This window comes from Podarcis erhardii, assembly GCF_964252035.2.
Source record: "Podarcis erhardii genome assembly, chromosome: 15".
Taxonomy (NCBI): domain Eukaryota; kingdom Metazoa; phylum Chordata; class Lepidosauria; order Squamata; family Lacertidae; genus Podarcis; species Podarcis erhardii.
In genome coordinates this window covers 9,947,745-10,214,079 of record NC_138505.1, presented here as the reverse complement: position 1 = coordinate 10,214,079, position 266,335 = coordinate 9,947,745, and the positions used below count along the sequence as shown (strand labels likewise).

Here is a 266,335-nt window from a genome sequence, read left to right as displayed (position 1 = left end):
TTCCATTCATTTTGCAGCCAGCCCTTTGATCCTCGGTTTTCGAGCGTTTTGGAAGTCAAACGGACTTCTAAAATGGATTATATTTGAAAACCGAGGTTCCACTGTACTCTATGATTTTAATTAGTTCACCCTTCTGAGATTACAGCAAGCATTGCCCCCAAACCTTTCAGCAGTCCTTTTTCCCCCGGGGGTACACAGGGGTACACATACTCCTAAATGTTTTGTGAATCTTTGTACTTACGTCCATTTACTGTATTTATCTCTCCCAATATGAACTATAAAATGGTGATCTTCTTGAGCCAAAATGAGAGTACCCCTAAACAGTTTTCAAAGAAAAAAACACTGCCTTTTAAGCATTCCATCGCAACCATAACGACTAGAAACTTTTTTAAAAGAAAGAAAAGCAACTCGACTTCTCCACCAGTAGCACATTTTGTGTCTTTCCTTTGCTCCCGTGGAATTGTGATGTACACACAACTAAACCGACTAAAACTCGGCTATTTCCTGATTAGCTGTGGTGTCAGGAATTTTCACAAACACTGAAACTGCTGCACTGAGGACGTTTTGTTTGTCTACTTCCTAATAATATTCACATTGGCTGGGCGATGGAGGAAAATTGTCTCCAGTTTCCTCCCTGCCCATCAGGCAGGAAGGCAGAACAGAGGGGAAACTGGGAAACTGGCCAGGAAGTCAAACCAGGAAGTCAAACCCAGGTTAATTGCACTGCGCTGTAGTTTTGGAACACACAGCTGTGATCTCTTACCCGCCCCTATTTTAATACATCACATATGATGCATATGCAGTGAGACTGCCACTTCCACTCGCTTTTCCTACGCAATCAGCAACCTTATGCAGGCGGACAACAAACAAACTGGGAAAACATGGTGGGAATTTAAAAAATGACGTGGTAGGAAAACAACAGAAGGATGGCAGAGAGTGGGGAAACAACAGTTGGCTATTCTGTCCGCCATTACACTCGCCCTGAGAGGCTGTTCAGGCTTCATCGGAGAGCTGGAGCCAGAGCTTTAAAGCTGCAGAGTTTAAAACTGCACTGGAAACCATAGCCCAGGGGTCAGCAAACGTTTTCAGCAGGGGGCCGGTCCACTGTCCCTCAGACCTTGTGGGGGGCCAGACTATATTTTGAAAAATATATATGAACGAACTCCTATGCCCCACAAATAACCCAGAGATGCATTTTAAATAAAAGCACACATTCTACTCACGGAAAAACACACTTGATTCCCGGACCGTCCGCTGGCCGGATTTAGAAGGCGATTGGGCTGGATCCAGCCCCCGGGCCTTAGTTTGCCTACCAATGCCATAGCCTGTGAGTACTCAGTGTGTCAGGATTTGGATATGGGAAGCTAGTTTCAAAATACACAGGATTTTCTGAGTCATCCAACAGTCATGAGTATATAGAGTGTCAAGTTGTGCTGTTGGCAACTGCAGTGAGAATCTCAGTTTGAAAAGCTGACTCATTGATTTGAGCAAGCTACATCTAAGGGCACAAGATTTGAGGGCACAAGAAGAAGGGGACGACAGAGGACAAGATGGTTGGACAGCGTTCTCGAAGCTACAAACATGATTCTGACCAAACTGCGGGAGGCACTGGAAGACAGGAGTGCCTGGCGTGCTCTGGTCCAGGGAGTCACGAAGAGTTGGACACGACTAAACGACTAAACAACAACAACATATTAAAGAGTAAAACCCAGGATGTTTTAAGGTTCATTTTAATTTTGATTGCATTTTAAACAGAGAGTATGTTTATGCATGGTTCTATGTCTGTGCTAATAGGCATTCTTGCCCTATTTGCAATGGCCTCTGGCTACAAGCAATAAATGTTTATCAGGTAGCAAATGATTCATGCAGCCTCTCAGCCTAGTTGACCTCACAGCCTTGTTGTGACTATAAAACTGAACAAGCCTTATAGAGCAAATAAATATTACAGTGGTACCTCGCAAGACGAAATTAATTCATTCTGCGAGTTTTTTCATCTTGCGAATTTTTCGTCTTGCGAAGCACGGATACCAAAGTCTTCAAAAACCTCAAAAAAGGCTACCACAACGCGTGCTATGAGTTGCTCCTCGAAGTCAAGTCGCAACTGCACCTCTTCAAGCAATGCACCCTGGGTATTAACGGTTTTAAGAAAAAGGAAACAAACTTGCAAGATGTCTTGCGAAGCAAGCCCATAGGGAAATTCGTCTTGCGAAGCAACTCAAAAAACGAAAAACTCTTTCGTCTTACGAGTTTTTCATCTTACGAGGCATTCGTCTTGCGAGGTACCACTGTAGATGTCCAGCTGCCCGAATTCTACTATGCGGGGACTTCAACGCCTGCATTGGGGATGGCTCAGAAGGAAGCCGAACATCACAAGGAATAGATCTGAATGACATTTTCCACTTTACTCGCACTTCCATGGATAAGAAAGTTAACCCTCAAGGACTGAAATTTATAGAATGGGCTTTTCTGCATGATTTTCTAATATTAAATGGATGCCCAGCTGACGCCTCTAAGGGCCAACTTACCTTTTTACACAGTAGGGGAGGAAGTGTCATAGACTACTTTATAGTTTCACCACCACTTTTCAGCCTGGTGAAAACAGCAGATGTGTTGGTAAGAACCAAAAGCGACCATTTTCCGCTTTTAGTTACTTTAGCTCCTTTCCTGGATTGTCAGCTCCCTGCAGAGACAACGTGTTCAGTTGGCGAATCTTTGGGCACGTCAAGAGTGAAATGGTCTTTGAAGTGTTGAATGCTCTCTTTAAATGTGGAGGTTCATTATTGTTCCCCAAGATGTGTATGTCTTTAACGGCCAGAGCAAATAACGTGACCCAGTTTAAAGCTGTGAAACAGTATAGCAGGTGCTGCTGAGTTGTGATAATTAAGCTGTGTGAGCAATTGGGTATAGTATATAAAGAGCTCTCTCAGTACCCTGGGGGGGGGGTGTCGGTGGTTGGGTCATGCTTGTTGATATATTTAGTGTAAAAGGGGTTTTAGTTTTTGTTATTAAAACCTTGATAAAGTTATTTTTGAGTTCCTTGTAAAGCGTGGTCTCCCCAGCTAGCTTTCTGCAGTGCAACTAAACTGCAAATAGCCAACATGAAGGTGAATGATGAAATACATAGGATCTTGGAGAGTGATTTAACGAAGAGCCTAAAACACCGCCTCATAAACACCTCAACAAATCAGTACAGGAGACGGATGTGATGTTTACCGGTTTCCTGTGCCTTTTTTTCAGTTGCTCTCTGCTTTCATAGAGAGAGGATGATTATTTCTTTGCTGTCTGCGTAGTAAGAAATAAAGCATAGCGATGTAGCCATAAATCTCATCACTTCTCTGTGCTGGAAACTCAGCTGAACGGGAATGTGCCTGAGGCCTCATCATAGGCTCAGGTCGTTAATTATCGTCGGAGGACTTGGCCGGAGGAAAATGAGCTTTATCAGCTTGGCCGAGCGGAGATCCCGACAGTGTCCGGATCAAGGGAAGTCATAGTACTGCTCTGTTCTGCCTTTCTCAGACCACACCAGGAGTACCGCGTCCAGTTCTGGGCGCCACGATTTGAGGAGGAGATTGATAAGGTGGTAAGTGTGCAGAGGTTGATCAAGGGTCTGGAAACCAAGTCAGATGAGGAACGGTTGAAGGAGCTGGGTACGTTTAGCCTGGTAAAGAGGAGACTGAGAAGAGATATGAGAGCCATCTCTTCAAACATCTAAAGAGCTGTCCCATGGAAGATGGAGCAAGCTTGTTTTCTCCGCTCCAGAGACTAGGACCTGAAGCAATGACTTCAAGTTACAAAGAAGGAGATTCCGACTAAATATCAGGAAGAACTTTCTGACAGGAAGAGCTGTTCAGCAGTGGAATGGTCTTCCTCAGAAGGTGGTGGGTTCTCCTCCCTTGGAGGTTTTTAAGCAGAAGTTAGCTATCCATCTGTCATGGATGCTTTAGCTGAGATTCCTGCATTGCAAGGGGTTGGACTAGATGACCCTCGGGGTCCCTTCCAACTCTACAATTCTTTGATTTTATTATTCAAAGCTCTGCTCTAAACTCTGGCTTTTGTCCTCCTCACTATCTGCCAGCTGAAGGAGCAAGGAGCCCTACCCATTTTAAATTTATCTCTTATTTTTATTTAAAAAAATGTTCTAAATAGTTGCTTTTAACAGTTTTTGCCATGACCTTTATTGCTTGGTCCTTTGTAGCAAAAAGGAACCTCAAAACAGTTCAGAAAATCATGTGGTGTATAATTTTTTTTATGAAATAAGTAAATGAAATAAACCTTTTCATCTTTGAGATGTACCTTAGGCCATTTGGCTAGATTTGTTTTAAGCATTTTAAATACTGCGTACACTGAGTATTTAGATTGCTGCAACGTGCCCTGAGATCTCGTGAAGAAGGGCAGGTAAGAAATATAATGAATGAGTAAACGACTAAACAACAAAATAATAAACCTTTCTCCCTAGGAGGGTTTTTGTGTGTATGACAACTCGAGGATGGGCAGAAATTCAGCAGGTGCAGCTTTCCTCTGTGTTGGAGGGAGAAAGCTTCACCTCTTGGTTGGTTTTCTTTTCATACACCTGCTAAAAGACAAAAGAGTCATTGCAGGAGCACACAAGATCATAGAATCATAGAGTTGGAAGAGACCACAAGGGCCATCGAGTCCAACCCCCTGCCAAGCAGGAAACACCATCAGAGCACTCCTGACATATGGTTGTCAAGCCTCTGCTTAAAGACCTCCAAAGAAGGAGACTCCACCACACTCCTTGGCAGCAAATTCCACTGTCGAACAGCTCTTACTGTCAGGAAGTTCTTCCTAATGTTTAGGTGGAATCTTCTTTCTTGTAGTTTGGAACCATTGCTTCGTGTCCGCTTCTCTGGAGCAGCAGAAAACAACCTTTCTCCCTCCTCTATGTGACATCCTTTTATATATTTGAACATGGCTATCATATCACCCCTTAACCTCCTCTTCTCCAGGCTATGTATGCATTTAATGTATTAGTTCCTTCCTACATTCCCTTAATATAGAATCATAGAATCACGGGATTGGAGTTGAAAAGGACCCTGACATTTTGCCACCTCAAAGGTACACAAATCTGCCCTCAAGGCAGGCAAACTAATGATACCACTTGAATTAATGAAGCCACGGATGTAAAACTGCTCAAACCACACAATTAAAATTCCTCCCATGTATTTTCATTCTTAACCCACAACGAAGATTCATATCCTTCTGGAGGGAGCAAGCAAAGATTTGTTCAGTCTGCTTCCTCTTCTTTGTTTTGTTTTGTTTTATTGTTATTATTTATTAAATTTGTATACTGCTCACCATCTGTAGATTTTAGGGCGGCTCACAATGCATAATGACAATATAAAAAAACACAAAACACATAATAAAAATAAGAACAACGACAAACCAATCACCCCTAATTCTTCTTGTTGGCATCTACATTTTGAAACGAACCTAACTAACTTTCCGTCCCTGGTCTTATAGGCGGTTGGAATGCAGCTAATCGCTCAGATGGTACATTTCTCTGAATTTTAACGATGCAAATTTGATGCCAGAAAATTGCACAAAAATCGATACTTAATGGGAAATGCATGATGAGATGCATACAAAGAATGTATATACTATACAGTGGTACCTTGGTTCTTGAACTTAATCCATTCCGTGAGTCCGTTCGACTCCCGAAACAGTTCGAAAACCAAGGCACAGCTTCTGATTGGCTGCAGGAGCTTCCTGCACTCGTTCGGAAACCGCGGAAGCCACGCCGGACGTTCAGCTTCCGAAAAACATTCGCAAACCAGAACACTCACGTCTGCGTTTGCAGTGTTCAGGAACCGATTTGTTCAGGAGCCAAGCTATTCAAGTACCAAGGTACCACTGTATTAGGGAAAGACTGTGAACAAAACGTATAAAATTTACTTGCAAGTGTGTGTTTGCGGGTTTTTTAAAACCCATATAAAGCAGGGCGAAACAGACTTTTTTTAAATAAAAATAATAATTTTTATTAGTTTTCAATTACAATCTAATAATAGCCTCATTGAAGACAGGAGTGCCTGGTGTGCTCTGGTCCATGAGGTCACGAAGAGTCGGACACAATTAAACGACTAAACAACAACAACAACAAATAGCCTCATTATAACAATACCAATTTATAATACAATTACGAATACCAATCATTCAAATACCAAGTTATATAATTTTGCCCCCCCCCCGCATTCTAGAATGAATGGTTTGATGATTTTATTTCTGCGTTCCAAAATCTTATTAATTTCAATTACATTCCATCACAATAATACTCCCTCATACAACAACTGCAATATTGATAACTCTTATTCATTTTGACACATTAAATGATTTATAAAGCTACAAGTAAGGCACTCAAATTATATCCTTGTTCTTCCTGTGTGTGACAATTATTCTGTCTGCGGTGTAGGGCAGAGTAGACCTAAGAATACACAGAAGCATCACAGAATAGAAATTGGCTTCCGGTTTCAGAATATTACCTAATGTGCAAATGTATCTACATGTGAGCTGCAGATTAATCCATGATCACCATAAACATACATATTTAATCGGATTAAATTATTTAATTGGACGGAAGCTCTAATGTGTGCGGGGTTATTTGGGGCCGTGGCGCTGTGGTCTAAACCACTGAGCATCTTGGGCTGGCCGATCAGAAGGTCGGCGGTTCGAATCCTTGCGATGGGGTGAGCTCCCATTGCTCCTGCCAACCTAGCAGTTCGAAAGCACATCAAAGTGCAAGTAGATAAATAGGTACCACTCTGGCGGGAAGGTAAACGGCGTTTCCGTGCGCTGCTCTGGTTCGCCAGAAGCGGTTTAGTCATGCTGGCCACATGACCCGGAAAAACGTGGGTTGTGTTCGCTTCTGGATGCCAATGGGGCTCCGGAATGGATCCCGTTCGCATCCAGAGGTACCACTGTACCTTTTTAGGAATAAAAAAACCCTAAATGATAACCTCCAGTTTTCCTCATATACCATATGGGGAATATTTATCCCTTTATTTATTGCTTTCATGTCCTGCCATTTTCCTCCCAGGAGCTCTAGGTGGCCTAAATGTTCTCCCCCTCCTCCTTTAATCTCCACAACCACCTTGCGAGGTAGTTTAGATTGAGAAATAGTGGCTTGCCGAAAGTCAAATCCTGCAAGCTAGGTCGCCAAGTGGGGAATTGATCCTAGTCTCTTCCACGTCCCAGTCTGACATTCTAACCACCTCCCCGCATGGACTCTGAACAGGATATGTTTGTGTAGATCAGACCCTCCAAATGCCCCTATTTTCCAGGGACAGTCCCAGATTTACAAAAGCCGTCCCGGTTTCCGATTTGACCCCAAATGTCCCACATTTCCTTAAAGGTAAAGGGACCCCTGACCATTAGGTCCAGTCGTGACCGACTCTGGGGTTGCGGCGCTCATCTCGCTTTATTGGCCGAGGGAGCCGGCGTACAGCTTCCGGGTCATGTGGCCAGCATGACTAAGCCACTTCTGGCAAAACCAGAGCAGCGCACGGAAACGTCGTTTACCTTCCCGCTGGAGCGGTACCTATTTATCTACTTGCACTTTGACATGCTTTCGAACTGCTAGGTTGGCAGGAGCAGGGACCGAGCAACGGGAGCTCACCCCGTCGCAGGGATTCAAACCGCTAACCTTCTGATCGGCAAGTCCTAGGCTCTGTGATGCCCCTATTTTCATCGGAGAATTGTGGGAGGGTATAGAGTTATGCGACCCCCGAGCCAAGGAGGTAAGTAGCTATGTAACCTTTAGAAGACATCTGAAGGCAGCCCTGCTGAGGGAAGTTTTTTAACGTTTAATGTTTTTATGTGTTGAATGCTGCCCAGAGTGGTGGGGACAACCCAGTCAGATGGGTGGGATACAAATAATAAAAACTACTGTTATCAACATCATTGTCATTATTGTTATTATCATTGAATAGGACGTGCCTATTTTCATCAGATAAACTTTGGAGGTTAGGGTACCTTGTCAGTGGTTGACCTAAATTTTGGGGTCCCCTGAAGTTTCAACTGTTTATGGGGATGCCTTTACAACCAGTAAAGTAACCACTGTTATCTTTTTCAAGGGGGTTATTTCATGACAGATTGCCCCAAATTTCCCATGAGATTGTGTTTTGAGTACAGTGGACACTCGGGTTGCGAACGAGATCTGTGCGGGATGCACGTTCGCAACCTGCTGCGTTCACAACCCGCATCTGCACACACGCGGGTTGCGATTCAGTGCTTCTGCACATGCGCAAAGCGCAATTTAGCGCTTCTATTCATGCATGACCGCCAAAACCTAGAAGTAACCCGTTCCGGTACTTCCGGGTTTCGGGGGTCTGCAACCCGAAAAAACGCAACCTGAAGCGGCTGTAACCCAAGGTATGACTGTATCCACTTAAGTACCTTCATGAACTCATTGCTATTTCTCCAGTATCTCTGTTAAAAAGGGGGGAAATTGCATTAGCCACAGCAGAACAGCTAACTTACCACAAAACTCCACCTTTACAACATCCCAGATTCTCCAAGTGTCCCTATTTTCCAGGGATAGTTCCAGATTTACAGAAGCTGTCCCCGTTTCTGATTTGATCCTGGAACGTCCTGCTTTTCCTTAGGATGTCCCTATTTTCAATAAGGAAATGTTGGAGGGTTTGTTGAGATATATACAACAAATAATTAATAAATTTGAGTTGCGCAACTCAAACTGGGTCTGCTAGACCCAATTTTTAAAAAGCAATGTGGACAAAGTTCGTTTCGGGGGGGGGCCCTCTGGGATTAGGGGCTCTGGAACTTAAGTTTCCTTTGTTTTCCAATAGATGGGCCCCTGATCATTGTACATTTGCAAGAAAGCAATTGAAAGACACAAAAGGGCAACAAGAACTTCACAGACTTATTCCACTTTGTGCCAATTCCCTCATGCCTACACACACACACCCCGCCCCCCAAATCCCTTGGCCTGGGAATTGTTGGGCTGGACCAAAAAGCGCTTTGGACCTCACATTAGAAACAGAGAAACACAGAATTGTGGACTGGGAGGGCACCCAGACTTAATCTAGTCCAACCCCCTGCAATGCAGGAATAATACATGCCCCCTAGATCCTTACAGATCCACTGTGATCCATGCGACGGTCACCTCCATACTAGATTATTGTAACTCACTCTACATAGGGCTGCCTTTGAGACTCACCCAGAAACTCCAGTGGGTGCAGAATGCCGCAGCGAGACTCCTTACAGGGTCCTCGCTGCGAGATCGCATTCACCCGGTGCTATACCAGCTGCACTGGCTCTCGGTGGAGTATAGGATCAGGTATAAGGTGCTGGTTTTAAACTTTAAAGCCCTATACGGACTAGGACCCTCGTACCTACGGGACCGCCTCTCCTGGTATGTCCCATGGAGGACCTTACGGTCTTCAAACAAAAACATATTGGAGGTCCCAGGCCACAGAGAGGTTAGGCTGGGCTCAACCAGAGCCAGGGCTTTTTCAGCTGTGGCTCCAATCTGGTGGAACGCTCTGCCACAAGAGACTAGGGCCCTGCGGGACTTGACATCCTTCTGCAGGGCCTGCAAGACAGAGCTATTCCACCAGGCCCAATGGTTGCCATTAATTTGATTTAAACTGATTTTATAATGAATTGATTTTAGAATGCTGTTTTATTTTACTGTTGTTAGCCACTCTGAGTCCGGCTTCGGCTGGGGAGGGTGGGATATAAATAAAATATTATTATTATTATTAACAGATGGTGTCACCCATATTACATGTGATGTGTCTGAGCCACTGGGACCATGGATGACAACAACAAAATTGCAATTAGAAGGTTATGAAACATTCCTGGAATCATCTCCTCACTCTGTCTCCCATTAATTCAGTTCTGGGGATCCTCCTCTTTAACTGTAGATGCCACCTGGCTTGAAGAGCCTGAATTTCCATCTCAGTTCCTACTGGCTCCAATGACATCCCTATAAAGATACAGCCTTCAGAGCCTTTGGTCTTCCGTGAGCAAAGAGGTGTGAGCAGCACTTGCCACCCAAAAGCAGCATCTTCTCAATTTGAGCTTCTTGCATGGCCACAAGGGCCCCAGGGACAAGCTTCCTTCTGAATCGTCGCAGGGAAGAATTGCTGGGCGGAACAGCTCTGGGGTGAGTACACTGGGGTTTCTGGAACGGAAACAAGGTGCAAACAAGAACTGATAATACTGTATTTTCCCATATATAAGCCACACTCCTCCCACCCCCCATTCCGACCATGAAAAGTTAAAAGAGCAGCTTAAATTTGTGACCTTACAAAAAAATAGCATTTACGATGTTGCTGCTGAAACAGACATATGGTAAAACGGAATGGGTGTGAGTGCCTGTGGGATTTTAAGGGAGCAGCTTATATTCGGGTAGTGTTTTGTCCCCCTCCCTGAATTTTAAAGGTGCGGCTTATTTGTGGGTGCGGCTTATATTCTGGCCAATACAGTATTTTGTTATTATTAATTTTCAGTTATAATCCAATAATAGCCTCATTATAACAATACCAATTTATAATACAATTACTAATACCAATCGTTCAAATACCGGATTATATAAATTAGATAAGGTGGCCTCCCCCGCCCCCCGCCCCCACATGCTAGAACTGATAGTTTGATTATTTTCTTTATTGCTGCGTTCCAAAATCTTATTAATTTCAATTACATTCCTGTCAAAATAACAATGCCTTATACAACAACTGCAATATTCATAACTATTTGTGTTGACACATGAAATGATTTATGAAACTACAAGTGAGGCACTCAAACTATATCCTTGTTCTTCCTGTGCATGGCAATTATTCTTTCTGTCCTTGTAAAATGTTATGTCTGTTTTCCCCCTGGTTGTTGCTATTATCCATCATGCCTTGGGTGGAGCTGATATCCCATTGTTGTTCCAGAAATTTCTCCCTCCCTCTGTCCCATACTTCGTTGTTTTGAAACTTTAACAGCAGCTGCAAAAATCACTCTGTCCCAATGAATATCCTGTTTTTGCCATTTTTCCTCTCAGTCTAGGAAGAAGAGTGGTTTGTCAAACTGCAGATGACTCAATAACTGTCAAACTGCAGATGACTCAGTTCCTTGGCAAGTTTGCAGACTCCTGTCATCCTTCCGTCCAACTGAATTAAATTCTAAGTCCACTTAGCGTTATTCAGTTCACTCCATAAATAATAAAGGATGGGGAATAGTCGGCTCTACGTTTCCATCATAAACTTTTTGCAAAATCGACTTTCCCTCTCCTTTTCCTTTTTTTTTACTCACAAAGTTACGTTTAATGTTATAATGTCCATATCTATAACCCAATTACTTCCCTCCTCGCTTGTACAGTGGTGCCTTGGTTCTCGAACTTAATCCATTCTGGGAGTCCATTCAAATCCTGAAACCATTCGAAAACCAAGATGCAGCTTCCGATTGGCTGCAGGAGCTTCCTGCACTCAAGCAGAAGCCGTGTCGGATGTTCAGCTTCTGAAAAATGTTTGCAATCTGGAACACTTACCTCCGGGTTTGCAGTGTTCAGAAGCTGATTTGTTCGATGACTAAGCCGTTCAAGAACCAAGGTACCACTGTACAAATATAATTTGAACTAATGTTCAAAGGAGGGTTGCCGAATCATAAATGTAGAGAAGAAAACTTAACATAAAGAAACTGTAGCCTCCCCTCCCCAGACACAGTCTTTTGCACCTAATGAAGTCTGAACTCAAGTTCAAATCGTAAGTCCTTGCAGTTGGTTCTGTTCCGCAGTTTATGATCTCATCTCTTCTAGCACATGCCTGTACTTTAGTCCAAATTAAGCTCCAATTAACAGGAGAACCTCTGCTTCTTAATGGCGGTGTTGGAGGGTTTTCGGCAGGCAAAGTGCTTTTGCACTCAGCGCCTCCCTGCCCCCTGCATTCCATGTCAGAGTGAGAGCCAGGTAACGAGACAAACTGCAAGTGAAGCCCATCCCCCCGTCCTGGGGGGGAACTTGCAAGGATAATTATCCTCAATCATCCTTGTTTTTTCTTTGCCAACGATCTCCCGCTGTCATGGGAGCTGCCTCCATTAAGGCAGACCGCAACCAGAAGCCATGTCTAGGAGAATTGGCCAGGCTTCCAAACAGAGTACAGGTTGTTTCAATATCCTAGAACACCATGAGATGCAGTACACCTGCCAACTGCAAAACGGTCATACTTTGGAGAATGGGTCGGGACAGGGAGAGCAGGAAATTTGGCTTTTGATCCCTATTTGGTCACGATGCTCCGCTCAGCTCACCCTTCCTCGCAGGGTTGCTGTGAAGCTAAAACGCAGGAAGGGGAAAGAGACTTGCGTAGGCTGCCCTGGGATAAAAATACAATAACTTATGAATGAAATGAAGAGTGCAAATGACCTTGCTAGGTCCTGCTGTGGTTAGACAGAAATCCCTAGCAAGTTGGATAGCGAAGGGTGGTTTTTTAAAAAATATTATTTAATGCTGCAATGTTGTTGTTTCAATGATCTTAAACATATTGTATTTTAGCGTTTATTTTTAAACATACAGTGGTACCTCAGGTTAAGTACTTAATTCGTTCTGGAGGTCTGTTCTTATCCTGAAACTGTTCTTAACCTGAAGAACCACTTTAGCTAATGGGGCCTCCTGCTGCTGCCGTGCCGCCAGAGCACGATTTCTGTTCTCATCCTGAAGCAAAGTTCTTAACCTGAGGTACTATTTCTGGGTTATCGGAGTCTGTAACCTGAAGTGTATGTAACCCGAGGTACCACTGTATTGCATTTTAGCATTTTATGTTTCTCAACTACAGCTGATATACCGTATTTTTTGCTCTATAAGACTCACTTTTTCCCTCCTAAAAAGTAAGGGGAAATGTGTGTGCATCTTATGGAGTGAATGCAGGCTGCGCAGCTATCACAGAAGCCAGAACAGCAAGAGGGATTGCTGCTTTCACTGCGCAGCTATCCCTCTTGCTGTTCTGGCTTCTGAGATTCAGAACATTTTTTTCCTTGTTTCCTCCTCCAAAAACTAGGCGTGTCTTGTGGCCTGGTGCGTCTTATAGAACAAAAAAAACGGTAAGTAGGGAGAGGAGTGAATGGGAGGGAAGATTGTCTTGCATGGAGGTCATACTTACCTGTGCCAGATTTGTCCTTGCAGACAGGACCTTGTGATGGATAGAGCAAGGAATGTGAGAGCCAATGTGGCGCTGTTTCTAGAATGTTGGACTGGGACGTGGGTTCAAGTCCCCACTCGGCCATAAAACTCAGCTGGTGACTTTGGCAGTCTCTCAGCTTACAGGGGGTTTTTTGGGTTGGGGGGGGGGAATAAAACAGGGACAAAGATAACAATGCATGCCACCTTGAACTCCTTGCAGGAAAGGTGGAATACAGATCTAATAATAATACCACCAGTTAAGGTAAAGGAACCCCAGACCATTAGGTCCAGTCGTGGCTGACTCTGGGGTTGCAGCGCTCATCTCGCTTTATTGGCCGAGGGTCATGTGGCCAGCATGACTAAGCCGCTTCTGTCAAACCAGAGCAGCGCACAGAAACACCGTTTACCTTCCCGCCGGAGTGGTACCTATTTATCTACTTGCACTTTGACGTGCTTTCAAACTGCTAGGTTGGCAGGAGCAGGGACCGAGCAACGGGAGCTCACCCCATCGCAGGGATTCGAACCGCCAACCTTCTGATCAGCAAGTCCTAGGCTCTGTGGTTTAACCCACAGTACCACCAGTTAGCCTTTCCCAAACGGGCTGCTCTCCATAGATATTAAGTAGTGAGTGGACATAGCAGACAACACAGAGATTTCTCCAAGTAGTTCTTTATAAGTATGCTGGAACTGAACTGAACTGAGCAGCTCAACCGGTCTGCTTTTATAGGCAGCCGGCTGTCAACATTGTAACAATAACACCCCAGGGTTTCCTGCCTAAATTAACTGACGTGGACCCGAGTGAAAACTATATGCACAATACCCCTGGTGGCCAGGGTGAGAACCTCAATACATAACACCCCTCCCCACCGAAATAAGGCATTAGTTACAATCATATTAGTTCCATTACATACAGCAAAATCCTTATTGGTTTCAGTAAGGTGCATAACAGCATCTTAAGAAGCAGAGACATCACCTTGCCAACAAAGGTCCATATATTTAAAGCTATGGTTTTCCCAGTAGTGATGTATGGAAGTGAGAGCTGGCCCACAAAGAGGGCTGATCGCCGAAGAATTGATGCTTTTGAATTATGGTGCTGGAGGAGACTCTTGAGAGTCCCATGGACTGCAAGAAGATCAAACGTATCCATTCTGAAGGAAATCAGCCCTGAATGCTCACTGGAAGGACAGATTGTGAAGCTGAGGCACCAATACTTTGGCCACCTCATGAGAAGAGAAGACTCCCTGGAAAAGACCCTGATGTTGGGAAAGATGGAGGGCAGAAGGAGAAGGGGACGACAGAGGACGAGATGGTTGGACAGTGTTCTTGAAGCAACCAGCATGAGTTTGACCAAACTGCGGGAGGCAGTGGAAGACAGGAGGGCCAGGCGTGCTCTGGTCCAGGGGGTCACGAAGAGTCGGACATGACTAAACAACAACAACAACAAGGCACATAAGCATATTGATTCCAATTTTACAAGTTCGCAGGCATAGCTTTTTCACTGTTAACAATATCGCCCGTAAGACTCACCATCACATATTAATTGACCCTATTCACCATACAGCTTTACATGTGCAGTTTGTCCGGTGAACATTGTAACAACAACAACAACCCAGGGTTTCCCACCTAAATCAGCTGACGTGGACCTGAGCGAAAACTATATACACAATATCCCTGGTGGCCAGGGTGAGAACTTCAACACATAACAATGGATGATGTTGGATTTCCTTTTTTAAAAAAAAATAATATTTATTCAAATTTTAAAGATTCCAAAGAGAAAATTAGAAAAAACAAAATAAAAAATACAGAAAATACAATACAAAAATACAAACAGTTCGAAAAAAGAAAAAAAGAAGAAATAAAACAGCTCAAACTTTTACATAACTTTCTTTCCTTTGCTTATTTCCTTGACCTCTTCACACCTCCCTTTTTTGTATTCTAGTTCAATTAGATATTTCAGCAAATCCTTTCCAGCTTTGTTTTTATCCTAATAATTTATCTTGATGATGTTGGATTTCCAACCCCAGCCTGTCTGGTCAGGAATGACGTGAGCTACAGTTCAACCAAATGTGTGGAAAACACCAGGTTGAGTGAAGCTGCTGTAAGGAAGTAAATAGTCACTGCCTGCTCTTTGACATCAGCGTTTATGAAACGGAGGTAGACTGCCTTTATAAATGGAGGTTCCCCTCCTGGCTGTTTGGAAAGAGAAGGCGAGTCCTCCAGGACTGGACCACAGCCCCCTCTGGCCTGGTCTCATGTGGTTCTCCTGAGAAGCCCTGTAGCAAGTGGCAATGGTTGCTTTTCTGGGTGGAGGCTATTGTGGCTGTTGGCTGAGCAATTGTGGCTAGTAGCGTTAACATCATGAACATATGAAAGGCCTTGTTGGGTCCTGAGATTCGCCCAGACCTGCGGAAACCAACCCGGTACTGCTAGCCGGTGCTTTTCCCCAAGGAAAATAGGTGCCGGAACTCACCATGAAGTTGTTACCATTAGTTGCCGGGCGACTCGGGGCAGCCCTGAACAGAGGCCGGTTTGGCAACAGCTGCATCCATCGCCCACAGAGGTACAAGCTGTCTCCCTAGCTGGTTTCAAGGCCAACCCTGGTTCTGGTACGGGTTAAATCAATGCACCCCGCCTCCCTCATTCTCTGAGATTCAGGTAGACGGCTAGGGCATCTCAGAAGGGCCCTCGTGGAAACATGTCCACATGCAACGCTAGAGGCCTGGCTGGAGAGCTTAAAGCATACCGCTGCTATACGGGAGATGGACTGAAGAAATAATAATTGGCCCCAGTCCATAGCTCAATTGTGGCTACAGACAGATAGGACCTAGGTGGAGTCATAGTAAACAAGTGCAGACTCACACATGCTGGCCAGCTTCCATGTTGACTCAAGATGTTTGTTTTGGGCTTCTCAGAAGTACGTAAAGGCAAGTAGCAGGCAGAGGAAGTGCCAGCCTGCAATGGTGCCCACCTGAGAGGGGCCGGAACTACGCTCCGGCTGAATAAAAAGCACTGCTGGTAGTTACTGTATTTTTCCGTGTCTAAGACAATGCTTTTTGGCTATAAAAAAAAATTAGGCAAAAATTGGGTGTCGTCTTATACACTGATAGTGAATGCAAAGGGGGGACGTGCGATTAATGGCAGCAGCAAGCAGGAGAATGGCAGCAGCGATTGGGCAGGCGATTGGTGGCTGTGGCAAGTGGGCGGGCGGGCATTTTGTGGCGGCGAGCGGGCAGACAATTGGCGGCTACGGCGAGGTGTGCGATCGGCAGTGGCTGTGGCAAGCGATCGGCAGTGGTGGGTAGGTGGGTGAGCGATTGGTGGAAGTGTCCTCCCCCACCCTCCAAAAAAGCTAAACAACTTAATTTCTTAATTTGGGGTTTTTGAAAAAGGGGGTCGTCTTCAACATGGGGGCATCTTATACATGGAAAAATATAGTATCCACACACCGATCATGGTCTCTGCGCTTCATTTGCTCTAAAAGCTTCCAGAGTACAGTGGTACCTCTGCATGCGAACGGGATCCATTCCGGAGCCCCGTTCGCATCCTGAAGCGAACACAACCTGCGTCTGCGCGTGTGCGGGGTTGCGATTCGCCGCTTCTGCGCGTGACATCATTTTGAGCGTCTGCGCATGCGCGAGCTGCGAAACCCAGAAGTAACGCGAAGCTACTTCAACCCGAGGTATGACTGTATATGTTACCCATCTGTTGGCTTGGCCCGAGCAGAGCAGGTTGTGGCAGGACAACACTGTCTAATAAAACTGAAATATTTAGAGTGCCTATTAAAGTTCCATCATGGAGCTTTAAAGTTCTGTCATGGAGATTAATGGCTTCCTTTTGTGTCATGTTTCTGGGCCAGGCCTGAGCTTTAAAGCTCTGACACACCTCTGACACATTTTGTTTTTGCCCTCGTGCTTCCCCCACAAAACTCATTCTTTACTGCTGAATTGGAACAAACAACAATGCATGGAAACTCCGTTGCTGTTTTTCTTGATTCAGCATTAAAGAACAAGTTTTCCAAGAGAAAGCAGCAGAGCGAGAGAGAAGAAGAAGAAAAGAGGTTGGACAGGGAGCTTTAAAGCACAGACCTAGACTCACAGAGTTGCGAAGGACCCTGAGGACAATCTAGTCCAACCCCAGGAATATGCAGCTGTCTCTTACGGGGATCGAACCTGCAACCTTGGCGTGATCAGCACCACACTTTAACCAACTGAGCCATCTAGCCTGTGTTTAGAAAGCGCAGGGCAATAGGTAAGTTTGGCTGAACCCTTAAACAATAGCATGTCGCTGCTTCATCCCAACTGTTAAAGAATCCCGGACCGAAAGAAAGAGGACTGAACTTTTAAGACTTGGACGAACCAACAGGAAAGGTGCTATTATTCCCCTGGCAGCTGAGCCCAAATCTTCACAGCATGGGGAGTGTATAAAGGGGAGGGAGGAAATGTTTGTTTGGGGCCATAGGCATAGCTGGGGGGGCAGGGAGGGGCAGCTGCAGAAATGGATTGATTATACCTTTCCTTTATTAGAAACCACATCCAAATTCACTGCAAGTGGGCCACACCCAGCAGCTCAGCTTGAAAAGTGTTTAAGGAGGGCAAAGAAGGATCAGGCTTTTGTGGGTTCAGTTTTCTCTGAAGTTGGCATACTTACAGGAAAGAGATTACATAAATCTTATGGGGCAGGCAAGTTGGAAGTGCATTTTAAGCCTTTAACCAGACATCTTCTGGTGGCCGGTTCACTAGTCAGACTGCATATTCTGATTCCTCAGATCCCAAGTTTATTTCCTTTTAAAATATATGCTTAGTTGTAGTGGGTGGGAGGCTTGTGGGGTGAATTGCCGGGCTGCCAGACATTTAGCAGGCTGCCATGAAGGGAAAAAAATGGGATCTTCTTAGAGAAAGAACATCCATGCTCAGTGGCAGTCCACCTCTGAGTGCCTGGTGCTGAGGGACACAAGCGAGTGAAGGTCTGTTGGCTCCTGTGCTCTATTTATGGGGCTTTCCCAAAAGCATATACCTCCCCTGGGGGGCGCTGAAATGATCGGGGGGGGGTAGTAGCCTTGGGTTCAATGGGGGGCATTAAATAAAAAAAGGGGGGTGGCAAAAGCATAGAGAAAGAAGGGAAGAATAATTTGAGAAGGGTTTGTACGTGTTTGATGTGTTTGATGTGTTGTGTAATGGCGCCCAATGTAACATGGAGTTAAAGTCGTAGTGATTATTTTCTACATAGACACTCAAAATACAAGTTAACTATATGTTTTTGTGTGTGTGTGTGTGTGTGTGTGTGTGTACACCAATTGTAAATAGCTAATTGCGGTGATTTAAGAATGCTGCTGACAAAAATACAATGCAAATTTGTCACTGCATCTTTCTGTTTGTTTGCTTAAAGAAAGTAGATATCTAGGGGGGCGGGGGCGGACAAAGGCTGAGTATTTTTTTTCCTGAAAAGGGGGCTGTAGGCCAAATAAGTTTGGGACCCTCTGCACTCAATGGAGACCCCTTTGAGTCTTCTGTGCCACCCACCTGCTCTCTGGCACTTGGGGTAAATGGGAGCACCACATGGCCCACGCAAAACCCCCATTTCTGTGCAAACAAAGTGATTAATTAAGCCAGTGATGGCCAAACTCGCCCCTCCAGCTGTTTGGGGACTACAGTTCCCATCATCCCTGACCAAATGGTCCTGTTAGCTAGGGATGATGGGAGTTGTAGTCCCAAAACAGCTGGAGGGCCAAGTTTGGCCATCACTGAATTAAGCAATCTGGCCTGTTGCAAAATATCGCAATGTGGAGGGGTGATTAGTTAATGCCTGTTGCGGCTGCTGAGTCAGAAGGCAGAGAACCCATCGTTTTGTCCCCGTTTGCCCTCTCCTTCCTGAGTTCAGCAGGAGAGGCAGTGCCTCTGAACTGGTTGCGAGCAAGAAGGGTTGGTGGAGCAAGAGCCCCATTAGTCCTAATGGACTGCTGAGTTCAGGTTCTGGATTCCAGGCGGCCATGCCCTTTCCCAAGATACTCCATTCCATTTCCACACCCACACCAAACGCTCCATGTAGGAGGCAGCCTGCCTTTTGAACTTAGGAAAGGAGGAACAGGAATTGCCGAGGCAAGCCTGAGGAAAGCATGACCCAGGCTCATTTCAAAGTTTGATTCAGACTCCCTGGCCCCAAAAGCAAGGAGTGGCTGTCCTCAAACTCCCCCTAAGGCAGGCTGTAGGAGTGCAAATATTCAGAGTGTGGGGTCAGGTGGGATTACTATGAGGAATTATAAAATATGCATCAAGCCATTGTGTCCACGATGAATGCATTGTGTTGACTGGGTTTGATACATTGACAATAATTTCTGATCAAATCCCACAATCCTCTGCATCTCTGGCCATTTCCTCTACTGCCCATCTCTCTCTTCATAAGTCACGTACGCAGCCCAGGCAGGCATCTTGGGTCATCAAAGATAGTGGGCAAGTTTCTTTGATGTGTTGTTGTTGTTTAGTCGTTTAGTCGTGTCCGACTCTTCGTGACCCCATGGACCAGAGCATGCCAGGCACTCCTGTCTTCCACTGCCTCCCGCAGTTTGGTCAGAATCATGTTTGTAGCTTCGAGAACACTGTCCAACCATCTCATCCTCTGTCATCCCCTTCTCCTTGTGCCCTCCATCTTTCCCAACATCAGGGTCTTTTCCAGGGAGTCTTCTCTGCTCATGAGGTGGCCAAAGTATTGGAGCCTCAGCTTCACGATCTGTCCTTCCAGTGAGCATTCAGGGCTGATTTCCTTAAGAATGGATACGTTTGATCTTCTTGCAGTCCATGGGACTCTCAAGAGTTTCCTCCAGCACCATAATTCAAAAGCATCAATTCTTCGGCGATCAGCCTTCTTTATGGTCCAGCTCTCACTTCCATACATCACTACTGGGAAAACCATGGCTTTAACTATACGGACCTTTGTTGGCAAGGTGATGTCTCTGCTTTTTAAGACGCTGTCTAGGTTTGCCATTGCCTTTCTCCCAAGGAGCAGGCGTCTTTTAATTTCGTGGCTGCTGTCACTATCTGCAGTGATCATGGAGCCCAAGAAAGTAAAATCTCTCACTGCCTCCATTTCTTCCCCTTCTATTTGCCAGGAGGTGATGGGCCCAGTGGCCATGATCTTCGTTTTTTTGATGTTGAGCTTCAGACCATATTTTGCGCTCTCCTCTTTCACCCTCATTAAAAGGTTCTTTAATTCCTCCTCAGTTTCTGCCATCAAGGTTGTGTCATCTGCATATCTGAGGTTGTTGATATTTCTTCCAGCAATCTTAATTCCAGCTTGGGATTCATCCAGCCCAGCCTTTCGCATGATGAATTCTGCATATAAGTTAAATAAGCAGGGAGACAATATGCAGCCTTGCTGTACCCCTTTCCCAATTTTGAACCAATCAGTTGTTCCATATCCAGTTCTAACTGTAGCTTCTTGTCCCCCATAGAGATTTCTCAGGAGACAGATGAGGTGATCAAGCACTCCCATTTCTTTAAGAACTTGCCATAGTTTGCTGTGGTCGACACAATCAAAGGCTTTTGCATAGTCAATGAAGCAGAAGTAGATGTCTTTCTGGAACTCTCTAGCTTTCTCCATAATCCAGCGCATGTTTGCAATTTGGTCTCTGGTTCCTCTGCCTCTTCTAAATCCAGCTTGCACTTCTGGGAGTTCTCGGTCCACATACTGCTTAAGCCTGCCTTGCAGAATTGTAAGCATAACCTTGCTAGCATGTGAAATGAGTGCAATTGTGCGGTAGTTGGAGCATTCTTTGGCACTGCCCTTCTTTGATGTAGCTTTCTGATATGTTAATCCCAGGATGTTAATCTTAGGGCAGGGAAACAGATCTCACATGAAGGTGATAATGATCGCTGTCCTCCTGGCCACCCTTCTTATCATGTATATTGTTTGTTTATCATCTCCGGTGGTTGCCAAATCCTCTCCTTTGTAGTTCTGTTCTTTGTTTGCCCCGTGCTTAATTAGTTTTGGTAGTTTAACTTTGTTCCCATGTGGGGTTTGTGGAAATGCTCAGAAGAAATCTGATTGGTTCTTACGAACACCCTGTAAAAAGTTCTTTTGTGAATAAAACGACCTGGGCCGAGGGGTGGAGAGAGAGATTATTATACGCACCCTTCCCAGAGTCTTGCTGGTTCAAGCCTCTGTGTGTATTCTTATTAATCAGAGTTCAATCCTTCCTTTACTTTGAGAACGCCTCACAGGCAGGCAATGGCTAGAACAGGGGAAGACGGAGAGATTAGATGCACAACCTCTGGGTGTGTTAGTGTGTTGTTGTTGTTGTGGTGGTGGTGGTGTTGGTGGTTGTGAAGTAGCCATTCCGTGCTGCATCAGGAGCAGATCATGGAGATGATAATGAGCGAAGGCTGCTGGATTAGGCAAATGGTCCATCTTAGTCACGCACCTTGCTCTCACAGCGGCCTGCCTGGTGGTTGTGGGAAGGCAGCAAGCAGTATCTGAGCATAAGAGCAACTCCTGGACCCTCAGGGTCTGTTAGTTTCTGTTTTGCCACTGAGCAGCTGAGTCACAAGGCTCTGTTTACATTCCACATATTCCATACTGTTGGAAGTCTTATGGGAGACGGATGTGACGATAGTGGTTTCCTGTTCCTTCGTTCCTTTGTTGTTCAGTTGTTCTCTGCTTTCATAGAGAGAGGATGTATTTTTCTCTGCTGTCTGCGTAGCGAGAAATAAAACTCTTTAGTCATGTAGCCATAAATTCCGTCACTTCCCTGTGCTGGAAACTCCTCTGAACGGAAATGTGACTGAGGCCACATCAAAGGCTCAGGTCATTAATTATCGTAGGGAGGCGATTCCGAAGGTCTCGGCTGGAGGAAAATGAGCTTCATCAGCTTGGCCGAGCGGAGATCCCGACATTTTTGGTTTCGGGCCCAGAAGAATGGCAGAAAAATGGAATGCAGGTTATCTTCTCTGTGTGTCATCTCCAACTCTGCAATGCTACTGTTGTAAAAGTCATGTTCTGCCCTCCCTCTCTGCAAGTCCAGGGGGGATTCCAGACAGGCTCCCAGGGTCTGTCGCGGGTGGTGCTGTGGTCTAAACCAATGGGCCTCTTGACCTTTCAAATCTCCAGTCTTTGGTCACACCTGGGATAAGAAGTTGTGGGCAACCCTTGATGGCTCTCTGTTGTAATGCTAGCAGCTCTGCCCTTCCCTCAGCCAGCCAGCCAGGTTTGCGTAAGGCAGCCCAGGAATCCCCTTGCAGCTTACGTTCTGCCTTCGTATCACAAAGAACCCCAAACCCGAGCATTTATTAATTTCTATGGTGGGGAATCCCCCTCCCTATTTCTATAACACTGTTAACTCTCCCCTCCTGTGGCTTCCAGCAAGGCCTGCCATATTTTGAAGAGCAAAAAAAGAGAACACATTTGCCAGCTTCTAATTTTAACTATGAATCGTTATAATGACTCTACCTGTGAAAGAAAGCGATGTGTCCTGCGAAAAGAGGACTTATGGCAACCCTATCTCCTCCATGAATTTGTCCAGTTCTCTTTTAAAAGCCATCCAGGTTGGTAGGCATCAAAGCCAGACACTCCAAGTGTCCCTATTTCCCAGGGATTTACAGAAGCCATCCCGGTTTCTGATTTGATTCTGGGTGGTCCCACTTTTCCTTAGGACGTCCTTATTTTCACTGGAGAAATGTTGGAGGGTATGGAGTTATGTGACCCCGCCAAGCCAAGGAGATAAGTAACTTTACAACTTTTAGAAGACATCTGAAGGCAGCCCTTAGGGAAGGTTTTTTTAAAAAAATGTTTAATGTTTTATTAGGTTTTTATATATGTTGAATGCCGCCCAGACTGGCTACCCAGTCAGATGGGTGGGGTGAATAATAATAATAATAATCGCTCGCTGCTCCTTCGCCTCCGCCTTCCCTGCAGAGTTCCCTTCTCCAAGCACCTCCCATTCCTGGTCTGAGTACTCACAGAAGGAATTGTAGGTGGGACGCAGGTGGGGCTGTGGGTTAAACCACAGAGCCTAGGACTTGCCAATCAGAAGGTTGGCGGTTCGAATCCCCACGACGGGGTGAGCTCCCGTTGCTCAGTCCCTGCTCCTGCCAACCTAGCAGTTCGAAAGCACGTCAAAGTGCAAGTAGATAAATAGGTACCGCTCCGGCGGGAAGGTAAACGGCGTTTCCATGTGCTGCTCTGGTTTGCCAGAAGAGGCTTAGTCCTGCTGGCCACATGACCCAGAAGCTGTACACTGGCTCCCCTTGGCCAATAAAACGAGATGAGCGCCACGACCCCAGAGTCGGTCATGACTGCACCTAATGGTCAGAGCTCCCTTTACCTTAAAGGAAGCAATAGGGATGCTGGTGGCGCTGTGGTCTAAGCCACTAGCCTCTTGGACTTGCCGATCAGAAGGTCAGTGGTTCGATTCCCCGCGATGGGGTGAGCTCCCATTACACAGTCCTAGCTCCTGCCAACCTAGCAATTTGAAAGGACACCAGTGCAAGTAGATAAATAGGTACTGCTCCGGCGGGAAGGTAAACGGCGTTTCCATGCGCTGCTCTGGTTTCGCCAGAAGCGGCTTAGTCATGCTGGCTACATGACCCAGAAAAACTGTCTGCGGACAAACGTCGGCTCCCTTGGCCAGTAAAGCGAGATGAGCGCTGCAACCCCAGAGTCGTTCATGACTGGACTTAACCGTCAGGGCTCCTTTATCTTTACCTTTAAAGGAGGCAGTGGAAGACAGGACTGCCTGGTGTGCTCTGGTCCATGGGATCACGAAGAGTCGGACACGACTACACAACTAAACAACAACAACAACAACAACAACAACAACAACAACAACAACAACAACAAACTATACATCCCAGGCTTCTTTGGAGGAAGCGTCACACATAAGCAGTTCCAAACGCAGCAATTATGGTTAATGCGCAACAGCACATTTTAAAATTACACCCCACCCTCGCACGGCCAGCTTGTGCATTCCCTCTTCATTTCTAATCTTATGAATAATGTGCAAATTAGTAACAGCACAGAAACAAGCCTTGGGCACCAAACAGAACTAGTTTAGGAAGTCTAACCTCCTGGTTGAGGCCAAGAAGAATCAAGTGAATCAGCAGCTTATCTCTCAAGCTCGGAGACAGAAGGGTCCCACAACAGGAAGCAGTGGAACTCTTCTATTCCCAGGGAACAGCTTGTAGGTCACCAAGTATCTCTCTAGATGGTTGTGGGGCTTCCAGAAAACCATAATTGTAGCTGTCTCACTTTTCAACGCATGGCACAGGGTTGAAAGATTTCCACACACATGCACTCATGAGGGCTAATAACTTTTAGTGTATGTGTTCTTAGATCGAAACTTATCTCTTCGGGACAGCAGAGTCCTCAAGAAGAGGCCTTTTTAGCAGAAGCAAAAGTATATGAAGGCTTGTTCTCACCACGTATGGGCAGCTTGCATGCTCGTTTTTTGTCTCAGATATGTGGCTTTGTCCTGTGGCCAATGTCAACATGATAATCACAAGATGCTTATGATAGCCCCTCAGGCAGATGGGTTTAAGGGGTGCAGGGCGGAGGACGAGACAAAAATGTGGAGGTGGAATAATCTACCTGGAGGAGACTCTTGAGAGTCCCATGGACTGCAAGAAGATCAAACCTATCCATTCTGAAGGGAATCAGCCCTGAGTGCTCACTGGAAGGACAGATCATGAAGCTGAGGCTCCAATACTTTGGCCACCTCAGGAGAAGAGAAGACTCCCTGGAAAAGACCCTGATGTTGGGAAAGATTGAGGGCACAAGGAGAAGGGGACGACAGAGAAGGAGATGGTTGGACAGTGTTCTCGAAGCTATAAACATGAGTTTGACCAAACTGCTGGAGGCAGAGTAAAGCCTGGCATGCTCTGGTCCAGGGGGTCACGAAGAGTCGGACACAACTAAACGACTAAACAACAGAATAATCTACCAACAGGTAGTAGCCATGAGGTATAGCTCAGTGGAAGGTTAAACCACAGTGGGTTAAACCACAGAGCCTAGGACTTGCCAATCAGAAGGTCCCTGTGATGGGGTGAGCTCCCGTTGCTCGGTCCCTGCTCCTGCCAACCTAGCAGTTTGAAAGCACGTCAAAGTGCAAGTAGATAAATAGGCACTGCTCCGGCATTTCCGTGCCCTGCTCTGGTTCACCAGAAGCGGCTTAGTCCTGCTGGCCACATGACCCGGAAGCTGTACGCCGGCTCCCTCGGCCAATAAAGCGAGATGAGCGCCGCAACCCCAGAGTCGCTCATGACTGGACCTAATGGTCAGGGGTCCCTTTACCCTTTACCTATAACTCAGTGGACCTTTCATGTTCGAAGGCTGTGTACCTCTGAAGTGACAGACTGAAGGCCTAGTGCAGATATTAATATTGTGTGGTTTGAAGCGACTGGGTGGTGCATAAGAACTGGCTCCTTTTGGAAGTAATCATTATCCAAAGCCATAAAAGTTTTATTCAAAGTCTACTTGCAGAACCCTTCAAAAAACAGTACAGTACAGCAAATGCAAAACAATACAGCAAATGCAAAATACAGTATACATCCCAAATATCACAAGGTCTTATGCAAAGTCCAGCACAGGCTCAGCATCTTAGAAATAAAAGATCGCTCCAGAAATCCAAACAGTGTCTCTCTCATTCCAATCTGCTTTAGGCTGCCTAAGGCTATGTCCCTCTTGGAGAGCCATTATTATCACATCCATTTGTTCTCTGTGGCTTTTAGAGAATGACAAACAGCCACCACCCTTTCAAGATGAGGATTTGCAACTCCTTGGCTTTGTCACATGATGAAAGGTTACACTCAGTTTAGAGTAACAGAAAACAATCAACAGGTAATCATTTAGGAGCTTAGAGTCCCTTAGAAAACAAGTGTAGGGGGGGAAACTATGCTAGCACTATATATCTCAGTGTACATCATTTCAGAATTGTTAAGTATAATTGGTTTAATGGACACTGAAATTGAATGGCTGTGTAGTGGAATGAAGGTTTCACATTGAGGAAGGCTAAATATGTGTTGGACCATGATGGCACAATCCAACAGGCTCCGAAATGCTGGTAGATTTCCATGAGGATTTTTTAAAATATAAAAGTTGCAAATTGCTGCAGAATATCTGTTGCTGGCATCTGTCTGTATCGAGAAATCGTGGAATGTGCCTCCGGGGCCGTGAAGTCAAACTGCCGGAGAATCGCAGCGCCTGCTGTGCCTGCAGAGACCGGTAACTCATAATTGCTGCCTCCTGTGCTGTTTTTGCTGCGTTAGCAGCACCAAAATAACCTCTCCAGGGAGCAGTCCTGGCTAGTCCTGGCTTGGACAATATGGGATTGGGGGGGGGCAACTCCCATCTCTTGCGGGGGTGCAATTAGTGCCAGCACTGTCCGTTAAGAGTTTTGGTGTAATCTTCGATACCTCCCTCTCCATGGAGGCGCAGATTACAGCTATAACAAAGGCGGCATTTTTCCATCTCCGCCAAGCTAAGCAGTTGGCTCCTTACCTCTCTCGCCCTGACCTAGCCACTGTGATCCACGCGACGGTCACCTCCAGACTGGATTATTGTAACTTGCTCTACGTGGGGCTGCCCTTGAGACTGACCCGGAAACTCCAGCGGGTGCAGAATGCCGCAGCAAGACTCCTTACGGGGTCCTCGCTGCGAGATCACATTCACCCGGTGCTATACCAGCTGCACTGGCTCCCGGTGGAGTACAGGATCAGGTTTAAGGTGCTGGTTTTAACCTTTAAAGCCCTATATGGCCTAGGACCCTCGTACCTACAGGACTGCCTCTCCTGGTATGTCCCACAGAGGAACTTATGGTCTTCAAATAAAAACATCCTGAAGGTCCCAGGCCACAGAGAGGTTAGGCTGGCCTCAACTAGAGCCAGGGCTTTTTTGGCTGTGGCTCCAATCTGGTGGAACGCTCTGTCACAAGAGACTAGGGCCCTACGGGACTTGACCTCTTTCCGCAGGGCCTGGAAGACAGAGCTGTTCCACCAGGCCTTTGGTCAGGGTGCAGCCTGTCTCCCTCCTTTGGCAATCCTCACAGAACTTTAGCTTAATGGTTGCCATCAATTTGATTTTAATTAATTTTTATAATGAAATGTTTTTAGAATGTTGCACTATTTTATTGTTGTTAGCCGCCCTCAGCCCGGCTTCGGCTGGGGAGGGCGGGATATAAATAAAATTATTATTATTATTATTATTATTATTATTATTATTATTATTATTATGTGTATGGAGGTCCTGGGATGCCCAGACGACAATACCCCCCTCTCAGCCTCGCTGATGTGGTCCAAAGGAAAGCAGAGCAATAAGTTTGGTACCAGCTTGGCTGCAGGAGTCGCCAGAAAGAGGCGTTCAAGGCGCCATCCAACCCTCTTAGGAACTCCACTCCAGATTTGTGTAGGGTTTACGCCTTCACCTTTTCTTATCCCAAAAATGAAAAATGTGGGGAACTGGGAAAATGAGAAACAGAATTAATGCAATGGTCTACCCAAGTCTGGTGCAAAAGGCAGGGCAGGCTGAGTTGGCACTGGGCATCAGGAAGGAAGGTGGTTTGGGCCTCTAAAATTCCACGGAGTTGGACGATCATGGTGTTGTAAACAAAAATTGCCCTTTTCCCTTATGGGGTATGCAAGAGCCCATATAGAGTCCTTACGTAGGTTCCCTATTGGTAGGAGAAAATAACAGAGGCCAACCGGAGAATATTGAGAAGCAAAGCAGCTAGTAAGCTTGATCTTTACTGATCTGTTGCAACAGGGTGCTCCCCTCACACGCAGGAAAGGAGGAGGACCCAGAAAAATGGTGTGCAAGGCCTTATAAAGACTTTTGAAATTGCCACCCTGTAGATCAAGACCACCCCCAGAAACATCATACATACATCACAGAAAAGGCGGTCTAAGCAGAAATTTAAATGTTGTTTATCTCTTGTCCTTGTTTATCACCTGTCTGGCAGGTTACTTGATTGGATTGCCTGGGGAGCCTGGCCAGTCTTTTGTAATGATAAATACTTAGTTCCTGGACCAGGTCACAGGCTCACACCCTATTCAAACACAGACATTATTTGTGAAGGAAAAGACAATGGGGAGGCTTTTCCATTTTGACCTTGCAGAGAAAAGATGTGGTCAGTTTAGGAATCAAAATGGTTCCAGGTTGGCCTTCCTGTGCTGATCTATCTATGTGCTTGGTTGGTACACTTATGAACATTACCATATACTGGTATCTAAGACCATAAAATTCCTATTACAATGGGAAGAAGAAGAAGGGGACTGCCTAAAGCGCTTGAAATCCACTCCATCATTTCTGCCTGCCAGAAGTGTTATACTTCAAACCTCGGTTGTTGAACGTAATCCATTCCAGAAGCCAGTTTGGCTTCCGAAATGTTTGACAACCGAGGCACAGCTCCGATTGGTTGCAAGAGCTTCCTGCACTCAAGCGGAAGTCGCGCCAGGGGACTCTTTCCCGCTTTGGCCAATGCCAGCAAAAATACATGAACATCCAAAGAAATAGGGCAGTACATACCACTCCTACCCACCAACCCCAATATTTCCATAGTTCCTTCCACCAATACTCGGGGTCATTCCTAATATTCTTTTACTGCTGAAGGGCCCACTGATATTCGTATTCTATAAACACTTGGGCCTCTGGGGTCATCTTCCACCTTATTTCGGAAGCTCCCACCACTTGGATCAACTTCCCAACCATTCCCGGTGGGTGGAGACCCCTGTGGTCTCCTGGGAGAGTACTATATCCAAAAGGGGCTTCTTCTTCCACGTAAATGATGTTGCACCCACAAGAATATATCCACCCCTGCAACGGCCTGACACACACGGAGTGACTATATCAAGGGGTTCTGGTCCCAATACCAAAAGTCCTAGTGGTGCCTCTAAATTTGCTGGAGAGCAAGTTTCTACGCTGGGGACGCTGCCCTCGGGCACCCCTCCCATCCAATTCTTCTGGAACTAGGTGCCCTGTCTGTCTACTGGGTGGCAACTCTTATGCAGCCACAAGAATACCCTGCCACATTCAAGGGTATTAGGTGTGGAGTTACCAGGCCCAGTAGTTCAGGCAGTATTCTGGGATTTTGGGAGACTCGAGCCACCACAATAATCAGAGGTGGGACTGCAGAATTTACAGGCACCTGTTCAGCAATTTTAATGTGCACCTGATTCAGACACCCTCCCATGCAACACCTGGAGTAAGATTTTGGCCTGGTTTGTCAAATGGGGTTGATATATCGCTTTACCATGTAACCAGCGGGCTATTCTCCCACAACCACAAGAGCAGTCTAGAACTCGATAGATTTCGACCGATCCTGCAGCTCTCCGGAGGAGCCACATCCAAGTGCGCTGGGCAATGCAGTGAATAAAGAGCCACAGTGGGAGAGTGGGATGCTGTACTGCGGCCGCCCTATTGAACCCTCGTTCCCAAGAGCCAACGCGTATGCCGTCCCTTACCACCGGCAAGACGAACCAGTCATAGCAGAGGTCAGCAGGCCAATAGGGTTGGTATGGCTCGGTAGGGTCAGGGCAATAAGACATAGAGCAAATCAATACAGAAAATAAGAGAGAAAAGATAAAGTCTTTGTGACTGTCCTTGTGATGAGTAGTCGCAGGATCTCGTTGCCCGTGGCTCAACGCATTCCCGGTAGCGTCAAACACAAGGTGATGATCAGCTTCAGAGGGTCAGCAGGATTTCAGACGCGTGTGATGTACCCAGGGGATCACCTCGGCTACTTTCACTGCAGTTGGGGATGAGGGGGTCGCCAGACGCTGTCACCCAGAGGAACTGGTGAACCGGCTCAGTGAGACTGCCGCGGGACTGCACGATGTACGCTCGAGGGAATACCTGGAAAGGAAGCAAACACACACACGACAAACAAAGGGATTGCACTTGTCCTTGGGTGATGTGATTTTTTCATCTGCCCCAAACTGGCGGGGATGTCTCGGACGAAAGGAGGTGGCCTGCCATACAAAAGCTCAAAGGGTGATCTCAGTCTCTTGGTTGGTGCACAGGACACAGTTTTGGGATATAGCAGCAGTTAGTTATGTGCTTTAGCAGCTGGGCTTCCCAAATGGGTGGATTCGTGGTAATTCTTCACAATCACGCTGGCCAGATGCTGGGGCACCAAAAACACGGCTGTCTGGTCCTTCCTGGAGCGTTGCTCCTTCTTGGCTGGCCCACTGCCGTTCATCAAGGGTGTAACGCGGTTCCACATCATCTGGAGTGAGTTCTGGGATTATTCTTTTGGCATAGCAGGCATTTCCTGGAAATCTGGGCTGCCAGTTGATAAAGGTTGGCTATATAGACATACTTCTCCAGCTGCTTGGTTGTGGCATCTGGCCTCATGTGGGTGGACTCATAGTATCTGGTTTGTTAGCAGTGCTTAAGATCGCTTCTGGGACCACTGCTCCAATAACTGAGGCTGGGGCTGGTTACCGGGCTGCTTCCTTGGCCACTCTGTCTGCCAATCGATTTCCCTTGGCCACTTCTCTTGGTCCAGTCTTGTGTCCATAATCTCAATGCAATCGTGCGTCTGCTCCTCACCTTCTCCTACCGGCAACAGGGTAGCTGGGTTGAGGGCGGTGGTGACCACTGGTGGAGGTTTCAGAGCTGCCTCACAAGCTGCATTATCTGCTTTCCGGTCGCCTCTAGTGACCATGTTCCGACCTTTGCCATGGCCTTTGCAGTGCATCACATCAATCTCTTTGGGGGCCCATACAGCTTCTAGTAACGTCTCAACTTCTGGACCGTATTTCAGAGCTTTCCCGGCTCTTTCCATAGGGCGCCATGCGCATGCAGGGTTAAGAAGGCATATTTAGAATCAGTATAGATGTTAGCCTTGCATCCAGCTGCCAATTGCATGGCAATGCCTTTCGCTGTTGGACTTCACCTCAAAGGACAAATAACTCTTGGAGACTTTGGCCTCCTCAGAACTCTTGGAATCACTTTTGGGTGCTCTATTGTCTGAGGAACAGCTTGCCACTGCCTTTTCAGCCTTTCTCCAACACACAGTCCATCACACAGATGCATTGAACCGTAGAAACAACTTCCCAAAACAGCCTCAGCCCCCTCTGGGCTTGGTACTCTTTCTGGGCATCCTCTAGGTCCCTCTGGGCTTTCTGGGCGTCCCACAGACCCTTCTGGACTTCCAGGTCCCTCTGGTCTGGCTTCTACTGCAGCCTGACATGCCGTCTTCACTGCTTGCCACACAACCCAGGCCTGCTCAAGAGCATCAACCACGTCTGCTTCACAAGCCTCCACTGCGCCTGTAAACTTCTTAATGGGCTGGGCAAAGCCTGTTTCAGCCTGTGTACTTTCCCATAGCTGCTTTTCTGCCAGTCAGTAATACATGCATTTTAACCAGACTTCCCAATTGGCTCCATGCAGCCTTTTACAGGGGTAATTCTTATGGCCTTGCTGTTGCTGAGCAGGCATCTTCCTCCCCTTGGCTGCGGGTCTCTGAATGGCTACGGCGGACCCCTCAGGTCCCTGGGCTGTGAGCCATTGCCGTGCCTAACACTGCTGCCTTTTCTTTCCTCCACTGCTTTTTTCTCCCTCTTCTCAGTCTCTCCTCTTTGTTTAAACACCTTCTGGGCGATGGCCATGAGCTGAGATCTGGACATGTCCTGGAACCCAGGCTGTTTTGGATTTTGGTTCTAATGTCCTTTGCACATTGTCCTATGATAGGTACTTAGAGCATTGCGATTGTCCACATTATTTGGGTCCCACTGTGGGTTGGTTAAGGGATATCGTTGAGGCCACTCTGCCTCCTGAACCTGCTGTTCTTTTAGGTGTTCTAGAGCCTGTGTATTAATTCTCCTCCTTTCCTCTGAAGTAAAGAGAGTGTTCAGCAATTGCTGACAGTCTGTCCAGGTAGGCTCATGTGCTGCAAATATGGAGGACAGCAAGTCCACCATTGCCTGGGGCTTCTCAGCAAACGCAGGACTGTGGGTCTTCCAATTCATCAAATCAATGGTGGTGAGGGGGACATATTGAAGGGTGAATGTCCTAGGCTGCGGTGGCGGGGCAGGTGGGGCAGGGACATTTTGAGCACCGTCTTGCCCTGCCGGAGGTGCAGGGGGTGGAGGTGGTGGATTGTCAAAAACCACGCGAAGGGGGGTCAGGACTGCTGTCCCTGCCTCTACACTGGACGTGGGCTGATTGGATCTGCACTGTTTTAGGTACTTTCAAAAGGCTTTTTATCGACCCCTGTGATAAGCGTCTGCAGCATCTCGATACATAGTGGTCGAACTTCTGTATTTGCTCATCTTTTTCCTCAATTCTGTAAGACTGGGGTATAATTCATCCAGGACCTGGTCACTGGGCTCTGCCTTGTGTACTTCTGGGCTGGCTGGCAGCCCCCCCCTTCCTGCTTTGGCTCCTGGGGCCGCATATCGGGGCAGCGGTGGAGCTTTGAGGATATGGGGCTGTCCCTGTCCTCCCAAGGGGCCACCACGGCACTTTTGCCTCGGATCCCTGGTAAATGGGCTTCTTGAGGCGTTTTCCTGCCTGTGCTCCTTTAATTTCATTGAGCAGTCTTATATTTCTTCAGCCAGGGGGGTGGGGGGGTTCTCTATTATCACGTAAACCTCTAGAACTTCATCCATGTTCACAAACTCATCCAAGTTAAATGGAGAAAGTTCTTCCTCTTTTTTTTTTTTTAGTTTTATGCAGTTTTTTTTTTTGTTTTGTTTTGTTTTTTTAAACTTCTAGTAGCTCTGCCAGCAGACACCTGACCTTGGCTGCTCACACCCTGTGGTCAGCTTCAGGTGTCCGGATTATTTCTTCATCTGTTCCCTCATCCCTTTTCTGTGGCAACTAACTTGTCAACTGTGGTGGCCACAAAGATGCAGGTCTTCTCTTGAGGCTCCTCTGCCTAAGCCTCAAACCAGGGGTCTGTTACAGTGTTCTCTGAGACACACCTGAGCTCTGAGCCATTCAGCTGGTGCCTGATTAAGGACACCAATTAAATTGTCCTCCCTGTCTCAACTGTAACTGTTATAGGTCTGAAAGCATTTCGTATTTCCTAGCCATAGACCACCTCTCACTGGTCATCAGAGAAGCTAGGGGGCTGCTGGTGGTTTCCCTGATGTGTTCCAAACTGCCGCTGGTCACAGAGGTACCCAGCTCTTCCCTAACTAAATTCTGGGATTTAGGTTGGCCTCCCTGGTCAAGCTGTAGTTACTATAGGGATCAAAACTATTGGAGGTCTGCAAGGCTCATGTGCTTCCCAGTTCAGTAATGGGCTTTGGAGAAACTAGGAGGCTTGCCTTACTACCAAAGCCACAGCTCAGCAGAGAATTCTCCAACTCTGCCTGGCTGAACTCTTGCCTTCATTGAGGTCCAGAGATCTGAAAGCTTTGTATGCACTCTAGTTCTATATACTAACTTGGATAGCCTAAGGGATCTCTGGAGCGATCCCCTCCATCGCTCCCAGAGCTACATCTGAGTCTGAAACTCTTCCCTAAGTAGATACTCAGCCTCAAAGAGATACTCCTTGTTGCCCTGTCCCAGCTAGAGCCTCTATGTTTCTTCCCAGTTCACACAGAGTGCGCAAGCGTTCTGGCATCATCACAACGCCATAGTCTCCGCTGAATCCTTTCTTGAAATTGTTCAGCATGCATTGCAGGGGAGTTATTGGACCTTTCGAGCCACCCCCTCCCATATTTAATATGGTCCTTGTGCAGCGTCCCCAAACACCAAACACACACACATGCAGTTCCCAATTTTCCTTGCCCAGTCGAGCTCGCGCTGCTGGGAAACGAAGTACTTATTGGTTCTACCCCAGGGGAATACCCTGGGGTTGCACACACACACACACCAAGTGCCTCTTTCACTGGACGCTGTACCACACACTAGCCTCCCGGTCCCCCCCCCCTTTTTCCTTTCTGCCTTCCTTATACCTTTAAATCCTTAAGCGTGGGTGGTTTTCAGGGGCCAACTCTACCCTTACTGCCACCAAGCACGCTGGACAGGTGATCAGTCTGTCCCTTCTCCTTAGCCAAGGAGGTTTCCTATGTCCTCAGGGCCCTTTGCCCATGTACTCACCCCAGCCGGCTGGTCTCTGCCCTGTTCTCCCAACCTCGGTCCTTCAATCCGTTGTCTCCTCTCACAGGATCCAGCAGAAGGGTCAAATTGGCTTCGCCCTCCTCCGAAGAAAAACCTCGGTGGCGCCAGGAGTAAGCGGCCTATTGGCCCTTCCCCTGCGTCCTGCCTAGAAAAGGACAAGGGAGCTGCCTTCTGGTCTTTTTGAGGACTTAAGGTCCTTGATCCGAGTCACGGCACCAGAAATGTTAGAGACTTCAGAATACAGACCAGAATGGAAAAATCCAGGCAGCAATATTTTTATTGACTTTGGTTTATTTGTCAGACAAGCAAAGCAAAGTGGGTACATTCAGGAAAAATGAGAGAATGCCCCCGAACACCAGGGGCAGACAACTTTTATACCTTTTGGCAAAAGCACAGTTCAGCCCTTGACCCAGCCCTCAAACATTCCCCTTTATGCATATTAATTGAAACTCAACCAATTAAAGAATTGATGGTGGCCCTTCGGTTCCAGGCTGCATTATCCGCAAGGTGGTGCTGTAAGCTTATAAACCTCTTGACCTACATACCCTTCCTAGTAAAGCCGCATTGACCATCTGTTAGACTTGTGGCGAGCTACCTTCTCCTGTTGCTCATTTGTGGTGGGCTACATCTTCCTGTTGTTCGCTCTATTCTCGGTCTGTTTACTGGAATTGGGTCAGCAGCTAGAGCAGGTGTGAAGTGCTCAGACCACATTTGCTGCATTTGCAAAGAATGCTTTTGCAAACAGAAGAGAGATAGCTTTTAGCCTTTTAGTTTGCTTTCTAAGATGGCTTTCAGCTTATAAAATGGCTCCAGCCTGGCTCTCCAAAGTGGACCTCTGGTCTCCACTCCTTCAGTTCCTGGACCAGGTCACAGGCTCACACCCTATTCAAACACAGACATTATTTGTGAAGGAAAAGACAATGGGGAGGCTTTTCCATTTTGACCTTGCAGAGAAAAGATGTGGTCAGTTTAGGAATCAAAATGGTTCCAGGTTGGCCTTCCTGTGCTGATCTATCTATGTGCTTGGTTGGTACACTTATGAACATTACCATATACTGGTATCTAAGACCATAAAATTCCTATTACAATGGGAAGAAGAAGAAGGGGACTGCCTAAAGCGCTTGAAATCCACTCCATCATTTCTGCCTGCCAGAAGTGTTATACTTCAAACCTCGGTTGTTGAACGTAATCCATTCCAGAAGCCAGTTTGGCTTCCGAAATGTTTGACAACCGAGGCACAGCTCCGATTGGTTGCAAGAGCTTCCTGCACTCAAGCGGAAGTCGCGTCAGACGTTCGGCTTCCGAAAAACGTTCGAAAACCAGAGCATTTACTTCCGGGTTTTCGGCATTTGGGAGCCGAAATGTTCCAAAACGGAGCCGTCCAGGAACTGAGGTTTGATTGTACTTAATAAATTGTACAAAGTACAAGTACAATAGGTTCATCCCAGGTTGATGTTTGGGCTGCAGGTTTGGCCCAGAGGATGGCAGCATGTCATGTTGTCGGTGGCTCCTGGCTAACCGCCCAGGAAATCAGAAACGGAGAGAGAGAGAGAGAGAGAGAGAGAGAGAGAGCACACTTTTCAGTTCTTTTATTTCAACTGGAATACAACAAGACTTAGAAAAAGCATCTGACTCTCAATCTAAGGTTGCACAGAGTAAAGCTCCCCTCCCCTCCGTTACTTAGGGTTGCCATATTTGGAAGAGCAAAAAAGAGAAGAAGAGTTTGGATTTGATATCCCGCTTTATCACTACCCTAAGGAGTCTCAAAGCGGCTAACATTCTCCTTTCCCTTCCTCCCCCACAAGAAACACTCTGTGGGGTGAGTGGGGCTGAGAGACTGCAGAGAAGTGTGACTGGCCCAAGGTCACCCAGCAGCTGCATGTGGAGGAGCGGGGAATCGAACCCGGTTCACCAGATTACAAATCTACTGCTCTGAACCAGTACACCACACTGGTGTAGTGTGTGTGTGTGTGTGTGTAGCTGGCTCAGCTGGGGATCGGGAGCCTTCCAACTGCATTAGTGCGCACACACAAACACACCCACACCCACACACACCCACACACACACACACAAAACAGAAACAAAAAACCCTGAACATTTCTTGTAAAGACATACAGGTAACAAAAAATGTAAAAACCAGAAAAAAAATCAAAACAATATATTCTTTATTTATCTATATATTACATGTATATACTACCTGTATCTTCCAAGCATCTCAAGGTAGGTAAGGCTAACAGATGGTGCCTGAGCCAAAGGTCACCCAGTGAGCTTCATGGCTGAGTGGGGATCCGAACCCTGCTCTCCCAGATCATAGTCCAACACAGGGATGGGGAACCTTGGGCCGGGAGGCCAAATGCAGTCCTCTAGGACTCTCTCCCTACTAGCCATGACCCCTCTCATCACAGCATATATACCCCTAACCAGTCCTGTTTTCCCTGGCTGGAACATGTCCTTGACGCAGAATATTGTGTCCCGTTCTGGGCACCACAATTTAAGAAGGGTGTTGACAATCCGGAACATGTGCAGAGGAGGGCAACCAAGATGATCAAGGGCCTGGAAACCGAGCCTTATGAGGAACAGTTGGGGGAACTGTGTATGTTTAGCCTGGAAAAGAGGAGACTGAGAGTCGATCTACACATGGGAGATGGGGGGGGGAATGCTATCAATAAGTCAGAAATTAAGTAGTCATAACAAAAGAAAAAGAAAAACCCTATGGAAAAATCACATGGAAAAATTGTTTGCTCTCCGGTGCCATCTGCTGTTGCATGTTTATAACGCATTCAGAGTGTTTCTTGACGAATGGAGCTGAGTCCAGAGAGTAGATATGATAGCCATCTTCAAATATCTAAAGGGCTTTTCACATGCAAGATGAAGCAGGCTTGTTTTCTCCTGCTCAGACGGGTAGCACTCAAACCAATGACTTCATAGAATCATAGAGTTGGAAGAGTCCACAAGGGCCATCGAGTCCAACCCCCTGCCAAGCAGGAAACACCATCAGAGCACTCCTGACATATGGTTGTCAAGCCTCTGTTTAAAGACCTCCAAAGAAGGAGACTCCACCACACTCCTTGGCAGCAGATTCCACTGTCGAACAGCTCTTACTGTCAGGAAGTTCTTCCTAATGTTTAGGTGGAATCTTCTTTCTTGTAGTTTGGAACCATTGCTCCGTGTCCGCTTCTCTGGAGCAGCAGAAAACAACCTTTCTCCCTCCTCTATGTGACATCCTTGTATATATTTGAACATGGCTATCATATCACCCCTTAACCTCCTCTTCTCCAGGCTAAACATGCCCAGCTCCCTTAGCCGTTCCTCATAAGGCATCGTTTCCAGGCCTTTGACCATTTTGGTTGCCCTCCTCTGGACACGTTCCAGTTTCTCAGTGTCCTTCTTGAACTGTGGTGCCCAGAACTGGACACAGTACTCCAGGTGAGGTCTGACCAGAGCAGAATACAGTGGCACTATTACTTCCCTTGATCTAGATGCTATACTCCTATTGATGCAGCCCAGAATTGCATTGGCTTTTTTAGCTGCCGCTAAAAAAAGTTACAAGAAAGTTACAAGATACAAGAAAGAAGATTCTGACTCAATATCAGGAAGAACTTTCTTACAGTAAGAGCTGTTCAACAGTGGAACGGTCTTCCTCAGAAGGTGGTGGATTCTCCTCCCTTGGAGGTTGTTAAGCAGAGGTTAGATGGCCCTCTGTCATGGATGCTTTAGCTGAGATTCCTGCATTGCAAGGGGTTGGACTAGATGACCCTTGGGGTACCTTCCAACTCTATTCTGTTGACCTCTTACGATGCCTCATGGATAGAGGATAGAGAATCGGGTGTCTGAATGTGCGTCTCAAAACTAGCCTACTGTATACAGCCGTACCTCTGGCTAAGAACTTAATTCGTTCTGGAGGTCCGTTCTTAACCTGAAACTGTTCTTAACCTGAGGTACCACTTTAGCTAAAGGGGCCTCCCACTGCTGCTGTGTGATTTCTGTTCTCATCCTGAGGTAAAGTTCTTAACCTGAGGTACTATTTCTGGGTTAGTGGAGTCTGTAACCTGAAGCATCTGTAACCTGAAGCATCTGTAACCCGAGGTATCACTGGTACCTCTGGATGTGAATGGGATCCGTTCTGCAGCCCCGTTTGCATCCAGAGCAGAACGCAACCTGCGTCTGTGCGTGCACAGGTCGTGTTTCGGCGCTTCTGCACATGCGCATGACGTCATTTTGAGCGTCTGCGCATGCACGAGTGGCGAAACCCAGAGGTAACACGTTCTGTTACTTCCGGGTCGACGCAGAGCACAACCCGAAAACGCTCAACCTGAAGCATCTTTTTTTCAATTTCATTGTTCTGCATGGGACAATGACAATAAAGATATCGTATATCGTTGTCAGGGAACTGACATCAGAGCGAAAAGCGGAGGCAGCGCTCCAGAGCGATGCCGGAGAGGGAACCAGTCGGGGGGAAGGAATTCAGCGTGACACCAATAGAGAGGAGAGGGAGATGGAGGAATCGGTGTCAGGGCTCCAAGACCCTTCAACCGAAACCAGCGGAGAGAGCGCTGGCACGCCCTTGCCGTCCCCTTACTTGCGCAGACGCGTTCCGCGCAGGGAACATAGGCGGAGACTTGGGGTCAAACAGCTTTTATGCTGGAAGAGATTCAAGAAACGCCCACTGACGGATTCTGCAAGTGACTAACAGGTCACGGAGGGCGAGCTCTAGCTCTAAACATGGTTGAGCAAACGATCTAACTGAAGTGGAGGCAATTTACGCACGAGTAACCCACCCATAACCATTACAATCGTATATATCTTCAACCTGAGGTATGACTGTACTAAGATAAGACTGGCATTATTTGCCTCGCCAACTTTTCCTTTGGCACCGCACAACACCGGCACACGGCCCCTGGAAGGTTTTGCAGAAGGCAACGTGGCACATAGGTTGGGAAACGCTCCCTATCTTGTGCTGGGTCTTGTCACATTGCAAGGCAGTTGTTGGGTTACGTCAAAGTGTGTGCAGTGTGTGTGTGATTTCCTGATAAGCAGGTCTCAACCCTTCTGCACATAGGTGTGCGACTTCTCTCAAGATTTGACGAAAGCATCATGAGGACTGTGGGGGCCAGCCTTTTCCTCCTCCTCTTCTTCCGCCTTCAGGTGGTCGCAGATGCCACAGGTAAGTGGAAAGGGCCACTGTACTGTGAGGGAGGGGAGACATAAGGATTCAAGAGCGCTGCTGGGCTGGGTCATCTAAGGGCAGCTCTAGAGAGAACAGCCCTCTGTTTCAGGGAGAAGGGAAACTGGTGCTCTCCAGTTGCTGCTGAAGCTCATGGGAATTGGAGTCCAAGGACACTGCTGAACTACAACTCCCATCATCCCTGCCCACTGGCCATTCCGACCGGGGTTGATGGGAGCTGGAGTATCAGGCGGCAGAGGAACCAACCCCCAAGGCAGGTTGCCAAGAACGGTTAAGACATGGAAAAGTCCTTACCATCTGCTTTTATTCAATATTTACAGAGAGAGAGAATGTTTAGATTACCGTATTTTTTGCTCTATAAGACTCACTTTTTCCCTCCTAAAAAGTAAGGGGAAATGTGTGTGCGTCTTATGGAGCGAATGCAGGCTGCGCAGCTATCCCAGAAGCCAGAACAGCAAGAGGGATAGCTGCTTTCGCTGCACAGCGATCCCAATTGCTGTTCTGGCTTCTGAGATTCAGAATATTTTTTTTCTTGTTTTCCTCCTCCAAAAACTAGGTGCGTCTTATGGTCCGGTGCATCTTATAGGGTGAAAAATACAGTATACGTTAAAATATTGTTCTAAGAAAGATGTGCTAATATGCTTAGGATAAGAATGTAAAGTATATGTACGAGCTGGAAAAGAAAAGAGATAAAAGAGGTAAAAACAACGATATATTTGGAGAATGCAAGGATAAATGTGGAGATAGAGATTTAAAGAAGTCAAATTGTGGCGGAGGGAACCCGCGGGTGGGTGGGGAGTGCTATGCAACAAGTACATTTGTTTTCAATGTTTTTGAACTGTGTTTCTTTGTTCTTTTTAAATTTCATCCCCCCTTTCTGTTGATGTTCTGTTTTTGCTGTATTGTTTAAATAAATAATAAAATAAAATATTTAGAGAGAGAGGGTTGGAAATGCAGCCTCTTGGAATAATGGCGCTGCCCAGAGTAAATCTCCCCTCCCCTTCTCTTCCACATCCTAATTCGTCATCCTTTCTACGGGTGGCGCTGAGGCCCCTTTGCTCCTGAGCCCATGGCTCTCCTACTTTTAAGGCTCGCCGGGTTCTGGGAGATGGTGGGTCTGGAATGCTTTCTAGTGTTAACGTGTCAGCCAGCTGCTCCAGCTCTGCCTGCTCCTCCTCCTCCTCTCCCATTATTTCCCAACTTTCCCCCTCATCTTCCTCCGAGCTGTGACCTCCCTCAAACCCCTGTTTTAATTCTGAGCTGCCTCCTTCTTCTCTGGAAGAGTCTGGCTGGGGAAGCGGACTCCCCCATTCCATGCCCTTCCACCCTGCCCTTACTTGCAGTCTTCCCATGAAGGCATAAGGTTGGGCCCTGTGAGAAGAGGGTTCTGGATTAGATGGGCCCCCTTGGCTTGATCCAGTTTGAACAGCGCCAACGAAGAGCCCCAAAGAGGACAATAAATGTACACAGAGTTCCAGCGCCGAGGGCCTTCTGACGGTTCCCTCGTTGCGAGAAGTGAGATTACAGGGAACCAGACAGAGGGCCTTCTCGGTAGTGGCACCCTCTCTGTGGAACGCCCTCCCTTCAGATGTGAAGGAAATAAGCAGCTATCTTATCTTTAAAAGACATCTGAAGGCAGCCCTGTTTAGGGAAGCTTTTAATATTTAATGCTGTATTGTTTTTAACACTCGATTGGGAGCCGCCAAGAGTGGCTGGGGAAACTCAGCCAGATGGGCGGGGTATAAATAAATTATTATTATTATTATTATTATTATTATTATTATTATTATTATTAATAATTTGCTCATCTCTAGAGCAGAGGGGGAGAGCTCAGCTGGAAAAGCATGGGACTCTTAATCTCAAAGTCGTGGGTTTTGATTACTGATTTGATTACACTTGTCGTTTTTGAAGGATGTCCCTATTTCCATCGGAGAAATGTTGGAGGGGGTGAAAGCTAAGGGACACTGGTGCTGTCCTCTAGGTTGACGCCTTGTAGTGTTAATGTTTCCAGTGTGTACAACCAGAATTTCTCCATTATTATTTTTTTTATACTAATGTTGAGGGATCTGTGGGTGTCCCTACAGCAGTTATAGCAATTAACTGCAATAGCAATTAACTAATTTATGATTAGCTGCACCCTTCCCAAACCCAGATCAAACTTGCACAACGCAAAGCATTTATTAGTGAAAACAAGATGCAGAAATGCATTAAATTAGGGCCGCTTGCCACAAACATGTCTGTGCTGTTAAGCAAGATTATATGCACAGATGTGTGTATTAAGAGACATGCAAAAGTGATGACGGATTCTTGTGAGGGCGGATTCTTGAAGAATCCCAGTCTGGCACAAAAATGTGGTGAGCTGAACTTAAGACTGGAAAAAAGAGAAACCGCAATTATTATTTTGTAATTTGTTGAAATAATACATCACCCTTCCTCCCCAAGGGAGCCCAGGGCACAATTTAAAAGCACCAAACACAACAGAAGCATCTTAAAACAGTTAAAACATTCCAAAAGCAATTTATGTTAAAATAAAATACAAACATTCTAAAAGCAGTTACGGCAAAACACAGTCTTCCATCCAGGTATCTTGAGTTGCCTGGAACAGGAGCCTTCAGTCAGCAAATGCCCTGGCTAAACACATAACCTCCAACATTTCTCCGATGAAAATAGAGACATCCAAGGGGACACGGGTGGCGCTGTTGTTAAACCACAGAGCCTAGGACTTGCCGATTAGAAGGTCGGCGGTTTGAATCCCCGCAATGGGGTGAGCTCCCGTTGTTTGGTCCCTGCTCCTGCCAACCTAGCAGTTCGAAAGCACGTCAAAGTGCAAGTAAATAAATAGGTACCGCTCTGGCGGGAAGGTAAATGGTGTTTCCATGCGCTGCTCGGGTTCGCCAGAAGCGGCTTAGTCATGCTGGCCACATGACCCAGAAGCTGTACACCGGCTCCCTCGGCCAATAAAGTGAGATGAGCGCCGCAACCCCAGAGTCGGCCACGACTGGACCTAATGGTCAGGGGTCCCTTTATCTAAGAAAAAGGGGAACATTCCAGGATCAAAACAGAAATGGGCGGCTTCTGTACATACAGGTCTGTCCCTGGAAAATAGGGACACTTGGAGGGTCTGAAAATAGTTATTGGTTGTTAAATTTGAACAACAACAACAACAATATTAGGGAAGGCCACCTCAGAGCATGTGCAGAGCACCCCCTCTGAAAGGAGCCATTTCCCTCCTCCTGCTCAGCTTTGTGTCTTTTCCATCTCTCACCTAGCAAGCTCCCCTTGCGCGCCCAAGCATGTCGGCCCTGGTGCCATGGTGTGCGTCTGCAACGCAACTTACTGCGACATGATGGGCCCCCTCTCCCTCCCGCCCGAGGGCACCTTTGTCAAGTACCTGACCAGCAAGGCTGGCAAGCGCCTGGAGCGAAGCAAAGGGAAGCTTTTGGCAAACAGGAAACGCTCAGGTAAGGAGGGCCTTCTCTAAACAGGTGGGTTGGAGGAAGAAACATGCTGCTCCATCAAGCTTTCTCTTCCTCCGCTGTTGCCTGGGAGTAGCTGTGCCACCAGACTGCTTCAGCGAGAGAGATGGGAAGTGAGGCTCATCAGCTATCCCAAAAGCCCAGCTCCATCAGGTACTCTTTGTCCCTAAGCTGTGCCAGCTGGTCATTATAACTGCCGAATAACTGGTGCCCGATTTAATTTCCTACTTTCTTCCCTTGTTGTCCCATCCCCCTTGCATGTCATGTTTTCTTAGACTGTAAGCCTGCAGACAAGGACTGTGATGCTTTAATTTCTTGCATGTTTTTATTTAAATTGCATTTAATTTCTTCATGCATAGGGATGTGGGTGGCACTGTGGGTTAAACCACACAGCCTAGGGCTTGCCGATCAGAAGGATGGCGGTTTGAATCCTTGCGTGAGCTCCCGTTGCTCAGTCCCTGCTCCTGCCAACCTAGCAGTTGGGACGCTAGGTCCAGTCGTGACCGACTCTGGGGTTGCGGCGCTCATCTCGCTTTATTGGCCGAGGGAGCCGGCATACAGCTTCTGGGTCATGTGGCCAGCATGACTAAGCCGCTTCTGGCGAACCAGAGCAGTGCATGGAAACGCCATTTACCTTCCCGCTGGAGCGGTACCTATTTATCTACTTGCATTGGTGTGCTTTCGAACTGCTAGGTTGGCAGGAGCAGGGACCGAGCAATGGGAGCTCACCCTGTCGTGGGGATTCGAACCGCCGACCTTCTGATTGGCAAGTCCTAGGCTCTGTGGTTTAACCCACAGCACCACCTGCGTCCCGGCTTTGGGACTGCTCTCCTGCAATACCTCAGACATGATGTTTATGGGCATAAGTCTGCGCATTTACTTTGTGCACTTAGGAACATTGATTTTATTCGTGACGCTTTAGAATTTTAATTACACAATAAAGGACTGCGCACCACATTTGGCCAAATCCTGAGCCACATCAGGCCAATTTGCGGGGCAAGGACGATTGATTCCACGTTGATCCCAGAATACCTGGGTCAGGGTGGGCCTCCACTGTCAATCCCTAACATGTTAGAGAAACAACCTGGCAGGAGACAACAGAGCCACCTTTAGCATAAGCGCCGCCAGGGTGCAGAGATCTGCCCAGTGCCCCCAAATTTAGTTTAGCCCCCATGTATTTCTAATTACTCCAAAATGTGTTTCTCGCTTAGCATTTGTTGCAAAATGAAGAAAAAATGCAGCTTGTAGAATTCATTGTGTGTGCTCTAGGTGCGTTTTTGCAGAAATGGAAAACCAAAATCGTGTGCTGAAACACATGTGAAGTAGAGCCCTAAGTACTAAGTAGTTAGTCAAAGAAAATGCTGACAATTAGCGAAAATAAACATTATTTTTTTAACGAATTCTCTAAACAAATTTGAACTGTAAGTGATGAAATTAAAACACAGTTTGCAATGTTTCACTCGGGGTCAGCAGCACCTTTGGCATGACTGATCTCGGCAGCGTGAGGTCAGTCGTGTCAAAGGTGCAGCTGACCCCACTGCTGCTGCTGGGCGCCCCCCAGAATTCGGTGCCCAGGTGCCCCACACCCCTTGCACCCCCAGGTAAAGACGGCCCTGGGAGTCAACCCTCCTGCTCTCAGTCAGGATGGAGGAAGAAGAAGTAGCAACTCTTTCTTACCCCACCCCACCGCAATGGACTCAAGGTTATTTTGGGCTGGGTTAGAGGCAATTGGGGGCCGAGATCGGGTCAGAGGGAAGGAGGCTACGAGCAGCTCTAGTAACCTCTTCTTCTCCCAGACCTAACTCACTTCCTCCATCTCTACCTCCTCTGAAGGGCTCCTGTATTCCTACAATCCCTGCGTTCGCTACCAGTGTATTAAAGGTTTTGGTGGCTCCCACACAGACTCATCCACAATTAATATCCTGCAGTTGTCTCCACCAGCCCAAGAGCACCTCCTCCGGTCCTACTTCTCCAAAGACGGTAAGCAAATCCAGAGGTCTGCATTTATTCAATCCATAAATAGATTCACTTAATGTCCCCCGTTTCCCTCCCCATCTCGCTGCAGGCATTGAGTACAACCTTTTGCGCTTGCCCATGGGCTGTTCGGACTTCTCCACTCGCCCGTACTCTTACGACGACGACTGCCCCGATGACTTTGAGCTGAAATGTTTCAGCCTAGTGCAGGAGGACACCAAGCTCAGAGTGAGTGGAGCCGGCTTGAAAGGGGAGGTCTCTGCTCCCCTCCTGTGGTTCTCCCAGATACCAAGAGCAGACTCCCTTCTCCAGGGGCCAACCTGAGGTCACATTCACACCACAAAAACGAAAGCTTTATGCTGATGCTTTCAACAGCCATGAAAGGCCTCTGACTGTCCCTAAGGACTCTCAGCACCCTTAGCAAAACTGCAGTTCAGGCTTGTTTTACAACAAAGAAGAGCTAAAGTTACGACGAGAAATTCTGTTTTAAAAACTGAAATGTAGCTGTGTGGAACAGCCCCAGGACAGTTTGTGAAAATTCACCAGTGTTTTAAGATGCACCTTTTCGCCTAAAGTACAGTCGTACCTTCGATCCTGAACGCCTTGCGAGTCGAACGTTTTTGGCTCCCGAACACCGCAAACCTGGAAGTGAGCGTTTCGGTTTGCGAATGCTCTTTTGTAAGCCGAACACCCGATTTGGCTTCCGCGGCTTCCGAAGTCAAATGGATTTCCGGAATGGAATCTGTTTGACTTGCGAGGTACCACTGTACACATTTCTGCAAGTAGATTTCCCTAACATAATGTATTTCTGTATCTTATTTTCATGAATGTATACATATTCATATAATATACATTTGCATATATACATACATATATATGTATATACACACACACATATGTATACAATATGCATTTCCCACCCCAACATTTCCCCCAATAGACACGTTTTGATAAATGTTATTTGGTTGGAGAGCCCCATTGCAAATTTCAGAGAAGTGCCCATTCCGGCAGATAATTCTCTGCCTCAGCTCATGCGAATTAGTGCGTGTTGCACTGAAACACAAAAACCAAACTGGATTTCGCCTCCATCCCCACACACACCCTATGTGTGTTATGCAATTCCTCCAGAGGCTACTCAGGAGAGGAGAGCCTGGCCAATGGGGTGGCTTTTTGTGGGGCTGTGGATGTTGCCAGACCCCCCCCAAACCCAACTTGGAAGTCTATAGGGATTTTCCTGCTCGCCCCCACCCCCCCAGGTGGATGAGGGCACAATCTCCACCCGGCCCCCCTAAGCAGGTTAAGAAGGAAGGATCCCCTCCCTTCGCTGGACCTTTAGCAAAGGTTTGCCTCCATTTCCATCCAGCAATGTAAATTCCTTGTTTTTTTAGACCAGGCTTCCTCAACCTCGGCCCTCCAGATATTTTTGGCCTACAACTCCCATGATCCCTAGCTAGCAGGACCAGTGGTCAGGGATGATGGGAACTGTAGTCTCAAAACATCTGGAGGGCCGAGTTTGAGGAAGCCTGGTCTAGACACTGCGTTTTAAATTTGAATGCCATGCCCCCAGGGACTGCGCTCCATGCTTAACCTCCCCCCCCCCGATGACGTCCCTGGGGCTGGCCCCCTAGGCCTCAGGTATGGGCCCTAATATTGAAGCACGTGAAAATATAGTGGTACCCACTTAGGGCGGAACAAGGACCAGACAGACACAGCTTTGGAGAAAAAGAAGGTGAGGGTTTATTGCTGAGCAATAATGGACCCAGTTGAAATCTTTTCCAAAAGACTGGGACCCCGAAGCATACAAATCCTGAGGTTATATACCTGAGCAAATCACAGATCATGAGACAGTCAGGCACGCCAGCGGAAAAAAACCCAATTAGCGCTTCTTGCCATGCCCCTGGCCATGCACAGAGTTCACTCCCAACTTCTGCTTTCCATTGTCTGCACAATGATGCACAGTCTGACCTTTTCCCTAGTTCTGACAGAACGGGGAAATGAGACTCAGGGAGGGAATCTCCTGGCGCTACCCCCCCCCCTATGCATTCTGCCTCATGTAGGGAGTTTTTGTGGTTTGGCCTTTCCTGTTTTGTGGACTATTTTAGCCTGGATTTGAGGGGAAGTTTGTACCAGTGTCTTCTGATTCATGGCTTCACCTTTTCTCTTTTTTATTTTATTAATTTTTACAGATTTTTCTTTTACAAATTATTCAAACATAACCATATTCAACAATTTACAAATTTTTTGACTTCCACCAGCTCCTCCCACAATCCTCATGTTTTATATTTGTTACGCATTTCCTTTATAATATATTGCCAGTTAATAATATCCTTTCATCTCATTTTCTCTTTACAATACCCTTTCTCATCACAAAGCCTCTTTAAAACCGACTAGCGTTGTCTGTTCATCACAGATATTTTCCAGATATGTCGTAAACTTTCTCCAGTCCTCAGTGTATGGCTTCCCCTTTTCTCTAGGGTGCAAGGATGTTTCTAGGTAAAAATTCGGCTCTGGACTTGCGGTTCCAAGCAGTTTGCAGTTAGCTTAGGCAAAAGCTTTTCTTGATTCAAATGGATTATAAAATCAGTGTAAGCCCTGTTATGTGTGAGCATATATGAATATATTGATTACTGATAACTGATTATATGAATAGCATAACGGTAGCCCACCTTTTCTTGCTTCAATATCTCCGGAATGCTCCTGGATCTGCTCACTGGATCCCCATCACCTCTCCCCATAGATCCCTCTCCTTCAACGCATCCTGGCTTTATCTAAGCGACCCCTCTCCCTTATTGCCAGTCCATGGTCTAGCCCAGCTTGGATGAGAGTCAATGGCAAGGTGGAGGGCAAATCGAAGCTGAAGGGGAAAGCCGGAGACATGTACCACAAAACGTGGGCCCGCTACTTCGTCAGGTAACACCCGTTGGTCCGCCAGCGCACATGCGCATGCACGTTCTTTGGAGAAAGGGAGGGATGGGATGAGTCGTGCCACAGAGACCCGTGGCTTGGAGCTGCCTCAAACAGCCCAACGCTGCTGGCGCCCTGACCCCGAATTGAGACGTGGGGGAACCCGAGACGCAGGCCAAGCGGTTAACGCAATTTCACGTGCAACCCCAAATTACCCCAACAAGAACTTGGGGGGGGGAGGGCAAATGCTCCACTCAGCAGAAGGAGAGGTCCCCCCAGAATAACAAAGCTGGCTTATTGCAATTTGAGCATCTCATGCTGTTGTTTATGTGGTAATTCTACTTTACAGAGTTGTGCCGAATTCGTTTGACCCTGTTTAGTCGTACTGTTTTTCTCTCGGCGAAAAGGCTGTGGGAGATACTCGGCTTAGAGCTGTGGTTCCCAGTGTGGGGTACAGGCCCCACAGGAGGGCAATTTGATTTGGGGAGGGGGCAATTTGAGAATGAGTTATTAACAGTGAATGGCGTTTTAGGCTTCCTCCACATGAATAGTTCACTTTTTTATTAATAAAAATTATATGTCACAGGTGTGTGTGTGTGTCAGGATATTATTATTATTATTACTACTACTAATTAATTATATTATTATTATTATTATTATTATTAATATTAATACCCCACTTATCTAGCTAGGTTTTCCCAGCCTCTCTGGGTGGCTCCCAACAGGATATTAAAAACACAATAAAACATCAAACATTAAAAACTTCCCTAAACTGGGCTGACTTCAGATACCTTATAAAGGTTAGATAGTTGTTTATTTCCTTGACATCTGCTTAGGTGGGGCATGGCAAAAAAAAAAAAAAAAAAGGTTGGGAACCACTGGTTTAGAGTTTAAAAGAACACACGGCTTTGACTCGGCATACTTGTCCTTGTCAGATTGAATGTACAAGGCAGGTAGATAATAACTTGTGTCTCTGAAACATGTTTACTTGAATTCGTATCTGAGACTGGCTAATATTTGCAGACTGACTCTGAGGCACACGGCCGCATGCAAACCGCATGCCTGCTGCTCTCACAGTTAAAACTCACTCAGCGGTCGATAGCTGAGCTAACTGAAAAAACTGCCTTCTGTGGTGATACATCCTTATGCTACAGAATTAACCCTTTGCGTAGTATTTTGGATGCACCATTCGCACAGTTTAAAGCCCTGAACAAATACAGTCGGAGGCAGTGCCGTGGGAGGCGATTTTCATTTAAAATAGCTCAACAACTTTGCCAAAGCCGGATTTTCACTGTTGGGAATATGGCAGCCCTTGCAGGTTGCAGCCTGGGAGAGGGCCTTCTCTGTGGCAGCCCCTAAATTGTGGAAGTTCCTGCCCACAGAGATCCAACTGGCACCTTCATTATACAGCTTCTGTCAAATGCTGACGACGCATCTCTTTGCCCTGGCTTTTGATGCCTGAGCTGTATATTTTTTTAGGACCCACCTTATTTCAAGTTTTTTCAAACTGTTTTTAATACTGTGTTTTAATGTTGTAACCCGCCCTGCGAACTTAGGGCGAAGAGTAGTTAAAATAACAACAACAACAACAACTGACTGGGTTTCTCCAGCCACTCTGGGTGGCTTACAGCATATATAAAAACATAGTCAAATGTTATTATATGCACTATATGGTGTATATTTGATGATGGAATATATTAGCTGATGTGAAATATTCAAGTGGTCAGAGCACAGTGCAGCATCCTGCCTCCTGGTGGAAAAACATACACAAATAAACTGCACTTTAAATGTACATCACGACCTCTAGTGGCATCATCTATTAGTTTCAAAGTAAATAACACTGCAAAAGTCCAACTTGTGCATTTGCATCATCAGTGCACAGCGAGATCTGGTTAAAAGAAATGAACCAGAGTAATAGACATATTTCCGATTTCAGCAGCTTCCGCACTGTAAAAGTGCCTGGGAAAGTGGAAGATGTAACGTTAGCAGCAGGGGGAATAGGTCCATTGTAGCTGAAGGCAATGGGACGCAGGTGGCGCTGTGGGTTAAGCCACAGAGCCTAGGACTTGCTGATCAGAAGGTCGGCAGTTCGAAAGCACGACAAAGTGCAAGTAGATAAATAGGTACCGCTCCGGCGGGAAGGTAAATGGCATTTCCGTGCGCTGCTCTGGTTCGCCAGAAGCGGCTTAGTCATGCTGGCCACATGGCCCGGAAGCTGTATGCCAGCTCCCTCGGCCAATAAAGCGAGATGAGCGTCGCAACCCCAGAGTCGGCCACGACTGGACCTAATGGTCAGGGGTCCCTTTACCTTTACCTAGCTGAAGGCAACTTCAGTTCCATTTGTAGGAATTAATGCAATGCGGTACTTAAAAGTCCAGAATGTAAGACATATATTAAGAGCTTTTGTCCTCCGTTGTCAACAGACAGAAATTTCTCAGGTCCTGCCAACACTTTTACCAGAACCTCCTTCATGGAGGACAAAGTAGTAGCAGCAGCAACAACAACAACAACAACAACAAGAACAACTAATAATAATACTAATACAGTGGTACCTTGGGTTAAGTACTTAATTCGTTCCGGAGGTCCGTTTTTAACTTGAAACTGTTCTTAACCTGAAGCACCACTTTAGCTAATGGGGCCTCCTGCTGCCGCTGTGCCGCCAGAGCACGATTTCTGTTCTTATCCTGAAGCAAAGTTCTTAACCTGAAGCACTATTTCTGGGTTAGTGGAGTCTGTAACCTGAAGCGTATGTAACCTGAGGTACCACTGTAATACAACTAATAATAATAATAATCTGCAGTAAAGAAGGTTCAATGCCCATTACCAACAAAACTTTAAATTCTAAAGGATGAAGGCCTGCATTAGGACTTTTAACCCCAAAGTCCAGGATTACTCAACTGCTCCACTGCCTCTTTGTAAGCAAAAGGAATAGAAACTTTAATTTAAATTTAAAGCTGAACATTTGGGGATCGGGTAGAAAATCCCTGAGACCCTCGCAGGTCCCTCCCAAAGCATAGCTCTGGCCCTTTTCATGTACTGAGCGCCGGGGCTAACATCCCCTCTTTCCTCCATCTGTTGGGGTCCAGGTTCCTGGATGAATACGCCAGACACAACATCACCTTCTGGGCAGTGACACCCCAGAACGAGCCCAACAGTGCTGTCCTCTCACCCAGTGGCGACTTCCCCGTCAACCGCCAGACGGCCGAAGAGGCACGAGACTTCATCATCCTAGACCTGGGCCCTGAACTGGCCGCCAGCTCACACAAAGATGTCCTGCTCATCATGTATGATGACCAGAGGTCCGAAATCCTCAACTGGGCCAAAGTGGTAGGTCCCCAGTTCATTATCTCCCATTAAAGCGGCACTCGATCAAAGCGGTGCCATAGTGCCTGAAATGCATGGTGGGGGTGTGGCCTTGCAATTGTTGGCTCCACCTAAAATTGGCTCTGGGTCCGCCTGCTGTTTGGCTCCCTGGTGTCCACCTCCATCAGATCCCAATAGGCAGGCGGGCCGCATGGCGATCTGAAAAGCCAGTTTGCCATCCAAACTGACCCCACCAATGTGACCCGGTGTGATGGCCTGGGAATCTGATTCAGAGGCTGAACCTGAAGAATCCAAGCCTGCACAGGGGTCCCCGCCTCCAAGCGAACCAGAGCAGCGCACGGAAACGTTTACCTTCCCGCCGGAGCGGCCCCTATTTATCTACCTGCACTTTGACGTGCTTTCGAACTGCCAGGTTGGCAGGAGCAGGGACCGAGCAACGGGAGCTCACCCCGTTGCGGGGATTTGAACCGCTGATCTTCTGATCAGCAAGTCCTAGGCTCTGTGGTTTAACCCACAGCGCCACTCGTGTCCCCTTTTATTCCTAACATAACATCAAAAAGCAAACATTTACCTTGGAGACCCTGCCTAGCCTCTGCGATCGGCCACCACCACCTCTCTCTCCCTCGCGGCTATTTCAAGTCAGAAGTCGTGATGGCTTCACGAATTCCAGGACCTCCCCGGCAAAACCGGGGCAGTTGAGGGGTGTGCAGCCGCACCCAATCATTTTGGAACGCTTCTTTTGACTCGGCACTCCATCTTCTCTTTGCTTGAGCAAGGAGAAACACATCAGCCTTTAAGGTGGGGTGGAAGGGTGGGAGACAATATTTTTAAATTGCCCCCGCCCACTGCACAAGCCAAGGGATAGGCAAAGGATTCCTTCCTCCCTGGTGCAAATAGGAATGAAAGCTTTGGCCCTCCCCCCACTCCTTTGGCAGATCCTTGGAAACAGCAGTTCCGGCAGCTACATTGCAGGCATTGGAATCCACTGGTACTACGATCCCACAACCCTTCCGAGCCTGACTTTGGATCCCACACACTCCCTCTTCCCCAATTACTTCCTGCTCTACACGGAATCTTGTAACGGTTATCCGCCGAATGTCGTGAGAGTGGACCTCGGGAGCTGGGACCGGGGCGTCAAGTATAGCCAGAATATCTTGGAGGTAAGGTACTGCTACCCATGGGCCCACGGTGGCAGCAACTTGAGAAGAGGGAGTTTTCCGAAAATCTTCATCTGAGGGGTGGGGGTGAGCGAACGCGCTGCGGTGCCCACGCAGGTTAGGGCTGGATCTACACTCATGTTCTTTAACGTTAAAGGTAAAGGGACCCCTGACCATTAGGTCCAGTCATGGCCGACTCTGGGGTTGCAGCTTTATTGGCCGAGGGAGCTGGCGTACAGCTTCCGGGTCATGTGGCCAGCATGACTAAGCCTCTTCTGGCAAACCAGAGCAGTGCACGGAAACGCCGTTTACCTTCCCGCCGGAGCGGTACCTACTTATCTACTTGCGCTGGTGTGCTTTCGAACTGCTAGGTTGGCAGGAGCTGGGACCGAGCAACAGGAGCTCACCCCGTCACGGGGATTCGAATCGCTGACCTTCTGATCGGCAAGCCCTAGGCTCTGTGGTTTAACCCACAGCGCCACCTGCGTCCCTTCTTTAACATTAAGGGAGGGTTAATGAATGGTTTTGGCAACAGAGATGGACATACGACATCCTACATCTTTACCTTGATGGGAAAAAGCCAAGGTAAAAAACATTTTAATGAACACGTGTGCTCTGTGATGTTCTAGAACGACATACAGTGGAAACTCGGTTTTCGAATGTAATCCGTTCCGGAAGACCGTTCAACTTCCAAAACGTTCGAAAACCGAGGAGCGATGGGCAGTTGGCAAAAGCCATTGAGAAAAAAAAGAAAAACACGCAGCGGAAGTCGTTCGAAAACGGAAGCAATCACTTCCGGGTTTGGGCCATTCAGCTTCCGAGATACTTGAAAACCGAGGTTCCGCTGTATCTAATATAATTATAATAGCGGAAAATAACTCCAAACAGGTCAGTGTAGATCCAGCCCTGGATGGAAGTGGTTTTGGGGGGGGAATCTGGCAGAAGTCTTTTCCCAGAGATGGGACCCTTGGGACCTCTTGCAGGCTCTGCTGTGGAGCCCCCTGCCCCTTCCCCTTGGTGGGCCACCCCCTCCTCCCTCCCACCTCCCTGGCTGACCTTTGCCCTTTGAGCCCTTGCAGAACATCAGCAACCATGTTGTGGGTTGGATCGACTGGAACTTGGCCCTGGATATGCGCGGGGGACCCAACTTCATTGAGAACTTTGTGGACAGCCCAATCATCGTGAATGCTGCAAAAGATGAGTTCTACAAGCAACCCATGTTCTACCACTTGGCTCATTTCAGGTAAGGCTTCAGAGGGTGACTTTGGCTGTAACTGCCCGCCAAGGATGCCCCTGAGGGTAATCAAAGAAGCTCCGTGGCACCGGCATAATGTACCTTTTCATGTAGCTATCTTGGTTCTGGTAATTACGACTGTTAAGTTGTGGGTGAACATATCAGACGACACAGCGATTCTTCAAACAGCTCTTGTTTATTCACAGGCCAGAACAGAACTGAACTGAAGGGTTCAGTCAGCCTGCTTATACAGAGCTCCAGTACAACGCAACTGTAACAATTTTCTAAAACTATCCAATCACTGAACATCACTTTCGATCCCTTATTTGCATAACTATCTACAGTATCCCCCTGCTGGTCCAGGGTGAGAACTTCAGTACATAACAATGACAATTAAAGCTTAATTAAAAATGCTAATTGTCATAATTATCTTGGGCTGTTAATGCTGTGCGCGGCTCCGCCGTAGGCTCAAGTAACTATATATGTGTAAAAAAACCATATATCAGCCTCCCTCATTCCCAGAAAGAAACACAAACCCTGGGTGAGCTCCCCTTGGAGAATGGGGTAGCATGGAACAATACACACATTAATACAGGCAGAAAGGTCAGTTTGCATTTTGTAGTGCAGAAAGTATTGATCTGATGTGTAGAGACCTTTCCTATTCTACTTAATTCAAGAGGGTTCTGGAAGCTTCTCCGTGTGAAAGAAACAAGCAGAAGGTTCCGGATGTTTGGGTTATTCCTTCAGAGAAGCTGAGTACAGCTGGCTTAAACTGGTTCTCTTATCTCTTTCTGTCAAGATCATGCTGACTATAAAAATAGACCACAAGGAGCCTGGATTTGACTTTCAATCTCTTTTCCTTCTGGTGTGGTGTTCTGTACATAGTATGTTTTAATGTCAAGGTTTAGACTTATTGTAAGTTATTGTAAGTTTAAGTCTGCTCCAACTGGATTTCTTACGAACAGTGCTAATCCTGAATGTATTGGATTTGTGACCATTATGCTCATTTGCAAAGGGACGTGGGTGGTGCTGTGGAGTTAAACCACAGAGCCTAGGACTTGCCGATCAGAAGGTCGCGGTTTGAATCCTCGCGACAGGGTGAGCTCCCGTTGCTCCGTCCCTGCTCCTGCCAACCTAGCAGTTCGAAAGCACGTCAGAGTGCAAGTAGATAAATAGGTACTGCTCCGGCGGGAAGGTAAACGGCGTTTCCGTGCACTGCTCTGGTTCGCCAGAAGTGGCTTAGTCATGCTGGCCACATGACCTGGAAGCTGTATGCCGGCTCCCTTGGCCAGTAAAGCGAGATGAGCACCACAACCCCAGAGTTGGCCACGACTGGACCTTACGGTCAGGGGTATCTTTACCTTTACCTTTGCGCTCATTTGCCTTCAGTAGCAGCAAAGCTCTGCTGGATGAAATATTAATTGCCTCTGGCCTATTTTTGGGGAATTCTGCAACGTGTTTAAGTTGTTACTCTGCTAACTATACATCTGAGTTCTGCTCTGGATCAATACTGAGTAGTATTTCAAAGACAAGATATACTGGGGGTTGCCTCTCCTAGTCGCTACTGCCTACCTCTTGGCCCTTCCCCTATCCCTGACCAAGCCCCTCCCTTCACCCCTCACCCACCCCCTTGACTCCCCCTACCCCACACACCCCAACTGTACTTTTTTATGCAGATGCGAAGATATACCGACGACACGTGGTTGCCGTATAGAGCACGGCGTCGATCCTTTCCCCCCGCCGCCCTCCTCCTAATTTCTCTTTTCTCTCCCCAGTAAGTTCATCCCGGAAGGCTCCGTCCGAGTCTTCCTGGCTTGCAAGAGCCTCCTGGGCAATTGCCAACTACAGACCGAGGGCTTCTTACGCCCCGATGGCGTGGCAGTGGTGGTTGTGCTTAACAAGTAAGTGTGCAGCCTTGGGGAAGGAAGAGCAGGTTGCCTGGCCGGCAGCATGTACTGGTATTCGGGGGACCCGGGAGAACTTCGGGGCTGGAGCACGCAGCACATTCCAGCAAAAATGCTCAGTCGGTAGAGCATGAGACTCTTATAATCTCAGGGTCTTGGGTTAGAGCCTGAGGGAAAGTTGAGGAAAGTAGATGAGGATATATTGATTAAATAATATCCCTCCTCACTCACGCTAGTGAGCAAGAAGCAGAACACATTCCTTTGCACATTGGTAGAAGCAAGTTGATGGATTTGTTAGAATCATTTAATAGTAATAATAATAATAATAATAATAATAATAATAATAATAATAATACATTTTATTTATATCCCGCCCTCCCCAGCCGAAGCCGGGCTCAGAGCGGCTAACAACAGTAAAATAATGCAGCATTATAAAATCAATTCATTATAAAATCAGTTTAAATCAAATTAATGGCAACCATTGGGCTAGAGTTCTATGAGGATCACCAAAGAAGGGGTTGAGGCTGTGCCTTGGCCAAAGGCCTGGTGGAACAGCTCTGTCTTGCAGGCCCTGCGGAAAGAGGTCAAGTCCCGCAGGGCCCTAGTCTCTTGTGACAGAGCGTTCCACCAGATCGGAGCCACAGCCGAAAAAGCCCTGGCTCTGGTTGAGGTCAGCCTAACCTCTCTGTGGCCCGGGACCTCCAGGATGTTTTTGTTTGAAGACCGTAAGGTCCTCCGTGGGACATACCAGGAGAGGCGGTCCCATAGGTACGAGGGTCCTAGGCCATATAGGGCATTAAAGGTTAAAACCAGCACCTTAAACCTGATCCTGTACTCCACCGGGAGCCAGTGCAGCTGGTATAGCACCGGGTGAAAGTGATCTCGCAGCGAGGACCCCGTAAGGAGTCTCGCCGCGGCATTCTGCACCCACTGGAGTTTCTGGGTCAGTCTCAAGGGCAGCCCCACGTAGAGCGAGTTACAATAATCCAGTCTGGAGGTGACCGTCTCGTGGATCATAGTGGCTAGGTCAGGGCGAGAGAGGTAAGGAGGTAAGTTGAGCAATGCAGTCTGGCTTGTCCAGATTGGATTGTTCCTGGTAAATTCCCCTTTCTTTCCCTCTTAAAAATAATAGCAACACGGCAGTCTTCTTTAAAAGTAATGGCAAAGTTTACTTACATTCAGTTCACAGTAGTGTCCTGCAGGCAGGCTTTCATCTTGTGGTTCCAGTTACGTTTCTACCTTGTGGCTTCCATCCTCTTTAAGGATGAGCCTTGTGCTGCTAGCTAAGAGCCAGCAGAGAGGAAGATGGCAAAAGAGAAAATGAGTTCAATCATTCTGGAAATTGTTGCTAAACCACCTAAATTACATCTAGCTTATCTACTCCAGGACATTGACTCTTATAGAACATTACAGGTTGCCAGATTCCTGATTTCAGTTCTTTCATATAAAAGACTTCATGGATTGCTGCATGACTACTAAAAATCTAGTAAACTCTATGCACCATCTTTATCTTCAAGGCCATAATACGGTACATCTAGAGATTGTAAGTAGTGTGATGGAGATTATGCGCTGAAATATTTTAGTTGATATTTTAGATTGTAAAATGCTATTTTTATCTATTGATTTGTTTTACCTTGTGGGCTTATAGCCGAATAAAGTATTATCTATCTAAAATGGGGAAAGGCGAAAAGAGGAAGACGGCTGTGTGACTAGCCCTTTTATAGGGTCTCCCAGGGTCACGCCCATTTACACAGGGGGAGGAGCCTCCAGAACAGGAATGCCAGGAAGTCCTCCCAGTCTGGACCAACATTCCCCTGTGTGTCCACTCTAGGAAACAGGGAATGTTGTATTTGACTGCTACAGTGATGATACATGCCACAGAGCCCCCACGTTGGGCTAAAGATTCCTGCATTGTAGGGGTTGGGATGGATGACCGTTGTGGTCCCTTCCTGCTCTACAATTCTATGACGGTAATCTATGACCTAGGAAACCCGGGGAACCCATGCTACAGCTTGAGGCTAGCTGCGGCTGGGCTGCGGCTTTCAAGCTGCATGCACAGTCTTCTGAATAGTGATAAAGAAATATTAAAGGCGCTCTGGCCCAGATGGAGACTCAAGCTTCATTCCGGCTCTCTAGAATGGGCCAGACAAACTTGAAGGTTTCGGTTCCACTCTGGAGATCTGGCAACCCCACTTCTTGTTGAAAGCGAGGCAGTTTGCATCTCCCCACCAGCTGCCTCCCTTTTGACTGCTGGCTTGTTGGGACTCAGATATACCGTATTTTTTGCTCCATAAGACGCACCTAGTTTTTAGAGGAGGAAAGGGGGAAAGCCCCATTTTGGGGGGGATCCGCTCACAGTTGTGCTGCTTCTTTTGCAAAGGGGAAAAGCCCCTTTTTTTAAGGATCAGCTCAAAGTTGTTGAGCTTACTTTGCAAAGGGGAAAAATCCTGTTTTTATGGGGTTCGACTCACAGTTCTGCAGCTTCTTTAGGAAAGGAAAGGGAGCCGTTTCTACAGTTTCCAGACAGATAATCTAATCAGCCAGTCACATGTCGCTGGGGAAACAAACAGCCTCCATCTGCAGAACATTCAACCATGGAGGCCTGGGCAAGGGGGCAGGGCCGGAAAGGGAGCCTGCGATCGACCACACATTCGCTCCATAAGACGCACAGACATTTCCCCAAACTTTTAAGGAGGAAAAAAGTGTGTCTTCTGGAGCGAAAAATACGGTACTTTTTTCTGCCTGCCCCCCACCTTGCCACCTGGGCTCATTACCTGGCGCATAGACCATGGGTTCACCTTGCTCAGAACTGTCTGCAGGGACACGCAGTGGCTTTCTAGGGCTTCCAAAGAGGGAGTCTTTGCCAGCCCTGCCTGGAGATGCCAGGGATTCAACTGGGGCACCCCTTGCATGCCCAATCTGCCCACTTCCCAGTAGTGCAGAAATCCACCAGGAAGCCTGAGGCAACCCAGCCAAATAGGTGGGTTATAAATAAAGAAATTATTTAAAAATATATAAAACATTTCAAGGGCGCCCCTACCTTTTCCTGGCAACTCTGGTGGGGATAGGGGTGGTTCTGTGCCCCGCGCCATCCCAACACCTGATCCAGACCTTTCCTCTGTCCCTCAGGTGTATCTGGAATGTGCCTTTCAGCATCTCAGATGGTCAGCTTGGCTACATTGAGGACGTCGCTCCGGCCAACTCCATCCAGACTTACCTGTGGAAGACTTCCACTACCTGTCTCGGAGGAAAGGGGCAAGAGACATGCCTTTTCCCCACAAGGTGACCTGGATGCCTGGAAGCAGCCTCAATCTGCCCCCCTGCTTCACCCTGCAAACCTCAAGGTCATGGATAGAGCCTGGTGGTTGTTGTAGGAGGTGAGGACAGATGACCCCACCTAGGCCCGAAGTCACCCTAAAGCAGGCTCAAAGCTTCACAAAGCTTTTCAAAATCATTTTTCTCAGCAGCTAAAAGGCATTAGCTAAGCATCAGAAACATTTCGCTCTGCTGTAACAAAGGTCGCTTCTCAGGCTATAGTTGACCTTGCCAAACAGTACATTCGACTTGCAACTTTCTTTCCGGGCCCTATGCCAGAACAAGAGATCAAAACATATCTGAACACTCTGAACCCCCTTGGCTTCTCACCCCCCCCTTTCCCAAGACAGCTTTCTGTTCATGCTCAGAGGAACTCATGGGCAGGACTCCTGAGGGAGGAGAAAAGGGGGAGGGAACTAGAAAGGGGTATATATGCTTGTGCACATGACTGTGAACTCGTGCATGCTTTTTGTGAGTTATCACACTTGCTCCTTCTACCAGTTCATGGATGGTAGAAATAAAGCTTTTTCTGTGAAACTACTCCATGAGTGTCTGTTGACTCCCACTTCCCTTTCCCGGGCGCAATATTTTTCCCACCCGAGGGCAAAGCCTCATAAGGCTACATTGTCAGGCTTTGGGGAATCAGATCCCTCCCCCGGTGGCAGTAAATAAGCAGATCAAATGAAAGGAGTGTTCTTACCAGTTAGTTCTTTAATAATCACAGCAAGAGACAAAGGAATGCATATCTCTCTAGAAATGGCGGTGCTCCCAGTAAAGGTTTACCCCTCCTCCGTCCCCATTAATCTGTGTTATTCCTATGTTGGGTATCCTGAGCTTGCTGCCGCTGCGCTCTCTGTTCTATCACTCTTGGAGCCCGTCTAGTCCTAGGCGAAGGAGGGTCAGGAATGCTGTCCAAGGACACTGAATCTGCCAGCTGTCTCCCTCCTGGTGTTTCCTCTTCTAGCTGTTCCTCACCCAGTATTTCCCAGCTTTTCCGCTCTGGACTATGCCCTTCTGCAAACCACTGTTCTTAATCAATACTGTCCTCCTGCCCTTGGGAAGCTTCAGGAGAAGGGGGCAGCAGCTCCCACCATTCCTCCTCAGTCCAGCCCCTGGAAATTGTTGGGACAATGTGGAAAGGAGGTGAGACTCTGCCCAGACCTGGAATAGGAAGAATGGAGGCTAGGAGATGCCTGCTTACAGATTCCCGTGTCCCTTCCGCCACCCCACCAAAAGGCATACATAAACTCTCTCCCTTTTTCCCAAGGCTATAATCAGACACTCATTTATCAAGCATTAAATGTGATTTGAACCCTCCCTAACGCAGATATGTTTTTCTGCATTCATGTGGCTGACGGGGTCCGGGCAGAGAGAACGAGGACAGGACTTGCGTGCTCCTTCTTGGGTTTTGTGCCAGGGGTGGGAGGAGGAATTGGTTTAGTTTATAGCTGGGTTAAGAGCTTGGAGGCTTTATTCTTGAAGTAGAGAGTGGCAGTTTGCATTTCTTAGTGCAGAAAGTATTGATCTGATGTGCAGAGATCTTTCTTATTCTAATTAATTCAAGAGGGTTCTGGAAGCTTCTCTGTGTGAAAGAAACAAGCAGAAGGTTCCTGATGTTTGGGTTATTCCTTCAGAGAAGCCGAGTACAGCTGGCTTAAACTGGTTCTCTTTTTTTTTCTGTCAAGAGCATGCTGACTATAAAAACAGGCCAGAAGGAGCCTCGGTTTCACTTTCTCGTTCTATCTCTTTTCCTTCTGGTGTGGCATTCTGTATATAGTGTTAAGGTTCAGTCTTATTATAAGTTATTGGAATTTTTAAGTTAAGTCTGCTGCAACTGGATTTCTTATGGACAGTGCCAATCCTGAATGTATTGGATTTGTGACCATTACGCTCATTTGCCTTCAGTAGCAGTAAAGCTCTGCTGGATGAAAAACAATTGCCTCTGGTCTATTTTTTGGGGATTCCTGCAACGTGTTTAAGTTTTTACTCTGCTAACTATACGCTGGAATCTGCTCTGGATCAATACTGAGTAGAATTCCATTACATCCCTCCTTCTGTATTCAGAATTTTTGTACTTGTGCTATTTTACATATCATGATGTTTCCATACTGTATCTTAAAGGAAGGCATTAATCCCCTTGTTTTGCATGGAAGATTGCTTGTTCTTAGGATAAAGGACAACAAAAGAACATTGGATGCAAGGGAAACTTCCCCTTAGCTGAGCCAAACCACTGGCCCATGCAGCTCAGTACGGGCAACTCTGATTGGCAGCGTCTCCCCACAATTTCAGGCAGGAGATATTCCTATCCCTTCTTGGAGAAACCAGAGATTGAACTAGGAATATGCAAAGCTGGTGCTGTATTCCAGAGCTGCATCCTTTCCCATCAACTTGGGTATTTTGAGTTTTCCAGAGAACTGAAAAGGAGGTTGGGAATAGTCTCCCATTCGAAGTGAATTATTTACTTATTTCCCACCTTTCTCACCCCTGAGGTTCCCTAAGGGTGCGTTACAGCGATAGAATACGACATTAAAAGTTTTACATGTGTTTCGGAAGAGATGAGGTAGGTAGGTGAGATAGACAGGAGCTAGTCTTTGGGTTTAGAAAGAGTGTTTGTTGCATAGTGCTAAAAATGTGTACGTGGTATTTCCCCTACAAGAAGAGGAGTTTGGATTTGTGTGACTAGTGTGACTAGCCCATGGTCACCCAGCAGCTGTATGTGGAGGAGCGGAGATGCGAACCCAGTTCACTAGATTACGAGTCTACCACTCTTAACCACTACACCACACTGGCTCTTGGTCACCTGGGTGCCACTAAGACAGATGGAGTCTCTTGAAGCTCCATCACCACAGCTGCCTCCGCCACCTCCCAAGTTACAGGACAGAATTAGCACCCTCCCCGCAACCCCCCACCCCCTCCCCCAAACATTATTCACAGGAAATCTGCCAGATATTTGGCAATTGCTGCAGAAGGCACTATTGTGCTTCAAACATCTCTACCCTTGCTCAGGCCAACCAAACGAAAGGGGGGGGGGTTTGACAAAAACAGTCATATGTTCAGAGACCCAGCCAAGATTATTTGTGCAAAGTTTTAAGATGAAAATCTCGTCAAATGATTTCACGAAATGCAGCCACGGGGGGAAAAAGAAGATGTACTCCATTAGGCAACAAAGTGCGGAAACGGATTCTAGGTTTTACTCGCTTTGCAGGGGGCTTGGTTGGAGAATGAACGTACAAGAGCTCTTTCGACAGGACTGACGTTTCATCTCCAAGAACATTTCTGTAGGTGGTTTTTTAAAATATATATTCCAGCCCTTTGGCTGGAAACTACTTGGCACGGAATTTGATTCAAATGGTTGCCCCTTCTTCCTTTTCCCTCTTGAGCATTGCCCCTTGGAGACTAATTTCACCCGAAATACATTTCCTCCCCCCTTAAGGTCCTTATTTGAGCAGAGCCACACAAGATGGATGGAGTTACAGATAGGTAGCCGTGTTGGTCTGCCATAGTCAAAACAAAAAATTCCTTCCAGTAGCACCTTAAAGACCAACTAAGTTAGTTCTAGGTATGAGCTTTCGTGTGCATGCACACTTCTTCAGATACACTCTGAAGAAGTGTGCATGCACACGAAAGCTCATACCTGGAACTAACTTAGTTGGTCTTTAAGGTGCTACTGGAAAGATGGATGGAGTGAGATCTGCTAAACCTGATAACAATCCCAGGCTAAAGGGGAGTGTAGAGATGATGTAGGATTCCTGGATCCCAGCAGCCCCAACCACCATGACTGGTGATGGGAGCTGGGAGCTCAGCAGCACCCAAAAGGCCACAAGTTCCCTTTGTCTTAAACCCTTTGTTTAAGACATAAAAGGCCTGTGGCACCACGAGGCCCAAACCCCACCCGATGTCACAAGTCTCCCGCTCTTTGCATCTCAGGCTTTGGGAAACCCTGGAGTTGTCGTTCCACTTCTTGGGAAACACTGACAGGGAAAGAGCTCACAATATATGGGAAGCAGCGCCAACACAGCCCCCCTCCTTCTCCCCCTCTGCACTTCCATCCTAGCCCGAGAGCCCATGAAAGAAAGCCAGGAAGCAGGTGGGTTTCTAGAAAAAGGAAAAAAAACTGGTTTATTGTACGAAAACATCTGAGATAGGAGGAAGCAATCAGCCCCGTGAGGTGAGCATGGTAAAGCCCTCTATGGAATGAATGGCAACTCAAATAGCAAGGAGAGGCGTTTTATAAAACTCGGCGTTTTATAGCCAGTGCAGGGTTTTGTGACGTTGCGGAACTACAACTCCCACCATCCCTTGGACATGCTTGCTGGGGCTGCTGGGAGCTGGGAGACAGGAACATGGTTCAAATCTACCTTCCACCAGCCGCACTCATGGATGGGAGCGGTCATTCGGCAACATTTTTCGGGTCAAAGATCTTATGGCATTTTTATGCAGCCGATGCTGGCCCTCCTCAGAGTAGACCCGCTGGAAGTAATGGGCATGGCTAGCTTGGGTCCAGTAACATTAACACACGGGTAGGCAAACTAAGGCCCGGGGGCCGGATCCGACCCAATAGCCTTCTAAATCGGCCCGCGGACGGTCCGGGAATCAGCGTGTTTGTACATGAGTAGAATGTGTCCTTTTATTTAAAATGCATCTCTGGGTTATTTGTGGGGCACAGAAATTCATTCATTCCCCCCCCAAAAAAAATATAATCCGGCCCTCCATAAGGTCTGATGGACAGTGGACTGGCCCCCTGCTGAAAAAGTTTGCTGACCCCTGCTCTCTGGATGAAACTGAGAGCGTTGACCTATCCAACACCAGTTGCAGAGAAAAGACCCCGTTCAGTTCCTGGTTCATACAGGCCTTCCTGCAGAGCGGGCAGACCCATCCCCAGGACTCTGCAGCATCCTGATCTCCCCTTCTCCCTGCTAACACCAACCCATCTCACGGGCGCAGAACATTTATTGCTGAGCGGGGGGTTCTGATGCCGACTCCTTGGGCCGCTCCCAGAGGTAGGTCTGGATGGAGTCAGCGGTCGACACGGCCTCGATGTGGCCCACGCCAGGGTCGGAGATGACAAACGGGACGTCCTTGTGGGACCTGAGGAAGAGGGCGAGACAGGAAACGATTTAGAAAGACAGGCAGGCGGTGTGCCGAGGGGGAAATCTGGGTCACGAACAGGGCCGGATTTCGGTTTGATGAGACCCTAAGCTACTGGTGGTAATGGGGCCCTTTATATGTCCAGCTGTAACTTTGTCAACAACAAATTGTCACTGGTTTTTTGTGTTGAATATATGCTATATGGTAATTTATGGACCTAATAGGTATCTAAGGGAAGTGGGTGGCGCTGTGGGTTAAACCACACAGCCTAGGACTTGCCGATCAGAAGGTCGGTGGTTCAAATCCCCGCGATGGGGTGAGCTCCCGCTGCTCGGTCCCTGCTCCTGCCAACCTAGCAGTTTGAGAGCACATCAAAGTGCGAGTAGATAAATAGGTACTGTTATGTACTGAAGTTCTCACCCTGGGCCAGCAGGGGGATACTGTAGATAGTTATGAAATGAAGGATCGAAAGTGATGTTCAGTGATTGGATAGTTTTAGAAAGTTGCAACAGTTACATTGTTCTGGAGCTCTCTATAAGCAGGCTGACTGAGCTCCTCAGTTCAGTTCTGTTCCAGCTTACAAATAAAGAGCTGCTTTGGAAGAATTAACAGGTACCACTCTGGCGGGAAGATAAACGGCGTTTCCATGTGCTGCTCTGGTTCGCCAGAAGTGGCTTAGTCCTGCTGGCCACATGACCCGGAAGCTGTACGCCGGCTCCCTCGGCCAATAAAGGGAGATGAGCGCTGCAACCCCAGAGTCGGTCACGACTGGACCTAATGGTCAGTCTTTTAATAGGTATCTGAAGCCATTTGCACATAACAAAACGTGTATTTTAGCAAAGCAATTGTTGAACTGAAATACAATTAAGAAGTATATTAATAATGGAATACAATTAAGAAGTATATTAATAGTGAAATAATTATTAAGCTCTAACTGTATGTAGGTTTTATTTTATTTGTTTTTTATCTTATGTTTTGGAAATGTGCTTCCAGTTTTTTCCCTTTACATTTTTCAACCCCCCTCCCAAGAGAGTTGGGCCCTAAACTATAGCATGTTTAGCTTATACGTAAATCTGGCACTGGCCAGGAATAGTTCTGGAGGGCACCCTGGGAGAAATCCAGGGAAATCTGCTTCTTCCTCGGCCCATGAGAAAAGGGCAACCGAAACGAGCTCAAAGGCCGGGCAGCGGAGTCAAGGCAGAGAAGAGGAAGACATTGGAGAAAAGGTTCCTACATCTTTTTGTCTTACAGTGGTACCTCGCAAGACAAAATTAATTCGTTCTGCGAGTTTTTTCGTCTTGCGAAGCACGGATCCTGTGCTGAATTTCTTCCTCAGTCGCTCAGGCTCCCCCCTCGCTTTCAACCGGCCACCATGACCGTCAAGTTGTGCTCGGGCTTCTACGTGGGCAAAAAGTCCGCCGCGCTGCTGGCGCTGCTCTTGGCCGCGCTGCTTTTGGCGCTGCTGGTGCTGGCAATCCTGTACGGGCGCTGCGTGCAGGATTTGGAAGGGAGAGGCGATGAGGCAGTGGCGGCGCCCACAGACGAGGCTCCCGCCAGCGCCAACCCATCCGCGCGGCCGCCCGGCGCCTGGGACCTCAGAAAAAGGAAACAAACTTGCAAGACGTTTTCGTCTTGCGAAGCAAGCCCATAGGGAAATTCGTCTTGCGAAGCAACTAAAAAAACGAAAAACTCTTTCGTCTTGCGAGTTTTTCGTCTTACAAGGCATTCGTCTTGCGAGGTACCACTGTATTTTCTTCTGACAGCTGTTCAGCGGCAGCACGGAGGCCACCTGGCTCCCACTCACCTGTTCAAGACAACAACGGCTGCTGAGCCATCTGGACGCAGGAAGGCCGAATATTCCAGGTCGGTCCACTTGCTCCTCTCAATCTCAATCCTCTGGGTTCCCTCCGGGAGGAACTTGCTGAAGTAGCATATCAAAGAAGCAGGAGGAAAGGGGAATATGGTTAGATCTAAGTAGCCCAAGACCAGCCCTGCTGCTGCAGAGAGAGGGTGTAGCAGTCCCACCTCAACACAACCAAGGGGGTTATCCTGAGGGGGTTTGGGGGGGCTGGGCCTGAGAGTGTTTATCTGTTTGCTTGTTTATTCAATTTGTATCCCGTACCTTCCTCTCAGAGGAGCCCAGGGCAGCAAATATAAAATATTTAAAAACATTACGGTTTAAAATAATGATGATTGGGGGGGGGGCTTCCAAAAACATACTTACCACATCTAAAACGTTTATTTATATTTATTTATTGAATTTATATACCGCCCTATACCCGGAGGTCTCAGGTTGGTTCACATAAAAGATCACAATATATAAAATCAAAGTAAAAACAATTACCTGGTAACACCCCCCCAAAAAAAGCCGCATTTTAAAAGGGTACAGGATGTTGATCAGGTCAGCCAAAGGCCTGGTTAAAAAGGAACATTTTTGCCTGGCGCCTAAAGGTGTATAATGAAGGCGCCAGGTCAACTTCCCCGGGGAGAGCGTTCCATAGACGGGGAGCCACTGCAGAGAAGGCTATGTTCTCGAGTTGCCATCCTCTGGAGAAAGCACATTCCCTCGTGGTTTTTAATTTCACCCTTGCCTTGGCCCACATCTATCAGCCATCTGATTCCTGGGTGAACGGGAACATTTAAATAAAAATCTGCCTGCAACCTGACAGCACGAGGGACAGGTGCACGTCACCAGGGAGGGTGTTCCACAAACGAGGAGCCACCCCCAAGAAGGCCCTGTCACCCATCAAAGCCCAGCAGGCCACAGCCTGAGGCGGCGCTACCCACAGGGCCTCCCCATTTTAGGACTCAATATGGTTGGCACGGGGGTCACCTGCTTTGGGGACTTGTGGAGGGTCCCGCCGTCTCACCTGAAGTGTGCCATGTGATAGAACATGGGCTGTTTGTAAAAGACATCGTTGGCCGCGTCTACAATGACAGGACTGTCAACATAATTTTTGCTCCAGTTGGGGCCTCCTTCCATGTCCAGGACAAGGTTCCAGTCCGTCCAGCCTGTGACGTAGTTATTGAGATTCTGCAGGAAGGCGGAGAAGAAAACTTGATTCGTTTATTAATCTTATTTATTTCACATTTTTAATGTACCACTAGGTTGATCAGATTGTATGCGCCGGCTGCATAGAAGTACTTTTCAAACTAAGGAAGGAAACCAATACATCATAGTCATACATGCCTCTTAATAGGCTTAATTTACGCATTAATTCAATTTTTTGCCTTGCATTTCCTCCCAAAGCCACCTGAGGGCAGCAAACAAGAAATGATAAACTCGTATTTTGGTGTTCTAAATGTCAGTTTGCATTTCTTAGTAATGAAAGTATTGATCTGATGTGTAGAGACCTTTCCTATTCTACTTAATTCCAGAGGGATCTGGAAGCTTCTCCGTGTGAAAGAACAAAGCAGAAGGTTCCGGATGTTTGGGTTATTCCTTCAGAGAAGCTGAGTACAGCTGGCTTAAACTGGTTCTCTTATCTCTTTCTGTCAAGCTCATGCTGACTATTAAAACAGACCAGAAGGAACCCGGGTTTGACTTTTTCTTTCTATCTCCTTTCCTTCCGGTGTGGTGTTCTGTTCATAGTATGCTATAGTGTTAAGGTTTAGACTTTTTATAAGTTATTGTAATTTTAAGCTAAGTCTGCTGCAACTAGATTTCTTATGAACAGTGCCAATCCTGAATAACAACAACAACAACAACAACAACAACAACAACAACAACAACAACAACAACAACAACAAATTTTTATTTATATCCCGCCCTCCCCAGCTGAAGCCGGGCTCAGGGCGGCTAACAACAATAAAATAATACAACATTCTAAAATCATGAATGTATTGGATTTGTGACCATTATGCTCAATTGCCTTCAGTAGCACTAAAGCTCTGCTGGATGAAATACAATTGCCTCTGATCTATTTTTTGGGAATCTGCTCTGGATCAATATTGAGTAGAATTCAAGGACACTAAACCTTGGAACTCCCTGCCAATTGACTGCCTCTTGGTAGGCACCTTCATCGTACTCTTTTGGGCACCGGCTGAAAACGTCTTTGTCTAGGCAAACCCAGACATGTAGAAGTTTACAGGTGTTTTATTTCTTTTTAGCTGGTTTTAATGATCTTTTGAATATTTTAAAATGCAGTGACCGATTTGTGCAGGGGTTACATTCTGAGACATTGGCGCACACATGAAATTGCATACAATTTGAACACCCGTCGAAAAAGCCTGAAAACACCCCATTCCACCCCTTTTTGTGATGTTTTTGCATCACCTCTGAGCGGCACAATGGGCAGTCACTGCGAACATACCAGACGTGCCTAAAACAGTTGCTGCCTGTACTCATTTTTCACTGGGTTTTTTAATCTATTGCTTTTGTATTTTTCGTTAACTGCGGAGAGGTTTCCTTCAAGTTGATATATATATTGGTATATACCATATTTTTCGCTCTATAGGACGCACTTTTTCCCCTCCAAAAATGAAGGGGGAATGTGTGTGCGTCCTATGGAGCGAATGCAGGCTCCTTGGCTTCAGCGATAGCAACGAGAAGCCTCCGAAGCGCAGAGGGAGAGCTCCCCCCGTGCTCTGGAGGCTTCGCGTTGCTTTCGCTGAAGCCGCCTGAAGCCCCCGGAGCGCAGCACGAACTCCCACTGCGCTCCGGGGGCTTCAGGCAGCTATCCGCAAACCTTCAGAACACAGCAGGAGTTCCCGCTGCACTCCGAAGGCTTGCGGATAGATGCCTGAAGCCTGGAGAGCGAGAGGGGTCAGTGCGCACCGATCCCTCTTGCTCTCCATGCTTCGCTTCACTGGAGAGGCGCTGCACAGTTTTCCCTCTCTGCGCAGCGCCCCTTCAGCGAAGCAGGAGGAGAAATGGAAAGGGCTCCGTTTCTCCTGCCGCTTCGCTGAAGGGGCACTGAGCAGAGAGGGGGAGATTTTTTCCCCCCTGTTCTCCCCCTCCTATGGTCCAGTGCGTCCTATAGAGCGAAAAATACGGTATATGTTTTGTTCAAACAAACAAACAAATGTCAGACTCTGAAATTCTACTAAACTTTTCTTTTTTTAAAAAAAAAAAGTCATTGCAGCTCGTGCTCCTACCGCAAGGATGCTGTGGCTATATTTGCTGCCACGGTCCCATTCCCCCAGCACCACACGGGGCTCCCAAAAATACGATCCTGTAGAGGCTTCGGTGGAGATGAGATAATACTTGGGGAAAAGGTGGTGAGTGATAGAGAGAGTCAAGTCGATGGGGGCCAGGAAATCCAAATACCAGTGGATGCCGATTCCATTGATGTAACTGGCCGCCACGGGGTCCTTGAGAACCTGGAAGTACACAAGGGATAATAAAAAACAGAGTTGTCAAGCTCACAGAGCTCTCAACAGCTTCATATTCTATTTTTAGCCTTTCCACCCCCCACCGGCATGTTTCTAGACCTCATGGAGGAGAGTGAAGGTAAGAGCTACAAATCCCCAAAGCAAGCTGGTTTCAGTGGGCCTTATCTTAAGTATGTGCACATTTGAGACTCTGTAAGGTAGCGGTGAGGGGTGGGAAGAGAAGTCTAATTCATTGTCCTGGGTTATGAAGATGGGAATTTAGCAATTGCTCCCCACAGGTGTGGGTAACCTGTTTACCCCGCTCCCCTTGAGGCAATCAGTTCAGACCTCAGGCCAGAGCAATCGGTCCTTCCTCCAGCTGCTCTGATTGGGAGAAAATAATAATAATGATAATGATGATGATGATAATAATTTATTATTTATACCCCGCCCATGTGGCTGGGTTTCCAAACTCGATAGATACCGTATTTTTCACTCTATAAGACGCACCAGACCACAAGACGCACCTAGTTTTTGGAGGAGGAAAACAAGAAGAAAAAAAAATCTGAATTTCAGAAGCCAGAACAGCAAGAGGGGTCGCTGCGCAGTGAAAGCAGCAATCCCTCTTGCTGTTCTGGCTTCTGGGATAGCTGTGCAGCCTGCATTTGCTCCATAAGACGCACACACATTTCCCCTTACTTTTTAGGACGGGAAAAAGTGAGTCTAATAGAGCAAAAAATACGGTATTTAGCTTGATCCTTCCTGGTTTATTTGTATCACATAACAACAACAACAATTTATTGCTCTGGACTCAAGGGATGCTTAGGGCAAAGCCATGACTGTCCAAACGGCCTCCTGGGGCTTTAAACGCATAGTGTCGACATGGCCTCAGCTCCAACGCCTTTAGCAAAATAAATAGGAAAACAGAGACCCTGGGATTTGGGTTCCACCAGTCCCACTCACCACTTCGGCCCAGTAAGGGAGCATCATCCTTTGGTCATCCAGAATGATCAGCTCAATGCCCTTGTAAGAGCTGTTGGCCAAGGCAGGACCCAGATCTTGGGCGATGAAGTCCCGTTGGTGCTCAGGGGAGAAGCCCAGGCACTGGAAGGGGTAAAAGATGATGTCGCCAGCCGTTGGCTCGTTCCCGGCCGTCACAGCCCAGAAAGTCAAGTTATACTTGGCGTATTCGTCTAAGAACCTGCAGAGGGGATTGGCAGAGAAAGTTAGCAGGAGCTGCGAGCCAAGATGTCGCTGAGGATATTACTTCCTGAGATTTTTCTTTTAAGAAACTAAACTTTTTTGTCCGTCCAGAATCATCCCATTTTCAGCTTCATGGAATGCCCACTGGTTTGATGAAAAGGATGCAATAATTTTGTCTATCTGCTCTCTCTCGGCTGAACATAACTTTTATAGACATCCACCATTTCATCTCATCCCGCCTTTTCTCTAAGAGGAAAAGGTCCCAAATGCTTCAACCTTTCTTCCTAGTGAAGTCACTCTTTTTCCTTGATTTCTGAACCTTTCTCAGCTCTACGATATCCTTTTTCTCCCCTGAGGAAGAAGGCGGCCCCTTGGTGCTGAATTGTCTCCTCGCGTCTCCGCCATTTTTCTCTGTTGTAAACAAAAAATCTGCCCTTTTCCCTTCTGGGGTATCCAAGAGCCCATATAGAGTCCTTACGTAGGTTCCCTATTGGTAGGAGAAAATAACAGAGGCCAACCAGAGAATATTGAGAAGCAAAGCAGCTAGTAAGCCTGATCTTTATTGATCTGTTGCAACAGGGTGCTCCCCTCACATGCAGGAAAGGAAGGGGAACCCAGAACAATGGCCATATATAGACTTTTGAAATTGCCACCCTATAGATCAAGACCACCCCAAGAAACATCATACCTACATCACAGAAATGGCGGTCTAAAACAGAAATTTGGGTGTTGTTTTTCCTGTTTGCCAGGTTATCTGATTGCCTTTCCTGATAGTCTGTCACCTATTAAAATGCTGATTACTCAATTCCTGAGACAATGGGAAGGCTCCCTGACCCCCTCCCTCCTTGCAGGGAAAACATTTGCCCAGTTTGGGAATCAAAATGGTTTCAGGTCGGTCTTCCTGTGCTGATCTATGTGCGTGCCTGGTTGGTACACTTATGAACGTTTAACATATATCTAAGACCTCAAAAGGGATGCGGGTGGCGCTGTGGGTTAAACCACAGAGCCTAGGACTTGCTGATCAGAAGGTTGGCGGTTCAAATCCCCGTGACGGGGTGAGCTCCCATTGCTCGGTCCCTGCTCCTGCCAACCTAGCAGTTCGAAAGCACGTCAAAGTGCAAGTAGATAAATAGGTACCACTCCGGCGGGAAGGTAAACGGTGTTTCCGTGCGCTGCTCTGGTTCGCCAGAAGCAGCTTATTCATGCTGGCCACATGACCCGGAAGCTTTACGCTGGCTCCCTTGGCCAGTAAAGCAAGATGAGCACCGCAACCCCAGAGTCGGTCACAACTGGACCTAATGGTCAGGGGTCCCTTTACCTTTACCTTTTAAGACCTCAAAATTCCTATCACCATCTCCCAGTAGCCTTTGCTGCACTAGCTGTGTGCTTTGTTTGTGTGCCTAACAACTTTATTGCTCTGCGGCTGTCGCAAACTGGTCAGCCATCAAATAAAATGGAACCAAACAACGTCGGTGGTCAGTGTCGTTACCTGATGAAATAGTTGGCCCAGGCCTTGTGGTATCTGTCTCCCGGCTCCCCCTTGAGGGTCCCTCGGCCTGTCATGGCCCCGTTGGTCTTCATCCACACTGGGGAGGTCCAAGGGCTAGCGTAGAGGGCAAGTGGCTTCTTGGCCACCGCTTGGGCTTGCTGAAGGATTGGGATCTAGGGAGGGGAAGTGGAACATCGTTTGTAATCAATAAAGATTTGGCCTGATTTTACCCAACACCTGTGTCGTGTCTCAGTGATTTCAATGCTCTCACACGGTTGCCAGAGAGAATATTCTGTTAGAATTCCTGCTCCGTGATTGCAGTCATGGGACTGTTGTCTTTCACATGACGGTGTATGTTTTGATTCCACAGAGTGGGAAGTGACGGAGACAGGATGTTTGTGTTACTGTGTTCTGTGAAGTGGGACTATTGTCCTTTGTTCTTTTTCTCTTTGCTGTCTGATGCTAGAGAGAGAGGGAGCCATGTTGCAGTGCTCCGTGTGTTTATATGTAAATAAAGTAGATTAGCCAAAATGCTGAGTTGCTGAGGTCTGTCACACAAACTGCGCAGACTCTGTGGATCCCTAAGTGTGCCAGTGTCTGTTGGCATCGGTCGCTGTGATGTTCGGGCAGAAGAAAGCTTTTGAAGCTCACGAACGAACGACCAGGAGGGAGAGAACATGCCAGACGGGCATGTTTCTCTGCCAGGGTCCTACTCGAGTGTAGGACAAGCTCCTGACACATTTCCCAGGTTCCTCTGGTGGCCCCCAGCTCTTGTTGGGATGTCACCATCCCTAACCATTGGCCATGCTGGCTGATGGGGATGGTGAGAGCTGGAGGCCAAGAACTGCAGCTCCGATCGTCCCTAACTATTGGCCAGTACTGGATGTGGATGATGGGCATTGGAGTCCAATAATATTCTGAAGGATACCAGGTCCGCTCATCTCCAGATCAGTGGAAGAGAGGACACAGAAGACCTGTGGTTCAGTCCTTAGGATCTGCCATAAAGGCAACAGAGCTGGCCAAGCAGCGGACTGTGTCTCTCCAGCTATTGTTTGACTACAACTCCTATCATCCACAGCCAGTATTGGCCAATAGTCAGGGATGATGCAGGGCTGCAGTTCAACAATATTCCTGGAAGAGTCAGCTGCTTAGTAGAGGATGCTGCTATCGTCAGAGCATTGGTCCCTTGGTCCGTCCAGCTATAAAATAATAACTAAATAAAATAGCTTGGTATTGTCTGCACTGACTAGCAGCAGCTCTCCAGGATTTTAGACAGGGGACTGGGGATTGAACCTGAGACCAGATGCTCTACCAGTGAGCTACGGCCATTTCTCTTTTATCTTATAAGATGGCATTCGGGGTCCAAAGTGGAGCCTGAGAGTCTTGAGCTAAGGTTTATTAGTTAGTCAAGGACTAGCTGGTCTCCCCCTAAGCACAAATGAAACGGGTTCACATTAAAAAGCAAACCGAATCCACTTTCTCCCCTGGGAATGGGCCTAAATCTTTATCCTGGGGATTGGCAAATCCCTTCACCTTCATTTTGGTGTCTTCTTCCGTCAGGCTGAAGTTTTTCAGCTCAAAGTCGTCCTCCGAATCGTCGTACGTATAGAGCCTCACGGAGAAATCGCAGCTCGCCATGGGGACGCGGACCAAGGTGTATTCGATCCCTTGGAGAAAGTGGAGCCAATGGCAGACAGAGCAGGGTTACTCCCAGGAATAGGGCTCACTGAGGAAATTTTTTTGGGGGGGGGGGTCCTTCCACATTTCAAAGTCAATTCACCTGATCCGCAAATTAATGTGTAAATTGGACAAAGTCTGATTTGGAACCCACACGCCTAACAAATTCTGTTGGATTTTTGGAGGCGATGAGTGTGGCTATTATTACTTGTTCAATTTCTTTCCTGCCCTGCACCGTGGGGTCCTAGGGAAGGTCACAATGATGTAAAACCAGTCCTTTTTTTCTTTAAAAAAATGTTTAGGGGTACTCTCATTTTGACTCAAGAAAACCACCATTTTATGGTTCAAATCAGGGAAAATAAATGCAGTAAATGGAGAAAAGCACAAAGAGTCACAAAATGTTTAAGGGTATGTGTGCCCCCGTGTCCCCTCAGAAAAAAGCACTGTGTAAAACTATAATATTTTAAATCAGTTTAAAACAACCAAGAGAATAGACTGGGCCCTAATATAGATAAGAGAGAGGGGGGGAAAACAGATCGCTAGATAGACAGATTGAGACAGATTGAAACTCAAGAGTTTGAGCATTAGGGTAGTTAGTGAGTTAGAAAGAATTAGAGAGCGAGTTAAACAGTGTTAGACAGCAATTGCACCACAAGCTGAAAAAAAATTGAGGCAAATCTTCCTGGGAGTTATGGTACAGGACAAGGCAACATCCTTGCTAAGGACATTGTATGGGGATGCCCTCTGGGGTCACGTGCGATTTTTATGTACAGTGGTACCTCGGGTTACATACGCTTCAGGTTACAGAGTCCGCTAACCCAGAAATAGTAGGTAGCCGTGTTGGTCTGCCATAGTCAAAACAAAATAAAAAAATTCCTTCCAGTAGCACCTTAAAGACCAACTAAGTTAGTTCTAGGTATGAGCTTTCGTGTGCATGCACACGAAAGCTCATACCTAGAACTAACTTAGTTGGTCTTTAAGGTGCTACTGGAAGGAATTTTTTTATTTTGTCCAGAAATAGTACCTCGGGTTAAGAACTTTGCTTCAGGATGAGAAGAGAAATCACGTGGCAGTGGCAGTGGGAGGCCCCATTAGCTAAAGTGGTATACCTCAGGTTAAGAACAGTTTCAGGTTAAGAACAGACCTCCAGAACGAATTAAGTTCTTAAACCGAGGTACCACTGTATAAGGAAAGGAAGAAAACCCTAGTGCAATTGCACCTTCCAGACACAAGATGGCAATATCATGAAGACTGCAGGGAGCCCCATGGTTTGCAGCAGCTTAAAAATATATATATATTTACTGTGGGAGGATGAGGGGCAGGGGAAGAAGCAGGTGGAAAAAGTACAGTGAGGACTGAGCATAACTGCTTAGAGTAGTAAAGGATGAATCTGTCCCCATTCTCATTTCCCCATTCTCAGGCTCCATCTGCAACTGTACATTTGAACCAGCATCCTGCCACTTTGAACACCACTTCCCCCAGAGGATTCTGGGAATTGTAGTTTATTGCTGAGAGTTGACAGAAGGAGGCCCCTGTTTTCATCGCAGAACTACCATTCCCAGAGTTCCCTGTGAAGAAGGTTTGGACCAGGCATAGGCAAACTCGGCCCTCCAGATGTTTTGGTCCTTTTAGCTAGGGATGATGGGAGTTGTAGTCCCAAAACATCTGGAGGGCCGAGTTTGCCTATGCCTGGGTTTGGACTGTTACACCAACTCTGGGACTTGTCAGTTTCCTTGAGGTTCGCCAACGTTTTTGCTCTTCTGCCTTCCACACCGGAATAGCAGAGGAGCAGAACCAGCGGAGTAAGTTGGCAACCCAGCTGCTACTACCCACCTCTTGGCAACTTACCTTGTTCTGAGAAATAGGATTTGAGGAGATTTGTCTGAGCCTTTGGAGAAAGCGCCAGGATATTGATGGCCGCCGAATCTGTCAAGGCCCCACCAAAGCCCTTGATTTTTTGATATTTCTGGGATGTCTTGATCTTCAGAGTGAGGGTTTCTATAGTGAGGGAAGAAGGTGGCTTAGATTGCATAGCACTGTTTGCTTAATTCCTAGCGGATGCTGCTACTTTAGGGTAGGGATGGGCTAAATATGTCCATTGCAGTTTCCCCTCTCTTTCTTATTTTTTCCAGTCTTAAATTCTACATTTCCACATCAGTCAGTCAGTCATTTATTTATTTAGTTACTTTGATTAAATTTTCAAAATTTAACAAAAATAACAAACAAACAACAGCAAATGCAACAACAACCACAAAGAAAAATATACACAAAAAGAATATCAAATCCATAATAAGGGATTCTCTGAATCCCTTTGACTTCCCTCCCTACCCCGCCCTGGTTCCTTAAATTTTCTTTTCAGCCGCATACCATTTCTACTCCAAATTATTATTATTTACCTCAAATTTCCTGTGCTATTTCTAAAATTTATTTATTTTTTAAAGCCCCCACGAAAATACACCAGCATTTTAGTGCGAATTTCTCCTAATGTAGACGAGCAGTAGCCGCACAGCAAGTGACAGTAGAGCTCCTTGCAGATAAACATCTATTTATTACACACCAGGTAGCCATATTTGAGCTGGCAGTCAAGAATGTGAATTCCAGCTATGTGAATGGACTCCAATCTTAAGTCTTAATGTTGTAAATTTCTTTTTGTTTATGTTGTAAACTGCTATAGGTTACGTGTATGATTTTAGATGGAAGTTCCCTCTTGTCATCAATTGTAAAGGCTTTTGACTATATATAATAAAAATTGATTGAATGTACTACCAGTACTCCCAACAATTCTCGAAAGCTTGGCCTCATCAATAAGATTTGGGGGAACCTAGGCTCAAATCTCTTCTCTGCTACAATGCTGTCACTGAGACCACACCCACACCAGACATTTAAAGCACTCTTTTATTACTTTAGACTTCAAGTACAGTGGTGCCTCGCAAGACGAAAAACCCGCTAGACGGGTTTTGGAGGTGCTTCGCAAGATGAATTTCCCTATGGGCTTGCTTCGCAAGACAAAAACGTCTTGCAAGTTTTTCCGACTTTTTCCCCTTCCCCCCCTTTTTTCTAAGTCGCTAAGCTGCTAATAGCCGCTAATAGCCGCTAATAGCCGCTAATAGCCGCTAAGCCCCTAATCGGCTAATCGGGTTGCTTCGCAAGACGAAAAAACCGCTAGACGAAGAGACTCGCGGAACGGATTATTTTCCTCTTGCGAGGCACCACTGTAAATGCTCTGTAATAATTGCCACGATTTCTATACGTATAATAAAAATGTAAGAATGTCACCAGGCTGCAGTTCCCTTGGCCACAGAGAGGTGCTGCTGCAAACTACAACATGATGAGAAAGCAGCCATTCTCAGAGTGCTTTAAAAATCTCTCTCTCTTCCAGAGGAACTTTGGGAATTTGGACTTTGTGGGGGAAATAGGGGGTCTCCTACTTTCAGCACCTTAACAAACTATACTTTCCAGGAGTCTTTGGGTGCAGATGTGTACTTTGGACCAGTCATAGAATGACAGAGCTGGAAGAGTTCCTGATGATCATCTCGTCTAATCCAGGCTTCCTCAACCTCGGCCCTCCAGATGTTTTTGGCCTACAACTCCCATGATCCCTAGCTAGCAGGACCAGTGGTCAGGGATGATGGGAATTGTAGTCTCAAAACATCTGGAGGGACGAGGTTGAGAAAGCCTGGTCTAACCCTTTCTCATTGCAGGATCTGCAATGTGGGATTCAACCAGGGTACCCCCTGAGACATAATCATCCTGCCTCTTCTTCATTTTTTTAAAATTTATTATTTTTTATACCCTGCCCATCTGGCTGAGTTTCCCCAGCCACTATGGCTGGCTTCCAATTGAGTGTTAAAAACAATACAGCATTAAGTATTAAAAACTTCCCTAAACAGGGCTGCCTTCAGATGTCTTTTAAAGATAGGATAGTTGCTTATTTCCTTCACATCTGATGGGAGGGCGTTCCACAGGGTGGGCACCACTACCGAGAAGGCCCTCTGCCTGGTTCCATGTAACCTCACTTCTTGCAATGAGGGAACCGCCAGAAGGCCTTCGGCGCTGGATCTCAGTGTCCGGGGTAGAACGATGGGGGTGGAGATGCTCCTTCAGGTATACTGGACTGGGGCCGTTTAGGGCTTTAAAGGTCAGCATCAACACTTTGAATTGTGCTTGGAAATGTACTGGGAGCCAATGTAGGTCTTTCAAGACCAGTGTTATGTGGTCTCGGCGGCCGCCCCCAGTCACCAGGCTAGCTGCCGCATTCTGGATTAATTGCAGTTTCCGGTTCGCCTTCAAAGGTAGCCCCACGTAGAGCGCATTGCAGTAGTCCAAGCGGGAGATAACCAGAGCATGCACCACTCTGGCAAGACAGTCCGCGGGCAGGTAGGGTCTCAGCCTGCGTACCAGATGGAGCTGGTAGACAGCTGCCCTGGACGCAGAATTGACCTGCGCCTCCATGGACAGCTGTGAGTCCAAAATGACTCCCAGGCGACGCACTCGGTCCTTCAGGGGCACAGTTACCCCACTCAGGACCAGGGAGTCCCCCACACCAGCCCACCCCCTGGCTCCCAAGAACAGTACTTCTGTCTTGTCAGAATGACTCTGGAGAAGAAGACCCCACCCCCTCACCCCATGGCAGGCAGCTCCACTGTAATACAAGTAATGCCCTTAGGAAGCTATACTTCCTTCAGTGCATCAGCCCTTCGGGTATCTGAAGTCTCCCCTTAACTTTCCCTTCTCCAGCCACCATATCTCAGTCCTGCCTACCTCACAGGGTCGTTGTGAGGTTAAAATGGAGTGTGTAAGCTTAATTTTATTGGAGAAAGGTTAGGATATATATAGAGAGAGGAAGACTCCTTGGAGGTAGATCTAAAAAAGTAGACAAACCCACCTTTTCCTGGAGGGTCATTGTGCAGGGCTCCTTCACTGCGCTCCACACGCGACCCGGCTTTGTTGCTTTCATACTTGACGTAGGAACCCAGAGGAAGGAGGGAGACAGGCTCCAAGGTGTCACAGTAGTTAGCCCCACATTCACACACCAACGAGCCGTGCCCAAAATTCCTGGCAGAACATGGACGGCCTCCTGGGGAAAGGAAGGGAAAATCTGGCTTTTTTGTTGTTGTTCCAGTTCTGGGAAGCGGAGAGGTAAGTCAGGAAGAGATCAATGAGGCCTCTCAGCAGGAAAGCTTTGCCGAATCAGTAGCCACACAAAGCCGTATGCGCTAGAACAATTGCAATTTATTTCTATGCATATAATAAAAATGTAAGCATGTCATCACACTGCAGTTGGCTTGACCACAGACAGGTGGCGCTATGAAATACAGCATGACAAGAGGCTGTGGGTGGCTGGTCTGGGCAAGTGTCAGAGGGACAACCATGATAGGAATAGAAATGGCTTTTCCCCGATAGGAGGAAACATCTGGGCCACCTCATTGGTCTGTGATGTCGCAGTTGGGAGAGTGGGGGTGAAGTTATGGCAAGCACAGAAAGCTGGTATAGTTAGAAAGCTAAAGAATGGCCAATGGTGGCTGAGCCTTGGATTATATTTCCAGAACCAAAAGTGCTTCTAAAAGGGTGTTCATTGTGGGATAATCAGTGCTCCTCATACCTGCAATTCTTTGCAGTGCCCACATCAGCCCACATCCTTCCTCCCCGATTACTCCCAATTTATCCTTTCTGGGAAGTGGGGTGGGGAGTTGATATTTTTTGTTAATAAAACAGCCCGGTAGCCAATGACCCATCTTGCTTCTGCAATATTCAGCCTCCATCGGAAAGCCCCTCTTTGCCATCCAGCACCACAATGACTGAGCAACACCTTTCGTCACCACAGGTAGACTGCCTCTGGGTGTGGATGCTCTACTTAGACCTCAAACGGGGCAGGGGGAGGTCATTGGCACATCTTCTGGTTGCAAGGCTCTTGGTTGGTAAGGCCAGGCTTGATTGTAATCGTAAACCTTCGGTCGAATATCGCTCACCTGTCACAGCAACCGTCAGCTGGAAAAGCAGAAAGCAAACAACGGCCCCTTTCCACATGGTTTCACAGCCAGATGCAGTAAATGCTGCTGCCGGGAAAGATGGTCCTGAAACAAAAATAAAGGGGGGGGGGCGTGTTCAGTCATGATTTCAAGGCTCATCATTTATAACCTCATGGCTAGCCAGCTCTCCCTGCAGCTGTGTTTTCAGCTGTGTTTTGTCCAACAAGACTTCCATGGGCATGTGCAAAGTGCAGTGCAAAAAGAGTCAGGTGGCTTCATCCATTTCAGTGTCTGCCCATCTTGTTTTTCCAGTCTTAAGTGCTGTTTTCCTCATCAGTTTGTGATTATTACTTAAAGGGGGGGGGAGATCTCATGAGAATTAATCAGCATTTTAGCAGGCATTTTTCATGATTCTAAGGGGAAAAAAACTATTTCCTAATCTACTGCTTCCAATCCAGGTCCCCTAATATAGTCCATTTGGGTACATGGTTTTTGCAATTATATGCATTTCGATGCGCATTTTATCCTGATGTATGCATTTTGATGAACGTCACTGGGCTGGAAAAGCTCATTGCGAAATGCAGAGGTGCAGGGAATTTTGAAAGATCTTAAAGTTTCATCTACTGGTTTCAGAAAGAGCGAATGATGGAGGTTTGCCTTTAAATGCAAACTGACTCAAATTCCTTCTGCATGACTGGCAGATCGAGATCTGGGAGATGGGGCACAGCCAATCGAGGGGCTGGAGCAGATGACTTTAGTCAGCTACACGCTTCCCTTGTGAGGACGGACAGATGGATCCGTCCATTTCTTTTTCTCATTTTATCCATCTCAATTTTGGTTCTCCTCGTTCCTGCAGCAACTTGCCAATTTTCTTTTCTTAAAATCCTCATGAAAATTTAACAGCAGTTTAGTCCACTACATACAAACATTTTTGTGACTTCTAAGAAACACATTTTTAATGAAGTTTTGATATTTCAGCAAAGCAATTTCTCCTACTATAACACATCTCTTTCTGTCATTTGAAACAACACACTCATTTTTAGGCACTGATCTCTGCATTTTTCTGAACATTGGTCGGAGAGCTGGAGTGCAAAATTGAGCCAAGTGTGGATTTGGAAGGACGGATGTGGTTTGCTTCTCATGTTGTTTCAGAAAGTGGTAAAGGTAAAGGGACCCCTGACCGTTAAGTCCAGTCGTGGACGACTCTGGGGTTGTGGAGCTCATCTCGCTTTACTGACTGAGGGAGCTGGTGTTTGTCCGCAGACAGTTTTTCCGGGTCACGTGGCCAGCATGACTAAGCCGCTTCTGGCGAAACCAGAGCAGTGCACGGAAATGCCGCTTAGCTTCCCACCGGAGCGGTACCTATTCATCTACTTGCACTTGACATGCTTTCAATCTGCTAGGAGCAGGGACCGAACAACGGGAGCTCATCCTGTTGTGGGGATTCGAACCACTGACCTTCTGATCAGCAAGCCCTAGGCTCTGTGGAATCGAATGAGACGAGGAATAACAGCGAAATGTTCTGTACAATGTTTAGGGAGAACATGAAACACCCTTACTGCTGAATGAATTTGCGTGCATGTAGTGGATGGAACATAGAATTCCACTGCTTCCACTATAAAGGTAAAGGTAAAGGGACACCTGCCAGTAGTGATGTATGGAAGTGAGAGCTGGACCATAAAGAAGGCTGATCGCCGAAGAATTGATGCTTTTGAATTATGGTGCTGGAGGAGACTCTTGAGAGTCCCATGGACTGCAAGAAGATCAAACCTATCCATTCTGAAGGAAATCAGCCCTGAGGGCTCACTGGAAGGACAGATCCTGAAGCTGAGGCTCCAATACTTTGGCCACCTCATGAGAAGAGAAGACTCCCTGGAAAAGACCCTGATGTTGGGAAAGATGGAGGGCACAAGGAGAAGGGGACGGCAGAGGGCGAGATGGTTGGACAGTGTTCTCGAAGCTACCAGCATGAGTTTGACCAAACTGCGGGAGGCAGTGGAAGACAGGAGTGCCTGGCGTGCTCTGGTCCAGGGGGTCCCGAAGAGTCGGTGTGGTAAACCTACTGCCCCCAACCACTCGCCCCTCCCTCACCTGTCTTTGCTCTCCGGCCAGACCAGGCTTCTTGAGCGAGGTTGGCAGGCAGGGTTTACATTTACAGAAACACATAACAAACTAGAACCGGTAAGGCTGCCACCACTCCCTTTGGTCCGGGGAAATCCGAGCCACAACCCAGGGAGAAAGTTGTGCCCAATTATTGTTAGTTATCCCCACTCCACAAGTTGTATCCACAAACTTACAGACAGAAATTATACGGTAGAGCGTAACCAAGCGTAAGGCTAGGAATTAGCTTTCCCCCGGAAAGGCACACAAACCAAACAGTTTCTTCTTTAAAAATTTATTTTAAAAGAACATAAGAAAACATGCTAAAACAGCAGGCACTTCTTTGGTAAGTTACAAGCAAGGAAAACAAGAACATTGTAAAATCTAACTGGCTTACATACTCACAACTAAGAGACAGAAAGAATGGTTAAAGTCCTTCCAAAGTCCGCATTCAAAGTCTTTTCCGAATCGCCATCACAAAGGGTGAAAGGACAGCTGCTAGTTGGAACATCAGCAGCCGGGCGGATTGCAGAGCACGCTTTCTCAGCCATTTCCAAGATCTTTTATCCCCAATTTGCAGGTAGCGTCGGAACCCCCAAACCAATCATAACTCCTGATTATTTTTCAAATTCTCCAATGACTGGTCAGCATCCTAATCAATCTGACTCCTGGCAGCTGGTCTCATAAAAAAAACAGAACTTAAATCAAAGGGGTTCCTCCCTTCCTTGGCGTCTATGCAGATACACATTCTCAGGCAATTAAGGCAGATAATATCATTGAGAGAATGCACATATCTTCGGACCCAGGTGTCAAAGCTTTCATTAAATCAAGGGTTTCCTTTCCCATAGTAAATCCCTCACACCCTGGGAGCCTGTTAGTCTGAGGTTAAAGGGACAGAACTTATTTCCCATGCTCCTTGTGGCTTGTTGACTACCCACAAGGCCTCACTCCTGTTGCTTGACCAAGGAACAGAGACTCACTTTACTACAGTCGGACACGACTAAATGACTAAACAACAACAATTGGACCCCTGACCATTAGGTACAGTCACTGATCTCGCTTTATTGGCCGAGGGAGCCGGTGTACAGCAAGCATGACTAAGCCGCTTCTGGTGAACCAGAGCAGCGCCGTTTACCATCCCGCCGGAGCAGTACCTATTTATCTCCTTGCCCTTTGACGTGCTTTCAAACTGCTAGGTTGGCAGGAGCAGGGACCGAGCAGGAGCTCACCCCGTCGGGGGACTCGCCGACCTTCTACCGCAACAGATAGGTAGCCGTGTTGGTCTGCCATAGTCAAAACAAAACAAATTCCTTCCAGTAGCACCTTAAAGACCAACTGAGTCAGTTCTTGGTATGAGCTTTCGTGTGCATGCACACTTCTTCAGTGTGTATCTGAAGAAGTGTGCATGCACACGAAAGCTCATACCAAGAACTGACTCAGTTGGTCTTTAAGGTGCTACTGGAAGGAATTTGTTTTGTTTCTTCTACCGCAAGTCCTAGGTACTGAGGTTTACCCACAGCACCACCTACGTCCCTATATACAAAAGACCTAGATTTGTTTTAAACTGTTTTTTGCACCAGCAATATTCCCCCCAGAGGGAGGTGCACCGTTCCTGGAGGTACTGCAATACCAGGTCGATGCATGGAGTGGACGGAGCAAGCCCCTATTCCATCTCCCAGCTCCAAAAATCCATTTAATATATAGTCCTCAAATAGAGGACATATCAGATATTAAACTGATAAGAACAGATACTACACTTGATCTTAGCCAAAAGGCCGAGAAGCGATACCCAAGTCAACAAAAATTAAGCGGGTCTTCTTTCCCGCTGCCCTTTGAGCTGTCGGCGAGCACCTGGTTCTGCAAAGAGCTCACCACCCCCACGGAATCAGCACCGTTTCCAGTTCTACAAAACTTGCTCTGGCAACGTTTCTGCTTCTGTTGCCCGAGGCACCAGCCTTTTGATGGGCAGTTTCATCTCCAAAATAGTGGATTCTGTTGAGTTTATCCATTTCTTGGCCGTCTGTCAGGTTAGCTCGACGGCCATTGGTGTGATATTTGCATAAACCCACCCCCTTTTGGCCGTCGCGTTCTGCGTAATTGTTAACTCACTGCTTGCCAGCAGAGGTCCCAAACGTTTGAATTTGACAGCTCCTTGTTCCTTTTAAGCGGAATACTCGTGCTCCCTTTAACATTCATGCACATTAGGAAGGAAAAATGCTTTTTTTTAAAAAAAAGAGAGAAGAATCAGCATTGCATGAGGGCATTCAGCATTTGTTTTCCAGAGGCACTTTGGCTGTCCCCTGTTGGAAGCAGGAATCTGGGTTAGAGGCATTTCTCTGCTTGGATCAGGCAAACCACCTTGACTGATGTGCAGCAGTGTGTGGCTGCACACAGGGTCCATCTAAAACGCATTAAAACACATGATTTCCCCCCAGAGAATCCTGGGAGCTGTAGTTTGTTAAGGGTGCTGGGAAATGGAGCTCTGTGAGGTATAAACTGCAGCGGGAAACCCCCCCCCCCATCATTCAGTTTGTACAAACTTGACACACACACACACTACATACGCTACGCTTCTGTTATAAATTCATAGAAAATCAACCAAGGGAGCCCTCGGATTTCTCCGTTAACAAAACTACACTTCTCATGATTCTTTGCAGGAAAGGGAAGACGATGTTATTCAAATATATGGTGCCCAATGCTTTTTTTGCCCATAAGAGATGCAAATCAGATGTGGCAAGCAGCTGAGCCTCCTCGCCAGACATCAGAGCACATAAAAGGAAATGATGAGGAAGAGCTTCTCTGGCTTAGTTTCTGTCTGCCAGGCGTCCATTAAAAGGCAGAGGAGCAGGTCCAGTTGAAACAAGATGGCAACAGCTCCGACTGGAGGGCAAGTTGCTGCAGCATTAGACAAAAACAAACAGGTCTGTGTCTGTTGGGATGGGCCAAGGAGGCCCTAAGGTGTGGCTGGCGTAGGAGGATGAGAGGGAGAGGGTGGCTGGGAGAATATTTTCCCCAGGCAGTCTGCAGGTGTAAACAGGGCTGGCCCAAGACAATTTGCCACCTGAGGTGGATCCCCAAAATGACAGCCCCCTTCCCCACCAGCGAAGAAGGGGTTAGGGAAGATCTGCCTCAGGAGCAAGCAGGGAGGAAAGATCAACGTCAGGATCTGCTGCCCTGGTGGTACCCGCCGCCAGAGGCAGTCGCTGCCCCTTGCCTCATGAGTGGGCCGGCCCTGCAGACCCTCCAAGTGTCCCTATTTGCCAGAGACAGTCCTGGATTTATAGAAGCCGTCCCGGTTTCTGATTTGATTCCAGAATGTCCCGCTTCTCCTTAGCACATCCCTATTTTCATCAGAGAAAGATTGGAGGCTATGGAGCTATGTGAACACCGAGCCAAGGAGATAAGTAACTATACAACCTTTAGAAGACATCTGGTTTCTCACTTTTTAATGTTTAATTCTGTTTTTATATATGTTAGAAGCCACCCAGAGTGGCTGGGGCAACCCAGTCAGATGGGCAGGGTATGAATAATAAAATTATTATTATTATTATTATTATTATTATTATTATTATTATTATTATTATTATGGAATAGGACAGGCTTCCTCAACCTCGGCCCTCCTGATGTTTTTGGCCTACAACTCCCATGATCCCTAGCTAGCAGGACCAGTGGTCAGGGAGGATGGGAATTGTAGTCTCAAAACATCTGGAGGGCCGATGTTGAGGAAGCCTGGAATAGGATGTCCTATTTTCATCAGAGAAATGTTGGAGGGTATGGCGTTCAAAGCAGGATAGGAGTAACTATGGGAAAGTGCTAGAATAATAGTAATAAGAATAAGAATATATTATTTATACCCCGCCCATCTGGCTGGGTTTCCCCAGTCACTCTGGGCGGCTCCCAACCGAATATTAAAACACAATATAGCATTAAACATTAAAACCTTCCCTAAACAGGACTATTAGTTCTGTGTTCTGCTGCTCTGAAGGCTGAATCCGTAGATGTAAGAACATGCAGGTGGACCAACCTGTCTCTTTTGATCCTCTAAGTTTCTCCCACCCCTCGGGCTTCAGTTCAGTTCTCCAAGAGTGACAGTAGCTAAATATAAGAACCTAGGAAGAGCCTGCAGGAATCAGGCCAAGGGCCCATCTAGTCCAGTATCCTGTTTTCACAGTGGCCAAGCCACTTCTGGGAAACCCACAAGCAAAACTCCAATTGTGCTCAATATGGTCAGCATCACCTGGCATCACCAACTCTGTCATGACCTGCAAAAAGCAGCACGGAGGCCCTCCCCGTACATATTCCACCAGTGTTCTTGTTATTTCAGGCTTACAAATAAAATCAAAAGTCTTTGAACATTGTAGTGCCCTGGCAGTTGCCACACAAAGTTTCTGGAAGAAGAATAAACAGGGAGAGCTGATGATTGGAGGCGGTTGGAGGATGGATAGCGGTTAACAGATTGAGGTTGAATCCTGACAAGACAGAAGTACTGTTCTTGGGGGACAGGGAGCGGGCGGGTGGGGGGGATTCCCTGGTCCTGAATGGGGTAACTGTGCCCCCTGAAGGACCAGGTGTGCAGCCTGGGAGTCATTTTGGACTCACAGCTGCCCATGGAGGCGCAGGTTAACTCTGTGTCCAGGGCAGCTGTTTACCAGCTCCATCTGGTACGCAGGATGAGACCCTACCTGCCCGCAGACTGTCTCGCCAGAGTGGTGCATGCTCTGGTTATCTCCCGCTTGGACTACTGCAACGCGCTCTACGTGGGGCTACCTTTGAAGGTGACCCGGAAACTGCAACTAATCCAGAATGCGGCAGCTAGACTGGTGACTGGGAGTGGCCGCCGAGAACACATAACACTGGTCCTGAGAGACCTACATTGGCTCCCAGTATGTTTCTGAGCACAATTCAAAGTGTTGGTGCTGACCTTTCAAGCCCTAAACGGCCTCGGTCCAGTATACCTGAAGCAGCATCTCCACCTCCATCGTTCAGCTCAGACACTGAGATCCAGTGCTGAGGGCCTTCTGGCGGTTCCCTCATTGCAAGAAGTGAGGCTACAGGGAACCAGACAGAGGGTCTTCTCGGTAGTGGTGCCCACCCTGTGGAACACCTTCCCTTCAGATGTGAAGGAAACAAGCAGCTATCCTATCTTTAAAAGACATCTGAAGGCAGTCCTGTTCAGGGAAGTTTTAAATATTTAACACTGTCTTGTTTTTAACACTTGATTGGGAGCCGCCCAGAGTGGCTGGGGAAACTCAGCCAGATGGGCGGGGTATAAATAATAAATTATGATGATGTTGATGATGATCTGGGACCTGGGATAGCTCAGTTGGAAGAGGGTCGTGGCTTGGAGCCCCACTTTGAGCAAAAGATTCCTGCATTGCAGGGGGTTGGACTAGATGTTCCTCAAGTTCCCTTCCAACTTTACAGTTCTATGGTCTATGTGTCCATGAAATTCAGAAGCATTGCTACCCAGGACCGCAGAAGCAGAGCATAGCCGTCACAGCTAGTTCTCTGTCCAAGTTGGTGGCTGTCCCTGCCTCCTTTGGGCAGGAGTTCCATGGTCAAACCATCCTAAAATCTCCCAGCGTTCAGAAGATACTGATGTTATAAATAGGAAATTGGGAACTGCTAAATATGTGATATGATGAAATCCAGATTGGAGGGTGTCAAGGAAGTCTTTTAGCAATGTAAATACACCAAGGAATAAGAAGGAAAAAATTCTTCTTTTGTTTTGTGTGTTTTTACTGTTGTTAAGTTTTTATGTTGTGTCAAATGTCATGTTTTTCCTTTGTGTTTTTGTCTGTGTTTTATAAGAGAAAACTAATAAATTGGGGGGGGGGATATAAATCTGCCAGCGTTCACCTGCAGTGGATGACTGTGAGTTCCAATGCTAGGAGAGAGGCAGAAAAGTTTTTAATCTGCACTGGAAGCTGCCTTGGGCTCCATGAGATCGTTTGTCCGGCGAGCTCTGCATTGTCCACACTGGAGCTCTCCAGGGTCTTAGGAAAGGAGTCTTCCTCCAGCTTCCAAATTAGGGAACAGGCTCACTACCAAAATGATTACGGTTTTAAATGACAATTTAAGGTTATATTCTAGTGATCAAGATTTAATGTATATTTTTAACTGCTGTTATATCTGAATGTATTCCAATGTATTCCTGTTGTGTTTTATGATTTTTCCGATATTGTAAGTGAGCCGGAACTGGTCTGTGACCGGAATAATAAAATTCATTCTCCAGCCCAACGTAGAGATGCCCGGGATTGCATACAAAGCAGATGCTTTGCCAATGAGCTATGGTCCTTCTTCTGCAGCCACCTCCTCTTTTTGGGGATCCTTCCTAGGTCAGATTCCTTATTGGTTCTGCTTGGCGCGCGCACACACACACACACACACACACACACAGTCTCTCTCTCTTAAGGGTTTGGGCTTGCTTGGAATGGATGCTTTGCTTGGCTGGAAGACAGAGAAACAGAGAGAGAGAGAGAGAGAGAGAGAGAGAGAGAGAGAGAGAGAGAGAGAGAAAGAAAGAAAGAAAGAAAGAAAACTCTATGGGGCTGTGGTCAGCTCAGCCCCCCAAAAATATGTGAAGATGGGCCTGAGCCCCCCACAATCTTGAGGGCCCAGACCGGTCCCTGCAGGTCCTCCCCGTAGTAGTAGAGGGCCCTGTAGGGCCTTGCGGCCTCCTCCTATAAATTGTTATTAAAGTTTTCACAACACAATAAAATTATATCTAGAACAAAGGAAGACTTCCTCCCGCCGCGTGTGATGTTACACATGTGTGTCGTACATGTGACATCATGTGCATTCAACAAGCTCCGCCCCCGCATGCTGCACAGAACTCAGCGCCTCTGGATAGAGGGATGTGTGAGTGTGAAAAAGCTAGCCTATTGCACAAATATAAAAACCTCCCACTTTTGTCTCTGGCCCCTCCCGCCGCTGGCAAGTGGCGCTCGGAAGGTTGTGGAGAAGTGAATGCAGCCCTCCAGCTGCAAAAAAAGAGGTACCGGTGTTTCCCTGATCTATAGCGGCTCAGCTTTACAAAGTACAGAGAGTCTCCTTGGAAGTCCTAGTAATTGCTTTGCGGTTTCCTTACAATCAAGCAATAAATTGTGCAATGGATTAAGAAAACAGGTCCCTGCCCCACTAAGCTTACAATCACAGGATCAAAGCCAACACAGCGGTGATTGTGTGGATGCAATCAGCACATGCTTTTTTTGGCAGCACGAGGGAAACGGAGCAAGGCAGCTGTTGCTTTTTGAGACACCACCACTGGCCAAGGGTTCGAGAAAAGGCACAGACAACATCAGAAAATCAGAGGATAGCCTTCCTGCTCTAGAAAGGGGAAAAGACTTCAAAGGTTTTAGACTAGGCTTGGGGACAAATTAGATGGTTGTATTTCGTGGCCTGCTGATTTGGGACAAGGACCCCCATGGTTTGTGGATGAGATTATTTATGTACTGTGGTACCTCGGGTTACATACACTTCAGGTTACATACGCGTCAGGTTACAGACTCCGCTAACCCAGAAATAGTACCTCAGGTTAAGAACTTTGCTTCAGGATGAGAACAGAAATCGTGCTCCGGCAGCACAGCGGCAGCAGGAGGCCCCATTTGCTAAAATGGTGCTTCAGGTTAAGAACAGTTTCAGGTCAAGAACAGACCTCCAGAACGAATTAAGTTCTTAACCCGAGGTACCACTGTACTTATTAAATTTATAGCCTACTTCCCCCACCCCAAGAAACTCAAGGTGGCACATATAAATCTATCCCCCCTCCCCATTTTATCCTCAGAACAACCCTGTGAGGTAGGTTAGCATACCCTCCAACATTTCTCTGATGAAAATAGGGACATCCTATTCCATAATAATAATATTAATTGTATTATTCATACCCCGCCCATCTGACTGGGTTGCCCCAGCTACTCTGGGTGGCTTCCAACATATATAAAAACATAATGAAACATTTTTAAAAAAAAACTGCCCTGTACAGGGCTGCCTTCAGATGTCTTCTAAAAGTCAGGTAGTTGTCATCTGATAGTTGTCATCCTTGACATCTGATGGGATGTCAAGGATAGTTGTCAGATAGTTGTCATCCTTGACATCTGATGGGAGGGCGTTCCACGGGGCGGGCGCCACTACCAAGAAGGCCCTCTGTCTAGTTCCCTGTAACTTCACTTCTCGCAGTGAGGGAACTGCCAGAAGGCCCTCAGAGATGGACCTCAGTGTCCAGGCTGGATGATAGGGGTGGAGACGCTCCTTCAGGTATACTGGACCGAAGCCGTTTAGGGCTTTAAAGGTCAGCACCAACACTTTGAATTTGAAATGTAGGTCTTTCAAGACCAGTGCTATATGGGCAGGTAGGGTCTCAGCCTGCGTACCAGAGGAAGCTGTTAGACATCTGCCCTGGACACAGAATTGACATGCGCCTCTATAGACAGCTCTGAGTCCAAAATGACTCCCAGGCTGCACACCTGGTCCTTCAGGGGCACAGTTACCCCATTCTGGGCAAGGGAGTCCCCCACACCAGCCCGCCCCCTGTCCCCCCAAAACAGTCCTCCTGTCTTGTCAGGATTCAGCCTCAATCCATCCTCCAGCCGCCTCCAGGCACTCACACAGGACCTTCACTGCCTTCACTGGTTCTGATTTTAAAAAGAGGTAGAGCTGGGTATCATCTGCATACTGATGAACACCCAGCCCAAACCCCCTTACAATCTCTCCCGGTGGCTTCATATAGATGTTAAAAAGCATGGGGGAGAGGACAGAACCCTGAGGCACCCCACAAGTGAGAGCCCAGGGGGTCTGAACACTCATCCCCCAACACCACTCGCCCCAGTGAGAATCCCACAAGCAGGACCTGAGGGGAACAGCAAATCTCCCCTTCTGTATTTTCAAGAAAATTATATTCAGAAGCATTACTGCCTCTGGCCGTGGAGGTGGATATAGTCAGAGAGTTTATCAGCCATCAGTAGCCTCGGCCTCTGCTAATCTGCCTCCGTTAATCCACTTTCAAAGCCATTCCAAGTTGGAAGCCATCCCTTTCTCCTGTGACAGGGAGTTCCGTAGGGTAATTAGAAAAAATTAAAAGAAGCAGTAAAAGACATTCAACTTCTGCTGTGTCGCCTCTTAAGAGTTCATCCACACTTCCTTACGTCCCATTTCTCTTCACGCCCCCCCCCCCGCCCCTGTTTCCTGGGCGAAACCGGCTCTTTAGTGCTCAGTTTGGATTTTCTCCAGGCTGATGTTCTCCAAGCTAAGAGTGGGTTTTCCCTGCGAAAGGAGTGCAGCAAGGGGGAAACAGCTCAAATTCATGCCCTTACTATACGCAGTGTAAATACAGTGCTACCTCAGGTTACATACGCTTCAGGTTACAGACTCCGCTAACCCAGAAATAGTGCTTCAGGTTAAGAACTTTGCTTCAGGATGAGAACAGAAATTGGGCTCTGGCGGCGCAGCAGCAGCGGGAGGCCCCATTAGCTAAAGTGGTGCTTCAGGTTAAGAACAGTTTCAGGTTAAATACAGACCTCCGGAATGAATTAAGTACTTAACCTGAGGTACCACTGTAAGAACTTCCTTTTATGTGCCACAGCTGTGAGCCCAAAATGTGAGCTCCTACTTGCTTTTTCTCTCAAGCTCAAAACCCCCAGATGCTCTCTTGTACTATTTCAGACATGTGGTTTATATACAGTACTTATGTATCTGATTGCGTTGTACATTTATGATATATATATATATATATCTTAGAATTCTAAAAAATAAAAATTAAAAAAACCAGATGTGGTGACTTTCTTCGCTAGGGGAAGAAATTCAAGAGCAGCTCTCTCTCCCATGTGGGAAAGACGGAATCCAGTCCTGTCACGACCCCATCTCCTTCCATGCCCTGTCCCCCACTCTCTGCGACAACCCCTGCCCCAACTCACCTGTTTGTCTGCCACAGATGTGAGACAGAGGATCCCTGGCTCAGTCTTGATGCTTCCAGAACCCAGTTCCCTTGCGTGGCTCCCCAGGATCCTGAAACACCTGAGAGCAACTGGCTGGTGGATCTGGCAAGCATCAGTGGGAGGGATCCCGTCCGCCTGGCTCAACAGGAAAATCCGCTTCTGATGAAACCTGGTTTCCCCCGTTTTGGATCTGCAATTCCTCTGGGAATTCGGGCCTGGGTGTCGCAAGCACTTTCTTTGACGCGCCCAGAGTTGTGGAAGCAGGAGCTCTGCCTCGCCGCAGGGCCACACAGACCTGCTCATTCCAAGTCTTAGGCAGAGAAAAAATCCCAAATGTTCAGGGCAGAGGCCTACTTTTAAATTAAAAGCTGAGGCAAACTGCAAGGCTGTAAACTTGGCCGTGGAACTGTAGGGTCTTCCTGACTCACCAGGGATAGACTGGTCTCCCTCCTTGGATTTCCAGTTCTCTCTAGTGGGAATTTTATAAAGGAAAGTGCATAGGTGGAATTCTGCCCACTTGCACTGTCGGGAAGAATACAGTTTAGGAACTTTGAAAGGTAGCGGTTCTCGTGAGAGGTGACACAGCAGGAGTTTTTAAAATGATGTACAGCATAGAAAAAGTGGCTACCGAAAAGCGTTTCTCCCTCTCTCATAACACTAGAATTTGGGGACATGCAATGAAGATTCAGGACACATAAAAGGAAGTTCTTATTTACACTGCGTACAGTTAGACTTCGGAACTCCCTCCCACAGGAGGCCATGATGGCTGCCAACTCGGGTGACATTGAAAGGGAATTAGAGAAACCAGTGAAGGCAGTGAACATCCTGTACAAGTGCCTGGAGGCAGTTGGAGGATGGATAGCGGCTAATGGATTGAGGTTGAATCCTGACAAGACAGAAGTACTGTTTGGGGGGCCAGGGGGCGGGCTGGTGTGGAGGACTCCCTGGTCCTGAATGGGGTAACTGTGCCCCTGAAGGACCAGGTGCGCAGCCTGGGAGTCATTCTGGACTCACAGCTGTCCATGGAGGCGCAGGTCAATTCTGCATCCAGGGCAGCTGTCTACCAACTCCACCTGGTACGCAGGCTGAGACCCTACCTGCCCGCGGACTGTCTCGCCAGAGTGGTGCATGCTCTGGTTATCTCCCGCTTGGACTACTGCAATGCGCTCTATGTGGGGCTACCTTTGAAGGTGACCCAGAAACTACAAATAATCCCGAATGCGGCAGCTAGACTGGTGACTGGGAGCGGCTACCGAGACCATATAACACCGGTCTTGAAAGACCTACACTGGCTCCCGGTATGTTTCCAAGCACAATTCAAAGTGTTGGTGTTAACCTTTAAAGCCCTAAATGGCCTCGATCCAGTATACCTAAAGGAGCGTCTCCACCTTCACCGTCCAGCCTGGACACTGAGGTCCAGCGCTGAGGGCCTTCTGGCGGTTCCCTCACTGCAAGAAGCCAAGTTACAGGGAACCAGGCAGAGGGCCTTCTCGGTGGTGGCACCTGCCCTGTGGAACGCCCTCCCACCAGATGTCAAAGAAAAAAATAATTACCAGACTTTTAGAAGACATCTGAAGGCAGCCCAGTTTAGGGAAGCTTTTAATGTTTAATAGGTTATTGTATTTTAGTGTTTTGTTGGAAGCTGCCCAGAGTGGCTGGGAGGACCAGCCAGATGGGCGGGGTATAAATAATAAATTATTATTATTATTATTATTATTATTATTATTATTATTACTTATGGAGGAGAGTGGCCTATTGATGGCTACTGGCCATGGTGGCTGTGCTCTGCCTGCACGGTCAGAGGCGGCAATGCTTCCAAATACTGGTTGCCTGAAGCCACAGGAGGGGAGAGAGCTCTTGTGTTCGAATTCTGCTTGTGGGTTTCTCACAGGTATCCGGCTGTGAGAATAGGAGGCTTGACTCTGTTCGAATGGCGGTTCCGTATCACAACTAGGATTGTCCTCAGGACAAGAACGAATGTCCTTTTCGGACAATTTGAAGAAATATTATGGTATGGCGAACTCGTGAGCAGGATTTGAGCTATGAGCAACAGAAGTAATTTGATTATATACTATTGCGGTTATGAATTGATAGGTAGAAGGTAGGGTGCAGCAGAAGGAGAGAAACAACAACTCTGTGGAAAAAGAGGCGGGAAGCCGACAAAAATGAGAGAAAAGGTGAAACTGTATTTTGATTCTGTATGTTGAAAATGTTGAAACTTAATAAAATATAATCGGAAGGAAAAGATTGTCCTCGGGATCATTTGATGCTGTTGCTCTCATTTTGAAAAGGTATCTATCCATATTCTGCAAATATATATACTACACTGAAATGTTTAAACATTTCTTTGCTTGTCCTTCAGTCTTCCTATCACGCTTGCCATCTTTTCCTGCCTCACCCCTTGAGACTTCCAGAATGTTCTTAACTGTTTTTACTGTGGTTTTTTAACTGTTTTAGAATACCCACAGGCTATGTAGGGATGGATGGAGCTGTCCACATCAGCCCTCTCCATTTATTTACTTGCAGTACTCAAATGCCACTTATCAGGTGGAGCTCATAGAGCAGTTTGCAGAAGATTATAACAACAAAAGGCATCAGTTGTTTTTTGTTTTAAGTTATGAAAGAATGGAAAAGACAACTTATTTGTTAGGGGGAAAGCTTTTAATGCTTCTTTGCCACTTGTCCTTCAAATATCCCTGTGGAGGCAGTTGGTGGCAGGGGGAAAGGAAGGGGGCACATTTCTGCCGCAATTTGTGATTTGAACTTTTTTAAAAAAATAAATAAATACAAATACTCTTGAACATTTGGCAGGAAAGGGATCTCAGGGTTTCATGGCAGTTCGTTGGATGAAAATGTCATCCCAGTGTATGACAAGTGTGAAAAAGGCAAAGTCTGTTCCTTTGGGGGGGGCAGGGAATTGAAAATAAAACTGCCACTTTGCCATAAAGATATAGAGAAGCTTTTTAAGGTCTAATGTTTTATTATGTTTTTATATATGTTGGAAGCTGCCCAGAGTGGCTGGGGCAACACAGTCAGATGAGCAGGGTACAAATAATGTTGTTGTTGTTGTTGTTGTTGTTGTTGTTGTTGTTGTATCTGTGGTACACCCATACTTGGAATGCTGTGTACAGCTCTGGTTGCCTATCTTAAAGAACGATGTACATTTCTAATTTGTTTTTAAATATATGGAGATATTACTGCAAAGTGCTTTGATCTTTCTCATAGCGGTAAATAAACATGTTATCAATCAAGCAACAAAGCAGTCAATAAATTAAACAAATGAAGTAATAATAATAATAATAATAATAATAATAATAATAATAATTTTTTATTTATACCCCGCCCTCCCCAGCCAAGGCCGAGCTCAGAGCGGCTTACAAGCAAAGTAAAGAAATTTGCTGATGAATCTTCATGAGGATACAGCTGTTATAGCTTTCTACTGTATTTTTCGCTCCATAAGACGCACCTGACCATAAGGCGCACCTAGTTTTTAGAGGGGGGATGCAAGAAAAGAAATCCTTCTCTCTCCTCGGGGAAAAGCCCCCAAGAGCCGCACACACGTTCTGCGTGGCTCTTTAAAGGGAGCGCGGCTCTTGGGGGCTTTTGCAGGAGGTGGGGGAAGTGAGAGAGCCACGCTCTGTCACTTCCCCCACCTCCAGCAAAAGCCACGGATAGCCGCGCGAAGCCTCCGCAGGGCAGCAGGATGAAGGCTCCCTGTGCCCTGCGGAGGCTTTGCCTGGCTAAGCCAGAAGCTAGAACAGCAAGAGGGAATTGCTGGGCAGCGCTCCCTCTCACTGTTCTGTCTTCTGTCTTAGCCGCGCAGCCTGCATTCGCTCCATAAGATGCGCACACATTTCCCCTTACTTTTTATGAGGGAAAAAGTGTGTCTTATAGAGCGAAAAATACGGTATAGATCTCACAACATTGCTACAAGATGTGGAGAACTGAATTTAGGAGTGTAAAAATGAGAAACCAGGTGAGTTTAAGTGACTTTTCCATCCCTATTGTGCACTAGACAGTCCTTTGGTTGACGCTGAAAACTCTTCTTGACTTCTGAGGGACTACTGGAGTGTAAAGTGCTCATTTGACATCATTTGGCATCATCCTAGGGTGGGAACCCCTGAGGGTGAGGGTCCTCAAGCTCCACCCTCTGCGGCACAGAAATCCTGTCCACAGCTGTCTTTGGGTGGGCTTGAACCACCAACCTTCTGGTTAACAGCCCGGCGCACTGACCCACCAACACTCCTCGGTTCAAGATTTTTCTCCAGGACCATGAGATCTAGAAACTTGGCGATGAGCGTTTTTGCTAACATATCTGGAAGCCAGATTCAGTTCCACCTTCCAGCTGCGAAACATTCAAAGGAACCCAAGAAAGGGAACGAAGGAAGAGTCGGCGCCATGGATTAAAAAGCTCTGGGCTTGTGAAAAGGCAATGAAGTACATGTAGCAATCGTCGTGGTTCTCATCGGACAGGTTTTTTTGCCGCCACAAAAAGAGGGTGTGGGAAAGCAGGCAAGGTGTGTCAGGAGGCCTGGAGGTGAGATTCACGACGGCTGCAGCATAATTACACCTGTAATTATGCCTTACAACCTTGATGGCAGAAAGTGAGAAGGAATTAAAGAACCTTTTAATGAGGGTGAAAGAGGAGAGCGCAAAATATGGTCTGAAGCTCAACATCAAAAAAACGAAGATCATGGCCACTGGGCCCATCACCTCCTGGCAAATAGAAGGGGAAGAAATGGAGGCAGTGAGAGATTTTACTTTCTTGGGCTCCATGATCACTGCAGATAGTGACAGCAGCCACAAAATTAAAAGACGCCTGCTCCTTGGGAGAAAGGCAATGGCAAACCTAGACAGCGTCTTAAAAAGCAGAGACATCACCTTGCCAACAAAGGTCCGTATAGTAAAAGCTATGGTTTCCCCAGTAGTGATGTATGGAAGTGAGAGCTGGACCATAAAGAAGGCTGATTGCCAAAGAATTGATGCTTTTGAATTATGGTGTTGGAGGAGACTCTTGAGAGTCCCATGGACTGCAAGAAGATCAAACCTCTCCATTCTGAAGGAAATCAGCCCTGAGTGCCCACTGGAAGGACAGATCGTGTAGCTGAGGCTCCAGTACTTTGGCCACCTCATGAGAAGAGAAGACTCCCTGGCAAAGACCCTGATGTTGGGAAAGATGGAGGACACAAGGAGAAGGGGACGACAGAGGACGAGATGGTTGGACAGTGTTCTCGAAGCTGCGAACATGAGTTTGAGCAAACTGCGGGAGGCAGTGGAAGACAGGAGTGCCTGGCGTGCTCTGGTCCATAGGGTCACGAAGAGGTGGACACGACTAAACAATAACAACAACACAACTTGTATACAGTGAGATTACGCAAACACCCCCCACTCAGGTCTGTAGGGATGATCGCGGAGTGGGGAGTGGGGTCTGGAGGGAGCACACTCCCCACCCGCAGGCAGCCACAGTCTGCCTGCACGCGTGACCTTGGGGGGCGGGGCACCCCCCCTCACAGACAAGCCACAGCTGTCTGAACATTGTACCCTGTCTAACATTTTGCGATCTCAGTAGTCTGCAGTGTCCTGTCTGTGATCTTTGTCTCTGAGACCTTTTGTCTCCTTCGTCATACACTGTGCAAGCGGAAAATGACGCTGTGGAAACAGGTGCCAAAATAACTTTGTAGCACCCCACGATCTCGGGACCGGAAGATGTGTAAAGGTCCCAGCCCCAAATGTATCTGCCTGGTTTGCATATTTGTCTCAATAAAAGGAGGCTCCACAGGGCTGGCCGGCAGCTTGCATGCAGCTCACCTGCATTATTGACTCCTGCCTCATGTCCATCACTTCACAGCTCTCTTAGTCTCAATTCCCCTCGTTTACTGACACACACACCAAACCCGAAAGTCAGTTGCCCTGTTGTTATCTTTTCATTCAGCAGCCTAACAGCCCACGGATAGAAGCTGTGAGGCCACCGTGCGCGAGCGGCGGCCTGTACGGAGTGCACATGTGTAGCATCCCGTATGGTCACCAAGCGTGCGCACTCCGTATGAGATGCCACACATGCGCAGTCCGTACAGACGTCGCATGTGCGTCACCGGGCAGTTCGCCCTGCCCCTTGGCGTCCCGGCCCGGGTGCCGGAGAGGGTTTCTCCGCCACTGACTAGGTGGCACTGGGAATTAGTCGTGTCTGGGCAGAGTGAAGAGTTTTGGGTGCTTCCAGAATAAGGAGTTTGATATTGCAAGCCCGTGTTTGGATCTCTCTATTTTCCCCCCCTGTGTGCACAGGTGATGCATCAGCTTCTGCACCTCTTTTCTATGTTGTGGTAAGTGATGGGTTAATGTATAAGCTAAAGAAGCTGTAGCTTAGGGCCCCACTCTCTTGGGGTCCCCAAAAAATTTAAAGGAAAAAAAACCCTGGATGTCCATTTCCAAAATATAAGATAAAAAGCAAATAAAATAAAACCTACATACAGCAACAGTGTTTTGTGTTGTGTAGGCTTCTGTGATGTAAGTAATGGCCCCCGCCTGCTAGCCTGCTCCCTAAAATATCACTGGTTTGCTCCTTTCTATATATAGGGTGCCTGCATTCTGCATGGACTCGTTAGATGGCAACATGTGCAAATGGCTTTATATACCTATTAGTTCCATAAATTACCATACAGTGGTACCTCAGGTTAAGTACTTAATTCGTTCTGGAGGTCCATTCTTAACCTGAAACTGTTCTTAACCTGAAGCACCACTTTAGCTAATGGGGCCTCCCGCTGCTGCTGTGCCGCCGGAGCACGATTTGTCTTCTCATCCTGAAGCAAAGTTCTTAACCTGAGGTATTATTTCTGGGTTAGCGGAGTCTGTAACCTGAAGCGTATGTAACCCGAGGTACCACTGTATAGCATATTCAACACAAAAAACCGCGACTATTTGTTGTTGACAAAGGACAGCTGGACATAGAAAGGGCCCCATTACTTTCAGTAGCTAAGGGCCCCAATTAACCTAAATCCGGCCCTGGTTGTGGTGGATATTGGTTCCCACCACTTGCCATCCACACCCGGGGGTCCGAGTTTGCACCACTCATTTAAAGCCCCACAATTACCAGCTGCTTGCCTGGTTAGAGGCAGTGCTGATAACGCCCAGGTTGCACGTTTGGCCCCTGTATGGGGCAGCTGCATATTCCTGCATTGCAGGGGACTAGAAAATGATCCACAGGGTCCCTTCGAACAGATTCCACGATTCCCTCTTTAAGCAGTCATGGTTTCCTGCAAAGGATTCTGGAACCTGGGAAGGATGTGGATTGCTATTAGGAGACCTAACGTTCCCAGAGTGCTTCAATAATCAATCCCTCTTCCCAGGGAACTCTGGGAGCATGGAAATCTGCATTGCTTGTTGAAATTAGGGTTATAATTAGGGTTGCAATGCACCCCTAATTATTATTCCTGGATAATTATAAGTTGATCACAAAGGTGTAATAATAATACATAATAATTTACTGTATTATTTATACCCCGCCTATCTGTCTGGGTTTCCCCCGCCACTCTGGGCGGCTCCCAACAGAATACTAAAAATACAGTGGTGCCTCTAGATGCTAATGAGATCTGTTCCGGAGCCCTGTTTGCATCCTGAAGTGAACACAACCCGCGTCTGCGCGTCTGCACATGCGCAGGTCACAATTCATCACTTCTGCGCATGTACGTGACCTCATTTTGAGCATCTGCGCATGCGCAAGCGGTGAAACCTGGAAGTAACTATTGCTTCCGGGTCGCCGCGGAGCGCAACCCAAAAACGCTCGCCCTAAAGCAACTTTAACCCGAGGTATGACTGTACATTAAAACATCAGTCATTAAAAACTTCCCTAAACAGGGCTGCCTTCAGATGTTTTTCGAAAAGCCAGATAGTTATTCATCTCCTTGACATCTGACAGGAGGGTGTTCCACAGGGTGGGCGCCACTACCGAGAAGGCCCTCTGCCTGGTTCCCTGCAACCTCACTTCTCGCAGGGAGGGAACTATCAGAAGGCCCTCGGCTGAAAGATGGGAGTGGAGACGCTCCTTCAGGTATACAGGGCCGAGGCCATTTAGGGCTTTAAAGTTCAGCACCAACACCTTAAATTGTGCTCAGGACCTTGCATTTCTGAATCTGACACCGCACTACTGTCCCCAAACCATCAGATAGCTCCCAGTTTGTGGGTTGGGGGGGGGATTATGAGTTACCGGCATTTATGAGTTACTGGTCTCTACAGCCACAGCAGGTGCTGTGATTCCCTAGCAGTTTCACTTCACCCCTAGAGGCATACTCCACAGACCCTCCAAGTGTCCTTATTTTCCAGGGACACTCCTTGATTTACAGAAGCCGTCCCAGTTTCTGATTTGATCCCGGAATGTCCCGCTTCTCCTTAGGACGTCCCTATTTTCATCAGAGGGTATGGAGTTATGTGACCCCCCCCCCCAAGCCAAGGAGATAAGTAACTATACAACCTTTAGAAGACATCTGAAGGCAGCCTTGCATAGGGAAGGCTTTTTAAAAATGTCTAATGTTATATTATGTTTTTTATATGCTGGTAGCCGCACAGAGTGTCTGGGGCAACCTAGTCAGATGGGTGGGGTATACAGTAAATAAATAAAAAAATTATTATTATTATTGAATAAAGGTAAAGGGACCCCTGACCATTAGGTCCAGTCGTGACCGACTCTGGGGTTGCGGCGCTCATCTCACTTTATTGGCCAAGGGAGCCAGCGTACAGCTTCCAGGTTATGTGGCCAGCATGACTAAGCTGCTTTGGCCAACCAGAGCAGCGCACGGAAACGCCGTTTACCTTCCCGCCAGAGCGGTACCTATTTATCTACTTGCACTTCGTGCTTTCGAACTGCTAGGTTGGCAGGAGCAGGGACCGAGCAATGGGAGCTCACCCCGTCGCGGGGATTCGAACCCCTGATCTTCTGATCAGCAAGTCCTAGGCTCTGTGGTTTAACCCACAGCGCCACCCGTGTCCCTTATTATTATTGAATAGGATGTCTCTATTTTCATCAGAGAAATGTTGGAGGGTATGGGGTTCAAAGCAGGATCAGAGTAACTATGGGAAAGTGCTATAATTATTATTATTATTATACCCCGCCCATCTGGCTGGATTTCCCCAACCTCTCTGGGCAGCTACCAACTGAATATTAAAACACAATACAGCATTAAACATTAAAAACATTAGCAGAGGCTGAGGCTATTAATGGCCACTCAGCTCTCTGACTTTGATCCACCTACATGCTAGGGGCAGTAATGCTTCTGAATATAATTTTCTTGAAAATGCAGAAGGGGAGCGTCGCTGTTGCCCTCAGGTTCTGCTTTTGGGATTCTCGTTGGGGTGAGTGAATACAACGAGCTGGGCCGGATGGGCCATCGGTCTGATCCAGCAGCCAGGCTCTTCCTCTGTTCTCCAGAGACGCTTTCCACTGCTGACGATGGCTAAATGGAACTTCCACATTCAGAAGCAATCTACCTTAGAATAACCATACGATGGGTACAAAAAAAAATGGGGAAGGGGTGTTATATGCAACCCCCGAGCCAAAGAGATAAGTAACTATACAAACTTTAGAAGACATCTGAAGGCAGCCCTGTACGGGGCAGTTTTTATATTTAATGTTTTATTATGTGTTTATTGTTAAGTTGTGGGTGAACATATCAGACAACACAGCGATTCTTCAAACAGCTCTTGTTTATTCACAGGCCAGAACAGAACTGAACTGAAGGGTTCAGCCAGCCTGCTTATATAGAGCTCCACTAGAACGCAACAGTAACCACTTTCTGTAACTATCCAATCACTGAACGTCACTTTCAATCCCTTATTTGCATATGTGGATCTGAGTGAAAACTATCTACAGTATCCCCCTGCTGGCCCAGGGTGAGAATTTAGTACATAACACCTGTATATGTTGGAAGCTGTCCAGAGTGGCTGGGGCAACGCAGTCAGATGCACGGGGTAATAATAATAATAATAATAATAGTAACAACAACATTATTATGGAATAGAAAATCCCTATTTTCATTGGAGAAATGTTGGCGGGTATGTGCGCCGTTGTCTTTTGAGACGGACAACAACAACATCAACTATTAACTCTCACTAGTTAACTCCCTCTGATCAGAATCCTCCCCCGTTTTGGGGTCTCTAACTGAAGTGGTTAAGAACCCAGGAAGAGCCTGGTATCCTGTTCTCCCAATGGCCAACCAGTTCCCTCAGTGGGAATCCTACAAGCGGGATTTGAGGACACGAGCACACTCTCCCCTTATGGGGTTTTTAAAGAAGCTGACTATGGAGGCAGAGCGGAGCCCTCTCGGCTAGTAGCCTTATCTTCCCACAACTTGCCCAATCCACTTTTAAACTCAGAGCAAGGAGTGCCTCTGTCGCAAGAGATAAGCCCCAGCTTTGCAAGACGTAAGATGAAGATCACAGACAAGATAGAACACAAGGACTGTGATACTGAATAAAGGCGCTGGTAAATGTGGGATAGGGACTCGGGTGGCGCTGTGGGTTAAACCACAGAGGCTAGGGCTTGCTGATCAGAAGGTGGGCGGTTCGAATCCCCAAGATGGGGTGAGCTCCCTTTTCTCGGTCCCTGCTCCTGCCAACCTAGCAGTTCGAAAGCACCTCAAAGTGCAAGTAGATAAATAGGTACCGCTCTGGCGGGAAGGTAAATGGCGTTTTCGTGCGCTGCTCTGGTTCGCCAGAAGTGACTTAGCCATGCTGGCCACGTGACCTGGAAGCTGTACGCCTGCTCCCTTGGCCAATAAAGCGAGGTGAGCGCCGCAACCCCAGAGTTGGCCACGACTGGACCTAATGGTCAGGGCTCCCTTTACCTTTACCCTTTAAATGTGGGATGGTGACTGATTGATCAGAAGAAGACCTATAATCTCCCCACCAACAAATCAAGTTGAATGCTGGTCACTGGACAAAGAAATCAGAACAATTCCTCGATAAAAAGCAGGCAACATATGTTTTTAGGACCCACCTCATTTCTGCAATTTTTACTTGTTTTGAATATTACGTGGTGTTGCTTTAATATTAATGTTGTGTTTTAATTCTTGTAACCCGCCCTGGGACCTTTGGGTGCAGGGCAGGTAAGAAATTCTAACAACCACCACCACTTTTGAGGAAGCTTTCTGCAAACATCCGCTCCTGCATTGCCGGGGGTTGGAGTAGATGACCCATGGGGTCCCATCCAACTCTACAATCCTACCCTGTAAAAGTAGCTTAGGCAGAGGGATACCAATTGCCTTGAGGTTGTGTGTGTGTGTGAAACACAAATCACCCCCTCTCCAATCAAAAATGGATTGCAGGGGGGTGGGAAGGAGCAGAATGGCAGCTTGTTATCTTTCAGTATACAGTGGTACCTCGGGTTAAGAACTTAATTCGTTCCGGAGGTCTGTTCTTAACCTGAAACTGTTCTTAACCTGAAGCACCACTTTAGCTAATGGGACCTCCTGCCGCCGCCGCATGATTTCTGTTCTCATCCTGAAGCAAAGTTCTTAACCCAAGGTACTATTTCTGGTTTAGCAGAGTCTGTAACCTGAAGCATATGTAACCTGAAGCGTATGTAACCCGAGGTACCAGTGTAAATACAAAAACAGATAAGTTCTCATCATGAGCGCAAAAGACGATTGGTGAGCACTAGGCGTGTGGGTGAGTATGTGTGTGGCCTCATACATGCCGTATATTTAAAGCACTGTGATAATACTGCTTTAAACAGTTATGGTTTCTCCTAGAGAATTCTGGGAGCTGTAGTTTGCTAAGGGTGTGGACCCTGTTCCCCTCCCCGCAGGAGTGGTTTAACAACCTATCTCTCTTTACTAAGAAGTCTGAGAAATGTAGCTCATGGGGGAATAGGTAAAGGACCCCTGACAGCGAACGACTCTGGGGTTGCGGCGCTCATCTCGCTTTACTGGCCAAGGGAGCCGACGTTTGTCCACAGACAGTTTTTCCGGGTCATGTGGCCAGCATGACTAAGCCGCTTCTGGCGAAACCAGAGTAGCACACGGAAACACCGTTTACCTTCCCACAGGAGTGGTACCTATTTATCTACTTGCACTGCATGCTTTCAAACTGCTAGGTTGGCAGGAGCTGGGACTTAGCAACGGGAGCTCACCCTGTCATGGGGATTCGAACCGCCAACCTTCCGATCGGCAAGCCCAAGAGGCTCAGTTGTTTACACCACAGCGCCACTTGTGTCCCCATGGGGGAATAGGGGGTCTCTTAACAGGGGGTCTCGGCACCCATAACAAACTACAGCTTCCCAGAATTCTTTGGGGGAAGCCAGGACCTTTCAAAGTGGCATCAGATCATATCAATGGTGGGCGGGGCCACAAAGATGCTTTCTTCACCAGAAACACAATGACTATTACATCTCTTGACTACGCACAATTATTTGCTTGCAGGTGTCCTCTACAGGTCAGTGAAGTGTATATAGTGCAATGAAAGCCAAGGCTGTGTACCAACCTCTTCTGCACACAAATGAAAATGGATCTAAAGCTCGTAGCTGAAATACATGAGGAAAAGAAGGGGGGAATACATAACTCCCCGGTTTCTCCTCTCAAGTCCCAAGGACCTCCTCCCAGCTCCCTCACCGGCGACTTTTAACTGCCGGAAATGTCACAAACATGGAGGTGCTTCTTGTTATTCCTGCCAGTCTGCCGGAACACCTCTCTTGATTTACATCTTCCCATTTATCTTATACATCAGGTTATTCTTCATTAAGTAACATTTCCAGTGAGAGAGCATCCCAACCTCCTTTTAAATAGGGGTGGGAATTCCCACAGTGGTTTAACCATTCCTCTTCCCAGGGAATTATGGGAAGAAGAAGAAGCATATCTCAATAATTCTTGGCACCTTTAAGCTAGAGCTCCCAGCATTCTTTGAGGGAAGCTATGGTATATTTAGTATTTTACATGGATGGTGTCAGTGTAGCTCATGTTTGCTGGGGCTGATGGGAGTTGTAGCCCAACAACATCCAGAATTTAGCCGCTCCTTGATCCCCTCACAGAGCTACAATTCTCAGAGTGGTTTAACCATCAACCCATCCTCCCAGGCAACTCTGGGAATTTTAGCTCTGTGAGTGGATCAGAGGGTCTTCTAACAACTCTCAGCGCCCTTTAACAAACTACAGATCCCAGAACTCTTTTGGCAGTTTAAAGTGGTACCATAATGCTTTCAGTGTATGCTGTTAATGTGCCCTCTGTAATTATATATTTCCCCATGCAATTTTCTGCCATCAACATGCTTGCTTTTATGCCACCTTACTTTATCATGTTATTTCAAACCTAATTTACTTTTTTAAAAATTAAATATATAAACATTCAGCGGGATAACTCACTCTTTTTACTGAATCCAAACAGAAGATTGTCCGTCTGGAAACGATGAGAAGAATTAAGTATCCGTTGTAATTACTTAATCGATTGATTAATTTCAATGGTTAATTATTAGCTTTATTAGACTTTACCATTCAGCTTCTAAGCAGGTAGCAAGACTGACCCTGAGCGTCCAATTTAAAGGAATTTCATCAGAAACAACAATGTTTATTTACCCCATGGGAGATCTGTCTCAGAGATATTAAGGCAGATGTGAGGAATCTGTGGCCTGCCAGATGTTGCTGGACTACAACTCCCATTATCCCTGCCCATTGGCCATGCTGGCTAGGTCTGATGGGAGCTGGAGTCTGAAGTATCTGGAGAGGGTGAACTTCAAGTGGTCTCTGTGTTTTCCAGTGCCTTTTGCCAGCTGCAACTGTACTTGGAGGGGTTTGAAGATCCATGTCCCGCTAACCTAGACTGCTGCAATGTGCTGCACATGGGGCTGCCCATGGAAACGGCCTGGGAACTTCTGCTGGTGCAGAGTAAAGCTACAAGGTTGCTAAATGGAACCGGATGCTAGGAACATATTAAAAAGGTAAAGGGACCCCTGACCATTAGGTCCAGTCGCAGACGACTCTGGCGTTGCAGTGCTCATCTCGCTCTATAGGCCAAGGGAGCCGGCGTTCGTCCACGGACAGCTTCCGGGTCATGTGGCCAGCATGACTAAGCCACTTCTGGCAAACCAGAGCAGCGCACGGAAACGCCGTTTACCTTCCCGCCAGAGCGGTACCTATTTATCTACTTGCACTGATGTGCTTTCGAACTGCTAGGTGGGCAAGAGCTGGGACCAAACAATGGGAGCTCACCCCGTCACGGGGATTTAAACCGCCGACCTTCCGATCGGCAAATACCTTCCCTGGCTGCTAATCTGTTTCCAGGGAACTGGTGGTTTTGACCTTGGAGCCCGCACTCACACCTTCGGACCTTGCTAGCATCCCTTCCAGCGTCTCCTGAGATCATATAGAGTGGAGTCCTTGCAAGGAGCACCCACAACGATTGGAGAGAAGGGAAGAAGGCTCAATTCGACTGCTTTCTTAAGGCTCGGCTCCATCAGGCACCTTCTGCCCCTGAACTAGGCTTGATGGTCATTATAAGAGTAATTGTTTCAGAGGCCTGAGTTTGTTCTTTTCCATCCTTGTGTGTTATGTGATCCCACCCTACCCTGAGCCAAGGAGATAAGTAACTCTAAACCTTTAGAAGACATCTGAAGGCTATCTACAGAGAAGTTTTTCATGTTTTAGTATGTTTTTCCTATATGTTGGAAGCCACCCAGAGTGGCTGAGCCAATGCAGTCAGATGGGTGGAGTATAAATAATAAAATTATTATTATTATTATGGAATAAAAGGACCGTCAGAGCTGTCCGACAGTGGAACAGTCTCCCTGGGGAGGTGGCGGACTCTCCTACCTTGGAGGTTTTTAAGCAGAGGTTAGATGGCCATCTGTCATATGTGCTTTAGCTGAGATTCCTGCATGGTTGGGGGTCAGACTAGATGCCTCTGGGGCTCCCTTCCAACTCTATGATTCTATGATTCTATTTTCATTGGAGAAATGTTGGAGGGTATGTCAGGATTATGGGGGCAGAGCTCCCAGTTTAGGGATTACATGGATCTGAGCACAAGAGAGAGAACATGAAAGAAAGAAAGAAAGAAAGAAAGAAAGAAAGAAAGAAAGAAAGACTGGCTCAAGGTCACGGACTTCTTAACCAAAACGAATACCCAAATGTTCAGGACCACCCATAACATCAGCGGCTGAATGTATGGCTCAGAAGAACCTTCAAAAAGCAGAACCAATTCCTCACCACAAGGACTTTGGTTTCCAGAAATTCATGTTTGAGGCAGGGAGGGGGGAAAGAGAAGGAGGTCCGGGAAAAGCGCTGCCAAGATAAATGGGTCAACCGCAACGCCAAAGGCCGACGGACAAGAGACGTCCGGCCAGCATGGGGCAAAGAGGCTTCAGGCCCTTTTCCAGACCTGGTTGAGGATACAGAAGCAGGCGGCTGTGGAACTTGGCAGGCGAGGGAGAGCAGACGTCACCCTGTCTGGATCAACAAGCCAGGCAGGAGCTTCTGTCTGGCAAAGGCTGCCAGGAAATCGATCCCCTGGCCAAAGCTGTGGGTGCCTAGGCCTCAAAGCCTCACCAAACAGAGCGGATCCAGCTGTGCGAACGAGGTTGTGGGATTACGCACGGAACTGGGGTTTATGTAAGGCGAAACAAGGGAGGCTGTCTATAGAAGATCAGGGTGTGGTGTGGAGAAGGTGGAGGGTTTTTCCTTCCTCTCCTTTCTAAAGCTATAGCTCAGGGAGAAACCCAGTAAAACTGAGGGGTTCTGCAGACTGAGGGGAGAAGGAAGTTCCTTGCTTTATTGTAAGGAACTCATTGCCACAAGGAATAGCCACAAGTGCGAGCGATTTGAAGCAGGGCTACTCCAGTCATTTGGCTGAGTAAAAGGTAAAGGGACCCCTGACCATTAGGTCCAGTCGTGACCGACTCTGGGGTTGAGGCGCTCATCTCGCTTTATCGGCCGAGGGAGCTGGCGTACAGCTTCCGGGTCACGTGGCCAGCAGGACTAAGCCGCTTCTGGTGAACCAGAGCAGCACACGGAAACAGCGTTTACCTTCCCGCCGGAGCAGTACCTATTTATCTACTTGCACTTTGACGTGCTTTCGAACTGCTAGGTTGGCAGGAGCAGGGACCGAGCAACAGGAGCTCACCCCGTCGCGGGGATTCGAACAGCCGACCTTCTGATCGGCAAGCCCTAGGCTCTGTGGTTTAACCCACAGCGCCACCCGCGTCCCTATTTGGCTGAGTAGCTGCCATCAATTGCTTATGTATGTTGCTCCTGGAGCCTTTTCTGTTGAAGATCATTTATGACCCACTTATGGAGTCCCAGTCAGAACCATTAACCGGGAGGTTAGGCTGTCGTTTGGACAGCCCATGTTGTGAGTGCCAGTCAGGCGGTCATGCCCTTTTCCTGGGAATACCATTCCATTCCCCACCGCCCTTGCTGTTCAGTGTTCCGTGCCCAGTGAGCAGCATCAAGCCCCTAGGGGGCTGTTTTGATTCCCCACCCACATTTATTTCCCTCAGGATTGCTGAAAATAATTTGAGGCACTAGCCCTGTTGCATCACAGCCCTGCTCACAGGTTGCCCAGAGACATCAAAACAACCACTAAGGGAAAAATGATTCTGGGCTTTTCTGTGATCCAGTGGATCTTTTGAGGAAGGCAGCCTCCGCTGTTTGTCCAGCCTTGTCCAAAGACAGATCACGTCCCCAAAATGAGATTTCTGAAATCATGGCTTCAGAGTTTGAATAAATGGACAAGTTATAGGAATTGGATAGCACGGGGGGAAGCCAACCCAGGCATCCATATTAGAATGAATAACCTGTGCACATGGTTAAAGATTTGAAGAGAGAACAATTTTGGGGGGGAGGGGTTAAAGGGGAGGGAGGAAGGGGGGAAATTAGGATAAATGAGTAGGGACAAAAGTATATATTGTTATGCATAAATATAGGAGGGTGATTTTGATTCATGTTATTGTTAGATTTTCGACTGAATGGTTTATTTTGTAAGTTATTGACGTCCCTGGATGAAAGTGTGATTATAAAGAATGGAAAAAATAAAAAAAATAAAAATTAGATTAAGAGTCTCTATTCTGCCTTGGTCAGACCACACACCTGGAATACTGTGTCCAATTCTGGGCACCACAATTTAGGAAGGACGTTGACAAGCTGGAAGGTGTGAGGGCAACCAAGATGGCTGAGGGTCTTACGAGGAGCAGTTGATGGAGTTGGGTATGTTCAGCCTGGGAAAGAGGAGGCGCTACAACAGCAGCAAGGCGCTACAACAGCAGCAAGAATACTCATCGCAAAGTATTGGAAGACACAAGATCTACTGTCAGGGAACTGCCATCGGAAAGGCAGGTGGTGGAGGGGCTCTCAGAAGCTAGGAGAGAATTAGCAGCGGGGGAAGGTACCAGCAGGGGGAGTGCGGGAGATCAGAGAGAGAGTGAGGCACAGGAATTGCTCAGGGAATCTTCCAGCGAAAACAGTGGAGAAGTCGCAGGACCTCCTATAGGTACACCCACTCCGCGCCGGAAACTGTCGCGCCGAGAATCCAGACGACGCGTTTCCGTTAAGGAGCTTCTATGCTGGAGTCGTTTCCGTAAACGCCCACTGTCGGATTCTGCCAGCGATTAAGGGAGTCATGCTTAAGGGGCTCCGCTGTACACAGAGTCTTGAGAAACATGCCCAAGATCTGAGGGACTGAACTTTTACGCACAAGTAGCTCATATTCCCATCACAGCAATCCGACAGTCTCCGTAAGCGCTTGTGCAAAAGGCATCATGAGCAACCCAACCGGAGCTGGAGACGGAGGAGGAGCTGGAGCGGGTCCAAGCCTGGAAGAAAGGTACAGGGTGTTGGAACTCCAGCTAGCGCTGCAAACAGCGAGGCTCGAAGAGAGGCGGGCTCAGGATGCAGACAAGGGCAAAACCACCCCACTTGCCAGGAAGGTGCCAGGGTTGGTGCAAAAGTTTGGGGGTGTCCCAGAAATTATCAAGCCTTTAGGACTGAGATGCAATACGCCCTCAATCTGCAGTTTGATGACTTCCCAGATGAGGAATCGAGAGTGGCGTATGTCATTGGTGGGGCGAAAGACTGGGTGAGGCCCCTGATGGCAGGGAACAGTGACGTTCTAAAGGACACGAGGAATTTTTTTCGCGCCATGGACCTGATGTTTTCCAGTGAGATTGAGCAGGGGGTGGTGCGCAGACAATTGATGGCGTGTAAACAGGGGAACCGCTCCGTCCGAGAGTACTGGACTGAGTTTACCATGTTGATCCATAAACTGGGTTGGGACCTGTCTGCAGACCCAATTCAAATGCTTTTCGAAGAAGGGTTATCCTCGGCGGTGAAGGATGAACTTTCCCGCGCGCCCAGGGCGGAGTCTATGGACCAATTGACTAAATCAGCGCTTGCCGTCGGAGCGCGCCAAGAGTCAAGAGCCTTGGAAAAGCGGGAAGGGAAAGGGGAACGTTGGAGTGAGTTCCGCATTCCAGAGATACCAGGGCAGCAGTTACCGCCAGTAGAACCGATGGAGATTGGAACAGCGTGTGCGCGCGGAGTTTCAAACGCCAACGAAGGGTGGAAGAAAGAGGGAAAGAGTGCCAAGAAGTGTTTCCTCTGCCAACAGCCAGGTCACTTTGCCAGAGTCTGCCCTCAGAGGAAGGGATGGCAAGGAATGGCGGGAGCTGTTGGGGGGGAGGAGGAGGGGGTTAAGGAGCAGGTAAAAGCCAACGCCTGGTTGCCAGCATCGGGGCACAGCAGCCAGGCCAAAGAGCAGTGAATGTGCCCAAGCCTGAACCCCCAAGACCAGCGCTTGTCATGGAGGTGGTGCTAGAGCTACCAAACGGACATCCGCTAAAGATAAGGGCGCTATTGGACTCAGGCAGCTCCTGCAATTTTATGAGTAATGAGTTTGCAGCGGAACACCAGATACAGACTGTTCCTTTAAGTAACCCTCTGCAGGTGACAACGATTGATGGGAGGGAGCTGTTGGGGGGAGAAGTTAACCTCCAGACTGTTTCCATGATAATGAGGGTGGCAAGACACACGGAGGTCATAGCGTTTAATGTGGCTACCCTGGGAGGAGCGCCCATCATATTGGGAATGAGCTGGCTAGCGCTGCATGACCTGCTAGTGGGATGGCACCAGAGAGTAGTCTCATTTGGGTCAGCGTATTGCCTGGCGCACTGCAAGGGAGGGGAAGCACAGGCAGAAGCCCAGGCCACGCTAGCAGGGATGGAAGTAACAGATAAAGGGGAGGTACCACGACAATATGCCAACTTGGTTAACGTCTTCAGCGAAAGAGAAGCAGACAAACTGCCCCCGCACAGACCCTTTGACTGTCAAATTAACTTACTCCCAGGAGCACAACTGCCAGTGGGCAAGCTGTATGCTATGTCAGACAGGGAGATGCAGGAGTTAAGGGAGTTCATTGACAAAAACCTCAAGCGAGGTTTCATCAGAGAGTCACGAGCGGTGGGGGGCAGCCCAGTGTTCTTTGTGGACAAAAAACATACGGATAAACCCAGATTGGTCGTGGACTTCCGGGCCCCAAATGCAGTGTCAGAACCCGTTACTTTCCCCATGCCCAGAATCGATGACATTTTGACCCGAGTGAGGAAAGGGAAAATTTTTACCAAGCTGGACCTAAGGGGGGCGTATAACCTGATACGTATGAGAAAGGGAGACGAGTGGAAAACCACGATGTTCACCCCCTTGGGGGCCTTTGAGTACCTCGTTATGCCCTTCGGTCTACAGGCGGGCTCAGCCTGTTTTCAATCATTCATGAATCACGTCCTGGGACCCTTGCTTTACAAGAACTGTGTAGCGTTCTTAGATGACGTCTTGGTGTACTCAGAGAATGAGGAGCAGCATGTGCGGGACGTAAGAGAGGTACTGAGCAGACTGCAAGCAAACCAGCTGTGGGTGAAACTGGAGAAGTGTCAGTTTCATACCAGAGAGGTGGAATTCCTGGGGTACCGGTTGTCAGACAAGGGATTGGCCATGGATCCCAGCAAGGTTCAAGCAGTACTGGAATGGAAGACACCGAAAACTAAGAAGGACGTGCAAAGGTTCCTGGGCTTCGGAAACTTCTATCGGAAGTTCATCAAGAACTTTGCCCACTTAACGGCTCCCATCACTGATTGTCTCAGCAGCAAGAAGAAATTTGTTTGGACAGAAGAGGCGCAGCGAGCGTTCGAAAGTTTAAAGAAGGCGTTTGCGTCGGAAGAACAACTTTTGCACGTGGATCTACGGCAACCAATGAGAGTGGAGACTGACGCATCAGACCGAGCGGCGGGGGCGGTGCTTCTACAGCCGGGGAAAGATACGTCGGAATGGAGACCGTGTGCCTTCTTCTCGCGGAAGCTGAACAAATCCGAGAAACTACACCGTGTACGACCGAGAACTACTCGCCATTCATGAAGCGTTCCGGAGATGGCGACATTTGCTGATCGGAGCGCAGCACAAGGTCCAAGTGCGCACCGACCACAAAAATCTAGAATACTGGAGAACTGCCCGAGTACTGAACCAGAGACAAGTGAGATGGGCCCAGGAGTTTTCCAAATTCCATTTTGAAATTTGCTACGTGCCGGGGAAGGAGAATGTCAGAGCGGACGCTCTCTCTCGAAAACCAGAGTATTTGGAGGGAGAGGGAGCGCCAGAGGAGAGACATATCATTCCCGAGGACCACTGGGTGTGTGGGGCGGCATTGGTGGGGCAAAGAGAACTGGTAGAGAGAACCGAGAACGATGATTACGCCCAAGATAAACTCAGAGGACTCCGGAGAGGTGGAGAGAACACAGGGGGTTTTGAGGAAAGGAACGGAACGTTGTATTACAAGGGGGCACTGTACATACCGGAAGGGGAATTGAGGGGCAGGGTACTCAAACAATTGCACGACAGCCCCACAGCGGGGCACTTCGGGCAACACAAAACCATGTGGTTGGTTACCAGGGAGTTTTGGTGGCCCAAGGTGAGGGAAGACGTACGGGAATATGTAAGGGGGTGCGACCGATGCCAACGAGCAAAAGGAGAGAGGCTGGCACCAGCGGGGTTATTGGAACCCTTACCCACACCAGAAAGGCCATGGGAGGCAGTATCCATAGATTTTATGACAGATCTGCCAAAATCCAAAGGGAAGACAGCTGTCATGGTGGTGGTAGACCTATTAACTAAGATGTGCCATTTTATAGCCTGTTCACACGCGGTCACAGCGGAAGAAACCGCCAAGTTGTTTGTAAAGCATATTTTTAGGTTGCATGGCGCCCCCTTGAGGGTGGTCTCAGACCGGGGGAAACAATTTACTTCCAGGTTCTGGAGGAAGCTCATGAGCTTACTGCACGTAGAAGTCAATTTTTCGACTGCCCGACACCCAGAAACAAATGGGCAGGCGGAAAGGGCAAACGGTATTTTACAACAATACCTGAGGTGTTATGTAAATGACAGAAAAAACGATTGGGTAGATAAGTTGGCCCTGGCAGAATTTGCCTACAACAACGCGGAGAATGTGTCCACAGGGATGAGTCCCTTCCTGGCTAATTATGGGTGTCATCCCAGGGCATTCCCAGGAGAAAGAGGGGAAAGATGGAGTGTCCCAGCAGCGGAACACTTTGTGGAAGAGATGGAAGCTATCCACAGGCAACTCCAACTCAACTTAGAGAGGGCCAAGGAAGAATACAAGAAGCAAGCAGACAGAAGCAGAAGGGAAGGTAAAACCATAAGGGTGGGGGACCGGGTGTGGCTGTCCACCCAAGGACTGCCGTTCAAGGGAGGGTGTAAGAAATTGAGACCCAAACAGCTAGGACCCTTTGAGGTCATACAACAGGTCAACCCAGTAGCATTCAAACTCAGGTTGCCCAACCACATGAAACTGCACCCAGTATTTCATAGGTCCTTACTGTCGCCGTACCGAGAGGGGCGGGAGTGGGGGGAACGTGAGAGGGAGGTCATTCAAACACCAGTCATAGAAGAAAGGGAACGCAACATGCAGGTGGCAGAAATCATTGATTCCAGGTGGAAAGGGAATCAGGTGGAGTATTTGGTTGTATGGGAAGGGGAACCGGAATCGGAAAACACATGGGTACCGGCAGAGGAGGTCAATGACGAGGTTCTAATAGAAGTGTTTCATCAACGGTTCCCAAGGAAACCTCAGCCCGTAGCACGGTTCGGGAGGGAACACTTCGGCACCACCGATGAAGAAGAAGAGTTCGAAGGGTTCCCAGAATCAGGGCTGGAGGAGGGAATAGACTCCGACGAGGAAGGGGACTCAGGGAGAAGAGACGGGAGTCAGTGGAGAGAAGTGTTTGAATCCTCTGACGATGAGGAGTGTTCTTTCCGGGGTTTTCCATCCTCACCGCCAGTAAAGGAGGGGGCGGGAGGGGGTGAAGGGGGTCCTGGGGGGGAGGTGGATGTCAGGGAACTGCCATCGGAAAGGCAGGTGGTGGAGGGGCTCTCAGAAGCTAGGAGAGAATTAGCAGCGGGGGAAGGTACCAGCAGGGGGAGTGCGGGAGATCAGAGAGAGAGTGAGGCGCAGGAATTGCTCAGGGAATCTTCCAGCGAAAACAGTGGAGAAGTCGCAGGACCTCCTATAGGTACACCCACTCCGCGCCGGAAACTGTCGCGCCGAGAATCCAGACGACGCATTTCCGTTAAGGAGCTTCTATGCTGGAGTCGTTTCCGTAAACGCCCACTGTCGGATTCTGCCAGCGATTAAGGGAGTCATGCTTAAGGGGCTCCGCTGTACACAGAGTCTTGAGAAACATGCCCAAGATCTGAGGGACTGAACTTTTACGCACAAGTAGCTCATATTCCCATCACATCTACCCACCCAGGAAGAATGGCAGATGAAGGTGATGGAGTACATGGAACTGACTGAGATGACTGGCAGAATCCGGGATCAAGGAGAAGAGTCGGTGGAAGAAGATTGGAAAAAAATTAAAGTTTATCTTCAAAAATATTGCAAAATTAAGGACTGCTAGAAAGAGGTTGGGAAAAGAAAATTATGTGGTTTTAGTAGAAATGACATAAAGGATTAAGTAAAAATGAGTTGGTGAAAGAGAGAATGTAAAATTATAGTACATTAAGACAAATTATTAAGATAAAAATAAGGTTGGAAGGATTTGCTGAAATAACAAATTGAATTAGAATACAAAAATGGGAGGTGTGAGGAGGTCAAGGAAATAAGTGAATGTAAGCAAGTGATGTACAGGTTTGACTTGTTCTTTATATTTTTTCTTCTGTTTTCTGGTTTTTGATTATTTTTTTTTATATGTATTGTTTTCTTTCTTGTTTTTTCCTTGATTGTTATTATTTTCTCTTTTTTTCTGTAATCTTTAAAATCTTAATAAAAATTTATTTTATTTTTTTTTAAGAAAAGAGGAGGCGGAAAGGAGACAGGCTAGCCGCCTCTTCAAATATCTCAAGGGCTGCCACATGGAAGATGGAGGAAGCTTGTTTTCTTCAGCTTCAAGTTACAGCAAAGGAGATTTTGACCAAGCATCAGAAGAAACTTCCCGACAGTAAGAGCTGTTTGAGCTTCCAACTCTGTGATATTATGCTTTACTGACTTGGTGGGCCTTTGGCCTGATCCAGCAGAACTCTTATGTTTTTATGCTGGTGGAATCACCCAGTGAAAATCGATGGTGTCCCCTGATTGGAGGCCAACCTAAGAAAGCTCTTGTCCTGCACTACGGATGCAGAATCCGTTCGTCCCATTCAATGTGGCCAACCGCTAGGGATAACGACAGTAGCAACATATAGAGCAGTGGTTCCCAAATTTCTCCTCCCCCTCACTTGAAAATCACAGGTGGTCTTAGCAGTTGGGCTTCTTTTTTTTACCTCCTGTAGATGTGATAAAAGGGACATGGGTGGCGCTGTGGGTTAAACCACAGAGCCTAGGACTTGCCGATCAGAAGGTCGGCAGTTCGAATCCCCGCGAAGGGGTGAGCTCCTGTTGCTCGGCCCCTGCTCCTGCCAACCTAGCAGTTCGAAAGCACAAAGTGCAAGTAAATAAATAGGTACCGCTCCGGCGGGAAGGTAAACGGTGTTTCCGTGCGCTGCTCTGGTTTGCCAGAAGTGGCTTAGTCATGCTGGCCACGACCCGGAAGCTGTACGCCGGCTCCCTCGGCCAGTAAAGTGCAACCCCAGAGTCGGTCACAACTGGACCTATTGTTCAGGGGTCCCTTTACCTTTACCTTTAGATGTGCTAAACGTTGCATTTCAAAATTGTATTTTATTGCTTTTCTATTTCTTACACTGACATTCTATTGCATTACCATTCACATTCCACGGAACTCAAACTGCAATGCAATACAAAAATGCAATCTAAGAAAGAAAAGAAGCAACAATTCTTATTTTTATTGTTTTAAAAAACCCTCAGTAAGGATATTTAATGCCACGGACTACCTCAGCAAAGCTTTAAAGGCCGCTGAAGGTCGATGGACCACAGAACTTCCTGGATCTCAAATTTCCTGGGGAGGGAAGGCCGGTCTGGACCCTTTCGACAGCCGTCTCCCCCCTAAACAACAGGTTTCGATCCGGCTTAGCGGTTTGCAACAGAGAGCGAAAGCAAGTCGTCTGGTAGAGGTTGGTTCACAGAGGTTTATTGGGCCCGGCTGGGCACCCACCCCCATGATTCTGGAATGAACAAGAGGGTAGAGTCTGAGGGGGCGACAGGGACAGTCTGGGTCCAGCGAGGTACAAAAACAACGGTCCGTTTGGAGAACGCAAAGCAAGTCTCCGTAGCTCACTCCTCTTCCTCCTCTTCTTCCTCCTCGAGGGCGATGGCGCGAGGGCCGCCAGGCCGGGGCTGCTGCTTCTGGACCGAGACAATGCCGGTGAGGAGAGCGTAGCCGACCATCGCCACCAGGCCCACCAGCACCGACAGGACCTGGTTGCGGCGCTTGTACGGCTCCTCCTCAGTGTCGCTCCCGTCCCCGGCGGCTGCCTTGGGGACACTGGGCGGCGGGTCGCCTGAGGGAGAGAACCGGCACGGCCGTCAGGGGGAAGAATTGCAATGTGACGTAGGCAAGATGGCGGAGGCGTGGCGGCTGAGGCGACTCATCGGTCAGAGCAGGGCTGGGGAAGCTGGGGCTGTCCAGACGCGACTAGAATCCAGCTACCTTCATTCCTGGCCGCTGGGAGGCAGAGAACGTTCTGGTACTACAACCCCCATCATCGCTGGCCAGGGCTGATGGGAGTTGGAGTCCAAAAGCGACTGGAGGTTCTCCCTAGCTATGGGAAGAAGGGGGTGAAATCCCATTTCCCAGAGGCCTCCCTTCCCAGCAAGTTACCAACACGCCATACTGGTTTCGGTGCCGGATTAAAACATTTTTGCTTAGGCAAGTTATCCAGACATGCAAAATCATTTTATTTCTTTTTAAGCTACCGTTGGTTTTAAAACCACCGTTTGGAATATTTTCAATACCTGCTTTTAGCTTGTCTTTTCTTGATAATAATTTAATTTATTATTATTATTATTATTATTCTTTATGTGACACCCTTCTGATTGGGGCGCTGCAAACCACTTTGAGGGAGGTTGTTGTTGTTGCTTTTCAAAAAGAGAAATATTGGTATATAAATGTTGTTAAATAAAAATAAGCCCCCCTGCTGAAGGTAATGAGCATGACTAATTTAAGGGCCATTCATTTCAATCGGTCTCCTTCTGAGTGGAAACTAAGAAACAAGCCTAAATTGCTAAAATAATGCATTACATAAGAAATCAGTCAATGGAATTAAGATGCCTGATTTGCCAGCGTCATGGTTAGAGTGTCAGACTAGGAGTAGGGAGAAACCAGGGTTCAAATCCCCACCCCATCCGTGAAAAGTCGCTGGGTGCCTCCCAGCCTAACCTACCTCACCGGGTTGTTGTGGGGATTAAATAAGAAAAGGGGCAGATAACCATGTACGCCACCTTGAGCTCACTGGAGACGGTAAGATATAAATGCAATAGATATCCCTCGCTGCAAGAAATGAAGTTGACAGGGAACCAGGCAGAGGGCCTTCTCAGTAGTGGCGCCCTCCCACCAGATGTCAAGGAAATAAACAACTCTTTGACTTTTAGAAGACACTTGAAGACAGCCCTGTATAGGGAAGTTTTTAATGTTTGATGTTTTATTATGCTTTTATATTTTTTGGAAGCTGCCCAGAGTGGCTGGGGCAACCTAGCCAGATGAGCTGGGTACAAATAAAATTATTCTTAAAATTATCGTATTATTGGCTATTGTAAATAATGAATTTTTCAGCGCCATCTTGGTCTTTTGCCAATTTTCCCCCGGACGCTTCGGGTTTGCTGTCGTTCCTTCCTCCTCTCCTACCCTGGGTCCCTTTCTCGCTCCCCCCTCTCAGGCGACAGAACCCAGCACCCACCTTCATCCCAGGGGAAGTAGAGACTTAAGATGGACGTGCAATAATTGCAGAGGTTTGGGAGGGACTTGAGGTGCTGCTGGAACTTCCCGTTGGGCAGTTTGGCTTTCAGGAGCGGGGCCAAGTGGCTGAAGACAATGGCGTCCAGGGAGGCAGGCCTGAAAAGAGAGGGAGGGAGGGAGGAAAGAAGGAAAGAACAGAAGAGGTGAGGGAATCCCCAGTAGGGCAAGAGGCGAAGCTAACCCTCTCCTGTCAGCAGTGTGGTGGACTTGGGAGTCCAGGGTTCAAATCCTGTGGCCGACACACTGGTCTGTCTGCAGGTTTACAAACCACTTCACAACCCAAACTTACCAAAATGATACACATTGAAAAGAATAAATGGACATTAAATGAGGAGGGAAAGAGAACCATATGCCATATTTTTCGCTCCACAAGATGCACCTGAGCATAAGACACACCTAGGTTTTAGAGGAGGAAAACAAGGGAAAAAAATATTCTGAACGTAACAGTGGGTGTATGATTTTTGTGGTTCATGCTGTGGCAACAGACATGATATGTGATTTGACGGTGAGTTTGGGGTAGCCCAATGCAAAAATCCTGAGAATCCATGTGGATCCATGCTTTGTAACAACGTTTCTGCGCCATTGCAGCCCCACGAAACAGTGGATGCGTGGTTTTTTTGGTGCAGGCTGTAGCAATGGACATGCTATGTGATCTGCTGGTGAATTTAGGTGACCCAATGCAACAATCCTGAGGATCCATGTGCTTTTACCTCCCCGCTCTCAGGCAGCCTCCTTTATCGCTAGCCTCCCTTATCTCTCTCCCGATCCCTTGCTGAACAGTGGCTTTGTTTCAACACCCCCTTCCCTCTTATTTGCCTTAAGTGTCTTTTCCTTAGCTGGAGCAGTTTTTTGCTCCTCCTTTTCTTCTAATTTCTCTCTTCATTGCTTTAATCTTCCTGTCTCCTCTCTGTCTTTACCTCCCTCCTCCCAGGCAGCCTCCTTTATTGCTAGTGTCCCTTATCTCGCTTGCGATCAGCGGCTTTGATTCAACACTCACTTCCTTCTTTTTTAAAAACAAACAAACATGATCTGCTTTATGCCCCTGGGCAATTCGCCTCCAGGGACCACGCATTCGCTTCATAAGACACACAGACATTTCCCCTTACTTTTTAGGAGGAAAAAGGTGCGTCTTATGGAGTGAAAAATACGGTAAGTAATAAATTATTATTATTATTATTATTGGTCGTACCTTGGATCCCAAGCACCTTGCAAGTCAAACGTTTTGGCTCCCGAACACCACAAACCCAGAAGCGAGTGTTCCAGTTCTTTGGAACCTGAATGTCCGGCAGGGCTTCCATGGTTTCTGATTGGCTGCCGGAGCTTCCTGCAGCCAATCAGAAAGCCGCGCTATGGTTTCCAAACATTTTGGAAGTCGAACGAACTTCCGGAACGGATTCCGTTCGACTTACAAGGTACAAACATATTATTATTATTATTATTATTATTATTATTATTATTATTATTATTACCACATGTGCCACCTTGAGCTCCTTGGAGGAAAAGGTTGTCTATAAACACATTAAATAAATGTCAAGCGTCGCCAGCGTTTGGCTAAATTAATGTGAAAGAAGACAGTGCCTCTGAGCATGGGCAGAGTGTGTTCCCACTCACAGCAGAGTAAGGAGACATTAAAGAACTTCAGGGATTCCAATTCCTAAGGGACTTCGCACGCCCTCACCGGAGCCTATACTTCCACTCACAAACGGCGAACTTACGAATCTCCGAAAAAGAACTTCTGCCTGCCAAGGCGTTGGGACAGCAGCGTCAGGCTCTCGCGGGCTTCCCGGTACAGCTGTGGGGCACAGGGAGAGAAAAACGCTGTCAGGCTGCGACCCTTGCCATTCGCAAGCACTGCCCCTTGACACAAAGTGGCTCCTTCACCTCTGAGACACCGTACCCCCATAAGAACCGCCTGCTTCTTTGCATAGCTGTCAACTTACAGATTTGAAAATAAGGGACCAGCAGCCTCGAAAATAAGGGATCAGCAGCCAAAGTAAGGGATTTTCCGGGCACAGGTATGTTCATCTTCTGAGCCCCTCCGAGCCAAAGGCAGAAAGCCAAACGAAGCCTGAAGCCTGAAGCAGCCAAACGAAGCCTGAAGCCTCAAGGAAAACCACTGTTACCTCTCCGCTGGGAAGCGCTGAGCAAAGGCGAGTCCCCAGGCAATGCAGCCAATTTGATCAGCACAAGGCATGCAAGCTCCACCCCTCAGTCGTTCTTAGACTTCTTATTGGGTGAGCAACGCGGCCAAGCAACAGAGTTGGAGCCTCCCTCCTCCCTGGCTGTCAGGGAGGGAGGGAGAGGAGCTGCTTCCTTTGATTTTTTTTTAAAATGATATTTATTAAGCTTTTGAATAAACACATATAAACACAAACACAAACAACAATAAAAACATACATAAACCAACAAACAAATCAAAAACAAGTATAAATTCAAACCTTATTTTCTAAACCTAATTTCACCAACCTCCTCACACCTCTCCCTTCTGTATTCTAATCTCATTTATCTTATCAGCAAATCCATTCCCATTTTTCCCATAGTTTTTAATAATTCTATTATTTTTCCTTAATCAACGCCCCTGTAAACCACTAATTTTTAAACCCATATCTTTTTAACCTTCATTAATTTTGTAATATTTATTACGATAGTCTTTAAACTATTTATTAATAGTTTTATTTAAATATTTAAATATTTAAATATTTAAATATTTAAATAAATATTTAAACTATTTATTAAGATAGTCTTTAAACTATTTATTAAGATAGTCTTTAAACTTCTTCCACTGTCTCTTTGTCCTGGTCTCGGATTCTGCCAGTCATCTCTGCCAGTCCCATATAGTCTGTCGAGGAGCTGCTTCCTTTGAAACCCGGGAAATTTAAGGGGCATCATCAATAAGGGACAGCAGCAGGAGACACAGCACTGGGATAAGGGACTGTCCCACCAAATAAGGGACGCTTGACAGCTATGCTTCTTTGGGCTGCGGAAAAGACCCTCTGTCCAGGCAAGCAAGAGGCAAAGATCAGAGTTCAAGGGAGGGCGAATCAGGGCCAGCAGAGGGCGTGGCCCTGAGGAAAGGAGGCGGGGCCTGGGAAGAGTTCCGAGGGCCAGGGGGAGAGGGCTGGAGGGCCGCCTCTGAAGTTCTCCACCACCCTGCCGTCGCTGCCCCTGCTTGTTGCGGCCTCATTCTGCTCCCACTGACCTCCTTCTCCAGCTCCTCTTCGTTGTCCAGGCAGTTTTCCCCGCAGACCATCTGCAGCCGCTCCAGCTGCCGCTTCTGCATGCGGCCCGGGAGGAAGAAGTTCAGCGGGAAAGGGATGGCCTCCCCGTACCACTTCCGGGTGTGCTCCACGTAGTTCTTGGCGTCCACCCAGAACGTGTGGATCTGTCGGAGAAAGAGAAGCCTGATGGGACAACAGCTCCTTTTCTTTGTTGTTTTCTGCATTTACCGTATTTTTCGCTCCATTAGACGCACTTTTTTCCTCCTAAAAAGTAAGGGGAAATGTGAGTGCGTCTTACGGAGCGAATGGCACTGCGCAGAGAGGGAGAGCTGCGCAGCGCCCCTTCAGCGAAGCGGAGGAGGAACGGAGAGAGGGAGAGCTGCGCAGCGCCTGTCCTTTGAAGACGGAGGAGGAACAGAAGGGTCTCCTTCTGTTCCTTCTCCAGCTTCGCTGAAGGGGCGCTGCACCTTTTCCCTCTCTGCACAGCACCTCTCCCGTGAAGGAGAGGCGCTGCACAGAGAGAGAGAACTGCGCAGCGCCCCTTCAGCGATGCGCCGTCCTGGCTTCTGCCTTAGCTGTGCGCAGACTCTTTGGGCCGGGGGAGCCTTCATCCCGCTGCCCTGAAGAGGCTTGGCGCGGTTATCCCAGAAGCCAGAACAGCCACACGCTATCCCAGAAGGCAAATCCCTCTTGCTGTTCTGGCTTCTGGGATTCAGAATAATTTTTTCTTATTTTCCTCCTCCCAAAACTAGGTGCGCCTTATGGTCTGGTGCGTCTTTTGGAGCGAAAAATACGGTATATCCCTCCTTTCTCTCTCCACTCCTCAGTTATCTCCCCACAACAACCCTTTGAGGTAGGTTAGGCTGAGGGGCAGAGGCTGGCCCAAGGTCACCCAGTGAGCTTCGTGTCTGGATTTGAACCCAGGTCTCTCCCGGGTCCTAGTCTAACCCTCTAACCAGGGCCATCTTTACCTGGGGGTGCAAGGGGTGCAAGGCACCCGGGCGCCGGATTCTGGGGGGCACCAGGCGCAGGGAGAGTCTCTGGAAAGTCTCACTCACCAAAGCCGGGAGGAGGGGGAGTGACAGGAAAGCATTTGATGTTGGAGTGAGACTGAGTTGAGAAATAAGACTAAGAGCACATACTGATATAGGAATGCATTAGATAATATGTAAAGAAATATACAATAATAAGAGTACATTCATATGTAAAAAAGGAATATACAACGGGAAAGACGGGAAGTCTAGTGTGTTGGTATGTATATTATTTTTTGGGGGGGGGAATTGTTTTTTTCTTCTCTTTGTTCTTTTTTTGTTTGTTTCATTTTCTTTCTAGGTATATAAAATTTGTATATAATTTTTGTATACATGTTGGAAATTATAGTAAGTCCTGTAATGTAATATGACAATGTTTACCGATGTAATATAAGAATGTTAACCAATAAATAAAAAGCAAATTCAAAAAAAAAAGAAAGAAAGAAAGAAAGAGGGAGAGACAGACAGAAGGAGAACGCGCTTATCTAGTGACGGAGCGCACACAGGCTCCGGAACCTTCCCAAGAAGAAGTCGTATATGTGCGCTCGCAATGGCCCTTCCAGCTCCTCTAGAAATCGCTAGCCACAATGTTCCCACAATGAAAGGCTACCCGAGATGGCTCTCCCACGCATGCGCACAATGCTCTCCTGTCTCATCTTTCAGACACCTCCCTACAACCGTAAGCGCATGCGTGGAGTCTTTACACCGACTCCCAATGTGCTCTTTGTCTTCTTTAGAAAAGCTGGCTTTAAACAAACACACACACAAAAAAAACTCCTTTTGGAGCCGCGCAGGCGTGAGCGCTGTTTATCAAATGATAATAGTGACATAAGCATAATAATAGTTAATTTGGGGGCTAAAGTAAATTTGGGGGCACTGGGCGGATCTTTGTACTCCGGCGGTGCATAGGCTAAAGCAGGGGTAGGCAAACCAAGGCCCGGGGGCCGGATCCGGCCCAATCGCCTTCTAAATCTGGCCCGCAGACGGTCCGGGAATCAGCGTGTTTTTACATGAGTAGAATGTGTCCTTTTATTTAAAATGCATCTCTGGGTTATTTGTGGGGCATAGGAGTTTGTTCATTTCCCCCCCAAAAATATAGTCCGGCCCACCACATGTTCTGAGGGACGGTGGACCAGACCACAACTGAAAAAGGTTGCTGACCCCTTGTGCTAAAGACAGCCCTGCCTCTAACCACTACACAACACTGGCTGTATCTAACCTTGCTACCTTGACCCAGAGGCTGAACGCAACATCTAACCATGTCCCTGATGCCAAGTTTGAGCACAACAGCAGCTTTGATACTCTTTTAAGTTTCTAGTCCTCATGGTTAAGAACATAAGAAACTTTTCTTTTGGGAATTATAGGGACAGAACCACCTAAATTGTATAGAAATTTATTTATGTATGCTGCTACAGCAGCAAGAATGCTACTTGCCCCAAGGTGGGGAAAAGCAGAAGTCCCAAAAGAGGAAGAAGAAATGGCGAAACTTACCAGAAGAATAACGAATCAAGATAACAAACTTTTTTTCATATAAAGGTATGGAAATGGTTTATTGAATATTTACAGATAAATTGCAAACAGAATAAAAACAATATCGGGATTATTGTAATAACCTGGAGCTCCATAAGAGTATATACTTAAAGCGGATAATTAAATGAGCCAATTAAATGAATTTGGATATGCAGAAGATAGTAAAAAATAAATTTAAGGAACTGCAGAAAGAGGGGGAAGGAAGTCAAACTTCACTCTCCCAGCTTGTGGCTTCCAGCAACTTGTGTTCAGAACTATTACTGCCTCCAGCCATTCAGGCAAAGCATAGCCATTACAGCTAGCAGCCACTGGCAGTCTTGTCCTCTGTGAATCTCTGCAATCCTCTTTTGGGCCATCACTGCTTCCTGTGGCAGTGAGTTCCATAGTTTAACTATGTGCTGCTGCGAGAAGAAGCAGCGGTTTTTTTGTGTGCGGCTGCATAATCTATTGTTTTTATTCATTCAAACTCGGCTTCCCTTTCCTGCATGAAAGGGAAAGTCAGACCCATCAGTCACAAACACAATGGGGTTAGCCCTGTTTGGGCCCCGACCCTATAAATCTGGAGTGTAGGGTGGGTGAGGGCCCCCCATCGACGCAGCAACTTCTCCCACCTGCCCCAACTCACCAGCACAGGCAGCAGCTTCTCCTGCAACAGGGACACGAAGGCGAGCGTGTCAGCCCCTTGCCGAGCCGAGAGGTCGTAGTCTGCGTTGAATTTCTGCAGGGGGGTGGGAAAGAGAGGATCAGGACAAGGACGGAGGTCCCCCACAGCTCCCTCAGGATCTGGCATGGGGAGGGGGTGCTGCTGGCACATTTGGGCCCATGTGGTGGGTTTTTATTATTATTTATTTTTAATTACCATCAAATTATTATCAGATTGTTGTTGTCTTATACCACCCTTTATCCAAAGATCACAGGGCAGTGTTTGTTTGTTTAATTAAATTTGTATAAAGGGTAAAGGGACCCCTGACCATTAGGTCCAGTCGTGGCAGACTCTGGGGTTGTGGCGCTCATCTCGCTTTATTGGCCGAGGGAGCCGGTGTACAGCTTCCGGGTCATGTGGCCAGCATGACTGGTGAACCAGAGCAGCGCACGGAAACGCCGTTTACCTTCCCGCCGGAGCGGTACCTATTTATCTACTTGCACTTTGAGGTGCTTTCGAACTGCTAGGTTGGCAGGAGCTGGGACCAAGCAACAGGAGCTCACCCCGTCGCGGGGATTCGAACCGCCGACCTTCTGATCGGCAAGTCCTGGGCTCTGTGGTTTAACCCATAGCGCCACCCGCGTCCCTCTATATAAATTTGTATACTGCCCTATATATCCACAGGTCTCAGTGCGATTACAACAAAATTTCACAAAATAAAAACTCAAATAAAAACAAAAAGAACCCAATAACCGACCCCCCCCCAACACATTTTAAAAGGGCCTTGGCTGTCCATCAGTGCTAGAGAGGTTCCGCAACTGTGATTTCAGAATCAGGGGGGACTCCCTACCTTTGCCCCCACCCGACCGCGATTGCCCCAGAGGTGATCTCAACAGTGGCGTAGCGTGGGGGGTGCAGGGGGGGCCGGCCGCACCAGGCGCAACATCTGGGGGTTAGGGTTAGGGGGAGCAAATCCATGGGTTAGGGGGCGCAAATTACTTGCCTTGCCCCGGGTGCTGACAACCCACGCTACGCCACTGGATCTCAAGGAGGCTGTAAGGAAGATACCTGTTTCCTGAGGTGGGTGATGATCTGCTGAGTGTCTGAGATGATGCCTTCATCTTTTGTCCTCAGTGCCGGGAGGGTCCCTGCAAACAGACGACAACAGAGGCAGGTGACTGGGTTGTTTCCCAGGCACAGTTAGGAGAGCTGGGTTTCAGCCCAGAAGCCCTTCACAAGTGACCCACTGAATCAGGGAGTGTCCCAAAAAAGGAAAAGTTATGGGGAAATGATACCTTTGATCACAAGACACACAAAGTTCCCATGGCTGGTTCTCCTTAATATGCATATGTTGCAAATCATTTTTTTAAATATAATATTTATTCAAATTTTGAAAGTTACAAAAAGGAACAATAAAAAAGAAAAATAACAAAAATATAAAAAATACACACAAACAATAAAAAAACAGATCAGACCTTTACATAGCTTTCTTTCCTTATTTCCTTGACCTCCTCACACCTCCCTTTTTTGTATTCTAGTTCAATTAGATGTTTCAGCAAATCCTTTCCATCTTTGTTTTTATCCTAATAATTTATCTTAATATACTGTAATTCTCGTCTTTCACCAATTAATAAATCTATTTTAACCTAGTCCTTTATATCATTTCTGCTAAAACCACATTACTTCATTCCAACAACCTTCTAACATTCCTTAATTTTACAATGTTTCTGTAAATAAACTTTGAATTTTGTCCAATCTTCTTCCACCAACTCTTCATCATTATGTTGCAAATCAGAAATAAAAGAACTCATAACACATCTGTTAACCGCTGCAAGAACAACCATTGCCAGAACATGGAAATCATTGCAATTATTCAATATGGACCAATGTCATAATGCAATTGAGCGAACAGCATTATTGGAAAAACCAACAGAGAAATTAAAAGGAGCAAGAGACCAAAAGAAACACAACAATTTTTATGCAGTCTGGGGTAACTTCAATTGCACAAATGATGAGCCATGTGGGAGAGCAGTACCCATCGTCTACCGCACAGTTTGGTGTGCACTAAGCACATATTTTAATTATTATTTTCTGCTCCTTCCTCCCGCCTTCATATAAACTCCTGTAGATCATAACTGTCACATAGAGGAGGGAGAAAGGTTGTTTTCTGCTGCTCCAGAGAAGTGGACACGGAGCAATGGTTCCAAACTACAAGAAAGAAGATTCCACCTAAAGATTAGGAAGAACTTCCTGACAGTAAGAGCTGTTTGACAGTGGAATTTGCTGCCAAGGAGTGTGGTGGAGTCTCCTTCTTTGGAGGTCTTTAAGCAGAGGCTTGACAACCATATGTCAGGAGTGCTCTGATGGTGTTTCCTGCTTGGCAGGGGGTTGGACTCGATGGCCCTTGTGGTCTCTTCCAACTCTAGGATTCTATGATTCTATAATTGCTATTGATACAAAATCTCTCTCTTTGTAGTCAACAATCCAAGCCAACATATGTTGTGATGCATCGTTTTGTGTCTGTTGAAACTGTGGTGGTTTGGGTATATACAGTATGACATAACTTTTAGTACATTTGAAGACGTTTCTCTGAGTGTTTGCCATTGCTTTATTTTTGATTTTAATTTTGTGTAATCGTTGTGTGTCGTATGCTCTAATAAAAAGTAAAACGAAGAATAAGGTTTGGCTAATGGCCCATTGAGTCCAGGTGCCTCTCAGAAAACCCACAAGCAGAAGCCCAGCACAAGAGCCCTCTCCCCTCTTGCGATTTCCAAATACTGGTGTTCTGAAACACTGCTACCAGAGTATTGTTAGCCCAGAAATGGAAGCAAGAAGAAATTCCGACAGAAGAATGGCAGACAAAATTAATGGACTACGCAGAATTAGATAAAATGACAGGAAGGATTCGAGACTTGCGGGATCAGAGATTCACAGAAGATTGGAAGAAATATACGAACTATTTGAATAGCAACTGTAATCAACAAATTACGCAAGAAGTTTTGTAAGGAGAAATGTATGAAACATTGCAAAGTAGAGAAAGAACAGAGATACTAGTTATGAGATAAATGTAATAGTGAAGTAAGAAATGTATATTAAGTAGATAGGCTGGAACATTTTCAGATGTGATTGATGGAAGTCAAAAAAATGGTATATGATATGATTTAATTACTGTTGAGAATGATATGTTGGAAAACTAATTATAAAATTATAAAATAAATAAATAAATATTACTACCAACCACTTGTGCAGAAAGAAGGAGGAAGACGTCCCTCAATTTCTGTGCTTCCCACGAAAATCTTACCTGAGGGGCTTCGCCAAGGATTTGTGATTTTGTGAACCTTGAGGGGTGCACCTGTGAAACGGGCGTAAGTCTGGAAAGGAGGAGGGGAAACAAGCTGAGCTTTGTGTAGTGTATTTATTTCTTCTATTATCTCAAGGAGCTCAGAGTGGCTTATAAACCCCCCCCCCAACAATCTTGTGAGGTAGGCAAGGCTGTGAAGGAGTAAGTGATCAAGCACGCAGTGAGCTCCATGGCTGAACGCTGGTCTTCCCAACCCTAATTCACACAACACATTTAAAGTGCTATGGTACCCCTTTACACAGTCATGGCTTCCCCCTGCACCAAAGAACTCTGGGAGCTGTAGTTTGTTAAGGGATTGTGAAGGGACAAAGAGAATTGTTTGGAGGAGACACCTATTCTGGAACTACAATTCCCAGAGTGGTTTAACCATCAATCCCTCTCTCTGGGGAACTCTGGGAATTATAGCTCCATGAAGGGGTCCCCTAACAACTCTGAGCACCCTTAACAAACTACAGCTCCCAGAATTCTTTGGGGGAACCCGTGACCAATCAGCCCAGTGGCCCATCTAGCTCTCACTAAGGGCAACCGATTGCCCCAATGGACAGCCCGCAAGCTGGCCCCGGGTGCAACAGCAGCTGTCTCTCCACTTGTGATTTCCAATAACTGTTCTGTCTAATGTGGTAGGCCCAACTGGTTTGGCAGTAGCCCCTGATAAGTCTTAGCCTCCGTCAATCTGTCAAATCGGCAGATTAAAAATAAACTTTTAAAAATATGGTTGCAAGGGGGAGGCTGCAAACAAGCCTAAGAGCCACCCCAGGGGGGAAAAATAAACCCAAAGTCAGTGACTAAATCACAGCTATAAACACAGCACTGGCCCATAATGAGCTAAAAGACCTTTTGCCATATGGTAGAAGGTCATGGAGGAAAGGGAGAAAGTTTAAAGGTTACATATTCCTTTAAAATGTTAACAACCCCTGGGAATCGCAGGTCTGCTTGCCAACCTTTTCGATTTTCTTAAACTGGCCCTGCTCCTTAGGTTTTAAAAGGCGGGGAGGGGGGAAACCGTCATCCTGGGCGCTTTGCTTCTTATAATAACCTGCTTTGCTTAAGGGCTTCGAAAGCTCCAACGCTGCCAGTTTTCTGCCTGCTAAAAAGCACCGGAGCAGCGCTGGGGACTGAAGTTGGCCCAGGGAAAGGGCGAAGAGCAGCCAGGAGGTAAAGACGTGGCCCCTCGTCTTTCCCCAAGTCCTCCCCACCGTGCCAGGGAAGAGGCAGAGGCTGCGTCCCAAAGGGCAAAGCTTTGGGGGAGAGCCTGCGGCGCCCGCGTTTGGAGAGGGGTCCCCCGCTCCACGCCACTCGCTCTCCAAGGCTCACCAAAACGGCCAGGCAATCGGGATCCACCGACGGCAACCCCCAGCCGCCAGCCCAGCAGTACAGCTCCATGGGCGCCGCCATGATGCAGCCCTGCCGACCCGGAACAACACGCTCCGAGGGAAAGAGGGGGGTAGAGAAGAGAAGTCACTCCGATTCCGTCCAGTCCCCGCGCGTAAAAGCGTGCGCTCTGCGCTTAGGGCGCAGCGGAAAAACGGCCCCGATCGCAGCGCGGGAATTCAACCCGGTTCTGCGTTCGATGGCCAAGGGGGAGCTTTTCTCTTGATTTTCTCTTGAACCCGAGCCCTAGGGGCGGGTTTGACTCGGGAGTATCCGCACGAAGGCTTCAAACAGCGCGCTCTTCCTAGCCACCGTCTACCCAGGTGTAAGCCCCACTGAGTTTGGAGAAAAAAATTCCTTCCAGTAGCACCTTAAAGACCAACTAAGTTAGTTCTAGGTATGAGCTTTCGTGTGCATGCACACTTCTTCAGATACCCTTGAGTACCCCCATAAAAAGCACTTATTATTATTATTATTGGTGTTTAGATCTGGCCTTTTATCCCCAGCATTCAAGGTAGCCTCCAACATTTGCAAACAACCTTATAAAATACAAAGGTATCTGAAGAAGTCGTGCATGCACACGAAAGCTCATACCTAGAACTAACTTAGTTGGTCTTTAAGGTGCTACTGGAAGGAATTTTTTTATTTTGTTTTGACTATGGCAGACCAACACGGCTACCTATCTGTAACTGAGTTTGGAGAGGCTTGCTTTCTCAGGGAAGGGGAACTAGGATCGCAGACTTCTTCCACCAAAGTGGCGTGCTTGTAGCAACACGCATCATTAAAAGCTCATGGCTTCCCCCAAAGGTGTCAATTCGCACCATGAAATAGTTACAGTAAGTGCCACACTTTTAACATATGGGTTCTGCGTACCCTTGAGTACCCCCAGAAAAAGCACTTATTATTATTAGTGTTTAGATCTGGCCTTTTATCGCCAGGATTCAAGATGGCTTCCAACATTTGCAAACAACTTTATAAAATACAAAGTAAAAAAAGCAAACTAAACTGATTGACATCTGATGCCCTTTTAAAATGTGTCGCAGAAGGGGAGATTATTGGGTTGTCTTTGTATTTGTTTTTATTATGTATCTTGTGCTTTTTATATTGTGCTTTTATGTTGTGAACCGCCCTGAGATCTACAGGTATAGGGTGGTATACAAATTCAATTAAAAAATAGATAGAGAAAAGCTATAATTACAACACATCAGAACGCATTGGCAATTAAAATGCAGTGTGATCTTGACAGTGGCCTTAATTTTCAAGGGCTGGTCTGTACAGGAAGGTTTTATCCTACCTACGCTGTGGGTTGTTAAACCACAGAGCCTAGGACTTGCTGTTCAGAAGGTCGGCGGTTTGAATCCCCGCGAGGGGGGGGGGAGCTCCCATTGCTCAGTCCCTGCTCCTGCCAACCTAGCAGTTCGAAAACACATCAAAGTGCAAGTAGATAAAGAGGTACCACTCCGGCGGGAAGATAAACGGCGTTTCCGTGCGCTGCTCTGGTTCACCAGTCATGCTGGCCACATGACCCGGAAGCAGTACGCCGGCTCCCTCGACCAATAAAGCGAGATGAGCGCCGCAACCCCAGAGTCGGCCACGACTGGACCTAATGGTCAGGGGTCCCTTTACCCTTTACCTTTACCTTTACAGAAGGGATAACAAGGAGGGAGCCAGTCTGGCCTCTCTCAGGAGGGAATTCCACAACATGGGAGCAGCCACAGAGAAGCCTCTCAATGTGTCACCCCTAACCATTGACAGATAAGCACAGAAGGCTTTTGCCTTACTTCTGAGTAACTGCTACTCAGGCCCCACACAAATGGGGACCAGACTTCCAGTGCTGCTGTGTGCATGAGAAGATTTTCACTCTGGGTAACCATTAAAGGAAAAGTTTCTCTGATCATGCCTTTCCTTTACCGTAATACAGGGGTGGGGAACTTAAAGCCCACGGGGGGGGGGGGCAAATGCAGCCCTCCAGTCCTCTTTCGCAGAGGACTAAAATTTGCTTTCATTTTGCCTCTGGGCTAACCCCTAATCCTTTCAAAGAGCTACAAGTCGCCTGGGAACAGGGATGGGTCATTAAACCATTTTGGGAAGTGTAGCTCTGGGAGAGGAGCAGGGCGCCTCCTAACGGCTCTCAGCACCCTTAACGAACTATAGTTCCCAGGATTTGTGGGGAAGCCACGAGTGTTTGAAGTGATATGGTGATGCTTTAAATGTACAGAGCAGAGAGGGCCTTGGTGTGTCACAGTCAACATTCTTAGCTTCTACCTGCTTTTTTGTGTATTGTCAAAAGAGGGAGCATCTCTCTTTGAACAACTCCCCCTCCCCCTTGCACAACACAACACACACATGCAGAGGCCATTGGATAGCTCAGTTGGTTAGAGCATGATGCTGATAATACCAAGGTTGTAGGTTCGATCCCCATAAGGGACTCGCATTTTCCTGCATCGACAGGGTTTGGACTAGATCATGGGTAGGCAAACTAAGGCCCGGGAGCCGGATCCGGCCCAATTGCCTTCTAAATCCGGCTCGCGGATGGTCCGGGAATCAGCGTGTTTTTACGTGAGTAGAATGCGTGCTTTTATTTAAAATGCATCTCTGGGTTATTTGTGGGGCATAGGAATTCATTCATTATTATTTTTCAAAATATAGTCCGGCCCCCTACAAGGTCTGAGGGACAGTGGACCGGCCCCCTGCTGAAAAAGTTTGCTGACCCCTAGACTAGGGTCCCTTCCAACTCTACAATTCTATGATTCTACATTATGGACATTGGGTTGCATTTATCCTTTATTTTCATTCATTTATTGATTACATTTATATCACACCTTTCCTCCAAGGATCTCAGGGCGGGACAGATGGCATTCACACAACAACCCTGTGAGGTAGGCTAGGCTGAGAGTAAGTGACTTCTCCAAGGTCACCCAGGGAACATCATGGGTAGGGTGGCCATATTCCCCAAGGTGAAAATCTGGACAAAGTTGCTGAGCTTTTGGGGCGGCTTTTTGGGGATTTTTAAAGCATTTTTTTTAAAAAGCCCAACTTTCCATATGTCCGGACATTTTGCCAATTCAGTGAAAACCCACCCAGATGCCGTTTTGAGAGCCCAATTCCTGGAAATGTTCAGAAAAACCCAGACATATGGCAGCCCTAATCATGCGTCTAGTAGGGAATTTGAACCCTGGACTCCCAGGTCTTAGTCCAACACTCTGACCACTCCACCACACTCTGACTGTCCAGCTACGGTCTACTCAAGATCGAACCTATTGCTGTTAATGGACCCAAGTTAGTCATGTTCCTTCGTTTCTCCCTCCAAGTAGGGCTAACATTGGACGCAACCCCTCCATTTTAACAATAACCATTCATTTTTGCCCCCTGTTCAGCCAAGCACAAGTCGAAAGACAGACACTGACGTCAAGGAGGCTCTCTTGTGTTTGCAGAGGAGCGAAGGATCCAAACCAGAGGAAACAAGAAGAGATTGATTTGGTTGGGGGGAGAGGGAGAGACACGCATCCTGTCCCTTTTTGCCAAGGGAGGTGAGATCCAGCTCTGAGGCTGCAGCAGATGGGCCTCTGTTCCTGTTTGAGGCAGAGAAATCAATCTCGGGGGCACCCTTGGCTCAGAAAAGAGGCGGATTTGCCCAGGCAGCCAGCCAGCACATTGCTCTGTGGCTATTGCCTCATTATATTTCCCTTGCAAAAAATAGTGCCTCCGCAATGATCTCATTCGAAGGGGACACCAGAACACAATTCCATCACATTCTGGGCAGGAGTCTGTACACACACACACACACACACACACACACACACACACACGAGGAAGGGAGGGAGAAAGCCTCTTTTACAACGCTGTTGCTCAGATCTGCCGCTGCAGAGGGAGCCAGAGTGGGTGGACTACAGCTCTCCAGAAGCTCTCAAACCCTCCGAAAGGATATTGTAGAGTTGGGAAAGGTTCATAAAAGGGCAACCCAAGTGATCCAGGGGACAGAGCAGCTCCACAATGAAGAAAGGTGGCAGCGTTTGGGGCTTTTTTTGCAGCTGGATAGCTCAGTTGGTTCGAAAGCACATCAAAGTGCAAGTAGATAAATAGGTACCACTCCAGCGGGAAGGTAAACGGCGTTTCCGTGCGCTGCTCTGGTTCGCCAGAAGCGGCTTAGTCATGCTGGCCACATGACCCAGAAGCTGTATGCTGGCTCCCTCGGCCAATAAAGCGAGATGAGTGCTGCAACCCCAGAGTCAGTCACAACTGGACCAAATGGTCAGGGGTCCCTTTAGCTCAGTTGGTTAGAGTAGGGTTGCCGTCATTCAAACAGTGAAAAGTTTGAAATATGGCAACCCAGGCAGAAAAGTTGTTCAGCTTTTTTTTTTTTAGTTCTGCCCAACGTTGTTGAACTTTCTTGGCAAAATCCCCCCCCAAAAATGCTGTTTTCCAGCAATTTTTGTGGAAGGTCAGCAAAAACGCCACTGCCGACATTGGACATTTTTACCTAGTTCCACCCGGACACTGCTGCCGACTGCAGTATTCCGGACTGCAGAAATCCCAGACATACGGTAACCCTAGGTTAGAGCGTGGTGCTGCTAACACCAAGGCTTCAGGTTCGAGCCCCATAAGAGACAAGATGCATTGCAGTGGGGTGGAGTAGATGATCCTCAAGCTCCCTTCCAGCTCAATGATTCTTTGATTCAGGGACTGAATCCGCAACAACCGCTGCTGGCAAACGTCTTGCTGGAAGAGAAAAGGCAAGTAAAAAGTTTATAGGAAGATAAAGAAAGTAGAGAAAAGTTTGTCTCCCTCTCTCTTCCAATGAAGCTGAATGTTGGAAGATTTAGGACAGATAAAATCCTCCTTTGCACAGCGCACACTCGTATCGTACTGTAAAACCTTTTATTGGCATCACATACAACATCCAAAACAAATCAATACAGAATTACCACTTCCCCAGTGGCACAAAACATTTGCTAAAAGAAAGGAGGCAGAGACCCCAGCATTCAAGGATACGAGTCAATGAGCACACTCTGTCTCTTTTCCAAAGTTTGGTGAATTCTGACCGTGTGATCCGTTTGTTCTCGACAGAGAAAGGTGATCTTTCCCCTGTTGTTGGAGTCACTCGGTTTGACAAATTTATCGACATTTAATAACTGAACTGTCCCACTAGCACTCGCATAGGTCACCTAAGAAGAGGGGGATTGGCAATTGGACTGACAAAGAAACCATAGCAATTAAAACCGAGGTTAGGAGAATCTATAGAGAGTTCAGAGAGATGGACAGCCTAATATCTACTTCTCCAGATCCCGACAACTCAGGGAAGCTATCCAGCTCAGTCGGACAAGATATAATCAGCGCATACTCGAACCATAGCTGTCAACCTTCCCTTTTTTTGCGGGAAATTCAATAATTCCAGCACCATTTCCTGCTGCTATCCCTGATTGTTAGATATCCCGTAGACTGTCCCCGGGATAGGTGAAGCTGCTGATCCCTTATTTTCAAATCTGAAAGTTGACAGCTATGACTCAAACTACGGAACTCCCTGCCACAGGAGGCAGTGCTGGCCACCAACTTGGAAGGCTTTCAAAGAGGATTGGGCAAATTCATGGCTACTAGCCATGATGGCTACGCTCTGCTTCCACAGCGGAGGCAGCGATGCTTCTGAAAGGCTTTTCATGCGAATGTGCAAAGACCCTCTGTCTTCTCAGCTGCCTTGCTCATCCCGTCTCAAGCTGCAGTCCTTGCCAGAAACCGACTGGTTTTTTTTGTGGGAGGTGGCGTGAGGCTTGGATCCAAAACCCAGCCCGCGCCATACTCTCCGAAATGGGTTGCCATGGAAAGACAACAAGGCTTCTGGAGGCGGGGGGGGGGGGGGAACCCTCGCTCTGTAATTTAGAGGGAATCCAGAAAGGAATATTCCTCCAGTTCCCGTTTCATGAGGAAATATTTGGATCGGGGCCCTGTCTGGCCACAAAAGCCTGGCTCGAGCTTGTCTCTGCGGCCTGATGAGGCTCCCCTAGGCAAGAGGAGAAGCGGAGGGAAGGCCCACCTGGGCGCAACCAGGCCCCGTTGTTATGGCGACAGGGGAAACAAAGCGTAAACACAGCTTGGCCTGTCGCGGCCCCGGCTGAGGGATTGGCCTCCGCTCAGGGGACAACCGTCTTGGCCAACTTTCTGGGGAGGGGAGGCTTCTTGCAGGTCCTGCCCCAGCCACCGACAGCTGCGTCTCCCTATTTCACAAAGGGCTGAAACACATTTGTGTGTGCGTCAAGGGCAAAATCAACGGGCACGACTAGCTTTATTCATTTCCATGGGTCTGCTCTGAGTAGGCTGGCCATCGCACACGGAGAACACCGAAACCCGAGTTCACATTAAATTGAATTACCGTATTTTTCGCGCTATAAGACGCACCTAGTTTTTGGAGGAGGAAAACAAGGGGAAAAAATTCTGAATCTCAGAAGCCAGAACAGCAAGAGGGATCGCTGTGCGGCGAAAGCAGCAATCCCTCTTGCTGTTCTGGCTTCTGGGATAGCTGAGCAGCCTGCATTCGCTCCACAAGATGCACACACATTTCCCCTTACTTTTTAGGAGGGGAAAAAGTGAGTCTTATAGAGCAAAAAATACGGTAATCAGCGGCAGAACCGAAAGTTTGAAAGGCAAAAGCTGCCCTAAGTAGCTGGGACAACCCAGCTGGATAGGCAGGGTACAAATAAATATATGATTATGATTTGGGCAGAATGCAAACAGAGAGGAAGATAGCCTAATTTCTTGGGGCAGGGAGTTCCACAGGTGGCGTATGCTTTTTGCCAACCCACAAGCCACTGGGAAGTCTTCCCATTCAGTAATAGAGCATCTCAAGACCCCGGGGTTTCATGGGATGGGTGCTTGAGAACCCTCTGTTCCTATTTCAACCAACCCTTTATTTGGGACCATGAGGACTGGAATCTTGATTTATTTTTAGCGGAAGGGCTTGTAGCTCAACGGTAGAGCTACAATCCCCTACATCTCCAGGTAGGGCTCGGAGAAACCCACCGCCTGAAAGCCTGGACAGCTGCTGCCAGTCAGTGTTGCGAACACTGAGCTAGATGGACCAAATGGACTGACTTCCTGTGTTCCTATGTTCCTAAGATAACTGTGCCCCATACTGATGGCTGTGTATGTGTGCAGGAATAACATCTGGGCTTCCCGCTTCCATTGGGTCCTGCAAGGGATGCACTCGTTTTCAGCCACAGAAAAATGCGCCTTGCAGGGAGACTTCTCAGAATATGTATTCCCTGCCCACCCACCCCCGCTACCTCTGAAAAATGGGAAGGGGATTCCCTTCATCCCTGGGACATGCCACGTGCCCGCAATCCTGCTGCTCGCTGGGTGGAGAGAGGGATCTGGGCCAAACCTCAACAGCAGTAAAAAAAAAAAAGAAAAAAGAAAAAAGGCACCCCTCTCCAGCTCCTGGGAGCCGACCCAAGTCTTGGAAGAAAAACAATGAGGTCATCTTGGAAGCTCTGTGCAAGACAAGAGCCCAGACCTTCCAGGATCCATCGGAGGAGAGAGAGGGTGGTGGGGCAAAGGGGGAGCAGAGATGGGACAGTCCTGTCTACTCAAGCTAAGGAGGAGGAGGAAGATTTATTTCATTTAGGAACTGCTTTCCCACGAGGCATCCCATTACAAAGAATATGCTGGGAGCATCAGGCCGGAAACAATATGAGCAGCTGGAATGGGGTGTGTGTGTGTGTGTGTGTGTGTGTGTGTGTGTGTTTGTGAAGTAGACACTGAATTGGTGCCAAAGTGTCCTTTCTGCATTGACTCATCTGCCATAAAACCCAAGAGCATCAACACTGGCAATTCGGAATATATTCTAGGCGAATCTGTCCATTAGGGTTTCCCCCAGTTTCTCATTTTTCTGATCTATTCAGTTTTCCACATCAGTTTGCTTATTTATTTATTTATAATGCATTTTAGCTGGATAGCTCAGTTGGCTGCAGCGTATTGCTGACAACACCGAGGTTGCAGGTTCGATCCCAGACAGCTGCAAATTCCTGCATTGCAAGGACTTGAACTAGAATGATCCTCGGGGTCCCTTCCAGCTCTAGGTTTCTATGAGATAACAGCACGTTATAGTGTGAATTTCTCTCAACGGACACATTCTTGTATGCAATTTCGCCTGATAGACAGATTATTATTATTTTGCAAAGCCATTTCCCCTAATATGATGCAATGCCTTATTGTGTGTTATTTTCACTCACATAGGGTTTCAGCACATGCTTTACCAAAACATGCATTTTTGTAACCATGATTTGGCTGGGGAACCACGTTGCAGAAATTTGGAGAAGTGAGAATTTGGAGAGATGGCTTTGTTTTGGTTTGTGCATTCTTTCTGAAAGGGCTAATTAGGTAGGTTTGCTTTTAAACGCAAACTGGATCCAGTTTTTCTTCCATCTCCAGCTGTGCATCCCCAGTTCAAGCCGGCCTTCACGGATCTTGCCCTTGTACTCGTAAGCCAAGCACAACTATGTACTCTCCTGCAAGTCATGCATTGCTGGGCTGTTTCCGAGGGAAGGTTGCCAGCTGGTAGTGATGTCCTCCCCAAGCTTTCAAGGGATCTTGCCCCATATTTCTTCCTGTTAATGGGAAGGAGAGCACATCCTAGGCACAGGCAAGTTTCTCATTCGATCCCTGATATCCACTGGACATCCATTCAGGACAGATAAGAGAAAGGACTTATTTATTCAAGTTATAATTAAATGATGGAATTCACTGCCACAGTGACGCACAGCTTTGAAAGAGGGCTAGAGCATGGGTAGGGAAACTAAGGCCCAGGGGCCGGATGCGGCCCAGTCGCCTTCTAAATCCGGCCCGCGGACGTTCTGGGAATCATGTGTTTTTACACAAGTAGAATGTGTCCTTTTATTTAAAATGCATCTCTGGGTTATTTGTGGGGCCTGCCTGGTGTTTTTACATGAGTAGAATGCGTGCTTTTATTTAAAATGCATTTCTGGGTTGTTTGTGGGGCATAGGAATTCGTTCATTTCCCCCCCCCCCAAAATATAGTCCGGCCCACCACAAGGTCTAAGGGACAGTGGACCGGCCCCCTGCTGAAAAAGTTTGCTCACCCCTGGGCTAGAGGAATTCATGGAGAATATAACCTCAATGGCTGTGTTCCAGCTCTACTCTTGGTGGGGTACTAAGGTGCCTCTGAATATCAGTGGCTGGGAACCACAAGTACAGAGGGGATTATTGCACCCAGGTCTTCCTAGCTGTGGTGTTCCCATAGGCACCAAGTTGGCCCCTGGGAGAACAGGATGCTTGGCAAGTCGGGCCTTTGATCTGGTCCAGGAGGACTCTTTTTACGTTCATGGGTGGCGCTGTGGGTTAAACCACAGAGCCTAGGATTTGCTGATCAGAAGGTCGGCGGTTTGAATCCCTGCGACGGGGTGAGCTCCCGTTGCTCGGTCCCTGCTCCTGCCAACCTACCAGTTCGAAAGCACGTCAAAGTGCAAATAGATAAATAGGTACCGCTCCGGCGGGAAGGTAAATGGCGTTTCTGTGCGCTGCTCTGGTTCGCCAGAAGCGGCTTAGTCATGCTGGCCACATGACCCAGAAGCTGTACGCCAGCTCCCTCGGCCAATAAAGCGAGATGAGCGCTGCAAGCCCAGCGTCATCCATGACTGGACCTAATGGTCAGGGGTCCCTTTACCTTTATTCTTAATAAATTCAAGAGTCAACACGCCATCTTCAGAGGCAGCCTACCTGTGAACATCACACCCTGCAGAACCAATAGCTTGGGTGGGGGGCAGCCATGCCATCTACCCCCCTTCAGTGGTGCATCTGTCTGGACACCTTTTGAAACCAGAACCCCATGGCTTTCCAGTTTGGTGCTTCTTCTGCAGTCTGCCAGTGTCCTTCTGATAAAGAATCGCCAGGGACTCGCTCACACTTTGTTTCCCGTTTCCCCCGGGGACAAGCAGAAGTGTAGATGAGTCGCAAGACATGTTCCGTTGTTTGGCTAGCAGCGGCTATTTGCCCTGAGGACCCTGGCAGACAGCAGTCCTGAACACCCTTCAGAAACTGGGTTTTGCCCCTCAAGCCCTTCCAAGTCTGGGGTTAGGCCAGGCAAATGCTACGGTCAAGAATCATAGACACCGAGAGACAACAGGACTGCTCAAAGTGCCCTGACTATAAAATTGGAGAAATCGAGAGAGATATAGCCGCACCGGCAGCATATCTCTTCTTTCTCGTATCGAAAAATGCAAGAAGGGCTTTTACACTTGCCAGAAGCTTGGCTCTGCCCTCGCAGGTCCTGGAAGGAGCCTTTAAAAAAATCCCGTATGCTCAGAGACTTTGCGCCTGTTCATTGGGGGAGATAGGAAGCCCAGACCACTTGTTCTTTAGATGTCCCTTTTATGAAGAAGCACGAAGTAAGACCATTGATCCCCTACTGGTGAGGCTCGCTGACCTCCCGGAAAAGCAAAAATTTGACCTTTTCCTGTTAGGCAAAGATCAGAAGATGACCCGGATGGTCGCCAGATTCTGTGTACACATCTGTGGGCGCAGACCATCCCCCGACTCAAATTAAGAAAATTCCCAAACTCGGTTCCATGGGTGACTCTGGGTCAGCTCCCTGCGGCAGTTTATCTTAAAGTTTTAAGTGTCTATATGCTTATCGCATTTATAAATTTTAAATTTATTGTTGTACATTGTTTTAATTGTTTGTTTTCTTTCTGTGACTGTACCCCCAAGTGCGTTTTATAAGCTGGTCTCCGACCGTAATAAATTATCTATCTGTCTATCTATCTATCTGCCCTGAGGACCAAGAACAGAGCCTCCAGGATCAGGGGCAGTCTACCTCATTACCCCTGTCGCAGGATTATGCTGTTTATTTGGCTTGGCCACCGGATGGAAAGCCCACGCTGGACTGGAGGGACCCCTCTTTCGATCCGGTCCAGCAGAGCATCCTGCAGCTTTAAGAGCGATCCCGGGACGGAAAATTCCACCCCGTGCAGCTTTCTCCCCTCATTGCATCTTTTTGATGTGTCTTAGTGGGCGGGGGGAGCGCGCGCGAGAGAAGCCACATCAGATGGAGACCCGCGACGGCAAGCGACTCCTTAAAGGGACAGGAGCCCGGACGCCGCGACTTGGTCCGCGTTGAGGACAGGCGAGGTCCTGTAGTCGTGCTCCCTTTCCCTTTTTCCTTTTTTTCGGGGAGGGCGAGCAGAGCATCCCCACCCCGCCCTGTTCCCCCCGATCCGTGCCCCCCACCCCGCCCGGAAACCTGCTCCGATCCGCGGGCGCAGAGGCAGGGAGGGCTCGGCTCGGCTCGGGGAAGAGGCAGCGCTTCTTCGGCCGCGCCGTCGCGAGCGAGCCTCGGCTGCCGCTGCCGCTGCCCTTTGTCCCTGCGGCGGCGCCTCCCCTTCCTCGGAGCGCCCCCATCCGCCGCCCCCGCCGCCCGCCCGCCCGCCCGCCGGTCCACGCCCCGCTCCTCCTCCTGCGCCTGGAAGCTGCGAGGATGGAGCGGCTCCTGCGAAGACCCCCGGCCGCCCTCCGCCGCCTCCCGCTCCTCCTTCTCCTCCTCCTGGGCGCAGCGGGCGCAGCCAGGCAGGGGCTGCAAGGTAAGCGGGCGGCGGGGACGGCGCGCTCGGTCCAAGCCCAGCCAAAGTCCCGGGTTCGGTCCCCGAAGGGCTCGCTCGTCCGGAAGCGCTGCCCGAGTTCTGGTTTAGGGGCAGAAGGTGCCGGGTTCGACCACGGGGAGGGATTGCTGGAGAGATGCTGCCGGTCAGTGTCGACCAGGCGGACCCAGTGGTCGGATTGCTGCCGGTCAGGGTCGACCAGGCGGACCCAGTGCTCGGATTGCTGCCGGTCAGTGTTGGCAGCGCGGAGCTAGATGGATGGAGTGAGTGTTGGTGACGCCAAGCTAGGGGGACCCGATGGTCCGATTGCTGCCCAGTGCTATGATTGCTGCCGGTGAGTGTCAGCAATCCTGAGCTAGACAGACTCAGTGGTCTTTTTTGCTGCTGGTCAGTGTTGGCAGCATGAGGCTAGTCGGTGTTGGTCATGCCAAGCTAGGTGGACCCAATGGTCCAATTGCTGCCAGTCAGTGTCGACAGTCCTGAGTTTGATGGACCAAGTGGTCTGACTTGTATATGAGGCAATCTGTTTAAATCAGCCAAATGCAAAAATGGTCCTTTTCTAAACGTAGAGTCAGCTTCTTAGTCCTCATGGCTGCTTTAAATCACAAGAGAGGGCACTCATCAGTAGCCAGACCATTGGTCCAACTGGCTCAATACTGCCGACCTTCTATCCAAAACCAGGAGGTCTGGATTCTTGCTTCACATTTCTGGGAAGAACACCACCTAACAGCAGAGCATGTGGTTTGAATTCAGAATGTCCCAGGTTCCATCTCATGTTGGGAGGCTGATGTAAACAGCAGCATCGGACGCTGCTCCACCTAGCAGGTCTCTTTTCTCCTGCCTCACCTGAAAATGCCATCAGGGACTGAACCCTCTGCATGCAAAGAAGATGCTCTGCTTCTGAGCTATAGTCCTTCCCTTAAATCTAAACTAAGATTCCAGTCCTCATGACTCTGGATTAAGGGCTGGTTTCAGCAAGATGTTTCCTTGCAGCCACACTCTTAGTCCAGCTAGCTCGGACAGGGAATCTCCAGGGTTTGGGAGGCGGGACGACGGCATTCTCAGCCCTGCCAGGGATTGAACGCGAGACCTTTCGCCTGCAAAGCAGATGGTGCAACTCTGAGTAAGAGAAGGAAGGGAAGATGGCAAGGAGGACAGCAATTGAACCCTCCCTCTCCCCAAGTCACTATGGCCTTGACACACACGTTCGGATCTGCTTTTTAAATCATCTTTCTATCCCCTCTCTTGCCAACCTAGCAGTCTGAAAGCACGTCAAAGTGCAAGTAGATAAATAGGTACCACTCCGGCAGGAAGGTAAACAGCATTTCTGTGCACTGCTCTGGTTCGCCAGAAGCGGCTTAGTCATGGTGGCCACATGACCCGGAAGCTGTACGCCGGCTCCCTCGGCCAATAAAGAGAGATGAGCGCCGCAACCCCAGAGTCGGTCACGACTGGACCTAATGGTCAGGCGTCCCTTTACCTTTACCTTTTATCCCCCCCCCTCTCTCCTCTGAGAAGCTCAAGTTAGTTTACATCTTCCTCCTTCACCCTTTATCCTCACAACAACTGTCCAAAGTAGGCTGGGCCAAGAGACGCTGAGCTTCTGAACCCAACTCTCTCGAGTTAGACATTCTAAACTTTTTAGGTTCCCTGGCTGTCCATGTAAAGAAATAGTTTAGTATCAATAAATAAAGCAATATATTGGTGCTGGTGTTCTTAGTTCTGCAAATCTAACAAGTGATCAAAATATGAAGAGTGGTGGTGGTGAAGTAGAAGGGGACTGAGATAAAATTGTAAGTTTAAGAGTTCAGCGCTTCAAATGTTGTGGGGGGGGGGTGCCATATTTTTGAATGCTGCCCTGCATTAACACCATCTTTCCCCTGCATGGAGAAAGCCAGTTCCAAAGGCAAAGCGTTGGTCTCCTAGGACACATCTCCCTGATGAGCTGTGTTTCTGCTTGCGGGGATTTGTTGTCATCTTAATGTGGAGGAGCATTCGGAAGTGGTGCTTCCCACCTATGGCCTGAAGCGGTACAGACCATTCAATCAGGGTCTACAGATAACCAAAATAAAGCAATAGAATGGACTGTATCACTCCAGGAAGCTTCTCCCTCCACATACAAAAAACAATTGAGCTCTCTGCAAGGAGAAATGTAGCACTTCAGGGAGAGCAGTGGGCAGGGAGCTTTTTACAGAGAGGAGCATTTGCGTGTGTTGCGGAGGGGTGGAATAAAACCTCCCCTTCACTTGGAGTCCAAGTGGCACAGTCCATTCCGATGCTTTGTCCCAATGCAGGTGTGAACAGAGGATGAATCAAGCCCCTGATTTGCATGCAGAAGGTCTGAGGTTTAATCCCCACCATCTGCAGGTAGGACTGGGAGAAAGACACCGTCTGGACTCCTGGAAAGCTGCTGCCAGTCAGTGTAGGCAACACTAGCCAATAATAATAATAATAATAATAATAATAATAATAATAATAAAACAATTATTTATTTATTTATTTATTATTTATACCCCGCCCATCTGGCTGGGCTTCCCCAGCCACTCTGGGCGGCTTCCAAAAAAATATTAAAATACCATAATACATCAAACATTAAAAGCTTCCCTAAACAGGGCTGCCTTCAGATGTCTTCTAAAAGTCTGGTAGTTGTTGTTCTCTTTGACATCTGGTGGGAGGGCGTTCCACAGGGCAGGTGCCACTACCGAGAAGGCCCTCTGCCTGGTTCCCTGTAACTTGGCTTCTCACAATGAGGGAACTGCCAGAAGGCCCTCAGCTCTGGACCTCAGCGTCCGGGCAGAAGGATGGGGGTGGAGACGTTCCTTCAGGTATACTGGACTGAGGCCGTTTAGGGCTTTAAAGGTCAGCACCAACACTCTGAATTGTGCTCAGAAACGTACTGGGAGCCAATGTAGGTCTTTCAAGACTGGTGTTATATGGTCTCGGCGTCCACCAGTCTGGCTGCCGCGTTCTGGATTAGTTGTAGATGGACCAGTAGCCCGATTCAGTGTAAGGCATCTTCCTATGGTCTTTTCCTCTTATGCTTAACTCTGTGACAAGGTTCTGTGCTGCTCAGACTGGCAGCCAACCCCCCCCCAAAAAAAACCAGGCAAGCAGTTAATCCATCCAGGGGCCAAATCGTCACCAACAGCTGTAACATTCCTTTCCATAGCAGCTGTCCAAATTAAGTGTTAACGGTATTCCTGGTTTTAGATATATATAGTTAATCTGTTTGTACTCAAACTTCTGGGCAGGATCTGCCCCGCCTTCTGTGCCAGGGAGTGGAATCCAAAGATGTTCCAGATGGACTCTTTATCAGACACCGCACACACCTTTGGGAGGTCTGGTCTGGGGCGGGTGGCGAGGCTGTGAATATGGACCCTTTCCTCCTGCCCAGAAGGAGACCACAGAACCCCCAGTAGATGCAAAGGCTTCTGTGTGCTTGAACGGAGACAGTGTGCTCAATCCATTCTTGTAAATAAATATCGGGCTGGAAGGCTGCAAGCCGGAGGCCCCCTTTTCCCAGGATTTGCAGTGCCTTCCATAAGCACACAATGCGGGTGGCACTGTGGGTTAAACCACAGAGCCTAGGACTTGCCGATCAGAAGGTCGGCGGTTTGAATCCCCATGATGGGGTGAGCTCCCGTTGCTCGGTCCCTGCTCCTGCCAACCTACCAGTTCAAAAGCACGTCAAAGTGCAAGTAGAGAAGTAGGTACCGCTCCGGCGGGAAGGTAAACGGCGTTTCCACGCACTGCTCTGGTTCGCCAGAAGCGGCTTAGTCATGCTGGCCACATGACCCGGAAGCTGTACGCTGGCTCCCTCGGACAATAAAGCGAGATGAGCACCGCAACCCCAGAGTCGGTCACGACTGGACCTAATGGTCAGGGGTCCCTTTTACCTTTTTTAAAGCCATCCAAGCTGGTGGCCATCGATGCCTCTTGTGGGAGTGAGTTCCACAGTTTAACAAAGAAAAAGTTCCTTTTATCTGTTCTAACATTAAGCTTCATTGGATGCCGTGGTGTAGCATGGGTTGCTAGTGCCCGGGGCAGCGTGTGTGGGAGGGAGGGAAACGGAGGCATTCAATGGCCCCGAAGCTGCAGAGATAAGAAAAGAAGAGTTGTTCCATCGCCTGGAGAGGTCAGTTCCTGGTTTGCACAGAGAAGCCGTTTTGAACGGAGCTCAGCGATGCAAGCATGCAGCTATGTTGAAGCAGCACCGGGTGTCAAAATTTTGCGCCCCTAAGAACTTTTCACCTGGGGAAGCTGTCCCTCTGGCCCCCAAGCTACGCCCCACCACTGATCCATGAGTTCTACCGTTATAAGAGAGGGAGAAAAACTTTTCCCTATCCAATTTCTCCATGCATAATTTTTATAAACTTCTGTCATGTCACCTCTGACACACCTTTTCTCTAAACTAAGAAGTCCCAAACACTGCAACCTTTCAGTCCATCGCCTTGGTAATTTTAATTTTGCTTCCCTGAACCTTTCCCAGCTAAACAATATCCTTTCTGGAGTGAGGCAGCAGGCAGCATACTGAGCTGGAGAGAGGCAGGGCTCAGCAGCAGCAAAGTTGACCCAGTGCAAACTCACCAGCAGAACTAGACTCCCTGCCAATACGTTCCCACTGCGCTGACCTCCCTGCTACACCCATCTCCATCCTGGTATTATTCTGCAGTGACTCAGTTACATGGAGGTTGGGTGAGTGGGCCAGTCCCGCCACATTGTCTGCTGCGGCTGCAAATGAAAGAGACATTCAGCTAGACACTCTCAAGGCAACACACCCTGCCTTTAAATTACTGTATAATAATTCCAATCATAAAAACAAAACACACACACACACACGAGATTGCATTGCAGTGGATAATGTTTTGACGCAGGAACAAGCTGGATGGTTGCATTTTGTTCTGCAAATGCAGTAAATTATCCTGATGTGAAAGGAGGGTAGAGAAATCAAGGTAGATGGGAAGAACAGACCCTCCAAATGTCCCTATTTTCCAGGGACATCCCTGATTTAGAGAAGCCTTCCTGTTTTTTTTTTATTTGATCCTGGAATGTCCCTCTTTTCCTTAGGACATCCCTATTTTCAGTGGAGAAATGTTGGAGGGTATAGAGGCAATCCTGTACAGTGGTACCTCGGGTTACATACACTTCAGGTTACGTACGCTTCAGGTTACAGACTCCGCTAATCCAGAAATAGTACCTCGGGTTAAGAACTTTGCTTCAGAATGAGAACAGAAATTGTGCTCTGCGGGACAGCGGCAGCAGGAGGCCCCATTAGCTAAAGTGGTGCTTCAGGTTAAGAGCAGTTTCAGGTTAAGAACAGACCTCCGGAAAGAATTAAGTACTTAACCCGAGGTACCACTGTACAGGGAAGGGTTTTTGAAATGTTTAATGTTTTATTATGTTTTTATATATGTTGGAAGCTGCCTAGAGTGGCTGGGGCAACTCAGGAAGATATGTGGGGTATAAATAGTAAAATCATCATGATGGAATGGAACGTCCCTATTTTTATAGGAGAAATGTTGGAGGGTGTGGAATAAAATCCTAAAGTCAAGAAGACCTCACTTTTAGGTGGAGGGTTGGGAAAGGTTGAAACTCATCTAGCCTGCCACCTTGTGTGGAGATCAGGAGTTGCACTTGGCCCTAAAAGCCTAGCATCTTTTCCTGAGCCAAACTTGCCCGCCGCCCTGCAGAACACTTGGAAATTGTCTGTGGCCTTCTTGGCTCGCATAGACAGCTGCCTCTTACCATTGGTTGGTACTGACTGCACTGACTGGCAGCAGCTCTCCAGGGTATTAGAAAGGGAGTCTCTTCCAGCCCTACCTAGAGATACCGGGACTCGAACCCAGGATCTTGTTCACACAGAGCAGAGATCTCACCACCGAGCTATGGCACATACCTTAAATCAGGCATAGGCAAATTCGGCCCTCCAGATGTTTTGAGACTACAATTCCCATCACCCCTGACCACTGGTCCTGTTAGCTAGGGATGATGGGAGATGCAGTCCCAAAACATCTGGGTTTGCCTATGCCTGCCTTAAATAGACCGGTAAGGTTCCAGTCCTCATGGTTCTCAGTTGGTTGGAGCATGGTGCTGATAACGTCAAGGTTGCAGGTTCAAGTCCAAATGGGACAGCTGCATATTCCTGCATTGTGGGGGGTTGAACGAGATGATCCCAACTCTACAAAGCCACTTCCGCCCTGCCAAAGGTTGCAGGCTTCATGCCCCCACCACACACGTGGTGGCTGGCACTCAGACTCTGCATGATTGAGGGAATCCCCGGCCAATCGGCTGGCTCGGGGTGCATGGCCTGCCCTATTTATCGCTGGCGCCGCCGGGGATCTCCCTCTTCTGCCACCTGCCCGCTGTTCCTGCTTTTCCCACCCTCCCGCCCTTTAAGGTTTTTGTTCCTTGACCTTGCTCTGGACCTCGGTTGGTCGCCGTTGAGGAGCCTGGTAGGAATTCTCCCACTTGGCAAATTGGCACCAGCCACTTGGTTTTTCGCCTACCTCGTAGCAAATCATCACAACTTTCTTGGTATTGGCGGTTAGGCATTGGTATGGGTATTGTTATGTAGATGGGAAGAGGGGAGGAAGCGCCATCACCTGCCCCACATATTGAAGGGTAGTCCAATAAAGGATTCCTGGGGGCATGGCCCTGACCGAAGCCTAGGGAGCTGAGGGCCTAAGGCACGCCCCCTATCAGTGACCCCAGGGGAGTTCCTAGTTGATGTGCATCAGAAGGACTCCCCCTACTGGTGGTTAACCCTTCCCGGTCTTCAAGCAATCGGGCTGAAGTTGGATATACAGTGGTACCTCGGGTTAAGTACTTAATTCGTTCCGGAGGTCCGTTCTCAACCTGAAACTGTTCTTAACCTGAAGCACCACTTTAGCAAATGGGGCCTCCTGCTGCTGCCGTGCCACCGGAGCACGATTTCTGTTCTCATCCTGAAGCAAAGTTCTTAACCTGAGGTACTATTTCTGGGTGAGCGGAGTCTATAACCTGAAGCGTATGTAACCCGAGGTACCACTGTAGTCAGTTAGGACCAGTGCCTAAGCCAATACCGTTCATCACCTGTAACCAACAAAGTTGTGGCCTTATTTAGCCCATTAACCTTAATAATTGTGTCATGTTTCTTTATTTCCACTGGGGGGGGGACGGACGAGAACTCGCCACGCAATTCTATGATTCTATGAATCAGGCCGTTGGTCCATCTAGGTCAGTATTGTCTACACTGGCTGGCAGCAGCTCTCTCCAGGGTTTCAAGCAGCCCTGTGTGAAGCTGCCACCGGGGACTGAACCTCGGACGTTCTGGATGCAAAGCAGATGTTCCCCCCACTGAGCTACGAACACGCATCAGACAGGCAGAGCGAGAAAGTGCCACAACTCCTTTTCTTCTGTGACGGACAGCCAGTTCTGCCAATGCTTGACCTTTGCTCTCCCGCTGCTCCTCCCCTAGTACTTGACCTCCTGTCGGTGACGGAGCCCAGACATATGGCCAATGTGGCCGAGAAGATCCGCACGGAGCTGCTGACCGTCCGTGACCTCTACCTGCTCTCCACCTTCCGCCTGCCCCCCAAGCAAGGTGGCGTGTTGTTTGGGCTCTACTACAAGAAAGACAACAGCCGCTGGCTTGAAGCCACGGTGGTGGGCAAGACCAACAAAGGTGAGTGAGAGCGAGGAGACCTAGGATCTGAACCCGCCACCCTGTCCAGGTGCCAGGGGGAAAGAAAAGGGCCCAGAATGTATCAGGCCCCACCTGCACCGAGCATTTAAAGCAGCATTTGCCACTTTAAACAGCCACGGCTCCCCTCCTGCAAAGACCTCTGGGAACTGTAGTTTGTTAAAGGCGCTGGGAGTCCCCCTGTTCCCCTCTGATTCCTGGAGTTGCCTGGGAAGAGAGATTGAGCGATAAGCCACTCTGAGAATTGTAGGAGGGGGGTCTCCTAAAAACTCTTAGCACCTATAACAAACTACAATTCCCAGGTTGGTTGGGTTTTTAAAAGAAAATTGCAAGCTGATTCCTAGCGGTTGCTCAAGCTGGGGGGAAAAAGTCCTGAGTTTAAGTACAGTGGTACCTCGTTTTACAAACAGTCCTGTTAACGAACTACAGTGGTACCTCATGTTAAGAACTTAATTCATTCCGGAGGTCCGTTCTTAACCTGAAACTGTTCTTAACCTGAAGCACCACTTTAGCTAATGGGGCCTCCTGCTGCCGCCGCGCCGCCAGAGCACGATTTCTGTTCTCATCCTGAAGCAAAATTCTTAACCCGAGGTTATATTTCTGGGTTAGCGGAGTCTGTAACCTGAAGCGTCTGTAACCCGAGGTACCACTGTATTCGGTTTACGAACTCTGAAGAAACAGAAGTAGTGTTCTGGTTTAAGAACTTTACCTCGGTCTAAGAACGGAAGCTGAAAAGTGGAAGGGCACCGGCAGCAGGAGGCCTCATTAGGGAAAATGTGCCTCAGTTTCAGAACGGATTTGGTTTAAGAACGGACTTCAGGAATGGATTAAGTTCGTAAACCGAGGTACCACTGTAATAAGTTAACTTCGACCTGAAAGAAATGCATCTCCTGACCCAACTTTGTTTTACCAACCTTTTTTCTCAGTAAATAAAACTTTTATTGTTCGATCAACCCCTGCCTGAGACTCCTGGGAATGAAGTCCCCCCCCCACGAGACCCCCCAAAAGATAGCCTGCGGTAAATTGTAGAAATTTGTTTAATCGGTGTGCCGCGAGTCCGCTATATTTAATTGGGGTCAGTTATCGGGGTGAGTCTATTTACATGTCTAAGGAGCTGGCCATCACAACTATAGCATTTGCAGTTGTACCTTGGAAGTGGAACGGAATCCGTGTGTGGAAGTCCGTTTGACTTCCAAAATGTTCGGAACCGAAGCGCGGCTTCTGATTGGCTGCAGGAAACTCCTGCAGCCAATCGGAAGACACAGAAGCCCCGTCGGACGTTCGGCTTCCAAAAATAGTTTGCAAACCGGAACAGTCGTTTCCTGCTTGGCAGGGGGTTGGACTCGATGGCCCTTGTGGTCTCTTCCAACTCTATGATTCTATGATTCTAACTTCCGGGTTTGCGGCGTTTGGGAGCCAAAACATTCGAGAACTAAGCTGTTTGAAAACCAAGGTATGACTATACACAGCTTTGAACATCATGCCCATCCCTTCTCTCTCTCTTTCTCTCCCCCCAGTCCACCTCCGATACCTGCGGGCTGATGGGAAGGTGCATTCAGTGAACCTGCAGAACACCAACCTGGTCGACGGGCGCAGCCACACTGCCCTCCTGCGGATGAGCGGCCTGCAAGGTGGCCGCCTCTCGGTGGAGCTTTACGTGGACTGCAAGCTAGTGGACTCCAGCGCCGGGCAGCCCGAGATAGCGCCCCTCGACCCGGAGCAGGTGGAGGCGGTGGAGGTTCGGACGGGACAGAAAGGCTACCTCCGCTCGCAGGTAAGGGAGAAAAAGAAAAGCCCAGCTGCCGCTGACATTCTGTCACCCTTTAGTGTGACCAAGGGAGTGATTGATTGATTTGATTGATTGGGTGGTTCACAGAAAAGATCACAATATACAAAATTAATATTAAAAACAATAACCCAATAACACACACCCATTATTATTAATTTTTACATAAATGGTGTTCGTTGTTGTACTGTTTGGGTAAGGTGACTAAAGCTCCAATTAAGGCTTAGAATAAAACCAAACACTTTTTACTTTAGATGTCATCAATACAGTGGCACCTCAGGTTACATATGCTTCAGGTTACATACGCTTAGGTTACAGACTCTGCTAACCCAGAAATAGTGCTTCAGGTTAAGAACTTTGCTTCAGGATGAGAACAGAAATTGTGCTCTAGCGGCGCGGCAGCAGCAGGAGGCCCCATTAGCTAAAATAGTGCTTCAGGTTAAGAACAGTTTCAGGTTAAGACCTCCAGAACGAATTAAGTACTTAACCTGAGGTACCACTGTATTATGATAGTTTGCCTTTTATATAATACACTGATTTCTCTGATACTTTCCAATGTACAAATGGGATGGGAAGTGAAGGGCGGGGCTATGCAAATGAAAGGGAGGGGCAATACAGAAAGGGGCCATCTTGGTTTGCAAGATCTCTAGGGAGAGTGTGATGATCAGGGCTGACAACTTGGATTATAAAGAACCACTTGGGGAAATCTCTGTGTCATCTGCTTTGTCAACCCACTACTTAATTGGGGGGGGGGGCAGCTAAGCCCCGCCACACATAATCACATGACATGATGCACCATTAGAATGGTAATGTCCATCGACTTGGGGGGCCCCAGCCCCCTCAAATATTTTATTAGGCGTTGGCTCCTGTGGTGCCGATTTAATTCTCACCATGCCCATAGGATCTTTAAGAGCTGACCTTTCTCTTTCCTCCATAAGACAATGGCTGAAGCTTTTTATTACGTCATGAAGCTGATTTATGTTAACGAAGAAAATTTCAGCCTTCCTCTCTTACAGCACTCCCTCATTTTATTATTAGATTATTATTTTTTATTAAATTTGTATACCACCCTATACCTGTATACCTCAGGTCGGTTCACAGCATAAAATTACAATATAAAAACCACAAAGCACATAATAAAAACTAGAACAAAAACTAAGCCAATAATCCACCCCTCCCTTTCCATAACACATTTAAAAATGCATCTGATATCTATCAGCCAAAGGCCTTGTTGTAGAGGAACATTTTCTCCTAATGGTGTATAATGAAGGCTCCAGGTGAGCCTCCCTGGAGAGACAATTCCACAAACGAGGAGCCACCGCAGAAAAGACCCTATCTTGTGTTGAAACGCTCTGTATTTCACATGGAGGAAACACACAAAGAAGGACCTCAGAGGAAGATCTCAGGGTCCAGTCCTTGAGGTATTGAGGTCCTGAGCCATTTATCTGTACAGCAACCTTGTGAGGTAGGGTTGGGTGAGATAAGTTGACTGGGAAAAGCCAGGCTCCCTCAACCTCGGCCCTCCAGATGTTTTGGGCCTACAACTCCCATGATCCCTAGCTAGCAGGACCAGTGGTCAGGGAGGATGGGAATTGTAGTCTCAAAACATCTGGAGGGCCGAGGTTGAGGAAGCCTGGGGCAAATCAGTATCTGGCCCTCATAAGTCTTTCCCAAGCCATACCCCTGCACCCTCCTCTAATGTTTTTGCCAGGCTGGAATGTGTCCTTGAATTCCTCATGATGCTTCTAGCCTGCCCGGAAGAAGAATTTGAGAGGGGTGTTTGCAATAACCAGCCTACCGTACAAAGGGAGGGGCATTGCTCCTCCCACTTTTGCTTCTGGCTCCACCCACCACCTGCATGTGGCCCCTGGAAGGCGAATGTGGCCCTTGAACTTTACTAGTCTCACTTGCCCCCATTTAGGGGATTGCAACCTAGGCGTGCTGACACTGCTCCTCACCCCCATTTCCATCTTAGGGTTTCTTGGAATCCCTGAAGCTGATCCTGGGAGGCTCAATGAGCCGCGTGGGAGCCTTAAGCGAATGCCCCTTCCAGGGGGATGAATCCATGCAGAACACAGGTAAGGATTTCTTCGGCTTTTTACTTGCTCGGCCAGAGCGGGATATTCCATTCACGTTCAGGATCTGGGCTCAGGGTCCGGTGGAGCATTCCCACTATGGCCGCATTCACACAACACGTTTAAAGCCATGTCAGACCGCTTTAACCCCAAAGGATTCTGGGAGCTGCCGTTTGTTCAGGATGCTAAGAGTTGTAAGGAAACCCACCCCGAGCTACAATTCCCAGAGTGGTTTAACAGTCAATCAAATCTCACAGAGAACTCTGGGAGTTGTAGTTCGGGGCTGGGAGGGATAGGAGGGGTTTCCTAACAACTTTGGGGATCTTTGACACACTACAGGTCCCATAATATTTTTGGGGAAGCCAGGACTGCTTAAATTGGGATGAGAGCTTTTTAAATAGATGCTGTGAATGTGGCCTCTGAGTTGCAGTGGAACCTCGGTTGTCAAACGCTTCGGAAGCCAAACACTTCAGAAGCCAAATGCCGACAACCCAGAAGTGAATGCTTCCATTTTCAAACATGCCTCAGAAGTCGAACGGCTTCTGAGGCGCGTTTCTCCATTTTTTGGAAAGGAATTTGCTGACCGGCAATTGCGCCTTGGTTGTTGAACATTTCGGAAGTTGAACAGTCTTCCAAAACGGATTACGTTCGACAACGGAGGATCCACTGTATTCTGATAGCAGAGGTCCACATCCCCGTTTTGAGTCCACCAGCAACTGACAGTGTGTTATTGAACTTCTTCAAGCCCTTACACAGCATCTTAATTCTGTTTTCCTTTCCCTTTCAGTATCCAACGTGATCAATTCCCTATTTGGTGAGTCTGATGACTGCTCCTTTCTTACATCCCCCTCATTCATGTGTGTCTCAGAACAAATCTTGTCTTCTTAAGCACAAGTTTTTTCCTCAGTTGCAGAGCTTGTTGCGTGGTACAGGCAATGATGTTCTTGGTTCAAGCATCTTAAGTCTTAAGGCATGGGTTGGCAAACTAAGGCCCGGGGCCCAGATCCAGCCCATTCGCCTTCTCAATACGGCCCATGGACTCAGCGTGGATCAGCGTGTTTTTACATGAGTAGAATGTGTCCTTTTATTTAAAATGCATCTCTGGGTTATTTGTGAGGCGTAGGAATTTGTTCTCCCCCCCACAAAAAAATATAGTCCGGCCCCGCACAAGGTCTGAGGGACAGTGGACCGGCCCCCTGCTAAAAAAGTTTGCTGACCCCCTGTAAGGTGTTACTAGCAGTACATAAAGCCCTGAACAGCTTGGGACCAGTTTACCTGCGAGAGATATCTTTACCCCAAATATTTCCATTTGACAACTTTGATTTGTGGAACTGGTTCTGTTACACATGCCACATAATACTCATTCTGCATTTGTAAGAGGTCAATCTTTTAGCTTGGCAGCACCTGACCTTTGGCAGCACCTGAACTGTTGACGTCAGGCAGACACCTTTGCGATACACTTTTCCATGCCTGCTAAAAATATCATTTTTTAGGCAAGCCTACCTAGACCTGTAGAACATCGGCATGTGTTTTGACCTGGCTTTTTAGCTTATCGACGATCTTAATTATTTTTCAAATGTTTTAAACGGTTGCTTTCTCACTGATAATTTCAGCGTTTCTTTCAGCATTTGTAAAACACTTTCTGAGGTGTTTTTTCTTGTACATAAATAAATTTTCCATAAAAATAAATAAGTCGAGGCAATTGACTTTCCCCCATTGTTGTGACAGGGGAGCAAACCAGGGCCCTCGTGAAACAACTCACCCTTTTCAACCAAATCTTGATGGAACTTCAGGAGGATATGAGAGACCAGGTGAGAGGGGGACAATAAGTCCAGGTAAGGTCAACCTGGGGAGGGGTATACAACTTTGCAAAAAAAAAAAATCTCAACCACTTTCATGTCTGTATTTTCACCTTTTGAAATATGGCAACCCTACACTGAAAACTTTTTATATTCGGTCAGAGTCAAAGAATACATCTTTTCAAAATAGCTACTGTTATGTACTGAAGTTCTCACCCTGGGCCAGCAGGGGGATACTGTAGATAGTTTTCACTCAGGTCCGCATATGCAAATAAGGAATTGAAAGTGGCGTTCAGTGATTGGATAGTTACAGAAAGTGGTTACTGTTGCGTTGTAGTGGAGCTCTATATAAGCAGGCTGGCTGAACCCTTCAGTTCAGTTCTGTTCTGGCCTGTGAATAAACAAGAGCTGTTTGAAGAATCTCTGTGTTGTCTGATATGTTCACCTACAACTTAACAGCTACCCAATTTCTTATTTTTAACTTTTTAAATATATATTTTTTGTATTGTTTGGTTTGCTGCGCAATTGTTGCAAACTACTCTGCTGCCCCATTTCCTTGTCCATCGCTCCAGCGCCCCATCTGCGGCGCACTCCATTGCACACACAGTGATGTGTCTCTGTTCTTCCCAGGTGAAGGAGATGTCTTTGATCCGGAACACCATCATGGAATGTCAGGTGTGCGGTGAGTGCCGAGGGAGGGGACTGGGTGGGAAAGATGGAATGACGTGAAATTGGGTGCTTTTTTGGACTGTGAGGCAAGCACCGTTCATGATTATATGTTGGGCTTTAAGTTATGTGAAATTCCCAGCACTAAATACTTAAAGAGACCCCTTGAGTCGATTGCCACATTTAGCAACATCGAGAAAATCTATTACCTGCTGTCTGGCTTGGACAAACTGGTTATATTTAACACAGTGAAGTTTGTGCTAAAAGCCTCTCAGCGCAGGAAAGCCCTAAAGTCCTGTCTTGCACACAGAGTTGTCCGCCATTTGTGTATATCTGTGAAGTGTTTTATAATGTTTTAAACATATGTGCTATAATCAGTGCTTCTTTTCCTAACAAAAATGTTTAGAGGTACAGTGGTGCCTCGCAAGATGAAATTAATCCGTTCCGCGAGTCTCTTCGTCTTGCGGTTTTTTCGTCTTGCGAAGCACCCCTATTAGCGGATTAGCGCTATTAGCGGTTTAGCGGCTTAGCGGCTATTAGCGGCTTAGCGGCTTAGAAAAAGGGGGGGGGGAGGGAAAAAACTCACAAGAACTCGCAAGACTTTTCGTCTTGCGAAGCAAGCCCATAGGGAAATTCGTCTTGCGAAGCACCTCAAAAGACGGAAAACTCTTTCGTCTAGCGAGTTTTTCGTCTTGCAAGGCATTCGTCTTGCGGGGCACCACAGTACTCTCATTTTGACTCAAGGAAATCACCATTTTATAGTTCAAATCGGGAAAAATGAATACAGTAAATGGACAAAAGTACAAAGATTCACAAAATGGTTAGAGGCATGCATCCCCCCAGGAAAAAAAAAGCACTGGCTACAATATGTTTTTGAGATGTGTCTGCTTTTGTGTGCTCTTGGCTATAACCTGTAATTTGGTTGACCAATAAAATCTGATGATGACGATACGCACTCAAGCTTGATTTCGTCATTCATCCTAGCACAGCCTTCTGGGGTGGGTGGGTCACTTGCCCTATTATTATTATTATTATTATTATTATTATTATTATTATTATTATTATTATATCACCATGCCCATCTGACTGGGTTGCCCCAGCCACTGTGGGCAGCTTCCAACATATATAAAAACATAATGAATCATCAAACATAAAAAAAATCCCTATACAGGGCTGCCTTCAGATATTTTCTAAAGGTTGTTTATTTACTTATTTCCTTGGCTCGGGGGTTGAATAACACCATACTCTCCAACAATTCTCTGATGAAAATAGCGACGTCCTAGGGAAAAGCGGGACATTCTGGGATCAAATCAGAAACCGGGATGGCTTCTGTAAATCCCGGACTGTCCCTGGAAAATAGGGCCACTTGGAGGGTCTCCAATAGGACTGGAATTCAGGCCCTGAGCAAATGCCCAACCCTTGATGCAGGTTCTGGTTGTCAGCATCCTTCCCCTTATTATTCCTTTGCTCCAGTATTCAGTGACTTGACCCCTCGCTGCCATCATTTCCCCTCCTCCCCACGGCAGGCTTTCACGAACACCGCTCCCGCTGCAACCCAAATCCTTGCTTCAGCGGCGTCGACTGCATGGAGACCTACGAGTACCCGGGCTACCGTTGCGGACCTTGTCCGCCAGGCTTTGAAGGCAACGGCACCCACTGCGCCGACATCAACGAGGTAAACACAGTGGTTTTAGCGTAATGCTAGGAATTTGGCCGTCCTGAGGCTGAGGTTTAGCTGCCAGCCAGATTCATCATCCTCTGTGCTGGAGTCGACACAGTCGTGTTCAGATCTCGGTGACCTCGCAGTTTCCAGCTCGATGCCAAATCAGATTTGTCATTCTTTGGCAAAGAGTTTTATTCCACCACAAACTCTTAGGCTGATTTACAGATGATCTTGGTTAATGGTCCCACCCCGCTTTCATAAGGTCAAGTGTTTCCTTTGTTCGGTTTCTTTCCTTGGGCAATAACTCTGAACGATTTTTGCCTGCTGTTAACTCTTCTATTATTTTTTTGTTGTTGAATAATCCCCCCCCATTTTTTTTATTGGTTTTCCAAATTTATAATAAACACAAAAAGAAAACATACAACAAACAAACAAACAAACATATATCTTAACTGTTAGAATCCCACTTTAAATAACATTGTTAGGTGACTTCCTCAGATCCCCCCTGTGTTTCCATAATACTTATTTTAGCGGTTTTCCAATATCCACTTTCAAATTAAATTAACTTGTTCCATTAACATCTTTCTTTCTTTTCATAATGCTCTCAATCCATAATGTTAAATAATCAATCTGTTTTACTCCTAGGCAGTGGCATAGCGTGGGGGGTGCGGGGGGGCCGGCCGCACCGGGCGCAACATCTGGGGGTTAGGGTTAGGGGTAGGGTTAGGGGGCGCAAATTACTTGCCTTGCCCCGGGTGCTGACAACCTACGCTACGCCACTGCTCCTAGGCCAATTTGGTACTTACAAGTAGTTCTACTTAATTTATGTTTGAGTATCTAGCCAAATAGTCCTTAAATTTCTTCCATTCTCCTTGATGTTCCTCTTCCTTCCGATCGCGGATTCTTTCTCTCAGGTCAGCCAGCTCCAAAAAATCCATCATCTTCATCTGCCATTCCTTAATTTTTATTGGATTCCAAGAAAACAAAACAGAGGAACTTCTAGTAAACACACCTAATGGAATCTTGCTACCGACACAGCAATGTAAATCTTTATTAACGGTCATAGACCAGCATTAACGCTACCAACACAGAGTCACAGCAAATGATGACATTATCTTGGAATAATTGCCAGTTTTGTGTGATTATTATGCATCAGTATAACCCGTCGAAAGCAAGTTGTGGGTATTGGAAGGGCCTGAGAATTTTGTAAAACCTAATAAACAAAGTGATTATTTAAAAAAAATGAGATAGGCAGGTAGCATGGTGTTGAGGGTTGGCGCCAATTTGAAGATGAAGGACTCACAACCAAGGTCTCCTGTTGTCCACAGTGTGCCCATGCCAACCCCTGTTTCCCTGGATCCAAATGTCTCAACACGGCACCCGGTTTCCGCTGCGAACCCTGCCCGCCCGGCTACAAGGGGAACCTCATATCTGGAGTAGGGGCAGACTATGCCAAAGCCAGCAAACAGGTGAGGATTTTTTTTGGGGGGGGGTGTTTCTTTTATATAAAACCAAGATTGCCCATGCAGTTATATTCCTTTGCCCCAGGCACATGGTGGAACTGGCACCATTACTGGTGCTGCATAATGCTCGTTCCCCATTTGTAAGAAACCAACCTTTTCGGGTAGCAGCATCTACACTTGGGAACTTCTTGTCCATTGACACCAAAGAGGGGCATTTGCCGCATTCTTTTCTGCTAAAAAAGTTTTGGCTAAGGGACTTGCCAATCAGAAGGTCAGCAGTTCGAATCCTCGCAACGGGGTGAGCTCCCGTTGCTCGGTCCCTGCTCCTGCCAACCTAGCAGTTCGAAAGCACGTCAAAGTGCAAGTAGATAAATAGGCACCGCTCCGGCGGGAAGGTAAAAGGCATTTCCGTGTTCTGCTCTGGTTCTCCAGAAGCGGCTTAGTCATGCTGGCCACATGACCCAGAAGCTGTACGCCGGCTCCCTCGGCCAATAAAGTGAGATGAGCGCCGCAACTCCAGAGTCAGTCACGACTGGACTTAATGGTCAGGGGTACCTTTACCTTTACCTTTTATCCAGACACGTACAATGTTGTCACATTTTTATCTTATTGTTCATTTTAATTATCTTTCAAGTGCATTTTTAGCTGTGTTTCAACGATCATTTCATTGTTTTATTCTTTTTGTAAACCAACATGTGCTGTTAGCTATTACGACCACAATCGATTTATCGATCACCTTCTAAGCCACCATCTCAAGGTGATTTCCACATAAGGCAATTTAAAACAGTTAAAAAGGCAAAAACAACAGACGCGTTTAAAATTGGACTAAAACCGTTGCAAGTGGATGCTTGTGGGCGATCGAGCAATATATAAATTTTGTGCAATAAATCAATAACGAATAGATGAATAAGCAAACGTTCCAATAAATAACAACTCGAGAGGGGTCTTTATTTCTTTATGTATTGCATTTATATATCAAAACGATCTCTCTCCTCTCTCCAGACTTGCACAGACATTGACGAATGCAACGATGGGAACAATGGCGGATGTGACCCCAACGCCATCTGCACCAATACAGTGGTGAGTCTGTCTAGGGTGAAGAAGTGGGGTCCTCCATGTGGAAACAGGGACTGAAGAGGCTATGGTTACTAGCCCCGGCTGCCCTTATCCTACTGGGACTGGTTCAGGTTCTTGTATTGATTTGTAAGGCCCTGAACAATTAGGATCCACGATACCTCAAGGACCACCTGATCCTTTATTTCCCTGCCCAATCAGGGAGCTGTTTGGGGGAGCCACTGCTAGGGGTCCACCATGTTAGGGGTCTCCCATGCCTCGTATAAACGTCCACATGCTCCAACCCTTTGAGGCCAAAACCTGGACGCTGTCTTCCCAGTTGCCACCTCCTCATGTTTTAATCACAAGAGCACGGCAGCCATTTTGGTTCTTGCGTTCTCGCACGATTTCATGCTGTGGTTTCCCCTCCTGAAAAAAAACACTTTTGGGAGCACGGTGCCCCAAAATGCATGTTTTTGGGTGCCGCACGAAGGTTGTGGCCACACAAAAATCATTTTTCTGGGGTTGGGGGAGGAATCATGCCACAAAGTCACACGAGATCAAGGCAACCAAAATGGCCGCCATTCTCTCACGGTAAAAAAATGGGATGCCCCGGTTTTTCCGTGACACTTGGAGGCATGCACATCTTGTATCCACCAGATCTGTGCATTCAGGAGTGTGGGTCCGATTTTGCGCAGTTCCCTTCCAGCTGAAGTCAAACAGTCCCCTTCCCTGTTGAACTTCCGGCTGAGCAGGTCTTGTGGGGCGTGAGGCCAAGGGAGAGCCCTGAGAGCATTGGAGCCAACTCCTAGGGGCCGAGGTCCCTTCGCCCCCCCCTAAAATATTTGAGGGGGCTGGGCTACCCCCAAAGTTGATGGGCATTGTTATTCAAATAGTGTGTGTGTGCCACATTGATTATGCAAATAGAGGGTTGCCAGAGGGGGGAGAGGCCACATTTGGCCCCTGGGCTCAGAGTTCCTCACCCCTGCTGTAAGGTAAACTATTGATTATCCCTCATATTGGAGGCTGAGAAAGAGTGGCTTGCCTAAGGCTGCTTGAGTTTGTGGGACTGGCTCTGAAGAACCCTTTGTTCCTGTTTGAACTACAGTGGTACCTTGGGTTAAGAACTTAATTCGTTCTGGAGGTCCGTTCTTAACCTGAAACTGTTCTTAACCTGAAGACCACTTTAGCTAATGGGGCCTCCCGCTGCTGCCGCGCCTCCAGAGCACAATTTCTGTTCTCATCCTGAAGCAAAGTTCTTAACCCGAGGTACTATTTCTGGGTTAGCGAAGTCTGTAATGTGAATCGTGTGTAACCTGAAGCATCTGTAACTTGAGGTACCACTGTAGTCCTTTAAAACCATGAGGACTGGAATCTTGGTTTCTTTTTGGGTGCAGGACCAGTCAGTGGGAGAGCACCCTCCTTCCATGCAGAACAGGTCCCAGGTTCAATCCCCAACATATCCAGGTAGGGCTGGGGATATCTGCCCCTCTTGCTTGGAATCCTGGACAGCTGCTGCCAGTCAGTGTTGACACTACTGAGTTAGATGGACCAACAGCGTTCCACATTTCTGCAAAAAACATAACACAAAAAAACCCATTTCCTTTTTGTTTTGTTTCCCTTGGTAGGGATCCTACAAATGTGGGCCTTGCAAGTCTGGTTTTGTGGGGAACCAGAATGGCAGCTGTACCCCACAGAAGACCTGCCAGAGCCCCAGCCACAATCCCTGCGACATCAACGGATACTGCCTCTTCGAACGCAACGGAGACGTTTCCTGCGCGGTGAGTCCTTTTGAGGCAAAATTGGGTCGGATGCATTTAGGGTTGCCATATTGTTGAGCTTTTTTTGCCAAATTTGAAAATGATGTTTTTGAGCGATCTCTAAAAACACATTTCTTGCAATTTCCCTGGACACTGCTTCCTAATGCAGTATTCTGCATATGGCAACTCTACATAGATTTAAAGAAAGATTACCAGATGTCCCCGGATTTACAAATCAGTCCCCATACAAAATCCATTGGAGTTGAAAAGTGTCCTCGGATTCATTGAAAAAAAAATCTGGTAACCTTAATTTTAATTTAAAGTGCTATGATGCTAGTTTAAATAGGCCTGGCTTCCCCCAAAGAATTCTGGGAAATGTAGTTCGTTACGTGAGCTGAGAGTTGTTAGGAGGTCCCTATTCCCCTTACAGAACTACAAATACCAGTGTTCCCTGAGAAGAAGAATTGTGTGTTAAACCACTATGGGAATTGTAGCTCAGTGGAGGGAATAGGGGTCTCCCTACAACTCATAGCAACCTTAACAAACTGCACCTCCCAGAATTCTCTGCGGGAAGCCATGGCAGTTCAGAGGGTCATCCTAGTGCTTCAAATGTATGGTGTGGACTTGCAAGTTGCTCCTTCTTTCCACTGGCTCTGGCGCCCCCTACTGTTGGCCTTCCATCTTGCCACCATTGCAAAGTGGCCGAGAGGCTTCTCTCGCACAACACAAATCAATCTGCCTCCTTTTCCCCAGCTCTGCAGTGTCTTTTTTTTTTTTTTGAGTCGGAACTGATCCTGCGTTCGTACAAATTTCATTCTACACCTTGCAGTCATGGGTATCTACAGGGTTCCCCCCCCGGGGGGGGGACGGGGTGTGTGGCAAAGTAAAAAACAGAAAAGGGCTAATTGTTTCTACCCCACCTCCAAATTAGAAGAGTCCGTATATTTTATTTATCTACTTATTTACTGCAGTTATATCCCACCATTTCTCCATGGGATTCAAGGGGGCAGGTATACTTCTGCTCCCCCTATTTATCTTCACAACAACCCTGTGAGGTAGGTTAGGCTGGGAGTGAGTAATAATAATAATAATAATAATAATAATAATAATAATAATTTATTTATTTAATTTATTTATACCCCACCCATCTGGCTGGGCTTCCCCAGCCACTCTGGGCGGCTTCCAACAAAATATTAGAATACGTACAGAAATGCATCAAACATTAAAAGCTTCCCTAAACAGGGCTGCCTTCAGATGTCTTCTAAAAGTCTGGTAGTTGTTGTTCTCTTTGACATCTGGTGGGAGGGTGTTCCACAGGGCGGGTGCCACTACCGAGAAGGCCCTCTGCCTGGTTCCCTGTAACTTGGCTTCTTGCAGTGAGGGAACCACCAGAAGGCCCTCGGCGCTGGACCTCAGTGTCCGGGCAGAACAATGGGGGTGGAGACGCTCCTTCAGGTATGCTGGACCGAGGCCGTTTAGGGCTTTAAAGGTCAGCACCAATACTTGGAATTGTGCTCGGAAACGTACTGGGAGCCAGTGTAGGTCTTTCAAGACCGGTGTTATGTGGTCTCGGCGGCTGCTCCCAGTCACCAGTCTAGCTGCTGCATTCTGGATTAGTTGTAGTTTCTGGGTCACCTAATGAGGTCACCCACATCCAATGAGCTTCATGACCTGGTAGGGGTTTCCCAGGTCCTAGTCCTGCACTCTAACCACTGCACCACACTGCCTTTCTGGCTTGTTCCTCAGGTTCTACGATTGCTAGAAGCTAGCTCTTCTTTTTAACGAAGGTTGAAATTGACAGATTATTATTATTCATATGAGGCGGTGGGGAGGGGGGGAATGTCCCCATGCCCCCAACCTGCAGATTGTCGGGGACATGGGGGCTGATACCTGCTGTTGCAAAAATATTGTTTCCTCTTTGCCTTCCCAGTGCAGCGTGGGTTGGGCCGGGAACGGCAATGTGTGCGGACGAGACACAGACATCGATGGCTACCCAGACGAGCCTTTGCCCTGCATTGATAACAACAAGCATTGCTCCAAGGTAAGATGTGGCGGCAGCAGGAACAAAAGGGCCTATCGATGGCTACTAGCCACGTTGGCTATACTCTGCCTCCACAGTCTGAGAGAGTAATGCTTCTGAATACCAGTTCCTGGAAACCACAGGAGGGGCGAATGCTGTTATATGTGTCTTAAAGGTAAAGGTAAAGGGACCCCTGACCATTAGGTCCACTTGAAGACGACTCTGGGGTTGCGGCGCTCATCTTGCTTTATTGGCCGAGGGAGCTGGCGTACAGCTTCCAGGTCATGTGGCCAGCATGACTAAGTCGCTTCTGGCAAACCAGAGCAGCGCACGGAAACGCCGTTTACCTTCCTGCCGGAGCAGTACCTATTTCTCTACTTGCACTTTGACGTGCTTTCGAACTGCTAGGTTGGCAGGAGCTGGGACTGAGCAACGGGCGCTCACCCTGTTGCGGGGATTCAAACCGCCGACCTTCTGATTGGCAAGTCCTAGGCTCTGTGGTTTAACCCACAGCGCCACCCACACCCCATATATATGTGTGTCTTATATATATATATATATTTAATCAAAGTATTTCTCTCCTGACATATCTTCCTATATACATAAAAATGTAAGCCTGTCGTCATGCAGCTGCTGTTGGAGAATTAAATGTGAGATAAGATGGCGCCCGGCACGCTTCCCCTGTGCCGATAGACGCCTGTGCCGATAGAGAAAACTTGAGCTCTCTTAGCAGAGTCCTTAGCAGAGTTCTTAGCAGCGGTAGGAAGTGTTGCCTTGTGTGTGGATAATAAATCAGACTGAATGCAGGCTTCTTGCTAATCTCCAACAGCCTTTAATGAGAAGAAAAACATCATAAATCAGCCCGGCGAGAGAGCGGACATCCTTTCGTCTCTCAGCCAAAAACGAAAGGAAACTCACACACAAAGAAAGATTCCCATATGTGAACATAATCACGCCTCAGAATGTGAGACGTCACACAGAACTGTTTAACCCTGTAAGTTCTGATTCTCCTCACATTAAAACCCCATTTAAATCACCCCTTTGTTCAGAAACATAAGGACTGAAATCATAGAATTATATTTTAAGGGAAAAGCTGTAGCTCAGGGGTAGAGTTTGTGCTCTGTATGCAGGATGTGGCAGGTTTGTTCCCCGGCATCTCCACCGAGGACTGGGGAAAACGTATGTTGGAAACCCTGAACAGTTGCAGCCAGTTAGGGATTTCTTCTGACTTGTCCCACCCTTCACCTTGCCCCTTTTCATGCAGGACAACTGCCGGCTTACGCCGAACTCGGGTCAAGAGGATGCTGACAACGATGGCATCGGGGACCAGTGTGACGATGATGCGGATGGCGACGGGATCAAGAACGTGGAGGTAGGCCCAAGCGCAACTTCCCACTCAGGCTGGATGTATCGGACAAGAGCGAGGGTAGCGGACCTTTTTTAGGCCAAGGGCCACATTATACTTGTGGGCAACCTCCCAGGGGCCGCTTACCAAGCTGGGTGCAGCCAGAGACACACTCCATCCTTCCATCTAGGCAAGCACAAGGTATTATCCCAGTCCAAGTACTTGTTCCAACTAGGTAGAACCACAGGGGATGGGCAGCTTTTAATGTTTAAATGTTTGTTGGAAGCCGCCCAGAGGGGCTGGGGAAACCCAGCCAGATGGGTGGGGTATAAATAATAAATTATTATTATTATATTATAATTATTATAGTGCAGAGGAAGGCTGGTGAAGGGTGTGGCCTGGGAAAAGGGGTGTGGCTGGGTCAGAGAACCATGGGTCAGATAGAGAGGGCATTTGGGCCCTTGGCCTGAGGCGTCCCATCCCTAGAAGCATTAAGGATATAGGCTCTAAGACCTTCTTATCCCATATGCAACGCTCAACCTATTTCTAGCCCCTTTGCAAAGAACAGACCACACACTGCAAAGTATGTGTAAAACGCTTTACTTACAGATTCAAGGTCTCAGTCATGCTTTGTTCCATGCAGCAGCAAAGATAACGCAGGCAAAATGCTCTTGGGTAGAAAATGCAGAATATAGTTTCAAAGACATGTTGCAAACTCGGGAGCGAGCTCACACACGTCTGTCTTGGTAGATTGCACAATGAGAGGTAGAGAGAGAGGAAGTAGAAAGTCTCCGTCTCCAGAGGAATCTCTCTAGCAATGCAACTCTGTGGTTGTTTACCCACTTCATGCACTAACTAACAGCTGCGCACAGTTATGTTTGACTGCAACCTCCCACAAAAGGAACATCATGAAACGGGGCAGAAGAACCAGCATTGCAATCAGGAAGGCTAAGGCAATATTCCCCATGTCTGAATTCACCTTTTTCTCTCTCTTGTGCCCTGGTCATAGGACAACTGCCGTCTCTTCCCCAATAAAGACCAGCAGAATTCAGACACAGATTCCTTTGGGGATGCTTGTGATAACTGCCCCAACGTACCCAACAACGACCAGAAGGACACAGACGGCAACGGGGAGGGGGACGCTTGCGACAATGACATTGACGGCGACGGTGAGTGGAAGGGTCAAATGGTGGTAGAGTTCGTATGGCTGGCTTTGTTATACAGGTTGAGCCGGCACCCAGCAAAGCTAAGGACAAACGGATGAGTCTTCTTTCCATACCATGCCCATTTTTGCATGAATTCAGTCATAGTTCTGTCCTGTCCTGTTTTCTGAGGTTTAAGAAATATGGAAGCCCTCCCCAAAAGGGGAAATAACTTATTTATTTCCTTCAGGTCTTTGTACACCACCCTTTAGCCCAAAAAGGATCTCCTAAAGTGGTTTCCAAAGATCAATATTAAGATTGCAATCTAAGAAAACACACAGCACGTGAGGAAAAGGGAATGGGAGGGAGGAGGAAAGGCCAAGCCCAGGCACAGGTTTTTCAGGTTATGGTTTTTATAACACATTTAATATGTCTGATCTGAGAAAACAAATTTAACAACTGGTACAGAAGCATGACGACAAATGCTCTAAGGATGTTTGGTTTTTTTAATTAAAAAAAAAAAAGCTATTGGGAAGCAATTCAACTTAATTAATTTTACCCTGGAGAGCTGCTGCCTATCAGTGTAGACAATACTAAGCTAGATGGACTCGTTCCTGTGCTCCTATGAAACAGCCCCTTTCCCCCTCTCCCCTTCCGTAGGAATTCCCAATGGGCTTGACAATTGCCCCAAAGTGCCCAATCCGCTGCAGACGGATCGCGACGAAGACGGCGTGGGAGACGCCTGTGACAGTTGTCCTGAGATCAGTAACCCTACTCAGGTATGAGCGTTGTAACACCCTACAGTTCCTGGGATCCTCAGGCAGTGGTGTCCAAACTATTTTCAAAGATGGCCAGATTTGACGGTGAAGGGACGTGAGGGCCAACCAAACAGCCGACCAAAGTTGTTAACCTTTTTTTAGGATTGAAGTTGTTAAGGGTTTTTTTTAAAGGATTTTTACCCTAGGAAATAAACTGCCACGGGGCCGGATTAAACTGACCGCCAGGCCGGATTGGGCACCCTAAACGGACTTTGGACATGCCTGCAGTTTAGGGGAAGCCATGGCGATTAAAATGACATCGTCATGCTTTAAATGTGCGGTGAAGATGAGAGGGGCGTTTGCGTGTGACTCCAGGGATGCCCGTTTGCTTACTCACCTGAGGCCATGCTCTCTTTCAGACAGATGCGGACAGCGACCTGGTGGGTGACGTCTGCGACACGAACGTGGACAGGTGAGGAAAAAGCAAAACAGAAACCCAAACCTAAAACCCGCGAAAATGCATGATCTCAGAATCTATAGGGATATTGTCTGTTTGTCCTTCTATGTATTCAGATACCTGTTAAGATATCATTACCAAATTTGGCATGATGGCCCCTGATACCAAGGAGCAGGTTTGGGTCTATGTTTGGATCCCATTTTGAATCAGTTTGGTATTTTGAATTCACTGCTATTTTCCCAGTGCTATTTTTCCGGAAAAAGAGATGCCTCGGCCCAGTATACCTGAAGGAACATCTCCACCCCTGTTGTTCAATCCATCTCCAATGGCCTTCTGGAGGTTCCCTCCCTGCGAGAAGTGAGGTTGCAGGGAACCAGGCACAGGGCCTTATTGGTAGTGGCACCTGCCCTCAGATGTCAGGGAAATAAATAACTGTACAACTGAAGGCAGCACCGAAGATTTTAATGTTCTATGATTCTCTATATAGTGGAAGGCCGCTCGGAGTGGCTGGCGCAACCTAGTCAGATCGACAGGGTACAAATAATAAAATTGTTGTTGTTGTTCAGTGATGGCGACGGTCACCAGGACACGAAAGACAACTGTGCAGAGATCCCCAACAGCTCCCAGCTCGATTCAGACAACGACGGGCTGGGAGACGAGTGTGACAATGACGACGACAACGATGGGATCCCCGATTATGTGCCCCCGGGCCCTGACAACTGCCGTCTCGTCCCTAATCCCAACCAGAAGGATTCTGATGGTGAGCACGGGATAATTTAAAGTGGAATCTGCCCAGAATTCTTTACGTCAATGGCACCAGCCACAAAATGGCTGACGAGACATGGGGGGGGGGTATGGCACGACACAAAATGGATGCCCTGCTATGTGGCGTAGCGCAAAATGGCTGCCGCACCTCGGAGAGCAAAAATAGAGACAGGACCACCAAATTGTGAGGGGATGTTGCCTCCATTCAGTGTGTGAAAAGGCACCTACATCCACCGCCGATGGTCTCGCTCGCAGAAAGAAGCTCTCCTCTGTACACAACAGAGACAACATCTGTTTTGAGACAATGTTTACAGAGACCTTTTTGAGGCACCATAGGAGGAGGAGTGTGGCACACTGGGATCCCCAGAATGCCCCCTTCTCAAAGAGTAGTGCCTTGAAGGGAGCACACAGAATTGCAGATGAAATTGGACTTATTGGACCTGTCAATGTTGCTGGGTGGAAGACAGAAGTGCCTGGCGTGCTCTGGTCCATGGGGTCACGAAGAGTCGGACACGACTAAACGACTAAACAACAACAAAAATGTTGCTGGACTCCAGCTCCCATCAGCCCTGGCCAGCAGGGCGATCAGTCAGGGATGACGGGAGTTGTAGTGACGTCTACAGAGACACAGGTTCACCACCCATCTCAGACCCTACCTCACAGGGTTGTTGTGAGGATTGAAACAGAATAACGGGGAGGGGGAGAACCTTATACGCTACCCCAGACTAAGATCATTGCTCACTTCCCCACTCAGATCATGAACACCACAACCAAGGCAGGCCAGAGGTTGCAGGTCTCCAGCTCCTTCAGCCATCGGGGTTAATGGGAACTGGAGTCCAGCAACATCTGGGGCGATCCAGGCTCCCCACTCCTGTCCTAGACCAGTCATGCCCCAACCAATCAGGAATCCCATATCCAATGCACTTAAAAGTAAAGGGACCCCTGACCATTAGGTCCAGTCGTGGCCGACTCTGGGGTTGCGGTGCTCATCTCGCTTTATTGGCCGGGGGAGCCAGTGTACAGCTTCCGGGTGATGTGGCCAGCGTGACTAAGCCGCTTCTGGCGAACCAGAGCAGCACACGGAAACGCCATTTACCTTCCCGCCGGAGCGGTACCTATTTATCTACTTGCACTTTGACGTGGTTTCAAACTGCTAGGTTGGCAGGAGCAGGGACCGAGCAACGGGAGCTCACCCTGTCGTGGGGATTCGAACCGCCGACCTTCTGATCGGCAAGTCCTAGGCTTTGTGGTTTAACCCACAGCGCCACCCGCGTCTCTTATCCAATGCACTTACAGGGGTATAAAGCAGGGATGGGGAACCCCTGGCCCTCCAGATGTTGTTGGACGCCAACTCCCATCAGCCCCAGCCAGCATGACCAGTGTTCAGGGATGATGGGGGATGTAGTCCATCTGGAGGACCACACTTCCCCCACGCCTGATAGGTATGAATATGGCGAAACATCTTCCAACGTGCTTTAGTGGCTGGGCCTTCACCATCTTTTGCCCTTCGCACAGGCAATGGAGTAGGGGATGTGTGCGAGGAGGACTTTGACAACGACACGGTGGCTGACCCGCTGGATGTCTGCCCGGAGAGCTCCGAGGTGACGCTGACCGACTTCCGCGCGTACCAGACGGTCATCTTGGATCCTGAGGGCGACGCCCAGATAGATCCCAATTGGGTGGTTCTCAATCAGGTACGGCAAGGGAGCCGGGAAGATGCTGCAGGCTTCGGAGGTGAAATAAACCCGATTGGTTCCATGGGCAAAAGGGGGAAAGGTCAATAAATCTTGGTGCATATTAGTAAGCCACTGGGTAGAGAAGACCTTAGTCTTTGCACAGTGCAGGATAAGCCCCAGTTGAAAAACTTCAAAGGCCTCTGGGGTTCATTGGGGACGAGTAGACAAGTGGCCATGTTGCCTATCAGGTTTGGTTCCTGGGGAGGTCAGTCACCACAGGGACACAGGAAAATGCCCTCTACCGAATCAGGTCTTTAAAGGGCTCTAACCACTGAGCTATGGCCCTTCTCTCTAGCTTGGGTGCTAGATGCAAAACCCCAGGGGTCAGTCTGGGCAGCTGCCTTGCCCTTTGCTTATACTCGACCGTCTCGTCACCACCCTTCCCTTCTCTCTTTTTTCTTCCCAACCTCCAGGGCATGGAGATTGTACAGACGATGAACAGTGACCCAGGCTTGGCTGTCGGTAAGAGGAATATACAGTATTTTTCGCTCCATAAGGCGCACCGGACCATAAAGCACACCTAGAGGGGGAAATCAAGAAAAAAAATATTATTTCCCCCTGGGAGAAGCGCGCAGCCTGTCCGCTTCTCCCAGAGCTTCTCGGGGATGCGGGGGAAGCCCAGGTTCCCCTCCCCAGGCCCAAAGAGCAAAGAAGCCAAGACAGCGAGCGGGATCCATCTTCCTCTTTAGCTGTGCGCAACCTCTCCAGCCGGGCTATGGCAATTCCCCCACCTCCCGCAAAAGCCCACAGGAGCCGCACACCCTTTAAGGAGCGCGCGGCTCCTGTGTGCTTTTCTACGAGGAGGGAGACTGGCCGCGTCAGTCCCTTCTCCCTCCTGGGGAAAAGCCCGCAAGAGCCGCGTGGAGCTTGTGTGCGGCTCCTGGGGGCTTTTCCTGCCTGCCTCCCCCCTGCATTCGCTCCATAAGACGCACACACATTTCCCCTTACTCTTTAGGAGGGAAAAATACGGTAAACATACTCGGCCGCCAATGATTCTTTGCTGCACTCAAACCATACAGTTAAAGCACTGCAAAACTGCTTGAAACGGCCATGGCTTCCGCCCAGGAATTCTGGGGCCTGTGATTTGTTAAGGGTGCTGAGGGAGAGGAGACCCTGCTATTCCCCTCACAGAGCTACAATTCCCAGAGCGGTTTAACAACCAATCCCTCTGCCCAGAGAACTCTGGGAATTGTAGCTCTTTGAGGGAAATGGGGGGTCTCCTAACAGTTCTCAGCACTCTTCACAAACGATAGTTCCCAGAATCCTTTGGGGAAAGCCATGACTGTTCGAAGTGATATCATGGCGCTTGAAGCCTATGGTCTGAGCGTGGCCTAGCAACTGTTCTTCAGGGTTTCAAGCAAGCAGAGAAAAATATTTCCCATCGCTTGTGCCCACCAGTCCGTTCCTCTATCTTGGCAAGACGGCCGCTAACTCTTTCCTTCTCTCTCTAACCACGGGGCAGGGTACACAGCCTTCAACGGGGTGGACTTTGAAGGCACCTTCCACGTCAACACCATCACCGACGACGACTACGCCGGCTTCATCTTCGCCTACCAGGACAGCGCCAGTTTCTACGTGGTCATGTGGAAGCAGACGGAGCAGACCTACTGGCAGGCTACGCCCTTCCGCGCCACGGCTGAGCCGAGCCTGCAGCTCAAAGTGAGTGCCATACTCTCCAAGTGTTCCTATTTTCCAGGGACAGTCCCAGAATTACGAAAGCCACCGCGGCTTCTGATTTGATCCTGGAATGCCCAGGATTATGCTACCTTCTGAGATTATAAGTGATCTTAATCATTACTTTATACAGTGGTACCTCGGGTTACATACGCTTCAGGTTACAGACTCCGCTAACCCAGAAATAATACCTCGGGTTAAGAACTTTGCTTCAGGATGAGAACAGAAATCGTGCAGTGGCAGTGGGAGGCCCCATTAGCTAAAGTGGTACCTCAGGTTAAGAACAGTTTCAGGTTAAGAACGGACCTCCAGAACGAATTAAGTTCTTAACCCGAGGTACCACTGTATAATTATATGATAGGAGACATACCGTATTTTTCGCACCATAGGACGCACCGGACAATAGGACGCACCTTGTTTTAGAGGGGGGAGAACAATAAAAAAAATTCTCCCCCTCTCTGCCCAGCGCCCCTTCAGCGAAGCGGCAGGAGGCGCTGCGCAGAGAGGGGGAGAATTTCCCCCCTCTTGTTTTCCCGCTCTAAAACAAGGTGCCGTTTAAGGTGCGTTCAGGCGGCTACCTTGGAAGCCTGGAGAGCGAGAGGGGTCGGTGTGCACCAGGCATCAGGTTCCTTTCGACCTGCTCTTTGGGGCTGGCGGAGGGAAGCCCACCACCAGCCCCAAAGAGCAGGTCAGGGAGCAGTGGAGAGGCTGCTGCCATAGTCGGGCGTCACCTCTCCATCTGGGAGAGGGTCGCGGGGTTATGGCTCCTGCAGGGCTCCCCACTCTGCTTCAGGGCGCCCCTCGCGCCGGGCGGCAGTCTGTTATCTGCAGCGTGGGGAGCCCTGCGGGGAACTTCTGCAGGGCTCCCCACGCTGCGGATGTCTGCCCGGCGCGAGGGGTGCTCTGCTTTAGGGCGCTCTTCACGCCGGGCGGCAGTCTGTTATCCGCAGCGTGGGGAGCCCTGCGGGGAACTCCTGCAGGGCTCCCCACGCTGCGGATGTCTGCCCGGCGCGAGGGGCGCTCTGCTTCAGGGCGCCCCTCGCGCCGGGCGGCAGGCTGCTATCCGCAGCATGGGGTACACAACCACCTAGGCTGTGGGTGTGTTCCCGAAGCGCCAGGCACTCTGATTTCAGCGCGCCAGGCACTCCGGGAAGCAGGCTTCTATCCTCTATAGAGGCTCCTTCCATAGCCGCGCGTCACCTCTCCAGCCGGGAGAGGGTAGCGGGGCTATGGCGTCTTCGCTCCATAGGACGCACACACATTTCCCCTTCATTTTTGAAGGGGAAAAAGTGCGTCCTATAGAGCGAAAAATACGGTAATAATAATCAAGGTGGATGTTGCCTATTAACATTAAGCATTTATTTATACGCTTGTTTGTTTCTTTATATAACATCGGCTTATTTTTATTTATTCCTATTCCTTCTTGATTTATCATTGTCAACACATTGCTGTTCATTAAATTAAGTAACCTTTAATATTTGCTATTAGGTAATAAATTCTGATCACGCACTTCTGTCAAGAGCTGACCTCCTCAAGTTTAGGTTTTGAAGCAAAGGCTGATAGATTAAAAAAAAAAAATTAATGTATGATTGATTATTCATTACTACATCCTAAGCACACCCTTCTTTCCAAAGCTCAGCTGCTCAAGCTGAGGTTTCAAAATGAATGCCGATCCATCTAAATTTAGTCAGTGAATAACTCACATGTTTGATGAAGAAACCAGCCCTTCTGCCAGGGAGCCTGGGATGCTATACATGCCTCCGCTTGCAATAAAATTATGCTCACGACGACTCTGTGAGGGATTTCATGTGGTGATGCCTAGCCCACCCAGCCAGCAAGTGACTTGTAGAGGGGCAGGAAGAGGGCAGGGCTGCCCTGGGCAGGAAGAAAGGTGGATGTCAAGGAATCAACTCTGAGTGGGACACATAGAATTGCAGAGTTGGAAGGGACCTGATGGATCACCTCATCTAATCTCCCAGCATTCAGCGAGGCCTCATTTGCATTATACAGTCTATAGCAGTATATCACTTTAATACAGTGGTGCCCCGCAAGACGAATGCCTCGCAAGACGAAAAACACGCAAGACGAAAGAGTTTTCCGTTTTTTGAGTCGTTCCGCAAGACGAATTTCCCTATGGGCTTGCTTCGCAAGACGAAAACGTCTTGCGAGTTCTTGCGAGTTTGTTTCCTTTTTCTTAAAGCCGCTAAGCCGCTAATAGCCGCTAAGCTGCTAAGCCTTTAATAGCCGCTAAGCCGCTAATAGCCGTGCTTCGCAAGACGAAAAAACCGCAAGACGAAGAGACTCGCGGAACGGATTAATTTCGTCTTGCGAGGCACCACTGTATAATAGTTTAATATATTTTAATATAATTTTGTTTGTTAAGGGTGCTGAGAGTTGTTAGGAAAAACCCTTCCCCCTCCCACAAAGAAGCCTTTAATTTGGTTTTTCAGATTGAAATTTTACAGACACATGTGCAACATACAACACAAAAACAAGATTCCAAGGAATCTCTTGGACTTCCCCCCTCCCCTTTGTGGGTCCTATTGTTAATCATTCCCGGCTGCATTTTTTATGATAATTATCCAAATCTTTTACCTATCCATTGTGTCCAAAATGATATATCGATGGTATCTAACACCAAGTAAACAGGCAAAAATGTATAAATCTAAATCAAACAAATGCTGGAAATGTAGAGAAAGAAGGTTCTTTTTATCACATGTGGTGGTCTTGTAGTAAGGTTAAAACTTACTGGGAAATGATATATAATGAATTGAAAAGGATGTTCAAAATAACTTTTATAAAAAACAATAACCCAGAAGATTTCTTTTGGGAATTATAGGGACAGAACTACTTAAATTGTATAAAATTCACCATTAAACTACAAGTGATACTCCAATCTTACTAATGGTTTTAACAGTTTAAGATAAGTTATAAATTAAAATTTTGGCCTTCCTTATTTCTGATTTTCCAGTCATTTTAGCCATTTTGGCATAATCCATCAACTTCATCTGGGAACTGCAGTGTTCAGACTTGCTGGAAGACCTCCATTTCCCTTCCAGAGCTACGGAGTGGTTGAAAAACCGATCCTTCTTCCCGGGGAGCTCTTGGGAATTGTAACTCTATAAGGGCAACAGGGATGTCTCCCAGCCACTCTCAGCAGCCTTAAAGAACTACAGCTCCCAGAATTCTCTGCAGGGAGGGCTGGCATGGCTGTTTAAAGTGGTATCATAGCGCTTCAAAGGTATGGTGCGAACGAGTCTTGCTGAAACAGAAACCAGCTTGGCTTCTGCAAGGCCTGATCCTGTCTCTCCTGGCTAAAACGATGCGTGCTGTTTCTCCTGCTCCCTACAACCCCTCTCCTCGCTGGCAGGCGGTGAAGTCTAGCACCGGTCCCGGAGAATACCTGCGGAACGCCTTGTGGCACACGGGCCACACCCCCGACCACGTCCGCCTGCTCTGGAAGGACCCCCGCAATGTGGGCTGGAAGGACAAGACCTCTTACCGCTTGCGGCTCCTCCATCGGCCCCAAGTGGGCTACATCAGGTGAGGTGTGGGGCTGCAGCAGTCGCTTCAGCGGTGAGGGGGCAGGTTCACGAGGGCAGTTTCATGACGGGAACAGCCACACACTCTTCTAACATTATGCTACCGTCTGAAACTATAAAAAGATAAAGGGAGCTGTGACCATTAGGTCCAGTTGTGACCGACTCTGGGGTTGCGAACCAGAGCAGCGCACAGAAATGCCATTTGCCTTCTTGCTGGAGTGGTACCTATTTATCTACTTGCACTTTGACATGCTTTCAAACTGCTAGGTTGGCAGGAGCGGGGACCGAGCAACGGGAGCTCACCCCGTCATGGGGATTCGAACCGCCGACCTTCTGATCAGCAAGTCCTAGGCTCTGTGGTTTAACCCACAGTGCCACCCGCGTCCCTCTGAGACCATAAGTCATCTTAATTATTATCTTATATAATTAGGCGATAATGAAAACTAAGGAGGCATAATAATAAAGGTGAACACTGTCTCCTAACCTCAAGCATTTATTTACTTACTTACTTACTTACTATTCCTTCTTGACTTATCATTGTCAACACATTACTGTTCAATAAATTAAGTAACCTTTAATATTTATTACTAGCTAGCTAATAAATTCTGATCACACACTTCCGCCAAGAGCTGACCTCCTCAAGTTTAGGTTTTCAAGCGAAGGCTAGGCTGATTGAACGACGTTTGTCATTAATGTACCATATTGGCCCAAATATAAGCCGCACCCAGATATAAGCCACACTTTTAAAATTCACGGGGAGAAAAGGAAAAAAAGGCAATACCTGAATATAAGCCACTCCCTTAAAATCCCACAGGCACTCACACCTGTTCCATTTTACCGTGAGTCTGTTTCAGCAGTGATATCGTGAAAAAGTCAATTTTTGTAAGGCCACAAATTTAAGCCACACTTTAACTTTTCATGGTTGGAATTTGGAAAAAATGTGCGACTTATATTCAGGCCAGTAAGGTATTATTGATTATTGATTATTACATCCTAAGCACACCCTCCCTTCAAAAGCTCACCTCCTCCAGGTGCGGTTTCAAAGTGAATGCTGGCCCATCTAAATTTATTCAATGATTAACTCACATGTTTCATGTTGAACCCACCCCTTCCGCCAGGGAGTCTGGGATGCCTCCCCTTGCGATAAAATTATCCTCACAACAACCCTGTGAGGGAGGTCACGTGAGCAAGGGACTTGTAGATGCCCCTCAGTCCGTGTCTGTTGTGCTGTTCACTACCCTGCACTATTTTCAGGGGTGACTAATATGTTGTTGTTTTTTACTAATATTTTATGGAAATAATTTCAGTTATAGAAAATAAAGCGATGAAAGAAAAAAGAAAAGACAGAAAAAAGTACAGAAAATACAGAAAGAAAGAAAGAAAGAAAGAAATGTTACACTAAATATAATCAGTTACGCTTAGATATATAAATAAAATGATCGTCTCCCAAAGTGTATATGATTATTAATAGCCTACTATGTTCAGCATAAACTCGTTCCAAATGTCATTATATTTGTCCAAACAAAGTCTGCATCTACAGTGGTACCTTGGGTTACAGACTCTTCAGGTTACATACACTTCAGGTTACAGACTCCACTAACCCAGAAATAGTACCTCAGGTTAAGAACTTCAGAATGAGAACAGAAATCGCGCAGTGGCAGCGCAGCGGCAGCAGGAGGCCCCATTAGCTAAAGTGGTGCTTCAGGTTAAGAACAGTTTCAGGTTAAGAACGGACCTCAGGAACGAATTAAGTTCTTAACCCGATTTACCACTGTATAAACAATCCATTCATATGTTGCAAGTGTTGTTTAATAGGTTAAAAGGACATCTCAGCCTTCCTTGAGCTTTTGCGGTTTGGCTCGCTCGCTCGACCTCTCTAGATTGGCAAAGGATAATTTGTAGATTGAAGGGGGACGACGACTATGAGTTTGTTGGATTGAGTGTAAGTGGGAGACAGTAAAAAGGCCTGGGGGGGTTGAATACTTCTCTTTCCCCCTTTCCCCGCCACCGCCAGCCTCCCCTCTCCCAGCTGGCGTAGAGGCTGAGCCGTTCCTTGTTTAACAATGTGGCCGGTCCTCCCTCTCTCTCTCTCTCTCTCTCTCTGTGTGTAAAGGGGGGGGTGGCTCATTCCACTGGGAATGAGTTCACCCCCACCCCCTCCACTCCCTTCCCCAAGAACCATTCACTGGATGGGCCCCAAGGCCCATTGTCTGGTTCACCATGGCAACCCGAGTCTGGGTGGAATGCTTTTGGCCCTCAGTAGACCTTTTTAAAATGCAAAAAATGGGAGAAAAGAAGTCTGGACAATGGGGAAAGGTGGCAGGGGGCAATCCAGCAGAGAATAGGGCAGAGCGGGAGGAGGAGGAATGAAGCCTGGGAACTTTCTCCCCCCTCCCTTGCGGAAAGAGCAGGAGAAGGGGGGGAGACATCTCCCCATCTCTCCACTGCAACTCCACCACCCGGCCTGTGCCCCCCCCCGCACCTTAAACCGTACTAGATCCCTAGATCTCTGTAGACCCTCAAAACACGCCAACTTTTGACAAGAGGCAAAGAGGCCTTACGATGGCTTGTGCGGTTATGGTGGCTTGGAAGGAACATGTCCCCTAACGTTCTTCTGGGCACTTCAGAGGAGCGCTGTCTTTACTCAGAGTAAAGGGTTCCACCTTTAGTTATGCTTCTGAATGCCGGCCGTTGGGATCCACAAGAGACGAAGGCACTCTTGTGCTCGGGTGCTGCTGAGTTCAGTCTGACAATTTCGCCGTTTCCAAAACAACGTGTGAAACCGAACCCAGCGACCCTGTGAAATTCCTCTGAATTTTGCAATGCTGTCCCCCAGCCAAATACCAGGAAAAAGAATGAATATGCAGTGGTACCTCGGTTTTTGAAAATCGAAAACCGAAACCTCAATACGCAAAACTCAGAAAGGAAGCCACGTTGCCTGTTCAACTTCCGAGGCACGTTTGAAAACCAAGGAACTTACTTCCAGGTTTTTGGTGTTTGAGTTCGGAAACATTTGACTACAGAGGCGTTCGAAAACCGAGGTATCACTGTACTGTGGTAAATAGGGACCTGCCTTGTTTCTGTGACAGCAAGTTGTTTTAGACTGTTTTTAATATTGTGGTAATGAAGGGCCGGTCACCCTGAAATGGGGACAACCTGAAGTGGTGGCCTCACCATTCTGTATACGGGACACATTGCTTCTGTTATAAGCAGTTTTTACCCCTCTCTCCACTTGGAAAGGGCCCCAGAGCAGCCTGCGTGAGATCAATAAAAGTAAGGCATTCCCTGACCCTCAGGCTTGCAATGTGAAAGGTACAACACAAAAGGAGAAGGGGCTGAGGAGGGAAGAGGAAAACTCCAGGTGCCAGTCCTTACAATAGCCGAGCCCAAAGGTGGAGTGGGTCTTCCATCCAGTCTTTCTCAATATTCAGCAGCTGGGAGGGATGGGCTGTTGCAAGATAAGAGCTGAGGAAGGCTCAGGGTTGTCTAAGACACGGCCGGCGATCCCAGTCCACTCGTGTGTGTGCCGGCCCTGGGCTTTGCGAACTTCCCTGCTTCAAAACCATCCTTGCAGGTCGGCTGCCATTCATCTACCTTCTTTTTTTCTCCTGATCATCATGACACACACCGCCAACAAGGATTTTCCAAGCACCTGACCCCCTCCTGTCTCCCCCTCACAGGGTGCTGCTATACGAGGGACCCCAGCTGGTGGCCGACTCGGGCGTCATCATCGACACGACGATGCGAGGGGGCCGCTTGGGGGTGTTTTGCTTCTCCCAGGAGAACATCATTTGGTCCAACCTGCAGTATCGCTGCAACGGTCAGCTGTGGGACAATTCGGGGTGGTTCAAAGCAGGGCTTCGCTCACCTGAGCTCTCCTAGACCTGGGTGGGGGGTGGGATTTCCATGGAGGTCTTTCCCACCAAATCAGAGTGGGGGGGTAGTATCCCCTCTGCCCTCCCCAAATAGTTGAGCCTGTTCTGGGGGAAATGACAGGATGTTTATATCACCGAGGTTGAAATTCTATATACCAGGTGGAGACAAAGGCAGAATTTGATTCAGTTTGCATTTAAAGCCATGCTTGAAAAGTTGCGCTTTTCTGAATTTTGCAATGTAGTTATCCAACCGGTGCTTACCAAGAAATGCACGTTACGTAAAAGTATACACCGAAAATGAATATGTTGGTCCAAATAACATAGAAAAGGGGTTTGTATTAGGAGAAATGGCATGCATTATTCTGTGCATTGATCAAAATGTGTTCCTCATTAGAAATTCACACTAAAATGCAGAAAACTTCCATGAGGATTAAAAAACCCCCCATAAAAAAATCTGAATTTAACAGTGAGAAGATGAAGAGCAACAGAATCAACAGATCCTTCCATCATCAGGGATTGGGGCCCTCCAGATGTTGATGAACTCCAGCGCCCATCAGCCCCATGATGATGGGAGTTGTAGTTCAGGAATATTTGGAGGACCACAAGGTTCTTCACCCCTTTCCTAGACCCGTGTCCCAACCTATCAGGGATCCCATATTCAATACATTTACAGATGTGTAAAGCAGGCATGAGGAGCACGTGCCCCTCTAGATGGGCTCCCGTCTCCCATCTCCCCTCACTGTTGGCCATGCTGGCTGGAGATTGATGGGAGCTGGAGTGCAACAACATCTAGAAAGCCACAGATGTTCTCCAGAGCTCTGCTTTCCATAGGTCCAATGCAAAACCTTGACTATGATGTTTCCACTCTACCTAATGCGCTCTCTCTCTTTCTCCCTTCTCTCTGTAGATACCATCCCTGTGGACTTTGAGCCGTTCCGCCGGATCTTACTGGAAGGGGCTTGAACTAAAGTCATCAAAAGGGCTCAGCGCCCATCCTAGAAGTGGGCATCATTTCAGACCCCCATACACAACACACACACACACACACACACACACAATGGACTGGAAAACTAGCAGACCTCACCCCATAAGCTTCTGGAAACCCCCAGGAGTTTGCTGGCAGCAGTCTCTTCTGTCGGGTTCTCAAGATTCCTTGGCCAAAGGACCAGCAAAGGATTCTGGGCCAGCAAGGGCCCAGCCAATCAGAGAGGGTGGCGACAGAGCAAACTCCCACTATGTCCCGTCTTTTGCTGTCTTCATTTTGGGAAACGATTTATCCATAAAAGTTCTGGCTGTTTTTCTAACTTCTTGCTCCTGTTGTTGTTTGGTGAGGGTACCAGTGGGTGGGTGGGGTCCCGAATAGTAGAAGACTTAGTTTTCTCAGTGTTTCACCTTCAAAGTAATCATCTTTCAGCGAGGGAATGAGGGAGCCAGATATTTAAACAGCTGCTTTATACCACTGTGACATCCTTTTTTCCCCTGCACCCACAAAGAATTCTGGGTTGAGAAGTCTTTGTTAAAAGAAGCCTCACTTCCCCATTCGACCTCAGAGAGGACTAGAATCCCCAGAGTTTACTGGGAATCATAGACCTGTAGAGTTGGAAGGGACCCCGAGGGTCATCTAGTCCAACCCCCTGCAATGCAGGAATCTTTTGCCCAACGTGGGGCTTGAACCCACTGAGAATTAAGAGCTTACCGACTGAGCTATGCTTCATGGACCAATAGCTATTAAAACAGCTGACCTTTATGTGGATCTTAATTTCACATATATGCCCATAGGTTGCTGAGTTTGGGATTGTAGTGGATGGAAACGATCACTCCATTGTGAGACAGCTACGAAAAGGCAAAATTCAGTGCTGGGGATTATTGGGAAAGGAATGAAACTACCGATATTGCAATGCTGTTATACAAATCTATGGTGCAGCTGCATTTGGCATATCGTGTAGGGTTCTGGTCAGCTTTCCTCAAAAAGGATATTGTAGAACGAGAAAAAAGATTCAGAAAAGGGCAACCGAAATGCTCAAGGGACTGGAGTTATGAGGAAAGATGGCAGCGTTTTTAGTTCAGAGAAAAGTAAGAGGGGGACATGACTGAAATTTATAAGATTAGGCACAAATGGAAAAGGGGATGGAGAACAGTTTTTCTCCCTCTGCTGTAGCCTTAAAGCTTGTGGGCATTTGGTGGAGATGATCATTGAAAGATTCAGGACCGAGGAAAGGAAGTTCTTCACAGAGCAGATAGTTAAATGTGGATTAGACAAATTTATGGAGGATCAAGTTATCGACCACCAGACTCGATGGCTGTGCTCTGCCTTCACTTTCAGAAACAGCATTTCTTTGGATAACAGTTCCTGGGAATCTCAGGAGGGCAGAAAATTCTGTTGTCCTAAGGTCCGGTTTGTCCACAGTCAGAACAGGAAGCTGGACCAGAGGGGCCATTAACTCTTCTTACGTTCTTATGAATTCTGCATCAGGGGCACTTTTGAGCACTAAGAAAAGCATTCCATATAAAAGTTGAAATTATTAGGAACAGAGGATGCATCAGGTCCATTTGGACCAGTATTGTCTGCACTGACGGACAGCAGCTGCCCGCCATTTCAGGCAGGGCAGTCTTGCCCCCACTCTACCTGGAGATACTCCATCACTGAGCCATGTCCCTTCCCCAGGTATAATTAATACTCTCACCACCCAGAGCCGTACCCCAAGACATTTGGCACCTGAGGCAGACCCCAAAACGGCTCCCGCTTCCTTGCCAGAGAAGAAGGGATGAGGGAAGATCTACCTCAGCAACAAGGGAGAAGAAAGATCGACATTGGGATCTGCTGCCTCGGTGGAATCTGCCGCCTGAGGCGGTCGTCTCGCCAAACAGATTTCCTTCCTGTCACTAGAGAAGAAAGCCATGAGAAAGTTTGCACTTGAGGTTCGACAGAAGCGCTTCGATTGAAAATGTGTGTCTCCATCCTTCAGCTGTTGTTTTGGTGGCTCCCAAATCTCACAATCGCCTCTGTCTTGTCTCCAGGTCTCTGGCCTTTGGAAGGAGAGCCTGACTCGGTATCCCGAGAGGTCCTGGGTTAGGTGTGTCCCCATGGGGCACCTGTAGGCGAACCCAGGACAGCAGGAGGCCGGGACAAGTGCAATATTAGCAGGAGAACGAACAACACTGCACTGTGCCCCATTCCTCCCGCCAACCTGGAAAGAGGGACACTTGCAGGCCTCTGGTTGAGTGAGTCACTGCTGTGTCACGGCCTGGGCTTCTCCCATGGGAGAGAGAGAGAGGACCAGGCTGCCGGTCCTGCGAAAAGAGTGGATAAATTATTATCATGGGGGGTCTCGAGCGATACCCACCTGCAGCCTCTCAGAGAAAGCCTCTCCAAACCCCGTCCAGGTCCCCCCCACAAGCTGGAGTCGCAACTGGCGCTCTGGAGCTGGGCATTTGGTTAAATAATCACCCGCCCTGGCCAAGACACTCGGACGTTGCTGTGGCGACCAGTGTCCCGGCAACGGCCAAGTGAATGCTGCGCTCTTGCCGGCAGCGAGGAGCCTTGTTCGGTTGGGGGGCGCCCCGCTCCACCCACGCCGCAGAGAGGAGCCCGCAAGGCTCCCACGCACAGAACGGAGAGAGCCGGCAAACGGGACTCCTGGGGAGGCATTCTACCTGCTTCCGCAAACTAAAATAAATTCTCCAAAATAAAAAATAAAAAAAACGCCATCGATCTCCTCTGGATCCCAGACTTGAGAAAGTTTTCAAATTTTGGAGGGTCACCACCTGTTGTGAGGGTGGGCGGGAGGACCCCCCCTCCTTGGCCTTGAGAGGAAAAATGGAAATAAGGGAATCTTGCCGAAAGACCCACCTGCTGCCTCTGTGGGCTAAGGGCAGAGGAGCGGCGCAGGTCGTAAAGATCTGGCAACCCTGAGAAGCCCCCTGTTGGCCAGGATGGGCATTGTGCCCGCAGAAGGAGGGTTTTTGCTCCTTCAGGTAGATCTACTTGCCTTTGAAATGTGTGGCCGTAGAGCTTGTTTTTGGCAACCGCCCCAGCCTGGATGGTGCCTGGTGCAGGATGAGAGGAGTCCTGATACAGCTCTGTCCTTCCAGCGTGCTTGGCTGGGGCCCTGACCGCGTCGACTCTCTCGCAAAAAAGTTCTGTTCGGGAGAGGGCTCTCCACCCCACCCCCCCACTCCACCTCCAACCTCGGCTCTTTAGCTACACAATGGAGCGGGCAGGGATGGGAGCGCCCAGCAACAATGGGCATGCATAGACTCCAGCCGGCCATTCAAGCAGCAAAAAGTGTCCTCTTAAAAGGGCAATGCGCAAGGCGAACCAGGGGGATGGGGACACAGCAGAGAGAGAGAGACCAGGAAACGGGTGGAAGCCCAACTTCAGAATGGAAACACAGTCACTGCCAAGTTAAGGGGGCCTCTGGACATGTGCAAAGTGGAGTTCTTTTTGCCCTTTGGAGCGGCTTCAGGCAACCCCTAAGGCAGGGATGGGGGAACTTTCTCTTTTTTCTTTTTAGACCAAGGGAACTTTGGAACTCCCTGCCTAATGAAACCAGGCAGGCCCCTTCTCTGTACAGTGGTACCTCGGGTTACATACGCTTCAGGTTACAGACTCCGCTAACCCAGAAATAGTGCTTCAGGTTAAGAACTTTGCTTCAGGATAAGAACAGAAATCAGGCTCCGGCGGCATGGCAACAGCAGGAGGCCCCATTAGCTAAAGTGGTGCTTCAGGTTAAGAACAGTTCCAGGTTAAGAATGGACCTCCGGAACGAATTAAGTACTTAACCTGAGGTACCACTGTACTGTGCTTGACACCTGCTAAAACCGTTTTTGTTTCGACAAGACTACCCAAACGATGCGAGTTTTGATTTGTCTTTTGTCTGTGGGTGTTTTTTTTAAACTTTTCAAAAGTTTTAAATTATGGTCGTTCACTTTCCTTACTGATAATTTTATTGTTTTATCTTTTTTCATAAATTGCTCTGAGGTTTTTTGTTTTGTTTTTACAGTCAAGTGGTGTATAGATTCTATGAGATAAATAACAGGGATATACGTTCCATCCCAGGTGACCTTCCACACATGCGGTGGGTGGGATCAAAGGCAAGAGCGGGCGCAGCGATGGATCTGTCTCTCGCCTTTTGCAACAGCAGGCTTTATTCCAGGCACACACAACAGTCCGAGGCTTCTCCACCCACTGCCCCATTCTCCACGCAAGCTAGCAAGAGGGACAACCACAGCTCAGGGACCCACCTCAGCTGGGTAAATGCACTCAAGGGGGCGGAGCTGGGCCAACAAGGGGTGTGGCCTTGCAGAGGGAGCGTGGCCTGGTGAGAGTCTCAAGGGCCAAATAGAGAGGCTTTGAGGGCCGCATTCAGCCACCAGACCTGAGATTTCCCAGCCCTACTCCCAATTTCAAGGGTACATTTTGCCTTTCACTCTCAGTTACACCCCCTTTTACAGTCAAACGGCTTAGTTGTCAAACAAATTGGCTCCTGAATGCTGAAAACCCAGAAGTGTTCCAGTTTTCAAACGTTTTTCAGAAGCTGAACAGACTTCCAGAACAGATTAACTTCGAGAACCAAGGTATGACTGTATTTGTATTTATCACTGGTTAAATTTATAGGCTGCCTTTTTCACGCTTAAGGCATTCTGTTATTTCATTCATTCCCAGTCTTTCCTCCAATTAGCTCAGTACAGGGCCACACTTCTCTCCCCCCCCCCTTTCCTATTTTATTGTTATTTACGCTTTATACCGTATTTTATACTGCTTTTTTTGTAGCATCAGTTAAGTGTTTTAAATTTGTTGTTAGCCGCCCTGAGCCCGGTTTCCTGAACCGAGAAGGGCGGGGTATAAATAATTTTTTAAAATTATTATTATTTTACCCTCACAACAACCCTGCGAGGTTGTGGAGGCTGCCGAAAAGCATTCTGTTCTATCCATTTCCTGCCTTCCCTTCAAGGCAGCAAACTCATTTTTTCTCTCTTCCCCATTTCCCATTCCATCCGCACAACAGCCCTGCGAGATTGTTCACCCAGTAATTGGCTACTGTGGTCATATAATGAGCTTCACGGGCAGGCATGGATTTGAACTCTGGTGTATCCCAGAGCCAAGCCTGACACTATGCTGGCACCCTTGGAGGGGATTGGATTCTGAAAAGTTCACGAAGCGGATGAAATTTTCACGCAGGGCGAAATTCCTTAACACAAATTGGCTTGCCAACAAAAAAATTAAAAAATCCCAGGAAATCCTAGTGATGTGCTGGCCCTGTACCCTGGCAGAACATACAGTGGCGACCAGTCCATTTGGGCAAATGGGGTGCTTTTGGCCCACTAACCCCAGTCTGGCTTCAGCCAGCCCCCGCCAGCCTCTCCACTTTGCGGGGGGCGGCACTGACAGCCACCTTCCTCCTCCTTCCCCTTCACGTTTGCCTTGTAGAAATCGGCAGTGGCAAGAGGACGGGGACAAACTTGTAATGAATGGGTTCTGCCATTATTGGCTCTGGCTGCCATCTCTCTGAGAGTATCCCCTGTGTTGCGAAAGAGAAAACTCTGAACAACCCCAAGTAACACGGCTAATAATGTATTAATGATAAATTTATAACATTACAGTGGTACCTCAGGTTAAGTACTTAATTCGTTCCGGAGGTCCGTTCTTAACCTGAAATTGTTCTTAACCTGAAGCACCACTTTAGCTAATGGGGCCTCCTGCTGCTGCCGCGCCACTGGAGCACGATTTCTGTTCTCATCCTGAAGCAAAATTCTTAACCTGAAGCACTATTTCTGGGTTAGCGGAGTCTGTAACCTGAAGCGTATGTAACCCGAGGTACCACTGTACCTTGTTTCACAATTCATAACCAGCAAACATGTAAAATGTGCATGAAGTCACAATTAATAGGAGTCAAATACAGTGGTACCTCAAGTTACATACGCTTCAGGTTACATTCACTGAAGGTTACAGACTCCGCTAATCCAGAAATAGTACCTTGGGTTAAGAACTTTGCTTCAGGATGAGAACAGAAATCGGGCTCCAGCAGCGCAGTGGCAGCGGGAGGCCCCATTAGATAAAGTGGTGATTCAGGTTAAGAACGGACCTCCGGAACGAATTAAGTACTTACCATGAGGTACCACTGTAAATGTTCCATGAACAGAAATATTAGGCATAGTCAGTAACTATCAAAGAGCCCTTCCTGCCCGCAGACTGTCTTGCCAGAGTGGTGCATGCTCTGGTTATCTCTCGCTTGGACCACTGCAATGCGCTCTACGTGGGGCTACCTTTGAAGGTGACCCGGAAACTACAACTAATCCAGAATGCGGCAGCTAGACTGGTGACTGGGAGCGGCCGCTGAGATCACATAACACCGGTCCTGAAAGACGTACATTGGCTCCCAGTACGTTTCTGAGTACAATTCAAAGTGTTGGTGCTGACCTTTCAAGCCCTAAACGGCCTCGGTCCAGCATACCTGAAGGAGCGTCTCCACCCCCATCGTTCTGCCCGGACACTGAGATCCAGCACTGAGGGCCTTCTGGTGGTTCCCTCACTGCAAGAAGCCAAGTTACAGGGAACCAGGCAGAGGGCCTTCTCGGTGGTGGCACCCGCCCTGTGGAACGCCCTCCCACCAGATGTCAAAGAGAACAACAACTACCAGACTTTTAGAAGACATCTGAAGGCAGCCCTGTTTACGGAAGCTTTTAATGTTTAATAGACTAAAATAGAATATTTTAATATTCTGTTGGAAGCCGCCCAGAGTGGCTGGGGAAGCCCAGCCAGATGGGCGGGGTACAAATAATAAATTATTATTATTATTATTATTATTATTATTATTATTATTATTGCAAAAAGCCTATCATTCCATATTTGCAGGATATTGACTGTTAAAAGGCTTTTCGCCTCCATCTCAGTGTTCTTTCATAGTTACTGACTACTTTTCAACATAACCAGCTCTGCCATTAGAGAGACTGACGGAAACCGCTCCGGATCTTGCGGAGCGAAATGGGTGCCGATGCAGCAGGGGTGGCAGAGGACTCTGTTGGTTGTGGACTCCTTCCTTGGAGGTTTTTAAACAGAGGTTGGGTGGCCGTCTGTCATGGATCCTTCAGTTGAGATTCCTGCATTGCAGGGGGTTGGACTAAATGACCGTCGGGGTCCCTTCTGACTCTGCAATTCAGTGATTCTATGAAGCAGTGGCAGTGGCAACAGGCAGAGCGGCAGCACATCTGCTTTTCAAGATGATTCCCTTTCGTGTCTGTCACGAGTGTGTGCAGGAGTCAGGCTCTGTGACCAATAGGACTTCGCAGGACCGGGGCCTTCCTAAGTTTCTTCTGGAGAGGCAAGGTGCGGCCCCACAGGTGAGGCCGATTGGTAACTCACAGCACCAGGTGGCAAGAGCCGGGAAGGGATATAAGGTCAGCATTTCCCTTCGGCTCTTTGCCACAGCAACACGTTCCCTGCCTTGCTGCGTTTGGTTCCTTGACTCCTTGCTTCTTGATCCTCGGACCCTTGACTTCGTGACTCCTTGCTTCCTGACCCTTGGACCCTTGGCTTCTGGACTCCCATTCCTGCTCCCACCCTGCCATCTTGCCCCTGGTCCCAATGTCCCCAGCCAGGACTTTGACTGCCCGTGTGTTATGTACTGAAGTCCTCACCCTGGGCCAGCAGGGGGATACTGTAGATAGTTTTCACTCAGGTCCGCATATGCAAATAAGGAATTGAAAGTGACGTTCAGTGATTGGATAGTTACAGAAAGTTGTTACTGTTGCGTTGTAGTTGAGCTCTATATAAGCAGGCTGGCTGAACCCTTCAGTTCTGTTCTGTTCTGGCCTATGAATAAACAAGAGCTGTCTGAAGAATTGCTGTGTCGTCTGATATGTTCACCCACAATTTAACACTGTGAACCAGACCGCGACAGTGTCTCTGTTTGAGTCGCCATTTGCGGAGTCTCCTCCGCTGCAAGACGGCCGCTCTGTTGCTGCACGAGGGAGTGGCTGAGTCAACCCCTGAATGATCCGATTGAAAGAAAGACCAAGGCATCCCATCATCCAGAGACACAACGAGCAACATCCCCTGAAGGCAGGCAATCTGCTTTATGTCTTTCCTGAAAAATGCAGTGTGGGGCGCTCTGCCCTCCCCTACTGCGTAGGATGGTTGGAAAGGAGCCAGAGCCAGAACAGTGAATCACACACAGGCACAGCATACCCCGCAAGTGTCCCCCAAACCCTGGGACATCCCTTTTTCCCCCTCATGAGAGAACAGCAGCCATTTTGAAGACCATGATCTTGTGCAATTTCATACCGCAATGCCCCCCAGCCTCTGAGAAAAATTGCTTGGGGGGGGCTGTGATCTTGCATGGCACCCAAAATGACATGTTTTGGGACACCGCGCCCGGAGAAGCACTTTTTCCAGGGTGGAATTATGGAGTGAAATAGCACAAGATCACAGCGTCCAAAATGGCCGCCATTCTCTCACGAGAAAAAAAAATAGGAAGATGGCATCCCAGAATATTGTGTTCCGGATTTTGTCGTCAAGGTCAGGGTGGATTTGATTTAAATCAAATCGATTTAAATCACTAGTCAGTAAGACTTGATTTAAATCATTTTTTAATAGAAAAACTCATTCTTGCTGGCATAATCTTAATATTTACAACCAGATGAAGATTTCATCTTTGGAATAATACATTTTCATAGTTTTTACAGTTATATCAAAAAATATTGATTTGGTTCTACTATTAGAAATACATAGGCAGTTAATTATGAAATTATTGTGAGGTTTAAAAAGTTAACTGTTCATATTTGGACAACTTTTCTGCTGTACTTTATTGGAAGGAGAAAAATAACCATTTCCTTAATAACAATTTAAACAATTTATTTAACTAAAACAATAACATTACAGTGGTACTCGGGTTAAGAACTTAATTCGTTCTGGAGATCTGTTCTTAACCTGAAACTGCACAATTTCTGTTCTCGTTCTGAAGCCAAGTTCTTAACCCAAGGTACTATTTCTGGGTTAGCGGAGTCTGTAACCTGAAGCGTCTGTAACCCAAGGTACCACTGTATAACATAGGTATCCATGTTTGTTAACTGATGTTGTTAAACAATTTAAAAAACCAAAACCCAGACTGTGTTTTAGCAGACATGAAAAACTTAAAACAAAACCTTATTTCCTGATGAATAGCCTTTGGACTATAATGTAAATTAAAAAGAAAACTATATTTAGAAAGATTTTTCCTTCAAAAAAAGCATTTTACCGTATTTTTCGCTCTATAAGACGCACCAGGCCATAAGACGCACCTAGTTTTTGGAGGAGGAAAACAAGAAAAAAAATATTCTGAATCTCAGAAGCCAGAACAACAAGAGGGATCGCTGCGCAGTGAAAGCAGCAATCCCTCTTGCTGTTCTGGCTTCTGGGATAGCTGCGCAGCCTGCATTCGCTCCATAAGACGCACACACATTCCCCCTTACTTTTTAGGAGGGAAAAAGTGAGTCTTATAGAGCAAAAAATACGGTATTTTAAAAATCCAATTTAAAATTTAAAAATTCTGATTTAAATTTTTTAAAAATCCGATTTAATTTTTTTAAAAAATGATTTTCATTTATTTATTTTTTAAAAAACCTGATTTTTATCCACCCTGGTCAAGGTGCTGGAGAGCATGGCACAATGGGCAGCCTCCACAGTGAGTTGGTGGGTGCTGCAGTTTGACATGTTAACACACTTACTTCTCTCCCAAAACACACACACCCAAAGGTGGAAAGGGGATAAATGCGACCCTCTCTGTCTGGCGCTGAGAATTCTCCCATCCCTGGCCCTGGCTTCACACCCTCCTTGAAGGCTTTTGCCCAGCTGGAATGTGCCCTCGAACCCCGATCATTCCTCTTTCTTGTCTGGATGGAGAGCAAAGAAGGCCGTATGCAGGAGTGCATGTGCAGGAACTAGCCTGCTGTTTGGATGTAAACATTCACACGCATTGCTCTGGTCACTGCTGCCTCTGGCCCCTGGGAGGTTGTGCAGAAGCAAATGTGGCCCTCAGGCTGGAAAATGCATTTTCAGGATGCTCAGGTGCCGTTTAGAAATTTCGTGCCCAGCCGTTGCCTGGCCAAGTTACTGGCAAGGAATAGCCAGGAGGTGGCGCTGCAACCCCGGCCATGTGGAAAGTGCCACCGGGTTTGTGTGCTTATTCCAGGAAGGTCTATGTATATTTGGAAATATGGGTGGATGTACTAAAAAGCAGAGACATCACCTTGCCAACAAAGGTCTGTATAGTTAAAGCTATGGTTTTCCCAGTAATGATGTATGGAAGTGAGAGCTGGCCCACAAAGAGGGCTGATCGCCGAAGAATTGATGCTTTTGAATTATGGTGCTGGAGGAGACTCTTGAGAGTCCCATGGACTGCAAGAAGATCAAACCTCTCCATTCTGAAGGAAATCAGCCCTGAGTGCTCACTGGAAGGACAGATCCGGAAGCTGAGACGCCAATACTTTGGCCACCTCATGAGAAGAGAAGACTCACTGGAAAAGACCCTGATGTTGGGAAAGATGGAGGGCACAAGGAGAAGGGGACGGCAGAGGGCGAGATGGTTGGACAGTGTTCTTGAAGCTACCAGCATGAGTTTGACCAAACTGCGGGAGGCAGTGGAAGACAGGAGGGCCTGGCGTGCTCTGGTCCAGGGGGTCACGAAGAGGCAGACAGGACTAAACAATTAAACAACAACAACTAGGCCAGGCTTCCTCAACCTTGGCCCTCCAGCTGTTTTGAGACTACAATTCCCATCATCCCTGACCACTGGTCCTGCTAGCTAGGGATCATGGGAGTTGTAGGCCAAAAACATCTGGAGGGCCAAAGTTGAGGAAGCCTGTACTAGGCGCTGGGGGGGGGGTCTGGGGCCTTGGAGTGGGGGGGGTGTACAGCAGTGCTGGGTTTCTAAAGCGGCAGGTTTGGGGGCTCAAACCAGTCTGGAACTGGGCTGGCAGGAGTTCTTAGTGCAAAACACTCTGCGCATGCTCAGGATCACTCTCTTTCCCCCCTTCCCTTCTGCAAAGGCTGAGCTCTCTCTGCATTTGCGATTCCCAGTAACTGGTATTCAGAGGTCACCCCAAAATTGGTATTTGGGAAAAAGGTTCAGTGGTTGCAGCGTGCAGAAGGTCCCAGGTTCCAATTCCCGGCATCTCCAGGCTCCATATCTGAAACCCTGGAGAGCTGCTGCCAGTCAGTGTCGACAATACTGAGCTAGCTAGAGCACAGCTCTGACTCTGTGCAAGGCAGTTTCCTGTGTTCCTATATAAGTCCACCTCTTGTGTAGAATCCTAAAACTGTAGCATTGGCAGGGATCCCAAAGGGTCAAATAGTCCAACCCACTGCAATGCAGGAACAGAACCATGAGGTCTAGCACCATGAGGACTTTAATCTTACCAAGGTTCAAAGCATCTCTTCCTACATACTCCTCCAAATTTGTAATGCAGCTCTCCATTCAAAAAGGGTCTGCAAAAAAATGGGTACATCAGCCTGGCAATCTTGGAACTATGCATGGCAGTCAAACAACTCCAATATGTTCTCTATATATGGAGACAACTTTAATTCTCACCTCCCCATCCACCCCTCCACCACTGATGATTTGGACTTTGTATGCAATTGTACTAATTTGCATGGTTTTTCACTTCTGCTTTTCATATATTATTTTTCGTTTCTTGTTATAATTGTCCTCTCTGTTCTGTGCGAACTGAAATTAAAAAATGGTGTGTATTAGGGGAAAGCGTGCATTTCAAAACACATGTATTAGTGGAAATAACATGCCACACTTAGGGAAAACTGCTTGTGAAAATTGTGTACAATTGGGCAGAATAGTGCATAGAAATGCATATAATTTTGGAGAAACCGGGGCTAAAATGCTGGCAAGTTTCCATGAGGACGCTTGGAAATGAAACTGACAAATCAATGCAGATACGTGGTGGAATTAAATTAAACCCGGAACAAAGAGAAGTTAGGAGAAACCGAAACGGACCGATCGGCCCATCCCTGTGGTGTGGATCTCTCGAGTTTTGCAAAACAGAAAGGTTGTTTTGGGGAAAAGGCAGCTCAGGCCTGTAGCCAGAAAATTTTGTGGATGCCAAAGAACAAAGGGAACATCAAGGAATGGAACAGAGGAGCCAAAATATTATAACCGGAGCCTTCACTTAAAAGAAACAGGGAATGCAATGCAAGAATTCTCTTGCACTGTTTTGACCCTTTGGAGATTTCCCCTGCAAAGCTCCTCCAGCAGTGAAGAACCTCAGGCCTGGAGGGCCGAATGCGGCCCTTCCAAGCCTCTCTAACTGGGGGGTTTGTGTGTGTTTGTGTTGAAATCAGCCTCCTCTACAAAATTCACATGGTTTGCTCCGCCCCTTTTTTCTATGGCCCTGCCCACCATGGCCATGTGATCACGGGGCGTCTGCCCATAAGGGAACACATCCCTCGGGGGGAGAGGTGCCATAGCCTCGAGCGAAAATCGCAAGAGCTGAGCCAATAGCAAAGGTCCCCCCAAAACCTGCTTAAATTAGTTATGTGTGCCACCGAAGCAGCCAGAATTCTATACGCACATAAATGGAAAGAAGTTCCAATAATGAAAGAGGAGCGGACCTTGAAATCATTAGACTATGTGGAGATGGAGAAACTGACATCGAAAATAAGAAACCAAAAAGGAGAAACACGTGCGGAAGAACGGAGACCCTTTTCTGATTAGCTGAGAAAATATTATAGTCAAATGAAATCATACAGGACTTGAAATATAGACAAAGGAATGAGAATGATAAAGGAATGCAATGTAAGATTTATGTGCTCAGTAGTGGCGCCCACCCATCAGATGTCAAGGAAATAAACAACTACCTGACTTTCAGAAGACATCTGAAGGCAGCCCTGTTTAGGGAAGTTTTTAATGTCTGAAGTTTTATTCTGTTTTTAGTCCTCTGTTGGGAGCCGCCCAGAGTGGCTGGGGAAACCAAGCCAGATGGGTGGGGGTATAAATAATAAAAATATGATGATTATTATTATTATGCTTTAAATATTACATATATGGCAGTACTGTAGATGAAAGAATTGAATAGAAACATCATGGAAGGAAGGATGGGAAGTCAAAATCTTAAGGGAATATTGCATTGAAATTGAATTCGTTGAATTGTTTGAAAACTAATAAAAAAATATGGGGGGGGGCAGGGAACCAAAGGCGTCCTTGCAAGCTACTTTGCTCCCTCCCTTCAGTTCAGGCGCTTGGGTTGTTAAATTTCAATGACCCGTCTTGCCCAACCATAACAGCCGAACGATGTTTCCCCCTCAAATTGGGCTGCGCTGTGACGTCAGAAGACTCTGGAGCTCACACTTTTATCGCTTTATTCATCTCATATTTGCAATGGGTGTGGAAAGGGCCTCTGGGTGATACAGAGACTGGTCTTGAAATGTTTTAACAAGGTTCTTTTATTTATTCTGACTCCTGTTCCCTCCGCCGTCCCCAGACAGGTATGATTAAGTGTTCTGTGCACTTTCTGGACTCCTTGCCCTTTGTACGAGCCCATGATCTTCCAGGCACCAGGCTCAGACCCGAGCCAGGATTTGCATGCGCCCATTCCCAGCGGGGGCTGGACACAGCCCTGGTGGCTGGTCTCCCTCAATAGCCTTGCTATTAATTTGCTGCATTTCCATCCCACTAAAAAGGAGCTCAAGGTGTCTTGAACCTTCCATCATTGGATGTCTGCCATTTCCTGTGTTTACGAGAGAGGGAGAAAGACTTTCCCCTATTCTTCTCCACCGTAGAAGATAGACAGATAATTTATTATGGTCAGAGACCAGCTTATAAAACACACTTGGGGGTACAATCCCAGAAGGAAAACAAACATTTAAAACAATGTACAACAATAAATTTAAAATTTATAAATGTGATAAGCATATAGACACTTAAAACTTTAAGATAAGCTACTGCAGAGAGATGACCCAGAGTCACCCATGGAACCAAGTTTGGGGATTTTCTTAACGAACTAGTTTGGATCGGGGGACGGTCTGCGCCCACAGATGTGTACACAGAATCTGGCGACCATCTGGGTCGTCTTATGATCTTTGCCTAACAAGAAAAGGTCAAATTTTGCTTTTCCGGGAGGTCAGCAAGCCTCACCAGCAGGGGATCAATGGTCTCACTTCGTGCCTCTTCATAAAAGGGACAGCTAAAGAACAAGTGCTCTGGGCTTCCTATCTCCCCCAATGAACAGGCGCAAAGTCTCTGAGGATATGGGACTTTTTTAAAGGATCCTTCCAGGACCTGCGAGAGCAGAGCCGAGGTTCTGGCGAGTGTAAAGGCCCTTCTTGCATTTTTGGATACGAGAAAGAAGAGATATGCTGCCAGTGTGGCTATATATCTCTTGATTTCTCCAATTTTATAGTCGGGGCACCTTGAGCAGTTCTGTTGTCTCTCGGTGTCTATGATTCTTTGCCTGACCATAGCTTTTGCCTGGCCCAACCCCAGACTTGGAAGGGCTTGAGGGTCAAAACCCAGTTCCTGAAGTGTGTTCAGGACTGCTGTCTGCTAGCCTGACTGGAACTGGTCGCAGAGGATCAGTGGGGGTATTCCTCTTGGGAGCAAATTCAATGTCAGCCATTTGTAGACTGATGTTAGGTGGATATAAGCCTCCACTCTCATCATCCCCGTTTCTAGTGTAACCCATGCGTTTGAAACACATCTGGGGACTTGTAGGAGAGCTCTAAGGAGTTTGGATTGAACTCTCTCAAGGGAGGAGAAAGCAGAGGAAGGCGGGCCCAGAAAGGATCCATAAAGGAGCTGCACCGTAGAATTGTAGAGTTGGAAGGGACCCAAAGGGGCATCTAGTCCACTGATGCCTTTCTGCGAATACTGAGTCCAATATGGGTATGTCTTTAAGTTAACATCTTACATTAAAAATCTGACAGTACCAAACTATCGAAGGCTTTCACCAAAGTCAGACTAAACGTCTTTCCTTCTGCAGTGTTGGATGGCAGGTTGAGAGGAGTTCCCTACCAGGACAGACTTTGCTCGTGCGCTCAAGACATCGATTCCATAAAACGTATTTTGTTGCATTGTGCAAAATATGAGCAAGCCAGGGCTGAACTGATACTACCCTTGCTGGTACCTTTCCCAGGAAAATCAGAGGCTCACTATGTCAGGTTCCTATTGGAAGACTGGACAAATACTAGAACATTAGCAGTGGCAAAGTTTTTATCGGTGGTTGCAAGAACAAATAATCCCTATATTCTGAACAAAATGCTTGTTTAACCTGGAGTTAGGCTGTATGAATTGTGTATTGCTTTGTAATGATTTGTTGGGTCTCTGGACCGTAATAAAGATTGATGATGATGATGTTAGCTCAGTCGGCGAGAGCGTGGTGCTGATAACGTCGAGGTTGCAGGTTCGATCCCTGCATGTGAGATAGCTGCATGTTCCTGCATTGCAGAGGGTTGGACTAGATGACCCCCTGTCCCTTCCAACTCTACAATCCTACCATTCCCCTCCAGGGATCCTCTTTTCCAGCCCAGCGACTTTCACTACGTCTCATGGGAGGGGACATCGTAGTTTAACTATGCGCTGGCCGAGTGAAGCAGCAGGAAAATATGTGGCAGCAATCCAGCTGCTACCCGAATGTAACTCTGACCCACCTTGACACTCTCACAAGGAAAGGCACTGTGTGAAAAAGATTTATTACTGAAATGAGATCATCCACCTCGCTGCCTAAAAATAGCATGCATAGGATTTAAGTTCCCTTTACTGGTTTTTTAAATGTGTTTATTTTCAACGCCCTTGATCTTACTTCCTCTTCCTAGCTGGGATGAAATTTAACTTGGCTTGCCACGCTGCTGGAAGGAGTTGAAAGGTGACGGGTTTCTCGCCATTATAGAATCATAGAATTGTAGTAGGGACCCTGAAGGACTCATACTTAATCTGTTAATGTTTTGCAGCCCTGGGAGGGCGGTGGCAGATTTAGTCACGACAAAGGAAAAGAAAGTGTACGTCAAGGAGCCACCGCAATATCCTACTTTCTCTTGGTAGCTGCTGTTCATTTTCCCCAATCATCATGTGTTTGCAGAGGGGTGTGGCCGAAAATAAGGCCATTTTTCCCACCGCTGCCCCGCTCCTCTGCCTCTGTTTCCTGGCATGCTGGCAGCTCCCTTCCCAAACTAGAGGTCAAACAATTTATTTATTTATTTATTTATTTGGGGGGAGAGCTGTCTCAGCCTTCTGCCTGGCTCACGAGCTTTCCAGAAGCAGGCACCTGTCCCCTGTCAGAGATAGGATGCTTGGGCAAACGAAACTTTGGTCCGACTGAGCGAGAGTGAGGCGTTTTCCATGGCATGCCAGTCTATCAGTATCTGTTAGTCATCATAATAGTTGAAGACAGAGCCTCCCTACCCAGAAGCATTCTACCTCCAGAAAACAGTTTGGGCTGGGGGGGGCGTGGTCAGAGAAGAACAGCTGTGGGTGATCCAGGAAATCATCTGTCAGTGTGAATCTGGGTGCTGGACTGGACAGAACTTGGTCTGACTGAGCAAATAAAGTCTTCCATGCCTCAACACTGCTGTTATTTTACTGGCCATTTCTCCATAGTATAAACAGTGGGCCTGGAGAGAACATAAAACCATAAACAGACCGTAAAAATGAAATAAACATGAAATAAAAGCAGCAGCATCTGCGCTCGAAATAAGGGGAAACTGTCCGGCAGTACTTCCTCGTTCTGTAAAGGTCCTTCTCAGCTCCTGTGTTCTTGCAGCAAACAGAATGAGCGCCCACTGGGTTTGTGGAAAGGGTATAGGAAAGGGAAGGCAACTTGGAGTCCTGGGGGCACACAGGGCCCTCGGCCTACCGTATTTTTCGCTCTATATGACGCACCCGACCATAGGACGCACCTTGCTTTAGAGGGGGAGAACAAGAAAAAAAAATTCTCCCCCTCTCTGCTTAGAGCCCCTTCAGCGAAGTGGCAGGAGAAATGGAGCCCCTTCCATTTCTCCTCCCGCTTGACTGAAGGGGCGCTGCACAGCTCTCCCTCTCTGCTGAAGCCAGTAGAGTCTTGCTCTCCCGGCTTCAGCAAAAGGAACCCGAAGCCTTTGGAGCGCAGCGCAAGTTCTCGCTGCGCTCCAAAGGCTTCAGGCAGCTATCCCTGAAGCCTGGAGAGCGAGAGGGGTCGGTGCACACCAACCCCTCTCGCTCTCCAGGCTTCAGCGAAAGCAACGCAAAGCCTCCGGAGTGCGGAGGGAGCGCTCCCTCTGCGCTTTGGAGGCTTTGCCTTGCTATCGCTGAAGCCAAGGAGCCTGCATTCGCTCCATAGGACGCACACACATTTCCCCTTAATTTTTGGAGGGGAAAAGTGCGTCCTATAGAGCAAAAAATACGATAATTTCAAAAGTGATTGGTTCAGGCTTCTGGAGAAAAAGCATCTTTTTCTCTCCTGCCAGCCTGCTGGGCAGAGAGGAAGGAAGAGAAGCGGTGATGGAAGAAGAAAAGAGGGTGTTCAAAAGAGAAAGGGGAAAATGGGACCCTAGGGGAGAGGGGAACTTGTTGGCGGCTGAGACCCCTCTGGCTTCTTCACCAGCTGGACTCAGCTCTGCCTCTTGGCCTCCCTCCTCTCCTGCCTCCACTTCTGCCTCTGATTCTGAACTGCTCACTGCCAGAGACTCTCCCTGCTCACTAAACCCTGTTGCCTCTTCAGCTTCTGACACATTCTGCTCTGAGTCTTCTTCTCATTGTCCCACCACCAGTCTCCAGGCTCTGAGCTCCCTTCCCTGGGCTGGTTTCTTCTACCTCCCCTCTGCATCCAGCCCTTCCAGTGCCGGATTTACATATAAGCTAAACAAGCTATAGCTTAGGAGTGCCCCCCCCCCCAAAGTTTAAAGGGGAAAAAAACCTGGATGTACATTTCTAAAATATAAGATAAAGAACAAATAAAATAAAACCTAAACACAGCAGCAGTGTTTTGTGTTGTGTAGGCTTCTATGTTGTCAGAAATGGGCCCTACCTGCTAGCCTGCTCCCTAAAATATCACTGGTTTGCTCATTTCCATATATAGGGTGCCTAAAAAAAAGGTAAAGGACCCCTGACACTTAAGTCCAGTCGTGAACGACTTTGGGGTTGTGGCGCTCATCTCGCTTTACAGGCTGAGGGAGCTGATGTTTATCCGCAGACAGTTTTTCCGGGTCATGTGGCCAGCATGACTAAGCTGCTTCTGGCAAAACCAGAGCAGCGCACGGAAATGCCATTTACCTTCCCGCCAGAGCGGTACCTATTTATCTACTTGCATTTTGACGTGCTTTCAAACTGCTAGGTTGGCAGCAATAGGATGCCTACATTCTGCTATTTATAATTATTAGTAGTTTGCATTATTTCATGTTATAGCAAGTTTCTAGAGACTAGGTTATGAGTCTTTGTAAATTGTGTTTCTAAAGGAACTTTTGTTTTGCCAAATGCCGATGTGTTTGCATTGTTAAGTTTGTTATGAATACAAAAATCATTTTAAGTTAGAGCTTAATAATTGTATTTCACTATTTATATACTTCTTCATGTGTTTCAGTTCAACAATTACTTTGATAAAATAGATATTTTGTTATGTGCACATGGCTTTAGATACCTATTAGGTCCATAAATAACCATATAGCATATAATATAAAAGGAAAAGGTAAAGGGACCCCTGACCATTAGGTCCAGTCGTGGGGTTGCAGCGCTTATCTCGCTTTATTGGCCAAGGGAACCGCCGTACAGCTTCCGGGTCATGTGGCTAGCATGACAAAGCCACTTCTGGCGAACCAGAGCAGTGCACAGAAACGCCGTTTACCTTCCCGCCGGAGCGGTACCTATTTATCTACTTGCACTTTGATGTGCTTTCGAACTGCTAGATTAGCAGGAGCTGGGACTGAGCAACGGGAGCTCACCCTGTCGTGGGGAATTGAACCGCTGACCTTTTGATCGGCAATCCTAGGCTCTGTGGTTTAACCCACAGCGCCACCCGCGTCCCTAGCATATAATATATTCAACACAAAAAACAGGACAGCTGGACATATAAAGGGCCCCACTACCTTCAGTAGCTTAGGGCCTCATCAAACCTAAATGCAGCCCTGAGCCTGTCCACAGCATTGCAGCTGTTTGAGAGAGCCTGTTCTTTGGCCCATTGAATGAAGATGTTATGCATGCAGGGAAGAACAATGAAGGGCAGGTAGGGGACAAAGAGACTGACAGCATCATGCCATGCCCCATCGATAGTGAAAGGCCACAGGGAATGCAGGGCCCTGGAAGCAACAGAGGGATGTTTTCTCGGTAAATAACATCATTTTACAAAGGCACCCAACCGCTCGGCCTCAAAGATTCCTGATTGCACAGTCTCTGAACAGGTTGTGCAAATTCTGAATCTATTTCTGGAATTCAGAGACAGACGCTGTGGGAGAGGTTGCCGCCTCTGCTTCTTTTTGGTTTTGAGGTTCGTGGGGCATAGGGAGGAGCAGGGAAGCAGGTGATTCCAGCAACTGGCATTCAGCGGCAGTCTCCCTGGACTCCGATGAGGCTCAAGAAGGTGCCATTAATCACCTAAAACAGTGGGAAATTGTTTCTGCAGGTGCCTGTCCAATGGCCTGGCCTTTACGAAAGCAAGACTGAATTTCAGTGAGAAAAGGAGGCAGGAAATTTGGGGTGTCAAGGGGTGGGGAAAAGGCTGCAGCTCCATGTCCCAACAGTGGAGGCAGAGAGTGTTTCTGAGCACATGAAGAGTGGCTGCCCTTCACCCCAAAGAAATCCTTTCACCCGTCATCAAGGAAGGACTAACTCCAAGGCTAAAAAAGGCCACACAAGAAACTCAAGGATCACGCCAACTTTTGCTTTTGCTTGAAAGGAACACAAAAGAAATTCAGTTATGCTAACCAAACCTTTCTTTCCCCCTTTTCTCTGCGTGAGCAAAGTTCATTTAGAGAGCAGGAGGTTACTCAGGAGGCCCACAAAAGCTCCTGCTTTTACATATATATTTATATAAATGAAATTCCTGATGCAATTACTGGATCAGATTACATACCAGTCCATTACTGGTAAACCAGGCTTTGTTTTTTCATTGTTCAATTTCAGCTTGGAGAACTTCCCTAACTAGCCAAGAAAACTCTTTGAAAGAGGTCCTGCCGCGAAGGTCGGCAACTTTCCGCCAGCCCCTCCGCCAAGGCCCACATTCCCCGGATCTGTCCGGGGCCACATGCCAACTGTGGATAGAGTATCGGACCTGGGAGAGAGATCCGGGTTCAAATCTCCGCTTGGCAATGACGTTCACTGGGGCCAGTCACTGTCTCTCAGACTACCTAACCTACCTCAGGGGGTGGTTGTGAGGATAAAATGGGGATGAAGAGAAGCATGTGAGCCATCTTTAAGCTCCTCGGAGAAAAAGGTGGGATAGAAATGCAATAAAATAAATAAGACACAGGGGAGCAGAGTCTTCTGATAGTCCCGGAATGTCCCTATTTGCCCTGCCAGTGCTGCTGCTGCCGAATTTGGAGAGGAGGGTGAGCCAGCATTTGTCCTGAGCAGCGGTGATGATGGAGCATCCCATTGCCTCTACATGGCCGCTGCTGCCGGCCTCCTCCCTTGGCCCCTGGAGACCAGGTGAGAAGGAGGAGAGGTTGATGCTGCCACCCAGGCCCAGGCCCACGTGAAGCACTGGCTCTGAGGGGCAGGCATAGGGCAGGGCCACCCTGAGCAGGAAGAAAGGAGGCGCAGAGGAGCCAGTGTGGTGTAGTGGTTAAGAGTGGTAGACTCGTAATCTGGGGAACCAGGTTCGCGTCTCCGCTCCTCCACATGCAGCTGCTGGGTGACCTGGGGCCAGTCACACTTCTCTGAAGTCTCTCAGCCTCACTCACCTCACAGAGTGTTTGTTGTGGGGGAGGAAGGGAAAAGAGAATGTTAGCTGCTTTGAGACTCCTTCGGGTAGTGATAAAGCGGGATATCAAATCCAAACTCTTCTTCTTGATTTTTTTAAAAAACACTTTGAGCATCCGTGTCTAATCTTGCCCCTTTCTAAAAAAGATTTACAGTGGTACCTCGGGTTACAGACACTTCAGGTTACAGACACTTCAGGTTACAGACTCCGCTAACCCAGAAATAGTACCTTGGGTTAAGAACTTTGCTTCAGGACGAGAACAGAGATCGCACGACAGCAGCAGGAGGCCCCATTAGTTAAAGTGGTACCTCAGTTTAAGAACGGTTTCAGGTTAAGAACGGACCTCCAGAATGAATTAAGTTCTTAACCTGAGGTACCACTGTATTGGTGTGTGCTTTTCTTTGTATAAATCTACTGAAGTAAAAAAATAACTAATACTGGGATTAAGCGGGTCTTTCTCTAGGACGGCGGAGGGAGTCTGTGCTGTGCCCCATTGGCGCAGTGGCGGTGGCACTTGCCCATCTTCTGATAGGAAATGTTATGCAGGGAGCGGGGGGGGGGGCAAAATTGGGGGTTGAGGAGGGTCAGTCGGTGGGGAGTGAGAAATGTCACTATTTTAATCTGAGGAATTTTGGGGGGTATGCTGTTCTCTCACCAGAGGCTGCCTTTTCCTTAGAGGTGTGGGAAGTATGGTTCTTGCCAGCGGCGGAGCTTGCCGCTAGGACACCCTGAGCAGCACACATGCCGTGCACCCGGGGGGGCAGGGCGAGCCACCCATGGGGCTGGCCAATACGCGGGGGGGGGGGGGATCCCAGCGCAGCGACGTGATCCGCCAGGGGGATTTTGTCACCCCGCTCAGGGATGACACCTGGGGCAGACCGCCCCCACCACACACCCCTTCCTATGCCCCTAGTTCTTACATGTTGTTATGTACTGAGTTGAATAGGATCCAAAATGCAGCAGTCTGATTGGTCCTAGAACAATAGGATCCAAAATGCAGCAGTCTGATTGGTCCTAGAACAATAGGATTCAGAATGCAGCAGTCTGATTGGTCCTAAAACAATGCAGCAGTATGATTGGTCTGCAGGAGTCACCCAATCCAGCTCCAGATGGAAGTGAATCCACAACCTGATTGGCCTACAGGAGAATTCCAGAATTAGCCAATCACATGCAGCCCATTGTGTAAATAATGTATATAAAGCAGATACTTTGGGGGGACTTTCATTCCTCCTCACTACTATGAGCTGAATAAAGAGCATGAAATCCACTCTCGACTCCAAGTATATTTCACATGTCATCATCGTACAGTTGGTGCGAGAAAGGGGTGAGGGGCCTCAGGCCTGGGAGGCAAATGTGGCCCTCCAGGCCTTTCCACCTGGCCCTCAGGATTCTCCCCAGGCCACACCCTTCAGCAGCCCTGCTTTTCATCCTCCGTGAGTGTTTCTGCCTGGCTGGAATGTGCCTCTAAACCCCAATCGTGCCACTTCGCTTGCCAGGATGCAGGGCAGAGAGCGCTATGTGGCCTATTGTATGAAGAGAAAAGTTTGCATTTGATGCAGCTCTCAGGAGGGCTGTCCAGCATGGGCTGCAGCTTGAAGAAAAGATTCGCCACCCCGATGCAAAGGAAGAGGCTTTCTGATTGGGTGCTGGACCAATTCAGTTACCTGTGAAGGGACGTTGCTTTGAAATTCTGAACAGAGCAGAGGGTGGATGGTTACTGGTAGCCCAGAAAATTCTATCAAGGTGTGGCAACAGCTACACAAAGCAACACAGATATTTTATCTAGGTGATAGGGAAATAGAGAAAGTGTCCAAAATTCTTCCATGGGGCGTGCCGGCCACAAAGCCATGAAAGACATTTTACACCACCTGTTCCCAGCAATGCTATAAGGAGCTACTGCGCCACGTGAACAATAACCTCCCCCCTCCCACAAATGTACCTTTTTGCATGCTCCGTAGAGGCTGGATGAGCAAATAAGGGCCACGCAGCCACAAGGAGGCCTGAGAGCTTTGCTTCAGGTGCCAAATCTGGGCACGATTTAGAGGGGCACCTTTTGGGCAAGGTCACCCGAGGACAGATAGAGGTTGTCAGTGCCAGGCCACCCTCAGCCCAACATGGTCAATGCTGCCCTCGTCCAGCAGCAATGAAACACTTCCATGAGGACATAAGAAGAGTTTGCTGGATCAGGCCCATCTAGTCCAACATCCCATTCTCACAGTGGCCAGCCAGATGCCTTTGGGAAACCCGTAAGCAGGATTTGAAGAAAAAAGCCCTCTGCCCTCCCTGTGGTTTGCAGGAACTGGTACTGAGAAGCATTACTGCCTCTGGCCATCAATAACTTTTCCCTCCATGAATTTGTCCAGTCCTCTTTAAGCCCCCCTAGCTGGTGGTTATCACTGCAGTGGCGTAGCAAGCCCAGGTGGTACCCGGTGCGAAAATTTTTTTGTTACCCCGCCCCCACACCGACAGCTCGAGGTAGGCTTGGGAATCACAGGCGGGCGCCGAATGTCTGCCCCCCCTTCCTACGCCTCTGCGCTGCACCCCCGCGATTCCCAAGTACCCCAAGCCATCGGGGGAAGGGGGGGAGCTATGCTGCTTTGCTGGGGCGCTGGCAAAGCTGCGTCCTCTCAAGAGCCATGCCTCCCGTCCGTCCCCCTCCCTCCCTCCCCAGCTTGCTGTAAAGCGACAAAGCGGGAGCTGCTTACAGTGAGCCAGGGAGGGAGGGAAGCTGGGGGGGGGCGGCTCCTGTTCGCCCTTCCTTGGCTCGCTGTGAAGCAGCAAAGCAGGAGCCTCCTGCCGGTGGTGGAGGGATCCCACCGCCATCCATACGGCTCTCAGGCGGTATCTGTACAGCGCATGTGTGGCATTGCTACACACAGCGCATACGTGCGACACCGTGCATGCGTTGTATGGAGTGATCTGCTGTCGGCGCCGCTCAAACGCCGTACGGACGGTGGTGGGGTCCTCTGCTCGTGGCTGCAGCCGTGAACGGAGGGTCCTTCACATGCTGCTGTGGTGGCTGCTCGCACCACCACACCCGGGCGGCAGAGCAAGCACGCCGCGGGGTGCCTTCTTGTCACCCTCCCAAACATGGAACCTGGGGCACACCGCCCCCCCCCCCCGCCTCCACCTTGCAACGCCACTGTATCACTGCCTCCTGTGGGAGTGAGTTCCATAGTTTAACTCTCTGCTGCGTGAAGGAGGACTCCAGGTATCTCAGATAAAGATGTGAGTTTGTACATTTAAACGAAGGGGACTGCAACCTCCCCAGGTTGTGATGTGGGAAGCTGTTGGCCGTGCAGTGTCTTGGTATTCATGCACAAACATTTGCAGCAGGTCAAGTAGAGCTGCCCTTATCCATTTCCCATTTTTGTCCTAGTTCTAGTTTCCCATCAGATTCATTATTTTTTTTAAAAGTCCTCATGAAGTCGTATCAGTTTTGTACGAGTGACATCCCTTTATACTTGCTGTACTTTTAATTTATATTCCTGTAGGGTGGGGTTTAACGGCAGAAGAACGAAAAAGGATTTTGCGTGCCTTTATGGCAGCCAAGGGACTTGTACTTGGAGCCTGGAAGAATAAACATCAACACCTATGAATTTGCAATTAAAAAATCCTCATGAAAATTCATAAGTACCTTGAGTTCCATTGTGCCCGATAAACACCCCTCCCCCCTTTTTAGCAAAGTCATTTCTGCATAATATATGGCATTTTGTAGGTTATATTCATTAAGATTTTTTTTTAATCAACTAATACATGCATGTTTTCTCCTAACATATTCATCTTCATATGCATTACTCGGCTTTGCATTGCAAAATTTCAGAGGAGTGCAGATTTCGAAGAGGGGCTGCATTGCGGTTCGCATCTTGTGTCAAAAAGTATGACTTAAGCAGGTTTGCTTTTAAATGCAGACTAAATTTCTTCCCCGTCCCTAGCAAAGGGACAGGAACTTGCAGGAAATAAGCAATGGTACGAAGGCATACAGGTGTTATGACACTCTTCCAAGAAAACTCCTCCCCACTCCATAAAATTACATTAGTCCATAATTATGTTTATAGCTCAGATTTTCATGGTTGGGCAGTGGTGGGGCATGGGGGTGGGGCAGACATGCCCTTCTTAAATCTCAGCCAGTCTGTAAGCTCCTTATGCAGCCACACTGTTTTCTTTAGGTGCCTCCCAATTTTATTTCTTGTTGGAATTCTCTGCATTTGTGACTTCAATATTTCACCTTTAAGAAACTCCCCTCCATCTTGGGCTCCCTTCTCTTTGGAGTATTTCTGACCATGGGTTCTCACCCTGTACAGTGGTACCTCGGGTTACGTACTTAATTCGTTCTGGAGGTCCGTTCTTAACCTGAAACTGTTCTTAACCTGAAGCACCACTTTAGCTAATGGGGCCTCCTGCTGCCACTGTGCCGCCGGAGCACGATTTCTGTTCTCATCCTGAAGCAAAGTTCTTAACCTGAGATACTACTTCTGGGTTAGCGGAGTCTGTAACCTGAAGTGTATGTAACCCAAGGTACCACTGTAGTTCCTTAAGCTTTTTTGAAATTGGCCTTCTTAAAGCCCAGAGTGCATGTCTGACCACACTCAGCGTTCCCTTGCCTCTGTAACATGAAACCCAAGAGGACATGAGAGTCCCCTGTTGCGAGGCACAGAAAACAGGGTGTTTCCCTGGTAAGATGGGAGATTTGAAGCACATAGGAGTCTCCTGTTGTGATTTAGGTTCCAGCCAGGGCCGTCTTTAGCAGATGCAGTGCCGGGGTGCAAATATCTGACCTGCACCCCCAAATTACCATGGATGGGTGGGGCGAAGATGCGCATTGCCAGCCATGGGGGGGGGACCTCTCCCCCATGCCGCTGCAGGAGAGCAATCCCCGCAGAGGTTGGGAGGGAAGCGGCATGTCGGCCAGCCATATGGTTGGCGGGGCGCAGCTTCCATCCTAAGAAGAAGAAGAAGAAGAGTTTGGGTTTGATATCCTGCTTTATCACTACCCGAAGGAGTCTCAAAGCGGCTAACATTCTCCTTTCCCTTCCTCCCCCACAGCAAACACTCTGTGAGGTGAGTGGGGCTGAGAGACTTCAGAGAAGTGTGACTAGCCCAAGGTCACCCAGCAGCTGCATGTGGAGGAGCGGGGAAGCGAACCCGGTTCCCCAGATTACGAGACTACTGCTCTTAACCACTACACCACACTGGCTCTCTGCAGGGATTGCTCTCCTCTCGTGGAGGCTTGGGAAGGAAGCTGCATGCCCACCAGCCATATGGTTCACGGGGCGCAGCTGGCAGGTGTGCGGGGAAAGGGGAGGCCACTGGCAAAGCCGCGCAGCTCCCCCACTCACTGGGCGCCCCTGAGAGGCCGGCACCCTGGCGCAATGCACCACTAAGCCCTATGGGAAAGACGGCTTTGGTTCCAGCAAAGAATACAAAGGGCATCCCTAAACTGGGACATTTGGAGGGTGTGTGGGGGTCCCTGTTGCAATTTGGGATTAGAGCAATGCCCTGGCTGCAATGAGGGCGAAGGCTATCGCATTGCAACATTCAGCAGCTCCCGGAGACGCAAGGCAATGGGGAAAGAGTCTCGGCAAGGCTTGGACATTGGAACAAAACCACACTGAACTAAATCAACCTACAAACAGCAAGCTGTACTCTGCTTATCAACGTACAGAGAGGCCCTTTGCAGTCTCCAGTTCTGGCTTCTGAGATCCCATCACCTTAACCCCCACTGTCAGGGTCAGACACACATGCAGCCCTTGGTTGTTTGGGCTGGGAGTGATAAAGAGTGTGGAATTGACACATCTTACCTGCAGGGCTGAAGCGCAGTTCCCAAGACCAATGGAGGTTAATGAAGATCTTTCCAAAACGGAGACCAGGATCATTTCCCCCGCTGGCCAAACAGAAAGGGCAGAAAATGAAAAATCCTACTGAGTCCAGCATCCCATTTAATTTCTTTTCAATTTAATCATTTGACAATTATAAGAACAATCAAGATAGCTGTTCCAGAAGAAGTTACTTCTGCTCATGGTATTCTGCAAGAAAATAAATCCCACTGGAATTTGCTTTCACAGGAGGCAATAATTTTCTTGGCAATATTGTGTAAGAGCCCACCAGTTTCTTCAGAATTATTATTATTATTATTATTATTATTATTATTATTAGTATACCATGCTTCATCCGTAGATATCAAGGCAGTTTCTATAGCCACTTGCTATTCTTACTTTTAGATGCTACTTTTGCCATTATAGCCAAGTTCCAATACTTTATGAAGCCATTTATTCCAATAAGGGAGTGATACAACTTTCCAGTTTTGAGCCCATAACATTATTGCAGGTGTTTACAGATAAGATGTAACTTCCTTATATTCTGTTTATAATAGGTGACATGTACTTCAGTAATGCTTTATTTATTTTTATTATGTATTTTGTATTACTGTATACTTTGTATACTGTAACTTTGAGTTGTGAACCACCCTGAGACCTGCAGGTATCGGGTGGTATAATCATAATCATAATCATAATCATAGTCATAATCAAAATCAAAATCAAAATCAAAATCAATCCAAGGGAACTTCCTACTTTGATATTTTTGCTCTGACTGTCATAAGCATCTTCCAGTATTTTAGTGGAGAACTACAGGTCCACCACATAGGATAATTGCAGCAATTGTTAGCAGGCATAGACAAACTCCAGCCCTCCAGATGTTTCGGACTACAATTCCCACCATCCCTGACCACTGGTCCTGTTAGCTAGGCATGATGGGAATTGTAGTCCCAAACATCTGGAGGGCTGGAGTTTGCCTATGCCTGGTTAAAGGCATTGTGCCTCTGAATACCAGTTGCTGGAAACCGCAGCTGGGGAGAGTTGCTGTCAGGCTCAGGTCCTGCTTTTGGGATTCCCGTTGGTTGGCCATGGTGAGAACAGGATGTGGACTAGATGGGCCACTAGCCTGATCCAACAGGCCCCTCTTCCATTTTCATGTTCCATTGTGATTTTTGCATCTCTGGCATACTTTCAAATATGATTTATCTGTCGCTCCAAATGTTACAGGGGTGTAATCCCATTTCAAACTGCAGCTGGGAATATGCATTCAAAAAGCCAACAGTCAGGGGAACAAAATATGGTACTAGACGTATGCTTGATGTTTTATTATGCTTTTATATTTGTTGGCAGCCACCCTGAGTGGCTGGGGCAACCCAGTCAGATGGGTGGGGTACAAATAATAAAATTCTTCTTCTTCTTCTTAGCTTAGTCAGCAAACCTTTTCAGCAGGGGGCCGGTCTGCTGTCCCTCAGACCTTGTGGGGGGCCGGACTGTATTTTTTTTTTTAAAAAATGAACTAATTCCTATGCCTCACAAATAACCCAGTGATGCATTTTAAATAAAAGGACACATTCTACTTGTGTAAAAACACTCTCATTCCCGGACCGTCCGTGGGCCGGATTGAGAAGGCAATTGGGCTGGATCTGGCCCTTGGGCCTTAATTTGCCTACCCATGGCTTAGAGGATGATTGCCTTAAAGGGAGACTAGAGAAGTTCACAAGGGATGGGCAAATCTGTCTATTTCAGGTTTTCTAAGTTTCACATTTTTCCCAATCTCATATTCGGTTCTCCACATTGCAGCAGAAGTTTGTAGGATTTTGCTTTTTAAAGCAAAATGAAGATCCATCAGCGTTTCAGTGCTAACTTCTCCTAATATGGACATGGATCACTAGCTTGGCCTTTGGCCTGATCTAGGAAGCCTCTTCTCATGTTCTTATGGGTAACGACATACCCTCCAACATTTCTCCGATGAAAACAGGGACGCCCTAGTCAATAATAATAATAATAATAATAATAATAATAATAATAATAATAATAATTAATAGTACCCCACCCATCTGACTGGGTTGCGCCAGCCACTCTGGGTAACTTCAAACAAATATTAAAACATAATAAAATATTAAACATTTAAAAAATACTTCCCCATACAGATGTCTTATAAAGGCTTCATAGTTTCTTATCTCCTTGGCTCAGGGGTTGCATAACCTCATACACTCCAACATTTCTCTGAAGAAAACAGATGTCCTAAGGAAAAGCTGGACATTCCAGTATCAAATTGGAAACTAGGACGGCTTCTGTAAATCCGGGTCTGTCCCTGGAAAGTAGGGACACTTGGAGGGTCTGTAACGGTGAGGGATGGCTGCTGCTTCCACGCCTGGCCTGTGGAACCTGATTGGCCGCTGTGAGGACAGGATGATGGACTAGCCGGGCCTTTGGGTTTGATCTAGCAGGTCCTTACGTTAATCCCTTCTACAATGAGATACCGCAGACGGTAAACATTTTTGTTGGCCCATCTTTCTTTAAGATTCAGGCCAAGTCCTTTTCATTTCGCTGACCTTTCAGGGTGCGTCAAATGTTCTGTCTGCCCCCGTGGTTGTTTTGTAACTGAGGGCTTAGCCACACTCACCTTTCCTCTTTCAAGGAACAACCCGCCATTGAAAGCTCTGCGTCCGAGTGGCCTTTTATTTCTTTTATTTCTCGAAAACCCGCTCTTTAAAGCCCAAAGCTTTGTTGGAGGGGTTGTGGGAACCTTGGGACATATTTTCATGCTTGGTGGGAATGCAAAATTCTGGCCCTCCAACTGTCCCTCTTTTTCCAGGGATAGTCCTGGATTTACAGAGGCTGTCCTGGAGGGTCTTGGTCAAAATGCTTGGGGAGGGGAAACAGGCAAGCAAATAAGAAACAAGAACTGTTTAATGTGACAGCCTGTTGCGGATCCAATTCAACGCCATTGGTTCAGTTCCCATCAAGAGGCAATAGACAACCAGTGTGTTTTCGGGTGGGTTTGATTCCCTGTCTGCTAAGCCTGCTCTGCAGGCCTGAGGCACCTCTTTGCTTTAATCCAAGGTACCCTGGCAACAGCATCCCTTCCCTGGTTACACCCTCCGCGGCGACAGTGATGTCACCAGCTCCACCTGCTCTGGAATCCTCCTCCTCTCCCTCTTAGCAAACAGGGGTGGTGACCTGATGGGGGGGGGAGAGAAAGAGGGAGAAAGAGAAAGAGAGAGAAGGGGGTGTTCCTCTTTGGCTTGTCAGGCCTAATGAAAAGGGTGGCATGCCAAAAAAAAAAAAAAACTTTTGAGATGGATGAATCTATCAGTTTCAGTTTCTCTTAGGCCACGTTCATTCCATACATTTAAAGCGCTACGATATGCTTTAAATGGCTCCCAAAGTAGCCTGGGAGCTGTACAGTGGTACCTCGGGTTACATACGCTTCAGGTTACAGACTCCGCTAACCAAGAAATAGTGCTTCAGGTTAAGAACTTTGCTTCAGGATGAGAACAGAAATTGTGCTCCGGCGGCGCGGCAGCAGCAGGAGGCCCCATTAGCTAAAGTGGTGCTTCAGGTTAAGAACAGTTTCAGGTTAAGTACTTAACCCAAGGTACCACTGTAGTTTGCTAAAGGTGCTGACAGTTGTTAGGAGACCCCTCCTTCCCCTCACAGGGCTGCAGTTCTCAAGAGTTTCCTTTGAAGAAAGATTGACTGTTAAAACCAGTGCTATTTTTTGAGAAAAAGAGGTGCCGGAACTCACAATGAATCCCCCCCCCCCGTGTTCTCTTTTAATGGCAATGGTGCCCACCTGAGAGATGCCAGAACTGAGTTCTGGTGAGTTTTGGCTAAGAAAAGCTCTGGTTAAAACCACTTGGCAAATTGTAGCTCTGGGTGTGGAACAGGGGCTTCTGAACAACTCTAAGCACTCTTAACAGGAATCAGGGGTGCCAATTTGAATAAAATATAGTGGTAGTGGGGTCTTAACCCGAGGTACCACTGTCATTTGTTACAGGTGCTGAGAGTTGTTAGGAAACCCCACCTCCACCTCATTCACCTCACATTTACAGTTCTCGGTTTCCCGCGAAGAGGGATTGGTTGTTAACCTGCTCTCTGCCTGGCTGGACTAAGCTCTTGAACTTTGACTGTCTACTTCAGCTCTTGCTTGCCTGGTTGGAGTCCAGCTGGATGTGCCCTTTTCCAAGATACTCCACTGAGTTTCCCTTCCCTCTTGGTTTTCCATTCCCAGACACCTGCCCCCTCCAACAGCCAGCCAGCACTTCATGTCCACTGAGTAGGATCAACTCTGCTGGTTGAGCTCTTTTGAGGCTTCCCGCCCCACCCACCCATAGGATCCCCCCCTCCCCGCAGCAAAGTTGCTTTTGTAATCCCCACCCACCCTTGTACCTGGGTCTTGCTTGCCACATCCACAGCAGACATTAAAAGAGCCAGTGTGGTGTAGTGGTTAAGAGCAGTGGACTCGTAATCTGGTGAAGCGGGTTTGCATCTCCGCTCCTCCACATGCAGCTGCTGGGTGACCTTGGGCCAGTCACACTTCTCTGAAGTCTCTCAGCCCCACTCACCCCACAGAGTGTTTGTTGTGGGGGAGGAAGGGAAAGGAGAATGTTAGCCACTTTGAGACTCCTTAAAGGGAGTGAAAGGCGGGATATCAAATCCAAACTCTTCTTCTTCTTCTAAAAGGTGATACATCTTTTTTAAACAGTCATGGCTTCCCCCAAGAACCATGGGAACTGTAGTGAGTTAAGGGTGCTGAGGGTGGCTGGGAGACACACCTATTCTCCTCACAGAGATCCCGGGTTCTCCTATGCACTTTCGTGTGTTACAGTAGTACCTCAGGTTAAGAACTTAATTCATTCCGGAGGCCCGTTCTTAACATGAAACTGTTCTTAACCTGAGGTACCACTTTGGCTAATGGGGCCTCCTGCCGCCACCGCCACACAATTTCTGTTCTCATCCTGAAGCAAAGTTCTTAACCCAAGGTACTATTTCTGGATTAGCGGAGTCTGTAACCTGAAGCGTCTGTAACCCGAGGTACCACTGTATTTTCACAAAGATATACATTCCTACGCACACTTTACCCTAGCATGTACATTCTTTGCACACATTACTTGGCTGGGGAACGGCGCTTCAAGAGAAGTGTGAATTCTGATGGAAGACTGTATTTTAGTTCACCTGTTGTTTTGGGAAGTATGAATTGAGAACTCTGCTTTAAATAAGAACAGAGCTGGAATTCTCCCCCACCCGTTAGGAATACAGGAAACTTCTTTCTACCCTGTTAGACCACTGGTCCATCCAGCTAGGTGTTTTCTACACTGACTGGCAGCAGCCTCTCTGTGATTTCAGGCAAATGCTCTGTTGCTGAGCTCTGGTCTTCCCCCTTAAAATAAAGCAATATTCTAGTCCTCAAGGTACGGAGAAGAGGGTTGATTTAAAGCTGACTTATAGCAGGACCACGGGGACATCTAGCTAACCACAGGTATTCAGGCATTCAGGCATCCCCAGCCCTCCCTGGGACTGAAACTTCAACATGCAAAACAGATGCTCTCCCACTGATCTATGTCCCTTTCTATTCTAGAATAATGACATGGAATTGGGATCTAACACTTTCCAGGGTAGCTTTAGTATTCAAATTAAGCTCCCAGCGTGCTGCAGCTCTTGACCTCTCCCGTATTTTAGCTCCCCTATGACTCCCCCACAAGGCATCCCCAAATTGAAAGCAAACCTTCCCTTCCCCAGTGCGAAAACAGGTGAGGCAGGAAAGGAGCAGCCTTTTCTCTCTTCAAGGAAACAGCTCCCCAGGGGCCCGTGTTTCCTTCTGAGTGCTCAGCCCAGCCAGTCCTGTGGGAGGTGGCCTCCCTCCCCGCCCCTTACCTGTGCTCAGGTGCTTCGGCTATAAATTCTTACCTGGAGGCGCTCGCTGGCAATTCCTGATCGCCCTGCTGTTCGGTCGACCTGCCTTGGGAGTTACAAAGCCCGTAAAGAAGTGTGCCTCGGACACCTGTCCACCCCACATCCCTGGATCCTCGCCATGGAACGGAATATCCTGCAGACGGTCGCCCTGGCCTTGATGCTCCTGGCATTGTGCCCAGGTGAGCAGATGGCAAAGTGGGTGGCTTGGAGCTTTGGGTGGGGGGGGAGGTGAATGGGGAGGGAGATCAGCCCCACAGATATTGTCGGGCAGGGGCAAAACCCCGTGGCAAATCTTGTGCTGGACTTTTGTCAGGCAAGGTGATAACAAAGGGGTGTTGGGCACCTTTTGCAGGTGTGTGGAAAGGGAGAATGGCAGACGGGTGTGGCTGGAGAAGGTGGAAGGAAGGAGAGTCGTTATTCTAGGGAACGGTGCGCTCTTTCTCTGTGGAGGTGGGCTGGATGTTGTGGGGGCCTCGAGGTTAAGACCTGAGGCTCCTTCAGGCTGGGGGGGGGTGTTTCGGTGGATGTATCCTGCTACATGTCATTGCCACAATAATAATTCATTAGCTGTGGATTTATACTGGGCTGTCATTCTGGTTAGTTGTTTTGCAATGCTTACCCCCATGCTGGGAGCAGTGTTGGGTTACTTAGGGCACCAGCAAATCAGGGGCACCTCAGAAAAGGAGGGATTTTGGGGGGAAAGAATTTGACATTTGAAGAAGTCACCATGGGAAAAATCAAGACTTGGTTAGACTTCTTTACATTTCCTTCCCTCTCTTTTCTGCATTTTTCTGCTCTCTTTTGATTACTTATTCCCCACAAAACCAGGGGGTGTCCTACTACCAGTGATCGAAATACTGCGAGGAAATCAGATCGTAAATCTGTGTTTTGTTTTGCGTTATTCTGCAGATTTTATTTTATGGTTTAGCAGTTTGTATTTTGAACCGCATATGGTGAGGGGGCACCGTAATCATTTCAGTGCTTGGGGCCTCTAAGTGTCTTCATCCCTTCCTGGTTAACATGGGATTGCTGTCCAGAGGGGCTCTAGGCAGAATCACGAAATCCTAGAGTTGGAAGGGACCCTGAGGGTCATCTAGTCCAACCCCCTGCAGTGCGGGAATCTCTTGCCCAAAGTGAGGCTGAAACCCATGGCCCTGAGATTAAGAGCCTCATATAAAAAGAGAGAGAGATTAAGAGCCTCGTGCTCTACCGACTGAGCTATTCCACCAATAAAAGACATTTGTGGTATAAAAAGTTGCAGGATTTCAGCAGGTGAAGTTACAGGATGTGTACAAATGGGGGAATGAAGCTGTCTGCTCAGAAACTCTTCCAGGCGCAGCCAGGACTGGGAGTGGAATGCCCTATAACAGCCCTGTACCAACATAATCATGAAAGTACAGTTTTTAAAAAATGAGATCTGGAGAGGGTCCAGTTTTGTAAGGAGATCACTTTAATCTCCAGCTCATTTGTTATCGTTCCTGAGCACAGGAATGTAGATGAAAGGAAAACAAATCAGGGGCATGGGAGAGTGGGCAGAGGCCTTTTGAAGTATTGGCCCCTTTTCCAGGAAAACTGATTCTACAATAAATCTGTTGGCCTTCAGGTGCCAATGCTTTAAAGTGTCTCTTTGTTGCTTAGGTTAGGCGGGTTTTTTACTCATATATATATATATATGGAGGCATAGTTAGGGTTCCTTAAGGAATTTGATCTTAGGAAGCAGGTCTATCTAGCTTGGTGTTGCCTACACAGGCTGGCAGCAGCTCTCCAGGTTTGTAGGCAGGAGAGGTTTCCAGCCCTACCTGAAGATTAAATATGGGGTGTTCCGCAGGCAAAGCATGTGCTCTGCCGCTGACTTGGAGCCTTTCTTTTAAATATAATAGCATGATTCTAGTCCTCATGGTTTTGAACAAATGGCTGCTTTTAAACAGGAACATATGAAGCTACTTTGTACCATCTAGCTCAGCAATGCCTACACTGACTGGCAGCAGTTCTCCAGGGTTTCAGGCAGGAGAGATTCCCAGCCAATGCCGGGAACTTGGGTCCTTCTGCTTGCAAAGCAAATGCTCCACACCTGAGCTATGGGTGCTTGCCAGCTCTAATGCACATCCCTAAGGCACATGAGGAGCGGAACATAGCGATCCATCGAGTTTCGCACTTTCCTGAATGTAGGCATGCAGGTTTTGGCTAAAAAAAGAGTCATTTAAAAATGCTATTTGGAGAGAAAATGTATTTAGAAATGTGGAAGTTGAGATGGTTGTAGCCAATGCTAAATCCTAATCAGAGTAAGCCCATTAAAGTTAATAAACAGGAATGACTTAGGTTGGTTAATTTAAACATGTCTACTGTGAGAAAATTAGGGTTGCCATATGTCCTCTTTTTCCAGGACACATCTCCTTTTTCATGGGTAGAGTTGTCATAGTGATCCATAGTTAAAAGTGGAAGTCGGCAAATACGTCTTCTTTTTTGCTCTTCAAAATATGGCAACGCTAGGCGGAATCTACTTGGAGGCAACCCAACGTATATTTAATAGAAAAATACATTTCAAACATATCTAAATGTGGACTTCCATTTTTAAACACACACACACTGTAGATTAATGAAAAAGCAGGAGTGCAGGGATGTCTATGGGGACACCTGAGAAAAGGGAAGGAAGGGCTGTAAATCAGACCGATCCCAAAACCAAACAGATTTTCCTGCTGCAAGGAGGAGGAAGGCTTTTCGATAAGGAGAACAGTCCTCCCTTTAGAGGAGGGGGAGAAACAAATTCTGACTCAACCCAAACTGGGAGTGTGATGTGATTGTCAATAACAAACCTTGTTAAGACAAACAAGCTTTCCTCTGGTACAGTACTCCTGGACGTGGAAGCTCTACCAGTTGGTTGTCTATTAGGGCTGTAATGCTTCAACTAAGGAAAAAGCAAAGGCTGCTTTTTGTGGGGCTGTGAGGAGATTTCCCCTTCCCACTGCTTTCTTCAGAACCTCCCTAGTACCCCCACAAATGTCCTTTTTTGTGCATTCATGATGATCACCAGGACCGTTATGCATGCAGGGGCGGAGGAAGGGGGCAGTGGGGGCGGTCCGCCCCACGTGTCATCACTGAGGGGGGTGACATTCGACGTGCTGCCCACCCGCGACTCCCAAGCCTACCCTGAGCTGTCGGAGGAGGGGGGAGCTGCGCCGCCTTGCTGGAGGCCTTCCCTCCTCCCCCTTCGTTTTGACAGCTCAGGGGAGGCTTGGGAGTCGTGGGCGGGTGGAACGAATGTCACCCCCCTCAGTGATGACACCCAGGGCAGACCGCCCCTGCATGCATATGTCATCCCCCTCCATGATGACACCCGGGCTGCTTTCTGGGCGGGGGGGAGCCTCCCCTGAGCTGTCAAAAAGAAGTGGGAAGGGAGGAAGGCTATTGGCAAAGCAGCGCAGCCCCCCCCCCATCCAGGAAGCAGCCTGCCATGGGTGTCTTGCCCCCCGGACGTTGGCCGTGGTGCCCCCCGGGACACTCACCCTGTCGCCATGTGTGACACTTCAGGTGCCAGAGCAGCTAGCTCCGCCTCTTTATGCGTGACCCTGTTTTCAGTCCTGTTTTTTATGCCTGCAAAAGTTTCAGGGCAGACATCGTCCTTCATTTCCAATCATGCCCCTTGAACTTCCTGCTGAAAGCCTGTCACCATGATTGTTTTCCTCTCGGAGTGATGCTGGATGAAGATTTTTTTAAAACCCCAAAAATCCAGCATTCTTTGTGTGGGGGAGGAAAGGGGGGAATGACAAAGGCCCAGGAGGCTGATTCAGAACGTGGGTTCATCTGGCTCAGCCCTGTCAACACAGACTGGCAGCCTCTCTCCAGGGCTTTAGACTGGGGGGTCTTGCATACCTTCCAACATTTCTATGGTGAAAATAGGGATACCCTATTCAACCACACTCCTGCCAACCTAGCAGTTCAAAAGCTCATCAGAGTGCAAGTAGATAAATAAGTACCACTCCGGCGGGAAGGTAAATGCCGTTTCTGTACGCTGCTCTGGTTCGCCAGAAGCGGCTTAGTCATGCTGGCCACATGACCCGGAAGCTGTACCCAGGCTCCCTCGGACAGTAAAGTGAGATGAGCGCCGCAACCCCAGAGTCGGCCACGACTGGACCTAATGGTCAGGGGTCCCTTTACCTTTTATTCAACAACAATGTGGGACATTCTGCATGCTAAGGCTAAGCAGGTCTCTCTCACTGAGCCACAGCCCATTTCAAGCCTCGATTGACAGGTTCTGGCAATTTCCCACCCTGATGCTGCAAACATGCATGCCAGAATCCCTCCCAATCAAGCCAGTTCTGGGGTTTCCTGGCCCCCAAACCACATTTCTGGCAGATGCCCCACATTTCAAGAGGGATCGGGAGAGGCTGGTGATGGTTTTCAGCAGACAGCACCAACTGCAGCCATCTGAGGTTTGATCCATCCTGGTCCCAGAGGTGTTGCTGCAGTGTGCTGTGCTGTGAGGGGAGGATTCTGGAAAGGAAATTGCACAATCCTTGGGTCATTCTCGCCATGAAGGGTATGCCCAGGCCTCTGCCAGAGAGACCAAGCTGACTGCTCTGGACTGGTCTAAGGGTGTAGGTTCCAGAGGAGGCCAGCAAGCAGAAACTGCTTGCAGTTCACACTGGAATAGGTACAGTTTCGGTTTACTATCCAGTTCTCATTTTTCCAATCTTTTATTTGATTTGTTGTATCTCTAGGCCACTTTTCAATCGAGTGAATCTCAAAGAGGTTCACAAGCAATAGATAGCAACAACATAATAAGACATAACAGATCATCACGAATACAGCATGAATCATATAAAATAATGAACAAATCATCAATCAAACCAGCACTGTTTTCTAGAAAAAGAGGTGCCAGAACTCACCATGAACACCTACCACGTTCTCTTAGTTAGAATGGCAATGGCACCCACCTGAGAGGTGCCGGAACTGAGTTCCAGCAGGTTCCAGCTGGAAAAAAGCCTGGAATAAAACAATTTGAATTTATAAAACACTATTAACAAAACAGCAACTAAAAAATAAGGTAAACATCAAAATTAAATTCAGTTCTCTACATTCTTAGAACAGTCTACTTTTTTAAAAAAAAAGTCCTGATGAAAATTCATTAGCATTTTAGTGCAAATTTCTCCCAACTTAAACTTTGCCTAATTGTACACATTTTTGCAAAGCAATTTGCTTATCATACATTTTTCGGTTTATTTGCACTAATAGATGCATTTTTATGCAGACCTGATCCTAGTACATGCACTTTTATGCCTATTACTTGCATGGAGATCTTCAAAACTTGAAGAGCTGCGAATTTCAAAAGACGCTGGGTTTTGGTTTGCCAATTACTGTGGAAAGTGTAAATTACATAACTTCACTTTTAAATGCAAACTGAATTCGCATTGCTTGGCCATCCCTTTATGGGAGACACGGGGGGGGGGATGCTTTTGGGTTACGTTCATCAATAGTTGATAGCTATAGTCAAAACAAAAAATTCCTTCCAGTAGCACCTTAAAGACCAACTAAGTTAGTTCTAGGTATGAGCTTTCGTGTGCATGCACACTTCTTCAGATACACACGGCTACCTATCTGTAACTGATAGCTATAATTATCCTCCCACTACAGAAATCTTAGTCTGTTCATCACTGAAGCATTGTATCGGGGGCAACCAACATTTGACACCCTCCATATGCTGTGATTCACAGACCCTCCAAGTGTCCCTATTTTCCAGGGACGTCTCTGATTTAGAGAAGCCATCCTGGCTTGTGATTTGATCTCAGAATGTCCCACTTTTCCTTAGGATATCCCTATTTTCATTGGAGAAATGTTGGATGGCATGGAATTATCCAACCCCCCAAGCCGTCTGAGCGCAATCCTGTATAGGGAAGGGTTTTTTTAATGTTTAGAGAAGAGTTTGGATTTTAAACTGGTTTAATGTTTTGTTATGTTTTTATATATGTTGGAAGCTGCCTAGAGTGGCTGGGGCAACCCCGTAAGATGTGTGGGGTATAAATAGTAAAATTATCATTATGAAATGGGGCGTCTCTATTTTCATTGGGAAAATGTTGGAGGGTATGGAATCAGAGTTGGAAGGGACCCTGAGGATCATCTAATCCAGGTTAACAACCTGATCCCTACTGCACACTAGTGGCCGTTTCAGGATTCTAGGTGGGCAGTAGGGGGTTTTACGGCACAAGCTGAATCCTCCTTCCATCGAGCACTGGTGGGCGGTAAGGAAATTTAGTGGGTGATAGGTATAAAAAGGCTGACTACCCCTGATCTAATCCAACTCCCTGCAATGCAAGAATACGCAGCTGTCCCTTATAGGAATCGAACCTGCAACCGCGCCGTTATCAGCACAACGCTCTAACCAACTGAGCTATGCAGCTGATGCTGCTGGACTACAACTCCCATCATCCCCAGCTGCCAACAGGGGGGTTATGGGAACTGGAGCCTGACATCTGGAGGGTATCCCCTTGGCTGCCTTTGTATTTTTACCACCAGTAAGAAACCTGTAGGGCCTCCAGTTTCCCAACTCCCATCATCCCTGACCACTGGCCATGCTGCTTGGGCCTGATGGGAGATGGATGGCATCCCAACAGGTTCCCCACCACTGAAATAGTGTATCCTGGAAGAGGGCCGTGGATGGCTCACCCAGGGAGTACTCCGTGCTGCAGCATTTCGTTGCAGTGTCCATTTTAGGAAGGTGTTCATTAAATTAGTATCTTTTTAGGGACAGAACAGAACTAAATAAAAGAACAGAGGGCCTAACCTGGACTGTTTATTGTGTCCTCTAAAAAGAAAGCTACCCCTGCCATTCCAAGGCCATCTTCCTCCACTGCCAGAGGCAATGTGCTTCTGAATACCAGTCAGCTGGGAACTGCAACTGCGGAGAGTTGCTGTTGCACTCTGGTCCTACTTGTGGGGTTCCCATCTGGTTGGCCACTGTGAGAACAGGACACCAGACAAGATGGTCTCTTTCTGCCTGATCCAGCAGGGCTCTTCTTAAGTTCTTAAGGCCTGGCCAGGCATGTTAAAAGCAGAAGGCTTTTTGGAGCAAAACCCATGGGTTGAATGCTCTTTGGATAAATGGCGCCACTTCCAGACTCACAGCGGATGGGGAAGGCTCCAGGATGATGCTGGCCACACGCGCCTGTTTTTGTGCATGCCATCTGCCAGTCTCCTACAGAAGCAAGCACAGGGCAGAGATCAATAAAGAGATGTCACTCTTCCTTGCCTATGTTGTATCTCCCTGCCCTTGAGCTCCCTTACAGTTTGGACTGGACTTGGCTGCACATGCTCACTCGTTGCCTAGTATTTTAAGTTTCCCTGCGCCTATCAAAGAGGCAGCTGGCCTGGTGACTATACACAGCTGGTATTTTCCTCAGGATTTTTGGAGGCAGTCCAGCATTAGAAAGATAAACTGATTACCCAAAACCGTTCTTTTGAATGTGCCATCCTTATATCGCTCCATCTAGCCAAGTGGAACCTGTGGCACTCCAGAATGTCTACAACCTCCTACCATCCTTGACCACTGGCCATGCTGGCTGCAGGGGCTGGTGGGAGGTGGAGTATAACAGTGTCCAGGCTCCCCATCCCTGTTTTACACCTAAGTGCATTTCATGTGTGATCCCTGATAGGTTGGGACATGTGTCTAGGAAATGGGTAGGAACAACAGGAAGGCCTCTTCTTCACCAGCCACAAATCATTCAGGTGTTTCCCCAAAGTGGGTCATTAATGGGATTCTTTGCTATCTTCCCAGTGATCTCGACCGCCACAGAAACCTCTGACTCTGAACCCTCAACAATAACTTCCCCACCGGCAACCACGTCTGAAACCTCTTCAATAGAAGATTCCTCCACAGGACCAACCGCCGGTGAGGAAACCATGAACTCTCAAGGGACAGAAAACCCCTCCCCCTCCCCAAAGGGATCCACGGAAACCCCCACATCCTCAGGAGAACCCCAAAGTTCCATAGCAACTTCCACAACTGGAACCCCACCAATAACATCCCCTACAGAATCCTCCCCAACAGCAACCACCCCTGAGGGAACCATGGAATCTCATGGGACGGAAATCTCCACCACCTCTACAGAGGGATCCACGGAAACCTCCATATCCTCAGGAGAACCCCAAAGTTCCACAGCAACTTCCACAACTGGAACCCCACCAATAACATCCCCTACAGAATCCTCCACAACAGCAATCACCTTTGAGGGAACCACGAAATCCCATGAGACGGAAACCTCCACCGCCTCTACAGAGGGATCCACAGAAACCTCCGCATCATCAGGAGAACCCCAAAGTTCCACATCAACTTCCCCACCTGGGACCACCCCAACAGCAGCCCCGACTGAGCCCCCTTTGACGAATTTCAATATCACTTACCACATCGCAATGGATTTTACTGAGGACTTAAAGAATCGGTCCTCTGAAGCGTACCAGAACCTGAAGGCGAGAATCAGGAAGATGGTAAGTTTTACAACCTTTTCACCCCCCTGGGGGAGGGGGCACAGGGGAGGGGGAATGCTGCCCCCCCAGCCTCTCAGTATGGTAAAGGGGTGGGGCCTGCTCATCTGTAAAGAGTAAGGCAGGTATCTCCCTTCCCCGGAGCTATGAAGGAGTCGGGGAGCTGCATCTAAGGTCCCTCTAGAGAGTCTAGACCTTGGCTTAATGGTGATTGTAAACCCCTTTCCGTGCGCGATCTCCTCTAGCTATGGCTGCCCCACACTTTTCCCTCTGTGACTCTGTATCACAGGGGAGGGCAGAACCAGTCAAGGATTGGACCCTAGAAACCGAGTTTATCTCCCAATACAAAATGCATACCTCCCCTTTCTTCCACAGTATGATGACATTTACAACTGTTCTACGTGCGCTGCTGAATATGGGACATATCTTGGATTCACTGTGAACGGATTCAGGTATGGAAGGTGGATTAAATGAGGGCTGGTGAAAAGTGTCATGTTGGGTTTTCTGGTTCTCACAAAAACAAGAGCAGCTTAACTGCACCCACCTGCTCCCAACCCTACGTTGACTGCAAGGGTCTCATTCAGAACAGCTTGTCCTCTTTCCGTAGTGCTGCAAAATACAGCGCTTGCTGCTGAAAGCTTAAAAAATACCTTCACCATGCTCTTCAATATCCTTTAATGTTGCCCAATTCCCTGTAAAGTACTTCACAGCCACACGGAAACATGAAAGCAAAGAATGTTTGATATTTATATGTGTTGGAAGCCACCAAATTGGCGTGTGCACTTCTGCACATGAATCCCAACCGCACTCTGTTCAAATCCACATCTTCCATTTAAAGTGTTACAATGTCACTTTAAACTGTCATGGCTTCCTCCAAAGAATCCTGGGAGCTGTAGTTTGTTACAGGTCCTGAGAGCTGTTTGGAAGTCCCTTTTCTCCTCCCAGAGCTACAATTCCCAGATTTCCTTGGGGAGAGGGATTGGTTGTTAAACCACTCTGGAAATTTTAGCTCTGCGAAGGAAACAGGAGCTGCCTAACAATTCTTGGCACGCTTAAGAACCTGCAACTCCCAGGATTCTTTGGGACAATCTACGTCTCTTCAGTGTGGTATAAGTTTGCTGTAAATGGATCATGTGGAGAGATGATAGATGATAGATAGATAGATGATAGATAGATGATAGATAGATAGATGATAGATAGATGATAGATAGATAGATAGATGATAGATAGATAGATAGATAGATAGATAGATAGATAGATAGATAAGTTGTGTACCTTCCTCCTGGGATTACAGGATGGTTTACAATATAAAACCACAAAAATACATAACATACTAACAAACAAAAGCAACAGAAAAATTTAAAAGGCGAGATAGATGGTTTAATTAACCAAAAGCCCAAGAGAAGAGGAATATTGTTACCTGGAGCTTAAATATATGTAATGAAGGTGCCAGGTGAACCTCCTTAGGGAAAACATCCCACAAGCCTAGTCAACCTCTCACAGAGGAAGGGCCTCAGATGATGATAAAAGGGTCCAGGTTGGTTCCTATGGGAAGAGGCAATCCTTGAGATACTGTGATCTTGAGCCATTCTGTATATAAGAGACAAAGACCTGTTGTGTCTTTATTTTCTTACATTAATCATGCTTCTTAAAATATAAACATGCCTTGGAATAAGTTCAGCTCAAAATTCATTGGATGTGGCATCTGTGTACACCCACTCGTACACAATTTGGTCTGAAACATACAGTTTCTCCACTCACATTTGGACGGTCACATTTCAAATCCAACATTTCCACTTTGAATATGAATTCTGTGCACCACCACCGGTACAAATCATAGTGATGCGAGGGAACTGAAAAGTCACCTAGTGCAACCCCATGCCAATGTGCAGTAAATCCACGGCCACAGCATTGTTGATAGGTGGCACTCTCCACAATAACCCTAACAAAGAGGCATGAAACAGTTTCTGAATCAGCAAGTTCCACTATTGAAAGACTTTCAGGGTTGTTTCTTTCGGGCCAGGCACTGAACGCGTGTTTCCACAAACCATTGTACAACAATGAAGTGCCTTGGCGTGCTCAACACAGCCAAGCACTACATTCCAGGGCCAGAATGCAGAATGCTCAGTGGCAGAGGATCTGCTTGGCATGCAGAAGGTCCCAGGATCAACCCCCAGCTTCTCCAGGTAAGGCTGGGAAAGACCCCCAGTCTAAAACCCTGGAGAGCTGCTTCCAGTCAGTGCAGATGATACTGAATTGGGTGGACCAATGGTGCAGCTCACTATATAGGAACTTCTTCTTTTCCTCTGTTTCTGCAAAGCATGCATGTTCCTCCACTGCAGGGGGATAGAAGAAAAGGCCATTGAGGTCCCTTCCACCTCTACAGTTCTGACTTCATGCCATGATATGCTCAGGCAGAAAACAATCCTCTCTGGCTGCGTTCCCTGGCAAAGCCAGAGATTTAAACCAAGGACCTTCTGCATTCAAAGCAGTTGCTCTTCTGCTGAGTGGTGGGAATGTGGGGCTGTCAAGCTGCAGTTCCAGATCTGCCATTGCTTCTCTTTTCCCTTTCCAACGTACAGAAAGGGCTCAGTGGTGGCAGATACAACGCTACGCTTCGAGAAAAGTGCAGATGTTTCCACCGAAGTGATCAGAACTGCTCTAAGCAACGCAACAGAAGACCAACGGCTGGGTCTCAACCTGACTCAGATTGAAGGTGAAGGGCTGAAGGATGAACGGGAGGGGGTGTGTGTGTGGCTACTACAGCAAAGCATCCCTCGGGCTGTGTCTGCGACACAAGACTCAGAGCCCCTCATGCATCTCCAGGCACAGAATTCCCTTCCTGGAAGTCTAGGCAGGTTTCCGGCCCTCAGTGCTGAAACTGGGATGATTTCTGTAGATTAATATGCACACCGCAGATTGCATTATGCAAAACAACAGCATGACGCTCAGGCATCAAACACACCAAATATTTATGGCCCTTTGGTTGGACACCAAAGTAGCACTCAACCTCTCCATCTATTGGCACAAGGATTTCTCCCTGCACAGGGGGACGCTCTCCTCTCACCTCACCCTCTTCCAAAAACTATTCTGGGGGTTCCCCCCAGACCTCTGGAACAGATCTGGAGAGGACACAGGCTTCACTTGGGCAGGGAGGGAGGAGAGGGGGAAATGTCCCATTGAGCAAGCAGCAAGCCTTGCGAGGACATGACGCAACAGCTGCATGCCGCCCGTTTCAGTTTGCCCCCAAGTATCCTGGGAATAGTGCTTGAGCGCTCACAGAGCCATGATTCCCTGCATCCTTAGCAAACCGTTTCCCAGGATCCTTGCAGATATCCCATGCATTTAAATGTATGGTGGGTACAGTGCATGAGGGGTGTAGTGAGGTTGCAAAATCCAACTACTTTTACCACAGATGATCTACCCAGTGAGCTATGGGTCTTCCCCACAGATTTCCTTCCCAAAGGGAGAGGAGTAAATGGACATGGAGGGGACCCCCACCGGAAAAACCCGTTCCTACCTACACATTCCTTCCATTGCGGGGTGAAGGTGGGCTGGAACACTTGACTGTAGAGGCAGCTTCCGGGTCTCCTTCCGGGGGGTCCTCCTGCTCCAGCTGGAGGACCCCTCTCACCCCATTGACCTGCTTCCTGCTCAGGTGGTGCCCATAGAACGAGCAGAAAGAGATGCGCAAACTTCAACAACCCCCGCAGGTGACTATGTATGGGGATGGAGATCAATGGAACTGAAAAGGGCTGGGAGTGGGACAAATGCAAAGAAGGGGGCTTCCCGTGATTCTGAAAGTAAGACTCCAACCCAAGCTTGAGCACAATCCCTGAGCAGGACAGCAGGCCTGCCTCTTCTTCCTCCCCCACAAATCTCTTCCTTCAGGAAGGAGTCCTAATGAGATTTTTTCCTTTCACCTCAGTGACCAAGCAGGAAATGCCAACACCGCCTTCTCCCACCACGACTAGCACCAGCTCAAAGACACCCGCACCTAAGCCCCCCACAGAGAAAACGTTCACCATCACTTACCACATCACAATGAATTTTACTGAGGACTTGTTGGATTCGTCCTCCAAAGCATACCACAGCCTGAATGAGACAATCGGGAAGATGGTAAGTTCTGTGGCCTTTCCACCCCCCTGGGGGAGGGGGCGCAGGGGAGGAAAATGCTGCCCCCCAGCCTCTCAGTCCGGTGGTGGGTGGGGCCTGTTCATCTGTAAAGAATGGGGCAGATATCTCTGTGCTACTGCAGAGCTATGGGGCTTCCAGGTATTTGAGGCAGCTTCCTGGGGATTGTCAGCCCCTATATGCACTCTTCAATTCCCCCTCGTCCCTGCTGCCCCATACATTCTCCTCTGTGCCTCTGTTTTCCTGTGGGGTGGGGCGAAGAGAAGATAAGAAGGGCTGACTTCATCCCAGCCATGTCTCAAGCCTCAGAAAATGAGTTAATAGCATAATACAACATGCGTTATACCCTTTTCTTTCCGCAGTATGTAGATGTTTTCAACTGCACAGGATGCCCTTTTGAAGGGAAATACATAGGATACACGGTGAATTCTTTCAGGTACGGAAAGAGGATTAAATGAGGGCACCCACCTGAGCTAGGTGGGTCGTGGGTCCAGCTGAGTATAGGGCAGCTTCCTGTGTCTCTCTGTGTTTCTGCTAAGCATGTACATTACTCCACTGCAGGGGGGTGGAATAGATGGCCCTTGAGGTCCCCTCCACCTCTACAATTCTGGTTTCATGCCAACTGATGCTCAGGCAGAAAACAATCCTCTCTGGCTGCGTTCCCTGGCAAAGCCAGAGATTTAAACCAAGGACCTTCTGCATGCAAAGCAGCTGCTCTTCTGCTGAGTGATGGGAGTGTGGGGCTGTCAAGCTGCAGTTCCAGATCCGCCAACGCTTCTCTTTTCCCTTTCTAACGTACAGAAATGGCTCAGTGCTGGCAGATACAACGGTACGCTTCCAGGAAAGTGCAGATGTTTCCGCCGATAAGCTCCGCACTGCTCTGAGCAACGCACCTGAAGACCAACGGCAGGGTCTCAACCTGACTCAGATTGAAGGTGAAGGGCTGAAGGATGAACAGTGGGGGGCTGGGTATCACAGCAAGGCATCCCTCGGGCTGTGTCTGTGACACAAGACTCATAGCCCCTCGTGCAGTTTGAGACACAGAATTCCCTTCCTGGAAGTCTAGGCAGGTTTCCGGCCCTCATTGCTGAAACTGGGATGATTTCTGTAGATTAATATGCAAACCGCAGATTGCATTATGCAAAACAACAGCATGACGCTCAGGCAGGAAACACACCAAATATTTAAGGCCTTTTGGTTTGACACCAAAGTAGCACTAAACCTCTCCATCTATTGGCACAAGGATTTCTCCCTGCACAGGGGGACGCTCTCCTCTCACCTCACCCTCTTCCAAAAACTGTTCTGGGGGTTCCCCCCAGACCTCTGGAGCAGATCTGGAGAGGACACAGGGATCACTTGGGCCGGGAGGGAGGAGAGGAGGAAATGTCCCATTGAGCAAGCAGCAAACCATGCGAGGACAGGAAGCAATAGCTGCATGCTGCCTTCTTGAGCTTGCCCCCAAGTATCCTGGGAACAGTGTTTGAGCGCTCACAGAGCCATGATTCCCAGCATTTTTAGCAACCTGGTTCCCAGGATCCTTGCAGATATCCCATGCATTTAAATGTATGGTGGGTACATAGGAAGAGGCATGTAGTGAGGTTCCAGAATCCAACTTCTTTTACCACAGATGAACTACCCAGTGAGCTATGGGTCTTCCCCACAGATTTCCCATTCCTCCCCAAAGGGAGAGGAGTAAATGGACATGGAGGGGACTCCCACTGGAAACACCCGTTCCTACCTACACATTCCTTCCATTACGGGGTGATGGTGGGCTGGAAGACCTGACTGTGGAGCCAGCTTCTGGGTCTCCTTCCGGGGGCTCTTCCTGCTCCAGCTCGGGGGCCCCTCTCACCCCATTGACCTGCTTCCTGCTCAGGTGGTGCCCATGGAAAGAGCAGAAAGAGATGCTCAAACTTCAACAACCCCCGCAGGTGACTATGTATGGGGATGGAGATCAATGGAACTGAAAAGGGCTGGGAGAGGGACAAATGGAAAGAAGGGGGCTTCCCATAATCCTGAAAGTAAGACTCCAACCCAAGCTTGAGCACCTCTAGGCACAATCCCTGAGCAGGACAGCAGGCCTGCCTCTTCTTCCTCCGCCACAAATCTTTTCCTTCAGGGAGGCCTCCTAATGAGATCTTTTCCTTTCACCTCAGTGACCGAGCAGGAGACGCCAACCACACCTTCTCCCACCACGACTAGCACCAGCTCAAAGACACCCGCACCTAAGCCCCCCAAAGAGAAAACGTTCACCATCACTTACCACATCACAATGAATTTTACTGAGGACTTGTTGGATTCGTCCTCCGAAGCATACCACAGCCTGAATGAGACAATCGGGAAGATGGTAAGTTCTGTGGCCTTTCCACCCACCTGGGGGAGGGGGCGCAGGGGAGGAAAATGCTGCCCCCCAGCCTCTCAGTTCGGTGGTGGGTGGGGCCTGTTCATCTGTAAAGAATGGGGCAGATATCTCTGTGCTACTGCAGAGCTATGGGGCTTCCAGGTATTTGAGGCAGCTTCCTGGGGATTGTCAGCCCCTATATGCACTCTTCAATTCCCCCTCGTCCCTGCTGCCCCATACATTCTCCTCTGTGCCTCTGTTTTCCTGTGGGGTGGGGCGAAGAGAAGATGAGAAGGGCTGACTTCATCCCAGCCATGTCTCAAGCCTCAGAAAATGAGTTAATAGCATAATACAACATGCGTTATACCCTTTTCTTTCCGCAGTATGTAGATGTTTTCAACTGCACAGGATGCCCTTTTGAAGGGAAATACATAGGATACACGGTGAATTCTTTCAGGTACGGAAAGAGGATTAAATGAGGGCACCCACCTGAGCTAGGTGGGTCGTGGGTCCAGCTGAGTATAGGGCAGCTTCCTGTGTCTCTCTGTGTTTCTGCTAAGCATGTACATTACTCCACTGCAGGGGGGTGGAATAGATGGCCCTTGAGGTCCCCTCCACCTCTACAATTCTGGTTTCATGCCAACTGATGCTCAGGCAGAAAACAATCCTCTCTGGCTGCGTTCCCTGGCAAAGCCAGAGATTTAAACCAAGGACCTTCTGCATGCAAAGCAGCTGCTCTTCTGCTGAATGATGGGAGTGTGGGGCTGTCAAGCTGCAGTTCCAGATCCGCCAACGCTTCTCTTTTCCCTTTCTAACGTACAGAAATGGCTCAGTGCTGGCAGATACAACGGTACGCTTCCAGGAAAGTGCAGATGTTTCCGCCGATAAGCTCCGCACTGCTCTGAGCAACGCACCTGAAGACCAACGGCAGGGTCTCAACCTGACTCAGATTGAAGGTGAAGGGCTGAAGGATGAACAGTGGGGGGCTGGGTATCACAGCAAGGCATCCCTCGGGCTGTGTCTGCGACACAAGACTCATAGCCCCTCGTGCAGTTTGAGACACAGAATTCCCTTCCTGGAAGTCTAGGCAGGTTTCCGGCCCTCATTGCTGAAACTGGGATGATTTCTGTAGATTAATATGCAAACCGCAGATTGCATTATGCAAAACAACAGCATGACGCTCAGGCAGGAAACACACCAAATATTTAAGGCCTTTTGGTTTGACACCAAAGTAGCACTAAACCTCTCCATCTATTGGCACAAGGATTTCTCCCTGCACAGGGGGACGCTCTCCTCTCACCTCACCCTCTTCCAAAAACTGTTCTGGGGGTTCCCCCCAGACCTCTGGAGCAGATCTGGAGAGGACACAGGGATCACTTGGGCCGGGAGGGAGGAGAGGAGGAAATGTCCCATTGAGCAAGCAGCAAACCATGCGAGGACAGGAAGCAATAGCTGCATGCTGCCTTCTTGAGCTTGCCCCCAAGTATCCTGGGAACAGTGTTTGAGCGCTCACAGAGCCATGATTCCCAGCATTTTTAGCAACCTGGTTCCCAGGATCCTTGCAGATATCCCATGCATTTAAACGTATGGTGGGTACAGAGCTTGAGGGATGTAGTGAGGTTCCAGAATCCAACTTCTTTTACCACAGATGAACTACCCAGTGAGCTATGGGTCTTCCCCACAGATTTCCCATTCCTCCCCAAAGGGAGAGGAGTAAATGGACATGGAGGGGACTCCCACTGGAAACACCCGTTCCTACCTACACATTCCTTCCATTACGGGGTGATGGTGGGCTGGAAGACCTGACTGTGGAGCCACCTGCTGGGTCTCCTTCCGGGGGCTCTTCCTGCTCCAGCTGGGGGGCCCCTCTCACCCCATTGACCTGCTTCCTGCTCAGGTGGTGCCCATGGAAAGAGCAGAAAGAGATGCTCAAACTTCAACAACCCCCGCAGGTGACTATGTATGGGGATGGAGATCAATGGAACTGAAAAGGGCTGGGAGAGGGACAAATGGAAAGAAGGGGGCTTCCCATAATCCTGAAAGTAAGACTCCAACCCAAGCTTGAGCACCTCTAGGCACAATCCCTGAGCAGGACAGCAGGCCTGCCTCTTCTTCCTCCGCCACAAATCTTTTCCTTCAGGGAGGCCTCCTAATGAGATCTTTTCCTTTCACCTCAGTGACCGAGCAGGAGACGCCAACCACACCTTCTCCCACCACGACTAGCACCAGCTCAAAGACACCCGCACCTAAGCCCCCCAAAGAGAAAACGTTCACCATCACTTACCACATCACAATGAATTTTACTGAGGACTTGTTGGATTCGTCCTCCGAAGCATACCACAGCCTGAATGAGACAATCGGGAAGATGGTAAGTTCTGTGGCCTTTCCACCCACCTGGGGGAGGGGGCGCAGGGGAGGAAAATGCTGCCCCCCAGCCTCTCAGTTCGGTGGTGGGTGGGGCCTGTTCATCTGTAAAGAATGGGGCAGATATCTCTGTGCTACTGCAGAGCTATGGGGCTTCCAGGTATTTGAGGCAGCTTCCTGGGGATTGTCAGCCCCTATATGCACTCTTCAATTCCCCCTCGTCCCTGCTGCCCCATACATTCTCCTCTGTGCCTCTGTTTTCCTGTGGGGTGGGGCGAAGAGAAGATGAGAAGGGCTGACTTCATCCCAGCCATGTCTCAAGCCTCAGAAAATGAGTTAATAGCATAATACAACATGCGTTATACCCTTTTCTTTCCGCAGTATGTAGATGTTTTCAACTGCACAGGATGCCCTTTTGAAGGGAAATACATAGGATACACGGTGAATTCTTTCAGGTACGGAAAGAGGATTAAATGAGGGCACCCACCTGAGCTAGGTGGGTCGTGGGTCCAGCTGAGTATAGGGCAGCTTCCTGTGTCTCTCTGTGTTTCTGCTAAGCATGTACATTACTCCACTGCAGGGGGGTGGAATAGATGGCCCTTGAGGTCCCCTCCACCTCTACAATTCTGGTTTCATGCCAACTGATGCTCAGGCAGAAAACAATCCTCTCTGGCTGCGTTCCCTGGCAAAGCCAGAGATTTAAACCAAGGACCTTCTGCATGCAAAGCAGCTGCTCTTCTGCTGAATGATGGGAGTGTGGGGCTGTCAAGCTGCAGTTCCAGATCCGCCAACGCTTCTCTTTTCCCTTTCTAACGTACAGAAATGGCTCAGTGCTGGCAGATACAACGGTACGCTTCCAGGAAAGTGCAGATGTTTCCGCCGATAAGCTCCGCACTGCTCTGAGCAACGCACCTGAAGACCAACGGCAGGGTCTCAACCTGACTCAGATTGAAGGTGAAGGGCTGAAGGATGAACAGTGGGGGGCTGGGTATCACAGCAAGGCATCCCTCGGGCTGTGTCTGCGACACAAGACTCATAGCCCCTCGTGCAGTTCGAGACACATAATTCCCTTCCTGGAAGTCTAGGCAGGTTTCCGGCCCTCATTGCTGAAACTGGGATGATTTCTGTAGATTAATATGCACACAGCAGATTGTATTGTGCAAAACAACAGCATGACACTCAGGCAGGAAACACACCAAATATTTAAGGCCTTTTGGTTGGACACCAAAGTAGCACTCAACCTCTCCATCTATTGGCACAAGGATTTCTCCCTGCACAGGGGGACGCTCTCCTCTCACCGCACTCCTCCTGAGACTGCTCTGGAGCAGATTTGGAGAGGGCACAGGCTTCACTTGTGTGGGGAGGGAGGAGAGGGGGAAATGTCCCACTGAGCAAGCAGCAAGCCTTGCAAGGACAGGACGCAATAGCTGCATGCCGCCCACTTCAGCTTGCCCCCAAGTATCCTGGGAACAGTGTTTGAGCGCTCACAGAGCCATGATTCCTTAGCGAACCGCTTTGCAGGATCCTTGCGGATAACCCATGCATTTAAACGTATGGTGGGTATAGAGCTTGAGGGATGTAGTGAGGTTGCAGAATCCAGCTTATTTTACCACAGATGATTTACCCAGTGAGCTATGGGTCTTCCCCACAGATTTCCCATTCCTCCCCAAAGGGAGAGGAGTAAAGGGACATGGAGGGGACTCCCACCGGAAACACCTGTTCCTACCTACACATTCCTTCCATTACGGGGTGATGGTGGGCTGGAATGCTTGACTGTGGAGGCAGCTTCCGGGTCTCCTTCCAGGGGCTCCTCCTGCTCCAGCTCGGGGGCCCCTCTCGCCCCATTGGCCTGCTTCCTGCTCAGGTGGTGCCCATAGAAAGAGCAGAAAGAGATGCTCAAACTTCAACAACCCCCGCAGGTGACTATGGAGATGGAGATCAATGGAACTGAAAAGGGCTGGGAGTGGGACAAATGCAAAGAAGGGGGCTTCCCGTGATTCTGAAAGTAAGACTCCAACCCAAGCTTGAGCACAATCCCTGAGCAGGACAGCAGGCCTGCCTCTTCTTCCTCCCCCACAAATCTCTTCCTTCAGGGAGGGGTCCTAATGAGATTTTTTCCTTTCACCTCAGTGACCGAGCAGGAGACGCCAACAACGCCTTCTCCCACCACGACTAGCACCACCTCAAAGACAACCACACCTAAGCCCCCCAAAGAGAAAACGTTCACCATCACTTACCACATCACAATGAATTATACTGAGGACTTGTCGAATCCGTCCTCCGAAGCATACCTCAACCTGACTAAGAGAATCGAGAAGATGGTAAGTTCTTTGGCCTTTCCAACCCCCTGGGGGAGGGGGTTCTGGGGAGGGAAATGCTGCCCCCCCAGCCTCTCAGTCCAGGGGTGGGGTGAGGCCCGCTCATCTGTAAAGAATGGGGCAGATATCTTTGTGCCACTGCAGAGCTATGGGGTTTCCAGGTTTTTGACGCAGTTTCCTGGGGATTGTCAGCCCCTATATGCAGTTTTCAATTCCCCCTCATCCCTACTGTACCACACGTTTTCTTCTGTGCCTCTGTTTTCCTGTGGGGTGGGGTGGGGCAAACAGAAAGCGAGAAGGCTGACTTAATCCCAACCATGTCTCAAGATTCAGAAAAAGAGTTAATAGCATAATACAACATGCGTTATACCCTTTTCTTTCCGCAGTATGTAGATGTTTTCAACTGCACAGGATGCCCTGATGAGGGGAAATATCTAGGATACACGGTGAATTCTTTCAGGTACGGAAGGGGGATTAAATGAGGGCACCCAGCTGAGCTAGGTGGGTCGTGGGTCCAGCTGAGTATAGGGCAGCTTCCTGTGTCTCTCTGTGTTTCTGCTAAGCATGTACATTACTCCACTGCAGGGGGGTGGAATAGATGGCCCTTGAGGTCCCCTCCACCTCTACAATTCTGGTTTCATGCCAACTGATGCTCAGGCAGAAAACAATCCTCTCTGGCTGCGTTCCCTGGCAAAGCCAGAGATTTAAACCAAGGACCTTTTGCATGCAAAGCAGCTGCTCTTCTGCTGAGTGGTGGGAGCGTGGGGCTGTCAAGCTTCATTTCCAGATCCGCCAACACTTCTCTTTTCCCTTTCCAACATACAGCAATGGCTCAGTGCTGGCAGATACAACGGTACGCTTCCAGGAAAGTGCAGATGTTTCCGCCGATAAGCTCCGCACTGCTCTGAGCGACGCACCTGAAGACAAACGGCAGGGACTCAACCTGACTCAGATTGAAGGTGAAGGGCTGAAGGATGAACTGTGGGGGGCTATATACCACAGCAAGGCATCCCTCGGGCTGTGTCTGCGACACAAGACTCAGAGCCCCTCGTGCAGCTCCAGGCACAGAATTCCCTTCCTGGAAGTCTAGGCAGGTTTCCGGCCCTCAGTGCTGAAACTGGGATGATTCCTGAAAATTAATATGCACACAGCAGATTGCATTATGCAAAACAAGAGCATGACACTCAGGCAAGAAACACACCAAATATTTAAGGCCTTTTGGTTGGACACCAAAGTAGCCTCTCCATCTATTGGCACAAGGATTTCTCCCTGCACAGGAGAATGCTCTCCTCTCACCGCACCCCTCCTGAAACTGCTCTGGGGGTTCCCCCCAGCCCTCTGGAGCAGATCTGGAGAGGACACAGGGTTCACTTGGGCAGGGAGGAAGGAGAGGGGTAAATGTCCCATTGAGGAAGCAGCAAGCCTTGCGAGGACATGACGTAACAGCTGCATGCCGCCCGTTTCAGTTTGCCCCCAAGTATCCTGGGAATAGTGATTGAGCGCTCACAGAGCCATGATTCCCTGCATCCTTAGCAAACCGTTTCCCAGGATCCTTGCAGATATCCCATGCATTTAAACATATGGTGGGTACAGAGCATGAGGGATGTAGTGAGGTTGCAGAATCCAACTTATTTTACCACAGATGATCTACCCAGTGAGCTATGGGTCTTCCCCACAGATTTCCTTCCCAAAGGGAGAGGAGTAAATGGACATGGAGGGGACCCCCACCGGAAAAACCCGTTCCTACCTACACATTCCTTCCATTGCGGGGTGAAGGTGGGCTGGAACACTTGACTGTGGAGGCATCTTCCGGGTCTCCTTCCGGGGGCTCCTCCTGCTCCAGCTGGAGGACCCCTCTCGCCCCATTGACCTGCTTCCTGCTCAGGTGGTGCCCATAGAACGAGCAGAAAGAGATGCTCAAACTTCAACAACCCCCGCAGGTGACTATGGAGATGGAGATCAATGGAACTGAAAAGGGCTGGGAGTGGGACAAATGCAAAGAAGGGGGCTTCCCATAATCCTGAAAGTAAGACTCCAACCCAAGCTTGAGCACAATCCCTGAGCAGGACAGCAGGCCTGCCTCTTCTTCCTCCCCCACAAACCGCTCCGCGGGATCCTTGCGGATAACCCATGCATTTAAACGTATGGTGGGTACAGAGCTTGAGGGATGTAGTGAGGTTGCATAATCCAGCTTATTTCACCACTGATGATCTACCCAGTGAGCTATGGGTCTTCCCCACAGATTTCCCATTCCTCCCCAAAGGGAGAGGAGTAAATGGACATGGAGGGGACCCCCACCGGAAACACCCGTTCCTACCTACACATTCCTTCCATTGCGGGGTGATGGTGGGCTGGAAGACCTGACTGTGGAGCCAGCTTCCGGGTCTCCTTCCGGAGGCTCTTCCTGCTCCAGCTGGGGGGCTCCTGTCCCCATTGGCCTGCTTCCTGCTCAGGTGGTGCCCATGGAAAGAGCAGAAAGAGATGCTCAAACTTCAACAACCCCCGCAGGTGACTATGTATGGGGATGGAGATCAGTGGAACTGAAAAGGGCTGGGAGTGGGACAAATGGAAAGAAGGGGGCTTCCCATAATCCTGAAAGTAAGACTCCAACCCAAGCTTGAGCACCTCTAGGCACAATTCCTGAGCAGGACAGCAGGCCTGCCTCTTCTTCCTCCGCCACAAATCTTTTCCTTCAGGGAGGCCTCCTAATGAGATCTTTTCCTTTCACCTCAGTGACCGAGCAGGAGACGCCAACCACACCTTCTCCCACCACGACTAGCACCAGCTCAAAGACACCCGCACCTAAGCCCCCCAAAGAGAAAACGTTCACCATCACTTACCACATCACAATGAATTATACTGAGGACTTGTCGAATCCGTCCTCCGAAGCATACCTCAACCTGACTAAGAGAATCGAGAAGATGGTAAGTTCTTTGGTCTTTCCAACCCCCTGGGGGAGGGGGCGCAGAGGTGGGAAATGCTGCCCCCCAGCCTCTCAGTCCGGGGGTGGGGTGGGCCCTGCTCATCTGTACAGAATGGGGCAGATATCTCTGTGCCACTGCAGAGCTATGGGGCTTCCAGGTTTGTGACGCAGTTTCCTGGGGATTGTCAGCCCCTATATGCAGTCTTCAATTCCCCCTTGTCCCTGCTGCCCCACACGTTCTCCTCTGTGCCTCTGTTTTCCTGTGCGGTGGGGTGAAGAGAAAGTGAGGAGGCTGACTTCATCCCAGCCATGTCACAAGCCTCAGAAAAAGAGTTAATAGCATAATACAACATTCGTACTACCCTTTTCTTTCCGCAGTATGTAGATGTTTTCAACTGCACAGGATGCCCTGATGAGGGGAAATATCTAGGATACACGGTGAATTCTTTCAGGTACGAAAGGGGGATTAAATGAGGGCACCCAGCTGAGCTAGGTGGGTCGTGGGTCCAGCTGAGTCTAGGGCAGCGTCCTGTGTCTCTCTGTGTTTCTGCTAAGCATGTACATGACTCCACTGCAGGGGGGTGGAATAAATGGCCCTTGAGGTCCCCTCCACCTCTACAATTCTGGTTTCATGCCAATTGATGCTCAGGCAGAAAACAATCCTCACTGGCCACGTTCCTTGGCAAAGCCAGAGATTTAAACCAAGGACCTTGTGCATGCAAAGCAGCTGCTCTTCTGCTGAGTGATGGGAATGTGGGCCTGTGAAGCTGCAGTTCCAGATCCGCCAACGCTTCTCTTTTCCCTTTCTAACGTACAGAAGCGGTTCAGTGCTGGCAGATACAACGGTACGCTTCCAGGATAGTGCAGATGTTTCCGCCGATAAGCTCCGCACTGCTCTGAGCAACGCACCTGAAGACCAACGGCAGGGTCTCAACCTGACTCAGATTAAAGGTGAAGGGCTGAAGGATGAACAGTGGGGGGCTGGGTATTACAGCAAAGCATCCCTCGGGCCGTGTCTGCGACACAAGACTCAGAGCCCCTCGTGCAGTTCGAGACACAGAATTTCCTTCCTGGAAGTTTAGGCCGGTTTCTAGCACTCAGTGTTGCTTCTACAGATTAGTATGCTCATTGCACATTGCATTATTCAAAACAATGGCATGGTGTTCAAAGCAGAGAATGCACCATACATTTCAAGGCCGTTGGGTGGACTCAAGCATAGCGCTAGATCTCTTCCTCCATCAGCATGAGGATTTCTCCTTGTGCAGTGGACACTGTCCTCTCCTCACATCCCTCCTGAAACTGTTCTCGGGTTCCCATGGCCTTCTGGAGCAGATCTGGAGGGAGCATAGGGTTCACTTTGGAAGGTAGGAGGAGAGCGAGGACTGTCTCATTCACAGGCAGAAATCCTTGTTAATGGTTAAACACCAAACATTTAAGCAAACTTCCCCCACCTCGTCCCTGGATCCTGGGAACTGTACTTTACCACAGGGAGCTACAATTCCCAGCACCTTTAGAAAAGTACAATTCCCATAATCCTTCAGGGTATTCCATTCAGACAGGGGTCTCTCCCAGCCTTACCTGAAGATGCCAGGGGCTGAACTTGGAACCATCTGCATGCAAGGCAGATGACCCACAAATTTTCCATTATTCCCAAAATGGTCATGGAGGGGACTCCCATTTGAGACACCCATTCATACCCATTCCTGCAGGTTTAAGGTTGGCTTAGCTGCTTCACTGGGCTTCTCCAGAGGCTGATCCTGCCACAGCTGGGGAGGGCACCTCTCCCCCCACGGATCTGCAGTGTCCAAATAAATAGCAGAAAGGGACAATAAAACAGGGGGTGGGACATCAACAACACCCTCAGATAGCTAGGAGGACAGAGATCAACAAACTGCTCTTGAATGAAATGGAAAATGGCTGATGGTGAAATGCAGTGAAGGGGGCTTTCGGTTACAAAGGCGTATGGAATCCTGAAAATTGAATCAAATCTTGCTCACCTCTAGTACCAATCCCTGAAGAGGACCACAGGCATGTCTCTTTTTCATCAGCCACAAATCCCTTAGGTGTTTCCCTAAAGTGGGTTATTAATGGGATTCTTTGCTATCTTCCAGTGACCTCAGACGCCACGGAACCCCCCAGCCCCCCGCCCTCAACAGCAACTTCCCCCCCGGCAACCACCCCAACAACAACCTCAACTACAAGCACCCCAACCACTCACCCAGAGACTGTCCCAGGCTGGGGCATTGCTCTCCTCGTTTTAGTTTGCATCCTTCTTCTCCTGGCGCTCATCGCCTTCCTGATCCTGGTAAGTCTCTCAGCCTTCTTTCTCAAAATCAAGCTGGTGGAGGTGCAGACCCACTGGGCCCAAAACAACAGCTCCGCCACCAGCTACATCAACCAGCCAGGTGGCTGGAGACTCAGGGAGCTGGCTCTATATAGACTCAGAGCCAGAGGTGCAAGACTAGTGGGTGTGGTTGGGGCAGAGCCAATGGACCACCTGGCAGACATGGGGAACATAAGAAAGAACCTGCAGGATCAGGCCTCGTGTCTATCTACTCTAGCATCCTATTACTCAGTAGCGAATCAGACGTGCCTGGCAATTTCTAGTCCTCATTGCCATAACCAGAATAAATGAGGCAAATTAGTGTGCATGTTGCAGATTCCATTGCACAGAACAACAGTGTGAATGCCAGGCTTCGTATGCACCATAGTGCATTGGGTAAAATGAAACATAGAGCTAAATCTCTTGTCCTGTCAACCCTCCTGTCTTCCTTGCCACCCCAGTATATGCCCTTTGGAGGTATACTGCCATGGAACATGGAAGTGCCATTGAGCTGCTGTGGCTAAAGAGCCTTAAGAAGAGCCTTGCTGGATCAGGCCACAAAGACCCATTTATTCTAGCCCCTGTTTTCCACTACAGCAGCCAAGCGCCTGCCTCCAAAAAACTCACAAACAGGGCAACAATAACAGCAGGTGTTACTTTTTCCCAACTGGCATTCAGAGGTAGAGTGCCTCTGGAGCTGGAGGCTTCCTTTAGCTACCCTAGCTAATACCCTTTGATTGCTAATAGCTCTTTGGACCCACCTACTAGCGGCATGTCGCCCTCGGAAGGTTGCCCAGAAGGGAATGCAACCTGCTGATGAAAATAGGCTCCCTATTTCTGGCATACGTTGTTACTCAGAAGTAGAACTTGGAATCCTAGAACTGTAGAGTTGGAAGGGACCCAACGGGTCATCTAGTCCAACCCCCTGCTCTCACAGCTCTCTCTCACCTTCCCAATCTCCCAGCAACATGGCCTTTCCTTACTCTTACTCTTCTTCACTCCCTCCCAGATCATCTACTGGTGTCGACGGAATCACCGGGGGAAGCTTGATTTGCTCAGCAACCAAGACTCCTACCACGTCATGAGTGAGTACCCGACGTACCACACACACGGGCGATACGTTGCCCCCGGAAGCAAGCCTAACCCATACAGCGAGGTGAGCAAGAGTCACTCACCCAACCCAAATCCTGGGGTGCTCTTTAGTGACCCAGGACATAGTACATAGGAATGTTAGAAGCTGCCATGCCCCCAAAATAAGCCCACTGGTCCATCTAGCCTAATATTGTCTTCACTGACTGGCAGCGGCTCTCCATGATTTCAGACAGGGGGTCTGGAGATGCAAAGCAAATGCTCTCCTCTGAGCTGTGGCCTTTCCCCTTAAGAGAAAGATTCTAGTCCTCAAGTTTCTGGATGAAGGGCTGATTAAAACAGGATGCTGCTTTATACTGACTCAGATCGTTGGTCCATCTAGCTAAGTGTTGTTTGCACTGACTGGCAGCCCTACCTAGAGATGCAGGGAATTGAACCTGGCACCTTCTGCATGCAAAGTAGATGCTCTACCCCTGAGCTACATCCCTTCCCTCAGAAAGAAAGGCCTCATGATTCTAAACACAGGGCTGAGACCATAGCTCAGTTGGTATAACATGAGACCCTTAACCTGAAGTTCATGGGTTCGAGCCCCATGTTGGTTGAAATATTTCTGCATTGCAGGGGGTTGGACTAGATGACCCTCGTGGTCCCTTCCAATTCTACAATTCTATGAAATAGGAATGGAGGAAGCTGCCTTATACAGAGTCAGGCCCTTGGTCAATCGAGCTCAGTTTCTATTTACATTCCTAGTGCCTCCCCCACCTTTACCCTTCTTACCCTTCTAATCTAATTCCTCTCCTCCTCCCCCCCCCCAAAAAAAGAAGCCCCATAGAAATAGTTAATGGTTTCATGCAGGCAGGCATGAATTTGCCACATGGCACCTACTTGTCACCAGTGTTATTTATGTGGGGCTCTGGGGAGGTGCGGCTGGTAGCTTTCAGGAACAATTTAAAAGCATTCCTGTTCACCCAGGCATTTGATGGCTGAAAGACATTGTTCCTGGCAACCCTGGGTTCACTGTCTGAGGGACTGTTTGTAAATGCTGTTAGAAAGTTTTAACTGTTTTTAGAATTATTATTAATAATATTATGCTGTACATCTGACTGGGCTACCCCAGCAACTCTGGGCAGCGTCCGACACATTAAAAGACATCAAACATTAAAAACTTGCCTGTACAGGGTTGCCTTCAGATGTCTTCAGAATGGTGTGTAGTATTATTATTATTATTATTATTATTATTATTATTATTAGTGTTTTTCTCACCCTGGGCACCTTCAGGAGGAAGGGCAAGATATAAATTGAAATAATAATATTTTAAAAAACCACCTACATTGATATTAGAGGGACTCCAGGAGTTCAGGCCCCTGCCCCTTAGGTGCTTAAAATCTGAAAAATTGGACAGAAGAAGGTCAACAAACGCAGACTTCCCATCAGGCCCTAAGAATTGGAGGGGTTGGGGCATAATGGGAACTATCCCAAGCCCCACCATGTTTGCAGGCGAGATGGGGCCGCAAGTCAGTTGTTTGCCTCTGATTATCCCTGCCTGTCCTACCCATTTCTCTACCCTGTATTACTCCCCCTGTGTCAGCCTTTACTTTGCAGTCCCCTTGCGGGCAGAGACCCTGCTCGCTGAGCGACGTCAAGGGGTTTTCCCTGCAGCCAACATCTCTGCCCGTCATGATGGAGGACACCCTGAAGCCCCTGCCTCTCATCTTTCATGACACTGAAGGGGTACAGTTAGGGTTACCCCAGAAAGCCCTAAAAAAACCTGTTTGTGAATTCCCCCCCCCCCCCAGCCAGGCCTTGGCGTACGCATTTAAAAAAAACTGCATTTCCTCTAAGACAAAAAGCACGAGCTAAGCAGTCCTCTGTAACAAAAACGCTGTAACTGCCCTCGAACCCCAGAGCGGGTTTCCCTGCCCTCCACCTCCGCCCCTGAGTTAATCTTTAATGGGGCAGCCGGTGGAAAGGCCGCAGCTGTGGTCACCGTGGCAACGGCCAACGGCTGCTTCGGCCAAGGCTTCGGCCTAGCGCACCCGAGGCAGCCTTCGGCCTGTTGCCATGGAAACCTTTTTCCTTCCTCCAAGGCCGAGGCCTGGGGAACTTCCACAGATAACACCCACCCACCCTGCTTCCTGACAGGCCGCTGACCCTTGAGAACGGTCAGCGTGACCGTCATGGCTGGGTAGGCCACGTTGCCAAGGCAACCTGCGCCAACCGACCCCAGCAGGGCCTCTCGGGCCTTAGGTGGCTCTCAGGAAGGGGTGGGTGCCATTGCGCATGTGGCAGGGAGAGGCCCGCTGAAGTCACCTCGGCCATGCGCCGTGTGCCGCTTGCTCCCCACAGAGCCGGGTGCATCTGTCCTGTTCCCTAGGCGGCTCTGCTGAGCAAACAGGGAGATGTCGAGCAAATATTTAGCTCGGCACCCTGGTACTGTTTGCAAATCTAGGAGGAGGGGAGAAAGAAAGAAGGAGCAGGGTCAAGCCTGGCACCGCAGGTCCCTGGAATGGCTTCACCCTCCTCCCTCCTGCCCTGTCCCCTTGCTGCAAATGAATACAGCGGGCATCGCTGGTTAGACCGGGGGGACATGGTGGTGGTCCCATGCTAGGACTGAGCCCCTTTGCCCTTGGTGTGGTTGCCTGGGGGTACGTGGCCAGCACCTCAGCTGGCCTGGCCGCTCCCCAGCCTCGTGACTGGGCAATGTTTACACACGACATTGAGCTGCTTGTGATGTTTCTGGCCGCCGTCCAAAGCTCTTTCCTCACCAGCTGGCTGCTGCTCCCAGTGTTTTTAACCCCTCTGGGGGAGCCACACGCAGTGAGGTCGATCTGGGCCCCCTGGACATTGGGGCAATAGTTCAGCTTGCTCCACCTTGGCTTTTCCCTTCTCAAAATGGGATAAGCAAGGCGCTAGCCCTCAGTGTTCCACAGGGAAAGGTGGAAATGCACCCGAGCCCTTTGCTTCTCTCCGTTTCCTCAGCGTATCAGGCTGGAGAGAAACAGGGGGAAGTGAAGAACATGGAAGGCTGTGTCCAGTGTCTGTGCTACTCAGAGCAAACCCATTGCAATGGATGGTGGTGGCAAACATAGCTCCCCAACGGGTCAACTTTAAGGAGAACTTAGCACTTTAAACAGTCATGGCTTCCCCCTCAAAAAATAATTGTGGGAGCTGTAGTTCGTTTGGGGAGCTAAGAGTTGTTAGGACACCCTCCATTTGTCTCCTGGAGCGACAATTTCCAGAGTTTTCTGGGACTGACTGTTAAACCACTCTATCGATGGCTATATTCTACCTCCCCTGTTGGAGGCAGAGCTGCTGATGTGCTCAGGTCCTGATATAATAATAATAATAATAATAATAATAATAATAATAATAATAATAATTATTTAATTATACCCCGCCCTCCCCAGCCAAGACCAGGCTCAGGGCGGCTAACACCAAATACCAAAACAATTGATTAGAATACAGCTTAAAAAACAACATTAAAATACATCAAAACATTAAAATGCAGAACTCAATCAAAAACTTTTTGGGGGATAAAAACATCAAGTCTTCACCAAGGCTAACTATCCAGACTGGTCCTACGTGGTCCAGAAAAAGTCCCCAAATAGGAGTTCCAACACAGAAGGAGAAAGGAAAAAAGAAAGAGGGGGAGGGAATCAAACTGATTCCAAGCCAAAGGCCAGGCGGAACAACTCTGTCTTACAGGCCCTGCGGAAAGAAGTCAGATCCCGCAGGGTCCTGGTCTCATGAGACAGAGCGTTCCACCAGGCCGGAGCCAGTGTTGAGAAGGCCCTGGCTCTGGTTGAGGCTAATCTGACTTCCGTAGGGCCCGGGACCTCTAGAGTGTTGCTATTAATTGACCTTAAGGTCCTCCATGGGGCATATCGGGCTTCCTATGGCGGTATCTGCTTGGCCACTGTGAAGACAGAGCCACTGGTTGGATCTTGGAGGCCCCTTCTGATGCTCTTATAGGTTACAGTGAGGAAGGGTCTTGGGTCCATGCCCTGCCAGTGGGCTTCCTTTTCTGATGGACCGCTGTGGGGAAAAGGATACTGGGTTAAATCGGCCTTTGGTCTGATCCAGCAGGGCATTCTTATGTTCCAACAATAGCCAATCAGACCATCCTGTGAAGCTCATGACCCACAGCCGGGACAGAGCCACCCATGTGGGGAACCTTTGCCCTCCCCGATGCTGCTAAACTACAACTCCCATCAGTCCCAGCAAGCATGACCCACGGCCAGCAATGATGAGAGTTGCCGTTCATCAATTTCTTGAGGACCAAAGGTTCCCCACACTTGCAAAAGATGGAGGCACCGGCAGCCTTTGGGAGACCCTTGAGGTTTGCAAAGAAAATATTTTGGAAGGGGGGAACCTAAAGAGCGGGGGTCCCAATAACAACTGGGTAAAGGCAGAGCATGTTCAGTGAGCCTTAGTGCCTTTTGTTTGGGGTGGGTGGAATGGTAAAAGGTAAAGGGACCCCTAACCATTAGGTCGAGTCGTTGCCGACTCTGGGGTTGCGACGCTCATCTCGCTTTACTGGCCGAGGGAGCCAGCGTACAGCCTCAGGGTCATGTGGCCAGCATGACTAAGCCGCTTCTGGCAAACCAGAGCAGCGCACGGAAATGCCATTTACCTTCCCGCCAGAGTGGTACCTATTTATCTACTTGCACTTTGACGTGCTTTTGAACTGCTAGGTTGGCTGGAGCAGGGACCGAGCAACGGGAGCTCACCCTGTCGTGGGGATTTGAACCACCGACCTTCTGATCGGCAAGTCCTAGGCTCTGTGGTTTAACCCACAGCGCCACCCACATCCCTTCTGGGTGGAATGGAGAATGCTGCAAAAGGGCAGGGCTGGTGGGCGGGCTGCAGCCTCAGCACTCTGTGTTGCAACTGGGCCCACCTGGTTTAAATGTACAACCCGTTTTCGTGTTCCCTTGGTTCAAAGTCGCTCACAAAGATGTTTTCAAAAGCAAGGCTAAGGGATGTTAACAATGTTCCAGGAAGCCTTCACACATGCCGGCCCTGACCAAGGCAAAGATGTTCACAGGTGGCGTCATCCAAAATCTGCCTTCCCACCCTGCAATAGTACCCTATTTTTGCCACTTGCCTCACCTGTACACCTTGCAGCTGATCTGCCCTTATTTGCTCATATCCTCCAAGTTCCAACCTTTTCAGCATGCAAAGAGCCACATTTGTTTGCTTTTCAATGTTACGTGACAAAATAACTCCTCGTGCCTTTGCTGGGAACAGGAGGCATAATACGTCTTTTATGGGGCCTGATGACTGGCACGCCTCACAAAAGAATTTTGGACATTTTCGCTTCTGAACTTCCCTGTTGCCAAGGTAAAGGTCTCAGTGGCCTTCTGTGTAAATAGAATTAGCACAGGATATTCCAATATTCAGAATTTTAAAACCTAAGTTTGTCCATGCATAAGTTATTCAGTCCAGCATCAAATCAGGAAGGATGAAGTTTTATATGGCCAGGAGGCTTTGTTGCCACCAAGCTATAAACCCACAAGTCTGTAAATGGGTCAAGATTTGGACCCACGTCTTCCAGTTTAAACCCTTTCAGATAAGCAGGTTGCTGTTGAATGTTCACAGGATCAGAGTGCATAAAACTGTTGGCCAGTCTGTGCAGATCTCTCTACTTTCTCTCTCTATGCTGTATCGAGTTTTACTCAAAACTAAATCAACTGAAATGCCCGTTAGCCATTAATGGCCATTCATGTCAATGGATCTGCTCTTAAGTAGGGATGGATGGTCCTGCCCATTTTGAGTCTCTCAGTTTCTCATTTTTCCAAGCTTAGTTTCAGTTATCTACGTACCTTCCTACTGTGGTTTGATCTTTTTTTTTGGGGGGGGGAGTAGGGAGACGGAATCCTCATGAAAACTCATCAACTTATTAGTACAAATTTCTCCTTTAAAAACCCACATTTTTGCATGCAGTTTTGACTTAACATACATATTATTGCAAATAATTTATTCTAATATAATGCATTTTGTATGTGTATATCCCCACAATATAGACATTTTTAGTAAACGTTATCTGGAGAATTGCATCTCGGAATTCAAAGTACAGATTTCAAAGAATGGCTGTGTTTCCATTCTTGTATTGTTTTGGAAAGTCCAAATTCAGTAGGTTCTGCTTCAAATGCAAACTGAAACAATTTTCTCTCCCGTCCTTCAACCTGAGTTTGAATAATATTGAATACAATACACTGGACAGATAGAAATTCCATTGGTGGAACTTTTTCTGGCACAGCAATGCAAGAAGCATTGCATTTCCTGTTTCATTTCTCTCTTACTAATGGCAGAGGAGCAAAGCCGGTAGAGAGAAGTTGGCAACCCTGGACTCAAATATGTGAATATGGTTAGTCGCTCAGCAGGGGGTGTTTAGTGCAAAAGCACAACTTCCTACATGCCTTAGGTGATTGTACTAACCGTTTCCTTTCTCTCTGTGTTTTTCCCACAGAATCTTCCCAGGAATGGTAATGCTCCCTTCTCCTACACCAACCCCACAATGGCCAATGATGAACTGTAGGCGGAGGACACCCTACAGTGGGACTTGGCAAGGGGGGAGTTAGCCAGAACCTGGCTGAGCCAGGGAAATTCAGGGATATTGTTGGGCTTCGGTGTGAATGTGGGAAGGATGAGTTCTGCAAACAACCTTGGAAATAACCACTCGCTTGCTCACCTGTGGTGAGTTTCAAATTGCCTGAAAGCGAACAAGCAGCACAATTTCAACAACTGAAAGAATCTCTTCTATAGATGTGCCAAAAAAATCCACCCCTTGCAAATGTGTGGTGAGCAAGCAACCCTCTCCAAAGCAGTGAGGACAACTAGGGAATGCTTTGCAAAGCTAGCTGTGTCCCTCAAGCCTGGAATGTTATGCTCTGTCCAGCGGAACTCCCTGTCACAAGGATCTCAGCAAGGCTCAAAAGATCAATGGGACATTCTCTTGCACTGGACAAATTAACTAAGAAGATGAGGACGAAAGGAAACCACTTAAGCTGCTGAACTGTAAATTCTGAGTTTCCAGACTATTTCCCCCATCACCACTATGAAAAAGTTGAACTTTTTTGCTTTTGCTTTTACTAATTAATTTTATTTTTATTAATATTAATATTATATTAGTGATTTTTGTAAAAAAAAAATCAAACTGCAATATAAGAGATCAACATGTACAGAAATAAGCAGGTCCTGCTTTCCAAATGCCCACTCTGCAAGAATTCACTTATCCAAACATGAGGAATTACTACCCAAACCTCGCTATACACATTGCAAATTCAGATATGCAAACAGAGAGCATTTTTTACTTCCTTGTTTGCCTTTTGCTGGTTGGCTGTGGAACAGAACTGAATCGTAGCGATCTGTATTTTAGTAAGGCTTCAGAGGGTTTTCCTAAGGGGTGGGTTTAATTTGTATTTATTAGGGCTTTTAGAGGCCAAACTTCCATGGCTGGGAACGCATTAGAAATTCCCCCATAGGAATCAATGGAAATCGCCAACTCCTTATATGAACTCTTGCCTCCCGAACGATTTCCAGGGGACGCATTGTGTTCAGATAGTGGGACCTGAATGTACTGCCTTTGGGGGGAGATTTGTCAGATCAGGATGCAAAATCTCCCCGTGAAACCTGGGAGAGGGCAGAGTGCAATAATCAAAATAGCCGTGCTCCAATCTTTTCTCCCCCACAATCCTGCTCCACACATGGAACAAACCTTGCTCCAGACAACCTTGCCATCTCTGCATACTAGCTACCAGGAACCACAGGTGAGGAGAATCGCTGTTGTGGTCAGATCCTGCTTGTTGAGGCATCTGCTTGGCCACTGTGAGAACAGGATACAGGATTAGGTGGGCCATTGCCCTGATGCAGCCGGGCTTTGCTTATGTTCTTAAGCTACAGCATGTTCCCAAGTGAGAATGCAGAGGGGCAACGTGCTTCTTGACCTTATTTCCTCCACCTCAACCAGAAAGAGTTCCAGAGGAGTCAAACCCAGACGTATGAAGGAACAAGATTAACCCGAAATATTTATTGAAGGTGGAGAGGCAAAGAGTGTGCCCTTTCTTGCCAACCCAGGATCCTTAAGTTTCAATGCTGGGGTTACCTCTCCCCTCCCCTCCAAAAATCCTATGCTTCCATAGGGATGCTGTCGTTCCAGATCTGCATTGTACAGGAGAAAGTCCACAGTCCTCTCCATACAGGTTTCTAACCAGTCAGCGTTGTAATGGTAAATGCTTTGGAGGGGAGGTTTTTGAAAGCCAAATTTGGCAACTGCCTTATCTGTCTGCAAATCCTGGTGCTCGTGGGTAGTGTCTCAGTGGACAGTTTTGTACAACAGCAAACCTCAAAATTCTTGGGAGAAGGGTTTTGGAGTTGTGGGGGGAGGCAAAGAGGGAGTGGGGAGGAAGCGGAAGTGCCGTGGTTTCTGTGACAAATTCTATATTTATAACATTTAACAATAAACGGATCTACGTTGGTATTGAGGGTGTGTTGCCTTCTTTGCTTTTGGGGTAGGGACCAGGAACTTCAGAGAGAATTTGGTCTCTTTTTATCACCTGGCTAAGGCTGCAAAGTTTGTTACTGGCTTGGCTGACACACACAAAGCATCTGAACCCACGTTTTCTCTGGGCCCGTGTCACTGACTTTTTGGCTGCAGAGGAACGGGAGAAACCCACTGGGAAACCACCAAAGGAGGAAGGCTCAGAGCTCTGGGATTGGTGGTGAGGAGACGATGCAAGTGGTCAGAGAGAGAAGACTAGGAAGAGGAGGTTTTGGAAGAGGTAACAGGGTTTAGTGAGCTGGGAGAGTCGGTGGCAGAGAGGAGTCCAGAATTGGAGGCAGGAGAGTGGGATGAGGGAGGCCAAGAGGCGGAGATAAGTCAGGCTGGTGAAGAGTCACAGGTGTCTCTCCCACCTGCTGTGAGAAGCTCCCTTCCCCACTTGTCTCCCAGAACCAGAAGAGGCATGAAAAGAGTGGAACAGAGGCTGGCTGCACGCAGGCGCAGTCTCCGATTGTTTGGAAAAAGCCCTGGGGAGTAGGAGACTTAACTGACAACTGTGGAAAGGCAGGGATTTCAGTCCCGGCAACTGATTTTCACAGGGTAAGGCTACCGGAAATAAGCTGCTCTGCTTATTAGGCCTGACACTCAACCACATCTGTGGCGATCATGCTTTTGCTAATAAAGAGATAACTCCAACTTTGAACGGGGCGCGGGTGGCGCTGTGGGTTAAACCACAGAGCCTTGGACTTGCCGATCAGAAGGTCAGCGGTTCGAATCCCCACGACAAGATGAGCTCCCGCTGCTCGGTCCCTGCTCCTTCCAACGCAGCAGTTGAAAAGCACCTCAAAGTGCAAGTAGATAAATAGGTACCGCTCCAGCGGGAAGGTAAACGGCGTTTCCGTGCGCTGCTCTGGTTCGCCAGAAGCGGCTTAGTCCTGCTGGCCACATGACCCGGAAGCTGTACGCCGGCTCCCTCAGCCAATAAAGCGAGATGAGCACCGCAACCCCAGAGTCGGTCACGACTGGACCTAATGGTCAGGGGTCCCTTTACCTTTACCTTCCAACTTTGAACAATGTGATTACTGACCAGCACACTCCTGTAAGTGGAGCAAGAACTGGGTGGGATGGGGTGGCAGAAACAGAAACATTCTCAGTGCCCAGAGATCCCCGAGTATCTGTGGGGCAGAAGGGAATGGAAAGCTGAAGGGGAATGGAATGGAGAATTGCCCTCAGACCAGCCCCTGTCTACCTCACAGGATTGTTGGGGGGATGGCAGGTTGAAGACCACGTTGGCCATTTTGAGCTCCTTAGTGGAAAAGTCTGATGTGCTTGTAAGTAAAAAAACCTTTCTGACGCAGTGGAAGCCTGCGGACCACATTTCTGTCCCATACAACCACCCCTTGCCATTTCAAAAGGAATTACATGGCAAATTGCGGGTCATAAGATCGTAAAGTAATAAGATCATACTGAGATGATAAAAAACGGTGAATGATCAAAAGGCTTCCAGCAGCTGGTGTGTAACAAGGCAACTGTCCCATATGTGCCAGGAAAAGTTTTCTTGGCAGGCTCCCAAATCACCACGAATGAGCCACGAATGACGCAGCCACGTTGCGCAGGGCTGCAAATACCCTATCCACTGGCCAACTTTGCAAAATGTCTTCACAACCTTTTGCACAAAATCTGTACCCAGGAGCATGTGAAATAAATTATGAAATCAGTAATTTTTTTACAGATTTGGCACCTTTGCCTGGTGTTCTGCTTAGCTTGCACAATTTATTCCCAGTCATGGAGAGGGACAATGAGCAGCCATGAGCAGAGAAATCGAGGGTGGGGTGGGGTCCCCCTTCCTCCAGCAGGAAACCTGTTTCAAATCTCTGACTTCTAAGATTTTGACTGGCGTCACCCTCGCACTTTCCGAACCTATTTTCCTCTCCATAAGGACTAGAAACCTGCTTGGGAAAAGTTAAAAGAAAGCCGGCCTTTTCAGAAAGCTGGTTATTGTGGGGTTTCCCCCCACCAGTGCCCCAGACCTCCAAGCTGGATAAAGTGCAATAGAATTAAAGCCTGTTTTGCCGTGCAAACGTTACAGGCATTTAAAAATACTAATATGATAATAACAACAGTGGCCATAAAGTATTTTAGAAACTACCCTGTCCTCTCTTACTTGCCTTTTCTCTAAACTAAAAAGTCTCAAATGCTACAACCTTTCCTCATTGGGCTTAGGCATCTCTCCTGAAAAAAGGAACCTAGGGACTTGCTTTCAATCCCCATCATCTTGAGGTAAAATGATGAGGACTAGAATCTTGCTTTATTTTTAGGGGAAGGACCATAACTCAGTGTGAGAGAGTCGAAGGTCCCACCTTCAACTCCTAGCAGCTAGGGTTGGGAGAAACCTTTGCCTGGAGAGCTGCTGCCAGTCAGTGTAAGCATTACTCAGCTCAATGGACCAGTGGTCTGACTGCATGAGACAGCTTCTGACGCTGATTTGTGGAATAGCAGGGGAGGAGGGGAAATGCCTCCAGTTTGCCTCTTGCAACTTGGTGTGAGGCGTTTTTTCTTCCCTCAGTCAACCGCTCCAAGGCAGGGTCCTTGAGAATCTGCTGGGCAAACAATAAACGGAGGAAAAATGAGGAAACGAAACTTAATATTTCAACTGACTGCAAAAGTGATGGATGACACTTTCGAAAGAAAAGAATAAGATAGGTTTGTGTGCACAGAGAGAGATGGGAAGGGAACTGGCAGTGAGCCTCTCATTTACACACACACCAATTTCCACTTTTTTTTCAGTCATGACTTGAGGAGCCAACTTCCTTTGATCCACACAATTCAGCCCTTGAGCCAATTTTGGGCTGTGTACACACCATACATTTAAAGCCCAGTTCTCCCCGCCTTGAAAAAAGAAATCACAAAGAAAAATTTTCATAATTTGAGATTGCGACAAGGACTACGACCTGCAGACCCTTTTTACATGAGTTGGCATTCCTTTATACAGCAGAACCGTCATTTCCAAGAAAAGTCTGGCAGATCTGGAAAGACGCTTGACAGTTGAATAACACTCATGTTCTTTATTTGGACCTCATTCTTTTAACCCTTGTGCAACTCCTACTCATCCTACAGGCCTATTTTATAGCTTGCCTTTCCTCTTTCGATTTTTGTCTGTTGTCATAACTGTTCTCCCTGTTTTATATACGTGGCGCTGTGGGTAAAACCTCAGTGCCTGGGACTTGCCGATCGCATGGTCAGCGGTTTGAATCCCCGCGGCGGGGTGAGCTCCCGTCTTTCGGTCCCAGCTCCTGCCCACCTAGCAGTTCGAAAGCACCCCTAAGTGCAAGTAGATAAATAGGTACCGCTTTATAGCGGGAAGGTAAACGGCGTTTCCGTGTGCTGCACTGGTGCCGGCTCGCCAGAGCAGCTTCGTCACGCTGGCCACGTGACCCGGAAGTGTCCTCAGACGGCGCCGCCTCACGGCCTCTTAAGCGAGATGGGCGCACAACCCTAGAGTCGGACACGACTGGCCCGTACGGGCAGGGGTACCTTTACTTTTACTAAAACAAAATTAAAAATCCTCACCCCAAAAAAGAACGAGAGTAAAAAAAGCGCTTCTGATACTCATTTTTCACCCTGTCAAATTTCTCCCCACAAAATCCTGCCAGTGCCTGGTGGAATCAGGGGCAAAGAGGAGCAAGCAGGAACCATCAAGACTGGAATCCCAGTCAAATCCAGCCTGTTCATAACTGGGTGAGACGGGCAAGGAGTCCATTAAACACAGAAAATGTGGGCTGGGAGGGCAATTAATTGAGTGCCAAGGGCTGGGTCTGTGGTGCAAAAATCACTGCCAGGAATCGGGGTAGGACAGGGTAAACAAGAATGTGAGCCCTTCTGGGAAATGCCCAAACAGATGTGCTAACGTGACTGTCCCTGCAGTATATTTTACATCGTCCTGCTTCCTTGAGAACCAGAGATGGGTGGTGCTGCCTGGTTAAGCTTCCTTTGGTTAAGAGAACACTAGAGGAACTTTTGAGGACTTTGCATTATTTGCTTTAGAATCATGGAATTGTAGAGTTGGAGGGGACCGTAAGGATCATCTAGTCTATACCATATGTGGTGGGGGTGTAAGGTGGTAAGACAATTTTGGAACGGGATACGTGAGATCAAAAAGATCCTCGGGAGCTCTATTTCCAAAAATACCAGAGTCATACTTACTGAGTTTATTGACAAACGACATACCCAGGGACAAAAGGAATATATTTTTATATATAACTGCAGCCGCAAGAATTTTTTGTTGTTGTTTAGTTGTTTAGTCGTGTCCGACTCTTCGTGTCCCCATGGACCAGAGCACGCCGGGCACTCCTGTCTTCCACTGACTCCCGCAGTTTGGTCAAACTCATGTTTGTAGCTTCGAGAACACTGTCCCACCATCTCGTCCTCTGTCGTCCCCTTCTCCTTGTGCCCTCCATCTTTCCCAACATCAGGGTCTTTTCCAGGGAGTCTTCTCTTCTCATGAGGTGGCCAAAGTATTGGAGCCTCAGCTTCACGATCTGTCCTTCCAGGGAGCACTCAGGGCTGATTTACTTCAGAATGGAGAGGTTTGATCTTCTTGCAGTCCATGGGACTCTCAAGGGTCTCCTCCAGGACCATAATTCAAGCCGCAAGAATACTTATGGCAAAATATCGGAAAACAGAAAAAGTACCACAAATGACAGAATGGCAAGTTAAGATTTGTGAGTTTGCCGAGATGGCAAAAAATGACTGCAGCAATCAGGGGCTGCTCCAATCAAAAATTCTATACAGAATGGGAATGCATAGGGGAACAGATGAAGAAATATGGTGTTAAAGCAGAACTCTTAATAGGCAATTGTTAGGCGTGTAAGGACAAAAGAAGTAATTATAATTTAACAGTTTTCAAGTTACTCTATTTTACCAAAGCAACTAGAAAAAAAATATATTATGAGGGAAGATCTCACACAGGTGAAGGGAAGCAGTGGGGAGGAGGGGAGGGTTAGGCTGAATTTGGGAATAAAATAATATATGGGACAGCAAAGGATATGACAGATTCTTATAGAATAGTAATATATTGTAACCAGAATAGAAGTTTGAAAGGGGGAGTAAAGGTACTTTTAGTATTTTCATTATTGTAAGTTATTATTATTTCTTCTTGGTAGAAGGCAATGTTAATAGAGTACGGCAAGGCTGCATATTGTCTCCCTGCTTATTTAACTTATATGCAGAATTCATCATGCGAAAGGCTGGGCTGGATGAATCCCAAGCCGGAATTAAGATTGCTGGAAGAAATATCAACAACCTCAGATATGCAGATGACACAACCTTGATGGCAGAAAGTGAGGAGGAATTAAAGAACCTTTTGAATGGATGCTTTTGAATTATGGTGCTGAGGAGACTCTTGAGAGCCCCATGGACTGCAAGAAGATCAAACCTCTCCATTCTGAAGGAAATCAGCCCTGAGTGCTCACTGGAAGGACAGATCGTGAAGCTGAGGCTCCAATACTTTGGCCACCTCATGAGAAGAGAAGACTCCCTGGAAAAGACCCTGCTGTTGGGAAAGATGGAGGGCACAAGGAGAAGGGGACGACAGAGGACAAGATGGTTGGACAGTGTTCTCGAAGCTACAAACATGAGTCTGACCAAACTGCGGGAGGCAGTGGAAGACAGGAGGGCCTGGCGTGCTCTGGTCCATGGGGTCACGAAGAGTCGGACACGACTAAACGACTAAACAACAATGTTAATTTAGACTTCTTTGTTTTGCTGTCTGTATAATTTGTTTTTCTTTTTTAAGCCAATAAAAATGGGGGGGGGGAGGATCATCTAGTCTAACCCGCTGGAATGCAGGAATCTTTCTGCCCAACATGGGGCTGGAACCGCAAGCTCTACTGCCTGAGCTATCTCAGTAGAAGAAGAGAGGAAGCAAACAGACCATCCTCCGAAGCCAGACTCCCCCCCCCCAAAAAAAAAAGTGATGGGGAGAACTGTAGCCTTTCAAATGTCGGTGGACTCCAACTCCCATCGTTCATGATGCCTGGCCAGTGCTGGCTGGGGGCTGATGAGAGTTGTAGTCTGACAGCACATGGATGGCTGCAGGTTCTTCATCCCTGCTCTAGGTAAGAGAATATTACACCTCTGCATTTGGTGTGCGATCCCTGCTTGGTTGGGACATGTATCTAGGGCAGGGCAGTAGCTTCGGAGATGTTGGTGGACTACAACTCCCATGATCCCTGACCACCGGCCAATGCTGGCTGGGTGATGATGGGAGTTGCAGTACAGCAGCACCGAGAGGAGAGGGTCCACTGGTTCCGCCTGCTTTGGATTCTTCCAGCTCCCCTTCCCTAGCACAGCCTCTCGCGTTCTCCAAACCCAGGTGCGTATTGCATTCGAAAACACAGAGAGGCCCCCCAGCTATCAAGAGCGCATTCCCTAATAAAATATCACAGGAACATCTGATGCTGACAGATCACTGGCCCATTAGACTCAGTATTGTCAACACTGACTGGTAGCAAGCTGACACAACTCATGACAGGCCTAGGGAAACCTTCTTCCTATATATGATACATTTTTATTAGGTTTTTTTTAACATACCATTTCCAACAGTAATTAAACATATTTTTACATCTTACTCAATTTTTTTGAATAAAAAAGTCCCGTCTGAAAATGCCAGTCCTATCTGAAAATTTTCTAATCTAGTCTCTTAGTATACATTTCTTATTTTCCCTGTTACATTTAAAACTCATAACCAATATCTCTATTCTTTATCTACTTTATAGCACTTTATATATTCCTCACAAAAGTTCTTGTAGTCCTACTAGCGCAATTTGTTGGTTACAATTGCTTTTCAAATAGTTCATATACTTCTTCCAGTCTTCTGTAAATCTCTGGTCCCGCAGGATTCGAATACTTCCTGTCGTTTTGTCCAATTCTGCATAGTCCATTAATTTCGTCTGCCATTCTTCTTTCATCAGAATTTCTTCTTGTTTCCATTTCTGGGCTAACAATACTCTTGCCACAGTTGTTGCATATAAAAACAAATTAACATCTTGCCTATTAATGTCCTGACCTATAATACCAAGAAAAAATGCTTCCGGATTTTTTAAAAAAATGTATATTTCAACATCTTTTTCATCTCATTATATATCATTTCCCATAAGTTCTTTACTTTTTTACATTCCCACCACATATGATAAAATGTTCCTTCTTTTTCTTTACATTTCCAGCATTTATTATTTGTCTTATACATTTTAGCTAATTTCACTGGTATAATATACCATCTATACATCAATTTCATCATATTCTCTTTCAAAGCATTGCAGGCTGTAAATTTTATCCTTTGATTCCACAACCTTTCCCATTCTTCAAGCTGCATATTACCGTATTTTTCGCTCCATAAGACACACTTTTTTCTTCCTAAAAAGTAAGGGGAAATGTCTGTGCGTCTTATGGAGCGAATGTGTGGTCCCTGGAGCCGAATTGCTCAGGGCCAGAAAGCAGATCATGCTTTTGGGGGGGGGGGAGAGAGGGAAGTGGGTGTTGAAACAAAGCCGCTGATTGCAAGCAATCGGAAGTGAGATAAGGGATGCTAGCAATAAAGGAGGCTGCCTGGGAGGGGGGAGGAGGTAAAGACAGCAAACTTGCAAGGAGAGGAGACAGGAAGACTAAAGCAATGAGGAGAGAAATTAGAAGAAAAGGAGGAGCAAAAAACTGCTCCAGCTAAGGAAATGACACTAAGGCAAACAAGAGGGAAGGGAGTGTTGAAAGGAAGCAGCTGATCGGTAGGATCGGGAGAGAGATAAGGGAGGCTAGCGATAAAGGAGGCTGCCTGAGAGCGGGAAGGTAAAAGCCCATGGATCCTCAGGATTTTTACATTGGATCACCCCAAATTCACCATCAGATCACACAGCATATCCATGGCTACAGCCTGCACCCAAAAAATCACGCATCCACTGTTTTGTGGGGCTGCAGTGGTGCAAAAACATGGTTACAAAACACGGATCCACATGGATCCTCAGGATTTTTGCACTGGGCTACCCCAAACTCACCATCAAATTACATGTCTGTGGCCACAGCATGAACCACAAAAATCATAAATCCACTGTTTTGTTGAGAATATTTTTTTTTATTGTTTTCCTCCTCTAAAAACTAGGTGCGTCTTATGGTTAGGTGTGAAAAATACGGTATATATTAAACCTTCTTCCAATGCCGTTGGACTCCAGATCCCATCAGTCCCAGCCAGCATGGCCAATGGTCAGCGATGATGGGAGTTGCAACAACCATAGGAAAGGCAGAGCTATGCTCCATCAAGCCATGCTCCCTGTTTCCAACAGAGGGCAGCTGGATGCTTCTAGGCTACTCGCAAACAAGGCATGAAGGCCACAGCCCTCCCTCTGTCGTTTGTTCATTCTGGCCCCTCCAACTTTACTTGCAAGGTAGACTGTCTCTGTTGCTGGAGGTTCTTGGGTGAACAACTTCCTAATTGGGTGATATTTTTATTTCTTCCTTAAAGCAGTCCTTGGGGATAAGAAAACACAGTAGCCAGTATTGTATAGACAAGGAAACGGGAACGAAAAATGCTCAGGGTGGAAGGAAGCAAGATCCGGGGCTGGCTGGCTTTCGTTCCGCAGTTTCCCAAGGCAACAATGAAAGCAAACATTCCCTTTTTTTATTATGTAAGCAATGGGGGCGGGGGCAGCAGTTTGGCAGTAGGAAAGTGTATTTGTGTAAAGTAAATAATAATGAACAATAGGGTTGCCAATTTGCTTATTTGGCATGAGCGCTGATGCATTAAATCGACCGGTGGTTGGTTAGGGTCAAGGGGAAAAGCAAGCAACTGACTTCTTGAATTCTTTCATGGGAAGGACTGCAGCTGAGCAGCGGAACATCTACTTGGCATGCAGACGGTCCCAGGTTCAAATCCTGACATATTGTGGCTAGGTATAAGGCAGCTTCCTGTTTCGGCCAGCCCTTTAACCCAGAGTCATGAGGACTAGAATCTGACTTTAGTTCTCACTTGCAGCTCAGTGGCAGAGAACCAGTTTTGCATGTAGGGAGTTCCAGGCTCAACCACTGACATCCCCAGTTTTAAAAGGATAGGGCAGACTTCTTTCTGCCCATCACTCTGCAGAGGTGCTGCCAGTCAGTGTAAGCAATACTGGGCTTGATGGGCAATTGGTTAAACGTGGTACAAAGCAGCTGCCTCAGTTCTTCCCTCACCACCTTGGCCTTGATCTTGCTGTTAACAGAGTGACTGGAATAAAGCAGATGGGAGTCAAGAGAGAAAGAAAACGGATCACACTTTACTGAAGTAAAGTGAACAAAACAGTATATAAATATGCAGGAGGGGTATTCTTTCTTAGGGTTCAGGCCTAGTCCAGGGCAGGGTTAGCCAATCAGAGCTTGAGCACTGCTTTCTGGCTGGTTGTTAGGAAACACCTCCTCCTCCTTCACCACCCCTCTTGGCTAACTGTCTGTCAACAGAATTAACCCTTTAGTTGCTGACCGCAGGATCCCTGCTGTTATATTTCCAACACCTGCAACCTTAGCAACAAGCCAATTAACAGGAAGGATTCGAAACCTGCGGGACCAGAGATTCTTGGAAGACTGGAGTAAAGATACAAACTCTTTGAAAAGTAATTGTAAGGAACAGATTACGCTAGTAGGACTGAAAGAAGTTTTGTAAGGAGGACTATCTGAAATATGGCAAGAAAGACTATGAGGAGAATTATTAGTTAAGGATAATTAAGAGTAATAGAGAAATTAAGAAATGCAGAATAAGTGATAAAGAAGGGGAAATCATCAGAGGTGTTGACGGAAGTCTAAAACATTGTACAGTATAAAATAAGAAGTTACGTTAAATTATTGTTGGCAATGATGTTAAAAAAACCAATAAATGTGTGTGTGTGTGTGTGTGTGTGTGTGTGTATAAACAACCTTAGCAACAAGCCTTGCTGCACCCACTCAAGAATCAAACCAGCCACGAGTGCCTGCCTCTCTCGACACTCAAAAAAACATACAAAGGGCTGAGGCACTCAGCACCAGGAAGATGAAGTGCACTCACGTCATTCTTTTCAGCGATACCCTCTTGAAATTGTGTTCTTTTTTTTAATGTTTGCAAAATCAGACTTCCCTGGTTTGTTTAATCCAGGATGGGGAAGCTTTTTCGGTCCTCCTAATTCACTGTTGCTTACACTGACTGGCAGAGGCTTTCCTGGATTGGGACGCAGGTGGCGCTGTGGGTTAAACCACAGAGCCTAGGACTTGCTGATCAGAAGGTCAGCGGTTTGAATCCCCGCGACGGGGTGGGCTCCCGTTGCTCGGTCCCTGCTCCTGCCAACCTAGCAGTTTGAAAGCACGTCAAAGTGCAAGTAGATAAATAGGTACCACTCCAGCGGGAAGGTAAACGGTGTTTCCGTGCGCTGCTCTGGTTCGCCAGAAGTGGCTTAGTCATGCTGGCCACATGACCCAGAAGCTGTATGCCGACTCCCTCAGCCAATAAGGTGAGATGAGCGCCGCAACCCCAGTCGGCCATGACTGGACCTAATGGTCGGGGGGGGGGTCCCTTTACCTTTTTTTACCTGGAAAGACTATCAGGGATCCAAAATGGGACCTTCTGCATGCCAAGCAAGTGTCCTGCCACCAAGCTTCAGCCATCTCTCCAGAAATAAAGAGCCCAGTCTTCATGCCTGTTATGTACTGAAGTTGTTGATTGACTCCCCCTCTGCCTGGTTCCGGTGGTAGAACGCATGGCGGGCAGCAATCTTGGATGGCTTTGGCACTTAGTGGTTGCGGAGCTTCTCTTGGATCGTGTCCCATGGTGTTGCCTGCTACAGGCGCCACCAATGCTCGGGCCGTCTCAAACACCTCAGGCCCACAGAGGCTGAGGAATAGGGCCCGCTTCCGTTCCTGTGATACTTCTGTCAGCTCGTTGGCTTGGAGGTAGCAGTCGAACCGAGCGAGGTAGCGGTCCCATGATTCAGAGGCTGGCGCAAACGGCAGTAGAGGCACAAGCGAAGCCATGATTCCGATGCTGGCGTGAAGGGCGATGGATGGAACACAGTGCTTTAGCCAGAACAGTCAGCTCTGAATTGGTTCTGTTCAGTGATTTCGCTCAGTGTTTCAGCTCAGTGATTCAGCTCAGTTCAGAGGGTGGCTGCATCTGGCTGTGCTCTGATGTCCATCGATCCCATCCTCGTCGCCAGTGTTAAGTTGTGGGTGAACATATCAGACGACACAGCGATTCTTCAAACAGCTCTTGTTTATTCACAGGCCAGAACAGAACTGAACTGAAGGGTTCAGCCAGCCTGCTTATATAGAGCTCCACTAGAACGCAACAGTAACCACTTTTTGTAACTATCCAATCACCGAACGTCACTTTCAATCCCTTATTTGCATATGTGGACCTGAACTATCTACAGTATCCCCCTGCTGGCCCAGGGTGAGAACTTCAGTACATAACAATGCCCTTGGACAAACGGCTGGTTTTAAATAGGGCGCTAGGGAGCTGCCTTACAAAGAACCAGACCTCTGGGTCTATCTTAGCTCAGTAGTGTCCGCACCAACTGGCAGCTGCTGCTCTCCAGGGTTTCATGAAGGGGTCAATCCCCGGCCCTACCGGGAGATGCGAGCGGTTGAACCTGGGGCCTTCTGTTTGTCCCCCATAATTTTTTTTCTTTCAAATATCTTAAACACAATACAGCTTAACAGTATTATTCTCCTTTCAATCTATATCTTATCCGAATTAACTTCCCTCCACCCCTCTTCTGGCTTCTCTACATTGCTCTTACTTAAGCGTGATTACTATATATACATTCTGTAAGGTAAAGGTAAAGGGACCCCTGACCATTAGGTCCAGTCGTGACCGACTCTGGGGTTGCGGCGCTCATCTCGCTTTAATGGCCGAGGGAGCCGGTGTTTGTCTGCAGACAACTTCCGGGTCATGTGACCAGCAGGACTAAGCCGCTTCTGGCGAACCAGAGCAGCGCACGGAAACGCCGTTTACCTTCCCGCCGGAGTGGTACCTATTTATCTACTTGCACTTTGACGTGCTTTCGAACTGCTAGGTTGGCAGGAGCAGGGACCGAGCAACGGGAGCTCACCCCGTCGCGGGGATTCGAACCGCCGACCTTCTGATCAGCAAGTCCTAGGCTCTGTGGTTTAACCCGCAGCGCCACCCACGTCCCTATATACATTCTATAAATGTCTATAATTCCTTAATAATTTTTTGTATTATACTTTAGACATACATTCCTTATTATATTACAGCATTACACCCTGTGATCTAACCAAATGTTTACAAGAAACGTTATGAGTTTTATTTCAGTCCTGTGAGTGTCTTTATTTATGTACAGTTTTCTCTAAGTATAGCATAAATTTGGACCATTCTTTTTTGGAATTTCTCATCGTCCTGCTGTCGGATTCTTCCAGTTAGTCTTGCTATTTCCGCATACTCCAATACTTTCTGTTGCCATTCGTCACTTGTCAGAATATCCTGTTGTTTCCATCTCTGTACGAGGAGTCGTCTTCCTGCTGTTCTGGCATACAGGAAGAATTTCTGATCTTGAACCTGGGACCTTCTGCATGCAAAGCAAGTGCTCTACCCCTGAACTACAGACTTTCCATGCTACTACATCGGAGCATAAGGGACGCGGGTGGCGCTGTGGGTTAAACCACAGAGCCTTGGGCTTGCCGATCAGAAGGTTGGCGGTTTGAATCCCCACGACGGGGTGAGCTCCCGTTGCTCGGTCCCTGCTCCTGCCAACCTAGCAGTTCAAAAGCACGTCAAAGTGCAAGTAGATAAATAGGTACCGCTCCGGCGGGAAGGTAAACACCGTTTCTGTGCACTGCTCTGGTTCTCCAGAAGCGGCTTAGTCATGCTGGCCACGACCCGGAAGCTGTACGCCGGCTCCCTCAGCCGATAAAGCGAGATGAGCGCTGCAACCCCAGAGTCGTCTGCAAGTGGACCTAATAGTCAGGGGGCCCTTTACATTTACTGTACATCGGAGCATGCTGATTCATCAAAGGCAGAGGAACTTTTCCAGCACAAGAGCCATGTTGCAGCACGGACCACCTTCCTGGAGACACATGTGGGCGGGGCCAGAGGCAAACAGAGGCGGAGCTTACCTTTCCTACAGGAAGCTGCATTCCAGTAGGGCTGCCATACATCCAGAATATCTTAGTGTGAAACGGTGGACATCGCTGAGGTGTCTAGGAAATTCTTTTTGGGTGAATTTCCTTAAGAATAGCTCTAAAACTTCATTATTATTATTTCAAGATTTTGTAAAAGAAAGCAAAAAAAAAGCTAAGCAACTTTGGTTAAAACTAAAAAAAGCTCAACGTTTAACTTACTGTTATTGTTTCGCTTGTTATAATGATATGTATTATTATGTTTTCATCTTGCTCAGTGACCCTTGATGCCTAGTGGCTACCAGCAGGAGACAATCATCATCATCTCACTGCAAGAAGCCAAGAACCAGGCAGAGGGCCTTCTCAGTAGTGGCCCCCGCCCTGTGGAACGCCCTCCCACCAGGTGTCAAAGAGAAAAATAATTACCAAACTTTTAGAAGACATCTGGAGGCAGCCCTGTTTAGGGAAGCTTTTAATGTTTAACAGACCACTGTATTTTAATACTTTGTTGGAAGCCACCAAGAGTGGCTGGGGAAACCCAGCCAGATAGGTGGGGTATAAATAATAAATTAATATGATTATGATTATGAATGTTTATATTATTACTACTACTACTACTACTAGACAGTAGCCTTTGTTCAGATCATGGATGAGGCAGACTCTAGCAAATGAAAGCGCATGCCACAATAATGGAGCCTATCCCTTAAGATGTTACCAGACTTCCTTCTTTCGTTGTTGCATTTGCAAACAGAAAACACTGCAAAAATGCCATGACCTCTCTGCAACCCTCACTCTGCAGGTACGAGCCTGCAAAAGGCTGCCCTGTGGAAACTCCCTCAAGTCACAACAAAACTAGCAATTAATTATTGGCTGGAACAGCATAAACTTAAATATTTCTGTTCCTAGTGCTGCACTGCCCTCTGCTGGCTATTGCCAGAACCAAACACCTGTTGAAAGAACCGAGCGGCCCGGGGACAGTTCTGAGGGCCGCATAGAGAGGCACAGAGGGCCTTGCTCCCTCCCAACTTACATGCCCTTTTATTCTCTGACATGTGCAGGGGAAGGACCCACTAGATCACGTCTGCATATGCCAGAAGGATCTGCCCATCTCTACCTAGGCGGCCCTTAATGGTGGCTGAAAGTGACACACCTTCCTTTCTTTTGGGGGGTGGGTAGTAGCTATCAGGGAGTGGGGGTGTCCGTTCTCCTTACACACTGACAAGCAAAAGAAAACCAGGCACTGCAACTTAGAATCATAGAAAGTAATAGTGGAAACCGTAGTGTCATGTTCTGGGTGCAAAATGAGGCTTCCTTAGGGAACAGTGAGGAGATCTCAGGTGTGTGAAGGATCCATTTTAGGAACCTTCATGGAGAAGCAACATCCAGAAAACAAATGCAGTCAGTCAGAAGAGAGCCGGGTGTGATTCACGGTTCCGTTTAATGTTTTTTTTTTTTAATATCACAACAATCCTGAAGTGAACAGGCAGATCTACACTATAAAATCTTAAACCTGCACGAAAACAGTTTTGATTGCCTTAGTTCACCCCTGCCCACCCCCCTCTGTCCCACCCACCTCCCTTTCTCCCTTGGAGGGGGACTCTCAATTCCCCCACCCCCCCAACAGGGGTGACTTATTCATCCCGTTGCCCTTTCACACCCTTTGCCAAAAATCCAGAAATCCACGGTTTGCAAAACCCAAGACAAGATTGGAAAAAACAGACTTTGACATCATGTAGACAAGATAAGAGATGGGACTTGATCCAAAAATGAGGAGGGTGAGGCACCTGTGAGGCCTTGCAAGACTTGCAAAGTTGGGGAAGGGGCTCTTTGGAAGGGGGGAGCTTTAAAAAACATTCAGTTCAAAATTGGAGTCAGACCAGGAGAGACGCGACAGGTGCCAATCACCCCGTCGCTGGTGGTGGGGTGTCGATGGAAAAATGTAGGGGGAAGAGCACAGATGGATTACAGAGTTTAAAAAAGGGAGATTGTATGTGATTAAAAACATCCCTAATTCGTCCATGCATCAAACGAAACATCCTTACCTCCTCCACAGATGAAAATTCCTGCCCCACAGGGAGCTAGGTTCCTTCAGAGTCTTTGGGGCAAGCATCCCAACTGGGAAAGCGCCCCCCACCCCAAGGCACAAGGACACAGAGGGACCAGAAAAGATGTTGGGGCGTAGCGGGGGTAGGAAAAACAAAGGACCTGATGAAACAGAAAGACATTCCTGCCCCCCACAAGCACACACAGTGCAGCTTATGGGGGCAGCACCCCGCTCTGTCCCGTCCCTGTCCCCCACAAAATTATCTCCACAGCAAACGTTCTACGAGGGGAGGTCTATGACAGGATTGCGGTCTTTCGAAAGGCAGAGTCTCTTCTATCCGCTGGAAGGTCCATCAGCCCGCCATCAGTATGGCCCGCGAGCGGAAGGGCGGCCATTTTGTTGTAGGCCCCGGGCATCCTCCGCCGCTTTCAACAGGCGCTCAGAGGCCTGTTTAGCGGGAGGGATGACTGTTCTCGTGCACCGGAGGCCGCCTCCTGCTCGGTTTCCACCTCCCTCGCGCCAAGAGATGCCAAGAGACGCTCAGTCCATCTTGGAGAAGCCGCCGATGGTGACCTTCCGCTCCTGTCGGTTGGCCACCAGCTCCTGGAGGTGCAGGGCGCCGCCGCCGATGAAGCAGAAGGCGGGGCAGACGGGTCCCGAGCAGTCGATACCGCACTCCCAGAGGCTGCGGAAGGAGACGGCGTCGAAGAATGCCACCTTGCCCCGCTCATAGTCCAGGCAGATGCCCACGCGGGGAGGCAGCGGCACAGTGCAGTTGCCGGGGTCCCGCGAGGTCAGCGCCACGCCGTGCGAGAGGAGGATCTTGCCCATGCCGATGGTCAGGAAGGCGAAAGGCGGCGCCGTGTCCAGGGTGGTGTCCTCGGCGCCGCTGTCATGGCCGCTGTCAGGGTCGTATCTGAGCCGCAGGAAACGAGGAGGCAAGGAGGCAGAGGAGTTAGGCCTCGGAGCAACAAGTCTGGTGGCGCATGAGCCTAGGAAGCTGGCTTTCACCGCGGTCAAGGCCCCAGCCCCCTGGGAACCTCAGGGTCTTCCTTACCATGGGAGCTGGAGTCCAAGAACTACAGCTCCCATCAGCCCCCAGCCAGCCTGGGCCGAAAGATAAGCCTTCGCAAGAAGCGACTGACGGTTAATCATCGTCATCATTTATTTCTTATACGCTGCCCATCTGGCTTGGTTGCCAGTCAGATCAGACAGCTCCCAACAAGACATAAAGGGACAAAGCAAACATTTAAAAACTTACCAAAAATAGGGTTGCCTTCAGACGATTCTAAAAGTTGTACAGTTATTTATCTCCTTGAAGGAGCGTCTCCACCCTCATCGATCTGTTCAGACAGTGAGGTCCAGGACTGAGGGCCTTCTGGCAGCTCCCTCCCTCTGAGAAGTGAAGTTACAGGGAACCAGACAGAGGGCCTTCTCGGCAGTGGCACCCACCCTGTGGAACACCCTCCCATCAGATGTCGAGGAGATAAAGAACTATACAACTTTTAGAAGACATCTGAAGGCAGCCCTGTATCAGGAAGCTTTTAATGTTTGACGTTTTGCAGTGTTTTTATTATGCTGGAAGCCACCTAGAGTGGCTGGGGCAACCCAGTCAGATGGGTGGGGTACAGTATTATTATTATTATTATTATTATTATTATTATTATTATTAGTATTAGTATTAGTATTATTATTAGTATTATTATTATTCCAACTGGAAGGGGCCTTAAGGATCATCTAGTCCAACCCTCTGCAATGCAGGACTACGCAGCTCTCCCATATGGGGATCGAACCTGCAACCTTGGCGTTATCAGCATCACGCTCTAACCAGCTGAGCTATTGCAATAGAGCAGTATTTCTATTTATACCCTGATCAATAAGCTGATCAATATTACAGTCAATATCCTAATCAATATCCCTTCTGCAATACAGTTTGGTGGAGGTTTTCTGTATACAGTGGTACGCTTCAGGTTACAGACTCCGTTAACCCAGAAATAGTACCTCGGGTTAAGAACTTTGCTTCAGGATGAGAACAGAAATCAGGCTCCGGCGGCATGGCAGCAGCAGGAGGCCCCATTAGCTAAAGTGGTGCTTCAGGTTAAGAACAGTTTCAGGTTAAGAACGGACCTCCAGAACGAATTAAGTACTTAGCCCGAGGTACCACTGTATATATAAACTTTATGAAATTAAAAACACAATTTCCTTGAGAAAACCTGCCCCTCTTCCCCCTCCAGAACAGCCGCTGCTCACCTGGGGCTCACAACATCCTGGGGTACCTGGAACCACTCTTGCAACTTGCTCTCCAGCCCGACGCCCACCTTGACCAGGTAGGAACTGGGGTCCACGCAGCAGGCCCAATAGCTGCGCCCCTGGGTGACGGCCACGTCCCCAATCACCAGGTCGATCGACAGGTGGCAGCTGGTCATCAGCCGCTCTGCGGCAAACAGCATGGGCAGCCCTGGCACACTCCGGACGGCCCGCTGGTCCTTGCTGATCGCCAGGCGCTCCCGGTTGAACCCCCACCGGTTGTCCAGGAAAAAGTTCAGCACTTGGGAGAAGGCGAAGGTGGGAGGCAGGCACAAGGAAAAGGAGAAAGAATCTTAACTAGGAAGAACCCGTCCCCCCAAAAAAGCTGCTGGGGTGTAGAAACTTTAGACACATCGACACTTTAAGCAGCCATGATTCTCCCCCAAATAACTCTGGGAACTGTAGTTTGTCAAGGGTGCAAAAAGTCATTAGGGGGTCCCTATTCCCCACCGCAGAGCTACAATTCCCAGAGTTCCCTAGGAAGAGGCACTGATTGTTAAACCACTCTGAGAATTTGTAGTCCTGGGAAGGGAATAAGGGTTTTCCCAACAACTCCTAGCACCCTTAAAATATTAGAGTTCCCGGGATACTTTTTGGCTTTCTAAAGTGGTCTGATGTTGCTTTAAACCTACAGTGCAGATGGGGCTCATTCATTCATTCAAATATTTGTATACCGCTACATCATTTAAAAATAGTTAAGCGGTTTACAGCAGTAAAACTGTGAACCACCCTGATGAAGGGATGTATGCAAATTCAATAAACAATAACAATAAAACAAGAACCGTACAGGACAGTGGTACCTTGTTTCTTGAGCAGCTTAGTTGTTGAACAACTTGGAACCCGAACGCTGTAAACCCAGAAGTAAGTGTTTCGGTTTGCAAACTTTTTTTGGAAGGTGAACATGCTCCGATTTGAGTGTTACACTTCTGATTTGAGTGCCACACTTTCTTTCTGAGTGCCACACGCTGAGGACTGTCTGTTTATGCTATTTATTTTGCATTTTTGTGGCACTTTTTTGTTTTGTTTTAGTGACTATGTGGAACCCAGTTCAGCTACTGGTTGGTTGGTTGATTGATTGATTGATTGATTGATTGATTGATTGATTGTGTGACTGCGGAAATGGATAAAAGCTGTAAAGCCTCTTTAGACAGTGCATGTAAAAAAAAAAGATACATTTTCATTTTTATCATCTACAATATGTGTTTCATTGATTTTACAGTACAGAGCATTGGTTATTGCTTTCATTTTATGGATCAATGGTCTCGTTAGATAGTAAAATTCATGTTGAATTGCTGTTTTAGGGGTAGTTTTTAAAAGTCTGGAACGGATTAATCCGTTTTGCATTACTTTCTAAGGGAAAGCGCACCTTGATTTTGGAACACTTTGGTTTTGGAACGGACTTCCAGAACGGATTAAGTTTCAGAACCAAGGTACCACTATAAAACCATTAAAAAAAGTTTAAAACATTTTTCAAAAGTTTGAAACAGGCATGAATTAACCATTGGGGAAGGGCGCATTCTTCGTCGCCTGCCTGGTGGGATAGGAAAGTTTTCGGCAGGCTTTTCAGAGTTGGCACAGAAGGCGTCTGCTGAATCTCTAGGGGCAGATAGTTCCACAGGACCGGGCCAACAGCTCTAAAGGCTCGGTTTCTCATCGTTGCCAACTCGGGAAAGAGCCGACAACACGCCTGCAGATAATCTCAGTGATCGAGCTGATCCCCGAGGTACTCTGGACCCAAAGAACCTTGAAGCTGGCTCAGTATTTCCAGGTAAACATACCCAGAGCTGCCCTGGTTGTCAGAAAAACAGACTGCCTACCATATTTTTAGCTCTATAAGACTCACTTTTTCCCTCCTAAAAAGTAAGGGGAAATGTGTCTGCGTCTTATGGAGCGAATGCAGGCTGCGCAGCTATCCCAGAAGCCAGAACAACAAGAGGGATTGCTGCTTTCACTGCGCAGCGATCCCTCTTGCTGTTCTGGCTTCTGAGATTCAGAATATTTTTTTTCTTGTATTCTTCCTCCAAAAACTAGGTGCGTCTTGTGGTCTGGTGCGTCTTATAGAGCTAAAAATATGGTATTTTTAGGAGGGTCTTACCGGGCGCTGGCGGCGTGTGCAAGTAGATGTCCTCGCTGTAGTCTCCGAACCCGGCCTTGTTGTACCCCTTGACCCGTAGGACGTATACGCAGTCGGTGTCCAGGTACTCCACCATGGCGCTAGTGCCACGCACCTCCTCGCGGCGCTGCCACAGCTTGAGGGCCTTCCCTTTGGGCTCGGCGCGCCGGAACTCCACCGTGTAGTGCCAGGCCGACGGCGAGTGCTGCGGCAGGCGCCAGCAAAGGAAGATCTGGTCATAGGCGTAGGTGCGCTGCGTGTCGATCACGGGGGCCTCCGGCGCTGCGGTGGGGGAGAGAGAGAAAGAAGGAGGGAGAGGGGGCAAAGACAGGCGATGTCAGGTGGCGCCGCGGACAACAGGCGACGGGCGCTCTGCACGGACCAACAGACAACCGGCTACAGGCTAAGGGGGTTCCAGAAGGCGAAAAAACGGGGTGAGGAGGAGAGCTGTCGGGAAGAAGGGGCAAGCTGCTGAGAGACTCCGGGGAGCAGAAAGAGGCTGAGTGCGAGAGTCGGGGAGCAGGGTGGGAAGGGAAAGGGGGAAGAAAGAGAGGAGGAGGAAGAGGAGAGGAAGAGCGGTGGCGTCGAGGCAGGAGGAGACAGACCATGGCTGGATAGACACAGAAGAGAAGGAGAGAGCTGAGGCGATATGGTGGTGGCCTTGAGAGGGCCCAGACGTGGATGGAAAGGGCTGGGGAGCCAGATATGAGTTTCGCCCACTCCTGCTGTAGGACCCAAAAATGAATAAAAGGGGAGAAAACAGCGCTGAATGATTGCCGCAAGTCCCTTTGAGTTGCTTTCAGTAAAAAATGAAATGAATAATAAGTTTCATTTGGCCTGGGCAGTGAGGTCCAGCG

The 266,335-nt window shown here is 47.9% G+C and overlaps 7 protein-coding genes and 2 long non-coding RNA genes across 22 annotated transcripts in view; 4 read left to right on the top strand and 5 right to left on the bottom strand.

The window, feature by feature from the left end:
- Positions 1-39,250: 39,250 nt before the first annotated feature.
- On the top strand, positions 39,251-58,707 carry LOC309329880 (lysosomal acid glucosylceramidase-like). Its single transcript, XM_081841064.1, has 10 exons — positions 39,251-39,350; positions 42,641-42,832; positions 44,681-44,827; positions 44,913-45,049; positions 47,559-47,731; positions 50,812-51,052; positions 51,985-52,209; positions 53,286-53,449; positions 55,216-55,341; positions 58,474-58,707. Exons 1-10 carry the CDS (start codon positions 39,281-39,283, stop codon positions 58,628-58,630), a joined length of 1,632 nt encoding a protein of 543 aa, XP_081697190.1. The 5' UTR covers positions 39,251-39,280; the 3' UTR covers positions 58,631-58,707.
- Positions 58,708-62,757: 4,050 nt separating this feature from the next.
- On the bottom strand, positions 62,758-91,568 carry GBA1 (glucosylceramidase beta 1). Its single transcript, XM_081841072.1, has 11 exons — positions 91,410-91,568; positions 79,399-79,503; positions 78,315-78,506; positions 75,278-75,427; positions 73,286-73,419; positions 71,753-71,925; positions 70,024-70,261; positions 68,845-69,069; positions 66,618-66,781; positions 65,552-65,668; positions 62,758-63,747 (listed from the first exon to the last, which is right to left on the bottom strand). Exons 2-11 carry the CDS (start codon positions 79,454-79,456, stop codon positions 63,609-63,611), a joined length of 1,590 nt encoding a protein of 529 aa, XP_081697198.1. The 5' UTR covers positions 79,457-79,503; positions 91,410-91,568; the 3' UTR covers positions 62,758-63,608.
- A 24,143-nt stretch (positions 91,569-115,711) lies between these two features.
- MTX1 (metaxin 1) lies at positions 115,712-129,272 on the bottom strand. The gene is made up of 8 exons (XM_081841328.1): positions 128,898-129,272; positions 127,524-127,593; positions 125,291-125,370; positions 124,205-124,297; positions 121,000-121,182; positions 119,516-119,592; positions 117,742-117,896; positions 115,712-116,346 (listed from the first exon to the last, which is right to left on the bottom strand). Exons 1-8 carry the CDS (start codon positions 128,976-128,978, stop codon positions 116,120-116,122), a joined length of 966 nt encoding a protein of 321 aa, XP_081697454.1. The 5' UTR covers positions 128,979-129,272; the 3' UTR covers positions 115,712-116,119.
- Positions 129,273-140,385: 11,113 nt separating this feature from the next.
- THBS3 (thrombospondin 3) lies at positions 140,386-179,121 on the top strand. Its single transcript, XM_081840903.1, has 23 exons — positions 140,386-140,539; positions 148,014-148,220; positions 149,756-150,012; positions 152,000-152,102; positions 152,887-152,913; positions 153,828-153,910; positions 154,529-154,580; positions 156,091-156,239; positions 157,556-157,696; positions 158,693-158,770; positions 160,372-160,524; positions 162,434-162,544; positions 163,788-163,895; positions 164,878-165,037; positions 165,671-165,789; positions 166,188-166,240; positions 166,792-166,985; positions 168,506-168,684; positions 169,140-169,188; positions 170,189-170,385; positions 173,771-173,943; positions 177,623-177,762; positions 178,725-179,121. The coding sequence occupies exons 1-23, from the start codon at positions 140,437-140,439 to the stop codon at positions 178,778-178,780; spliced, it is 2,892 nt and encodes a 963-aa protein (XP_081697029.1). The 5' UTR covers positions 140,386-140,436; the 3' UTR covers positions 178,781-179,121.
- Positions 179,122-203,209: 24,088 nt separating this feature from the next.
- Positions 203,210-227,194, bottom strand: LOC309330051 (uncharacterized protein). Of its 8 annotated transcripts, XM_081841462.1 has the most exons (5): positions 223,415-223,795; positions 218,537-218,608; positions 216,319-216,402; positions 205,486-205,568; positions 203,210-203,615 (listed from the first exon to the last, which is right to left on the bottom strand). In XM_081841462.1, the coding sequence occupies exons 1-5, from the start codon at positions 223,429-223,431 to the stop codon at positions 203,479-203,481; spliced, it is 393 nt and encodes a 130-aa protein (XP_081697588.1). In that variant the 5' UTR covers positions 223,432-223,795; the 3' UTR covers positions 203,210-203,478. The 8 variants fall into 8 exon arrangements, 1 of the variants encoding a protein (XP_081697588.1); XR_014151249.1 differs by lacking the exons at positions 203,210-203,615; positions 205,486-205,568; positions 216,319-216,402; positions 218,537-218,608; positions 223,415-223,795 and adding exons at positions 224,827-224,921; positions 225,767-225,896; positions 226,292-226,351; positions 226,859-227,194; XR_014151253.1 differs by lacking the exons at positions 203,210-203,615; positions 216,319-216,402; positions 218,537-218,608; positions 223,415-223,795 and adding exons at positions 208,548-208,683; positions 211,414-211,475 and having other exon boundaries at positions 204,635-205,568.
- Positions 211,422-245,504, top strand: MUC1 (mucin 1, cell surface associated). Of its 5 annotated transcripts, XM_081840861.1 has the most exons (22): positions 211,422-211,598; positions 219,188-219,897; positions 220,270-220,346; positions 222,477-222,610; positions 223,823-224,013; positions 224,391-224,464; positions 224,830-224,963; positions 226,185-226,375; positions 226,753-226,826; positions 227,192-227,325; positions 228,547-228,737; positions 229,115-229,188; positions 229,554-229,687; positions 230,864-231,054; positions 231,438-231,511; positions 231,877-232,010; positions 233,785-233,975; positions 234,353-234,426; positions 234,792-234,925; positions 236,086-236,279; positions 237,307-237,453; positions 243,859-245,504. In XM_081840861.1, the coding sequence occupies exons 1-22, from the start codon at positions 211,538-211,540 to the stop codon at positions 243,925-243,927; spliced, it is 3,387 nt and encodes a 1,128-aa protein (XP_081696987.1). In that variant the 5' UTR covers positions 211,422-211,537; the 3' UTR covers positions 243,928-245,504. The 5 variants fall into 5 exon arrangements, with proteins under 5 accessions (XP_081696987.1, XP_081696986.1, XP_081696985.1 ...); XM_081840860.1 differs by lacking the exon at positions 211,422-211,598 and having other exon boundaries at positions 218,604-219,897; positions 237,307-237,382; XM_081840859.1 differs by lacking the exon at positions 211,422-211,598 and having other exon boundaries at positions 218,604-219,897.
- On the top strand, positions 220,713-221,233 carry LOC309330216. The gene is made up of 2 exons (XR_014151386.1): positions 220,713-221,027; positions 221,129-221,233. It is a non-coding gene; the product is annotated as an uncharacterized lncRNA (long non-coding RNA).
- Positions 231,862-240,234, bottom strand: LOC309330156. Its single transcript, XR_014151322.1, has 3 exons — positions 239,697-240,234; positions 235,672-235,769; positions 231,862-231,968 (listed from the first exon to the last, which is right to left on the bottom strand). It is a non-coding gene; the product is annotated as an uncharacterized lncRNA (long non-coding RNA).
- A 15,089-nt stretch (positions 245,505-260,593) lies between the features above and the next one.
- Positions 260,594-266,335, bottom strand: part of TRIM46 (tripartite motif containing 46) — a 22,902-nt gene continuing 17,160 nt past the window's right edge. For all 3 annotated transcript variants that reach the window (XM_081841519.1, XM_081841517.1, XM_081841518.1), the window contains 3 exons: positions 265,461-265,760; positions 263,309-263,606; positions 260,594-261,974 (listed from right to left, as the gene is read on the bottom strand). In XM_081841519.1, the coding sequence (XP_081697645.1) occupies positions 261,599-261,974; positions 263,309-263,606; positions 265,461-265,760 (974 nt within the window). In that variant the 3' untranslated portion in view covers positions 260,594-261,598. The remainder of the gene's footprint in view (positions 261,975-263,308; positions 263,607-265,460; positions 265,761-266,335) is intronic.

Bases quoted from the DNA above. Each gene is read 5' to 3' on its own strand.
- LOC309329880 (XM_081841064.1), top strand. From the start codon at position 39,281: ATGAGGACTGTGGGGGCCAGCCTTTTCCTCCTCCTCTTCTTCCGCCTT. The intron at 42,833-44,680 runs GTAAGGAGGGCC...CCTCCTCTGAAG, and splicing joins GGCAAACAGGAAACGCTCAG to GGCTCCTGTATTCCTACAAT. The intron at 45,050-47,558 runs GTGAGTGGAGCC...CTCTCCCCATAG, and splicing joins AGGAGGACACCAAGCTCAGA to ATCCCTCTCCTTCAACGCAT.
- GBA1 (XM_081841072.1), bottom strand. From the start codon at position 79,456: ATGTGGAAAGGGGCCGTTGTTTGCTTTCTGCTTTTCCAGCTGACGGTT. The intron at 73,420-75,277 runs GTAAGTTGCCAA...ACTTTCTCCAAG, and splicing joins ATCCTATTTCTCAGAACAAG to GGATCGAATACACCTTGGTC. The intron at 65,669-66,617 runs GTGAGACGGCGG...ATGCTACTTCAG, and splicing joins TATCACATGGCACACTTCAG to CAAGTTCCTCCCGGAGGGAA.
- MTX1 (XM_081841328.1), bottom strand. From the start codon at position 128,978: ATGGCGGCGCCCATGGAGCTGTACTGCTGGGCTGGCGGCTGGGGGTTG. The intron at 124,298-125,290 runs GTATCTTCCTTA...ACCCCCCTGCAG, and splicing joins TCACCCACCTCAGGAAACAG to AAATTCAACGCAGACTACGA. The intron at 116,347-117,741 runs GTGGGTGCTGGG...TCTCTCCCTCAG, and splicing joins CTACTTCCCCTGGGATGAAG to GCGACCCGCCGCCCAGTGTC.
- THBS3 (XM_081840903.1), top strand. From the start codon at position 140,437: ATGGAGCGGCTCCTGCGAAGACCCCCGGCCGCCCTCCGCCGCCTCCCG. The intron at 148,221-149,755 runs GTGAGTGAGAGC...CTCTCCCCCCAG, and splicing joins GGTGGGCAAGACCAACAAAG to TCCACCTCCGATACCTGCGG. The intron at 152,914-153,827 runs GTGAGTCTGATG...TTGTTGTGACAG, and splicing joins CGTGATCAATTCCCTATTTG to GGGAGCAAACCAGGGCCCTC.
- MUC1 (XM_081840859.1), top strand. From the start codon at position 218,875: ATGTGCCATCCTTATATCGCTCCATCTAGCCAAGTGGAACCTGTGGCA. The intron at 224,465-224,829 runs GTACGGAAAGAG...TCTAACGTACAG, and splicing joins TACACGGTGAATTCTTTCAG to AAATGGCTCAGTGCTGGCAG. The intron at 233,976-234,352 runs GTAAGTTCTTTG...TTCTTTCCGCAG, and splicing joins CTAAGAGAATCGAGAAGATG to TATGTAGATGTTTTCAACTG.
- LOC309330051 (XM_081841462.1), bottom strand. The intron at 216,403-218,536 runs GTGAGTCTGGAA...GTTTTATTCCAG, and splicing joins TGGAGCCTTCCCCATCCGCT to GCTTTTTTCCAGCTGGAACC. The intron at 203,616-205,485 runs GTAAGATGTGTC...TCCCTTTGCTAG, and splicing joins ACTGCGCTTCAGCCCTGCAG to GGACGGGGAAGAAATTTAGT.